The 276915-nt window shown below is 51.5% G+C and overlaps 15 protein-coding genes and 5 long non-coding RNA genes across 36 annotated transcripts; 6 read left to right on the top strand and 14 right to left on the bottom strand.

The window, feature by feature from the left end:
• The first annotated feature begins 17815 nt into the window (after positions 1-17815).
• LOC136371382 (gap junction beta-5 protein-like) lies at positions 17816-18634 on the top strand. The gene has a single exon (XM_066335469.1). It carries the CDS (start codon positions 17816-17818, stop codon positions 18632-18634), a length of 819 nt encoding a protein of 272 aa, XP_066191566.1.
• A 5277-nt stretch (positions 18635-23911) lies between these two features.
• GJB3 (gap junction protein beta 3) lies at positions 23912-26118 on the top strand. Of its 2 annotated transcripts, XM_066335409.1 has the most exons (3): positions 23912-24018; positions 24774-25558; positions 25852-26118. In XM_066335409.1, exons 2-3 carry the CDS (start codon positions 24804-24806, stop codon positions 25862-25864), a joined length of 768 nt encoding a protein of 255 aa, XP_066191506.1. In that variant the 5' UTR covers positions 23912-24018; positions 24774-24803; the 3' UTR covers positions 25865-26118. The 2 variants fall into 2 exon arrangements, with proteins under 2 accessions (XP_066191506.1, XP_066191505.1); XM_066335408.1 differs by lacking the exon at positions 25852-26118 and having other exon boundaries at positions 24774-25586.
• Positions 26119-27589: 1471 nt separating this feature from the next.
• On the top strand, positions 27590-30720 carry GJA4 (gap junction protein alpha 4). Its single transcript, XM_066335402.1, has 2 exons — positions 27590-27719; positions 28507-30720. The coding sequence occupies exon 2, from the start codon at positions 28525-28527 to the stop codon at positions 29566-29568; it is 1044 nt and encodes a 347-aa protein (XP_066191499.1). The 5' UTR covers positions 27590-27719; positions 28507-28524; the 3' UTR covers positions 29569-30720.
• A 5285-nt stretch (positions 30721-36005) lies between these two features.
• On the bottom strand, positions 36006-36977 carry SMIM12 (small integral membrane protein 12). Its single transcript, XM_066335404.1, has 2 exons — positions 36476-36977; positions 36006-36338 (listed from the first exon to the last, which is right to left on the bottom strand). Exon 1 carries the CDS (start codon positions 36910-36912, stop codon positions 36634-36636), a length of 279 nt encoding a protein of 92 aa, XP_066191501.1. The 5' UTR covers positions 36913-36977; the 3' UTR covers positions 36006-36338; positions 36476-36633.
• Positions 36978-38639: 1662 nt separating this feature from the next.
• Positions 38640-49938, bottom strand: DLGAP3 (DLG associated protein 3). Of its 2 annotated transcripts, none has more exons than XM_066335153.1 (11): positions 49566-49938; positions 45821-46910; positions 44688-44890; positions 44101-44167; positions 43758-43992; positions 42943-43283; positions 42749-42834; positions 41639-42063; positions 41307-41398; positions 40972-41115; positions 38640-40616 (listed from the first exon to the last, which is right to left on the bottom strand). In XM_066335153.1, exons 2-11 carry the CDS (start codon positions 46853-46855, stop codon positions 40398-40400), a joined length of 2847 nt encoding a protein of 948 aa, XP_066191250.1. In that variant the 5' UTR covers positions 46856-46910; positions 49566-49938; the 3' UTR covers positions 38640-40397. The 2 variants fall into 2 exon arrangements, with proteins under 2 accessions (XP_066191250.1, XP_066191249.1); XM_066335152.1 differs by having other exon boundaries at positions 44101-44215.
• Positions 49939-68290: 18352 nt separating this feature from the next.
• LOC136371339 (platelet-activating factor receptor-like) lies at positions 68291-69393 on the bottom strand. The gene has a single exon (XM_066335400.1). The coding sequence runs from the start codon at positions 69293-69295 to the stop codon at positions 68291-68293; it is 1005 nt and encodes a 334-aa protein (XP_066191497.1). The 5' UTR covers positions 69296-69393.
• A 1846-nt stretch (positions 69394-71239) lies between these two features.
• Positions 71240-73012, bottom strand: TMEM35B (transmembrane protein 35B). Its single transcript, XM_066335445.1, has 3 exons — positions 72497-73012; positions 71794-71974; positions 71240-71713 (listed from the first exon to the last, which is right to left on the bottom strand). The coding sequence occupies exons 1-3, from the start codon at positions 72602-72604 to the stop codon at positions 71583-71585; spliced, it is 420 nt and encodes a 139-aa protein (XP_066191542.1). The 5' UTR covers positions 72605-73012; the 3' UTR covers positions 71240-71582.
• Positions 73013-74742: 1730 nt separating this feature from the next.
• SFPQ (splicing factor proline and glutamine rich) lies at positions 74743-89667 on the bottom strand. 9 transcript variants are annotated; one of them, XR_010745311.1, is made up of 14 exons: positions 88937-89666; positions 88359-88547; positions 87963-88264; positions 87758-87853; positions 86268-86464; positions 85897-85981; positions 85482-85599; positions 85225-85273; positions 85022-85143; positions 79225-82401; positions 76037-76081; positions 75675-75749; positions 75118-75187; positions 74743-74821 (listed from the first exon to the last, which is right to left on the bottom strand). XR_010745311.1 is itself a non-coding variant. In XM_066335164.1 (11 exons), exons 1-10 carry the CDS (start codon positions 89558-89560, stop codon positions 76061-76063), a joined length of 1803 nt encoding a protein of 600 aa, XP_066191261.1. In that variant the 5' UTR covers positions 89561-89666; the 3' UTR covers positions 74743-75749; positions 76037-76060. The 9 variants fall into 9 exon arrangements, 2 of the variants coding, with proteins under 2 accessions (XP_066191261.1, XP_066191262.1); XR_010745310.1 differs by lacking the exon at positions 75118-75187; XR_010745308.1 differs by having other exon boundaries at positions 74743-75187.
• Positions 89668-101071: 11404 nt separating this feature from the next.
• ZMYM4 (zinc finger MYM-type containing 4) lies at positions 101072-140307 on the top strand. Of its 3 annotated transcripts, XM_066335367.1 has the most exons (29): positions 101072-101153; positions 111746-111788; positions 112183-112710; positions 114273-114340; positions 114913-115083; positions 117780-117858; positions 118574-118826; positions 120641-120815; positions 120929-121141; positions 123102-123252; positions 123927-124042; positions 124168-124440; positions 124931-125081; positions 125345-125517; positions 125614-125764; positions 126847-126987; positions 127286-127323; positions 128535-128679; positions 128857-128975; positions 129309-129480; positions 130063-130116; positions 130233-130412; positions 130941-131035; positions 131168-131339; positions 133014-133165; positions 134432-134543; positions 135594-135842; positions 136733-136862; positions 138473-140307. In XM_066335367.1, the coding sequence occupies exons 1-29, from the start codon at positions 101112-101114 to the stop codon at positions 138678-138680; spliced, it is 4554 nt and encodes a 1517-aa protein (XP_066191464.1). In that variant the 5' UTR covers positions 101072-101111; the 3' UTR covers positions 138681-140307. The 3 variants fall into 3 exon arrangements, with proteins under 3 accessions (XP_066191464.1, XP_066191465.1, XP_066191466.1); XM_066335368.1 differs by lacking the exon at positions 126847-126987; XM_066335369.1 differs by lacking the exon at positions 114913-115083.
• A 4214-nt stretch (positions 140308-144521) lies between these two features.
• On the bottom strand, positions 144522-147049 carry LOC136371407 (interferon alpha-inducible protein 27-like protein 2A). Its single transcript, XM_066335508.1, has 6 exons — positions 147046-147049; positions 146705-146761; positions 146364-146417; positions 145370-145423; positions 144851-145012; positions 144522-144628 (listed from the first exon to the last, which is right to left on the bottom strand). The coding sequence occupies exons 1-6, from the start codon at positions 147047-147049 to the stop codon at positions 144522-144524; spliced, it is 438 nt and encodes a 145-aa protein (XP_066191605.1).
• A 2316-nt stretch (positions 147050-149365) lies between these two features.
• On the bottom strand, positions 149366-151423 carry LOC136371408 (interferon alpha-inducible protein 27-like protein 2). Its single transcript, XM_066335509.1, has 4 exons — positions 151249-151423; positions 150268-150321; positions 149741-149902; positions 149366-149515 (listed from the first exon to the last, which is right to left on the bottom strand). The coding sequence occupies exons 1-4, from the start codon at positions 151421-151423 to the stop codon at positions 149367-149369; spliced, it is 540 nt and encodes a 179-aa protein (XP_066191606.1). The 3' UTR covers position 149366.
• A 5834-nt stretch (positions 151424-157257) lies between these two features.
• LOC136371188 (uncharacterized) lies at positions 157258-175809 on the bottom strand. 2 transcript variants are annotated; one of them, XR_010745296.1, is made up of 5 exons: positions 174909-175809; positions 158607-158661; positions 158292-158360; positions 157936-158004; positions 157258-157489 (listed from the first exon to the last, which is right to left on the bottom strand). It is a non-coding gene; the product is annotated as an uncharacterized lncRNA (long non-coding RNA). The 2 variants fall into 2 exon arrangements; XR_010745295.1 differs by lacking the exon at positions 174909-175809 and adding an exon at positions 158836-158872.
• LOC136371187 (uncharacterized) lies at positions 161398-163146 on the bottom strand. Its single transcript, XR_010745294.1, has 5 exons — positions 163065-163146; positions 162745-162799; positions 162443-162502; positions 162085-162147; positions 161398-161638 (listed from the first exon to the last, which is right to left on the bottom strand). It is a non-coding gene; the product is annotated as an uncharacterized lncRNA (long non-coding RNA).
• Positions 164387-165881, bottom strand: LOC136371258 (uncharacterized). Of its 2 annotated transcripts, none has more exons than XR_010745316.1 (5): positions 165779-165881; positions 165451-165505; positions 165155-165202; positions 164838-164876; positions 164387-164602 (listed from the first exon to the last, which is right to left on the bottom strand). It is a non-coding gene; the product is annotated as an uncharacterized lncRNA (long non-coding RNA). The 2 variants fall into 2 exon arrangements; XR_010745315.1 differs by having other exon boundaries at positions 164387-164605.
• On the bottom strand, positions 167185-168900 carry LOC136371259 (uncharacterized). The gene is made up of 5 exons (XR_010745317.1): positions 168823-168900; positions 168502-168558; positions 168209-168268; positions 167893-167925; positions 167185-167428 (listed from the first exon to the last, which is right to left on the bottom strand). It is a non-coding gene; the product is annotated as an uncharacterized lncRNA (long non-coding RNA).
• LOC136371226 (uncharacterized) lies at positions 169768-172409 on the bottom strand. Of its 2 annotated transcripts, none has more exons than XR_010745303.1 (5): positions 172071-172409; positions 171753-171807; positions 171452-171511; positions 170454-170519; positions 169768-170007 (listed from the first exon to the last, which is right to left on the bottom strand). It is a non-coding gene; the product is annotated as an uncharacterized lncRNA (long non-coding RNA). The 2 variants fall into 2 exon arrangements; XR_010745302.1 differs by having other exon boundaries at positions 172008-172408.
• Positions 175810-180420: 4611 nt separating the features above from the next.
• On the bottom strand, positions 180421-210458 carry KIAA0319L (KIAA0319 like). Its single transcript, XM_066335358.1, has 21 exons — positions 210141-210458; positions 208977-209143; positions 204467-205119; positions 199277-199559; positions 197128-197229; positions 196179-196276; positions 194943-195030; positions 193833-193925; positions 193128-193260; positions 192021-192249; positions 191171-191294; positions 190506-190638; positions 189513-189661; positions 189059-189210; positions 188747-188885; positions 188260-188419; positions 186217-186359; positions 185128-185250; positions 184525-184615; positions 184079-184170; positions 180421-182159 (listed from the first exon to the last, which is right to left on the bottom strand). The coding sequence occupies exons 2-21, from the start codon at positions 209116-209118 to the stop codon at positions 181972-181974; spliced, it is 3315 nt and encodes a 1104-aa protein (XP_066191455.1). The 5' UTR covers positions 209119-209143; positions 210141-210458; the 3' UTR covers positions 180421-181971.
• A 132-nt stretch (positions 210459-210590) lies between these two features.
• NCDN (neurochondrin) lies at positions 210591-214264 on the top strand. The gene is made up of 6 exons (XM_066335104.1): positions 210591-210755; positions 211131-212117; positions 212253-212479; positions 212651-212875; positions 213080-213222; positions 213528-214264. Exons 1-6 carry the CDS (start codon positions 210654-210656, stop codon positions 213992-213994), a joined length of 2151 nt encoding a protein of 716 aa, XP_066191201.1. The 5' UTR covers positions 210591-210653; the 3' UTR covers positions 213995-214264.
• A 5714-nt stretch (positions 214265-219978) lies between these two features.
• Positions 219979-266287, top strand: TFAP2E (transcription factor AP-2 epsilon). 2 transcript variants are annotated; one of them, XR_010745304.1, is made up of 8 exons: positions 219979-220085; positions 220194-220640; positions 220940-220991; positions 236718-236946; positions 237161-237279; positions 240495-240636; positions 241185-241722; positions 266278-266287. XR_010745304.1 is itself a non-coding variant. In XM_066335161.1 (7 exons), exons 1-7 carry the CDS (start codon positions 220059-220061, stop codon positions 241471-241473), a joined length of 1305 nt encoding a protein of 434 aa, XP_066191258.1. In that variant the 5' UTR covers positions 219979-220058; the 3' UTR covers positions 241474-242058. The 2 variants fall into 2 exon arrangements, 1 of the variants encoding a protein (XP_066191258.1); XM_066335161.1 differs by lacking the exon at positions 266278-266287 and having other exon boundaries at positions 241185-242058.
• Positions 254083-264994, bottom strand: PSMB2 (proteasome 20S subunit beta 2). Its single transcript, XM_066335517.1, has 6 exons — positions 264855-264994; positions 262344-262466; positions 261883-261953; positions 256847-257009; positions 255194-255243; positions 254083-254327 (listed from the first exon to the last, which is right to left on the bottom strand). Exons 1-6 carry the CDS (start codon positions 264943-264945, stop codon positions 254220-254222), a joined length of 606 nt encoding a protein of 201 aa, XP_066191614.1. The 5' UTR covers positions 264946-264994; the 3' UTR covers positions 254083-254219.
• Positions 266288-276915: the final 10628 nt, after the last annotated feature.

Genomic DNA, 276915 nt, shown 5'->3' on the forward strand with positions numbered 1-276915 from the left:
AAAAAAAAAAAAAAAAAAAAAAAAAAAAAAAAAAAAAAAAAAAAAAAAAAAACAAAGACGAAGAAGAAGAAATCTTCTGGGTCAAGGTCACCTCTTGCTGTAGGATCACTCCTACACCTACCAACCACGTCGTTGTCATCCTCCTTGATATCTCAGCCAGCCCCTGGCTCGGGGTGGTCCCACGGTGAGGGACAGCTCAGGTCTGTCTTTGTTCCCTGCCTGTGTTCCCTGTCTGCTGCACAGCACCAAAGCCCTCCGTACACAGCATTAATGAGCTGATTTACACAGGGACAGCCTCAGCCCGCCTTTTTTCCTCCTCAGAAACACAGAAATGCAGAGTTACGAGGCTTGTTGGAGAGAGAAATGTTGCCTGTAAGGGACAGACCGTGAATGGAAGTTTCTTGAGTGAATGAAGGAGAGGGAGCCCATAAAGGGTCTGTGTGTGGATAGAGCAGAACAGACCAGACAATCATGGAATATCCCCTGGAAAAGACCCACAAGGGTCATCCAGTCCAGCTCCTGGACACCCCAACAATCACACCCTGTGCTCCAAAGCCTTGTCCAAACTCTCCTGGAGCTCTCAGGAGCCATGACCACCGTGCTGGGATAAATTTGCCAAGCCGGGACTTTGCTGGCAGCAGGATTCTCCTGCTGATTTCAGCTCCCACCCCTTCCTCTTGCAGCTTCTTGCAGTTCAAACCCCCTGTTGCCACCACATTCCCTTGGCTCTGTTTTCCCTGTGTCCCTGCTCCCTGCCTGCTCCGTGGCTCCAGCACTGCTCCTTCTCCCCCACTGTTTCTATTTAGTGGCTGAAAAGGAGCAGACAGCCTGGGAGAGGGTAAATTGGACATCTAATAAATGCATTTTCTCGGTTCTTTTTTCCTCTCTTCTCTCCAGACCATCCTGCCCTGAAAACTATTTTCCTGGAGTTCTCGTCATTGACCCCTAGAGCTCCAGAGATGTTACCTAAACTAAATGGCTTTGCTTTTCATACTCCAGCAAAATCTCTCTCGCTCCCAGCACAACCCATCTCCTCCCAGGCCACAAAGAAACAGTTACAGCAGCAAAAGGCTTCTACTCTCATATTTATCAGCCCTTGTGATGCACCAGCGGGCTGAGAGAGAGTCTGTGCAAAGAAATTTGGATTTGGAGATTATACAGGAGGGGTTTTTTTTTTGTTTTATTAATTTTTCTCAGCCTTTTCCCAAGAGGAGTAAAACCCCAGAGCTGGTTTTAAAGTAGATTTCTCATTGGCAGGGGATTGTTTTAGTGGTGTCAGAGCCCAGCTGGCTCCATCAGCCAGACCCCACAGCACTGTCAGCAGGGATCGAGGGCTCCAGCTCCTCAGCACCTTGCAGGGGAGGTTTCCTTGGAAGCTCAGACCTCATCCTTGGCCTGAGAGCAGGAGCTGAGCAGCTGCCAGGGGAGAGCAGAGCCTGTGCAAGTGACTGGGGGACCTGGGGGACAGGCATGTGGCATGTGGCAGCCATCCGGAGGGGTGGGCAGCAGTGTGGAGCCCAGGAGTGAACACCACGGTGCTGGGAATGCCAGGAGCCGTCACTCCATCCTCCCCCAGGGCAGGCAGGAGCACCAGGAGCAGCAGAGAAGGGGCTGAGCTGTAACCTGCCTTGTTAGAAAGCACAAAGTCTCTCACAAATGGATTTCCAATTTCCCGTCCACCTGCTTAGCCGAGACAGATTTCTTGCTTTTATAATTACTTTTTTGGGTAGTTACAAGATCTGGTATCCAGGCAACTTGATGCCTCTTAAATCCTCTTGTAAATCTGGTTTTTTTCTGTTGATTTCTAGGTGTTGGGGAAACATCCACCAGTCCTTTAAGGCAGACACAACTTTCTCCATGGCTATTTCCCTTCCCCAGAGGTGGCTGTGTAGGCACCACGCCGTGTCAGACGTTGGAGGTTCAGGTCCATGATGCAGCAGCTCCCACACGCTCTGTGTGGCAGCTCTTGGTCTCACTTCCAATAAAACAGTGGCCAAAAAAAGGCTGCAATGCATCTTGTCTTCCCAACAGCATCCCAGGCAATGATGTCCCCCATGGCTTAGGTCCTTCTCTGCACCCTGGGTCATTCAGGGACATGCTCAGGATCTCTTTTTTTGGGGGGTGTTTGTGCCCATCTGGGTCAGGGCATGCTGGAGATGCTTTAATTAAAGCTAATCACTCTGGGTTGTCCATCAGGGGCCAGGGCAGGAGCTGGAGGTGACCCAGGCACATCTCCCAGCCGCGCAGGAGCTGCACAGAGACCGAGCTCTGACTTTGTCCTCCTCCCACTCGCCCACATTTCCAGGGACACTAAAGGAGGAGGGAAGCAGGGATGGCACAGGCTGCTGCTCCAGGCCCCAACAGGCCCTTCATTACCACGCAGAGAGCACGGGGAAGTCAAGTCACCCTGCAAAGGTCACACATCAACATGCTCTCCGAGCCTCTGACCTCTGCTGCGGGAAGTGTAAGTTAATTAACTTCTGCTTTGCTGTTCACCTGCTGGAGTCATCTGCATGTGGGTCACACGCTGGGGGCTGCTGGTCCCTCTGTCCTGGCTCCAGCACTGTCCCTCTGTCCCTCTCCCACCCTGGGCTGGGTGTCCTTCAGCACGGGGACAGCGCTTGTGCTTCGAGCTGTCGCTCGTGGTCGTGGTGACAACAATTAGGCCATCAGTCAATAAACTAATACTCTCATTTACAGTCATTAGGGACTGCGGATCCAAGCATCTGCTTCTGCTAATGAGTTTAAAAGTTGGCTAAATATGGCAGACCTGCTCTGGCGGAGAAGGAAGCAACAGGAGTTCGATGCGGAATTGGGCTCTGCTGAACGCGACATCAATTTTAATTAGCAGGCGTCCACAGCTTCCCAACCAAACCAAAATAAGTGGCAAATGGAGGGCGCTGGAGGCTGCTCAGGGCTTGTTTTGGGGTCCCGGGTGGCTCTGCCAAGGGGAGTGAGCCCCAGGGGTGCCCTGCAGGCACCAGCCCGGCTTGTGCTCAGCGCTCCCTGGGCTGAGAGCGCAGCATTGCTCTGCTGTCACACAGATCTTTTAATCTGCTGAGGAATCATTCATTTCCACCTCCAGGCCTAACACAGGCTGCCAGGGGGATGCTGAAGTTTGAAAAGCCCTATCATAGATCTGTTGTAGCTCGGAGAGAAGGGAAAAAGCTTTTCCTCTAAATGACTGTAAATGTTTTTTCGCTCGGAGATGCCGGCACACGGGGGACTGGCGATTTATGAGCTGGTGTTTGACCTCACTGATGGAGACCTCCATCACCTGTCACCTCCCATGGAATGGTTTTTTGGGGGAAGCAGCAGCCTGCTCACTCCACACCTCTCAGGTTGGACGGTGGGATTGCTCCGTGCCCTGCCTGTGGAGCATTAAACCTGGATATGTTCTCTGGGATCTCTCTAGACAGGGGACAAAACACTCCACAGAGCCCAACCCATCATCCTCCCCGAGCAGCACCACAATTTTCCCCTATTGATCCACTCCTGCAGAACACCAGACATCATGTTTTTCAGAGACCTCGTGTTCCCCAGTGCGGCTTAAAAGCAGCAGGTAAAAGGAACCATTTGAAAAGTCCTTTTCCCTTTTCTTGCACGCTGTTCAGTGAGGCAGATTGAGGCTTTAGCAGCAGTCAGGGATGTTTTAAGGCATGGTCTGCTCGAGATAAAAGCAAGGTCCACACAGAGGACTTGGCTTTCAGTGCTGATTTTCTGTGCCTGGCTGCCACATTGTGTTCCCACATCGCTGCCTCGTGTTGCCCCCACTCCCAGCTGTGGGACTGGGACAAGGTTATGGACAGCCCAGTGCTGAGAGTAGTTTTATTTTAGCTCCTCAGAGGGATCCCTGATGAGTTTAAAAAGGAAAAAATCAGTCAGATTTTTAAGGTGAGGTTGTTTTTTTTTTTTTTCAATACTTCAGGAATCTACAGCTCCAGAAATGTTCTTTATGAGTGAGGGTGCCTTGCCATGGCAGTGCTGTGCTGGGTGAGCACAGCTGCTGTGGTGTAGCAGCTGTAGGGATTTGTGTGAATTGCTTGGAAAGGGCAGCCTTGGTGCCTTTCCAGGCAGGGACCCCCAAAGAGCATCCTTGAAAGGGTGAAAACCTGATAACTAACTTAGGGAGGCTGGAAAAGGGGAAAACCTCTTCCTCTGGAACAAGAGCTCAGCAGATAAAGAGCGTGGCAGAGTTTTGTGAGGAGGGGAGTGACCAAGAGGCTGCTCAAGCACTGCTTGGGGGGCTTCAGTGAGAAGGTGGATGTGCAGGAAGATGTGTCAGCTCCAGCTGGGGCTGGAATTTAGGGGGGCTGTTGGTCAGCAGAGCCACTCCTAAGTGCTGGTGGGGGAAAACCCCAGCCAGAGAATGCAGCAGCAGCAGTGGGAGCTGGGAAGAGCATCCCAGACCCTGCAGCTCACTGGAGGAAGATGGAATGCTGCCTCTGTAGCCAACGCTCTTGATGCTCTTTTTAATACATATATTAAAAGGGTGCTAATAAGCAAATCCGTCAGTTATGCAAATGAGTGGCAATTGCATCTTGAAGAGCATCCCACAGTTTAATTACATCATAATTGCAATGTAACACTTTAATTACCATATGCATCATGAAATCATGAGCACTGTTTCTAATCTCTTCACTAATATTTCAAATCAAACAGATTGCACAGGGCCTGGCGTCGTGCTGCCATCCTGCACAGGGAAACTGATGCCTTGGAGTGGCTACCTAAAGCTGAGGCCAGACAAGATTAAGGGCATAAAATCAGGTATTTATGGAAGGTCTTCAATAGATACACCTTGGGCAGTCAGAAGTCTCCGAGGGGCCACACCCAAGATGGAGTTTTTCATACATTTACAAGTTTACATATCAGGGGTTAACCCTTCAATGACAGTTTTAGGTAATGAAGTAATTTACTCCAAGTTTGCCCCCTCTAATTCATTGTTGCCTATGTCTCTTGGGGCCTGGGACAGTGAGGTGTCCTTGAGCTTCAGGCCTAAATAAAACCTACATCTTAAGGCATGAAAACACCAGATTCATCCCATCCCCTGCAGGATGGAGGCTGGGAAGGGCTTCTCTGTGTCCCTGCCTGGCCATGCTGGGAGCAGATGGCTGCAGGAGCGTTCTTGGCCAGCACCTCCAACCATGTCCCACTGTCAGGGACGTGCTGGAGCTGTGTGCCTGCTCTCCAGGGGCCACACTGGGAACTGCTCCAGGATCCTCCCTGCTTTAACCCCAGACCCATTCAGTCTCCAGCCCTGCCCAGTTTGGGGTGGTCACACCAGCCAGGTGAGGTGGCCCCTTGGATGAAGGGATGAAGATTTGCAAGCGGCTGGTTTTTGGAAGAAGCCACTTGATGACAAAGCTGCCTGTGATCATCCCTTCCCCACCCAGCACAGAGAAATGAATTTCACATTCTCCTTCTCGCCCCAGAGTGGGAAACAATAAAGCTTTCTGGGGCAGAGCTTTAGCTGGAGGCCTGGGAATTTGATTTAAACCAGTTGATTTTGTAAATCTTCCCAGTTTGCATTCTTTACTTTTCCTCCCATCCGGCTTCTTTCCCTCCCCCATAAAGTCACATCCAATAAGTGACTTAAGAGAAACAACCTATTGGCTTTAAAAAGGGACTGAAATCCACATCTGGGGACTAAGAGATGAATGTTTTTAAGCAGATGTGATGGAGTGATGGATCAGGAGAGGAGCTGACCCAGGTGGATCCCTCCTGTCCATGGCAGTGGCCCAGCATGGAGCTGGGAAGGGGCTGGGGGCTCCCTGCTGGCCCCACACCCAGCTCTCCTGGCACACAGAGCAGGGCCAGGTCTCCTCCCAGCCCTTCCCAGCACTGCTGCTCTTGCTGCAGGTTGCACATTTGCTTTGCCATGAGCTGGCAGTGATTTAAAATCATCCTGCGCTAATCCATATAAATTCTTTTAATCGTGGATTTAATCTTCTAAGCGTGTGGTAATTAAATTACACACACCAGTCAGAGGCACGTCAAGGAAAGGTGTGAGTTTACAGGCCCCTGGGCAGGGCTTCAGGACAGCCCATGGCCAGCACAATCAGGCATTTGATTACTCCACTCTTCTCTTGTCATTGGTTTTTGCCTTTCTGTCTCTTTTTTCCAAGTCATTTCCGTTGGAAAAGCATTGATTCCAATCCGTGCCTGATCCTCACCTGAGTGCCACATCCAGCCCTTCCTTGGACACCTCCAGGGCTGGGCACCCCAAAGCTCCCTGAGCAGGTGCCTGACTGCCCTTCCCATGAAGAAATTCCTCCTGATGTCCAACCTGACCTTCCCCTGGCACAGCCTGAGGCCGTTTCCTCTTGTCCTGTGTGATGAGGAGAGACAGCAGAGGCGAAGATACAGCCCCAGAAGGAGTTGATGGCCAGGACAGGGCCTGGAGCAATCCAAGTGCTGGAATATTCCTGGAGAGCAGGAGGAGACCTGGAGCAAAGCACTCCGGAGCTCCCTGAGCAGAACACTTTGATGGGCTGGTGTTAATGGAGGGAAACACCGTGACACCAGAAGCACATTAACAAATTAAACTTTGGTGCTGGGAAGGGGAAAAAGTCTCGGTGAACTGCGAGGTAGCGAGATGACTGACTTCGGGAACGTGACAATTACTGTACTTAACTTTTTTTTTTTTTTTTTTTTTTTTTTTTTTTTTTTTTTTTTTTTTTTTTTTTTTTTTTTTTTTTTACATTAAGAGCCAAATAGGAGCATATATTTAATTCATTAAACCAGTCTGAAGTGGCTCCCTCCATCCCAGAGCAGTTAATCGGTGCTCAGTGTCTCCTAATGAAGGGGTCCCTGTAAGGTCAGCCCGCCACTCGTTAGCTAATCGGAGACTTATTTGTTTTGCAAATTGCTCTCCCATTTTGAACCAGCGCGCAGCAATTTCCGTGGCGGGGAAGCAGGAGAGAGTTCACGGGGCTGGGTTTGGAAGCCCTCAATGTGTCATTGGCAGGAGGATAAAATTAGCCTGGGAAAGAGAAGGAGCAGGATGCTGGGATTGTTCCAGGCAATCCAGTCTTCCACGTGGGGACTGGGGGTGGCTGGAGGGCTGTGCGGGCAGTGGCACCATCCTGCACGTGCCGGGGGACTGGGGACATCGTGTGACACTGCAAACTCCTCACCATGCCTGGCTGGGCTCTGCTGTCCTGCCCTTTCCATCCTCCTCTGAGGCCCATGTGTGTGGTCCATGGGGATCCTGCTGCCCTGCCCGTGTCCTCTGCCCGGACCCCTGCATCCTGAGATGCCCAGAAACAGTGGGGATGGGCACAGGAGGCTCACAGAATCACAGAATCACTCACAATCACAGAATGTGGAGGTTGGAAGAGACCTTCAAGATCATCGAGTCCAACCCAAACCCCAACACCTCAACTAACCCCTGGCCCCAGTGCCACATCCAGTCTGCTTCAAACACCCCCAGGGATGGGACTCCACCTCCTCCCCGGGCAGACCATTCCAGTCCTTTATCACCCTTTCTGTAAAATCCTTTTCCCTGATACCCAACCTGTATTTCCCTTGGCCCAGCCTGAGGCTGTGTCCTCTCGTTGTGTCAGTGCTGCTGGAGAAAGAGCCCAGCCCCAGCTGAGCACAGCCACCTTTCAGGGGCTTGTGGAGAGTGCTCAGGTCACCCCTGAGTCTCCTTTTCTCCAGGATAAACACCCCCAGCTCCCTCAGCCGTTCTCCATGTGGCTTGTTTTCCAAGCCCTTCCCCAGCTTTGTGGCCTCCTCTGGGTGTTCCCAGGGATGGCAGTGTCCCTGCTCCGTGTGGCAGAGGTGGCTCTGGGGGAGCAGGGCTGTTCTGGGCAGGGGCACAGAGCACAGTGTGGGGGTTTCTGGACAAAGGGTGAGCAGTGGGGACACCCACAGAGCCTGAGGAAAACACAAAGCCTGAATTAGCTGTTCAAAGCCTTTTCCTTCTCTCCCCGAGGCACTTGGAGGTCTGGCTGCTCTCCTGGAGCTCAACAGGTCCACCTTGACTGGGGGCTCATGTTTGTCTCTGAGGGAGGAAGCATTTCCCACCCTTTTCATGGATCTCCACCTTTTTCTTCTCCCTCCTCCATTCAGATTTTATTTTACAGACGTGGGAACAAGCTGGCTGACACCATGTCCCTTTGCATCCCAGTCCAGCCCCATTCCTGTGACACACAGGCCACAGCTCCTCATCCCCTCCTCACCCTCCAGGACTGGGCTTTGCTATTGGAAAACAGGGAAGGAAGGCCTGAATCTTGTATTTTAGGTCCAAAAGCAGAGTGATGTGTGAATTGGGGCTGTCAGCCTTTCCTCCCCAATCCATCAGCCTGAAGCTGCTGCCTCCCCATCCCGTGGTGGGTGATTGAGAGTCGCTCCCGATTTCCCTCCTGTATGGAGAAATCAGGAGCCAGAGCAGAAGGCAGAAGCTCCCTGTGCTCGTGCTGGGGCTGCTGCCCCGGGTCTCTGGTCACTGACCTTTGGCCATGAACTTTCAGCAGGGATTTTCCCCTGTTTTCCGAGCAGAATGACTGGGAGCACTGGGAGCAGACCCCGGCTGTCCTGGCTCCTCTGCTCGTTCCACTTGGCAGTTGCTTGAACTTACAGCAGTGAAGGGGGAGGAAGAATCTTTATTTTCCAATATCACAGGAAAAAAAAAATTACACACCACCTTTACTTTAATTTCCCCTTTAAAGTAATGACATCTATAGTGTAAAGAAAGCGTTCCACTGGGGCACAATTTTTTTTTTCCCCAAATGTCATGGAAATGGAGGAATTTCAGCAACTGTATTTGTGTGCAAAAGAGGAGAGAAAGTAGATTAATTTTAAAAGGTTACATTGATTGCAGTCAGGCATGGACCTGCAGCAAGGAGCCCAGTGCAAGGAGGTGTGGGAATGAGCTGCTTTCTCCTCCATGGGGCTGTTCCATCTCAGCATCTCCCCAGTGCCAAAAATCCTGAACTCTGAGAGGACCAAGCACGTGTGACCCTGGAGCCTGGGAGAGAGCAGCCCTGGATCCTGAAACATGAGGCTTCCTCCCTGAGCACGGGTCCTCATATAGCTTGGGGCTGGTGACGAGGAGTTCCCTGGGAACAAGCTAAAGAGTGAATTTTTACTGGACTTTCATTTCTCTGCGGGATCCCTGACATCTGGGAAGAGCTCCTGGTCCTTCGAGGTGTTGAAGCTGATTCCCTGCAGCTCTGTGGACACAAAGAAGGTGCTCAGGAGCCTCTGTTTCCAGACAGGCTGGAGGAGAGGTGTGAACCTGACATGGTGGTGGAGCAGGTCAAGTTCAGTGGGTTCTCTCCAGCCCAGCCTGGGGTTGTTTTGGGGCTGCAGGAGGAGCTGCCTTTTGGAGACCCGCCCAGTGCTGCTCTTCCAGGATCTCCAGAAACCTTGGGTTTGGTTAATTCCTGGAGCAGTTTGTAGGCACCAGAGAGTGGCAAAGGCAGCGTAGAAGCGCCAGCAACAAGGGAAGTGTTCCTGCAGCAGATGTGAGCTGTGAGCATCCCCAGGGCACTGTGGGGTGTCCTGCTCAGAGGCTCCTGGGCCCTGGGATGGCTCTGCTGATTTGGCTTCACTTTAGCAGAGGTGGGCACAGTTGCCTTCTTGAGGCACCGGCTGCACTTGTGTTACACCTTCTGGCCTGGCCATCGGCCTCTGCCGTGGGGATGGGATGGACACAGGCTCCTGGGGACGTGTTTCTCCTCACCATCACCACCAAGGCACCATGGCTGGTGCTGATGGCAACTTCCACCCTCTTGCAGGGCAGTGGGACACAACCTCGAGGGGTCACCTGCTGCTGTAACTCATGGGATCTTCTCTTCCTCACTGGAGGACTAGAGTTGGGGGCCGAGTCGCCCAAGCAGAAAACAAGAGCCTGAGTCTCCCTCATGAAAGCACGAGGGAATTTTTAAATCCCAACGAGGGACCAAATTTCCCTCTCCTCCTCTTCCCTGAGGGAGAACAGGTGCAGACAGGTGGCACCAACACAGGTGCAGGAGCCATCCCTGCTCTGCCGCCTTCCTTCACTCCGGCATTTCCCACATCAAGCGCGAACCAAGGCTGACCTTCCTCGGCGGGCGGGAAACACCAGAGCTGCATCTGCATCTCCACATCAATCCCCATCCCCGCCAGGTGCTCTCTGAGCTGGAAATCCACCCCAGCAGGGTCATGCCCCGCAGCGTGGGGCCAGGGAAAACCCATCCCAGCTCGGCACAGCCGCCGGTTCCCCGCTCTGCCCCAGCCACGTCGGGGCTTTCAATGGCAGGAGGAGGAAAGGCTTCTCCTTGATCAGGAGGGATAAGAATAGCGAGCGGCAGGCGGCGGCTGGTGGGGTGAGGATGAAAGGCGGCTGGCTCTCATTCTTCCCCCGCCCCGGGGCGAGCTGCCCCTTTCCCTTTGCCGAGCCATAATTGCGTGGCACGGCGCAGAGGAGTGTCAAGCTCCACCAAAGCGCGAGGCCAGGGCTCCAGGCTGGCTGGCAATGAGCGGGGAGGCAGCCAGGCACGCTTTTGATGCCGCTCTTCTTCCTCTGAAGGATTTGTCAGGCTCTGAGGAAGGCGTTTCTCTGGCTTGGAGATTCGCCTCGCTCTGCAGAGGAGAACGAGGGCTGCTCTGCCACGCCAAGAGGGCAGAGGGACAGCGCTGGTCTGTCCCCTCTGAGGACCAACAATTGTCCCTCAATGGGCCCCTGGACAAGGCCAGACCCAAACCCAACATCCCTGAGCCCTCCATGGCATCCAGCCATGGACACACTTGGGGCACCTGTATGGCTGCTGGAGCAAGCAAGGAGAGGTGCAAGCCAGCTGAGAGGGGTGATGGGTTGTTTTTGATGTGGTATTGTCCTTAGAGTGCAAACAGGTTTTTAGCCTTTTGGAAGAATCCTGTAACGTCAGGTTGCCTGGGGAGAGGTCCCCAACCGTGTCTTAATCACCCTTGCTGACAGTGGCCGCTGGCCTTTGGTGGCTTCTGCCCTTAGAGGTCGGGCTGGAGACAGCCTGGTGTGAAGAGCAGAGCCCTTGGAGTTGTTGTGACACCTCAGCACCGCGATTCCCAAGCCAAACAGCTGCTGTGGGGCATCGTGGCCTCCCACTTCCCTGTGTTTTTTCAGGTGTTTCCTCTGGCTTTGCTTTCATTCATTTATCACACGCACACAGAGCAGAAGTGGGCTCGAAGCTCCATCTCCAGCAGCTGAAATCAAACAATTACCCAGCGTATCCCACCTGGAGAAGCGTTCCCGGCTGGTCAGCAAATCATTGAAGGAGTTCACTGTATCCTTTAGAGCAAGAAATTATCCTGGAGTGTAAGTTATGCCTCCAGGAGTCATAGAGGTACAAAAAATAAAATGCAAAAGGTGGGTGAGATGGAGATTTAAATGATGCTGTAGAAAAGAGTGAGCAGGGGATACCTTGATCTAACTGGGGGTTCCCTTTGGAAGAAGGGGGCCAAACAGCAGGATCTGAATGAGATAAAAGGGAAAATCTGACCCAAGAACCTGGAACATCCCCTCAGCTCTCCCAGGGCAGGCATCTCACAGCTGAAGTCCTTTTCCCTGCATTGGCGTGATGCTGTACAACATCATCCCTACAGCTGGCTGGTATTTTTGGGGGGCTATTTTGTCCTATTTTTAGGAAATGCCAGTATGGGTTGGGGACTTTTTTTTTTTTTGGGTCTGGGAGGGAAAAGGTCAGCTTGAGCAAATTTCTCAACCTGAACTGAAAGCAGAGAGGGGTGACCAACCCACTCCAGCTTCAGATGGAGCTAATTAAAGTGCTGACATTTTAAGACATGATGATGTGAAATCTCTTGCTTCGAGCCAAGTCTGGGCCCTTTTCAGAGTTCTGTTCTGCTGCCCAGAGTTTCCAGGAGAGGTGCAAGCCAACTGAGAGGGGTGATGGGTTGCTTTTAATGTGGTATTGTCCTTACAGTGCGAGCAACTTTTCAGCCTATGGAAGAATCCTGTAACATCAGGTTACCTGGGCGGAGATTCCAAAAAAAGTGGAGCTCTCCAGCTCAGGAGCCTGTGAGAGGATTTGAGTCTTGGCTCTGTTGTGTTTTACCCTGCAGGGAGAACAGGGGAGCAGAGCCCCAGCCCCACACATGGAGGAGGGTCGCTACCCCACAACCTGTAGCATCACTCCAATAACCCTCCCCTGCACAAACAGCGACATAAAATCGAACGAAGTTCTGTTTTCTGAGGGATGGAGGTTTTTGGGAGGGCAGGGGAGGGTGGGCTGTGGCAGAGCCCTGTGCCATGTGCTGCCAGCGGGGCCGACACGCGAGGCCAGGGCTGGGAGGGTGGGAGGGAGCTGCAATCAGGAGCTCTATTGTGGTTCTCCGGCTGCCGGCACAATGCAGCATTAAGAGACAAAGTCAGCTCGGCTCAGTGGGGTGCGGGAGGTGATTTGGGGGAAGGAGAGACTGGCTCTGACAGGTAGAATGAGCCTGGAGTGATGGGGGGAAAGCCAGACTGATGCCAGCGCCCGCAGTCTCTGGCTCCGAGCCGAGCTGCAGGTCTGGGAGGGTGAGTGAGCTGTGCTGCTCCACTGAGAATATCGCGGGGCTGTTCCCAGGAGGGACCTGTCTGCACCAGCCCTGGGGACAGGGATGCACCCAGGCATAAGACACAGCGGGGTGGATGGACAGACAGACAAACAGGCTGGTCTCCAGGCAGAGATTAATCAGGGCAGGGCAAGCACCAGCCCAGGCTGCAGCAGGAAAACCTTTCCATGTGAAGGCAGCTGGCAGGATGTGGGGTCAGCAGGGGATGGATGGGGCAGCAGCGTCATTTGGGGTTTGGGACTCACTTTAAAGCCCCACTCCTCATGACCATCCCTTCTGCAGGTGCCCAGGTGCTCCTACTCCTGCCAGGTAAGGGCACAACGAGTCCCGAAGGGCTGTGCTGGTCTCAGTGGGGGCAGCTGGGCTCTGGGGAGCCACAAGTGCAGCTTCTCATTGGGAAAAAAAAAATAATAGCTTGGGGACAACCTATTTTATTAGCTCCGAGAAGAGGTGAAACACCCTGAGCTCTGCCCCAGCACCATGCTCTCAGTGAGGGTGAGATGCTGGAGGTGAACTGGGGAATGTGAGAATGGAGGTGAACTGGTGGGTGTGAGGATGGTGGTGAAGTGGGGACTGTGAGGATGGAGTTGAACTGGTGGATATAAGGATGTTGAACTGGTGGGTTGAGGATGGAGGTGAACTGGTGGGTGTGAGGATGAGGGTGCAGTGGGCACTGTGAGGATGAAGTTGAACTGGTGGAGGTGAGGATGGAGGAGAGCCGGTGGCCTCTCCCCGGCCGAGACATTTTCTGCTCCGTCATCCTGAGTTTTCTGCTCTGTTTTGCCAGACTCTTCCGGGGAAGGCGGCTGTGCCGCGCGTTCTCCCAATGCCATCTAGTGTCAGCTCCCGCAGCCCCGCACAGTTATTTTAAGGCATCAGCGCTGATTTATTGCAGAAGGATCTTTGAGGGCCAACAGGCTGCCCAGGCTGGTTATTAACAGCAGCACGGATAACTAACGGGTGGGTGCGCAGGCTGGGCTGCATTATTTTTATTATCGCTCCTGTTTCGCACTAAAAACCCACCGTGGCAGGATGGAGTGCGAGGATGCAGCGCCGTGTCCCCGGTGATTAAAGTCTTTCAGCCTTCAGCCACTTGTCTTGTAGCCCCGCCATCACCTGAGGCTTAATCACTCAGAAAAGTGCTGTCATGTCCTATTGTCGCCGTATTGGGAGCGCGACCTCTTTCCCGTTTAGCTGCCATCTGAAAAGAATGTAACTTTGCCAGGAGACAGGCATGACTCAGGAGGCTGGTGATGGGATGTAAAGACTTTGACCCGCGGGCCGTCCATTTGGAGGCTGCCAAGGTCAGTGGCAAGGGCGACGATGTCCTTTGCATGGTGATTATTTGGGCAAACAACCCAAAACAGGCAGGAACGGGTCCGTCCAGCGGGGCTCAGTGCTGGGTTGGACTCTGCTCCTGCTGTGAGGGCATCAAATCCCACAACCCCTCCTCGCCTGGGGTTTGGGGCTGTGTGACTGCCCACGGTCCCCTCCTGCTTAGGAATTTGTCCTCCGCATCTTTTCCTTGCCACCATGGTCCGCACAGGCTGAGAACACCCTCATTTCTGCCTTTCTAGGGGCAAAGAGCCACAGCAGCATCTCCTGTGTGCCATTCATCGCCCTCCCAGTGTCGAGGAAGGTTTCACAGGACAGATGTGCCCTGTCCCCTGCTCGCCCTGTCCCCTGCTCTGCCCACCACCATCAGCTGCCGTGATTTAGGTCCCTGCTAACCTCATCCTCATCCTCAGCCGCTGCTGACCATGTCAATTTATCTCCTCGGCTGCAAACCACCTCATCGAGGAGGTCTGAGTCGGTGATTAATTAAGGCCTCCCTAGAAATGAGGTTACTCCCTGCAGCCTCACGTATAAATGTAAGATTAATGGGTGCCGGCCGTGTTAGACGGCCACGACCGGGCTGGGCCGGGGAGGGTTTGCCTGCTCTCATCCAGACAGTCCTTGAACACAGATTTTCCGTGGAAGAACTTCCAAACAATCCCGTGGGATGGGGAATTGCAGCCGGCAGAGCAGTGAGGAGCCACAGGGCTGAGGAAAGGGCGTCCCGAGGCTGAGCCAGGCACGGAGCAGCCGGTTTGGAAGCAGCAGCCAGAGATGCTCACACGACTCTCTCGGCGGCTGAGCCAACATCCAGCCTGCTCTGGGTGTTTGATTTTCGCTAATCTGTTTGGGGTTTTTTTAATTATCTGCAAACAAGGTGCCTTCTTCACGGAATAACAATGGTGCTGGAGACAGCGAGCAGTGCAGTGGGTGGCACACCCCTTCCCTGCCGCTCGGAAACTTCGCCCAGGACTTGTTTGTTCTGTCCTCATCCATCGTCGATGGCGTGATTACACCCTGCTCAGCAGCATCTGCATGCAGCATCTCCCGACAGCAGGAACCAGTCCTGCCGAGCTGGTGTGTAAAAACCTTCGCAATCACCCTGTGCTACGGAGCTGGAGGAGGGTTTAAATACAAGGCTCTTTAATCAGATGAAAAGAGCCCTTTCTTTCCCCACTGGTTTCCTGCTTGCTCTTTCATGCTGCCGGAGCCCTCGGGTTGTGTCAGGGCCTGCCTCTCCGTGGGCTGACAGGTTTCCTAACTCCTCTCCCTGCGCTGTCAGCACAGTATCAGGAACGGCACAAACCAGTCGCAGCAGCTGGAGGAGGAGGAAGCCCAGGTCGCAGCAGTCCCTGGCCTCGTGTGTTTGGGTTTTTTCCTCCAAAACATCCTCAGTGGCACCGGCGACCTGGAGCAAACCCTGTGCCCCGGTGTGTGCAGCAGGAAAATGGGTCTAATCCCATGTACCTGTCTCCTCCAGAGCTGGCTGCGGTGTTTGATTCATGTCAGCGGCTCGGCTGCTGACTGCGGGATGAATGACGCTATATAAATGCAAAGTGTTATTAATATTTCATGTTGTAGTGAAAATGTACTAATGGGGCTTGTTCCTAGAAGATAAAGTGCTGCCATTAATACACCTTTGTGTCCCCTGTGCTGGGGACTCACCTGTGGAGGGGTGGAGGGGAGCTCTACCAGGAGCAGAAACTGCCCGTCACACCTGGCACCTCCCCAAAAGAGAGGATTTGAACCCAAAAAGACACAAAGAGGAACTTCTGACAGCCACAAAAATTAGGGGTACCTGGGGCAGAATGTCCCCCCACCCACCACTGAGTGCTGGTGGATGGATGCTGCTCTGGGTCCCCTCTGCCTGCCCGTGGGGACACAGCCCCTGGGTACCCCCTTCCTGCCACAGCCACTGCACAGGCATGTCAAAAAAGAAAAAATAAAAATGGGCTTGTTTGATTTCAAACTGCAGAACTCTTCCCTGGAGCCATCCGCAAACACTGGTAATTTACTTTACAGCTGTTTAGATTTGTTTGTCTACATTTTTTTCTAAACCCCAGCAGAATTGCAAATGAAATGTGTGTTTGCTCCTCAAATGACTCCAGCCGAACCTGAACTCGTGCACCCCACACCTCCTTGGACCTCCTCTCCTCTGACCCCCATCCCTGCACCCCACAGCTGTGAGATGGGGGTCAGACCTCAAAGAGGGGGTTCTCTGACCTGGGGGTTCATCTTGGGAGGGCTCCAGATTCTGGTATCAAGGAGAGGTGATGGGGAAGAGACTTGTGCCAGCTTGCAGGTGAGGGGGAGCACAGGTAAGCACTTAATTACTTGCCATTGAAATGATCAACTGCAACCCACTTATCAGAGGGGTGGTGAGGGATAAAGGCTCTGCTAAATTATTGCCATGGTGCAAAGTTTCAAGAAAAAGGATTATAAGGGGCGGTGTTCGGCTGAGAGGCTCCCGGTGCTGCAGGCAAGGACTCCCAAGGCTTCGGCCACTTTGGAGCGAGGGGAGCTAGGTGCGGGGAAGGCGTGGAGGGACCTCAGGTTGTGCTGAACATCCCTGCAGAAGCTGAGGACAGCCAGCCCTGAGCTCCCACCCCTCCCCACGGCGGAGCAGCCGGCTCAGCCCTTCCCGGCACGGCAGCGCCGAGGGGCCGCCCTTCGCCTCGGGAAATCTGGCAATCCACGGGCCACGTGGGGATCGGCCTGGAGCCTCATCCCTTCCCCCGGGAATCTCCTCCTCGCTCCCAGGAGCGCGGGGGTGACTCATGGGCTGTGTTTTGCGCCGGGCGATGCTCTGCTGCCCTGGGCAGGCGCCGACCCGCAGCAGCGCAGCGGAGGGACGCCCGCAGGTGAGCGGGCTGGGGACCCCCTGTGCCGTGACCCCCGGCCCCGGGGAGGTGGGGAGGGCGCTGGGGAAATGCCCAGCCTGGCACCAAGGAGATGGGCACGGCCCATCTGCTGCCGCCGGCGTGCACAGGGAAGGAGGAATCGGGGGTTTGCATGTTCCACCAGGGAGCCACCGGCTCCCACGGGAGCGACGAGAACCGGGAGCGTCCGTGGTCACTCCAGACCTGCGGGTGGGTGCATTGGCCGAGCAGGAGATGCGTTCAACCCTCGGTGAGGTGAAATCTTGTTATTTCACTGGTAGGGGAAATATTTAAGGAGAGTCAGCGCCAAACGCAGCCCTGGGAGTCCTGCTTTGCTGCAGCTCCATGGAGCGTGGAGGTGCCTTCAACCGGCACGATGCAAGCCGGGGTCAAATCGGCCACGCAGGGGCTTGGGGCTGGTGAGAATTGGTTGGTTTTGGCTGCCCGGCAAAAGGGCAGCTCCTCAGCTTTGCAGGGGCTGTGCAGCCCCCCAGCCCAGCCGCTGCCTCTGCCCCGCCGTGGGGTCCCCGGTGCGTGGGCACGGCGTGGGGACACGGAGCAGGGGCACCGGGCTCCTCCTGCGCTGCCCTGGGGAGCACGGAGGAGATGTCAGATTCCAGCGATGGGAGAGGAGCGCAGCCGGGTGAGTCACGCCTCGCCTGCTCCTATTTGTTGTCCTCCTGGGCCAGGCCTGGCAACGTAAGGAAGAATAATAAAAAATACCTGGGCAATGAGGCGGGAGCTGGGGCGGGATGGGGGCTGAGCCGAGCACCGGAGGTGGCGGTGGCTGGAGGATGCTGTGGCTGTAGCAGAAACCCTGAGCGTTGTCAGCTCCCCGTGTTCCCAGAGTGCGGGGCAGTGCTTGGAGGAGACGTGTCACCCAGACCAGCTCTGTGGTGTCACTGGTGTCCCTGCGTGCCAGCAGAGGTCAGGGGTGGTCCCAGGAGCAGGGCTCAGTGCTTTGAGGCATACAGGGGCTCCAAAGGGGACCTCTTGCTGTTAATTCAGTGCCACAGTGTCTTCTCTCTTCCCAGGCTGGCTAAGAGCATTGGGGAGCCATGAACTGGGGGGTGTTCGAGGGGCTCCTCAGCGGCGTCAACAAGTACTCCACAGCCTTCGGCCGCATCTGGCTCTCCGTGGTCTTCATCTTCCGCCTGCTGGTTTATCTGGTGGCGGCCGAGAAGGTCTGGAGCGATGACCACAAGGACTTCGAGTGCAACACGAGGCAGCCGGGCTGCACCAACGTCTGCTTTGACCACTTCTTCCCCGTCTCCCACATCCGCCTCTGGGCCCTGCAGCTCATCCTGGTGACGTGCCCGTCCCTCCTGGTCATCATGCACGTGGCCTACCGGGAGGCCAGGGAGCAGAGGCTCCGCGAGACCAAAGGGGACAATTACCGCTGCATCTACCCCAACCCCGGCAAGAAGCGGGGTGGGCTCTGGTGGACGTACCTGCTCAGCCTCATCTTCAAGGCTGGCGTGGACGTGGTCTTCCTCTACATCTTCTTCCGCTTCTACAGGAACTACACCCTGCCCCGGGTGGTGAAGTGCGAGCTGCCGCCCTGCCCCAACGTGGTGGACTGCTTCATCTCCCAGCCCACTGAGAAGAACATCTTCACCGTCTTCATGGTGGTCACCACCTGCGTCTGCGTGGTGCTGAACCTCATCGAGGCCACCTACCTGATCGGGAAACGATGCCACGAGTGCCAGCAGGCCAGAGGAGGGGACAGCCGGCGGCACAGCCATGACACCAGCGCCGACCCCACGGGCACTGGTGGGCAGGTGTTCCACGGGCCAGACTACAGACTCCACACAGCTGCCATCCCTCTCACAGCCTCCTGCCCCAGCACACTGTCTGAGGATGAGGCTGGTTCCTAGAGCTGCCCAGGAGGAAGCAGGAGCTGCTCGCCTGGCCTGCGACCCCCTGGCTGCTCTTGCTCCTCTGTGGCCCGGTGTAGGAGCGCTGAGGGTGGCAGCACTCTGGAATTGGGCTGTGCCCAAGAGGTCTCTGCGTCTCCGGTCTTGGGAAAGGCACTTTACATCACCCTGCTGAATTTGGGGTAAAGCAGGGACTCTAGGGCACATGCTGTCCCTGGTTGTGACAGGCAGCAGCAGCTCCATGGCAGCTGTGAACTGACAGTGGTGCCCAAACTCTGAGCCTGCACCAGCCAGGACAGACACCCTGATCCCCCAGGAAACCCCTCCTCCTATGTCTCACTCTACATCAGCCACTCTGTGGATATCAGGGCCACCTCACGCTGATGCAATTGTCATTAATAACACTCATTAGCTGAGTGGGGACAAGAGCAGGTCCCTGGTGCCACAGCCACCGCAGCGAAGCGCAGGCGTGAGGATCCGGCCAGGCAGGCAGAGCCCGCTGTGAGCTGCTGGATCATCCTGCCTGGCCAGGGCAGAACACCTGAGCAAAACAGCTGAACACAGGAGAGGAAAAACACCCCAACCATTGATTAAACAACGACATTAAATGGCAGAATCTGATCTCCTTTATTGTTGTAATACATCGCGTTCGGCCGTGACATGGGCGGTGCTGCCATTTCCGAGGCCATCAGAGGGAGCTGAGCATTAGCTGGCATGAATAATTAACAATAATTTCATGGCAAATGCACTCACAAGCAACATTAACACTGAACATGCAGCTCGATCTGTTACTGGTTTTGCTTTACTTAGAGGGTGTGATAATTATTTTTTCCATGAGCAGTGACGGTGCCAGCGCTCCCTGGCTCTGTCCCAAAGGAAGTGGCACAGGGGGCGAGGGAACACCATTACTGTGTCCTTTATGTGACTGAGGCCATTCTCAGTGACAGATATTGCAGTGATCCAGCTGAGACCCTCCATGGGCAAAACTGAGCTCCTTCCCACAGCCCATCCCGGGGAAAGGACCAGCTGGGTGTGCTGGACGGGAGTCTGAGGGGCTGCTGTGGCCAGGGGAATGACAGAGACAGGCAGAGCTGAAGGGAAGCCAAGAGCTGGTGGGGCTGCAGCACTGCTGGATGGGAGGGCAGGGACTGAACCAGCCACTGGTGGGGGTGAGGATGGGGAGAAGCCCTGGGGGGAACCCAGTCACTGGCACAGAACCCTCTGAGCCCACAGCAGCTCCTTGTGCTGACACTAGTGAGTTTGGGGACCTTTGGCGTCAGAGAGGCAGATGGTGAAATACAGATAGAACTTTTTTCCAGTTCTCAGGGGAAGCTGTGCTGGCGCTGCCTTCCTTCCATCCGCTCCTTTTTCTGGATTATCCACCTGAAAGTTTTCTTTATGAAGCCTGTAACGTCAGAGGACACAAGTTGTTCTTTGTGTGCGAGCCATTGCCCCGATTTAAAGAGCATGGGCTGGGCTGTTTGTTCTCCAGCAAGCTTGGCCACTCCTGCTCCAGGCTGGAAAGTGAAACCCCGAGGTGTTCCCCTCTGCAGGTGCTAATGGGGACAGAGATGAGCCCCAGAAAAACCACCCTGTCCCACTTCTGCATGTCACAGCACAGCTGGAGCTGCTGCCCATTGCGAGACACCTGAAGATCCAGTTGCTGGATGTTGTTTGTGCCATTTTGTCGTGCTCAGAGCAAACATTGCAGGGCTCTGGGTGTCTTGCACCATCCAGGCTCGGGATAAGCAGCAGTCAGCCAGAAAAACGGGAGAATTTGGCTGCTGCTTTTGATATTGGGGCTGCAAAACCAGGACTCTGAATACTGGGATAGCTCCTGGGACACAGAGGAGCACCAGGGTCAGCAAACCAGGGGGTGTGTCACAATAAAAGCTGAATATTTCCCAGATTTGGCATCCTCACACAGGAAATTCCCTATACTTTTTTATGGGGTCCCAGAAGACCTTCTAAATTTGGGGTGAGGGGATTTTAAAGAAACTTGCCACTATCTCCAGCCCAGGCAGGGATGTGGAGGGGTTTGCATGCTCAGGTCAGGGGCTGCTTGGCCTTCCCAGCTTGGGTTTGTTTCTGCCCTGGCCAAAATCCCCGTTTGCTGGGAATTGAGGAGAAAGTCTCTGATTTATGTCCAGCCCTGGCTGCCAGCTCTCAGGATCCCATGACTCCTCTGCCCCTGTTCTTTGTGGGGGAGTCTCATCTTGTCCCTGGGGATGTGGCTCTGGAGCAGGACAGCTGTTGGCAGGAAGAATCCTGCCATGCCCCATTTAAGACCCTTCAAAATAGACTTTGAGATTTTCCTGCTTGTCTGGTGTCTGCCTGCTTCACTGTTCGGGTTTTTTTCTTTATGGACGAGCCAAGGTTGGGGCCTCTCTAAGTCCCTGAGTGTTTCAGTGTTCACCTGGCACTGAGACCTTTCACCTGTCACCCCACCGTGCCAGAGCAGGGTGGCAGCAGGGTGACATGTCCTGGGCATGTCCCTGAAGCTCCTAGCTGCTGAGATCTGCAGAACCACCCTTGTCCCTGCGCCCACACTGGCAGAGGGATGCTGGAGGGGGCGCAGGGATGTGTCCCTTGATGGATTTATGGATTTGCCCAAACATCCAGCTCAGCAGTTCCAAACACTGCAAAGCACCGGGTGTTTCCGCTCCCCACCCCACTGCCTGAGGGAAATCTGCCCATGCCAAATGCTCCTGAAATTCTAAAACTGCAGGCAAGAGGCTGCCCAGGGCTGAGCCAGCCCTGCTCTTCTCCTGGCCCTTACAGGGTTTGGCCGTGGGGCAGGGAGCAGCCGCCTCTGCAAGGAATCAGAGCTGCCAGTGCTTCTCAACAACTTCCTTCTCTCCAGGGTTTTCCACCTCACAGCCCCCAGATTCCTGCTGAAGTCCTGCCACGCCAGCTCTCTTCAACAACATAGCTCAAATTCCTGATCTGGGCAGCTCCGGGGTGAAGGAACGCTCTGGAGCCTTTGCTTGGCTCTCATCCAGGATTGGGGTCCCCGTATCTGTCCCCTCCTCCAGGCTCACCCCACCCTGCACCCCCAGGGTTTGATTTGGGTCTCCTGGGCTCCGATTCCTGTGTGTCGCCAGCCTGGCAAACCCTCACTGGCATTATTTGACCTCCTGGAGACAAAAAAGCCTCTGGGCAAGTGGCTCTTGGTCTGCCAGGAGAGCAGGGAGCAAATCTCTCCAGCACCAAGCACCTCGGGGCTCTTCAGACGTGTCCCCATGGGAGGGGTGGCCCTGGCAGGGTGCCGAGAGGTGCTGTGTGAGGCTCCAGCACGGCTGATCAGCCCCAGGGTGTGCCGGAGGATTCCAGGGAAGCCTCGGGGCTCTCTAGAAACCAGGTGAGCACATTCCTACGTCAGCACGGGGCTGATCCATGGGGTATCTGGTGGGATGGGGGTGACTCAGGCTCCTGGGAGCCCCTGGAGTTCTTGGGGACAGGGACCCCCCACTTAAGGACACCTCCTAGATACCGTGGGGGTGCAGAGTGAGGTGGCAGCAGAGCAGGGTCCGGCTACAAGGGGACACTGCTGTCACCCTGCTCCACAGGAAAGGTCCCATCTGGCCACACCAGCCCTGCCAGGGTGGTGCCTGCAAGTTCCTGTAGGCTGGAGATACCGATGAGCTGTTGCAAAACTATTACTAAGGTAAAATCATTTGAAAAGTGGGTTACAATTGTGTCATCTGGGACTCTCAGCAATGGCTGCTGGTGGGACCACAGCTGGGGGACGGCCCCAGGTCTCTGCTCTTGCTGCTGAGTCTACAGCGCCCAGACCATCCCTGCAGGGGATGAGACATCACCTGGAAGGAGCTGCTGGTGTTCCCTGTGGAGGAATCCGTCTCTGCCGATCTCCCTGCAGGATGTGACCTGCCTTCTGTTGTTGAAGCCGAGCGTGTGTGTGCTTGTGTGCGGGAAGAACCTCTCCGGGAGCTGTTTGCCAGACTCACCCAACTACTGGGAACCAAACCAACCACCCTTCCCCTCCCCTCGCACGCTCAGACAAACCCTGGGTGTGCAGGAGGGCTGGGAAGGAGCTTCCCTGCTCCAAGAGGCACACGGATTTGGACGCCTTCCTCCAGCTTTCCCACCTGGACAGGTACCTACAGGGGCTCTGGGGCTGGCAGGGTTGAGGGGGGACAGCTCTGCCGTGTAGCAGGGTGCAGGTGGGAGCTGTGTTAACGTGTAATGGGGTGCAGTGGGGCTGCTGTGACTGCGGGCTCAGAGGTGGGGTCACACAGTGCCACATCGGGACCCCACAGGCCGTGCTGGGTCCCCATCCCATGGGGTGATGCAGGGGGATGGCACATCCTGGCACCCCAAAGGGCAACAATGACCACCCCAGGCCTTGCAGCTCTGTCCCACTCCCAAAAGAGACAGAAATCACCGCGAGTAAAGTGGCTGTGCTGAGTTTGCAGCCCAGGTGGGAGCTGGGCGCTGTCGGGTGCAACGCCCTGCGCCCACACGGGGCAGGACCCGGCCGTGACGCAGCGGGCTGGCATCCCGGGGGCTGGCAAGGGCTCTGCGGGAGGAAAACCGGCACTGCCGGCACAGCTGAGCACACCTGAGCGCTGCCCCTGCTCTGCCTGGCTGCCATCCAGCACTGGGGGAGGCCTGTGGGGCTCACACAGCGCCGCACACACCCCCTGCCATGGGGACTGGCACAGAGCTTGGCACGGAGGTCACGTCCCCTTCCACTGCGGGTCCATGACCGGAGCCAGCGCTGAACTGGGCACACAGGTGCTGGGCAGGTGGGTTATGGGCAGCTGGGTGCTGGGTTGGTCTCACTGGCACCAGGGATGGGGTGAATTGGGGGGCTGGTGAGGGGGTACAGGCTCTGAGGGTGTGCAGAGGCTCCGGTTCCATCAGCACCAGCTTTCGGGGGAAAAACAGCAGCTCTCCTCTCCCAGTTTTAAATCGAAGGGTTGGGTGGGAACGCAGTGATTGCTCCCCACCCTGACTCCCGGCCAAGGGTTTGCCAGGGAGGAAGGTTTGGTTCCAGATGGGGCTGTGAGCGAAGGTGTGTGGGCATGGGCAGAGGCACAGCCCTGGCTCTTGGCACAGGCTGCCAGGGACCCCAGCCTGGGGTCACTGAGCTCAGCCACTCTTCTGGCCCAGAAGTGTGGGGCACAGCCACAAGTTCGGAGCTTATTGTGGGGTGGTCCTGGACAAGGACAGGCTCTCCCAGGCTGCTCCATGGGCTCTGGGCACTGCTCCACGTTCTGTTCTGTCCCCACAGCCCTTGGACCACTGGATGAGAAGACCTTGACCAGCAGTTTGCCATCGTGCCCTGGCTATGCCCTGTGCTCGACACTTCCCACGCCACAGCCCCCGGTGAGCGGGGAAGGAGCCTGAGCCTCCTCCAGGTAAGTCTCAGAAGGCAGCGGGTGGGTAAAAAGCAGGCGGGAATTCCTTAAAAATGGGAGAGATTTTGTGAATCCCTTTGCCAGGACGGACACCTTCACAGCCCAGAGGGTTGTAAAAACCACCTGGTTGTAAATCCAGGCGCAGTAAAGCTCCAGGTCAGGCTTAGCCCGTCACCCTCCTCAGACGGGGCAGCCCCAGGTGGAGCTGTGGAGCCGGTTTGGCCGTCGGGACCTCCGGCGTTGCTGCCGGAGCAGGAGCAGAGCACTGGCCAGGGTGACATGCTGGTGACACACGGACTGTGACGCACACAGACTCTGCACTTTCTCCCGCTGTTACCTGTGTTTGGGCTGCCTCAGGTATCACCTGTGAGACAGGAAACAGGTCCCTGCGGCATGTTCCATGTACCTCCCCTCCTAGCGCTGCAGGAGCAGCCGTTTCCCCTTCGGCTGTTGATCCTGACCCGCTCCAGCAGATCGTGCTCCCAGTTTGCACCAGCACACACAATCAGGCGTGGAGTTGGTGGCAGAGAATTGGTCGGGTGGCTCATCCCTTACAGCAAAGGCTCTGTCAGAAGGAGGTGCAGAGAGATTGAGTCACCTCTGTCACCAGGAGTGTGTGAGGATGGGCTTTACTGTCTGCAAGGGGGAAGAGGACCCAGCCTAGATGAGTGTGATGTGGTGGGGAGAGGGTTCAGAGCTCCATGAGATTTAGTGCAGCTCCAGGGTGCCTCCCATTGCTCCTTCTGCCTCCCCAGGCCGGGTGACTCCAGTCTCCCTCGGCTGCCATGGATTGGAAAACGCTGCAGGCGCTGCTCAGCGGGGTCAACAAGTACTCCACAGCCTTCAGCCGCATCTGGCTCTCCGTGGTGTTTGTCTTCCGTGTGCTGGTCTACGTGGTGGCAGCTGAGCGGGTCTGGGGCGACGAGCAGAAGGACTTTGACTGCAACACGAGGCAGCCGGGCTGCACCAACGTGTGTTATGACCACTTCTTCCCCATCTCCCACATCCGCCTCTGGGCCCTGCAGCTCATCTTTGTCACTTGTCCTTCCCTCCTGGTCATCATGCACGTGGCCTACCGGGAGGACCGGGAGAGGAAGAACCGGGAGAAGAATGGAGAGAATTGCCCCAAGCTTTACAGCAACACAGGCAAGAAGCACGGCGGGCTGTGGTGGACCTACCTGTTCAGCCTCTTCTTCAAGCTTGTCATAGAGATCGTGTTCCTCTACCTCCTTCACAAAATGTGGGACAGCTTCGATTTGCCACGGCTGGTCAAGTGCACCAACGTGGATCCCTGTCCCAACACCGTGGACTGCTACATCGCTCGGCCGACCGAGAAAAGGATCTTCACCTATTTCATGGTCGGAGCCTCCTCCATCTGCATTGTCCTCACTGTCTGTGAGATCTTCTACCTCATCTTCAAGCGAGCTGTCCAGAGTGTAAGGAAGTGGAGGAAATCCACCAAGCGCTCCGTCAGCTACAGCAAGGCCTCCACCTGCCACTGCCACGTCAAGTCAGAGGAGAAGGACAAGTCCCAGCCTAGGTCTGTGGCAGCTCTGACTGCTATCTGAGGGGTGCTGGAAAGGGTGGGGAGGGAAGAAGTGTCCTGGTATATGCCAGGGATGGTTGGCACCACAGGTGACCACCAGTGATGCCACCACCAGACTCTTCAGCCAGGAATTCCATGGCTGTAAGGGGAGGGGGACACATCCATGGGAACTCTCCTTCTTGGGACCACGGGCACATCCCTGGTGTCCCAGTGGTGTGGACACGCTGGGTGGCAGCTGGGTGCTGGCTGCCCGTGGCCATGCCTGAGGGTGTCTGTTCTTCCCACAGAGAAGAGCCGTGAGCTCACCCATCCCAGCCGGTTCACATTCCCCTCAACTTGGCTTTTCCAGCCTGCCAAATCCCCAAACCCTCAAGAGTCGACCCGTGTGAAAAAATGACTAAACCCAACAGAGTACTGTCCCTGGAGAGATACCCACGGGTGCCTGACAGACACAGGTAAGGCAAGGGCAGCCCTGGAGCTCTGCAGGTCACAGATCCTCCATGTCCAGCAGCTTTTCTTGGGTGCTGCAGCTCTGCTGCTCCCTTGCTGGGTGTGAGTGCACCCAGCTGGTGCCCAGCCAGGGCTGGTGTCACCCAGTTCTCCCAGCTCACTGTGCCTCACCCATGCACAGTGTATGTTTCTTTGTACCAAGAAACCAAAGGAACTCTGGGCTCCATGGCCAGACCTCTCTTCACACACCCATTGTAACGACCGCAGACCAGGGCTCCAGTCTGTTGGCAACTGTTCTGCTGGCCCAGTTTGCCATTACTGGGGCAGGGCAGCTGCTCCCTCTTGGCTCACACAAGCACCAAGCCATGTCTTGCCCAAATGCCCTTGCTGGCTCTGCTGCTTCCCTTGGTGCCTCTGTGTCCCCCCTCCCCTCAGATGCACATCACACATGGCACAAGCTACGGATCCAAAAGGCCAACAGACACCGTGTTTGGAGACACCAAGATCTGCTCTGCATGCTGGAAATCGGGGGACTGGTGAGGGCAGAAGACATGGATTTACAGAGGTTCCTCAGGAGCCTGTAGCCAGGTCCTCATCCACCAGAGCTGGGCATCGGTCAAGCCCAGAGCCGAGCTCACGTCCGCCCGTTCCGCCTCTCACAGCTTGTCACGCATCGTTAAACTTTAATTCAGCAGAACCTCACGCTGGCCCCCAAGGAAATCAAGCAGGGATGAGCATCAATTATTTACTAAACCTTGATAAATATTACAATAAATAGAAATGATTTCCATTTAATCTCTCCTTAAGCAGCGCGAGTGGCAAATCCGCTGTTCCCAGCTCCGCTCGGCCCGCCCGCCTTTCCCAGCCCCACGAGCCTGTCGGGGTGTGCTGAGACCCCCGACAGCAAAGCTCCGGCCGGAACCTGCGGGGGAGTTCCCGGCCGGGCTCCGGTGGGGCTCACCCGAGAATCGGCGGGATGCGGGATGGCAACCGGGCTCCGGTGGGCTCAGCCCGGGAGCCTGCGGGATGCGGGATGGGGGACAAGCACCGGTGGGGTTCATCCCGGGAAGCGGCGGGGCTCATCCCGGGAAGCGGCGAGATGCGGGACCGCAGCCGGGCTCCGGTGGGGCTCCAGCACCACCCAGCGCCCGCTGCGCCGCACGGACCCTCGGGGGCAAACCACGAGCGCCGCAGCCGCGGTCCGGCCGGAGCGGGCAAGGGCGGAACATCCCCGGGACACCGGGCGGGGGACAGAGCGTCCCCAGGACACCGGCGGGGCAGAGGACGGAGGATCCCGGTGACACCCGGCCGGGCGGGGAACTAAACATCCCCGGGACACGGGTCAGGGGACGGAGCATCCCGGAGTCTCTGGCTCAGCGGGTTTCCCGGTGGCGGATCCGCAGCCGGAGAGGAGAGTGCGGGAACACCCGGGCTTCCCACCGTTCCCCCCAGCTGCGGCCCCGACGAGTCCGGCCGCCCCCGCCCCGCCCGCCGGGGCCGCCCCCTCGTCCGGGGGCCGCAGGAGGGGGCAGCCCCGCACACCTGCGGCTCGGCCCGGCCCGGTACTAAGCCCCGGCCCCCAATTTCCTGCCCGCGCTCCTCCTCCGGCTTCCCCAGGCCCAGAACAAGCAGAGCCACCCCGGCCGACCCCTCACACTGAGCGCGGCCCGAGCCCGGCGGGACGTGCCCGGAGAGGCGGAGGTGAGTGCGGACACCCGGGACCGCTCGGGGACACCGTGCTGGGAACGGGACATTCTGCCGTCCCACCGCTGCCGGGGGTTCCTTTAACGGCACAGCCAGTACTTCCGTGCTTAATTAGCGGCGGTTAATGAGGAGCCGGGGCTGCGGCCGCCCTGTGCCTCTCTCGTAGCAAGGCTGTGCGCCCTCGGGGTGCAGGCTTGGCTCCCCAGGATCCCGGGAGTGGCAGCACGGTGGTGAGCGGTGCCAGGGATCCCCTGGCGAGGGCAGGGGACTGAGAGTCCATCACCCCGCAGCATGGGAGCTGGTGGGAGGCTGTCCGTTTGGTTTGGAGCGAGCCCTGAAAAGGCATCGGGGTGGCAGCTGTACCCCAAGGAATTGTGCTTCCCCTCTAGACCATCCTGCTCTCTGCTTTTTAGGAAAGCCAGGGCAGCAGCAAATTTGTGAGGCCGCACCGTGTCTCCTCTCCAGGTGCCCTGAGCTCCTTGGGCAGCCCCAAAAGAGTCTGCGGGCTGTCCTCGGAGCGGTCAGGACAGACACGAGCTGTGGGTGCTGCTGGGAGGGGACAATCCCTGTCTCTCCCAGCCCCCTATCCCTGCACTGTGTAGGAGGAGCCCTCTGGGGCTCCTAAATGCTGCCTGGAAGCCTCCCTCCCTCAGAGGGTTTGCTGGGGCACTCTGCAGAGCAGCTACATCCTGAAAAGGCACGGGGTTTAGGTGGCCACATCTGCCCTGTGCTCCCCAGCATGGAAACAGGGAACTGACGTGGCTGCTCTCTTCTCTCTGCTGGCAGAGGCAGAGGATTCCTAGAAGATGGGTGACTGGGAATTCCTGCAGAAACTGCTGGACCAAGTCCAGGAGCACTCCACAGTGATCGGGAAGATCTGGCTCACCGTGCTCTTCATCTTCCGCATCCTCATCCTCGGCTTGGCCGGGGAGTCTGTGTGGGGGGACGAGCAGTCGGATTTCGTGTGTAACACCAAGCAGCCAGGCTGCACCAACGTCTGCTATGACAAAGCCTTCCCCATCTCCCATATCCGCTACTGGGTGCTCCAGTTCCTCTTTGTCAGCACGCCGACCCTGATTTACCTGGGCCACGTTGTCTATCTGTCCCGGAAGGAGGAGAAGCTGAAGAAGCAGGAGAGCGAGCTTCGAGCTGTCCACAGCAAAGACCCAAAGATTGAGCAGGCCCTGGCAGCCCTGGAGAAGAAGATGTCCAAGATCTACATGACAGAGAGTGGGCGGCTCAAGATCCGAGGGGCGCTGATGTGGACGTACATCACCAGCATCATCTGCAAGAGCATTTTTGAGGCTGGTTTCCTCGTGGGCCAGTGGTACCTGTACGGCTTCTCCATGGTGCCCCGCTACGTGTGCAAGAGGGATCCCTGCCCCCATCAGGTGGACTGCTTCATCTCCCGCCCCACCGAGAAGAGCATCTTCATCATCTTCATGCTGGTGATGGGCCTGATCTCCTTAATCCTGAACCTCCTGGAGCTCTTCCACCTCTGCTGCAAGAACCTGATTAGCAACATCAAGAAGGTGTCGAGGCCAGCTGGACCGAGCCAGGACGCCTTTGTGGATGACATGGTCTCGAGTCCCTACGCCCCCAAGCACTATCCCTTCCTGCCCATGGCCGAGAGCCACGCGCCCTCCTACCAGACCTACAACAAGCTCTCCAGCGAGCAGAACTGGGCCAACTACCGCAACGAGGAGAACCTGGCACTGGGCAGTGGTGGCAGGGCCCTGTCGGACCCCTACAGCCCCCGGCCTGCCGAAGCCTCTGCCCCTCTCCCCTCTCTGGAAGAGAAGCCGGGCAGCCGGCCCGAGAGCTCAGCCTCCAAAAAGCAATACGTGTAGTGCTGGGCTGGCCCCAGCTGGCAGGGGGGACATTCCTCGGTCTCTTGTGCCTGCAAAGGTGCTGGCTGTGGGCAGGCAGCTGCCTCCTGCCTGGTGCTGTGCCGTACACATTCCCCTCTGGAGGCTCCAGAGACCTGCCTGCCCTGGGATGGGATGCTCGGGAGCACGGCCGTGGAGCACAGCCTCCGCTCTCGCCCGGTTTTCCCCACAGACCCTGCAAGGAAGGAAACTGCACAAAGTTCCCCGGGACGCCGTGTCCTGTGTGCCTTGCCGTGGGAAAGGGAGAAGCCCCTGGAGCCACGCCGTGGAACAGGCTGTCCCCGAGGCCGTGGCTGGAGGCTGCTGGCCATTGGGAACTGTGGTTCAGCCGGAGCCCAGAGCCTCGGCCAGCACGAGAGCCAGGAGTGCAGCCGTGGGAAGCTGCTCGTCTCCAGCCTCCACACGGAGCAGGCTGAGCCGGGGACTGCCGGGAAAAGCTGGGCTGGGGCAGCGCTGACCAATCCTGGCCACCAGCCCCATCCCGTTCCAGTGGCCTTGGCACCTGCCCAGGGTTTGCTGCAGAAGCTGCCCCCTCCCCATGGGACACAGAGGGGTTAAGCCAGCTCTGTCGTGACCAGCAGATCCCAATAACTGCAGGGTCACTGTGGCTGACCCAGGAGTGCGAGTTCCTCCCCTCCCGGCCCTGGGCTCTTTCCCATGGGATGTGTGCCTTTAAGTTATTTTTAACCTGCTGTCCTGAGCGTGGAGTTTCTGCCTTAAAGCTGCAGTTTGCAGGGACTTTGGGGAGCCATATCCAGCCTGGCCCTGTGCCGTGGAGCCCCGTGGGGTTTAGGGAGGAATCAGCCCAGCACCTGATAGTTTGGGGGTTTTGGGGTTTTTTTATTACTTTGCACTAGTCATCTCCTGCTGTGGGCTGAGGGGCTGGGTGGGATGGAAGAACCAACTGTTGTCATAGGAGCTGTCAGCCTGACTTCCCCAGCCCACTGATGCTGTGAGAGGGGATTGTCCTGCTGTGACCAAGGGGATGCAGGTCCTGTGTGCCCCAGGTGTGAATGTGGGGTCTGGGCACTGCCCTCAGCACTGTTTCCCTTCCCCTGGCAGACTCAGTGTTGCATTTTGTTGAATAAAGTTGGATGAATGAGAAAAGGTGAAGGTGGTGTGACTGTGCTTCCTGCAGCCTCCAGCTGCCTCTGGGAGGGCAGGTGAGGGTTTGGGGCTGAGGGAGGGGGAAATGCTGTCCTGTGGGGGTGATGGGTTTGGGGTGAAGGGGAAAGTGGACACCCAGTTGTGCTCACCCACTCACCCACTGAAAGCACAACCCTCCCTGCTGTCCCCTTGAGCCCAGCCTGAACTCCGGGTTTTGACAGATCTGTCACGTCCCAGGCTGATGGTGACCCAAAGCAGAGCTCAGCCCCTCTCCCTCCACTGCAGATAAACCCAGCAGAGGCCATAGAGCTGCTCCTGGCTGCATAATAGGTGGAAATGAGCCACAGATAAAGGCACACAATGTGGCTGGGGCTGTTGTTTAATTCCCCAGCCAAGGCAGGCCAGAGCAGAGCCTGGTCTCTGTCGAGGGCCTCTCCAGAGAGGGTGGGACAGGCTAAAAATACCCTGGAGAAAATGAAATATGGGTGATATGGGGCAGTATCGCTGCCATTGGCCACGGGAGGAAATGAGGAGGGAGGCACCCAGCTGAGCTGCCCTTGGGCTGGCGGCCGAGCCCACCCTTGGCTTCCTCCCTGCTGGGAACAAGGCAGGGTGAAACCCCCTGGGGTGGGGGTCTGGGCACTCCACCAGCTCCCGGCTCTTCCCTGTGCCCTCCTGCAGGGTGCTGGGGGTAGCTCTGCTGTGGAAGGACCCTGCCCTGCTCCCACTGTCCCTAGAAGGACCCTGCCCTGCTCCCACTGTCCCTGGAAGGACCCTGCCCTGCTCCCACTGTTGTCCAGTTGGGACATCCCAGACCACCCCAGCACAACGGGGGTCACATCCCTGTGCTCCCCAGGTATCAGCAGAGCCCTGCAGCTCCGGGGGCAGCAGCCCAGTGTGCAGGGCCAGGAGGAAATGCCCGAGTGAAAGGGAACGGAGCAGCCGCACCATGTTTACCCACCGCAGTGTCCCCGGGTTACCTCCCCTCTCCTGGACTCTTATTTTTGTTGGCGCCGGGGGAGCATCACGCTTTTCCGAGCGACCCTGCAAGGTGGAAAACAAGACGGCCCGAGACCCCCCCTCCTCTTGCCTGGATACAGTGCCCAGGCGCTGCACAAACACAGCTCCGTGTCCCACCATTGTTCCCGTGTTGTGACAAAGTGGCTCGGGGCAGCCGCGGTGACCCCACGCCGCCGGGACTCGGTGCCAACAACAACAGCGAGGGGCTTACCTGCGGGTCAGGCTGGGGAGGGGGCAGCAGAAGGGTTGGGGTTGGCAGCAGCCCCCCAGAAAGGTGGGCGGGCAGCCCTTAGGCAAATAAAAGTTTGGAGCTGATAAGAGCCCAGGCTGGACCGGCGGAGCCCTTTGGCACAGCCCCGGGGACAGATAGTGGCTGGACGGGCTTTTCTCACACCTCCACAATCCCTCCTGAGTAAACAGGTCCCTCTGGTCGCTTGTGGGAACGGCACTCACTGCCCCAACACCTGGCCCTGGACGATGATGCTGAGCCCCATGTTGGCACAGGCAGCCTGGGGGCTGCAGCGAGGGGCTCCCGGGGGCTCTGGCACCCCCAGAGTTAAGAAACATTTTGAGGCAGTTCACCCAGACCTGGAGGGACCACACACACTCCCCAGAAGCCCGGTTCCTGCTGGGGGTGTTGGTCTAGCAGCAGTCATAGTCCCCAGGAGTCCTGGGGCTCCTTTGCAAGGAGGTTTCTGCCCTCCTCCCAGTCAGGACCAGTCCGTGCTGGGTGGCCTGTCAGCTCAGTTCTGCCATGGCCTGGGACAGAGCTGTCCTGTCTGAAAGGCTCTGCCTGAAGTGCTGGCCAAGCATCAAGGAATTTATTTTTAAGCTTTGCCAGCATACAGCAAACAGCAAGTGTCTAAATCTGACCCACTCAGGAAGAGGCGAGGTGGGAGCAGAATCACAGCTGAGGGGGAAGAAGGGCAGGAAGGTGCCAGGCAGGGCCACAGCGTGGCCACACTCGCCCACAGGGCCCTGTCAATGCCCAGGTGTGTCAGGGGGAGCAGGAGCAGTCAGGAGCATCCTCCCAGACCAGGCACAGAGCCCTGACCTCAGTACTCTGTGCCCATTATTGGGGCAACCCCAAACCAGGAAAAATCCTGCCCTTTCCAGCCGCTGCCAATGGCGCACAGCAAAAGAAAAGCAAACCCCACGGAGCTCCCTCCCCGGGGTTATATTTAGCCCTCCACTAGGGTCCCTCCGTGCTTGGGCATGACAGACAATGCAGCCCTGTGAAAACGGCAGGAGAGAGGAAATAGCTGCATCCTGATATTGTCGCTCACCCCCGGCCATTTCCTTATGTGGAGGCACCAGGACTGTGGTGCCCAGCACCCTGTGCCCACCCTGGCACGGGTCCTAACCCTGCCAGCAGCTCAGGGCATGATGCAACACCGGGCACACAGAAGCTGCTGCCTGCACAGCCAGGGATTTTTTGTGGCATGGGGAGATCAGTGTGGCCTAAAAACAAGGGCCCACAGTTGTTCTGGAGTGCTGGGGATAGGGAATCAGCCCTGAGCTGTACCTGCAGAAGAGCCAGTGCTGAATGGGAAGGGAATATGTTCCACTGTAGCTGTGCCCAGGTATGGCTTGAGGGACGTGACTTGGTGTAGAGCAGAGCTGCTCCTCTCCCACGGCACTTCAGGGCTTTTGCTGGCCATGGAAGGAGCCACCAGGCACAGCACGGAGGGAGCCATAGCAGGAAGTGAGACGTGGAGGCTGGGAAAGATTTGGCTGCTCTCAAGCAAAGGGCAAAACCAGAGCATGGGAAAAGCCTCAGCTGGGAGGGAGCAGAAGTCTCCAGGGGCTGAGGGGAACACGCTGAGGGGATGTTCTATTTGCTCTCCTGTGTAGCCAGGGTGAGCACCCGCTGTGTCCCTGGGGGACACCGTGCTGTGGGAAGGTCTGGGTGTCCTGGGATCACCCCACTGTGGGCAGGTCAGGGTGTCCTGGCATCACTGCACTGCAGCAGGATGGGACACCAGAGGGTGAGTCCCTGCAGGCCCCTGCTCCCCCCTCCAGCTCCTCTCCTCCCAAAGCCTCACCCCAGGCCTTGCAGGAAGGGCCCAGATGGCCTTGGTCCATCCCCGTGCCAGCAGTCACCTCATCCCCAGCCCTGCACAGCTGGAGCATCCCTGCTGTGATCTAACCGGACATCCACAGCAGCCATCCAGGTGTGCCGGATGGCCAGGGGAACCTCACTGTCCCCCCACACAGCAGCTGTCCCTGTCCCCTGAGCCACCCCAGTGAGCTGGGGCACAGCTGCCTCCCGGCATCCTGCCTGCGGAAACCACCACCTGCTCCTCTCAGGAGCCGTTCACGATGGATCCCGGGAGCAAAGCAGGACCTGGGCAGGACAGAGGGTCCATTGGGAAGCTGCAGCTGCCCTCGGGCCGTGCCCAGAGCACTGCAGTCAGCCTGAACCCCCCCATGAGCGTGGGCTACAGCCTGAGCTGGGACCGGGAGTACTTGTGGCTGCTGGATTCAACCCCTGATCCATGGCAGGGTGCAGTCACAGCCAGCCCTGGGTGCAAGGACATCCCTGGAGCTGGACAAGCCTTGGAGGATGCTCTCACACTCAACACTAGCCTCCTGGCCAGGCGTGGGACTCCTTGCCTGGGGACAGGCTTCCACAGCAGCGCCCAGCTGTGCCATGCTGGGAACAGCTGGATCACAAACCCCCTGCACCAGACCGAGCATTTGCACGTGAGTGGCTCGGCAGGGCAGAGTTTTACCAGAATGGTTTATTCAGCAAAGCTTCCTCTCGTTCTTCGTGGTGGCCGCTCGCCCTAGCCCTGAGAGCTCCTTGCTCCTATTCTTGTCCCGCCGGCACTTCCCAAGCGGCACATTGTTGGGATTCAATGGGAGGAAGGGTGGGTTTACAGCACTGAAGGCTTAGGAGAAAGGCGACGGCTCTGGGAAGCGGCTTCACCCCCGTCCCAGCGCCTGCGGGAATCCAGAGCCCTGCAGCAATGCCGGCGGATGGACGGGAGTCCCCAGACACAGGGAAAACAGCTGGAAGCGCCACAGGCAGGGGATGGGAGCAGGACAGGGGCTGTCAGGCAGGCGCCATCAATGCCCAAGCCGTCACCATCACGGCTCAGTCCTTGCATCACTCCGGTGCTGGAGCAGCCTCCCCGACCGACGCTGGGCAGGAAACGGGGCAGTGAGGCCCCCCCAAAGCCCGATTGTGCCCGGCCGGCCCTGGGAACGAGGGGATCAATGGGCTGGAAACAGCCGGGGGAGCCGCTCCGGCGCGGGGTGAACAAAGGCATTTCAGAGACAGCTTCCGAGCTGGTCCCAGCTGGGAGAAGGAACGGGACCATTCCCATCCCAGCACACAATAGGGAACAGCCATCACCCCACAGCCTGGCTGGGAAAGCAGGGACAAAGGGGAAGGAGCCACTTCAGGGGACAGCGCCAGGCTGCCAGGGGGACAATGTGGTGGGCGCTGTGAGCCCCACTGCAGGAAGTGGCAGTGGGACAGGGCTGGGACAGGCTCTAAATCACAGCCAGCCTCCTCCTGCACCTTCTCCCGAGGCCCTCGCAGCAAAGGTCAGAGTGTTCCCGGCGGTGCGGGCCATGAGCCCAGCTGAGGGCAGCAGTCCAGCGCAGGACAGCAGCTCGGGAGGCAAACAGAGCCGGGAGCACGGCAGTAAAGCTGTCAGCGGGGCAGGAATGGCCCTGGCCGGGGCGCAGGACAGCACGGTGTGAATGCTGACTGGCTGCTGACCTCGGCACTCACACCGGCCACGGCAGATTTATCGTCCCCGGGAGGGGAAGGCAGAGCCGGGGCCTTGCTCAGGCACCACGGGAAAAAACAAGCCGGGAGGCAGCGATAACCCCGGCCCTGGCCCTGCTCTGGCTGGGGTTTGTCCGTGCTGTGCCAGCAATGCCTGAGCCTGGAGGGGACAGTGGCCACTGGACCCCCGTGCTGGCTGCCAGCCTGCTCAGCACCCCAGTGGGACCCCCGTCCCCTGGGCCCCCACCCTCTGTTGTCACAGCCCTTCTCCTCGAGATAAAGAGGTCAAAGGGAAGCAGATGACGCAGCTGGGGGAGCTGAGAGGGAGGCACAGCCACAGCACCGGCTGGGAATTTGGTGCCTCCTACTCCTTCCTGCTCACCACCCTGCTGCCAGGCCGGGAGCTCAGTGCCCGGCATGGGGCAGCAATGGCATTTGTGCCACTGCAGGGGTCACTTCTTGAACATGCAGGGAGCAGGGATATGGTCTGAGACAGGCTGTGCTGATGCAGAAGACACAGAGGCCCAAGGACTGACAGAAGTTTATTGTGCAGAGGGCAGGGATGTCCCCATTCCCAACACACTGCCACACTCAGAGCACCACAACAGAGCAGGACCAGGACTTTCACCTCCCCCTGTCACCGTTCCTGGGAGGGATGATGCAGGGACAGGGGGCTCCAGAATGCTCCATGGCTGCTGGAATAACATTGTGGCATGGGGCTGTATTGGGGTTCATCAACAGCCACTGGGGGATCTGGAAGCAGGGCAGCAGTTCTTCCTTGTCACTGGCTGTCAGCCTGACCCCATCCCGTGGCACTCAGGTCCAAACTGCTTCTACCTTCACACCACGGGAGAAATCAAACCTGAGGAGACACAGATGGAAGCAGGCCGAGAGCGTTTGGTGGTGCAGGAGCCAGGCCTGGCGAGAGCCGAGCGGTTTCAGACTCGCTCCATCTCCACGCACGGCTCCCTGCCCGCTCTGCCACCGAGCTCTGGGTACCTTGAGCAAATCCACGGGGTGTGCAAACCTGACCCTCCGGAGGGCCCGGGAGGGTGAGGAGCAGCAGGTGCAGGAGGAAGGCTGGTGGAAGCAGTGCACTGTCCGGGGAGTCCCCAGCAGCCGCTCCAGGGCACCTCCTTTGCCCAAAGCACCCTTTGTTAACTCTTTTCGGGGCGGTTCCTGTTGAGCACGGCCCGAGGGGCGAACTCCAGCTTGTCCTTCAGGCTCACCACCTTGGTCACGTCCTCGCCCACGATCTCCTGCAGCTTGCGGTCCTCCCGCTGCTCCGAGATGCTCTTCTCCTCCTGGGCCGTGGGCGGGGGGTCTCCGCGCAGGAACCACTCCAGCTGGGAGCCCACCAGCCCCACCACGAAGGCCACCGGGAAGGTGACGTACGGGGCCTTGGAGCGCACGGCCGCCCACAGCACGGACCACATGCCTGCCGGGGGCGGGAGGCGGCGGTCACCGGCCGGGCCCGCTCGCACCGGGGCCTCGGCGCCGGCCGCACAAAGGGGACCCGCTCGGGTCCGCAGGGCCCCCCGCCCGGCCCCGGCCCGGCCCGGCCCTGCTCACCCGGGCCCGGCCCTGCTCACCCGGGCCCGGCCCTGCTCACCCGGGCCCGGCCCTGCTCACCCGGGCCGGCCCCGCCCCTTCCGGTCACGGCCAGCAGCGCCCGGCGGGGCGGCGCTGCCCCCTGGCGGACAGCGCGGGAACTGCAGCGCTGGAGGAGCGACACCGCCTGGGACACCGGGGACACTGGGGACACTGGGGACACTGGGGATAGTCATGGGGGACACGGGGGGACACTGGGGGACACGAGGGAGACACGGGGGGACACTGGGGATAGTCATGGGGGGACACTGGGGACACGGGGGGACACGGGGGGCACCAGGGACACTGGGGACACTGGGGGACACGGGGGATAGTCATGGGGGGACACGAGGGGACACGGGAAGACACGGGGGGACACGGGGGGACACTGGGGACACTGGGGATAGTCATGGGGGACACGGGGGGACACTGGGGACACTGGGGGACACAGGGGATAGTCATGGGGGGACACTGGGGACACGGGGGGACACGGGGGGACACAGGGGATAGTCATGGGGGACACGGGGGGACCCGGGGGGACACTGGGGGACACTGGGGGACACTGGGGGTAGTCATGGGGGACACGAGGGGACACGGGGGCACACGGGGGACACGGGAGGTAGTCATGGGGGACACGAGGGGACACGGGGGGACACGGCGGATCACGGGGGGACACGGCGGGGACAAGGCGGGACACAGTGGGGGAACACTGGAGGGACACCGAGGGGGAGGCATGGGGGATACGGGGGGACACGGGGGGGACACGGGGGACACCGAGGGGGAATCATGGAGGGACACTGGTGGGGCAGAAGATTGGGGCATACGGAGGGGCATGAGGAGGAGTCATGGAGTACACGTGGGGGGACACTGAGGGGGAGTCTTGGGGTGACATGGGGCGACGGGGGGGGGAACACGAAGGGAGGCACGGAGGGGACACAAGGGGGAGTCATCAGGGGATACGGGGGGCATACACAGGGGAGGACACGGGGGAGGACAAGGGGGGAACACGGAGGGGAGTCATGCGGGGGACAAGGGGGTGTCACGGGGGGAACCACGCGGGAGAAGCCGGGGGAGGTCACAGAGTGACACCCACAGTGCTGTTATGGAGAGGTGTCATAGGGGAGCCACCCACAGGGCGAGACCCCCGGCGAGAGTCCTGGGGTGTCACCCACCGGGAGACACAGAGGGACAATCACGGGAGTCCCAGGGGAGAGCCCAGGGAGAGACACACACGAGTCACTTGGCAGGGAGAGCCACGGGGAGACGTCAGGCGGGAGTCACGAGGAGTGTCACAGAGAGACACCCACGGGGGTGTCACAGGGGGTGACGTGGTGGGAGGCTCACGTGGGGAGTCACAGGGGGAGTCACGGGGAGAGATCCACAGAGTGACACCCACGGGGACAGACTCAGAGGCAGCGACCCCACTGGAAGAGACCCATGGGGGGATCTCCAGGGGGAGATCCACGAGGAGGTTCCAAAATCCCCTCTCCCACCCCACGGTCACCAATTTCCCACGCCACAGACATGCATTTCCCACCCCACGGGACACAAAAAGATGGGAGACAGGTGAAAGGCGAGCCCGGTGCCGGCCATGTCCCCGCAGGGAAGTGGCCGCTGGCCCGGAGTAACCAAAGTCATCTTTATTAATTGCGGCGGTTCGTTACAATAAAAAGGGAGCCACGTGTCACGGTCACTGCACGGCGCTGGCCGGGGCGGGGGCCGGGGGCCCTTCCCAGGCACATCCCTAAATCCGAGGTGCAGGGGGACTGGGGTGGGGAAGGGCTTTGGGTGGCTGAGTGGGTGCTGCCGTCACGGAGGTGTTTAGCACCGACGGACCCCCCAGGAGCGAGGGACCCCAGCGAGGCGTCCCCCAGCTGCCTCTGATCCCACCGCCCTGCCTGAGGGCCTGGGCGAGGTTTGGCCCCAGATTTGGGGAGCTACCTGGCACCCACTGGCCCTGCCCTGGGGGGTGGCTGGTGATGCTGCGTGGGGCTGCTGGCGTGGCAGTGAGGGGCTGGGGATGGGATCTTCCCCTCTCTGCCACCAAAAGGGACACTGAGGGGGACAGGATGCTTGGAGAACGGGGTTAAGGACAGAGATGAGGCAGATGCAGCCTCCTGCCCCATCACGCTGCTGTGCCCTGGGGGGGCCTCTCCCACCCTGTTCCCGGCTCTGTGCACAGTGATGGGGGAGCTGGGAACAGCCACATCCCAGGTGTCCCTTGGCCCTGAGAAGCATCAGGTACGTGACAGCCCTGTCCTGGGGTGTCCCATTCCACAGGGCTCCGGGAGCTCAGGGGGAAGGGGTGACCCCCTGAGGAGGTCTCTAGCTCCACACTCAAGGGGCAGCTGCTGGCCATGTCCACACTCCCGTCCCACCCACTGGTGCCAAGCCCAGGTGTGGTCCTTGTCGCTGCAGGTGGGGACAGACTCACTGGGGAAGCATCTCCCACCTGCAGCAAGGCACGGGGGGACAATTGCCTGCCCCCGGCTAGTGCCACATTGCAGAGGTGCTCCTGGACTCCAGGCTGGCAGGAGGGAAGGTCGGACAGATGAGGGATGGACAGAGGAGAGGGAGGGCTGAGCGAGAAGGGGAGAAGCGCGTGGCGATGCTCCGTACGAGGGAAGCGGGGCGGCTCGCCGTGACCGGGGGCTTCTGCTGCTCTGGTCCGTCCCACCAGGCAGGACACAGCGCTGGTCACGTGTAGTTTCTGGTTTATTCCTTGGGTTATATTTATATATGTATATAAGGGAGGGAGCCCTGGGTCCCCACGGCACCTGAGCCGCAGGCGGAGGGAGCAGCGAGGGGACCACTTTGTCCCCACCACGTCCCAAAGCCTCGTGCCGGCAGGGCAGGGCTGGGGCTGGGGCTGGGCAGGGGCTGGGGGCCCGTCCCCACCACACACCGGGGGATTGCACTGAGTACAGAGAGGCGGGGGGCCTGCCTGCAGCCCCCTCCCCTCCAGCCCGGCGGGGCCGGCTGCTGAAGTGTCACCTCTCCTTGGGTTGGGATGCAGGGGCGGGTGTGCAGAAGGGCTGGGGAGTGGGAAGGGGACAGAAAGCTGGGACACAGCCCCAGGGAGGGCAGAGGGAGGGAGAGCCCCGGACCCCAGGAGAGGCTGGCAGGGGCATGCGGGCGGGGGAGGGGGGCAATGGGACGGGACAGAACCGGGCTTTGCGTTCACCCGCCGTCGGATCCACGAAAGGGCTAAGATAGAAAAGAGAGAAGCTGTGAGTGGGGCCAAGAGCTGCCCCAGGGTGTCCCCGCGGCCCCCCATCACAGTGAGCTACGGCCGCGCCGTCCAGTCCGGGTAGAAAAGCGGAGGCTGCGGTCACAGCCGGGTCTGCGCCTCGGGGATGTAGATCTCGATGCTGTCCGCGCTCTCAGTGGCCGAGCTCTGGCGGAAGGAGGCGGCTCGCTTGGCTGCCAGGAGCCGCTTGCGGGCCTCCTGCCGCTGCCGGTCCACCGAGTCCAGGGAGCGCTCCTTCACCGGGTGCACCTTGGAGCGCGGCGGCTTCTTTGGTATCGGGGGAGGCACCTTCTTCTCCTCCTGCACAGACAACAGGGGCTTCAGGCTGGGACCTCCCGGGAACGGGCATCCCAGAGGGCTCAGCTGCTGCTGTGGGTGCTAAAGCCAAAGCTCCACAGACCCTCCCACAGGTTGCAAGGCAGGGCTGCACATCCCTTTATCCGTGCCAGGACCCTGCCCAGCCCTTTGCTGGGATAGGTCAGTGGGGGAACAGCCCTTCTCTAGCCTCACTTCTTCCCAGCTCTGTTTTTCAAGGGTTTGCTAAAAGCAGTCACCAGTGAGAGCCCAGCAGTGGTTTGGGTGCAGATGTGCTTGGGGATGAGGAGGGAGGGAGAGGTGACAGGTACAAGTGCTAGTGGCAGAGCCTTGCCCGTACCTTGGGCTCCATGATCTTCCACCCATTGGCCTTGAGCTGCTGGAGCTCCCCAAACTTCATGCTGACATCCTCAATGGAGAGCTGCAGGAGGTCCCAGAAGCCAGCCAGGTCTTGGAAGGTGGGCACAGGGAATGCGTTGGGATCCTGTGGAGACAGAGGGACAGAATGTCCATCAGTGTGACATCAGCTCTGCTGGCCATGGGGCCATCCCACCCCGCTGGGCTGGGGGCTCTGTGTCCAGCTCTCCTCCACGGTGGCCCATAATCACTGGCTGAGAGTATGAGACACCCTCTTGCCCACCACAGCCGGCCCCCGGCAGTGCTGCCCACGCTCACCATGTTCTGCTGGCAGAGGCGGTAGAACTGCTGCACCTTCTGGGACATGAGGAGCTGGGCACTGCCCACCGCGCTCCGGATCTTCTCCAGGACTGGGGGGGAGAGCAGACAGTCACGAGCAGCTCAGAGCCCTCCAACACACCGTGTCTCTTCTCTCCTTCACATCCCTCTAGCCCCAGAGGGTTTCCTGGTGTTTCTTGCCCTCACCCAACCTCTTTAGCCTTGGCAGGGAAGATGCTCCGAGGTGGGAGCACTGCAGGACAATGACTGTGCCCCCCAGCACTGCAGGATCCCCAGCCCCTCTCTTTGCTGCGACACCCCACCCAACTCACTCTCCTCGGGCAGGTCATAGTCCTCCGCCTCCCTCTCCATCTGCTGGCACCAGCCCTCCATCTTCTCCACCTCTGCCTGCAGCAGTTTGATGAACCACTCCCCGTCGCGGTGGCACGGGGAGGCGCGGCCGGAGTCAGGGAGGCTGCGGGAGCCCCTCTCGATCCAGGCGTCCCGCCGGGGCACCTCCACCGTGTCGTACTGCAGCTGGTAATCCTCGCGGTACGCCCACTGGCCCTGCGTGTGCACCGTCTTGTACACGGCGTACTGCCGGCCCGACTCGGGCTCTGAGGAGTGCCGCTGGAAGGGCCGCCCGAACTGCAGGGCTTTGTCCTCGGTGGCCACGGCCAGCCCGGTGAAGCCCTCGAGCTCCAGGTCCGCCTGCACTCCCGCTGTCACGCTGTTGGAGCGCTTGAAGCGCGCTCGCCTGCGGAGACAGGGAGAGCGTGGGGACCCTCGAGGCCAGCAGGGATTATCCTGTCCCCTCCGCCACCCACCGCCAGGGAGAGGATGAAGGATGCCCACAGGTAGGATGGGGCTGGGAATGCCGGGGTGGATCCTGGAGCAGTCAGGGCCGCAGGGACAACCCTGAGCAGCTGCGATCTGCCGGTCCCTCATCTCCTCTGCTCTCTGCCTGTTTCCATGGCTACCAGCACTGGACTGAGGATGGAGAGGAGCGTGCACCAGGCTGCATGGGCACAATGCCGGAGCTCCCCTCCCGCAGGCCATGCAGGTTCTGGCACACCTGGCATTCCCATCGCAGCCAAAATGTCATGGTTAGCTGCAGAAATGCCCAAAGGTTCGCCTGCACCTGGCGTGGGCTCAAAGCTAAGGGCTGAGCCAAGCAGAGGAGACCCAGCGCAGGGCAGGAATAGGGCAGCCCCTTCCCTAGGCAGCAGCAAGGACAAAGGAAAGGCCAAATCCTGCCCCAGGTGGGGGCAGCCAGCCTGGGATGGGGATGGTGCTGAGCTCTGGGGTTTCAGCCAGAGGGGAGAGGGAAAAGATGCTGTGGGATAGTAGTGGCAGTGTGCAGAGCTCAGGAAGCCCCTGGGAATCCAATGCCTCAGTGCAGTGAGTGTGGCAGGTCTCAGCCCAGTCCAGCCATGTGGTACCTTTTGTCCTCCTCCACCTGCACCCCGATGGAGTGGAACTCCCTCTGGCTCCGGCTCTCCGTATCCGAGTCAGAGACGGCCTCAACCTGCCAAGGGGCAGAGGGAGAGCGCTGGAGGGCAGCCCCAAAATGCAGCGTGGTGCCTCAGCATGGCCCACACCACCCGGGCAGCCCGCAGGGAGGAGCGGAGCCCACCTGGACGCCGATGGAGGGACGCCACTTCCGCTGCCGAGCCAAGCTCCGCAGCTCCTCCCGGCCTGGGATGGCCTTGATGATGAGTGTGGAGGGCTTGGGAGCGGCACGGGGCTGGACTGGCGGCAGGTCGAGGGCCACGGCCGTCACCTTGGAGCTCTCCAGGCTCTCGGCAGAGTTGCAGCGGGCCGCGGCATCTTTGGACCAGGCGGGGCTGCGGGCGACCTCGCTGGGCAGGTAGCTCTCGTGGGTGGACTCGGTGCTGCTCTGCGCCGTGACGGAGATGAGAGGTTTGGCTTTGGTTCCTGGAGGGATGGGAGGTGGAGCTTTTCTGTAACTGAAGGCTGTTGTGGGAGAGGCGCAGGATGAAAAGGCACGTGAAAACACAGACACTTGCTCATTTCCCGCCGCGAACAGGGGCCCAGGGGAATGCTGCCCATCTCCTCCCACAGCACAGGGATCGTGACCCCACAGGGTTTGCCCCTAAGCTGGGTTAGAGTTCAGAGGGGCTGTTTGACCAGTTTTGGGGACTGGAAAACACCCCACACCTTCCACATTGCTGCTGCACCCATCAAGGGGCAGAGATGAGGACAGAAGTGGAGGGAAGGAGGGGATGACAAATGTGTGCTGGGGACACAGAGAAGCCCCCTGACTGGAACTGGGCGATGAGCAGGACACTCACACCCTGTCCTGGGCACTATAGGGGTCAAGGGCCAGGAGGAGGACAGGAGCAGCCCTTGGCAGGCGCCCAGGTGAGCAGGCAGGGAGATGTGGGGTTCCCTCACGCGACCAAGCCCTCACCACCCCCCAGGACTCACAAGTGCTGGGCTTCAGGATGCTGCTGGTGATGGGCGGCCCAGGAGGGGCCGACATGGAGAACAGTGAGAGACAGTCGTCGTCCTGGGAGCAGCCTGCCTGGATGGCCCGCAGGTAGCTGTGGCTCCGCATGCGGAAGCAGCCGGGCAGGTCCAGTGCCTCCACGGCCTGTGACTCCACCTCGCCGAAAACCGACTCACAGACAGCCTCAAACTGGTGGTTGAGCTCGTCGTTGATCTAGGGAGAGCGGCGGGTGAGGCTGAGCCAGGGCAAGGGATGCTCAGAGCGACATCCACCACATCCCTGCCCCAGCCTGCCCTGTGACACCTGTGCTGCGGGACGTACCTGGCCGGTGGTGAAGGAACGCCCGTAGCTCTGTCCCCGCGGGAGCATTCGTGGTGGCGTGCAGCAGCTGGGACAGTTACAGATATATGAATCAGAATAGTGCCTACTTGCAAACCTAATGAGAGACAGTGGGAATAGAAGGGATCGCACCAAAAGCAACACATTCCAGCAGAGCATTCGGAAACGCAGCCGCAGCAATCCTCCCGCTGGCCACTGCTGCTGTCCTCATCCCTCACTGCCCCCAAAACTGTCACCCACTGGGACTGGAGCACGTCTCAGTCATCCCCCTTTGAACACGCCTCTTCTCCCCAGGGTCTGCATGTGGCTGTAGCAGCCCAGCATAGCCATGTCCCCTCCAGTGCCCTGACACAGAGCAGGGACAGGGCTCAGTGCCGCTGCACTGGGGAGCGCAGCTGTGAGCGGGGACAGTGCTGTGAGCGGGGACAGTGCTGTGAGCGGGGACAGTGCTGTGAGTGGGGACAATGCCGTGAGCAGGGACAAGCCACTTGTCCTCGCAGGGAGCCCTGGCCCATGGCCCCACTGCTGCCTGCAGAGCTCGGACGGGGCCTGGAGGCAACAGCTCTTACTTGGTCCTGGCCTGGTCGGCGCTGGAGGAGCGGCGGTAGCTGTCTCGCCGCGTGGCCGCCCTGGGCAACACTTTGGAGCTGATGTCCGAGTCGGCGCTGTCCTCGTCGCCCATGGCCTTGATGTAGCTGCCGCTGCGCATCCTCCGGCACGGGATCTCCCCGTCCTTGCCCGCCGGGTACCCGCTCCACTCGTCCTGCGGCACCTGCAGCGGGAGGCAAGCGTGGGAGGATGTGGTGGCCAGGATCCCACAGGTGGGATGCAGAGCCGAGCCATGTGCCAGCCCAAGCCCAGACTAAATCCAGCACATGTGCCTGGCTCCTCTGTCCTCCCCACACACCCCCGAGCTGCAGGGACAAACCCTGGGGGCTCTGACCCCTTTGGAAAGCCCCAAAATCCAGGAGAGCAGATCCCTCCTAACAGCCACAGCTCCTCATTCCCACAAGGCGGGGCGGCGCAGCAGCTCCCACCTCACGGCCCCCCTGGCAGGAGCGTCTGGGCCAAATCCCACCCATGCCAGAGCAGCACCCGCCTGACGTATCGGGCACCAGTCCCATCACGTGCTGCTGACGCCAGCACCACAGGGTCCTTATAGGGCAGTGGCAGGGGGACGGTGTCCCCTGGGGCCCACAGCCAGGGCAGTGGGGCCAGCACCCTGCCCCAATGCCCCCGCTGGCAGCAGAGATGGGCCCCAGCCAGCCCCACTTCTGGCCAGCACGGCATTGCTGCTCCCTGTCTCCTTCCCCCAGGAAAGGGAGAGAAGAGTTAATTAGCTTTTAATTGGAAGGGGGGTGACCTAGAAGGGAGCCTGGTGATGAGGCAGGCAGTGGCACCCAGCCAGGCACACAGGCAGGATAAAAGCAGTGAGAAGGGAGCAGGCACGGGGCTGCTGGTGGCTCTGAGCTGACAGAGCTGGTCTGACCCCAAATCCAGCACAGGGCAGGAGGCAGCAGATGGGCTTCGAGGGGACAGCAGGGACCAGCACAGGACCGTGGGAATGGGACACAGGCTCTGTGGACATGGAGCAGGGCTGGAGCATCCCTGCAGCACCACAGGCTGCTGGATGGAGGGTCCCAGCCCTGGCTCACCCCACAGCACAGTCAGCCCAGTCCCCTCACTCTGTCCAGCCCCTCACCTGCAGGTACTGGTACGCTCGGTCTTTGGCCTTTGCTTCCTGAAGCATCAAGGTCTTCTCGGTGCCGCCGGCGCTGGGATAGGCTTCACGGGCCTGGCTGACGGTCATGGTGTGCCAGGCACTCCTCTTGAGCGTCTGGCCGTCCAGAGACATGGACATGCCGGCACAGGCCAGGCATTTTCCTTCCCCGCCGCCCTTTAGACTCTTCAAGGTCAAGTCTCTGAAGGCACTTTCGGGAGCGTCCACGCAGTACTGGGTGCCCTGGTCGGCAGCGTGCCGGCCGGACACCATGTAGCTGCTGTCGCTGTCCAGGTTGTCGTCGGAGCTCCACCAGCCCAACATCTTGGACCGGTGCCGGGAGTCCACCTTACGGTCCTTGCTCTTGCTGCGCTTGCCGTGGCGGGACTGGTGGTGGTGGTGGTGATGGTGGTGGTGGTGATGGTGGTGGTAGCCGTCCCCGCGGCCGTCCATCTTGGCGCCGTTGTAGTCCCGCTTGGCCGGCGCCTCCAGGGAGTGGGACTTGGCGAAGAGCTTCTGGACGGAGTGGACGAGGTGGCGGATGCGGCTGGGGCTCTCGCTGCGGGGCTCGGCGCCGCCGGCCCGGGGGTACTGCAGCGTGTGGAAGCCGTCGTGGTGCAGCGGCAGCTGCTTCTCGAACTGGTCCAGCAGCGTGGGGGGCAGGCGGTTGATCTTGCTGGAGGGGTGGGCGGTCGCCATGCATTCGTCGCAGGAGTCGTAGGGCTGCTGCTGCTGCGCGTGATGCATCCTCGGGAAGGTGCTGCTGCTGGCGCTGGCCGAGGGCGGCTCGCTCAGGGGCCCGCCCGGGCACTCGCTGGCCGCGCCGGGGCTCCGCGCAGGGCAGTAGGGATGCTCCAGGGAACACGGCTCGCTGGGGCTGAGCAGGTACGGCGGCCGGCCCTCGGGGCAGTGCGGGATGTAGTCGGCGGGATGCTGGCAGTCCTCAGGGATGCAGCGGCAGCGGTGGCCGGAGGAGGGCTGTATCTGGCTACGCTCCCCATGGTAGCCCTTCATCATTTCAGCACCCGCCCCATAGCCTCGGCATTTTGCAGGGTTGCCCCTGCGGGCTCATCTGTGGAGACAGGGACAGGCACAGTGTCAAGATCCCCTCTGCACCCCGGAACACAATCTGATCTACATTACCAGCAGAACATTGGGGCTATCTCACAGGAACCCAGCTGAGAAGGCTGGGGAGCTTCCACAGGGCAAGATTCAGCCCTGGGCGAAGCCCTGTGAAACACCACAATCCTGGCTTTCCACGTGGTGACAGGAGCAGTGCCCGGGCCGGGCACCTGAGGTTACCCCCAGCTTAGGTGCTCGGAGGGGGCAGTGGGAAGGAGAAGGTGCTTCCAGCAGCAATGGAGGCAGCAGGGCCTGCAGACAGCGAGGCAGGACACGCTGCCATCAGCAGATCCTTGTTTTCTTCTCCAGCACCAAATATTATGAAGTGTTTCTCCATTAGAAAGCGGCTCTGGCTGAGCTTTTCAGCCGTTGCGATTCACAGCGCCGCTAATGAGCTGCTGCAGGGCGCAGGGGGGGCCACACTGTGATGTCTCCATCCAGCCCCACACGGAGGTGTGGATGGAGACCCACCATCCAGGCCTCTCCTGCCCTGCAAACCCTCTGGATGGGGAGCCAGGAGCAGGAGTGGCTGTGCTGTGTGAGGGGCAGCCCCAGGCCAAAGCAAGAGGATGGATGGCTGAGCCTGTGCCAGCTGACAGAGCCGCCTGTACCCGTGGAGGTTTGTGTGCCTTACAGTCCCTCAAAGGCTCCGTCTTTGGTTTGACTGTAAATGAGGAAATTACTTATTCTCCAGAGTATCTCGGCTAATTAACAGGCATCATTAACACTCTTGTTGTGGTATTTGGGCAGGGTGCTGCGGGCAGCACATCTCCCAGACTGGCTGTAGGGAAAGGTGACCGTGGGATGTTCCCTGTGGCACGTGGGGATTCGACCACGGAGGCTGGACACGAGGGACACTGGGAGGATCAGAGCTGTGTGGGAGAGGGCTGTGCTCCCGAGCAGCCCTGGAGGAGAGAAAGGCTGGGGGTCCTCAAGGGGTCTGGGGGTGGGCAGTGATGGCCTTTTGGCTCTGAGCAGCACACAGGGTCATGGGAACACACCTGCCCTAAACCACCACCACCTTCCTTCCCAGCTTTGAGGCTGGATTGCTCCATCCTGCACTGCTCCCCATCCGCAGATCCCTCTCCTGCTCTAACAAGGCTCCCTAATTGCTGAACGGAAGGTGCAGCTGGTACAGAAGATGCCTCTCCCCTCCCCAGAGAGATGCTGCGAGGAGCAGGAGCAGCAGCGTGGGATGGAGCTGCCTCCCTGCCCTGGGATCGAGCAGCAGGATGGAAGGACGGACAGACAGACAGGCTCCCAGCCCGACTCTGCCTCCGCGGGCTGAGCTATCATCTCCTGCTCGGGGAGGGAAGCTCTCAGCTGATCCAAATATTGCTGCCGCGGCGGCAAGAAGGAGTCAAAATATCTGCGGAGCCCGTCAGCACGAGCCCGCCGGGCTTTTGTGCTCGGCAGGTGCAGGAATTCAACAAAGCCGGAGCCGCAGGCGAGGCAGCGCCGCCGCTCCCCCGCACCTGTGGAGCGCTGGCGGCGGGTGGGGACATCCCGCTCATGGGAGGATCCGCGTCCCGGCTCACCAAGGTGACACAGGTGTCTAAGCCCTGCCCAGGGACCGGCCAGGCTCCCTTGAGGGATGGAGAAGGGGTCGGGAATGAGCCTGTGGGGTTCAGCACAGGCGGCGCAGCTCAGGGTCCCCATTCCCGTGTGCCAGCAGCAATGGCCATGTGCCATTGGGAGAGGCCACTGTGCCACTCCTCTCCCCTGTCGGCAGTGTGGGCAGGCTGGCACATGGGACTGGGGCAGCTGGCCAGAGCATGGCTCACGGGCAGATGGCCGAGAGCTGGAGCTGTGTCCCTCCAAAAAGGCCAATCCACTGAGCAGCCCTCAGGATGGAGGGATTTGTGCCACCAAAGCACAGATTTAAGTCAGGGGGGAAAAACCCAGCCCAGCTGAGTTTTGTGCCATTTAACACCAGGGTAATTACCACCAGTGGGAACCTACCGCCCACACAATTATGTGCTAGGATAAACTGGAAGAGCATAATTACCATTACAAATAACTCACTCCTCGCCTTTATTGCATCCAGCGCCTGGAGAAACTCTCACCAGTGGCTCCCCACCACCACCTCCCTCTGATGTCTCTCCCCAATGTGAGGGTCAGCACAGGGAGGAGAGGGGTCGTAGGGTCTGGTGCTCCAGGCCATCCTGGAATTCAGCCTCCTGCTTAATTTCCCATAGGAGCACTTGGCAGAGGCAGTTCCGCTTCCCAGCAGCTGCCCCATGAGATCCCTGCCTTGGAGGCAGCACCGTGCCGAGGCCCAGGGCTACAGGGATTCAGGGCAGACCCACCATGGGCCTGAGCTTCCCTGGGACCCTACAGCACCCAGGATCCTCCCATCTTTCCTCCAGCTCCAGAACACCAGAGGGGAGGTGAGAGGAAGTCAAAACCCCACCACAATGTCTGGGTCTGGCAAACCGCCCTGAGACAGGGCAAGACCAGGATTTCCAACACTTCCAGGTCTAACCCCAAGATCTGGGGTTGATGGCTCTGCACTCAGGGTGTCCTGGCCCTCTGCCCTTCCCCAGCAGTCCCACCATGGGCAGCCCGTGCTGGGGTGCCAGTGAAGCCTCTTGGTGGCACTCACCGCCCGGCGTTCAGGGGGATGCTGTCCTCATGGCCCTGCCAGCAGCAGCTCCTCCACGCTGGGAATCCCTGTGGCAGCAGGCTCTGGAGGAGGAACAGGATGGGGATGAAGCCAGAGCAAGGGTGTTCATCCCCAAAACCAGCCTGAGCCACCTCGCTGTGTATTTTTTATCAGCTCAGCCTTCCATCCTCCCCTGAGGCCACCCCACACCAGCACGGCAACGGGGACAGCTCCGCACGGCCACGGCCACGTGTTTCACCCAGTTTAGCCCCAAAACCATCCCCGGTCCCATCCTGTTATGCAATTCCCTGCCAGCGAGGGCCAGAGCTGGCCCAGCGGCCACCTCGCCTTCGACTTTCATTTGCTCGGGATCCGGCCGCTCACTCCACAAAACCTCCTCCCGCCACCCCTTTGGTGGCTTTCCAGCGCCACCAAAGAGACTTTTTTTTCCCAGCTTCCAACCCGGGAGAGGTGCGAGCTCGGCCCGTTTCTGCTCTGCAAATTAATGTGAGATTCTGCCAGCTTGGGTCCTGCTGGGGACCTTTATGGCTTGGGATGAAAGCGGGAGAGAACAAACACGCAGCGTGAGTGCCCGGCGCCGCGCGCGAGCTGAAACCGGGGAAAAAAATAAAATAAAGTGGTTTTCCCACTTAGGGGCTGAACAAATTTGATCTACGGTTGTCGGAAGAAAATAAATATGGAATACAGCCAGGTCGTTTCCACCGTGCTTTTAATCTATTTACTCTTTCCCCGCTCATTGTAAGGGAGAAGGATTGTGGAAAGCAAACATTTTATTTTATTACTAATTGTTCTGTTATTTTATGAGGCTGAATTAGTGAAATTTACTCAGCCTGGAGGTAAAAAATGAGGGGCTTAGTAAGAGATCACCTAATTTAGCACAGAAAGGGGAAAGGCAAAGGGGAAAGATGAAGAAAGGAGAAGAGAATGGGAATAGGAAAGGAAAAGGAGGGAAAAGAGGAAAAGGAAAGAGAAAAGGGGGAAGGGGAAAAAGGAAAAGGGAAAGAGGAAAACAGTGTGAGCAGGATGCAAAGATCACAGAAAATACATTGGCTGCAATCAGGAAATCAAAACCAATTACTGTTAATAAAAGAAAACAAAGCAACTGCAGGCAGGCACTGCCTGCAGAGGGCTGTGAGGGGCAGGATCCAACTGGGCACAGCTGGAAAAAAGGCATGAGGCAAGATTTTTTAAAAGTCATGAAAGATGAACACAGGCTGAGGAACTGCAAATGTGAGTGGAGCAGGAAGTGTTTACCAAGGCCACTGAAAAGGCCACAGAAGCCAGCACAGCTGGCTGGGACACCGACAGGCCTGGGGGGTTTTGCCACCCCAACAAATCTGGGGGATCCTGGTATCCTGACATAACTGGGGGGCTCTGGCACCCCGAGGCTGGGGGCATCTCCCTTGGCTCAGCCCTGCCTTGACCCATCCCTTCTCTCCAAGCATGGGCACTTCCCAGGCACCAAACCCAAATCCCCGGTGCCCCAGGGTTCCAATCCAGTGTGGCTGCCCCGCTCCACACACCAGGAGGCTGAGGACAGGCCGTTCAACAGGCCGGGCACGTTATTAAGCACATGATTAATTTTGGCACCAGCCCCAGCTGCCTGACAGCTCCTTCTCCAGGGCTGGGAGAGCGAGCGCGAGAGGTGCTGCCTCTGCTGATGCAGCGGTTGGTGGGATGAAAAATCCTGCAATGCAGCACTGCTTCTTAATGAGCCATTTGTCTTTGAGTCTTCTTCACTCATTACCATGCCGGGAGAAGGATGGGAGTTGCCCCACGTCCCCATCTGAGCAATTACTCCTGGAGCAGAGCGAGGAAATACGGCCACGACGCGCCCAGCTGCCAGGGATCCCGGCACGGCCGCCAGCGCTGGGGCTCCCCGCCACAACACCACTGACTCCAGCTGCTGCCACCACGGGGGGAACAGGAACCCCCTCTCTGCACAGCACACACAGCCCAGGACCACCCACCCTGGCCCCAGACCTGATTCTCTGGGGGCAAGAGCCGTGCTGCTGTGCTGGGCGTGCAAAGGAGCTGGACCATCCTGGAGCTGCCAAGGCAAAGCCAGTGGAGAAAGGAGTCTGGAGCTCCATCCCTGCAAAGCCCAAACCGGATCTTGGTGGAAGAGCCACATCTCCAAAAGTTCTTCAGGACGGGGAACAGCCGGGCCTGGCAGCCAGATCCCAGGGAGCTGGCTGAGAAGGAAAGAGGTGGCACAGGGAATGGGCCATGGCAGCATCTCAGTGTAGGTGCAGGCAGAGGAAGGGCTGGCAGGGTGAGAAGCCAGAAGCTCCATGGCACGGGCACCTCCAGCCCCCTCAGCCCCACAGGGATGCTCATCCTGCCCACAGGAGCCAGGGCATGACTGCCAGAAGTGGGACTCCACAGCCAGAGCATCAGGAGCGCAGCCAGCTGAGTTGGGAGATCACCGTGGAGGGACCCCTCAGGCCAGGCAGGGCTCCAGGGACCCCAGCCCATGCCAGCTGGCACAGGGATTGTGGGCACTGAGCCGCACGGATGGGCACCCATCACGGGTGATGCCCACGGACAGCTCCCCTCCCACAGATACACTCAACATCTGCCCACACTGCCTGGGGCCAGAAGGAGCCAGAACGCCGCTCTGATGCCCTCCAGGGCTTGGTGGGAAAGGGGGACATGCAGGTGACACTGGGGAGGCCACAAAGACCCCACAGCCTGGTGTTCACCTGCTGCAAAGGGAAGGGACAGGCAGGGACATCCCCCTGTGCTGCACTCCCCCTGGGGACTCTGCCAACATTCCCACTTCACTCCAGTGGGGACCCAGGCGGGCTGGGGGCTCCAGCATCCCCCAGGAGTTAAATCTGCCTATGCCAGAGGCACTGGGGGCTATAGCAGCCCCATCAGGCCCTGAAGCTGTGCTGGATGAACCCCATTTGCTCATCACCCCCATTTTTCCCTCCCACCCACATGGAGCCACCAGCTAGGCCTTGCTGCCGAGGCTTAAAGAGCCACTTACTCCCCGGCCATGCCATGTAATGACTTAAGCCAAGGATCACTCCAAAGCCTCTTTGGTGAGCTCGGGGCAGCACAGCCTTAGCACTGAGTGTGACAGCAGTGACAACTCTGGCCATCTCCTGCCCATTTCCTCCGAGGCCCTGGGCAGGCTGACTCTTCCATCCCCAGCTTCACTCGCACTGAGCCTCCAGCAGGCTGGCACTGCCATCCCTGCTCTGCCCCTGCCAGGCTGAGCCAGGGCTCTCACCTGTCACCAGCGTTGCTCCTTGTCCTGCTTTCCCCAGCACGCAGCACTCTCCACTCCAACCCCAAATAACACCAATCCCAACTGGTTCCCTCCACCATCCCCTCTCACGGGGCCGCAGGGGCTGGAGTTTCCAGGAACAGAGAGGAGGCAGAGCCCTCGGTCCCTGTGCCAGCAGGAATGCTCCGGGCCATCACGTCCCATTCCCAAGCTGCATCCCCTGGGGCCAGGGCTGGGATGAGCACAGTGAGCCCGAGGCATGGCACAGCCCAGCTCACCAGCAGAGGACCCAAACTGCCGCTTTAATGGATGGGCTTAATTTGCAAAGCTGATGAAAACCTAAATATTTAAATACATAATTCTGCACAATGCTCTTAGCGCGGGGACAGAGCAAGGGGAGGGGGGACATGGCTGGTGAGTGAGGACACAGTAGGCATGGGAGATACTCTGGTGGGACCACCTGGATCACCTGGGCCAAGAGCACCTCCATCATAATTTGGGGACCATGGAGACCCTTGTCCCCAAAGACAGCAGCACCAGCAGAATGGGTGGCATGGGGTGTTCTGCTGTTGGCACTGGAGACTTGCTCCACCACCAGAAGAATCCCAGACAGAAATGTGGGGAAAAGGGAACATTGTCCAAGCCAGGGAGCTGTGAAGGGCAGTGGGACGAGCCCCCATGAAGATTACACCACCGATATTCCTGCTACAACAGCTTAGAGATAAAAGAGATTATCGGGATTTACCAGCAATACAAATTGAATATTTAATTTTAGCTGCAGGGGAGGAATGGGGGCTCATCCCAGGGGTGCACAGAGGTGTGCAGATGGTGGGCCTGGAGAGGTGCTTCCAGCTCTTGGAGGGAAACTGGTGTCAGATTCTCCACAATCCAGAGGAGCATTGTCATGGCAAGGGGACTGGGCATTCTCTGCCTAACCTGCCCCTAATCCCACCAGCCACTCACCAGCTGCCCACTGCACAGCACAGCCTCTGCCAGCACGTGGGAACTCCTGTAGGCCCGTCCTTGGATGAACCACGTGTGTGGGCCCAGCACCAGGGATGTTTTGGGGGTGCTCAGGAGGGATCCTGACCCCACACAGTGCCCCTGGGCCAGCCCTGAGCCAATGCATGGCTGCCTCACTCTGCTCCCCTCTGCCTGACCAGGATATGCCCAACCAGGCTGTGCCTGGGTGAGGATGTCCCTGGATGAGGCCATTTGCCACCCAGGGCATGGACTTCACAGGGAATGGTGCTGGAGGCAGCAGGGAGGGAGACACATCTGAGCATCCTGTGGGATGGGGTGGAGAAACCCCCCAAGGGGACCCTCTACAACACCAGAGCAGGGGCAGAGGACAACAAGAGTCCCCTGCCAGCTGTGAGAATGGGGCTGCTGGCTGCCCCCAGGGCCAGCACAGGGTCCCCACGGTGCCACCAAGCCAGGTGCCCATCCTGGCTCACCACTCCATGGCCGTGCTGGCGCAGGTGCCAGTGCGGGGCGGGCTGGGGGAGGATGGCAGAAGATGAATGAGGGAGTCGGGAGGCTAATGGCATTGTCTGGAAAGTAGGTCGTGTGCTGAGCAAAAAGATATTTATATCAAAGCTCTTTCCCCCGCAGAAGCTCCTGAGCTGGGTACAAGCAGCACCACGAGCCCATGGCCGCTGCTCCGCACCCCCGTGACACCCGTGTGGCACTCTCATGGCACTCCACACCCCCACAGCACCCCCTGACCGACCCCAGGTCCAGCCCTGCCACCCTGAGCACCCCCAGCCCCGGGGCTGCCCTGCTCAGGGGTGACAGTGCCAGAGGTGAAGTCATTCCCACGAAATGGGAGCCACAGCAGCTTTGCCTTTTTCTGACCTGGCTGCAGGCGCTGGGCACAGAATGGCACCAAGTTATTTTTATTTTGATGCGACCTTTGCCAAGATGTGATACTGCCGTGGATGCTCCCCACGTGGGCACAGTCTGCCCAGGATGGCCATGGCAGATCCTGCCCGGCCTGGCCTCTCCCAGCACCCAGCTCTGTCCATGCTTCTCACACCCTGCATCACCCCTGACCTGAGCTTGAGCCAGGTCTCAGCCTTGTTGCAGAGCTCAGTCACTCCTTTCCCACTGGGAGAAGACCTGTGTTCCAGGATCCCTCCCTCACACCACCAGCCTCCCCAGAAAAGCCGGGAAACCATCCCAGAGAGCCCAGATGGAGTCAAGTGTTTTTGCCCCTTCTGGCCGTGCTGCCCCAGCTGTGGACACGACCCAGCCAGTGGCCATGGAGCCATCCAGCCCCTCTCTCCTGTGCTCATCCCCATCCCACACCTGGCAGCCTGCGATCCGGCACGGGAGCAGGTTCATTTCCCATAATAGCTGTGTCGGCTGAATTTACAGCCTCGCTCCGAGTTATTAATAATAATGGCCTCACTCTTAAGTAGGGCTTTTCATCTGCCTCAGAGCCCTTTCCAGAGGACGTCTGCAGCATTATCACCATTTTATTCTCGTTTCAGTGGGCACAAGAGTGAGATGGAGAAGGGGCAGCTGATCTGTCGTGTGGAGCGCACGGTCCCACACGGGGAGCCCGGCCACGAAACCCCCAGGGAGGATGGAATGCCGAGGGCTTGTCGGGATGCAACCACAGCACCGAGGCTCCTGCCAGCCGTGCCGTGGTGATTTACACCGGCAGCGAGCCCGGGCCCTGCCGCACGGATAAATCCACTTCAGGCAGCAATAAACCAGCGTCACCACATCGGTAATCCGCAGCGCTCCCACCGCCGTGAGGAATCCAGGGGCAACGCACATGTGCCGATAAATCCCGGACTTCTCTCAGCAGGGAGGTCCCTGGGGTGGAAATCCCCGCTGGAGCCGTGGCCGGAGGGGTGGGTGCAACCAAGCTCTAAGTGGGAGATGCCAGCAAGGGAGACCCTGGGGATGGATGCAGCACACGGGACTCGGCCATGTGGGACCGGGGACATCCCCAAAACGCCCCCCGCGTGTCCCCCCAGTGATGCCCACCCACCCCAGGCGGCTCTGGTGTCTCCCTGCCGTGCGCAGCAGCGGGGCTCGATGGGCAGATTTATCCCCCTGTAAGAGAGCTTTGATCTGAAGTTATTTTTTGTTTACTAGCAACAAGGTATTGTAAATACATCTTTGCCGATAATTATAGAGTCTGGGCGCACATCTTAATCTCCATAAAATATCAGATGCTACAATTTGCCTGATTTAATGAGATTGGAGGCTGATAAGCCGCTGAGGTAAGCTGTAAACTTGGGGGGGAGGAGGGAAATGATTGCAAATGTGCTAAACCGCCTTCGTCCTCCTCCTCCTCCTGCCACTGCCACGTGCCCAGCCCGGGAGCGTGTGCCCTGCTCCGTAGCCCCCTGCCCAGCTCCAGGGGTGTGCCCGGGCTGTGCCGCAGCAGCTTCACGCAGGGATGGGCATTTAGGGCAAACGGAGCTTTTTATACAATTTACCTCATTAAAACTCCAAGAGCTGAGCGCGGCATTGGGCTGAGGCCGGGGGCTCAGCCTCGGCACACTCGTGGGCCCCGTGCCATGCCAGGGGGGAGCCAGCACAGCCCCAGTGCCGGGCCAGGTCCATGTGACAGCCGAGGTGTGAGGACAGGGTCCCCAAGGGGCAAGGGGCAGGGCTGGGCTGCGCAGGCAGGTCAGGAGACACGTGTGTCCATACGTGTCCATGTGGGTCCAGGTGTGCCCAGGCATGCACAGGCACCACTGGCTGTGCCAAGGGCGAGCTGGGCTGAGCTTTCTGTGCCATGGGGGGCTACCCGAGCCCACCCTCCTGCTCGTGCCCTTGCCGTGTCCCTCCATAGACACAGGGGCTGTGCAGTCCCAGGTGCCCGGGATGGGGTGCCCCTCCTGCAGGGATGGGGGGGCCCTGCCTGGAAAGCAGGAGGCTCCTCCCGGTAACGAGCAGCCCCGTTTCCACAGCAACCTTAAAGGCCCACAGGTGCCTCCTCACCAACGGACCGGCTGTGGCATTTCTGGGGGACACCCAGCCTGTCCCCCTGCCCAGCAGCCTGGCCTCAAACAACAGCACCCTGTCCCTCCAGCCAGCAGCCCCCAGTCCATGTCCCCCAGGTGGCACTGGGGTCACCCACAGCCCCCTCCCTGCACTGAGACCCCCCCCCAAAGAGTGCACACCAAGAGAGATGGGACCCCCCAAACCACGCCTGTGCCCACCCCGACGTCATGAGGAGCCAGTGGTGACCTACAAATGTCAGGCTGACAGGTTAATTAATTTCCCTCTTCCTCGGGCCGTTATCAGATGGATTCAGACGTCACCTGAGACTGTTAATTGGGCTAATTATTCCAGTTTCAGATCTTAAATAATTAGTTACTGTTGACTCCAGCCTGATTTCCACAGTTTTCTCTAAAAAAGGTCAGATGGTTCCTGGATCCCAAAACCCAAGAGGAGGGGTGGAGGGGCTGCAGCAGGAGCCAAGCACAGCGAGACCCCTGAGGTGGCTGGGGACACTGGGGACAGCGTGGCTCCTATCAGTGCCTTGTGCTCACACTGGAGCTGGCAGGAGAGGGACATCCTGTGCCTCAATGGCAATGGAGGGAAACCAGGAGAGGGAAGGGGGTATAAAAGCACAGGGTGGAGGGTAGGGGACTTGGAGGGAGCCCCTTCCTCTCTCCCTACCCCAGCATGGTGACAGCTGCCCCAGGCTGAGCCACAGCAACCCCTCCAGCAGAGCCAGGCCCCACCGGGCACCTCATCCCTCCTGGTTTGACTCCCCAGGGCTGAAATCTCAGTTCAGGGTTTTCAGAATCTCTGATTTTCCCGGTTTCTCTATGGACACTGGGCAGTGGGCACAGGGGCAGCACCTGCCCTGCAAAGGAGGGTGGTGGCCAAAGCAATACCTGGTGCCCACGGGCTCCCTGCAGGGACTACCTGTCACCTGCCCAGGGCATTGAGGAGAGGGACACGCGGGGCAGAGGGACAAGCAGAACCAGCTCATCCCCAGGCTCATTCCCTCAGGAACACCACGCTTTCTCCCAGCCTCATCCCCGCTATTAATAGCCTTCACTAGCCTCCTCGGGAGCCATTTGCATATTTGATTGCAACTCCGGGGCGGGGCAGGGCCCTTCAATCAGCCGCTCCCGCAGTCTCATTTGCATGGGTTGACATTTTGTTCTGGGAGCAGTGACACGGGCACTGCGGTTTGGGGACACGGTTCTGGGGGCCCGAGGTGAGCACAGTGTCACCAACCAGCAGCGCTGCCCCAGACACTTCCCATCAGCCAACCTGTGCCTACCTGGGAGCACCAAGCAGGGCTGGCAGCTCCTCCTTGGCTGTCCCAAACCCGTCAGGGAGTGATGGAGCCTTGGTGGCCCGTGTCCCCACGTGCCCTGCCCCGCTCTCCAGCCCGACTCACAACACCCCGGCCCTGTCCGACCTGCCCGGCGGGACGATCAGAAGCGGCCGGTGGAGGGAAGGCTGTGCCCAGCCCGGCGGGCAGGGTGTGGGGTGACGGGCACACCGGCGGGTGGCAGGGCGTGGGGTGACGGGCACACACCTCTGGGTGCTTTCCCGTCCCACCAGCCCCGTCTGGAGCTGCCGCACATCAAAGGGTCAGGGGCAGGACGGGACGTGCCCAGGGGAGTCGTGGGGGGACCCTGAGGCCCAGCGCGCCCCTGGGCACCCCCGGGGGGAGCGAGGGTCGGGACCCGCCGCCGCGCTGGTTCTTTCAGCTCGGACCCGCGGCGTGGGGATCAGCACCGCGGACAGCGCCCGCCGCCAGCGCCACCACGGCCAGCGCCACCACCGCCACCGCGGCCACCACCGCGGCCACCACGGTCACTATGGCCACCGCTGCCATTGCCGTGGCACCACCGCCACCATGGTCACCAGTACAAACTCCTACCACGACCGACTCCCACCACGAGCACCACTGCCACAGCCGCTACAGACACCACTGCCACCACCACTGCCACCACTACTGGCACCACTGCCACCACTACCGCCACCACTGCCACCACGGCCACCATTACCACCACTGCCACCGGTGTCACCACACCGCCCAACAACACGTGGCACAGGTGGCCCCGCCACCAGCCCCTGTGGCAGCCCCAGGCCAGGGAGGTGCCAGACAGAGGAGCTGGGCGGCTCCAGGGCCCCGGGCAGACACAGCCCGGAGCTGTGTCCCAGGACGCCCTCGCTTCCCCTCGGCTCTTGGCATCGCTTGGCAGGAAAAAAACAAGCCAGGGTGAGGCGTGGGATCAAGCCTCAGGAGGACAGGGATCACGAGAGGGCTCTGCTGCTTCCCTCCCTCTTGCCTCAGTTTCCCCTATAAGAAAACACGCCAGAGATCCAGGTCTGTGTCACGGAGAGGCAGGGTGGAGGGGGAAACCACGGAGAGGTACGGAGGGACCCAACTGCCACTGTGACTGTGCCAAGGAGCGAATTGAAGACAGGCAGGGCTCGAAGCACAGATGTCGGCACCGGCTGTGCCGCTCCCCGGCAGCGGGGCCGTCTGGCAGGCAGAGTTGGGGCTCCCCGGCTCCATCCACGGCCCGACACAGACAAACACAGAGGAGACCTTGTTCCTTGCGAACAGAGAGGTGCAGCCCTGCCCTGCTCCCCACGCCCCAATAAACAGCCCCCACTCAGCACACACCCACCCCCAATGCTCACGGCTCCCAGGCCCCGGCACACACAGCCCCCAGCCCGAGCAGCTGCTCCCCAGCGCACGCAGCCCCCAGCCCCGGTGCACCCTGCAACGTGCACAGCTCCCGGCCCAACACACACAGCCCCCAGCCCAGCTCCGCAGGGAGCACAGACCTCGGGGCTGGGTTCTCCCCATCCCGGTCGGGCGAGCTTCCCCGGCTGTGCCGAGGCTCGTCTGAGCGAGGGCTGGCCGGGAGCCACGGGCTGCACACCGAGGAGAGAACGCGGCTGCCGGGGAGGAGGACTCGGCCATGAAAGGGTTAGGGCTGTGGGCTGCCTGGGGGCTCCCGCTCTGCCCGGGCCGGGGGCCTCGCTGAACTGGCACAGCTGGGCACAGAGCAGGGCTCCCCCAGGACTGGGGCTCTGCAAGGCATGGAGCACCCCCTGCAAGCAGCCAGGCCCTCTCCCCTCCCACCCACCACCCCACTCACCCGCCGCCGCTGCTAAGCCATGAAGTTGCCGGCCTGGGCTCGGCAGGAGTCGGAGGATGGCCGCGGCACGGCGGCTGGATTCCCTCTGATCCTGCAAATTCCCTGCGGGCTGCCCATGCCGCGGCCAGGCCGCGCAGCGAGGCCGGAGGCGTCCCCGGGGGGTCACGGCCACCCACGGCAGCGCGGCGGCGGCGGCCACGCTCCGGGCGCCGACACCGGCACCGGCACCTTGCAGCCGGCGAGAGGCGGTGGCGGAGCCGTCGCCCCCGCGCGCTGGGGACACACCCACGCGCGCTCCCCGGCGCGCTCGGCCACCCCCGCGCACCAACACGCACCCCCGGGAACGGGCTGCCCACGCCGGCAGCGCCGCACGCCCACGCACCGCCCCGCACGGCCAGACGGACACACGGCCCCGCACGCTGACGGATGGACAGACACCCGGCCCCGCACGGCCAGACGGACACACGGCCCCACACACGGCCAGACAGACACACGGCCCCGCACAGCCAGAGGGACACACGGCCCCACACACGGCCAGATGGACACGCAGCCCCATACACTGATGGATGGACAGACACCCGGCCATACACACAGATGGACACGCAGCCCCACACACTGATGGATGGACACCCAGCCCTGCACAAGCAGATGTCCACTCACTGATGGATGGACAGACACCTGACCCTGCACAGCCAGATGGACACCCAGCCCCGCACACGGATGGATGGATGGATGGATGGATGGATGGATGGATGGATGGATGGATGGATGGACACCCGGCCCTGCACAGACAGATGGACATGTGGCCCCACACACTGATGGATGGATGGACACCCAGCCCTGCACAGACAGATGGACACGTGGCCCCACACACCGATGGATGGTTCGGCCCTGCACGCACAGATGGACACTCTGTGGCTCTGCATCTCTGCACCCGGACAACTATATGGCCACGTGCACTTGGCTGCTCCCACTCACAGCATCCCACACATTCTTCTGCACCCCACAGACACCTGAGTGCAGCCCTCACCCCCACCAGCTCCCCACTCACGCCTGCTGTAGGGGAACCATGTGGTTCCCTTACCATGGGGCTGTTCCCAGTGTGCCCCCACCCAGGGAGGGCCCAGGGGAGCCTGAGGCTGATGGGTGTCATGACACAAAACATGAAACATGAGGCCATCCCTCAGCTCAGCTGCACAGATGGCACCTGCATGGGGTGCATCAGTTACCACAGAGTCTCACCCCAACCCCACATCTGGGGATACCAACCACAACAAGGACAGCCACTTCCAAGGCACACAGTGTTTCCCCAGTTCACCATTACCAAACAAGTGCCCCAGCCCCTGCTGTGCCACCACAGCACCTGCATCCCTTTGGGAAGATGAGAGGTTCCCCAGGAAGGGGAAATCAGCAGGTCCTGTCACAACAGGACTCAATACCTTCAGCTTTTGTAGTCCTCTCACTCCAACGCAGCATCCTCACATGCCCAGAGACAGGCTGTTCACCCCCTTCCCTCTGCCCACCAAAAACTTCAGCTGGTTCCCAGCCCAAACAGCTCCTGATCCTCCCGGAGGACAGGGCCAGGCAGGCAGTGAGGCCCCATCACCACCCGCTGCCCCGAGCTGCCAATTTAAGGCCAACCAGACTCCTGGTGAAACACTGAGCGCTGGCAACCACGCCGCAAACATCTGCTCTTCCAACGGCATCGTGATTCACAGGCTATTAATTGGGGCATGGCAGCGCTGGGAACTGTTTGCATCCCCTGGCTTTGCTCAGAGCCACAACTCGCTGCTGACAAGGTCCAGGTGCCAGAGACAGAGCCAAACCTGGCAAGGCACTGGCCGCAGTGGAGCCGCACCGGGACCGGCCGTGGGGCACAGTGCCCAGCTCCCACACCAGCTGCACGGACACCCGGGAGCCATGCAGAATGAACCCCTGGAAGGCAGCAGCAGTGGTGCCTGGTGCTTGGCAGGAGCAGCCAGAGCCACAGTGCTCATCAGAGCTGGGGGCAGCAGGCAGGCTGCCTCTCTGACAGGGTTGGCAGGTGCTGGGGATGCTCTTCAAGTCACTGTCACCAAACATCAGCGTGTTTCCATAGGGTCTCCCGGCTGATGAGCCACTTGTTCCCGGGGGTACTGGCTTCAAGGGGAGCCACAGAGCAGACCCGGCTGGGGCAGCACCAAACAAAGGCCTTGGGGAGCCTCCAACAACAGCCAAGAGGAATCTGAATTCAGAACCTGATTAGAAACCATGTCATGGCTTCTTCCTGCTCCAGCATTTGGGGAGGAGTGAGCTGGGGGGCGACGTGGAAAATCTAATTAAGATTGAGGGCAGGTTGCAGAGGCACTGACACAGGCACTGCAGGAGCACAGCTGCCTGTGGGAGGGGGGCACCGGGTGCTGCAGCACCCCTGGCCCCACAGAAATGGGGAAAGTACAAATTAATTCTCCTTAATCCGATGGGCACTTGCTCAGCTGCCACAGCTGACAGAGAGCAGCCCAGCCTCCCCACAGCTCAGCTTTTGGACCCATGGTGGTCAGGCCCTCTCTGTGCCCCTGCCAGTGACACTGTACAGCCCTGGGAGTGAGCTGCTAAGCAGGACAGGGTGAGTAGAAGGGGTTTAATCCTGCCTGGATGGAAGGAGGTGAGTGTGGAGTTCTGAGCTGTCTGCCCTGTCCGTGGCTTTCCAGGTGGGCCCCCGTTCTGCTGCTCAGACCAGGCAGAACAGGCCCATCGAGATGGTCACCATCTGAAGGCCACTTTGCCATCCCCAACGACAAGGTGTAAATCCTGCTCTGCCAAAACCCAGAGGCCGGGCTGAAAGGGGCACTACACAGGGTCTGCAGCAGCAGGAGCCACTCTCCACATCCCCCTCCCCTTGCCCTCCGCAGCACCTGCCGTGCCCTGTGCCACCTGCATCGCAGGGACGTCCTTCCCGCTGTGAAGAGCTGCCACCTCACGGCCGGGGAGTGCCCCGGGACAGGTCCAGCCGCAGCCCCCGGCCCCCGCCCGCCCTGCGAGTCCCCCTCTGCTGGCACGTCTCGCCTGCTATTCTTAGCTCTCCGGCGCTGCGCTCTCCCGGCAATGGCACCGTATATTACTATTATTGCTGGCTGCCAACGTCTTGAAGCAGGCAGCCAGGATCGTGATGGGGCTTCCACACCCCTGGTGACCTGTCATTCGGTCCTTGCTGGGCTCTGGTCTTCAACAGGCTATTTCAGGAAATCCAATTTGATGGCCAGAAGGAGCACGAGCCACACATTCAGCCCCTGCGCTGGATCCAGGTTCCTCCTGTTTCTGCTCAGATCCAGATTTTAGCTTCGCCTGCGTTGGCAGTAAGGGCCAAGAGTCACCTTTGGCTCCAGATCCAAATTTCTGGCTGGGTGGGATCCAGGGTTTCGGCTCGGCTTGTTGGAGAGATGCGAGCGTCTGCAAAACCTGGATCTGGAGCCCCAGCCCCCACCGCAGCAGCTCCACCTGTGACTGAGACCCCAGCACGGGGCCTGATCCTGCCCTGGAGCGTGGGCAGAGCTGGGGAGGCCCGGCACAGCCACCAGCCACCCACACAGGCTCTGCATCCCACAGGTCCTGGCACGGCTCTGCCTCTGAGCTGCTGATGGGGAGGCTGAAGGAAGATTCATCCCCCAAACACCCCCAGCCTGAGCTGCCCAACGCCCTCCACTCCTCCCGTGCCTTGCCCAAGCTGCTGGGAGCCAAGCCCAGCAGGAGGACTGGGAGGGCTGGGGCTGCTCCTCCAAGCCCACGTGGCACAAGCCTTGGCACTCAGGAGGGAGATTTGGGCACCAAGCTCAGCACCATCTTACCCAGGCTTGGAGGGGGGGGGACACCACGGTTTTGTCACCCCCATTCCCTGGAGCAGGGATGGCTGGAGCTGGTCCTGGTGCCCTGGCTCAGTGAGGTAACAACACCCAGGGCAGCCCCAATCTCGGCCCACAGCAACACCTCCCACGTCAGTGCTCCCACCACCCCCACAGCCAAAAGGGGCCCCTCCAGGCTCGGATGTTCCACGGTCACTTTGATGGCTATTTTTGCATTCCCAGCCCTGCCGGGTGCTGTAATAATGCTTGAAAGGGCTGACATGCTCCTTCCAGCCATGCCCATCTCCCAGTGGCCTTCCCACTGCTCCATCCCCACACAGACAGAGTCCTCAAGAGCTGGGAGCCATGGATGCATTCAGGGGGGCAGTGGGAGCACAGGGGAGAGAAAGACCAAAAATTACATCCATTTCCTAGAGGAGAATCTGCACTGCTGACCGGATCCTGCTCCAATTCACACCAAGGAATGCTGCCTGCTCCCAGCCTGGATTCCCACTGGGGTAACCAACACCCACCAGCTGGGCTCTGTCCCCTGTTTCTGGCCAGGGGACAGGCAGGCATCGGCTGTGGGCAGCACAGCCCTGGACCCCACGAGGGAGGTGACAAGCAGGGCTGGATGTCACAGGATGGAGAGAGACCAGCGGTCCCAGCGCCAACTTGCTCTGCAGGTTTGGCACAGGATGGAGGGGACCAGACCGACTCCTCCAAGAAAACCCAACATTCTGGGGGAAGGAAGGTGGCAGCAGGAGGGAGCACCAAGACAGGGGCTCCCGGAGCTCTGCTTCCCTCCGGGGCTGGGTTGGACCATGGCACCTGGATGCAGGGTGATGAGCACAGCTCAGCTGGTTCCCCACGCCAGCTCCCGGCACCCGGCCGGGCACGGTCCTCTCAGCCAGCGCCGGCCCCCCCCCACCACCCCGGCAGGATGGGGAGGGGGAGCCCCCTGGGCTGGGGAGGGGTCCTGGGCCTTCCCCGAGCCCTCCGCAGCGGGAGAACGCAGGATGGCTGGCGTCGCCATCCGGGAGAGGCTGGAGGGGCTGCGGGCTGTGCCTCTCTCCCCAGTGCCGCGGGCGGCAGGAATGGGGATGCCCGCTGGCACCCCTTCTCCCCCACCCGCCGGGGAATCCTGGCCGAGCTGAGCACCACGGTACCGGTGAGACGCCCCCGACCATCCCCCGGCTCCCTCCTCCACCATCCCCCCCGGGGTTCACCCCCGGACACCGGCTCGGCGGGGCTGGATGGGTCCGCAGGTGACACGTCCCGTTCCCGCGGGGCCGGTTCCGCACGGCTCCGGTGCCCCGTTGGCGAGAGCCTCTCCCCGCACCGAGCGCCGCGGACCCCCGGGACCGCTTCCCCCCCTCCCCACGCCGGGCACCGCGGACCTCGGGGACCGGCCCCGACTCTGCGCTGCGCACCGCGGTACCCCCGGCACCGGGGCCGGCCCCGCCGCTCTTACCCCGCTCCCGCCTCCTACATCCTCCGGCGGCTCCCGGGCGGTTCCCCGACGGCCCGGCGCGGCCGCCCCCGGCCCGGCTGCTCCCGGCCCGGCTCGGTTGGGCTCGGCTGGTCCCGGCTCGGCCCGGGCCGGCGCCCCGCGCGTGGGAGCGCGGCGGGCGGCAGCATGCGAGTGGCGGCGGCCCCGCAGTGCAGCGCGGGCGGGCGCGGAGCGGCGGGAGCGGAGCGGGGCCGCCGCGGCGCCGCCAAGACACGGCGGTGGATTTTCCCCGGGAGCCAGAGCGGGCGGCGGCGGCGCAAAATGGCTCCGGTGCGGCTCTGCCGCCGCCTCCCGGCGCCCCGGGACCCCCGTGGTGGTGGGGGGGAGCGGGGGCAGCCGCGCGTGGGGTCGGGGAGATGGTGCCGGAGCGGGGTCTGCCGGGATGAGCGGTACCCACCCGTGGGTATCCCCCGAGACACCCTGCGGAGCCGGACTGGCACCGAGACGAGGGGTACCCGCCCGTGGGCACCCCCCTGGATCACCCCCGGGAGCCGAGGGCACTCCGGGACCGTCACCCAACCCTGTTCACGGGCACACTGCCAGAGGGGACAGAGTGCAGGGGACAGAGCGCAGCGGACAGTCCCGGGATACTGAGATAGCCCTGGAGTGTCGGGGTAGTCCCTGTGTGCCAGGACAGTCCCGGGGTGCCAGAACAGTCTCAGGGTGCCAGGATAGCCCGGGGGCGCCAGGACAGCCCCAGGGCGCCAGAACAGCCTCAGGGCGCCAGGACAGCCCCAGGGCGCCAGGACAGCCCCAGGGAGCCAGGACAGCCCCAGGGCGCCAGGACAGCCCCAGGGAGCCAGGACAGCCCCAGGGTGCCAGGACAGTCCCAGAGTGCCAGGACAGCCCCAGGGTGCCAGGACAGTCCCAGAGTGCCAGGACAGCCCCAGGGTGCAAGTACAACCCCAGGGACCCGGGACAGCCCCAGGGTGACAGGACAGCCCCGGGCAGGGTGTGTCCCCAGAGGCCCAGCCTTCCCCCAGCAGACCTAGGGCCACCCGCTGCCGCCTGCCCGCTGAGCCACTCACGCCACACCCTGTAATTTGATAATAATTATAATAATAATAATTACAGCGCGCGCGGGCTGGAAGTGCAGGAACAATAACCTGGGTAACGCCCTGCGCGGTGGCAGGAGCAGCGCGGGGGCACATGCCCCATCCTGGTGCCAAGCTGAGCCCAGAACACCCCGCCAGGCCCTGTCCAGTGTGTGGGGGGACACACGAGCAAGTGCCCTATGTGTGTTTTTAAGCAGTCCTGTCCGTGTCCCAGCGCTGTGGTTCAAGTCCCCAGACTTCCCCACTGAACAGAACCCCCTATCAGGGCCAGAGCTGAGGCTGCCCCCACCCCTGGTGTGCAGGGAGCCCCCTGAAAGTCCTGGTGCCCCCACCCAGAGATCTCCAGCCCAGACTCCACCAGGCCCTGCAGCATCCTGCATTGCCGACACGGCTGCTCCTGCTGCATGCGGGGAGCAGAGCTCTGCCCCCTCCTTCAGCAGTTATATAAAAGGATTAAAATTTAATATGAACTTCAAAAGGGGAAGAACTGGGTGGTCGAAGGCAGCTGGCCCGGGGCCGGGTGCGGAGCAGAGGCACCTTGGGACATGTCCCAGCTCTGCTGAACAGCAGCACTGCAGCACATGAAGATGTCATCCAGCCCCATCTGTGGGGGCAATGTGCCCAGGCACCATGGGCAGCATGGGCATCCCATGAACCCACTCTGGCTTCACTGAGCCGTGATCTCCCCAGGTCACAGTGGTGCACAGTTTCCATGGCACATGGAGACCCCATTCCCCAGGGTCAGGCCTTGTCTGCACCTTCACCTCTCTGCTGGCACCCAGGCAGCCCTTGGTAACCCACCACCACAGCCACAGCATCACCCACCTGTCCTGGTGCCCACCGCCACCTTGCCCATCCCATGCCAGCGTTCCCCAGGCATCACATCTCCTCCTGCCCGGTGCCTCACGCTTTGTTCCACGCACGTGGAATATGCTGGAGAGCAACCCTGTGCTGGGGCAGCAAGACCCCCAGCTGGGGGGCAGCCGATGCACCCCTGCCCCTCACCATCCCCATAACCCGCGTGGCTGCACAGCATCTGCTCTGCTCTCCCGCCGGAGCAGCACCGGGAGCGGGGCTGCGCTGGCAGCAGCAATGAGCCAGGGCTGGGAAAACACCATCTTCCGCCCACACAGCCGCCCACGGCCCCGCTCCGCCGCCCCCGCCGCGCCGGGGCTCACAGGGCGGGGGCGGCAGGTGCCGGCTGGGGGCTGTGCCCACCACGGCCGCCCACCCACGGGCAGGGCAGGGGACGGGGCACGGGGCTGCGGGCTCAGCAGCTGCCGGTGCAAGAACCGCGCTGGGACAGGGTCCTGCCGCAGGAGAGGGGCTGGGATGGGGGGCCAGGGCTGCGGGGGCTGCCCCATATCCAGCCCTCCTCGGGGCACAGGAATTTCTTGGTAAGGGGCACAGGCACCCGCCAGCGAAGAGACTGGGGAAGCCTTTGGCTCATTCATTTTTAATCCGGGCCAAGAGCAGGAGGGGTGCAGGCGTGAGGTTTAGTGACACTGAAGGATGGGACTGGCCACGGAGCCTCAAACAGCCCCCTCAGCAGCCCAGCTCCTGCCATGGGGGTCTTTAGGCGTGAATGTCCCTGCAGGATGGAGACCCTCGGGAGATGACCGAGCATCCCTCGCCGTTCTGTCTTCCCAAACCCCACTATGGCTCAGCTCCCATTGCTGGGCGAGTCCCTCTCGCAGCGCCAGTGCCACTCTCCCAGTGCCAGCGACGCTCTCTCCCAGTGCCAGTGACGCCCTCCCAGTGCCTGCAATGCGGGGGGCAGGATCTGTGCTTGAGCAGGAGCTGTGGGCGCGTGGGAATGCACAGAGAGCAGAGTGGGCTGGCAGGAGGGGGGTGCACGAAGCCAGAGCTCCCCCCACGCTGCTCCCGATCCCTCACCTGGCAACAGCGACCACATCCCCCCGGGACTGTGGCACCTGGGCAGGCGGGGGCAGGACCCTGGTGCTCACCCCACTACGAGGAGGTGAAGGAGGACGCTCGGGCTCCAGGCACCGGGGCAGGAGGGGCCGGCGGGGGCGGCGAGAAGCAGCTGCCGATCTTGCGCAGGGTCCGATCCAGGTCAGCGCGGAAGCGCCGGATGGAGAAGCAGTAGATGAGGGGGTCCAGGCAGCTGTTGAGGCTGAGCAGGGCCACGCTCAGCGTGTGCAGCACATCCAGGGTGTCGGGGGGCCCACAGAGCGGTGCCGGGGGCCGGCTGCCCACCCAGGGGGCCAGCGTCAGGTGGTAAGGGGCCACACAGACCACAAAGACCAGCAGCATGCCCATCACCATGGCACGGGCCTGCTGCCGGTGGGAGCCTGGTGAGGCCGTGGCGGGCACCGAGAGCACCCGGGCGATGGAGGCGTAGGTGCCCAGCACCACCAGGAAGGCGACGGAGAAGAAACCCACCATGGCGTAGGCATAACCCCGCTGCCGCCCGTGCTGCTCAAAGCAGGCCGTGGTCCCGGCCTGGGTGGGGAAGGTCTGGTGGGTGGCCAGGGTGGGCACGGCACAGCCCAGCCCCAGCAGCCAGGCCAGGGCACAGGCCAGGGCTGCACCGCGGGGCCCCGTCAGCGGCAGCGCCCGCCGCGCCGCCCGCACCGCGCAGAACCGGTTGAAGCTGATGAGAGCCATGAAGGTGATGGCGCTGTAGGTCGCCAGGTAGTAAGCGGCCCCGGCCAGGCGACAGGCGACCTCCGAGAGGAGCCAGTCCCCCCCAGCCAGGTAGTAGTGGATCCAGAGAGGCAGGGTGAGGTTGAAGAGGATGTCAGCCAGCGTGAGGTTGATGAGGTAGATGCGGATGGCCTTCCTCACCTTGCCGCTCTGCAGGAAGACCAGCAGTGCCACCAGGTTGCCCGGCAGCCCCACACACAGCACCAGGCAGTAGATGATGGGCACCAGCACGAACTGCACCGGGTTGTTGGGCACGCACTCGCCAGGGTGTTCCACCAGCAGAGGTCCCGGCACCGAGCCGTTCATCCCGGGCTCCTGCAAAGATGGGGAATAATGGCACAACCCTTGGGGACAGGGGTGGGACACTGACCTCAACAGGACAACCTCTGGATGGCCCCTGCAGTAGCTGCTGGGCACTGGAGGCAGAGCCCTGTGGGGATGCCATCATCTGCTGGAAGGGCTCAGCTCACACAGGAGAGGAGGAGGCCCCAGCTCTGTTCCCTCACACAACAAGGAAACCTAGAGGCCGCTGTCAAGTGCCCCACCAGAGCTCCCAGGGAGTGGCAGGCACAGCTGCAGCACAGCCAAGGGACAGAGCTGCAGCCAGACGCACCCGAAGGTGCCGCACTGGCTCCAGTCGGCAGCTGCGGGGCTTAACACCTCCCACACAGCACGTGCTTGTGGGGCCACCCACCCCAGCCCTCTCCCAGCACCCCAAATTCCCCATGGAGCCAGGCATGAGGAAGTCACCCAGTGGCTCAGCGAGCTCCAGAATGGAGAAACCCAGGTATGGACAGGGGTACAAGCACAGGGCCAGCATCCCCCCATGCCCCCCAGCCCTGCACAGCGGGGTTTGCCTCTGGTCTGTCCATGGAAAACCACGCTGTGCTGCAGTGGCTGTATCCAGGGCTGCAGTTACTTCACCTCCCATCACTGCCTGCCCACACCTCGCCAACGAAGGCACTGAGTCACCAGCCGGTGTTTTCCAGCACGGCAGGGCTGGATTTGGCATACACAGCACCCAGCCCTGGGTTGAAGCACAGAGAACACGAGCTGCTGAGCCTGGGGGACCTCAGTTGGACCCCAAAGGAACCTCTGGATCCCTCAGTGGTCCTCTTTTCTGTCTCTTTCCCCATCATTAGCACAGTGAATGCTCCATCTCACCCACACCATGACTGTTACCTACCTTGTCTGCTCAGGCGGGAGCGGCTGCGTCCTCTCTGGCTGCTCCTCACTCTGATCCAGCCAGGCTGGGGATGGCTTTAAGTCCTGGGGGAGGCAGGGGCTGCCTGACCCCCACCCACCATCCCAAGCCCTGCTGTGGGTTAGTGCCTGTGGGATAGCAGCTGGAGCGGGGAGAGCACCTGTGTGTGTATGTAATGGGGGATTCCCTGCTGGAGCCACCCTAAGATCCCCTGTGCCGGCTGACGGGGCTGGGGACATGTGGGAGTGGCCAGTACTGGCCTGGCTGACCCCCCTCCGTGCCCCCAGCCACATCTAATACCATTTCCCAGGGCCCTTCTCCCACCCACGTCTGGATGAAAGCAGCAGAGGGTCAAGTTTCTGCAGCCGGCAGCTGGGGAGAAGAGGGATGCCCCAAAGGGATCAAAGCAGGAATCTGCCTTCTCCTGGCTCTTTGTGCTTCTGTTGGCTTCAAAGCTGGTTTTAAGAGGAGCAGCCCTACACACCCCCCCCAACTCTGTGAGCATCTGACTCGCTGCTTTGGGCGGCCCTTCAATTTGTGTGTGTTCCTTTGGGACACCAAAGATGTCACGCCAAGGTAGTTCAGGTCCCACCAGGGGTACAGGGGTGTCTTACACCCCTTGTTCATCCCAACAGCCAGACTCCCCACACAGCCATCCCAGCCCTCTAGCTGGCAGACACACAGGGTTCAGACAAACTGTGGCTCATCCTGAGTGAGCTGTGTCCATCTGGGGTGGCAGAGGGTGGCTCCCTGTGGGAGCAAGATCCACAAAAAGCACATGGCTGCCTGGGCACTCGCTCCTGTCACTCCCTGGATGTGCAGCCATGGGCCTGGCACATTGTTGGGTGGGCTGAGTGATCCCACCCCAGATGGGCTCTCCCCACTGTCCATCTGCCTCTGTGCCAGCTCTTGCACAAGCTCCCACATGTCCCCAGGCCTTGTGTCCAGGCACTGTCCCCAAGGACTGAGTCCTCCAACCCCAGGACATCCCCTTAGCCCCCAAGGCTTAGCATGAGGGGGAGACAGAAATAAAGAGAGACAAAACATGAAAAACAAGAGGTTTTATTCCAAAATTTGAACCCCCCCGAGAGAGCAGAGCCAGTCCCTGCTTAGTGTGGCCAAACGCTGGAAGGAGCCGGACACCTTGTGTAAGTTTAGCAAGAGAGCTGCCGGAGCAATGCCACAGCAGTGTCACAGTGGTGCCACGGCCATCCCACAGCACCAGCCCAGGTCCTGCAGTGTGGGGACAACCAGCACCAGAGTCACTGGCAGAGCATACACAGTATCTCATCAGCAAGTTACCCTGCAGGATGCGATGTCCTCCCTGAAAAGACCATAAAGGCCTCGCTTCCCACCAGCAGAGCCGTCCGTCTGTCCTTCCCACCTCTGTCACTGGAATTTGGGCCGGGGGGCAGCCGGGTACCCGCGGATGTTGAGCAGCAGGAGGAGGCCGAGGGACACGGTGGCAGGGGCACACATGGCCAGCGGCTCCTGCAGCGCCAGCAGCGTGTAGATGGCACCTGGGCAAGGAGCAGAGTGAGGGAACGGGGGTCTCAGGCCGAGGGTGTCCCAAGACGCCACGATGGACGCTGGCTCTCACCGATCATGACGACGCTGAGGATGAAGTTGCTGATCTCCTGCAGCAGCTGGGGCCCAAATGCCAGCAACAGCCCGGCCGTCACCTCCACCCAGCCCACGGCCACCAGGTACCTCTCCGGCTCCGGCACAAACCCCAAATCCTTCAGGGGAAACACCTTGGCGAAGCGCACGAACTCCGATGCCTGGGAAGGTTGGGAGGGGAGTGAGGCAGCCCTGAGCCTGGGGCTGGGGGAGATGCAGCCCCTCCAGTGTGTCTGCTCAGCCCTGCACCCCAAAATGCTTGGCCCTGCAGTCCAGCACCCCAACCTGCCCGTTCCCCCAGGGGGATCAGCCCTGCACCCCAAGTGACTCAGCCCTGCACCCCAGTGGGATCAGCCCTGCGTTCCAAGGGATTCTGGCTGACTCACAACGAAGGGCTCAGCCTTGTACCCGAAGTGCTCCACCCCGAAGCCCTGTAATCCCAACCTGCTCATTCTCACCCAAGGCTCAGCCCCGCACCCCAACACCCTGCACGTTTCACCTGGGGCTCAGCCCTGCACCACAACCTGTTCCCTTCCCCTGGCGCTCAGCCCTACACCATAACCTGTTCCTTTCCCCTGGCGCTCAGCCCTGCACGCCGAAGTGCTCTTAGCTCTTTGCACGGCTGCCCGCAGCCTGCTCATTCCCCCCGGGCTCGGCCCTGCGTACCCCGAGCCCGTGCTCACCATGTGCCGGTGCAGATCGGCAGAGAGCCAGTCCGAGACCTTCAGGGCGCCCGTGAGGAAGAAGAAGAGGCCGAGCAGGGCACGGAGGGCGGTGAAGGCCGCCGCCATGGCGGGACGGGCGGGCCCGGGGGCGGAGCGGGGCGGAGCGGCTCGGCCCCGTTCTCAGCCGGTTCCCAGCGCGGCACAGCCCCGGCCCCGGTCCCTGCCCGTTCCGCCCGGCCCAGCCCCGCACGGACACGGACCCCCGAACCCTCGAGTGCTGCCGGGCCATGGGGTGCTCAGATGTTCAGCGTCATCCCCCAGGCTGTGACACGTCTCCGCCAACACCACCATCCTCCCACCGAAACAGAGCTGGAGGAGAAAGACAACCCTCCCCATTCCACAACAAATCCCGCAGCTGGAGCTTCGTGAGCTCTGCGAGCGGGTGCGATCCACGGCAACAGCTGCTGGGGTTGGGGTGCGAGGGGCTGCGGGGAGCGCGGATCAGGCAGGGTGTAGGCAGCGCCGGGCACAGCTCCAGGCAGCAGGCAGGAGCCGATCGAGCAGGCAGCACGGCAGCAGCAGCGAGGATGCTGTGACCCCAGGGAGGCCGCTTTGGGGGGACAGAGGCTGCGCTCCCCCGGTCCCTGCGTCACCGCCTGCGCTGCTCCGCCACCGGCACAGGCCGAGCCTCGCAGGAACAGCGGCCCGGGATTGGCGAGAGCCAGCCCCAGGGGAGCCGCAGGCGATGACGTTTGTGTACTTCAAGTGGAAATATTTTTTTAATGCCAATAAATCATGAGAGCCTGAAGTGTTTTCCAGGCACGAGGAAGCACTGTGGGGCGCAGAAAGCACAGCCAGCCTGGACCCGCACCGACCCCAGATCCGCCACCACGTTGCAGGGGCTGCCACGGGCACTGCTCGGACAGGGGCCAGCGGCAGTGACACTATTTTTACTCCTGGCAGCACATGATTCTTCAGCTGCTCACCACGATTTGGAGCACGAGTTGGCACACAATGCAATGACAGCAACAGGCCAGGGCAGGCTCCAGGCCTTTATGGCTTGGAAAGGTCCTTGGTTAGAATTAAAAAATAAACACCACACCCTGAAAAAGTGAGTGCAGGGCAGCAGTCACTGCTCATAGGATTATTTTATTGTTCTAGTGTACCTGCTCTGTGCCTGATCTTTTATTGATTACAGAAGCTACTAAATGAACTGTGTGGTAGAACAAGGTGTCAGCCTCAGCAGAGGACAGCCCAGGTGATGTTAACAGCCAACACCAGCACCAGAGAAAACCCATCCTGTCCCTACAGGACACAGGCTGCAGTTTGCTCACAGCAGGGAGCTGAGGAGGTGAAGTTCAGCACATGGAATGCTGGAACAGTTTTTCACAGGAAGCAGCCAGTGCTGCAGCAGTGCAAATGAGGACAAGTTACTGGAAAATAACAGAATCTGAAGAAAAAAGGCTGCAGAAGCTGCAGTAGCTGTGGAGACAAAGACACTGAACCCCAGCCTCTGCAAGGGGCAGCAACTGAGGAGCCACAAACCTCACTGAAGCCTTTTCAGGATCCAGACAATATCACAAAAGTCGTAAAATCAGAGTGAAACGCCTCAGATTGCCCTCACCCAGCACGTGACTGCATGACAGAGAACAGCAGCAGCTCCTAGAGCAGCACCAACCCTCCCTGCCACGAGCACTCCCAGATATTCAGACCCCTCTCGAGTGTTTTATACCACTTTGCCACATGAAATTCAATTTATTTTCATGCTTCTAATCTGGCAAAGCAGGTCTCAGCCAAATGTTCATGACTCTTCATGCCACTGCAGGAGGAAACCTTGGTACAATGAGCAGAGCCACCACGGGTGTATTTCAACATATTAAACTTGATATTTAAACAGAGAATTAAATCAATGACAGCATGAACCACAGTGTATGTGCACAGTGCAGCTGCCAAAGCACCAAGTGAAGCAACATGAACTATGGCAATTTGTGCTGCAACAGCTAAACTCAGCACTGCTTTGGTTTCTAGAGAACTCTTGGAATCTCAGGCTTAATTACTACAGTCACCACAAAGAAAGCCATTAAAAACCAACCAAGCACAGGTAAACATTTGGAATTCTGCAATGTGAAACTATGTAATGTGCAAAATGGGAGTAAGGAATGAGTGAAATTTCCAGAAATTTGTGTTTCTCACACCCAGCCATACTACTCCACACTGATAGACTGCTTATTCACTGAATACCCTCCAGAATAAAACAGAAATAATTTATAAAAATATTTAAATATTTTATTTTTAAGAGCTGTATGTCCTTGGTTCCTCTTCACTGCACTCAGACTTCTTTTTCTGCAAGTGCAAAGCACACAATTAGATTTTGCAAGACAGAAAACAACAACAGAAACTATATGACATGGAATCACCATTCAGAATCTCAAGCCATGTCCCTGCCACTTATTCTCAAGTATTCACATCAGATTTGAGATTAAATGAACAGAATTTATATACTTTTAAGATCAGATATAGCTTTGTGTGTTTTCCTACCCCACAGCAAGAAGCAGCAGTGACAAACCACAGTGGATTCAACAGGAATTCACCCAGTGAATCCCACTGGCTTCACATCTTACAGATCTAGTGTTACTCACCTGTGAATCCCGAGTTAAGGTACTCAGCATGTTGCTCCTCAAACAAGATTTTAAATATCTGAAGTTCCCCCTTGTAGTTTAGTGGCAAATTAGAGGGAAAATGTCATTAATTCCAGCTCTGCAAGTTGGTTTATTTCCCTGAATTGCTATTTGCTGTGCTCCTGTACATGCTAGTTTATACACCATGTTATTTTTTAAATTCAGTGTTAAAGTATTTCAGCAAACAGCTTTTTAACAAGGTTTAGTTGAATTAACATCAGAGAAGCAGCTGCTCTATTTTCCTCTTCCCATGCTGACAATCACCAACTGCAGCCTGAGTGCAGGAATGGTCATTTTTTGTTTGACCACCTGCAGTACACAAAGGACAGAATTTATTTGCTGCTGCAAGGGCTGAAAAGCTTCAGACAATGGTTACGTTTTGGCTCTACAAGAGCAAGATGCAGAAACTTTATATAAAATTGGTATTAATCACATGTTTCAGGCAGGAATTACATAACCCAGCACAGGGTCATGAGCTACTGAACCCTCATAGCAGTGTAAGAACACCAACTACTTACTTGTCCACCTGTTCCCTTGGTCCCTCCATACACCACTGGGCACCGTGCTGGATGTGCTCATGTTCGACTCCTCAACTGGAAAAACATTCCCGAGTTATTATACCCACAGTGATTTTGAAATCTTTTGTACAAACCCACGTCTAGAAAGGTATTTTTAGCCGCTGCTGTCAAGATATCAAGCCCAGGTGGAGTCAGGGTGCTCAAGCACACAGCGTGACAGCAGGGACTCTGTTCTATATTTAATGCATCCATTTGTCCCAACTTCTCAGTGATCCCCAAGTCAAAGGTACTCAGTGGTTGAACACCAAGCATCCAAAAACCTTTATTATTTCATCCATTGAGGACAAAAAAACAATACTTACTTCCCATGGATGAGCACTCCGGCATCACTCAGCTTTCATCTTCACCTAAAGGATAACAACTGAAGTTATTAGAGTCATACACAACAAACTGTGACCATTTCAAAACTAACTTAAAAATAAAGTTTTAACATACATGGACTGATTAGTTATGAGGGGGAACTTATCAATTATTCCAAACTATTACGTGGAAGAATAAGGGGCAGAAATAGGCTAGCCTGAACACTCATCAAGAGCTGAAGGAATATGCAGTCAGTTGCCTAAAGAACTGCACCCTGAGCACAAACCATAACCCCAGTCTGAGCACAGTGAGGTTTGATTGCAGCCAGAGGTATACTATCCCTTATGTGAAGGCATTAATTTTGTCAGCTACTTCAACTCTATGTCCCTATTTGTCTCCTGTAGCAATGCCCCCTCCCTTCCCCTTCCTGAGGGAGTGCAGTGCTCCTGGCCTCTTGGAGCCCTCGTGTTCCACAGTCCAACAAGTGCTTCAGAAGCCAAAGGCAGACACTACAGGTTGGCACTGTCACTGCTTTTATCCTCAGCAAGGTTCTTCTCTCCTCAAGACCCCTCCTTTACTATAGCTGAGGGCAGCCTGCAATGCTGAGAGCTGGGGATGTGGTGCAAGGCTCTGCACAGCTCCAGTTGGGAGGCAGATCTCACCATGGGCACAGCATGATCTAACCAGGCAGGGACAACTTCAGGCTTTAGTCTCCAACCCACCACCCACCTGGGTTTCCTCACGGCCCTTGGGAGCAGGAGAGTTATGCACGTTTTGTTTCCTCTGCCATAGCAACAAACACCATGCATAAGGGATACTATATCTTTGTGCATCCTTTGAAAACTGCAGATTCCCTGCTAGCCACACTCCTCCCAGCCCTCCCCAGTTAGCTCTTCAAGTACTGGTGTTCAGAAGCAACATTTATAGAGATGGGGTGTTCACAGACCACTGCAGGATTGCACAGCCAAGTCCTAACGTGTCAATCATTACCTAGCAGCAATGACACAGGTGGGAGAAGGCCAATCCTCCCTTTTTTCCTTTTCCAGGCAGCAGCTATTTAACGGCCCCACTAGCTGGTATGGAGAGTGGAAAAAAAAAATCTGAAGCTAATTAGCTGATTCCAAAACTTGCTGGTAGTGGAAGAAGCCAAGTGATTCCCCAGAGCAGCATACTTGGATGAATCCTTCCCAACATGCTCAGCCTCATTGAACATAATGGAACAGAACACTGGCCTTCCTGATCATGTCACTGCAGCTGGCAATGATTAACAGAGACATGCAACCCCATTACTGCTCCAGTCCTAAAACTACTCACAGGCCTCAGTGTTTAGCTATGGGGAGAACTGCAAGCAAATCAACACTTTGTATGCTTAATGTTACAATAAAGCCCCATCCACGCTGTGCTGTGCTCTCCTGCCAGCACCAGGCTCTGCTCGGAGGGCCTAGCAGTACGCAGATGTATTCTGACACCACACTTCTGAGCTTCAGGTAAGCTTTTGAGAAAAAGTGTATTGCACACACAGATAAAACCAAGATGAAACACAATGCAAGCACTTGAATGTCATTTCTTGTACCCACTTGTTACAGATTGACTTAGAGCAGACATGACTAAGTTTGCTACCACACCAAGTTTCATTACTGCAGCCAGAGCTGGTTTGAGCCCCATGGTTCAGTCACAAATTGCTTGCTCCAAGAGTGTCAAAAACCTGCTAAGTTCAAGCACGTAGAATGAGGCAGATGTGCCAATAACCCCTCCATGACATTCCTGCAGGTCAAGTATCCAGAGCACACTGGAAAAACTTAAATCAGATCTTGAGCAATGGTTTAAGATCGCTAATTCAGTTTTGCTACCTGACAGCACAGTGGCTGCCAGCAGGTTTGCTACTGGATCCTCCCAGTCCCAGGTAAGGATAAGCCATCACAAAATGGATTCAAGTCACAGGTAAAGGTAAACCATTACGAAAAGCCCAACTGACTTCGTGACAAGGTGTCACTGTGTGACCAGCTGGCACGGGCTACACTCACTGTGGTGTAACCAAAGACCTGCTGTCATTATCTTATGGTGCACCTGCTACTTCAAGGGTTCAATGGAACATGGGAAGGTGGCTACAGCGGAGGGCAAGGTTGTCCAGCAGATTCCTGTTCACCAGCAAGAGTCCTGCCTGGAAGGTAACAAAGAAGGGTCCAGAAGTGACAATAATACCAGAAACGAGTATGCAAAGCAGAACTTTGCAGAACAAGGGAAAACACAACACCTGAGAAATAAACAGAGTATCAGACAAGAGCCAGATCATTCACTGGAACAAAGGACCTTGGAATTCAGGTTCAAGAACTAATGCAAAAGAGCTGGAGATCAGCATGTCTGGATGTCTGGCAACGTAAGCATGTTAATCCTGGAACACTACAGTCAGGAGTTCTGGTAATGAAGAGTTTAGAATTACATCCCAAGACTGATGAAAAATGAAATTGTACATTACGCTATCAAGATGACTCTACGAGGCAGAAGTATAGAATCTCATCACTGTCAATTAAAGCAGAGGAATGTATCAGGCTTGTCAATCAAAGGTTAAAATAAAGACTGCTGCAATGTCCAATAAGCTCTATGAAACTCACAGGGATATTCAATCAAGCATTCATTTATGTCCTCAAAAATATTCTGGATCAGTCTTAGAGCTGCTTGTACCAGTAGCTTGAGGTGATTCTCACACAGCACACACAAGGCAAGAGCAGTGGTTACTAACACATTCCCACCAAGCCAAGACTCTACAAATGGATGAGCTGCAGATGGGCCACTTCATCACTACAGAAAGTTTAAATGTGTTCTTTTCTAGGCACTGAGAGCACCTTGTCAACTACTCAACTGAGTTTAAGATCACGTTCCCTCTTCCCCACAGTGCTCATTTAAGATTATCTTCATTACATCGGAACTAAGAAAAATCCACCCAAGCCAAGTCGTATGTACAGAGGAATCGGGTCTGGAAATCCTCATCTAAGAACCACAGTAAGTTACTTGTTGTCTCTGAATGAGACCAAAGCTCCCAACCGAAAACCACGCAGCTTTGATGCAAGCTCAGCATACAGGTATGGAGTGCTGCACTGTAATTCCACAGTCAGAAGTGTGATGTCAGAATACCCACAGTATAAGATTACATAGAAAGTCACCAAGTTATATGATATTGCTTGTTACCTACCTGTACGCAGTCGGCAATGAGAATCTTGGAGCAAGCAGGAATACTACATCCGGGTCCTAATGTCCATTGCCATTTGTGGTACTACGTTCCTCACAGTTATGAACTGCAGAAATGCTGGCTAAGTGCAGTTATGTAGCAGGCCACTAGTTTAAAGTGTAAATTGCAGTCTCAAACTCCAGCAAGAACTTGCTGCCACAGTAAATGGTTGCCAAGGAGAAGCCAAGAATTTGTCTACCACAAAAATACCACAAAATCTCAAAAGCATTTTCAATTTCTCATCAGCTGTATAAATGATTAATGTAATGTAGCTACACCAGAAGGTAAGATTATTCTGTATTCATTTCTGAGAAAGTGTGAAGACATATGTGTAACGATACCAGTTTCTACTTGCTGCAGTTTTTAGAGCTCCAAGTGTCAAAATGGGCTCAATTTTAATAAACAAGCTAAATTGCAACAGCCAATGTCCTCCAAGTCCAGTACAAAAATGTTACATGATCCAGACCATCCAAAAACAGGTCTGACCAGCAAAGCACTTTTCTGAATGATTTGAAAAGATTCAATTATATAAATCTGAGTTTATGAAAGAAGTCCAAAACCTCATAGGAATAGATCAAAGGAATGTCACTTTCTTGCCTCCCACATTTAATAACTTTTATCAGATTTTAAAGTTGACATGTTTGCCAGCGTTTAAGACACCATCTTTAAAAGGTCTTGAAAAGAAGTTGGCTAGTTCATCACATGCCTGTTTAGTACATGCAACTCAAAGCAGAACTTGTTTTAGAAATTCTGCTTATGCAGCTACAACAAAGCCAGATTTAACCAAACTTTCAGATGTTTTGAAAACTGCCAAATCTTTCAAATATATTTACTCATCATAGTTTTGCAGCTCAGCTATTTTAATACCTAGCAACAGTAGCTTACGTACAAAACGGGTACCCAAAGAAAAGCTCTGTAAGGTACAAAGACAGCAGCATCCTTCACTCTTCCAAGTTACAGAACTACGAAAGAACATACTTTAGGATATGCACCAGCATCTCTTTTAATAAAGAATGACATGTAATCTGAAAAATAAACTGAAAAAATTAATTTAATGTTCACGTTCAGAATTCCCCACCTCGGACACCTTCACCTTTTGAGGGTGTCCCATGAACACCCTCCAGAAAAGATACTGTTTAAAACCGCTTCAATAATGCAAATTGCATCGATACTGCTCATTTGTAAGCTATCCAATACAAGTAACTTCCAAATACTTGGTCTGCAGTTTAGGAACTGCCAATTTGGAATTTCCTCCTCAAGAACAATTCATTGTTGTAGCATGTTATCAACCCCCAAACTTTTCTGGGTAAACAAAAGGCATTCACCAACCAAGCCAAATTGCTCTTTAGTGAGCTTCATGTTCCACGTCAGTGTTACCTGTATCAGCATTTCCCAACTTGCTAGTCTGTCATTGAAGGGGTAACAGTACTTCAAGAGGGATCAGACATCTGTACCCTAAAACTCTGCCATCTGACACTTCAGTTTTAACCAAAGGGAAAATTTAGCAGAAAATTTAGAATTGGCCAATGCTTAGCACAAGGAATGGGAAGGATATTGGGAAGATTAAAAGCTATTCACAGAACTCCGGTGGTTGGGGATCATGTGAAGGTACAGCCAAGCTAAGTTTACCTACTTTGTGCCAAGCAGGTTGATGTATCCTGCATTAACACCGAGGTATTTGACACTGGGAAGTCACGTTCCCAGCTTACCTGGTACATTGTAATAATAAGCAAAGCAACTACCTTACCAATGAGTCCAGAATGCTTTGAAATTCTTCTGGGGCTTAATAAAATGAACAGCAAACTAAGGAATTCATCAGATCTTCTACAAAAAGAACCTTAAAGGGAGTTTATTTGCACTGTGTAGTATTAACTCTTAAAACTCCAGATTCAGATACTACTTTTGAAGCATTATCTCCAAACATCAATAATAAAAGAGCGATAACCATCATGCAAGCAAGCTGATTGCTGTATTTTACATACAGGATTTTAGGATTTGCCCACCAGCTACACAATTTAAGAATAGTTCCTGCAGTCCCCATAATACAAATGATTGTATTCTGAACTAGGCAAATTAGTCCACTGTTAGCATGAGGACATAAGCAAGTTAACCTTAATCACTCCAATAACACTTCTGGTCTTTTTGCCAAGCAATTTCAGGCAGGTGTACAATATGGAGCAAGGCCAGATCCTGTAATCTCAAGACAGCTTAAGAGCATATAAATATCACATTAACAATCCTTTAGTGAGGAAGTCAGCCAATACAAGGCATTCTATGAATTTATTTTAAAATAACCATTGCTAGTCTTCTGCTTAAAGTCTTTGAAAGATTCCAAGCAGTAACTGCCAGGGTGGTAAGTGCTACCATCCCACCACCCATAGCTAAAATATGGAATTCATTACTGCACTGCTTGCAGTGAAGCTTTAAATAATGTCTCTTACAGCATTTGTAAGATTTCCATTTGCTTCCTTATTGCAGCACAATTACTGCTCAAAAAATCTGCACCTACTGCAAAGTTCAGCTACAATTTAACCCAATCTTTGGCTACAGAGGCACTGTGGGAAGAGATCTCACTCTTCACTACATTCCCACACCCTGGTCTAGGTCCAACCTCAGCTCGAGGCTCTCAGGTTACTGTGGCAGGTGTGGTATTCGGCCTCATTTGTTTAACCGCGACTGGCAAGAAGAGTTACTACATTTAGTTTTCTATTTATTTGAAGCACAGTAAAAAAAAGGTTGGTACACTTCGGGAATTCAGTGGCACAAGGTACACTGCCATCAAGTTAGGGACGTTATACATCAAAAAAACAGCTAAATTTGATTTTGAAACACTGCATTACATAATTAAATTGTACTCGCCCAAACAGACCACTTACAAATATTAGGTCAGTAAGTTTCTAACATCCATAAAAACGTAGCTTTCTTACTAAAATGCAAGAATTAAGAAGTCGGTGTCTAAACAAGACAGACAAAAACAAACTGGAATGAAACTACAGGTCACATCTAAAATCGGGGCTTTTTGTTTGGGGCTTCATATTCTTCTCTCCCTCTACCATATCCTGGTGTTGTTCCAGGCCCCATTCCTCTAGGACCCTGGCCACCCACGGGCCCCGCACCTCCCTGCCCAAAGCGTTCAGGACGCTATTGGAACAGAATTAACAGTTCATTATAAGTAGTTGATGTCCATGTGTGTTAAGTATATATTTTTAGAAGGTTCCGTAGTCAAGGTTCGTCGATACAATCACCATTGAGCCGATCCACAGGTACCGGGAACATAGAAAGGAAAAAAGGGTAATTTAAAAATTAGTTTATTGTAATACATGCCTTGAGGTATGTTCCCACTTGATGCATTCTCATACATCTGTTACAAAGAACAGATCCTCCCTGCAGTGCTAGAAATGTAAGCATTAGTGCAGATGTGAATTAACAACTTTTCCAAATGAGCTCTAGCAAAACTTTCAACCAAGTTAATGCAAATAGCTTGCAAACTTCTCACCTTTAGTGCAGTAAAAGCTCAGATTACACCACTGTCATTTCCAAATAAGCCTAATGAGAGAATGCAGCTCCGGTTGGCTGAAGCGGGAGCTGACATTCATCAAATGTAACAGAATGCCTACTCACCAGGACTGGCATGTGCTGTCTAGAGACCATGTGCTTTTCAAGATGGGGTTAAGACTACGGTCTGCTGACTAAACTGCAGAGGCCTTTGGCAGTACCAAAACTCATTGTGAGCACTACTGCATTGCAAGAAGGGAAAAAAAAAAAAAAAAAAAGTGAAAAAAGCTACTGACCAGTGCTTTACCTAACCAACGCAACTGCTCGAGCAAAGACTGGCACTTGTTCAAACCCAACGTACTCCGGAGCTGCTGGTGCTGCATCAGATGCAAAAGGTGTTCCAAGCATTCAGTGTTTCCAGTTAGAGCTATGCACAGAGGGATGTGTGCATCCAGGCAGTATCTCCCTTCCCGCCCCACCTTCACCACAAGCTCTTGGAAAATTCACAGCTTCACAGCAATTGAAAGGTTTCACACCAAGGTGTAACAGCTAAGTTACTCTGCAATAAAGCAGAGACTTCAGGTCTATTTACTAGCACCTCTAGTTGCATGTACTTTGTTCAGTTATTGTATTACTAGGTGTGATCAGCATTCAGCCTACAGAACTTACACGTTATGAGGTCAAAGAGAGCTTTAAATTTTCATTTCAACCAAGGTTCCCACTACCGAGTCACAGAATAATGGTAGGTGGTTTGTTACAAAAAGTATCTGTAACTGAAAATGCACACTTCAAAGCTCCTGACTTCTGAAAGTCAGCATGAACCCTTATAAGAAAGGAGTTTCACTAATATTACTTAGGCTATTTCTGCCTGATTCATGGCAGCTTCAGCTCATCTCCAGTTCTGTTTAAAGGTATCAGCCCAGGAACTGTGACAGCAATGCATGGCAGAGATCCCCAACTTAAGAAACTCCAGGCAGTTAATTCACCTCACTATCACATCTTTTGACCAGATCACATTTCAGGTATTACAGAAGTTCAACATGCCCCTGTACCATGATTTTCAGGAGAAAAATGTACATAGTATCCACCACACACTGCCTAGCTGCTCACAGGAAGCTCAGGAACTGCTTAAGTATCAGTAGGTTATTGAGGTACCTTAAGGCCAACAGCACTGTCTACTGAATCAATGATGCTCTGTGAAGTTACCATTCCAAAGATATGTTCCCCAAAAAGATAAAACAGAAGGTATCTGACAAGCTACTATGGTAGCTCAGGTCATAAAGCCAGAGGCCTAAACCCACCCAAAAATCATTTAGTTATGCTTGTGCTACAAGTTTACTCCCTTTCAGGAGGGTGAAAGCACACTGGTATCGCCACCTAAGCCAACAGATTCCCATCCTGCCCATTAAGCACTTCTGTAATCTACATCCATGGTGCTTCAGTGCAGGAACACCAATCAGGCTCCAAGCCCAGTCACACATGTAGTGTGCCAGAAATTAGTACAGTTTGGAAACATACCTCGGGACAGGAGATATGCTGTAGCTTTTAACAGGCTCTACCTTAGTGTCATGCCCAACACAGGAAAACAGACTGGGCTATCATTCCTTTGGGAGACAGGAACCACAGATGGCTACAGTCCAGGATAGCTGGAACATGCCTGAAGCTAAGAACCAGCATTTCTGCTCTTCTACAGCAACATCAGCACAGACTAAGGGATATGCTGTTTACCATTGATTACTTAAGTAATCTGCTGCTGGAACAGACCTGAGCGCAGATTTTGGACTGAGCAGCACACCCAGACCAACATGCATCCAGCCTACCTAGGCTTGGAAGGGCCAAAACAGTGTTACACATTGGGAAGGAGAACAAAAAAAATATCTCTTATCCATCAATACAGAACATCAAATTACTGAGAGGCTACCACATTAAGTATTTTGATGAAATTTGTCAGATTCTCTAGAGTTCATAAAAAATCCTTCCAAGCCTAATAGTGACGCAGAATTTCCAAAGTCCAATGAAGTCAGATAATTACAAATATGCTTAAGAGCACATTTGAATTCGCTTACAATTTCTGAGTGTGTAAGCTACCATAAAGGTTATCAACTACTCTAGTGCTACACACTGCCACGTTGTCCTGTGTTAAACACCTGACAAGAGAGTCAGCAGTTAACAGTGACATTTCCACAACCATCCGAACACTGGAGAACTCATTCCCAACCACAACAACTCCCTTGTGCTAAGCTAAAGCCACCACAGGATACGTTACCATGTCACTTCCCATCATAGAACCACTCATGGCTGCTTGGCCAACTCCTGGATTAGCTTCATAACCTATGCCGCCACCACCTCCCAGAGGTGGGAATTTCTGGGCTGCTGAAGCATAAGGATCTAAGAGAGAGAAATATATAATCATATTCTGACAATTTCTAAGTTAGCCACATGAAGTAATTACTTAAAAAGGTTCTTTACCTCCCATGTTCATTGTGGCAGCACCACCCATTCTCATGTCTCGCTCCCTCTGCATAGAAGAAACAACTTTTAACTTGGATAATCAACCAGCAAAATCCAAACTTTTCAGGAGACAAAGCACATGTACAGCCAACTACTGCCACTGCCCGCACACCAACACAGTGCAATCACCAACCCAAAGGAAGCAAAATACAGTGACCTTGAAACACAACAAAATTCCTGAACGTGGTAATGTAACCCACAACAGTGTGACTTACTGGATCCATGTAACCCATTCTACTATAGTTTTCTTCCCTCTGTCTTCTCATCTGCTCTTCCATCTCCCGCTGACGGATCATCATCTCCTCCTCCCGCCGGCGACGCTCCTCCTCCTGCCTGGTCACCCCAAAGCAGACTGTTAAACCCCGGGAGTGGAGCACATTGACACACACCAACATCACTTGCTCCAAGCAATATAAAGATACTGAATGATTACACTTCAAAAAAACATTCACGCTCTACGATGCTTAAATATTTCAGAGGAAACTTACACAGCAGTTCAATTTCGCAAACACAAACTGAAGCAGCAATGGTGTTTCTTGAAAAATAAAAACTTTCATATGTAAGTAATTGGGGGAAAAAAAAAAGTGTTAAGTGGAACTTTGAATAAAATCCCATGAAAGCCAAACTAACCTCAGCTGAATTTCCTTGCGTTTTTGCATTTCCTGATTATGGAGCTCTTCCATACGCCTCAGCTCCTCCTGGCGCCTCATGAGGTCTGCAGAAATGAAGCCTGTGAGCAGCTTTTTCACAAAATGTCACACTTAAACTAGATCTGAATTAGATCTGCCTCAGCTGTACTGTGGCAAATAAGTATCTTCCAGTGGCACTGTTCTTACCAATACACCACTGAAATAAAAATCAAAAACTACCAATTTCTCTTTACCACTGAAATTCTCAAGCTCATAGTCAGAAGCATGAATTTACTCACTAAAGCATTAAAACGCCATATATTTAAGCCAGCACTTAAAGCAAAAGTATAGTAAGAATTCAGAACCAATTACCTTGACGCAGGAGGTTTGCCTGATGCTCATGATAAGCATCTTCCATTTCACTTTCAAGTTTGTCCTTGGCATCTTTCATGTTTTTTGCCACTTGCTCTCTCTGCTGCTTCTCCATTTCATCTAAAGATTTCCATCTCTGGGAATATTCAAATTCAAAACTGCCAGGCTGAGCAAAACGGGGAGGAGTCTCTCTTTCCCTGCACAAAGGAAGATACTCAGAATGGGCAATCCTGGAAACTCAAGGTCACTATAAGATCACAAAGTAACTGAATTATCAGGGAACATCAAGGTCACCCTGAGAATACCTGACAACCATGAGAGAGAGAACTGGCTGTGATGGAAGTGCTTCTTACACTTTTAGACAACAGCATTGGACACAAATAACTATCACAGCAAATGTGGAGACCCCTGCACTATCACATCCAAGCAAATCCTCAGAGTTCTACTGCTTGTTTGCCTCATTCTTAACTGTCTATAGACACTTCACTGCTGACAACTGCAGGTGCAAAATTCTCAAAACAAGACAGGCAAGCACAAGCAAGCACAACCGAGGTGGATTTTTCCAGTGCCAAAGCACTCTGTGTCAAAGGCAAATAACAGCCTTCATTTCACTTAAATAGTTCTAAAAATGCCTGAGGGCCAACAGCTTGTTTTCTCATATAAACTTGAGTTTAAAATTCAGTAATTTATGGAACAAAATGACCAAGTTCAAAAGCTTTCCATACATCGCCAATATAAAGTATTTTGACATTTTGGAACACTATTAATCCACATTCTTCTCAAAGCTGCTTCTAAACCCTTTACGATTTTTGATCAAAGCAAGGAATTTTGAAACTTTTCTAAGCAAAGCAAGACTGACTGGATCTTCCTCCCTGAACTCCCTTTTGTGATCTGGGAAAACATAAAATTCCAACAACAAACAGGTTTAATATACAGATTCTAACACAAAACTGCTGTTTCTGAAAAGATTTCTCTTGACTCTCTAATACTTCTCTAGACTCTTTGTTCTTTTATGCCAGTAGTCAGCTCATAAGGCAAATCCACATGCAACAAGTTTATACTAATCATGGAAGGAGTTAAAACTTTACTTTATTTCTCATTTCAAACTGTGAATGTAAATTTCCAAGTTCCCCATGGGATCATCAACCCGAGACATGCCTTAAGGGAGATGCCAGCTCCCAACAATAGCATGAAACTATTCAAGTCTAGTTTAAGTCTATTTTTCAAGTTTCTGCATACACCAAAACCATCTGTCGAGCTGCTATTTCTTTGTAATACAATGTAGAAAACTTCTTGTGTAACACTTGGTGAACACACTAAACAAATCATTATGTTACTTTAAACTACGAACAAAAAAAACCCCATGCAATTGAAATACAACCAAAAAAACTAAAGCCTGTTTCTGAAAAATTTCCATATTTCTCAGTGCCAGGGACAATACTACTTAAAACATCATTAACAACCTCTTAATATCAAAAGACAGTGCCTACTTTTGATACATCGGATTCTTCTGAGCAAGCTTTTCTGGAAGACCATCTTCATCATCCAGTTGTTCCAATGGTTCCACAATAACTGGCCTGGGAGTACTGAACAGAAAATACTCGTTTTACTGCTCTAAAAGCGTTCATTCTGAAAAACTACAATCCTACAGTCTTTATTCAGCTTAAAACTGAAAGATTCTGGCAAAGTACTTACGTTGTCAACAAAAACACCCCCTCAGTACACCGTTCAAAAGCTTTCCTTGCAGCTGGCTTGGATGCAAACTCAACAATGCCTTTTCCTGTTGATCTACCTCGATCATCTACAATCACAACAGCTCTTTCCACGGGACCGAACTGGGAAAAAGCTTCCTCGAGCAACTCGTTGGACACGTAGGGTGAGAGGTTCCGCACCGACAGGGCAGCGGCGTGAGTGGCAAAGCGAACGCGGAGCTGCCGGCCCCTCATGGGGGTATCGTCCAACTCTGCCTTTGCGATTTCTGCGAGAGCTCTAGATTCCTGGGGGAAGCGCAAAACCCAGTTTTAGAAAACTAAGTTGTACATCGCCACATTGGGAGAACGAAACGGATGAACACACAATAGGAATGCCTACCAATTTAATGAATCCAAAGCCTTTCCCCTTGTTGATAAAAACCTCTCCTGGCTCCCCGTATTTGGCAAAAAGTCTTTTAAAGTCTTCATCTGTGATATCAGCAGGCAAATTCCCAACAAACAACCGGCAGCGCTGTGTGTACGTCTTCTCCCCGGGCCGCCTCAGCAGAGAGAGGTTCGCTTTAAACCCCTACAAAGAATCAGACCAGTTCGAGCCACCACTGAATGCCGCACACAGAACCGCGGGGAGCGCTGAGGACGCCCGGAAAACACAAACTGCAGCTCCGGGACCGTCAGGGGCACAGCGGGAAGACCCAAACCACAGCCCCGGCACGGCCAGGGGCATCGCGAGGAGATCCAAATCACAGCACGGTGCCACCGCGGCGGAACCCAAACCGCATCCCCGGGCAACGCGACGGGACCCAAACCGCAGCCCCGGGCCCGCCCTGACACCGCGGCCCGCTCGGACCCCGCTGAGGCGCCGCCGCCTCTCCCCGCTCCTCCCCTCAAGATGGCGGCGCGGGCGCGCGGAGCCGCCGCCATCTTGTGCCTGAGGGAGGTGGGGGGGCCGTGACTCACCTCGTCCGACAGCTTCTCACTCCTTTCTCCCGAGCCCGGCTGTGTCCCCAGGCTCTGCTGGCCCTGGTGCGGCTGCCCGCGGCCCCGCGGCTCCCCGCCCGGCCCGCCGCGGTGCCCTGGGCCACCTTTGTGTGGGCCCTGCTGCGGGCCGCCGGGCCCTTTGGGGCCGCCGCCGGGAGACTGTCCTTGTCCTTTCTTAGGGCCGCCGGCCGGCGTGGGGCTGGGGCTGGGCTTGGTTTGCGGCTGTGGGCCGGAGGGAGCAGAGGAGGGAGCCGAAACCGGCGGCTGCTGCTGTGGCTGCTGCCCCGCGGGAAGCGCCGAGGATGGAGGGGCTCCCGCCTGGCTGCCGGTGGGTCCCGCCGTGGTGGCGGAGGCTGAGGAGGATGAAGAAGGCGGAGCGGAGGTCGACGTGGGCGGCTTCGGCGGTTCGGGCTTCGGGCCTCCTCCCGGCGGCCCGCCTGGGCCTTGCGGGCCTCCCGCCATCGGACCGCGGTTCTGTCCCATACCCATGCCGGGCGGCGGCGAGCGGAAATCGTGGTTGGGGCCGCCGCGGCCGCCACCGCCGCCGCGCCGATGAAAGCCACCACCACCACCGCCACGGCTACGGAAGCGATCCCGCGACATGGTGTACCGGAGGGAGGAGGCGGAGATGACAAGAGAGCTCCGGCCGCGGCGGCTGCTGCTACTCAGCGCCCGCTGCGCAAAATGGCGGCGAGTTGGACGGCCTCGCCGCCGCCTTTGTCCGCCGCTAATATAGTGTCCCCGCCCCCGGAAGCCCCCTCCTCCCCGCCAGCCAACCACGGGCACCGGCGGCAGTGACTGAAAAGTACAGTCACCAATAGCGTGTCGCCATTCCGCCAACTCTTTGATCCCATTGGTAACGAGCCTGCCCTCTGTCCATTGGCGCGTTTGACCGCCGACGTTGGCACGGGACGGTCCGTTAACCCCCCGCGTGCTGATTGGGCAGTTTGAGCGGCGGGAGGCGAAGTCACGGCAGGAGCGCGGGTTCTGATTGGCTGGCTCGGCTGTCAGTCAGGCGGAGGCGCGGTCCGGGCCCGGCTTCGCGGCGCCTCAGGGCGCACTCAACGTTGTCTGCGGCTGGAAAAATGTCAAATAAACGTATTTTCGATTGCAGTTCGCTGTTTCAGCGCAGCCGGAGCGTTCGGCTCTGCTTTGCAACCCAATCTGGGATAAAAAATGTCCGATTTATGCGTTCAAGGGTGGTAGTGGAACCCCAGGGTCAACATGGGGAGTCACATTCAGTCTGTTTCGTATGAAAAGTTGGACAGGGATGCACCAAAGAAGAACGGTGATCTGGGAACAGCGATCCGCAGTTTCTTTCCAGACGCCCTAGGAAAGAAGGACGCGGCTTGATGCGAACAAAAAGTGACTCCAGTTCCCTAAAATGTGCACGGTGCATTCTGAAATGCCAAATAAAGTAGCTGTACCAAGACCGTAGTGGTTGCAGTCCCGACATTCCATGTTCCATTACAGAAAACAGGTCAAAAGTACATTCCGTCTTTTCAGTGTCCCTGGTTTCAGCAGTGCCATGCGGGAGACACGACATTACACCAGCGTGATGTTTTCATGCCTTCCCTTCGGCAGTGTTTCGGTCCATCCCCCTCTCAAGGTCCCCGGAATGTTTCACATTCAGTTTCAGGTCTGAAAGAAACAAAATCAACGCCCGTGTGAAACCCAAGGGAAAGTCCCACTTCAACTGCACAGAGCTGGAACAGTGGCAGTGCTGTGATAAAACATCATCAATCTCATAAATATTTCTGATACCTTGAGGAAGTCAAAGGCCGGTTTCATTCTTCATTGGATCATGGAATCACAGAGAAGTTTGGGTTGGAAAGGACCTTAAAGCCCACACTGTTCTATGCCCTGCCATGGGCAGGGACACCTTCCAGTACCCCAAGTAGCTCCAAGCCCCAGTGTCCAACCTGGCCTTGGACATTTCCAGGAATCCAGGAGCAGCCACAGCTTCTCTGGGCACCCTGTGCCAGGGCCTCCCCACCCTCACAAAGAGCAATTTCTTTCTGATATCAATCTAGCCCTACCCTCTGGCAGTGGGAAGCCATTCTCCTTTGTCCTTGTAAATTCTCTCCCTGTCTTTCCTGTCAGCTCCATCAGGTACTGGACAGAATTAGGTCATCCCAAAGTCTTCTTTTCTCCCAGCTGAACAATCCCAGTTCTCCCAGCCTTTCCTTGTATGAGAGCAACAAAAGAAAAGTCCCAGTGGCTTTATATTTTTTAAATAAAAAGGAGGCACAGATTGATCCTGACCCCGAATCAGTCTTATATTGGCTGTGGGACTTCAGCTACTTCCAAGCACTCCAGGATGGAAATTCCAGGTTGTTTTAAAATGGATTCTGGCCGTGGCCCTGCTGCCGGCAGTGAGTGTTTCCACCACGAGGTGTCTCAGAGGTTAAATCACTGCAAGAACAAATTTGGGACTGGTTCTTATCACACACAAACAACAGGCATCGCCTCGCTGTCACCTCTGCTTCTGTCTCTTCACCAAACAAATAATATTGAGTGGAAAAGGGTTGAGTTTACCTTTGTTGTGTCTTAAGTCTAAGTGAAACTGCATTTTTGGGAGCTACTAATTTTTATCATTCTGCAGAAGAAACAAAGAATATAATTCTTCTCCTAATTCTGCAAAAATCTACATGACAAAAATCAGAACAGAAATGGGAGGGGCAGCTCAGGTCTCTGCTCTGTGTGACCAGGGACAGAGCCAAGGGAAGGGCTGGAGCTGTGCCAGGGGGAGGTTAGGTTGGATATTACTGCCCAGAGGGTGCAGAGCACTGACCAGGCTCCCCAGGGAATGGTCACAGCTCCAAGGCTGCCAGAGCTCCAGGAGTGTTTGGACAACGCTCTCAGGCACAGGGTGGGATTGTTGGGGGTGTCTGGGCAGCACCAGGAGTTGGACTCGATGATCCTATCTGGATCCCTTCCAACTCGAGATACTCTGTGATTCTATGACTCTCTGAAAAATCTGTACGACAAAAATCTGTAGAATTTCTCTGAAGTCCACAAAGTGGCTTTGAATTTCCCCATATCTAGTAGAGGCCAGGGTAAGAGTCCGTGTTTTGCCACTGCAATATGAGAGTTTATCCTGGTCTTCAAATCAAAGAAAAACTGATGCCTGAGCAGGGCTTGAAGTAAAAACAACTTCTGTTAACAACCACCTGTTTTGTAAGTGTTCATGCTGGGCAGCTGGCTGGTTTCATATAAAAACAGACACTGAGGAAGAAAGTTTGGGATATTGTGCCCAGTATGTTCCACTGTAAACAAATATATCTGAGACTGGAAATTCTCTATGACACCTGGGGTAAGAGTTGAAGTATTTCTCCATCCTTCACAATAATCTGTTTATTGGGATGTTCAGCACACACATACATTAGTTCAGTTTAATAGGGGCCATTGAGAGAAGCCAAAAAGGAAGAGCTCCAGATCTTTCTCGTCCTCAAAATATTAATCTATTTTAAAATAACACTAGTGCTAGTACTTCTGAGGATTTTTCATGCTGTACAACTGATCTAAAAATTGAATTAACCCATGGTAAGAAGCAGCCCGTGACTAATGAGGAAAAGACCTTAGAGGAATATGAGAGAGGGAATCTGGCTGACACAGAGGTGCCCAAAGTTCTGAATGTCTCAGCTGCCACGAGCACAGGATAATCCTCAGGTAATCCCTGTGTAGATCTCAGCAGGTGATTGATTCAGATAATTTTTTTTTCCCCTAAACTGTTTCCTCATGTTATAAACATAAACACAAGACTGGCAAGGAGAAATCTGAATTATATCTGTATTATTAATTGCAGATTGTAGGAGGAAGGAGCAGCGTGTGTCCAAGCTGCTAATTAGGAATAATTACCCCATGAGGTTCTGTAAGTGTCCCAAGTACAAACAAACACGAATCCCACTAACATCCCTTCCCACTGAAGAAGCAATTAAACGTTGGGAGGAGATGCCATGTCTGCATTCCCTGGACTGTTTTGACCATTAAGAAAACAGTTCAAGGGCTGAATGCACAAATTCCAGTATGTCCCAGAACTAGAAGTACTCAGGAATTTTAAGAATCAGGAAGCAAAGGGAGGAATGGGAAGGGAGAGCAGAGCAGGGAGGCACCCAGAAGGTGCAGGGCAGAGTCCTTGCCCTGCTGCAGGCACTCCTAAATCAAGTCTGTGGTGCACTGGGATAAACCTGCCTGGAATAATATGGAATCCTGCAGAATATTTCATCATTCTGGGGCTCACCACAGTGTCATGAAGGAGTGTGACCTTTGATAGAATAAAGGAGGAAGCAAAATGCCAACAGCATGACCTGGTACCTGAAGCTGAGGCAGGATGGCAGGAGTGGCAAAGAGCTGCTTCAGGGGCTCTTCAGCTCACAGCAACTTTCCATGGCACTCAGTCATCAGGGTTCTCCTCTCCCTCCAGTGCTGTTTTCAGCTCTCCTTGAACACAGATTAAATCTGCTCTCCAAAAGACTTTTCCTCTATACCATGACAAATATGCCTATAGGCTTAAAAATAGAGAACTCTGAGGTTGGGGAGTTCTGTGACCTGACAACATCACACAATCTGGATAAACTGGTCTTTCCCTCCTATAGCTGCCTGTGTCTCTTCTCTCCACAGAAGCTGCTCTGGCAGTGGGCAGAGTGATCCTTGGACAGTTGAGGATACCAAGACTGTCTTCCAAGAGGCTCCAAGAGCCCTCCATTCCCAGTGACGTTAACTGGAGTTAAAGGTGCTCACTGCCTTGCAGGAACACTCAGCACAGCTGTGTGACAAAGCTGTCAATCCAGACATGTCCTTGAGCTGTGGAGAGAAATGAGACAGACATAACTAGAATTTATCCCACTGCCCTACAGTTAACAGCATCCATGTCATCAATTAAGAGAATTTAATTTTCTATGGTTTGCTACAATAATGAATTTGATTTTGTATTTCTTCGATTAAGAGAATATAAAACTCTGTCACATTTTGTCACCTGCTGGCCACGGTCCCTTAGATGCAGCCCAGAATGCCAGCTGGGCTCTGGGCTGCATCCAAAGGAGCAAGGCAAGAAGGCTGAAGGAGGGAATTCTCTCAGACTACCGAGGAATACTGCATCCAGTTCTGGTGCTCTCAGCATAAGGGGACCGTGGAACTGTTGGAGCAAGCCCATCAGAGGGGTGTGAATTTGATAAAGGGACTCCAGCACCTTCCCTATGGAGACAGCCTGGGAAAGCTGGGCTGTTTTGCTGGAGAAGAGAAGGTCGTTTGGAAACCTCACAGCATCTTCCAGGATCTGCAGGGGCCTCCAGGAAAGCTGGAGAGGGACTCTGCATCAGAAACTGGAGTGACAGGACAAGGAGGAATGGCTTCCCATTGAAGAGGGAAAATTTAGGCTTGATATATGGAAGAACAATTCCCTTGTGAGAGTGGGCACAGGTTGCCTAGAAAAGCTGTGGCTGCCCCTGGATCCCTGGAAGTGTCCAAAGCCAGGTTAGACAGGGCTTGGAGCATCCTGGGATAGTAGAAGGTGTCCTGGTCCATAGCAGGGAGTGGAATTGGATGGGCTTGAATGTCCTTCAAATCCAAACCAGTGTGGGATTCTGTGACAATAAATATGTGGCAAGAATGGGATGTAACTGTTACAGAGAATCCCATTCTTCCATCTCCCAGATACATCAACTCTGCAAAGTCCCAGCAATTCTGAGCTGAGCTCTGGTTAATGTTTGGCTATGCATGGAATGTCAGTGGGGCAGAAGGGAGTAGACTCACAATGCTGTATTTCATCAGGCTACCATGACTTCTCAAAAATCTAAAGACTGGCAATATCTTCTCTGTATATATGTATTTTTAGTCCACTGCTATTTCCAAAAAAACAAACACAAAAGAGGGAACAGAAAATCAAAACCTTATTTTTTTTTCATGACACAAAAAATGGTGGAACTATTACATTAAGCAGTTTTATTCTGCATTTGGAAAAAGTGATGTAGCCACAGCATGAATTCAGGATGATACTAAAAAGCAGCAACCAGAGTTTCTGAGTGGGCAGTAATTTCCAATAAGGATTCGAGAGGTCTCCAAACAACACAAATGGCCAAAGAACTCCAGAGGTTATTCATGTCATTCTTCAGTGACTCTCTGAAGACAAAGATTAAATTAATCCTGCTGTAGCATCAAGCACTTGAAGAGCCTTCCTAGGGGATTACTGCACTGACAACCTGACACCCATCCCAGACCTTCAGCACAATCAGATTTTGCAAAAGTCTAACAGTTTCCTTTTCAAAAAGTAGTTTTGGCAAATACTAAGATCTAAACATCACTGTGACACGATGGCTAGCAGAGCCTGCAAGAAGTCTGAAATGTCTTGTGCAGCTTTTACTGATCTTACCCTGTTTTACTCTGGGGGCTCACAGGGTGAGTTTGGTGCCAGCATGAATTCTCCCACTGCCAAAGGACCACGGGGATGTCACAGGGAGGAGGTTTACTTGGAGTGGGAGTCTGGGTTTTCTGCAAGGAGACAAGAGCAGATAGAAAAAAAAATAATACCCAAAAGCAAAGAGAAAACTCACATTTCCTTCTGCTCCAACAAAAGAAACTGCCATGAACCTGCTACAAAACTTCTGTTACTATAATCTGGATTTCCATTAGAAAAACTTTCCAATAAGTCTGTCCTGGTAGCACAAGAAAGCCATGAACATAGCTGGAAAATAGATAATGACTGAATAAGAAAACCAAGTGCAACAAAGAGAAATTTTCTGCTTGCTCTTACAGCAACCTCCACCCACCAATCTGCTGTGGGTGAGATGCCCCCATGTCCCAAGAGAGCATCAAGCTGCTGGTCCACAGTCAAATAATAAACTCAGTTCTCTGTCTGAGTTCTGTGCTTCTGTCATAGAATTTTACCCAACAGATCACCCAGTACAAAAAATAAGCTTCAAAATGGTGCACTGATGATTTTTAAGGCTCCAGAGTAAGAAAGAGACAGAGTCCCTGACACAGAGCAGCATCAGCTGTTTGTAACACAGAATTAGCTATAAAAGTCTGCATTCCACATCTGCACGTTGGACACTGTCTGCTTAAATATTTCATGATGTGTGCAATTAAGTTCTTTCCTCCCTGTTGACTCTGTGACTTTAGAAATCCAAAGTACTTATCTTGACCCATGTTCTGGGCTTATTTTCGCATTTGCACACTGACAATGAATCAAAACATTTTCTTTTGTATTTATAACCAGATTCACTTTGGGGAGCTGAGAGCTGCCATATTTGGTGTGCAAAAACTGCTGTCTGGCATGTTTGGAAACAAAAGCCTGTGTTATTGAGACTTAAAAAGAGGATGCAAAATAGATTTATAATTATTGTAATTAGAATAAAAGCATGATTGCACTGAACTTAAATCCTTGTCCAAATTTCATACACATGCACAAACCATCCAAACAGAAATTAACTTCATAATTAATATTGGATCATTCCTATTACAAAAAAGGCACTATTAATTATTGATGATGCTTGTGCTTTTCCCAAGCTGTTTCCATCTTTTCCCCTCCAGTTGATGGAGTGCTGGGGGTAATGCAGTGTGTACAAATAAATCACTCAGAGGTGTGTAAGTTACTCCACGCTCCTGCACGCAGGAGGACCTGCTCCTGGATGTTCTTATCAAGCAGAATACAGAGGGGCATTTGTTTGCACGAGCAGAGCTAGAATATTCTCTTTAGAGTTCAGCTTCCTCCTTTCATCCCACCCACCACCAGACACTTCCTGACATTTCTCCTGCAGGCAGAGCAAGGCAACTGCCTTTTTTTTTTTCCCTTTTTCAACGGCTGCTCCTTCAGTTATCTGTGGGTGGTGGGGGAAGGGGATGTTATCTCAACAGCAAACACAGCCAGAGCAAGTCTGGGAATGAGGGGGAGTTTCAGGATGGAAATAGGCCCCTGCCAGCCCTCCTGCGTCTGTGTCTCTATGACTAAGCGTTCGCTTTTTAAAACTTGGCTTTTCTCTTTCCTTGATCCCTGTTTCCAATCCTCCTGTTCCCCTTTGTCCTGGCAGCTCCTGACATCACCAGCGCCAGGGAAACGCAAATCCCACCCAGCACGTGGAGGGACAAAGCCAGAGCAGCCCCGGAGCTGGGACACAAACCCACATCCTCACTGCCCCCGGGTCTCCCCTGCCTGCTCAAGGCTCAGGAGGAAACACCACTATAATTGTTTTTCCGCTGAAACATTCCCTGTATTTTCTTACAGCATTACAGCCCTGCCTCGGAAGCATCTGCTGTACGAGAGCATCTAAAATTAAGAGGTGTCCACAGTTTTGCCCATCTCTGGGACAGAAAAGGCCTCTGGCTGCTCATCTGCACATCCCTTCTCAGTTCATGACAAGAACAAGGACAAAGAAGTGCCCAAATCACCACGTGGTTTAGTGGTGATTGTGGTGGTGGTGCTGAGTTGGATTAGGTGATCTTAGAGGTCTTTTCCAACATTAACAATTTCATGATTCTTTATGGGTACAACATCTGCAACAGCCATGTTTTCCTCCACCCATCTCCCAAAGCTGTCCTATTTGGATGCTCACTGGAAAGGAAACAAGATTATTTGTTGTTATTAATTTGTGTTTGGCCCAAAACACGCAGCAGGGCTGTTCCACCTGCAGCTGGAATTCTCTGCAGAGACCCTGCACTGGAGCAGAGGCAGGAGTGCCCAACCCACAGGGCTGGCAGGTTTTCAGGAGTGCCCAGCCCCACTCCATACAGCTGGCAGGTTTTCTGGGTGATCTATATTCAGCTGTGCATGCCCGTGGGGATGTGCAAAGATCATTCATCCAGTTCACTGAACTGCAGCCTGCATGTGGAGGGGGTTTCGTGCTTCCTTTTTAAATGTCACTGGTTTAAAGAGGAATAGTCTCACGCAGGACTGTGCAGCAGATTGGAATATGGGCACTCCAGGGGTGAATTAAAAAGCAATTCAAAAACAATAGTGTGGAACAATCTTATCTTTTCCCTGCCTTTTCCAGGCATTTATCTTGGTCTGTTCTGCTGGAGTCATCACCACATTACCAAAGTATTCTGCAGCATCTTTTTTTGCCACGTTAGTGCACAGACAGTTCATGTAGAATCACAGAATCATGGAATGGTTTGGGTTGGAAAGGACCTTAAAGATCATCTTATTCCAAGATCATCTTATTCTTGTCCTGTCACTCCAGGCTTTTGGAAACAGTTTCTCTCCATCTTTCCTTTTATCCCCTTCAGGCACTGGAAGGCCACAATCAGGTCTTCCCAAAGCTGGGCCAACACCACCCAAGAGTCAAGAGTCTGAACAAGCTGAAAAATGTCCTGCTCTGGTTCCAACACTCTACAGAGGACAGCTTGGACGTCTCAGACCACACCAAGGTCGATCAGGCTTTAAATGATGCCTCTCACTGTCACCCCCTTGTCTCTCCACTGTAGCATCAGCCTTGGCAAAGCTGCAGCAGGCAGAGATTTCAACAGCCCGTGGCTGCTCTATCACCTGTTGTAGTGAAGGATCTGTTTCTCACAGAACACTTCCTACAGTCGTCCAAAAGCGTTTTCTGTTGGGTGTTGAAAGTTCAGATATTTCCAAACACTCCCTGATTTACTTTAGAAGCATGCAACGACACAAAGATGCCTGTTCCCTTTAAAAATGCTTGAACAAGTTCATTTTATGCCATACTATGGAAATCTACAATGTAGCCCCAAGAAGTTACCGTAGCTTTGTGCAGTCTTGTGACACCACTGGAGCTCTCCGGGTATTTGAGGTTATCCTGAGTGGCTGAGCATTTGGCACTGGGATGACATGAAAACAGAGGTTTAGTCAACACAAACCCACCCACAATTTCTAAACTTCAGCCTGCAAACATGAAGGCTGCTTTTGCAAAGCCTCAGAAACCAGAGGGTAAAAAGAAGCAGCAAGTTTATTTTCCTAAATATCTTAATTCCTAAACCAAATTCAAACTTTTAAGGTCTTCTTCATACTTGAATTTCTTAGCATTTTCATTAACAGATTCTTAATTATATTTATTATGTAGTAAATTTATTACTCTCCTTCTTCCTAGAGAAACCCATTGAGAAATTTGTGCATTTTCAGCTGGTCCACACACATGCAGCACATCTGAGCTGTGAGCCACATGCTTTTGGGACACCTGTGTGTTCACAGTGGATTTTTGTGCACAACACCTGGGGAACCCTCACATGTGCAGCCCTATGCTGAGACTGTATTAGAATTTCTAATGCTTAAAAATTAAATGTAAAAGCCTATTAAAATTTTTATTGCTATTGTATTCTGTCCCTATTAAAATAGATTAAAATATTCATTTTTTTCATTTGCAGCTGTCTAAAGATAATTTTTTTAAAATTACTATAAAATTTCACATCAGGCTCACTGTTCACATATAACATCCTTTACCATTAAAACCCCCAAATTTTTAAAGAAATTTCACAGAACAACTCATCAACTAGAATCATTTTAGACTTCAGGATAAGGATTATTTTAATTTAGACTTGAGGATGAGGATTGTTGCATAAGTGAAAAGCATTAATTATTAAAATATAACATTAATTATCTCACTGTCCTTGGCATGCCATGATTTCTAAGTGAGACCTGACAGGATCTCCTAAATGAATCCCAATATTCTGTATCCAGCTGAAGGACAGTGTTTGTATAAGGATCACTTCTGTCACCACTGAAATGCAACTGCTGCTCAGCACCAGCCTTTAATTGTGCAAATAAGATAAACTGGGAAGTGGAGATTTCCTTTAAGACCAAGTTTTAATTAGCAGATAGATTATTTAATTATCAAAGAGGCAGGAACACATTGTCCTTATCAACTTCTGGGTGCTGCATTGCCCAACATTGCTCACAATAAAAAAACCTCCATAATCTGCATCTCAGACATGGTTTCAAAGGATTTTTCTTAATAAGCCATCAGTGTTCATTGGCTGCACGTTACATAGTTCTCTTTTAATTAGTGTTCTATCTTCTACTGCTTAATGACTCTCTTGCTTCTCATGCTAATTAGCACCATGCTCAGTGTTTCTCTAATTTTGGGTTGGGGTTTTTTGGGTCAGTGGTCTATGGGTTGGTGGTTGTGATCTCCCCCTGCCAGAATTACCCTTCACCCAGCTGGAGTTCATTCAGCACAATTGCCAGGTTGGGTTTGTTAGTTCATTCCTCAGCTTGGCAGTTCTGCCAGTTGTCTTTGTGGCCCATCCATTGTGCATTTCCTGTGTCCACCATCATTGGCACATGCTTCTCCCCAGGCTTTGTTAAATTTTCTCTAGGTCTGAGATCATAAAGCATGTCCAGGCCTCAACCTCAACAAGGGAACTTTACCAACAAAAAATTGGTTTTTTAACACCTGAACATCACTTAGAGCTTGTGAGCTGCTATTTGTTGCACGCTTTAGACCTCCCTTCTCGTTGATGAGGCTTGAAAGCACACACGCACCAAACACCACAGAACACCCTTAAGAAAATTTTTACGCGTTCCACATTTCGCAACACTACCAATAAACGTTAAATTCAATTCAAACCCCACTTATTTCAAAATGAATTAATTCACGAATGACGCAGCAGAGGTAGAAAGAAGAGCTGAGGTGGGCGCCACAGGGGCGAGCGGCCCTGAGGGCAGCGCTGTGGCCTGGCCGGGCCCTCACCCCGGCGGCGCCTCAGGAGCCAGGAGACCACCGACCACCTGCCGCCACCGCGACAGAAGCCCGGCAGGCGCGCCACCGGGTCACCCACCACCCCCGCCGCGTCACCGCCGGCAGCCCCGTGAGGGTGGCGGAGCTCCCGGGCCGCTCCACCGCGGGATCCCGGAGCGCGTCCCCCCCGAGCCCCGGGGGCGCCCCCGACCCCGCGGCCCCGCCGAGCCCCCGCCGCGCAGGCGCGGGCGCGCGCAGGCGCGCGGCGCATGCGCGCAGCGGCCCCGCGCTGGGCTGGTCGGGGCAGCTCCGGGAGCAGCGGCCGCGGCCTGGCGGGTCCGAGTCCCCCCCCTTTTCCCCTTACCCCCCGCCCTCCGGGAGCCGCCGGGCCCCCCCCTCAGCCCCGCCCGCCGCGCCGCGGAGCCCCCCGGAGCCGCCGCCCCCGGGAGCGCGGGGGAGGCTGAGAGGGAGTGACCCCCGGCCCCTCGCCCCGGGCTGGGACAGCTGAGGGGGGGCGCAACATGGCGGAGGCCAAGGAGGAGGGGCCCGGCCCCCGCGGCAGGGTGAGTGGGGGGCGCGGGGGGCGCGGGCGGGGGCGGGATGCGGCGGGCGAGGCGCGGCCCCGCCGGGGGGCTCGGGAGCGCTGAGCCCCCACGAGCTGCCCGGCCTCAGGCCTCGGGGCCCTTCGGCTTCCTCTCCCCCAGGCCAGTGTCCGGGCATCATCGCCACGAGCGTCTTGGCATCACTTAAATAATAAACTTGCAGCTAACCAGGAGCTGTCGTCACCATCCGTCTCCTTGTTTAAAGCACGATGTCCTTGCTGCTCCTTTAATTTCAGTTGCCCATGTCAGGCCAGAGTGAGTCAAGATGGCAGCACCATCCAGTTCTTGGGTACTCAGGCTGTGACCCTCGTGTGACTTCCATTAGCCATGCCCCTTCCAGGACTTGGCCAGTACCTTTGTGCCAGTACCTTTAGCCATGAACATCTCAGCTCTTGGTCCTTCATTGTCACAGCTTGGGTCACCATTGTCATCTCTTGGTCTGTAAGCACGCTGTCCATTCTCATCTATTTGGTGTCATAAAATCATTATAGTTGGAAAACACCTCCAAGATGGTCAAGTCCAACTTTACTTGAAGAGTTACTTCATCTCTTAAACCAGTGGGAGGTTCTTTGTAGCTGTGAAGGAGCCCTGGGTGAATGTCTTAAGCAGTGCTGAAAATAATCTTGCCATGAGTCCAGTTCTCTTTCCTGCACACATGTAGCATTTGGTTAAAAGCTTTTTGCCGGGAATGAGGTTTAAATCATGTTTGTGCTTGTGTAGAAGAGTCCATAGCCCGCTACAAGATTGAGCTGTCCAGTTTCCTTTTCCCAAAGATGAAGAAGCTTTCCCATTCTCCAGCCTTGGGAAAGACAAGAGCAGAAGCTCAAGTTTTCTTTTGGTGCATGGGAGAGAAGTTTAACTGCTGAATTTTGTTTAACCCCTGAATTACAGTGAATCCAGTTGTGGATGAACACTGAAAGTAATTTTTACCAAACAGAACATGACCTCCCAGGATCTCACTGGGTGAGTTGTGTAGATGTCTGACTACTCTGCAGTTAGGAAATGAACATCATCTGTGAATTTCTTAGACCTGTGTCTTCCAAACACTTTATTTACAGGCTCCCGGATTTTTGTGGAATTGCTCACAGACAGTTCATAAACATGCAGGTCTTTGGGGGAATCAAATAGTGGCTAGCTGCAAGAAGAATGAAGGGAAATGGCTGCAGGTAGGACGGTAACTTGAGAAATCTTGAATTAAACTTCACTGCCAGTGATTAAAATGTTCATGGACATAAGGAAACAGTTTCAAGCTGTGAGGACAGTCAAGTGTGGGAGCAGGTTGCTCAGAGGTCGTGCAGTCTGTCCTGGTGTCTCTGGTTTCTTCATGCTCATTGCCTTGATATGCTCCATTTATCTGTAGAGTTACTTGGTGTCACGTGCAGAAAAAGAGAGTGTTGCCTTTTTTCTTCTCAAGCTTGTCCTTTATCCAACTGAGGAATAACAAATATCTGGTCAATATCATCTTCATTGGTCTCAGGAAAAATATTTTTTCTCTCTGTTGGCTAATTATTGCCTGGGTGCCAAGTCTGGAAGTCCCCATCAGTTATTGCTCCACGTGTCTCTGTAAGTTATGGAAAGGTTCCTGTGCTGTTGGCATCAACAACCTTCTCTGCTCCTGCTGAAGCAGAGGACTTCAGTAAAATTTAGGAATGATTCAGGAAAGTTGTGTTGCCCTGAGCAAGTAATTTAGGAAAGAGGAAACACAATTTGCCTGTGAAGCATCATCCCAAAGCCAGTTTTGTGCCAAGATGTTCTTGAGGAACATAGGGAGAAGTGAATCCTGGGCTGCTCCAAAAGGCTGATGGAGCCTGTGAGGAGTGAGATTAGCAAACTGTAAATCCAGCACACAGAGAGCTCCTAATAATTAACGAGGTCATGGAAGACCTGCATATCCCAGTTCTCCTCCCCACAGTGGCCCAGTTCCCATTCTACAGGAGGTCATGATTTTGGATTCTTCCAAGTCTTGCGCCTAAGGCAGAACAAGCATTTCTTATAAAAATTATTTTCCTTTGTGTGGAGAAAATAAAGACTAATTTAATGATTTCTTCAGACAGGAGCTTAGCAGTTGGGGGTGTTTTCAGAATTGTTCTTTTCAGTACTAGAGTCTCTGCAATTATTCCAGAAGCACATACACTGAAACTGGCATGTTGCAAATCCCATGGATAAGCAGTCACCATCTTTTAACTCAATCCCTGAATGAGCAACAAACTAAAGAATAAAGTTTTTGCCAGTCTAAGACTGACAGAAGTTTATCTAATTTGATTTTTAATAGGTTTTGGTACGTTTTTAGGGCTAAATTGTTTTAGAGTAGGGTAATTTCTGCCCTAAATCAAACTGTTGTGTATGCTAAGGAAAACATTTACTGCGTAAGAGCAATATTAACTTGAAAGGTATCTGCCAGTATGTTTCTTAGGTAGCTTATAAAAATATTTATGGCAATTCAACTTTAATTTGTGTATAATTGTTTTGAACAGTTAATTGTTTTGACTAGAATGTTCTTTTATTTGCAACAGTTGTCTGCACCCCCTTGGACTAGACAAGGCAGTTTGGGCTGTACTGAAATTTGACACTTGGGCTGTTGGAAATTAATGTGGTGTGAACAGGTGAACACTTGGGTGTCCACATCAATAAAACAGGTGTTTGCAAAAGATTTTTAATTTTGCATGACTGCAATTAAAAATTGAAGGAGATCATCTCATTTAGAAAGTTTTGTTGCTGAATTATTCCACAATGATACGAAGATGATGAAAATGTTTCTCTGTTAAGGCTTGTGCACCTCTTAAAGGATGTTTTACTGTCATAATCTTTGAATTCTCTTTCCAAAAATGTCATAATGGAGCATAATGGATCCCAGGCATTTAGGTTAAGACTTCTCACACTGTGTAAAATACAGAAAGTTAAGTCAGCTCTTTTTGCCTAATTCAAGGCTTTTTGCATCTTTAGGATTGTGGAATTTAATTCTATAATCACTCACAATGTTCTTGCAGTGGTTATCTCAACTCTTCTCTCATCAGGGGTTGGAACTGGATGATCTTTAAGGTCCCTTCCAACCCAAACCATCCTGTGATTCTACAATTGATGACTCTTGTACCCCATCATTCCTTCCAGAATGCTTGTCCTTAAGTCTTATAGAAAGTTTTCTCTCACGAAATTCAAGGTTTTCTGTCAATGACTGACTCAGTTCAGATGATTTCCATCGTCCATTCCATGAGTGTGGTAAAGGCCTGAGAGCTCTTGGACCCCACTTATGATGTTGCTCATAACACTTATTCTCTCAGATCCTCTAAACTCTTCCAAAGAAGATTTCTGCAGCAAAGAATATTTCATTGAGACATATCAGCAGAACTGGAGGTGCTTGCAGTGTCCATCCTTTTGTCCTGTGTTCTTCCTGTAGTGCTGTTCTCTTTTCCTCTAGAAGTGCTCCTCAGAAATTCCAAAGGAAATAAAAAGTCTAAGAGACTGTTAACTTGTTTTACCAGACTGGTACTGATTCAAAAATTATGTGATGTATCTGTCCTTTCTGTAAATACTGATTGAAGAATGATGACAATGTATTTAATTTTGGCTACTGTGTTTCCATTCTGCTTTTGATGAATTTTTTTAATTTTAAAAGTAGTTGGAAGTATTATAGAGGTTACTTCTACATTGGGTAGTTTTAAAGTGTGTTGTGTCTAATGTCTTTGAATTTTTTAGTAAAAAATGTGTGATGACCAATTATTGCCATAAAAAAAGTTTAATACATCAGATATTTGATGGCCAAGCCAAGACTTTAATTCTACATTTGGTTCTTTTCCCTTTTGATAGCTGGTCCACAGTCCCAGGGCAGGATAAATTGCTGCTGCCAGAATTGCTTCATTTCCCTTGTAAAGAGAGGAAACCTGAATCATTAGCCTAATAAACTAATGTTGTCTAAATTTAGGTGAGAAAAACTTGAAACAGAGTTAGCACAACTATACAGAGTTATTCCCACAGGAGACATTTTGGAGTACTTCCTTTTTTATAATTATTTTTTTAATAACTTATTTGTGTACTTCTGCAAATCTTGATGTTTCTTAAAAGAGTTGAAAGTACAGATGAAAAGATTTCATCTGTATTGAAATTCATCTTTAAATGATGCTGTTTGCTCAGAAAGCTTGATGAAGTACAGTTAATGCAAGCTATTAACAGGATTTTATTGTGTTTAATTGTGGAAAAGGCAAAAAGGAAGCCAGAGTCAAGACGGTACTTTGATGAACGAAGTTGATATTTTATCTCTTTAAGGACAGAAATACTGGGATAGAATTGGATGTACATTTCCACCATCAATTGCTGTTGGCACTGAACTCTTGGGAAAAGGGAAAGGACTTGCAGTACCTGATGGAGCTGAGCCCAGTCACTGGTGTGGGGCTGGGAACACAACCCAGGCTGAGCAGGAGGTGGTCCTGCCGTGTTTGTCAGCAAGTAAAAGGTGTTAGAGTTGAAAATTTTCCCAATTGGTGCACAAAGCCACCTTGTGGGTTTGTTAATTGAGGATAGATTCTAATGATGAGCAGAGAACTTCAGGTTCAAACAGTTCACTCTCTTTAAAAATTAATTGTGGATTTGGTTTATTTTTTCTCCTGTTAATAATACAGCTAGTAGCAACTAATTACTAACATAGTTAATCATCTTTCTGGAAGAGACATTGAGTAGAGTGATCTTTCTGAGGTTCTAGTGCTGCTGCTCCAACCTGGATTGTCACCCTTGGTCTTTCTCAGTTGTATTCCATGGACTGGCTTTCCCTAAAAGACACAGTGATGACTCTCTCTTAATGAGCTGTTCAGCTTCTGAGCTAAATGGAATTAAAGTGATTCCATGCTTTGCAGAACATAATCTTCTCCCTAGCCATACTTTTGAAAGCTTTGGCCAAAAGCACACTTTTGTGATCTGGACAGTGCTGGCCTGCTTGTGGAATAAGCTAAAATATGTAACTGAACTGAAACACTTGGTTTGGAGTAAGTAGCTGCTGAGCATCACAGCATAAACATATTGTGCCACAGACCCTGCTCTGATATTGGGGATTTTTATATCCTTGTAATTTCCATTTCGTTTTCCTGCCTTATGCTATGAGAAACTGGAGTTATTTTTATTTCAGCTCATTTACAGCCTTAGTTTAACCAAAATCCCAGCCTTAGTGGTTGTTTGTGTCTTACCAGCAGCAAAGAAGTTCAGCACAGAGCCAGGGGTGAGGTTTTGAGGGAAGAAGTTCTTTGTTTGAAAACAAAATCTTTCTTGGGGATGTCTTGGTTTGTTTGTTTGCTTGCTGTGTGGTTTGTGTCTGTGTGTGTTTCTTAATTGCAAAGCCCAAAGCACATCAAAATCTGGTGTCTTTGCAAAGATCGTTGCAAGAAAATTTGTTGTTAATAACAAATATTAGGGAGAAGTGAAGGTAGTGAATCCCTGGCACAGGGTGCCCAGAGAAGCTGTGGCTGCCCCTGGATCCCTGGAAATGTCCAAGGCCAGGCTGGATAGGGCTTGGAACAACCAGGGACAGTGGAAGATATCCCTGCCCATGGCAGGGTTTGGAACAAGATGATTTTTAAGGTCCTTTCCAACCCAGACCAGTTTGGGATTCTGTGATTACAGGGTGAGACCATCACATGTGGAACTGTTTCCTTCTCAAATACATGATTTTGTCGGTGATTGGGAGAAGGGCTTGGATCCTTCTATGATCTTTGTAGGTATAGATTAAACCCACCAATATTTCAGAAAAAAGTAAGGTTCTCTATGACTTCTGTGTGTTTGACAAATTCCCCTTGGCCCTGTATATGTTGGTAGCAGTATGGAGGTTCTGTGTGTGTGTGCTGGGTGGGTATTGAAACTCTGAGGTTTGTTTGGAATTGACCTGTGGATATTCCAAAAGCTCAGGAACATCAGAAAAGCCTGGTGATAGAAAGGGACGATAAACTTCCATGCTGAACTGCTCCCTGGGATTTCTGGTGTATCGTCCAGAATTCCATCTTAACATCCAGAAATGAAAGGGGAGCAGCACATGCCTAAATCTTCTGTCCTGACACTTAAAAATTGAAGATATGTAGGTGAGATGGAAGGTAAAACTGTATTTCTTGAACAGAATATAGGGAGTCACAAGCAGCTGGGAAATGCCTGGATTTTTACATATATCGGAGCACGTTTGGGATTTGCCTTTAAAAACTCCCATCACCGTCTCCACTGTGTTACCCTCAGACTAGATTAAAAACAATCAAGTGTTGAGCATGGCTCGGGGAAGCCTCAGAGACACCCAGGCGGCCGAGTTCACGCTGTCCCTCTCCCCAGAGGGACTCTGAGCCCGTTCCTGGGCAGGGAGGTGACAGTGCCAGGGGTCCCAGAGGGGGCTCTGCCGGCCCGGCCGCGCTCAGCTCTATGGCCGTGACCCCGCCAGGTTCTCTTCCTGCCGCAGCCCTTCTTTTCCTGTGGCAGGTATGTGCAGCAGCCTGGCTCTTTGTTACCCTGTCTGTTCCCTCCCCAGGTGCTCTGAAGGTATGGATCCCTAGAGCTGGCCGTGTTTCAGTGGGAAGCAGCTCGGGCAGGATCCGCTGCGGAATCCCGCGCGCATGCCGCGGAGTTTTGCGGTGGCAGAGGTGCAGTACGGCTGGCATCCCTGCCTGGCATCCCTGCCTGGCATCCCTGCCTGGCATCCCTGCCAGGGCTGTGTCATGTGGGAAAGGTCAGGGGATGCCTCCTGAGCTCACCCCACCTGCCTCAAGAATAACGCATTTCAATTCCTTTTTTTATTACTTTGTTTTGTTTCGAACGGACGGTGTCTTGTCAGTTGAATGAATTGTGGAGTGGGGATTGTGCTGTGCATAGAGGGACAAGGAAACTACAGGCAAACTGAGAATGATCTCTGACTGTTCTAATTGCAGTTCTCTTAACATCTGCTTCCTTTCCACAGTTTGCTTATGGGCATGGTAAAATCAAACTTCAGGAGCTTACTAGAAAGATGTGTCTGTGTGTGTGTAAAGTAGTTACACTGTTTTGTTTTGGTTTTTTTAATGGAATTTTCTGTGTTGCATACAAAGCAATACCATAGCCATAGGCAGCTTCTCTCTTTATATTGCACAAAAATAATCTATGAATTGTTTGATTTATGGATGCAGTGGCAGTGTTGAGCGCCGTTAAGGTATGGATCACCTTTTTAGTTATTCCAAAGTAGCACACTGAATAGTATTGAAGTGTAAATGTGTCCTTCTGTCCGTTGCTCTCAGCAAAGGCAGGGTAGTGCTGAGGCTGTGACACAGCTCCCATTAGAGTCTCGTGTACATCTATAAAAGAACAGTGACATATCTGGTGGAATTTTAATTTTTATTTTTTTTTTTATAAAAGCAATGCCGTCTTTATTTATGGAGTAGTTAATTTTAAGCAAGTCACACTGCTTGCAGAAATACCTCATTGTTTTGTCACCATTTCTGTATCCTCGGTTCATTTCATTCATTCATTTATTTGTTTTTTACAGCCTGAGTAGGCTGAGCATTGCTTTGTGTGCAGTGCTAGCTAATGAGGCAGTCACTAAGAAAGATATAGCCTAAACCACTGAATTTCATTCATGCCAAACTCAAACTGTTGTGTATTAAACTCATATTATTAAATGGTTAAAAACACTAAGAATTATTATTCTCTGGCAAATATTGGCCAAGGTGACTTAATGAAGGTGCTTTAGAATATTGTATTGTTGAGTTTTGTTTTACAACTGCAAGTGTTTTGAGGACTGAGTTGAAGAGTTGAAGCCTCAGTATTTGAACAGAAAACTCTGTTCCTGAGACTTCCCTTTTGCAGTTATCAAGGACTTGTGTGGTGTGGAGGTACCTCTCTCTCAGACCTGGTGAAAGTGACCCAGAGAAAATGTTCCTCAAGTACTTTTGCTCCACTCCTCCCTGAATCTTAAAAACTGAGGAGAAGAAATAAAAGGAGTTAAGGGTCATGATGGCTAATGAAAGGAGGCAGCATGAGGACGTGAAAGAGGGAATTGCTTTGCAGAACTGCAATAGAATAATACAAAAATAGTAAGTTGAGTGTTGTTCACATTTCTGTGTGATATAAGACCATAATCCAATTAAAAGCTAATGATTGATTAAAGTGATACATTTTTGTAACTGGTGATACACAGAATTTCCTCCAGAGATGGCATTAAACAAGACTGTGATGACGTTGGGGAAGGGACTAGAAGTGTATAACTGAGAGAATACCCCACATTAATGCAGAAAAAAAATATAAGCTCTAATTTCAGGGACAGTCCAGTTATAGATTTATAGAATGAGCAATTTGTTGAGGATATATATGTGTGTGTGTGTAGAGGCATATGTGTACACACACACAATTATCCAAACTCTTTCCCTGGTTTTCTCCCTTTGAATTTACACTATGTGGGAGTTCTGATGCTGTTCACAGTCATGAATTAGATGGTGGCTTAGATAAGGCTGCTAGTATTGTCAGATGCTGGAGTTCCTGGTTTATAAATATTTCCAGGGAAAGCTTTTGACCACAGACACAGATCTTCCTCTGTACTCAAAAACCTTTTGAAAGAAGAAGATATCCAAGATGATCTCTTCTTCTCATAGCCTCACAAAATAATGAATAAAAGAAACAAAACAGGATTGTTTTGTTTCCCTAGGATGACCTTGTGTTTGGGAAGTGTCCTGGATTATTTCCAGGTAGATGGCAAATGTTTTCCAGCTTCTCCATAATATTTATGGCAGTCCCTAGTGCTCTTGCAGGTGGCCCCTTGTGCTGACTTGCCTGTTAGTGTTTCTTTGAATGAAACAGTTAGATCCACACTGCAAAGTGTATCTCTATTTAATTCTGAGTATTCCTGGTGTTGTCAGGAGACCCAAGTAATCTGGGTGTCAAGAGTTAAAGTACTTTGATACAAATCTACTCTGAGAAAAGGATGAGCTCATGCTTCCTCTGGACTGAAAACTCTCTTCATCCTACCATCAAATTCTGTTGTGAGATTTTTGGAGAGGATAGAGAATTCCTGACAGGAAGCAAAAAAGGATCAAAAAAGGTCAGTATAGAGCCAAGGACCTGGGCTATTGTTTTTGCCTCCCAAAACTTCATGCTCTGATATTATTGTCAAATGGAACCAAGTTCCTTTCCATGTTCTTCTCTAATAGCAGCCCACCCCTGCTGTCCCTGTCGTCAGCAGCTTGTATGAGCACTTAGTATATCCAGTATTTCTGGGAATTAGTTTTACACATCTGTAAACCTAGTTGACTGTGAATGGGCTTCTAGATTAACATTAAACTTCCATCTTCCAGACACTCCTGAGATCATTACAGCAGGAGTAGAGCTCAGGCCTTGCTAACCTTCCTGGGTGGTGTTTCCTTACTCTTTTCCTGTAGATAATTACATGGAGGAGACTTGCATCAGCCTTGTGGAACTGTAACCTTGTTTTGTTTTGGTTCTGTGTTTCACTTTTCCAGCCTCAAGTGTCAGCTCAGAGAAACTAGAAAGTTCTGGTGCAGTATCCAACTGACATGATACCATGCTGGACAGGTCCTCACTATTCCATGTGTGTCCAGTTAAGCTGAAGGAGCTACCTTGTCTTTGCAGACCTGCAAGTGGTACTGGAAAGAGACTTTTTGCCATCAAATGACCTCTGGGACAGTCTGTTCTCATCTTTTCCTAGAGCTGGCGGCTACCAGACTGATAGTTCCCATCACGCTCCTGAGGAATACCAGATTTATCAACTAAATGACTTGAGTTAAATGAAATTAGGGCTTATCCTTTTGCTATCAAATCCCATTACTTTCCCTAAGATGGCTTAAGAATTGCAGTGTGAGCAGGATCTACCAGGAAAGAAGTGTAGAGCAGGCAATTCAGAGAAAGGAGAGAGGGCATAAATGAATTACTGTTATCTCTTGGGCAGAAAAGAAGGCTGCTAGTGAGTTGGACATTCTGAAGAAAACTTTAATTATCCTTCTTTAAGCAGCATCCAAGCATGCCTACAACTACAGCATCTGTCAGAGGATGTTTAATGCAGACAGATGTTTGTGCAGCACTCAGCATCTGGTTCTTCTGTGCTTATGCTCACACTGACAGTCAGTGTGTTGGGAAGTTAAGCATTCCATTTCCCTGTTCCTGGAAAGAGGACACTCCCTGTAAGAAGGGTGAAACCCTTGGATCTGTGCAGCCCATGGCTGCATGGTGGGAACTGCCCATGCTCCTGGTTTCCATTTATGATGTTCAGAGGCAATAAGACTCCTGAAGCATCAGGGCAGAGTCTGTGGCCTTGACCTGATACCGTATCCCAGGTAGAAGAGAAAATTGACATTCCCTTCCCTCTCTCCTCTGGGAAGCAACACTATTTCTAAATTTTCCTTAGGTGCCTTTTCCATGTATTCTGAACTCATTAGGGTAGGTGTGGCTTTTCAGTGATGTAACAGTCTTAATTCATAAAAAAATTTGCTTTGAACAAGGAAGGAAGGAGGAGGAGGAGGAAATGTGATCCTTCTGCTTGGTTTTGATCAGATACTTTTTAGCAAAGTACATGGCAGCTGACCAAGACAATGACACAGTGCTTTCCTTTTTTACAGTTTGAAGATAAATCTGATGCGGTATTTGATATTACAGAAAAATGTAAGTATTTCTATTTATTCTCTAATGTCATAGTTTCACAAAGCCTTTCTTGGAAGTGTCATTGCTGCTGAACAAGGCTGTCTTGCCCTTATCCCAGCCCTTCCTGCTCATTCCCTCCTGCATTGCCTTCTCCACAAGTGCTACAAGTGAGGTGAATGGAAATTAATGGTTTTTCTTCCTTTGGTTAGTTTTACTCAGTTCTGCTTCAGAGCAGTGAGGGTGACTGAACCCTTTTCTCTGTCAGCAATGTTTTCACAATAATGTTGGCCCGAGGAGGCTGGGAGTATTCAAGGAACTGCAGCATCAGCCAGATTAGGACACTCACCTTTCTCCTTTGTTACACATGAAGCTGGTCAATTTTCTGACCGTTCACTGGGATTTTTTTTCTCCCTAGGTGGTGAAATTCTGGATGCAGAGATGTCTGAGGACGCTGACCACAACTTAACACCCGCCCTGGAGAGCTTGTCTTACGGAGTACCGAATCGAGCAGGACCTGAAAATTCACTGCAGGGTGATGATCATGATTATTTTCTGAACTCTGGGGATCTTGCAGGCATACCTGTTGTTGGGAGTGACAACGAAGATGATCAGAATTTCACTCCTAAAGACACTCTTTCTTCAGCAATTCATGAGGAAGATCATCTGGAAGAGGGCAAGAGAGTTCCAGATCATGAACTGAACAGTGAAAAAGAAATTCAGGTTCAGAATGCAATCCAGAAGGATCTCACTTCCCCCTTTGAGCAGGGCCCTGTATTTAAATCACTTCAAAAAGATTTTAGCATAACACGAGATAATGGCAAAGAGACTTTTTCAGCAAAGGACAAGAATAGAGAAGGACATTTTCAAGAACGTGAAAAACGGTTGGAAAAAATCCCTAAAGATATGGATTCTAGATTGAAAAGCAGTTTTCTTGACAAAACAGGTAACTGTTGACATCATAGAGCTGGCTGCCCAGCAAAGAGGAAGAAGGAACTTCTTAGAACGAACTTGGCAAGAAATCAGCAATAGGGCTAATTATTAAAAACATCACCTTGTTGAAGAGAACAGGCAGAGCTATGTGTAGGGGGATCATTTTATGAAGAACCCTGAAATGCAATGAACTCTCTGTTAGGAGGAGAATTTGCAAAGGGCTTGACAGTGTCAGGGAGGTCTCATCCTCCACAGCTTGTTACAAAGCCTCAACATACCATTTGTTGTTGTGGTTTCCGAAACCAAGCTGGGTGACAATTCAAGCTTCCTTTTGGTTTTTCTCACTGTTTTTTTTATAGACCATGGAACTTCTTAAAAGAAAAGGTGATGAAATTTAGGTTAAGTTCATGGCCAGTAAATACTTTTCGAGTGAAGCACCAATTCTTCACTAATGCCTAGGCATTTAAAGCAGTATGGATTTGATAGTATCAGGGAAAGGCTTGCTAGAAGGGAGTTAGTGTCTTCAGGAACTAAGCCAGAACATAGCTTGAAATCTGCTTTTCCTGGGAAACTGCTCCCTTTCTTCCTCAAATGCTTGTGTCTTGGACTTCATCCAGCCAACATGGAGAGAACCAAAGATGCCTAAAATCCCTTTCTCATTTGACAGTCACCATAATCTTGCTGCCCACACACTTATTTTTGACTTCCCAAGCTCTGAAAGTTACAGCAGAACAGTGAAGGAAGGAGTTAAGAATAACCAAGCAGGAACACATGATTTAATCTTATTCAGCAGAGGGAGGCTGAGCCAGCATGTGAGGGACTTCTGGCTGCTTGTTCACATTCACAGCTTACAGTTCTGAGGTTTAAACTTTATATGTTCAACAACAGCATCTTAAAATCAGTGCTTCCATGTGGCACCAATCATAGAGGATCAATAAAGATATTTTTTTAAAATAAAGAAAAGTTAGATATATATCTCTACCTTTACCTTCAGTTAGAAATCAAGAGAAGAAATGTTTCTGTACATAAGATGTATTTCAGAAAGTTGGAAATACCTACAGTTAAAAGATCAGATAAAGTAGTCAGTAGTTGAAACCAGAATGATAAATGTTCATGGTAGCATCCAGTATCTAGGCAAATCCAAAATTTCTAAATGATATTTTCTAGAAAAGCAGAAGATGCTATTTCCTGAGAAGAGGGGAAAAGGCAAAAGATCAGAACAGCAAAGAAAACGCTGGAAGATGTTGCTCTGAAAAGTATTTTCTGATTTAAATGTCAAAACAGGAGAATTCAGAACCTGCTGGGGTGTGGAAAATTCTGAATGAACAATTTGCGTCGGAAGTTTACAACTATTTTGCTGGAATGGGAAAATAATGATCCAACAGAATAATTAAAAAGAGGCAATTCTCTTTAGGGATTACCACCTTACTTGCAGGGAGGAGAAAAGAAGTAGTTTAATAGTGGTGAGGTGCTGTCAGACACTGGGGTTGGGGAGCAGGATGAGACTCTGATAGTTTTAAAGGAAATGCATTGGAACCTGTATTCATTTCTATTTAATGTATATGTTTTCCTCAGTTCATAATCAAGTAGAAGAAACATTACGGACGCAGTTAGCGCCACAAACTCCAGAAACTAACTTCAGGGTAAGCTATAGATCTTTCAACCACTTTTGCAAGTGCAGCGATATGCTGGAATAATTCAAAATACGTATTTTGTATTTGAGTGTAAATTTGAGTGTTAAGGAAACTGATCTTCTGACTCTTAGACATCTTTGCTACTTAAACGAAGTACATATAATTTTGTAAAATTTTCCTGACCCTCTCTTTGGATTGAGGATTCTTTTGGTAGCCACTTTCCTGTTCAGCATGGTTGGAGTGACCGTTGAGCCGAACCTACAGCTGGATGCATCCACCTGACCTGCTGCCTTTTTTTTTTCCACATGAGCCAGGGAACAGCTGTATCCACAGGAGACACTCCCAAACAACCAACTTACAGAGCTGGGTGTCTTCTGCTTTGGCCAGAGGAGTGGAAAGCATTGGGGGTGGGATGAGAGAGGGGGCTGCAGGGAGGTTGAGGCAGCAGCTGCTGCCCAGCATTTCTCCCACCTTGGCAGGACCCAAATCTCTTGGTCTGCAGCACAAACTCCCCTTGGCAGCAGCCCAACTCCTCATGGCAGATGCAGGAGGGTGAATTCTTTTTCATATTATTGTTTCAGGAGTCTAGCTACCTATTTTCTAGTAAGGAATCTATTGGACAAGAGCTGGGGAATTCCTTTGCACCAAATATTAGAATTAAGAAGGAGCCTTTGGATGACGAATATGCTAAAGCTATGGCCCCACAGCAGGGACTATTAGACAAAATTAAAGATGAACCTGGTAATTCTGAGGTAAGTTTCCCATTGCATTTCTCATTTTGGTCTGACAGCTGACCGCTTAAGCTGAACATAAATTCAGCAATTTATTTGGTTTGTTGACCGAAATTTAACTTGAAGAACATAGTTTAGTAGAAGGATTTTTCCTCTCTTACACTACTATGAAACCCACCCCCCCTCGACTTTTTTGATGTCTTGTTACCTTGTCTCTGAATATGTTTTCCTTTTCAGTTAGAAACAAAGCCAGGTGCTCTAAAACTTCTGTAACTAAATCTGTGGCAACACAGACACTTTATCTAACTAGGAAATAAACTGTAAATAACATTTTGTTAAGTAACTTATGAGTAGTCACAGTTAGAGATATGAATTAAAGCAGTGCTATTGCTGCTACTCCCTTCTTAAAAGTTGCCTTAGCAAGCACAATAGTTTGTTCTTGTTTTAAATTATCTCTTAAAAGTCTTAGCAAAATATTTAAGTACTTACACATCAGTGAAGTCAATTTAAGTATGTGTTTAAGTGACTTTCTCATTCAAGACTGACACTTTTTATGATGATAGAAGTAAAACTCAGTAATTGCAACCTGGAGAAGGTCTGACCTATGGATTGAGCAGTGCTGGGGCCAGGATTGCTGAGCTCCAGCCAATCTCTGATTTGCTGTGTGACACTAAGGAAATGAGCTGTGCTGCAGTTCCTGTCTCCTCACTGCCCATATCTGGGTTACATGTCAGATTTTATATGTTAAAAGTGTACAAAACTTCACAGAGTGATGCATCCCTTTGCACTGACACATGAGTGTTGGTGTTCCTGTGCAGGTGTTAGTTTTTAGCATCAGTCTTTGTCCTTCTGCTGAACCTCCTCTGCTCTCTGGGCCTGTCTTCCCAGCACTTCTTCTTCTTCTTTTCCCATAATACTCTCAATTCAATAAGTGAAATATTTGCAACTTCAGATTTTACTGTCCTTCTGATTTGTTCACTCTCTGTGGGATTGTTTGGGTTTATTTTTCCTTGAACCTATAGAATGTCAAACCACGTGTAGATTAGTTAAATCTGTCTCTTCTTTTGTCCTCCCAAGATGGCATCTGCTGTGTGGATTTGTGTGGAATGCAAGGAGAGATGTCTGTGGTTATCAAAGATCAGATTAATAAGTAAAAATGAAGACTTGAAGAATTTAAATGTCAAATATCGTATGGTTCAAAATATTCCTTCCTGGAGTAAAATCCTGTGATTATCAACTCTGCCTGATACTGGAAAAGTAGGAGAACTGAGTTCATTTTGTTTTGCTTTAGATTGGAATTACTATGGGGGGGAGTATATGGATTTTTTTTTTTTTTTTATTTATTTCCTGAAAGATGAGAGCATTTCTTGCTGTAACCAATAGTTGGAGCTGAAGGTTTTTGGCTTTCAGCATCGTTACGCTGCTGTGAAACTGCTTGATCATGCACAGTTGATGTCAGGATTTGCCTCCATTTCTTTTCCTACTCTTGACTAAGGATACCATTGCAGTTAAAATGCTTTAAAAAACTGTATGTCTGCAAATGATTAATTTTTAAATAATAATAACAGAAATGGTGCTTAAGAATCTTCATCATAGTATGCCCATACCCAGCTTAGAGCTTCTCTACCTGAGATTTGATTGTTTCAGTCTGATGGTTCACATGATCAAGGAATGCCATTGCCTGTCTCCTGGGAAACATGTTGAGAAATAGTTTGGTTGTCTAGTATAGAAACTTCTAATTTTCCCACAGGAGTGAGAGGAGGGCTCAATCTGAGCACGTGCTCAGTGGAGGTTGTTGTGGGATTTTGGGAGCTGGGGGAACGTCTCGCTGCCTCTGGGAAGGGAGAGCTTCCTTTTGCTTAGTGATTCTGAATTGGTTTCCCTGGCAGCCAGGCAGCAACTGTGAATTTAGCTCAGTCATAACATGACATCATGCCTCACTACTCTCAACCGACTGTAAGTAGGCTAAATCTTATCATCTCTGTAGTTCCAAGAGATTATGCTATTCAGCCTTTTGAGATTTACATGGGGAGTGTTCCAAGCTGCTTTCTGGCTCAGATTTCTATGGAGAGCAGGGGCAGGAAGTGTGGTGTCAGTGTGAATAGCTGCTGGGGACTAAGCCAGTCATTTATAGCGTGTCAGCTATTCCACCAGCAGCTGTCCAGGGATTTTCTCATCCTGTACCAAATGGGAGGTGATTCCCCTTGTGTTGGAGCTGGGAATGTGATGGTCTGACCCTGGTGGTGCCAGCCTTGGTCTGCTGTAAAACTTCACCTTAGGCTGCTCCAAGGTCCTAACTCCTGGTTATTACAGAACACTCCCCACCGAGGGCTCAGCTCTATTTCACTGCTCTCCTCCTTTATGTGAAGATAAAACTTCTTTCCCAGAACAAGGGCAAGGGCTGCAAAAGCACTTCCAGCTGGAAAGTTTGAATGGAAAACAGAGATTTCCTTAAGCTTTGGCTGAATTCTGAGGTATCTTGGAGTGCAGCTGGAGATGGGGATGCACCAGGCAGATCTGTCCATTTGTACCCCCTCAGATGTGGTTTGCTGTGGAGCTCTGAGCAGGAGCTGTGTGTGGTGCTCACTTGTCACCCAGCCTTCGGAGCAGGCTTAGGACACCAACTCTTCCCTGAGGTTCAATGCAGTGTTGTGAAAGGATGGAATCATGTAACCTGTTATTACATGTGTGTATTTTTTCCTTTCCCTTTGTTTTAGGAGTACGGCCAACAGCCAAAATCTCAGGAAGGGGAGCTGAAAATCAGTGCTGTATTTTCAGTCAGTGGCACTCCTCTTGGTAAGGAATAGGCAAGACTAATTTCATTTAAATCTGTAAAATGTGTCACCTTTGCCAATAGTCTTGCAGGTCACTCTGCATTTTGTTCACTGTGTCTGATCCCAGTAGGAATGAAGAACTAGTTTGGTTTAGAGAGAATGGATTTGAGATTATAAAATAATTGTGGTTTTGAGGCATAGGAAAGTTGAATGTGAAAAGCATAGGAAAACTGAATGTGTTAATTAGTCTTAAGCTGAAGGAGGGCAGATTTAGATTAGGTCTTACAAAACAATTGTTCCCTGGGAGGGTGGGGAGGCCCTGGCACAGGTTGTCCAGAGCAGCTGGGGCTGCCCCATCTCTGGAAGTGTCCAAGGCAGTGGGGCTTGGAGCAATTTGGGATAGTGGAAGATGCCCCTACCCATAGCAGGGGATGAGATGGGATGAGCTTTAAAGTCCCTTCACGCTTAAACCATACTGATTCCATGAAAGGGATGTTAATAAAAGTGCATTCTCCATTATCATAGTTATAAAAACCTGCTATGCAGAAAACCAGCACAGGGCATGTATTTGTGGAGAGTTCATCTGTTATCTGATTCTCCTCTAGACCCTGACAACCCAAATAAAGCCATGAGCCTCGTGCTTGCCCCTGCACACCAATGAGTTCTGTGTAATAGATCTGTAACACTTACTCTGTGTTTCCTCTCTCTGTGTGTGTGGTTTTTGTTTTTTTTTTTAGTTCCACAGCTGTCATCAGGTTTCCAGCCTGCTGTGGCATCCTCTGGCATGAGTAAAATGCTGCCCTCAGTTCCAAGCACAGCTGTTCGGGTTTCCTGTTCTGGCTGTAAAAAAATCCTGCAGAAGGGGCAAACTGCCTACCAGAGGAAAGGCTCAACCCAGCTCTTCTGCTCCACACTGTGCCTCACTGGATACACCATTCCAGCTTCTCGCCCACCAGCTTCTACCAAGAAAACCTGCTCAAGCTGCTCAAAGTAGGACAGTGCTTTCATTTGTTCTACTAATAATTGATATTCAAGCAGATAATGAAAGGCTTCAGTTCTGTTCTTGTGCCCCTCACTGTGTTGGTAGTGCTGCTTCTCTTATGCTTCCCTTCAAAAATTGGTGGCTGATGCTGTTCCTTGTTAATTGGTCTGTCTGCTTGCAGTTCCATTTCCTTAATTGGGTTTTACATACACACAGATTTAAAAGCCTGTGTGGTGCAGAATGCATCTTCTCTTTTTTTGATGTAAATGAGCCAAATATTAAAAAACTGTATTTCAAAAGGTCCCGTATCTTCCTGCCATTTCAAAATGTCATTGCACTCTCAAAACTAACAAGAGTACATTTTCAAAAGATATCTTATGCATTATTTCTTCTAGAGAAAAATAGATTTATGAATCCCTAAAATGAAGTAAAACATAATTTTACTGATGAGTTAATGTATTCAAGGCAGAATTTTTCCAAAGATTTTAAAAAAGTTAGCTTTTCATTTAGGCTCCATTGTGTGATCTTAGATTTCTGCCTATCTTAGATTTTCAAACTACGTCACTGCTGCTTTCATAACATATAGAGACATTAAATTTATTAAGAATTTAGTATTTTAGATAATGAAAATTTCAGCACCCAAATCAGTTACTTTCTACCTAGGCCTAGTGTGGAAAGGTGAGGTTGGGCTTTTTTGAGCCTATTGGGACAAAATAATTTAGAAAGTACCTAAATTTTCCACAGTCCTGCTGTCCACTGTCACAAATCTTTAGCTCTAAAAACATTTGAATTGTTAGAATTTTTTTTTGTTCATTTGTATTATGTCCAAATTAGCAAAAGGAGACCTTTGTGGCTGGCTCTGTCATTGTTATACATTCACTTCAGGTAAAAAAATTCCAGGCTGATCGTGCTACAGTCTGTTTATAGAGAATTATTCATATGTATTATTTTTAGTTATGAGAGTTACTTTGCCAAAGGAATGCTGCTTTGTTCGTCATTTCTTCAACAACAAATTTATTACTTCAAGTTTTACAATGGCATCTGAACTTTAACTCGAGGCTTCAATTAATTATCTTTTCACTTGCTGCTTTAGTGTGGAAAGGCCTTGTAACAAAGTTTAGAAATCTTGGCTGTAATTTGTATTTATTCTGTTGAAAAATGGGTAATCTCTGACAGGACAAGTGAGAAGGGGGCATCCTTCCAAGCAAGGAGGTTATTAAAAGTATTTTCTCCTAGTTTTCTGACTTCAGGGTTTCAAAACTTTTCTGTGAAAGACTGTTTTGAAAGAGAGAAGAAATAAGAAGAAAGTTCAGTGTGTTAAATCCAGCAACAAATAAAATTTTGGATGTAAGATAGGAAAGTTTAAATTCTCATCAAACCATGGTGGACCAAACTAGTGGTGATTAGAAATTGTGGCCTTTCATTTTTTTTTACTTTTTTCCCTACCCTCTTACTTGCTAAAAGGAATTACTCAACATACCCTGCTTTCTAAATTTTTTGTTAATAAAGACTGTGCAACACAATTACTTTCTCCAAATTCCTTTAGAAAAGAATTAATGCTAGAGCTGTTCTTTTTATAGGCCACTCCTAAGTCCAGCTACAAGATGTTTCACGAAATACCTACCTAAGAATTGTACTTCTTACTTGTTTTCCTAATGGGAAAGCCAAAATGAAGTCAGATCCTTAGCCAGCAAAAAATAAAGGTTTGAATTAAATGGATCCACCCTCTCCTGCAGAATGTTTAGTCTCCAGAATAAGCAAGAGCAGCAAGTTGACATGAAACCGTTATTAATCCTTTATCTCTGCGTTTGTTTTTCCACAGAGAAATTCTAAATCCAAAGGATGTAATCACTGCCCAGTTTGACAACACAGACTCCAGTAAGGATTTCTGCAGCCAGTCCTGTCTGTCCACATATGAACTGAAAAGGAAACCCATTGTCACTATCCACACCAACAGCATTTCCAGCAAGTGCAGCATGTGCCAGAAGAACGCAGTGGTAAAGGCCATTTCCTCATTTGAATCTCTTTAGCTCAGCACAACTTGCTGTGTCAGAGATGAATATTACACACATATTCTTTCTGTCCTTGCTCTATATTCCTTTTCTTCCAGATCAGGCACGAGGTGAATTACCAGAACGTGGTGCACAAGCTCTGCAGTGACGCCTGTTTCTCCCAGTTCCGCTCAGCCAACAACCTGACCATGAACTGCTGTGAATATTGTGGAGGATACTGCTACAGTGGCACTGGCCAGTGTCACGTGCTGCAGATAGAGGGACAGTCCAAAAAGTTCTGCAGTTCCGTGTGTGTGACAGGTTACAAGCAGGTACATGTGATGGGACAAGGAGGAATGGATTTTTGGGAAGAAATTCTTCCCTATCAAAGTGGAGAGGTCCTGGAACAGGGTACCCAGAGAAGCTGTGGCTGCCCCTGGATCCCTGGAAGTGTCCAAGGTCAGGTTGGACAGGGCTTGGAGCAACCTGGGACACTGGAAGGTGTCCTTGGCCATGGCAGGGAGTGGAACAGGATGAGCTTTAAGGTCCCTTCTAATCCAAAACATTCTGAGATTCCATGATTCTGTATTTGGACAAAATACTAAAAATAGAATCCATCTGATTTTTTATTAGGTTTTAGGTGTTTTAAGAAACACCCAATTTACTGCTTGATTATTTCAGTTACTGCTTTGGTCTAAGGTAATTGCTTTTATCATTTCAAGAATAACAGAATCATTGAGGTTGGAAAAGCCCTCCAAGATCATCAAGTCCAACCTTCAACAAAATACCCCAATGCTCACTAAACCATATCACAAAAGTGTCACAGGTCAGAGTGGGCTTTGAACACTTCCAGGGATGACAATTTGCTCCTTAATCTTTGCCCAAACGTGTTGCTCTGTTTTCTCCTCACCACTGGACCAGCTACCACAGAATTCCAGTGTGGCAGAAGACACGGTGAGACCTCCCCAGCAGCAGCCCCCTGTGACTCTATTCAGCCTTGAGATGCTCCTGAAGGAGTATTCTTTATTAAATTGTAGCCTTTGAATTAAGTGGAGAGGAGAAGTAATAATTAGTTGATAATTATGATTTTAACCTTTAAACTTTCCGTATTTACTTTTGATTTTTGAAGACCTGAGCATTGAAGAGAACCTTAATTTATTGTAATAGCTCAATTATTTTTGAATGATTTATTCTAATGCAATTACTTTAGGAAAAAGTGCCCTCTGATAAAAGAATGGAACTTCATTTTTGTGACTTGAGTCTGTTGTCGCATTATCCAGGCCACTTAGGTCAAGAAAGGCCTAATGAACTAAAAAAACCAAATTATGGTAAATGTATTTCATCCAGAAAATTGCCTTCAATATTTGTTGTCCTCTGAAACAAATCTGGAAATAAAATTAAATAAGCTGGAAACATTCTCATGCTGCTTTTATATCACACCTCAAAATCCCATATGTGACAGTTCCCTTGAAAATACAGTATATTTAAAGCTTATAAGGTTAAGTCAAATGTGATTTTAATTGATTTTTAAACAGCATTCAGCTCAATTGTCAGGCACATTCTGATAGTTTCTGGAGGTCTGTGGGTGTTTTTAAATCCCTAAAAGCTTGTACTCTGTTCTGTCCTGTGAAGAGCTGGAATAGCTGGTGATAGAACAAAGTGTATTTTTAAGGCTGTCATACTAATCTAATCTGGTGCACTAATTCTCAAAAGTTTTGGGTTTTTTTCCAGACTCAAAGACCTTAAAAACACCTTATACACAGAAAATGTGTCTATGAAAGTCAGGCTTTTCCCTGTGTCCCTCTTCAAAAGAAGTTTGTAGACCACACACTGAAAACTGGGATTATTTCAAGCAGATGGATCTCTTTCCCATTTTGCTATCAAACATCATCAGGAGACCTGCTCCTCCCTGTTGCTTGTTTCCTCATCTCTTCAGTGGGAATATTTACATGCACACATGATGCATTAAAAACCATAAGCAAAATGTCAATCCTCAGCAAGATATTGGAAGTTGTCTGATACAGGACACAACCCTGATCTGTGCTGGTACAACCTGTAGGAGTGTTTGCAGTGCCCAGACAACCTGGTTGTGGTTAAAGTGGCCTGGGAAGGTCTCAAACCAGAGCCCAAATCAGTGAATCTGCACCATAAATAACACGTAGAACGAGTAGAACGAGTGCTGTTTTAGTCACACTGGCACATTTTATAAATATTTTACATATTTGCCACAATTTCCAGGTTAATAAAAAATGTCAAGTCTCAAATGAAAAACTAATTTCCATGTTTCCACAGAAGTCAGCTAAAATTACACCCTGCACACTGTGTAAGTCTCTGAGATCTTCAGCTGAGATGGTGGAGGGCGCAAATAACTTGGGGAAGATGGAGCTGTTTTGTTCTGTTAACTGTTTGTCAGCATACAGAGTAAAAATGGTCACTTCTTCAGGTAAGCTTATCCTTTTACTTCTACAGAAACTTAATTTCATGTGGCTCATGTCCCAACTTTATTTATCTTGAAATTTAAGGCTGATATTCTTTTATTGGGAGGGTGAGAAGTGGCTTTTATTTTTAAAGGGAAATGAGATGGGAATGGAAGGGCATTCTATTGTAGATAAATGTGGCAGTGACAGTACAGCTATTTCAGTTTTGGTTTTAGGGAGCTTAAACATGATAACCAATCTTAAATCTATTTTTTGCTCTTGAAAGTGCAGCTGGTGGGTTTCCCAGCTAGACAAACCTCTTGTGTGGACTTGTACCATACCACTGCTGGGGCTCTTTTGCCCCTTATCTTATCAGCCCCCTGAGCTGATGGGCTTTTTTACCTCTGCCTGATGTTGCATGGAGCTAGGCAAACATTTTCAGCTATTTTTCATGTGGAAATAGAAAAATGCTTACTGACATCCTAGGGATACTGGGAGATTAATTAAATTTCTGGCAAGCAACAGGCACAGCAGCTGCAGTGTCTGCTTCTGAATCTGTGGAAACGTCGTCTCGGGCTTCTGTCTGTGCCTTGGCTCGTCATTCAGACTCTGTTTTTGTGTGCACGGTGCAAAATTAACTGCAATACAACTTGATGTTGCATAAATCACTTTTTTTTTTTTCTCTCTGTTTCACCCTCAGGTGTTCAAGTTCAGTGCAACAGCTGTAAAACCTCAGCAAACCCTCAGTATCACTTGGCTATGTCAGATGGGAGCATACGCAATTTTTGCAGCTACAGTTGTGTAGTAGCTTTTCAGGTGTGGCATCTAGGATTTCTTCTTAGCTGAACTTAAAAAAAAAATATGCTAAATTGATGGTGGAAATACCCAGGTGCAAGATGTAAGCCTTGTAAAGTAAAACCTGTCTTTTTCCTTTCCTGCAGAATCTGTTCAACAAGCCTGCAGGACCGAACTCCTCGGTGGTGCCCCTGTCTCAGGGCCAGGTCATTGTGAGCATCTCCTCGGGGACAGCAGTCTCAGCCAGTGGCACCACCTCCACTGTGTCCCCCAGCTCCACGAGCACCCCAGCTGCAGCAGGGCTCCAGAGGTTGGCTGCCCAGTGCCAGCAGGTCACCTTTACCCGCTCTGTTGTGAAAATCAAGTGTCAGCACTGTAACAGATCGTTTGCCACCAAACCAGAATTACTTGACTATAAGGTAATAAAGATCAGGGCTTTCAAAGGTTTTATTTCACTGCAGAAACACAAAAAATTGTAGTTTATGTGCACTGGTCTGTCAGTATTGCTTTGTTGCTTGCAAAGACCTGCTGTGGAGGGTTTTGAAACTGATTTGGTTTAACCAGTATCAAATTAATAATGATCCTAACTCTATGGTCTTAAAATCAGAAGAAAAAGAACTCCCCAAAAAAACCCCAAACCGAATGATTGCCTGTCTAAATAAACACACCCTTGTCTCCTGGACCCAGGGATTTTCCTTTTAAACCAAGGACAAACCACATTGGTGAGGGCTTTCTGCAGGAAATTTTGCTTTATTATAAAACTGATTGGGGAGACTCATTTGCCAGTGCTCTGTTGCTGATTTCTAAGGGTATAAATACTCTTCTGCGTTTCTATTAACAATTTAAATGTATTATCTGGGATGTGACTCATTCAAACACTGAAACCAAAACATTCTGGCTCTGTTGCAGGGTAAAATGTTCCAGTTCTGTGGGAAGACCTGCTGTGATGAGTATAAGAAGAAGGGCAATATGACTGCTTTGTGTGAATACTGCAGGTTTGAGAAAATTATCAAGGAGACAGTGAGATTCTCAGGCATAGACAGAACATTCTGTAGTGAAGGTAAGAAAGGGCAAAACCCTCTGACAGAAGTCAAGTCAGAAGTGTTTTGCCTTAAGATTATCAGTAACACTAAAAGAAATCTAATATTAATTTTTAAGTTAGGAATCTGTTTTTAAGGTTTAGGAACACAGAACCCTATTCACACTTTACATTTTAATGGTATGTTTCAGTGAATTATTACAGACATCACTAAATGCAGGAATTAGGAGTGCTGAGGGATTGTCATATTGGTATTAAAGAATGTTTTTGCTGTTTTCTTTTAGTTTGTAAACTGCTCTATAAACACGACTTGTCTAAGCGCTGGGGAACCCACTGTAAAATGTGCAGTTACTGTTTACAGACCTCCCCCAAACTGGTCCAGAATCATTTTGGGGGCAAAACAGAGGAATTTTGCTCAGAGGAGTGCATGTCTAAATTCACAGTTTTGTTTTACCAGGTAAGCCATATTCTCACATCCTCTAGGTTTTTATACATATACCCCTTGTTGGTGTTTCCAAGTGTGTTCAATTTCTCCCTCACTCTGTTTTCCTAGATGGCAAAGTGTGATGGTTGCAAGAGACAAGGTAAACTCAACGAGTCCATAAAATGGCAAGGGGAGATGAAGCATTTTTGCAATCTGCTTTGTATTCTGTTGTTCTGTAAACAGCAAGGTGCTTCTGACCCTCCACTCCCAAACAACACAGGTAAAGAAGGCTGGGGCTGGTATTGCCTTTTGATGTGTGGGGTATTGAGATGGATATTTATCTGCAAACTCACTTCAGTGAACTCTCTAAGATCTGTCTTCTCCTGGGGAGCTTGTCTGTTGCTGTTGAGTGGGCTCAGGTTTAGATTGCTCTGACTTGAGATTGTTTCAAACTCCTGTAGGTAGGAAATGTAATTGCTTCATGTACCAAACAAATTTTAAAGAAGATGAAGCAAAAGCACTTGTTTTCAGTCACTTTCATGAAATAAAAGCCTGTTTCATTGGGGTAAAATGTACAGACATCTAGTGCAGACATGTTAAATATCTAGTTTGTCTTCATCATACCCAGAAGATATGATTGAATGTTAATATTCTTTTAACAATCAAGTGGTGAAATTAGTAGACAATTTTAAATACAGATTTTAAATACAGACTCCTAGACGTGCACTTAAACCAGCCACTTCTGTGCAGTCTGTAGGCATATGAAGAGTTCCCATTTCTGTGTCATTAAGTGTTGATTCTTGGGAAGTATTAATCCCAAGGTTAGCAAGTGCTGTATCTGTTTCCTTGAGCAGGTGGAATGGGAATGAGGGTAGGAATGAATCCCAGGAGTAAGAACTATGAGTTTCTGTAGGAAAAATGAGACACAAAGGGCTGAAAAGCCCACAAAGACAGGAAGAGAAAGGGAAACAAAAGGCAGGAATATCACTGATCCTAAAGAGAAGTATAATTTCCCACTGAGTGATGGTGGCTGCAAGAGTGAGGTACCCAAGACCAAAAAAATATTAACTGGAAGTTTTTAGTGTGTACCAGGCCATGTTCAGCTTGGTGCACTTTGTTTCAATTTGGTGCACATCTACTGCTTACATTGGTGGAGAGCTCTTTTCCCTTCTTGCTTGATTTGCTTGTGGAACCAGCTCCTGTTTAAACTGAAATTCTGCAGCTTGACACCTACATTCCCTTCTCACACAGCAGCCTCTTTCATCTGGAGACAGATCTGAAGGGTGGGTGTTGTTTCAGAAATGCTTTTTTTCTCGATTATCTTACTGCTTATTCTCATTTTCTTCTGTCTACTGTGTCCAGCAAACCTTTCCATGGCACCAGCCTCCTCCTCAGGCCCTCCTTCCTTAAGAAAGGACTCAACCCCTGTCATAGCAAACGTGGTGTCCCTTGCAAGCACCCCAGCTGCCCAGCCTACTGTTAACTCCAACAATGTTTTACAGGGTAAGGCAGCTGAATATGATGCCTGTACTTTTACATATCTATTCCTGAACATTTATATTTGCTCAGGGATTTTTATTTTTTACTGAGAACAACGGCCACTCCTTCATTATGCTTCACATCAGTGCAGGTGATTGCGTTTGTCCTTCCTTTAACTAGGTATAAATAATGACTTAAATTTATGTACATACATCAGGAAATGAGTTGTAATTGGAATTCTTTTTCTTGACCTTGGCAGAATATGGATTATGGTTCTTGATGATAAGTAGACATGTTATTGTATGTTTTCTTTCCTTCACAGGTGCAGTCCCTACTGTGACAGCAAAAACAATAGGAGATGTAAGTTTTACAAAAGACTTTCCTCAGTTTTGCCCAGTTTGTATCAATAACAAGTAACATAACCAAGAATTTGGCCCCATCATTTTATAACTGATTTTTTATTGGGATTTAAAATTCATGCAGCTTGCAGATGCTTTTTAAAAAATGCTCAGAACTTACATGGTACAAGTCTTGTTGTGTCCACTGACAGATTGGATGTTTTAAAGCAAAACTTGTCAGATTGTAGCTCTTGAGGTGCCCGTGGTTCCCAAATAATTTATGTGTGGCTTCTGCACTCAAGGCTGCCTTTTGTGCCCAGAAGTGGGATAGGATGGCAAAAGGACCAGCCTGGGAGGAGGAGATCAGCCTGGGCTGCTGGGACTGACACAACCAAGCTCCTGCAGCTCTGTTTTCCTTCTCTGGCAATGTGGTAACAGCTGTGGGGAACCACTGTCACCACTTACCTGGGGTCACTCTGAGAGTTCCTATCCTTGAGCTCTTGGACCTATGTGATGTAACATCCTGCAGCTCTCCTAAAATACAGAGATGCTTTTATGTAGCTCTAGGTTCTGGAAGACTGACAGCTTTGCTTTTAGCTGGAGTGTCATTTATGGATTAGAGTATGAATTTTCCCACTTGAAATAGATCCTGTTATTTGAATGCATGACTGAAAATTACAGTTAGCAGGACATGGAATTAGTGCAAGCATGAATAGTCAGTCTGTGTGTATCAGGAAATGATACTGCTGCTGCCAGCATTGCTGTTCATTTTTTACATTTATTTGTTTTCAATGGTTTCACATTAGTTTACTCAGTTTTATCGGTGTCTGTATCAGCCAGACTTTTAGTCATCAAAAGTATCTTAACATAATTCCTCTTTATATCTCTGCCATCAGCAAAATTCCAAGGTCAAAAGTTTATAGCAGTTACTTGATTACAGAAACCAAAATATTCTTGCAGATTTGTTCGCTGCACTGTTAACAAAATTAGCTTTATTAGCAAAATTAGCTTTAAACAACATTATTGTTGGATCAAAGTAAATTGAGATGGAAACCAGAAAGCACCAAATAAGCAAGCTTATTTTGCAGTAGTTCTTAAATGATCATTTTTATCAGCAAATACAATTTAAAATTGTTCAGCTTCTCCTAGTAGAGAACAAACTCAAGTCTTATGTTATCCTTCAAACCAATGACCTGACCACTGGCTTGACCTTCGTTTGTGTTTTCCAAACAGGCAAGTACCCAGACAGATGCCCTAAAGCTCCCATCATCAAAACCACCCAGACTTCTGAAAAACAAAGCTTTATTGTGTAAGCCAATCACCCAGACTAAGGCCACCTCGTGCAAACCTCACACACAAAACAAAGAATGCCAGACAGGTGGGTGTCTGATCTCCTGCCCCTGTTGGAATTGTCTGTACTGCAGTTGAGAGAGTAATACCTGATTTATATAACTGAGAATATCTTTTAAATGTGTTACAAGACTTTAACTAGTTTTCAGGTTGTTGTATGGTATTTTCCAACGATTTTTGGTTTGTTCTGTTTTTGGGATAACAGAAGAAGCACCTGCTCAGCCCCAGATCATTGTGGTACCTGTTCCTGTACCAGTGTTTGTGCCAGTGCCCCTCCACCTCTACACCCAGTACACACCAGTTCCTCTGGGGATGCCTATACCTGTAAGTTGTGCTGCAGAAGACAGTGGTTTGCAGGCTTGTTTTGCATCCAGCACACCCAGCACTGTGTCACTGAGTGTTGTGTCTGGTCATGCAAGTGGTATTTAGAGTCCTTGAGGCCATTTCCCTCCTTATTACATCATATTTGGTTAAACATTGTCACACAAAACTACCAAATTGTAGGGAGAGTACAAAGCTGTCCAGTCTGGAGTTATTTTTAACTTCATTTTAGTAGTCCTAAAATATACCTAATATTAAATGGGAGGGATCTCCCTTGTGTATTTGCTGTTCTCTTCACCCCTAAATATGTTCTGATATTTTCCACATGTTCCATAGGTACCAGTTCCCATGCTCATCCCAAATACCCCGGATAATGCTGATAAGATCATTGAAAATATTCAGGAGAACAAGGAAAAGATTTCCATTAATCCATTTGAAGCTGATCTCCTTCAGATGGCAGAAATGATTGCAGAGGATGCAGAGAGAGAAAAAATACACTCTCATGGTGGTAGGTTGTGGCTTTAAAAAGGATATGAAATGCAATGAGGTGAAGGTTCTCTCACCACAGAAATTTCCCTTTGCCTGATTCTAGATGCTGATTTGGCTTGTGATGTCAGGAATAGGTTACCAGAGGTAGAAACCTCCAGACCAGCACATCGTATGTTAGAAAGAGGAGTCAAAATCAAGAAGACAGAGCAGCTGCCTTAAAAGAAAATTTTCCTATCAGGCTTTTTATGGAGGATTATTGAAGGGTGAGGCCAGTCAGACTTTGTTGGATAGTGACCTGTCCATGTAATGAAAGTTGAACAAGCTGGAAAGGGATGAACAAAATATCTACAGATAACTCAGATATCAAACAGGGAGGGATGGAAGCCTTTGGAAAAGCAAACCTACGTTAGTCCTGCATTTCTGTTTCCCCTGCTATAGCACGACCAGGGTAAAAGCTGGTAGGAGAACTCCAGTGAGGAGAAGGCACAGCATGTGTGTCCATGTTATGACCTAATACATAGGTTTTTGCTGTTCAAAGTATTTTATATTATTGTCAAGCTGTCAGTCATGTGTAGATACAGATTTCCTTCTTTTTCTAAAGGATCTCAAACATCTGAACACGAGCTATTCCTGGACCCCAAGATATTTGAGAAAGGTCAGTCAGATTCTTTTATCTTGCAAATGGATTTTGATCCTGCTGCATCTTTTCTTGCAAACTCCTGGTTCTGCCTTTCCTGTAGCACATGGCTCCTGTGATCCCTCTCGTTGCAGACCAGGGCAGCACGTACAGTGGAGATCTGGAATCAGAAGCGGTGTCCACTCCACACAGCTGGGAGGAGGAGTTGAATCACTACGCCTTACGATCCAATGCCCTGCCAGAACCTGATCCAGAGCTCAAGCAGTTCACCAAAGGTGATGTGGAACAGGACCTGGAGGCAGATTTCCCATCAGGTCGGTGTCATGTGAAGAAAAACTCGTTGTTTCATAAAAGAACACACAATTTTCTGCAGGAGTATTGTCCCAGCAGCCTGCTTGTGTGTTTTCATGCAGTGACAGTGGTCAGTAAAGCTGCAATAGTTGATCAGCACTACAAAAAATTACTGTCTTTAGAATATTACTGCTGTCTTTAAAGACAGCACTCTACAGAACCCCTGACAGGAGTAGCAGGAAGTTCTTGCTTGCCTGCTTTGGATTCATGACTTTTGTGTCCCTGAGTATAATCCATGTGAGTGGCAGCAAAGATCATATTTGCCTGAATAAATACACCCACTGTTTTGGGGCCTTTTTTTGTCCTATTGAGAATTTACTATATACAGCAGGTGCACAGATTGCTTAATTAGTCAAATATCAGGATTATTTGAATATACAGGTGTGATTGTCAGCTGTAAGGTGTTCCACAGTATCTCAGTGACAGTGACACTTCTACCTGGGCTGCTAAATCATATGATTAAACTCTTCATGGTGTTGATTTGACTTCAGACTCATTTGACCCTCTCAGTAAAGGACCGGGTTTACATCCACGTTCACGGGCGAGACGGCGACACAGGGATGGCTTCCCACAGCCAAAAAGACGGGTAAGGAAATACTTCTGGAACACAAATCCCTTACATTTCCAAAAAAACAACATTATGTGCCTTAGTCTAACCATCCATGGACGAGGAGGTGATTAAATGCTGCTTTGTTTGCATGTCTTTGCTTGCCTGTAGGGACGGAAGAAGTCTGTAGTTGCTGTGGAGCCCCGGAATCTGATGCAGGGCTCCTACCCAGGCTGCTCTGTTTCTGGGATGACCCTAAAATACATGTATGGGGTAAATGCCTGGAAAAACTGGGTCCAATGGAAAAATGCACAGGAAGAACAAGGGGACCTGAAGTTTTCAGGTAAATTTGTCTCTCAGTGGAAATAGAAATACTTAGTTGAAGAGCGCTTGGCTTGATTTATTGTTCAAGTAAAAATTAGGATCAGGTATCACTGAGTTTTGCAATACCCATGAGTGGAGAATAGATCTTACAGAATTCTGTCTTGAATCTTTCCATGCTTTTAAGAATCACAACTATTATCTTCTTAATTGATCTGTTTCCTTTAAAAGAAGTCTCTAAAGCATTAGAAATCTCCACTTTGCCTTCCTATGCACACAGTAAGTTCTTCATTTGTAGCACAGATGCTTTATGCAGCTGCAGAGCTTTTCTGAGCTATTATAGCACCATGAAATTACAGATTTATCAGGCCATAATTCTAAGTTGACAACACCAACTTGGCCCCATCCATTTTATCTGTAGCTGGCACATTGCCAAAGTATTTGTTGGTCAGCAGAATTGTTTGCTGTAAAAAAATTGTGTGATCCAACATCAAAATCTTAGCACCTTATTTTTAGGCTTCACAGCTGGAAAGAAAAATTCAGAAGTCTGCCCATTCTATGCTGCAACCTCACTGAAACTAACTTTATTGCTCCTCAATAGATAATAATGACAATTAAATACAATTTTGTTTATTTTTTTCAATGATGAATTATTTATTGTTTTACAAAAGCCCAGCAGAACTGGGATTTGGCAGTGTATAACTCCCCTTTTCCCTGATCTCAGATCTTACATCATTGCACTGAGTTTGTGGGCAAATTTTCAGAGTCAAGCAGAGAATTTAAATTAGGAATAGAAATAAGCTCTTTGGGAATGGTGTGGAAGAGAGCAAACCATAATGAATACTTCTGCAATTTAAAGAACTAAGCATGGCAGGACTTAGATAAGAAAGATCCCAATGGGAAACATTCTAGTTAGTATGAGATCTGCTTTTTCATCTCTTACTTGGAATTTTTGTTGTCACTCCATGAGAACAGCTGGGGTTTATTTCCCAGAAGAGGAGTATTCATGTGAGTTACTACGTTTTCTTCTTGAGGCCAAGGAAGTCAGTATTACAGTCATTTCTAGGAAACTGTTCCCACTCCCAGAAAGATTCCCTGCTTATTTCCAAGCAGGCACTTCTGAGGTGTGGAGCAGCCAAGCCTGGTAATTTCATTGCAGATCATTTGATCAATCAATTCCTGGTTGTGCTGCTTCCCTTTCCAAACCCACTCCACGTCCCACTGAACTCTTCCTTCCTTCTTCCTTTAAGAAGTGGGATATGCTGCACTCAGCTCATGTCCAGAAATACTCGGGGTCTTTCTCTGACTCTGGTGAGTCTCTCACTCCCCTGAGTCCAGCTGGAGGGGTGAAAACCCATTTATCATCCCCAGGCTGCCTCGAGCTCATTGCAGCCATTGCTGTCCCACATTTTGGGTTCAGCAGACTCCCAAACATTTCCATGTCTGGACTCTAAATTCCTGCAGCCTCAGTACTCATTGTAACATTGGTACTGATTGCACATGCAGCTGGTCTGGGTTTTATTGGCCAAATGATTCAATTCTGAGCCAACAGATAGGAAGGAGTTCACCATTTAGTCATGCAGGGTAATTCATGTATGAGACAGGAATTTAGAAGTTCTGCCTACATGAAATAATAAGGAATGTTGGAAAATTTAATGTGCTGAATTAATCTTTCTAATCATTTCCTTGGTCCTAGTTCATCCTGTGAAGCTCAAGGAGGACATTCTCTCCTGCACATTTACTGAGCTGAGTTTTGGCTTGTGCCAGTTTATTCAAGAGGTGCGGAGACCAAACGGAGAAAAATATGACCCTGACAGCATCTTATACTTGTGCCTTGGAATTCAGCAGGTAACTCTGGGAGCTAGGGCACTGCTGAGAACATACAGAACTGGCTCTGGTTACTTCTGGGACATCCACAGTCCCACAGAGCAGCTTGGGCTTTATGGAAGAGGCAAGAATGTCTCTTTTTTGTGTTTCATTGTTTGCCTTAGTCCATATATGACCCATTTTTCTGGACTTTCTTTTGGTCACAGTGACCAAGGTCTTCTGTCCTTACAGGAACGTGATGTGGGGGCTGATTGTTTCTACTTAGACACGAGTACTTGGATTTGGAACTTTTTTGATCATTTTTCATGTGTAGGAAAGATTTGCTCCACAGAAATCCTTGTTTTAAGATGCAGTTGTTTAGTTCTAAAATAATTGCATAGTGCTTCTCCAATATCTAACTTTCTGTGGAAGAGGCTGCCCAGGAAAGATTCTCAGTGACAAGACAGATGCCTGTTGTGTTGGCAATATTTACAGAGAAAATACATTTGGAATAACTGCATTGTAATTAGTAAGTCCTTATTACCACCCTTGCAACAGTAGCAGTACAAAACTAGAATAATGCTAGTTTTTGTTTAAAACTCAGTATTCAGTGCATTTCTGTTTCCTTTAGAACAGCCTGCTTGATCCTGTTCAGAAACAATCATTTTGAGATAAAGAGTCAAAAGCTATTTTGATGTAAAACTTATTTAATTAGACATGGAATTATCTTTTTTTTCCCCCTTGCTATGCTTGGACTAAATGCAGAAGGAGTTAAAATTCAAAGTGCCATTGATATGTCCTAGGAATATCAGGGATTTTTTGTGTCACAGTTTTGACTCACTGATACAAACTCCTTGAATTTCAGAAAACTTTTTTAAACTGCTCCTTGACAAGTTAAAGGAACTTTTCTTCACTGCTGCTGCAAGTTGAGCAATTTCAGCAGCCTGTGTCTCTTGTCAGGAGGTATTAACATGTAAAGTTCTTTTCAACAGAAAAATACTCAGTAACTATTCTAGTTTTTATAGGCAAACTCTTTCAAGAATATTAAGAGAAAGATGATTTTTGCAGAAAACAAGCTCTAGAGCTTGAAACATTAACCATAGTTCTTGCCTAGATCTCTCCTTTCATACTGGAGTGGTCCCAATCCCTGCAGAAAATTTGATTTGCTGTTTTACTGGAGATTTCACAGAAGTGTTTACCCCCATAAGACAGTGGGACATAAGAAAGGAAGATAATTTGATGTGCTGTATCTTCTTTGCAATGTTATATAATCATAAACCATTTCTCTGCTGTTTTTTTCTCTTGTAGTACCTGTTTGAGAATGGTAGAATAGATAACATTTTCACCGAGCCCTATTCCAGGTTTATGATTGAACTTACAAAACTTTTGAAAATCTGGGAGCCTACAATTCTTCCAAATGGTAGGACAATTCTTTTGTTTTATCTAGCTGCATGACAAAGCTGTATCATAAATTAATGTTTTCTCAGGGCCAGGAAGAGAATGTGATCTCACATCTTTCTACACCATGGAATTTATGTCTGGTTTAAGTTATGATTACACTTAAATGTATCTTTGCCTCTGATTAATCCTTGGAAAGAGAGGATTCTCATTCTAGCACTCAATACATAAGTTTTCTTCTTCCCTCAGGTTTTAGCTCTTTTTTTAATACAAGTAGCCAGAATTTAATACTGTATTTGAGATGAGATAGTGCAAAATCTGTGTACAGTTGCACTGATATTTCCCTCTTAGTGCTGGAAATATTCCTGGTGAGTTTGGGGATCACATTAGCAAATCACTGCAATCTTGTCTCGACTCCAAATTAAGACTTCTCAAATTCTGCGGATAATTTTAATTGGTTCTCAAGCCTGATTATGTGGTTTATAGAGCTGGACACCAGCCCTATGAGCACACAACATTTTTAGAGTATCAGTGAAATTTGAGTAATGTTGGCAACTCTACAACTGCCTTTTCATTTAGAAAAACGAACTTTTTATTTAACGCAGAAATAATCCAATTACCTGTAGTTTGCTGCACACTGTGGGTTTTTTTTTACAGCAAATTTCTTCTAATCCCCCATATCTCCCTTTCCTAACCGACTTGTGATAATCACAATGGGCTATTTATACACAAAAAAATGAGACATTTTAAACTCATGCTTCACCTTATAGGAACTACACATTGTTGCAGTTGGCTGACTGTGGTTTAATACAGTGAAATTAGGACTTAGTGAGAATCTGCTGGTATCTGCAGCTCCTTTTTATCCTTCTCTTCAGGTGTTGGAAGATCATGCTGCTCCACAGCTTGGTTCTCCATGCTCCCTCTTACGTTTGTGCATGCAGTATTGTGATTTTATTGGATTACAGTTGCTGATGATAGGTGTGAATTGGATTTGATATGTGGTTCTTTAATAGAGGTTAGCTGAAAGAGGATTTATATGCATAAACAACTGTATTTTATTTTTTCTTTGTAGGTTATATGTTCTCAAGAATTGAAGAGGAGCACTTGTGGGAATGTAAGCAGCTGGGTGCATATTCCCCCATCGTTTTGTTGAACACCCTTCTGTTCTTCAACACCAAATACTTCCAACTAAAGAATGTCAGTGAGCACCTGAAACTGTCCTTTGCCCATGTTATGAGGCGCACCCGAACTCTGAAGTATAATACTAAGATGACATATTTACGTTTTTTCCCACCCTTTCAAAAACAAGAGGTAGAATCAGGTGAGTGCTCTCTGACCGTTGGTGTTTGGGCAGTCACATTTGTGTGGTCTGAATTACAGAATCAGAGAATTCTGTGGTTTTGTATTGTCTGCTTCTCTTTTAAAAAGGACTGGGGAGAAATATGTTCTGCAGTAAGCAGAGCTAAGCATGTGCTGTTATCCTGAATACATTTGCAGTATTTTTCACTGCTTTAAAGAGAAGTTCTGAATGAGCCAAGGCACCCAGGAAAAACTTACAAAGGAGGTGTCACAGATTTGGCTGCAAATTTGTTTAATAGTCTTTCATTACATCTTCAGCTTGCATAAAACTCTATTAATACTGCAAGAGTAAAGGCCTTTTCTGAAGTCCTTTTTTCAGCACTTCATAATTTTGGGTTTTGCAGGTCCCGACCTTTATTGTGCCTTTTTAATTCCCATGTTTGTCCTGGGTCTGTGAGGGGAACAGACCAGGCAGCCCCAGTGGAGAACAGCAATGTGGGGCTTGCACTCAGAGGCAAAGACACACAGATTTTTGTTCTCAGTTAATTTTGGCGTTTGGGAAAGGGAAGTCTTTGACCCTTTTGGCTTCTTCAGTTCATAGTTCCAATGTGTTACATGAATTTGCCTTTAATAAGTAGAATTATATCCTCCATATTTTCCTGCTAGTTCTTGTGGGTTTTTCTAGATGAGGAATGGGCTGTGGCGCTGGGCTGTAGGATGTGCAGGCCTTTGCCCACCCAGCAGATCACACAAGGTGACCATGGTTGGATGGTGACACGTGACAGAAGCAGTTCAAGGAGTGGGTTTGGGTGATGCAGAGTCACCCCTGGGTGCTGGGCTGAGACACCAGGCCTTGTTTCTGAAGATGCTAGTTTTTACTGAACTTCTGTGATGCCATTTTTGTGTATCCAGATAAATTATCAGTAGGCAAAAGGAAACGCAGTGAAGATGAGGAGGTTCCAACAGCAGTGGAAATGGCTGAAAACACAGATAATCCCCTCCGGTGTCCAGTCCGACTTTATGAATTTTACTTATCAAAGTGGTAAGTGACAGAACTTGACTTTTGGTCTGTGTGTAGACTAGAACAGGCATTTGGCAAGGAGCCCACTCTGACCTTCAGTGCCTGTGCTGTGGTTCCTCTCCCCAGTTCCCAATCCCCTCAGTGGAAGGGAGAAAGGAATTCCAGCAGCAGCACTGCTGTGACACCCCCAAACAAGTTTTTGTTTTTTTTTTTTATTACTGGTGTTAAGTTACAGAGAGAGATGTATTCTTTAAATAACTAAATTCTTTGCTATAAATGTGAGACATTACTACAGTGCCCATGGCACTCTCATCTCCCCTAATTCCCATACATTATCCTTGTGAGGAGATTATAACTAATACCTGAGAAACATCATGTTCTTTGTGAGGGAGTGTAGGAGAAGTGTGAATTAGGTAAAACTCCTGATAAATTTTGCCTGCTGGCATGTGAGATTAACTTGTGTTTAGGAGTTAGAAAGGAGACTGTAGCAAGGACAGAGATACAAATCATTTTTCTCTCCTGTTCCTATATAAACTTCAGTTAGATTCTTGAGCAGGTGGAAGATGATGTTCCTCTCCCTTCAAAGAAAATACACATGCAGAATGAAACAGCATCTCATTAGTGTCAGCTGAAACTCAGATAAATCACCCTCAGAAATGTTCCTACTGAAGTGACTACAAATATCCCATTACTGAGGCAGAGACAGGCGTGCAGCTGTCCAGATTCTTTCTCTTCCTCTCCTTACCTTCCTTCTCTTCACTAGCACATTATTAGAAGCTTTTAGTTGTTCTTGGGCTGGGAAAGCATTTCCATGCTCCCCCATCATATTTCACAGCTGAGCCTCTGCAGAGGTGCAGGCAGCAGTACAAATTCCCATTGCTGTTATGGTGTGATTATCCCAAAGCCAGGCAGGGGGGATCCTGGCTCTAGAGACTTTAGAACCCTACCAGAGCCTGGAAGCTGCCTTGGAGACAATCAGGCTTTAAAGCAGATGGGCTTAGCATTGCAGCAAGGCCAGGCAGGCTGGGATTTAGTTTTACTCACTCTTAAACAGCACCTTAGAGTCATTTAGATTCAAAAAGCCCTTTAAGCTCATCAGATTCAGCTTTTACCACAGCACTGCCAAGGGGACTGCCACCCGTGTCCCCAAGTGCCACATCCACATGGCTGTTAAATCTCTGCAGGAACAGGGACTCCACCACTGTCCTGGGCAGCTGTACCAGGGCTGGACAACCCTTTCAGTGAAGAAATTTTCACTAATATCCAGTCTAAGCCCTGAGGCCATTTCCCCTTGTCCACATTATGCAGCAATTCTGGAATCCTAGAACCAGTTTCACTCAGAGATTGCACGTCAAATGCATTTATCACTCTACCATTGATTGGATGACACTGAAGAACCACTGCTGTAAAGAAGTTACTTTGATTTTCTTTGTTTCTTTATAAACAACTAATGCTGAGTGACCTGGAAACAACTTAACTGTTCCTTAGGAGAAAGGAGGAGACAGTGTTGCCATCTCCATGTAACTTTGATTTCTTTGCTGACTCTCTCTTAAACTTTCGGTAAGTTTGTAAATGCAGCCCGATGTTCTTTAACCTTGGTTTTTATTTGGTTTTTTTTATTCCCTTGGCAGTTCTGAAAGCGTGAAGCAGAGGAGTGATGTGTTCTACCTGCAGCCCGAGCGCTCCTGTGTTCCCAACAGCCCCATGTGGTATTCCACATTGCCAATAGACCCAGGAACCTTGGACATCATGTTAACACGGATTCTTATGGTGAGGGAGGTACACGAAGAACTTGCCAAAGTCAAATCAGAGGACTCTGATATTGAGTTATCAGACTAACTGCGGTGGGGTATTTTCCTTTGAATACACATCAGAAGCACCAAAATGTGAATACGTCCAGCCTTTGGAAAATGTGTATGAAATAAGCCAAGATAATGTCACCTACAGGCAGATTTTGTACCACAGTGGAGGTACAAACTGGAACTGGAAGGAAGCAAGCTGTGTAAGCCGCAAATCCCAACGTCCTGTGGCACCGATCAATCCTCAGAACAAATCCAAGTGGAACTCACCTATTGGATTGGTGCATAAATCCTTTATCTGTTTAGGATTTTTAAAAGTTGTGAGATATTTTTAAGGAAAATGGTTGTGTAAAATCTACCTACCCTCACACTTCTGGGCATGGAGAGCTAGATTGTGGCTCAGGTGACTTCCCAGCCTGCTGGCTGGCAGCCCTTGCTGCCAAGGAACACGTGGAGATCCTCAAGCTCTTCCAGAGGATACAAGAGAAAAGGGGTGAGGTTTAGACAAACCTTCCGTTATAAATACACCTACACCTACACTTTTATAATTTTTGTTCGTTCGGTTGGTTGGTTGGGTTTTTTTTTTTTGGAAACTGGGATCAAATGTTAGGAAGGCAGGAGCCACTGGCCATCCCAATGGACAACTCTGGCTGCTGTTAACTGGTCACACGAGGCCAGACTCCAGCTCCGCTCCGCGCCGGCTCTCGCTCTGTTGGAAGAGGTGCTGTAGGTCAAACTTCTGAGTGACCTTTCTGGGAATGTCCAGGAGGGGATGTCCTGGGCTCTGTGCAGAATTCCTTCCCCAGCCCAGTAGCTCTGCAGTCTGTCCATATAACCCAGCAAATACTGTGGTGCACGGAAAGTTTATTTCCCTTAAGGCAGCTTTCCTTTCTCCTCTTTCCCTGCTCCTATGGTTTTGATTATTTTGTAAGGTAAATCTAGAGAGGGCTTTGTCATTTCAAACAGAAATACACACACGCACTCTTTCTCTTTCCACCTTTGCAACACAGGCAAAGTGTTGTATCAAGGATGCAGTATTACTTCTGACAACAGAACTGTGGTAGAAAATGACCATATGTGTTTTTATCCCGCCCCACCCAAAGAGATTTAGTCATAGTGTTGGAAATTGAAAGAGTTTTGTTTTTTTTTTAAGGCTTGGCTGTTACTGAGTCTTTTGGAAGAGAAAAGCTCCCATGTGGTGTTTAGAGGACAGGACATTATCAGATACTGTCTGTATCTCTGTTTTCTCAAGCTCTAGGTGTGTGTTACTGATGACCAGTGGTCACAAATTCATTGGAAACGCAAACTATTTTTAAAGAGGAGAATTGTATGGTTTTTATCTAGCTCTGGTCAGTTATCCATCTTCTGTAACAGGGGTCTGATATTTGAGCTTGTCACTAAAATTTCAAGGGATGAAAATCAACAGCCTTGAATAATACTTCAGGTTTTTTGTTTTGTTCTGTTTGGTTGGGTTCTTTTTTTTTTTTTTTTAATTATTTTTTTAGCAGTTACAAAAGTAATTTAACAAAAATAAAATCAGAAAGTAGTCTATTGACGTTGTGTACTCGGTAGTCCTGTCCCTGCCTGTAACAGATTTCACTGATGTATTTTTTAATACAGAAAATTATGTGAAAAGTAAAACCTGCCCCTGATTCTGTCTGACCAAAGCCCATCTGTGTCTGTCATTTCTGAGCAAAGGTTCTGCTTTCTCCATGGCCTGGCATTCCCAGGGGGAGATGTTTTGGCTACTCCTCAGCACAGGGATGCTCCTGCAGGCTCAGTTCTTTCTCCATGAACACCAACCTGCCCCTCCCCATTGTTAACATTGAATAGTGAAATTGCAGGCAGAGTGGTTTGGATTGGGAAGGTTCAGGGAGAACAAAATCATTCAGGAAAGATCAGTTTGTAGGGATTAAGACTGTCTGAGGTGTGTCTGTCCTCAGAGCCTCAGTGGCTGTAGCACAGGGGAGGAATTCCTGTGTTTCCTGGGTGGCTGCTGGGGGTGCAGCATGCTGTCCTTGCCTGCTCCCTCCTTCCCTGACCCCCTGGGAATGAGCAAGGCAGCAGTGAGGACAGGCTTTCCTTGGGTGGGGATGGCGTGACAAATGATCCCAAAGTTGTTCCTTAATAGACGTTAACAGAAATATTCCCATAGAATAACATATTTGTACCTTACGAAAAACACTTTTCTTTCCAAACATCCTCGCTGTTTCTTGTCTGGGAACACTTTCATTGAGGTCATTTTTTTGCAGGCACTTAGAATAAAAAATACTTGCCTTTCAGATTCTCTCAGCAAGGCAAATGAAATCACTTTAACTTTCATTGGCTGAGAGCAGAGTTGTTAAACATTGTGTAAACTCTTTTGATGTGGTGGCTGTGACATGAGAAACATTTCATTGCAGTTCCATGGTAATAATTAACACAGTAAATAGTTTAGTTTCAATTTCACTTCTGCTTGGAGGCCCTTTGGCAATGGTCTGCTTTTTCCAGGGTCTGCCTGGGCTGTTTTTGCTTCTTGAGGGATTTCTTGTCAGCCCAGCTCAAGTTCACTCTCATACTCAAGAAGGATTAAGGTGTATTTGTAGATTAGACTCACAGGCTCAAAGCTCTGAACACAAACTTGATGGTAATCAACATTTCTGACCCCTGAGCACACTAGATTTTAGTAAGTTATTCTTTTAAACAGAAAAATCATTCTATGTCCTGCTGAATCACAGAGTTAATTGGGCTGGGAAAGACCTTTGAGATCATTGAGACCAGCCAGCGACCTAACACCAGCTTGTCAACCAAACACATCCAATCTTTTCTTAAACTGTAGTCTCATGGGCAGAGAAACAATAAAGATGGGTGTGAGAAAGAAAAGTAGGAAACTTCCTCCTACCAGGGTGTCAGCAGCTCCCAGTGCAGGAGGTGCTTGGTGCAAATCTGCTGCTCCATCCTGGCTTCAGTTCACTAAAGAAGGGAACTGTGAGCATGTGAAAGCCACAGAACTAGGTGCAAAAGAAGGTTAAATTACCTTGGGAATTATTTGCCAACTATTGCTAAAAAAAAAAACCATCCCAGGATTCCTCTGGAATAGTTTCCAACTCCTCAGAGACTTAAAACAGCAGCAAAGTCCCTTATCACATGTCCCCAGGTGTGCTGCTGGTTCAGTGCCAGGGCTCACAGAGGTGACTCAGAGGAATGTGCAATAAAGTCATTGGTTTTTTTGGTAACAATCTCATACCAGAGTTCCTCGAGCAGCAGTTTCCCTGTTGCCTTAACAACCAAAGAACACAGAACAAATGCTCGTGCACTGAACGTTTACTGTGCTCAGAACTGCCTGGCGTGGCTGGAGCTTTGCTCCCCTCAGCACAACAGGTTCCTCCCCATCCTTCCTCGACCTCTCATCCAGTTTAAACAGTCCAAAGGCAAAACAAATATTTGTTGCTTTCATTAAAGAGCTGCTCCCTGGCAGCACTTTCACTGTAGCATCATCAGCCTTGTAAGATGATATGTAAGAAATAAGTTTTGAGCTGTTCAGCTGCTGAAAATGAACTGTTGAGGTGTTGTTTTTTTTTAACCTGTGTATGAGCACCAAAAATATGTAAAAATCACAGTCCATTGCTGAGGAGAAAGGCTAGAAGGAGTTTTGGGAGCACTGAAATGGGTGTGTGGTGCCTCTGAGAGCTGCAGGCCTTGTCTCACGTTGCCATAGCTCCACATCTGCAGCGGGTGATGTGACACAGGAATCCCCACGGGATCCCCTCCTTTTCATTACAGGGAAATCCCTTTGGTGCAGCACCACAGCCACAGAGCTGGCCAGGTAGGACTGGCTCTGCTTTTGCCTCTTCCCCAAGAGGAAACCACTGGCTTGGAAAACAATGGGGAGGTCAAATGGTATTGCACAGTATTGCTGTATTGGTTATGAAGTTGACCCCAGCCCTTTTTTAGGTGGATTTTTTTTAAACTAAGGAAGAAATCACTCATTTAGTCTGACCACTGACACCAACTTCTTCCAGCAGCAGAGCTATGAGAACTTACCTTTTTATCTCCAGTTTCCCCACCACAACCCCAAGGAGTATTCCAGAAGTTTTCTGTTGTGTTGTCCTTTCAGAGGCAACAATTTTGGACATGCCAGGAAGAGCAAGTGGCAGAAGAGCTGTTGCAAGGTGCTGGGAAGGTGCTTTGGGGAGGCAGGTAATTGATGGTACATGGCAAAACATTAATATAAAGTCCCTAAGATCTATGGTTCTATATTCAAAACATCTCACTGAGGAGGTTCTTGATGCTCAGCCACTGGCACCGGTGCTGGCTCAGCTCCAGGGAGTGTCACACAGATGCAGAATGGTTTTTTAAGGCATAAAGGCTCAAAGGAACTCAGGCAGCTTGGATTCCCCCAGCCACAGAAATGAAATGTCCATTGGACATCACATTCCCTGAGCTCATGGATTTTCAGCAGATATTCAGCTTTTATTAAAGAAACAAGAGCTGGGATACCTGACTTTCACCTGCCAGGAGGGAGGAGGGAGTTTATGACAGTGAGACAGTGAAGTTAGCCAGAGCTTTACACCCCAAATCTCAACATGAATCCCAAAAAGATGATTTTAATCTTGGCAGTTCCAAGTGGATGTGGGCAGCACAAGCCACACACCCCAGCTTGGTTGTCTTGATTCTTGGCCTTTGGATACATCAACAAAGGGGCTTGGGCCTGCGAGTCCTGGGCTTTTTACCCTCTCTTCTGCATATTTATACCACAAACAGCCAGAGCAATTTGAAAAGGCCTTTTTGGCCTGCTGGGAGCCAGGCCAAAGCTTTGGACAGAAGGGTGGAGGGTGGTGGCACCTGAACTTTCTCCCCAGCTCAGCCGACTCATGCTCCAGCCCCAGCGCACAGTTCCCATCACTCCTGAGGATTGGTGGCACCTCATGTCTTGTCCCTTCCAGTCTGTACCTCGGCTGTACCCTCTGTAAATTGGCCAGACTTTCCTACCTCGTTTGGGCATTATGAGGCAGAATTCCATAGGCTGCTTTGCAGCCCCGTGATGAAAGGTGCTATAAAACTGCAAAGTGTTACTTCAGAAGATGTGACTAGGTCACCAGTGCATCAGAACCTATATTAAACAGACATTTTCTTATATGAGAATTTATAGAGTTCAATGTATGGTATTATTCAGTGAATTATGGAGACCCTCCAAATAGTTTTTGTTTCAATCGTATCTGTATTCTGGAAAAGTGATTAAAAACCTTTAACCTTAATAAAAGAGTGCATCCATCCTCCTTTCCTGTATGATGTTGGAATCTAAAAGGACTTTGCAAAACCAATACACAGTTGAAAAGCAGAATCTCACGGATTTCGGATGGGGAGGGCTCAGCAGCTTTTAAGCCTCAGTTAAAATTGCAGCTGATCATCTGCACAACACCTGATGCTTCCCACGTGGTGTTCCCACTCACACTCGGTTTTGTTCCTCTGCTGTGGGCTGTGCCTCCCCACCTGCCCCAAACCGAGCACAGGGGAACTGGGGGCACCATCAGTGACTGGGTGAGTCCTGGGGACTGAACAATCCCCTGTGCTCTGTCACCCCCTAATGCCACCATCACCCAAGAGCCGCAGTGACATAGGAACACCATCTCTGCTGCAGGCAAAGGACCTTTATTGGCTTCAGGGCACTCCCTGCTCGGGAGAATGCAAAGATTTTAAAAGGGGAGGCAAAGCCCTGAGGTGTCTGTAAGGGGTTTTCCATCACCTTGCATGACAAGGCCTTGGGATCAGGCACCTGCTCAGCTTCTCTTCGGACCCTTGTCTGCAGTGGTCTCCTCATCATGTTTGTCACCCGAGTTACTTCTTGAGTGTGTCACTTGGATTTTTGTCCTTTTTTAGGTTTGTCACTTAGAGGTTTCTTTCACTCAGACGGGCACCTTTCACTCAGCCAGGCACCGCTTGCAGCACCAGCTGAGCCCAGGACAGATGCCAGCCCAATTTTGGCACCAAAAGAGAAACCTGCAGTTCCTACAAAGATAGAACGAGGTGTGAAGTCCCAGGACCATCGATGCTGCCTGCTGAGGGACCGAGCACTGGGCACAGCCAGCCAAGGACTCCTCCTGGGCAGCGAGAACCCAGAGAGTGCAGAGGGATTGAGACCAGTGAGGAGATAAAGGGCTGCTTTGACTCTCCAAGCCTGTGTTCCGTGCCACGCAGATGAAGCCCAGCTCCTCTGCCCTCCCCACTCACCGATCGACTGCAGCACGGCCACGGCAGTGCCTGCGGCCACCCCGCCACCGTTGGCGACGGCAGCTGCCGACATCATCTTGGCAGCGATGGAGCCGGCGGCGATGCCGGCTCCTGTGAAGCCCAGCGCGCCGATAGCCACCGGGAGGCCGATCAGTGCCACTCCTGCAGGGAGCACAGAGCAGGGTCAGGGTGCTCTCTGTGACCCACATCTCCCCCTGCCACCAGCACCAGCACCGGCCTCCCCAAAAGCACCCAGGGAGCAGAGCAGGGAGCGAGGGCTGGGGCTGCAGGGACGGGGACACCCCAGGGGCGGCAGGAGAGGAACAGTGTGCAGGGCTGCAGCAGCGAGGGGGGCAGGCAGAATTCCAGGCACTGGTCAGTGCTGCCTCTCCTCCACCCCACCTGCATCCCAATTCTCCCCAGCCCTGCTGCATGCAGCCCCCAGCCCAGTGCAGGACCACACGGGGCTGGGACAGGCCAGTGAACCCGAGCGCTGCTCACCCAGTGCCAGACTCTCACCTGCTCCCACTGCGGCTCCAATGGCAGCTCCTCTAATGACTTTCCCATTATTCCCTAAGAAAGAAAAAGGCAGGAGGGCAGGAAGGACAGGAGCACGGACAGCAAAGCTCCCCTGAGCAGTGCTGAGCACTCTGTGCCGTGCAGAGCAGGATCCCAGAGCCAGCAGCAGCTCCTCCAGCCTCCCCCTGCCCTCATCTCCCCCAGCCCCTGAAGATCTCTGGGAAGAGGCCACTGCTGGGGTGGGTCCCAGTGGGAGTGGGTGGGTCTCAGTGGGTCCCCGTGGGGTGGGCCAGGTTAGGAGGAAAAGGGCGAAGGGCAGAGCCCAGAGTGCCCACACACCCTGCCCTGCCCTGCCCATCACACCCACCAGCCCGGGACAGCACGGGACACACGGCACGTGTCAGTCCCGTCTGTCACCTGCATTGCTCATATGATCCCTGTGCCCGCAGCCACCCCAGAGATCCTCATGTTTGGGGCTGGGGCCAACCCATGTGCACCTCAGACCCAGAGCTCCTCAGTGGCTGCTGGATGCTCAGGCTGGTGTTCTGGAGGGTGGCTGCCCCTTGTGGGTGATGAGATGCTCCAGGATGCAGCTGAGGCTCATAATTTTCGGCTCTGGGGGCACTTGTTAATCTGCACCCAATTGTCTCCCCAGTCTGTGCCAGACAGTTGGCCTGCAGTGAGCTCTGCTCCCTCAGCACATCCAACCCCTTTCCGCTCTCCCTTTCTGCCTCTGGTCACTGCTGCCACTGGACACAGGAGTTGTTGCCCCAGAGCAGACACCTGCCTGCACAGCCCCTGATGGCCTCAGCCCTGAGCCCTGTCCCAGCAGGTCCTGGCTCTTCCCACCACACTGGGATTGATCCCTATGCCACAGTCTGGGCACATTCAGAGCCGTGAGGGGTTCAAGGGCTGCTTTGGCTGGAGAGGAAGCCCAGGCTCCAGCCCCGTGTTCCCACCCAGCACAGCCCAGCTCCCTGCCCTCCCCACTCACCAGCATCGCAGTTTGCACCCTCGGCATTCCTGCTCTGATCCGTTGTTGCTGCTGCTGCAGAGAGCACAGAGCAGGGTCAGGGTGCTCTCTGTGACCCACATCTCCCCCTGCCACCAGCACCAGCACCGGCCTCCCCAAAAGCACCCAGGGAGCAGAGCAGGGAGCGAGGGCTGGGGCTGCAGGGACGGGGACACCCCAGGGGCGGCAGGAGAGGAACAGTGTGCAGGGCTGCAGCAGCGAGGGGGGCAGGCAGAATTCCAGCCAGGGGCCAGTGCTGCCTTTCCCTCTCAGCAGTTCCCCAAGCGGAGCCGAGCTCTGCTCATCCCGAGCCAAGACCTCACCTAAAACTATAGATCCAATGATGAGTCCAGAGATGATTGCAACGGCGACTCTTCTACCTAAAGGCAAAAAACGGCGGAAGGTAGGAGAAATGTGGGCACTGAAGCTCCTCCCGGCTCCCACTGGAGCTCCTCCTGTGCTCCTCTGGGCACAGGAGCCCAGACCCTGTGCCGGGCAGGGCTCCGGTGGCAGCAGCAGCTGTCCCAGCCCCAGCCTCCTTCAGCCCTGCAGACCCCCTGGGGAGAGGAGAGGGGAGAAGGGACAAACCCCAAGGTCCCCGTGCCCCCCCAATCTGTCCCACGTCACGTCCCGTGTCTCCCACCCCACGAGCCACCCAACTTACCCATGATGGTGGGCTGGGCGGGAGCGAGGGCTGCTTGAGTCTTCCTAAACCTGCTCCTTCGGGAAGCAAGAACAGGATTTTTTTCCGTGGGCTGCAGGTGGGTCAGCGGCTCTTTGCTGCTCTGCACGATCGCCCTCAGTCACCCCGCGCCTACCCAGCAGGCGGCCCGCTCCTCCCCAAAGATGTGACCCCTCAGCCGCAGCCCCTGCCCAGCCCAGGCTTCGGTGGCTGCTCTGCCGCTGGAGCGAGGTGAGCAGCCCCCGTTGTTGTCCCCGCTCAGGGAAAGGCTGTTGTCCCCAGACACCCACCGCGGGACAGCAGCACCGCCCGCCACCAACCTCTTGTGTGTCTCTTGTTGTCTGAGGGACCAAAGTCTGCCGGGAAAATAAAGGTATGTAAGGTGTGTCAGGTCAGTTGACATCGGAGAAGTTCTGAAACTGTTCACTGAGTTTTACTGGCTCTTTTTCCTCTTGACGTCGCTGTCTCTGTCAGAGCAGGGCTGGGGCGCTCCTGTCCCCGGGTCGCACCCTGGGCTGTCCCCGCACGGAGCCCTTTCGGCCCGGCCGGGAGCTGTGCGAGCTGATGGGGAAGGAGGCTCCGGGCCGGCGGCTCCTCAGGCCTGTGCCAGGGCTCCTGAGCCTTCACGGGGCTTTTCCCCAGCGGTGAAACCCCGCGGCTCTGGCGAGGGCCCCGGGCAGTGTGAGAGCAGAGCTGCAGCCGCTCCACCGGCCTCGTGTCCACGGGGCACACCCAAAACCCAGCCCAAGCCCCGCTCTGCACCGTTCATTCTCCTGCTCTCTGCACCCACACAACTCCTTCCCCTGCACCCCTTCACCCCCCAGGACCCCAAATTCCATATCCCCACATCTGTCCATGTTCCAGCACAGCAATTGGTTCAGCCTGGTGGAGCTGGGCCAGCATAGGGAGGTACTCACCTCCCACAGCCCCGTGCCCCTGCCCACCTCATTTCAAAGGCCAGGAGAAGGACACAGACACCAGCTCTGGGCAGGGAAGGCTGGAGGTGCTTTACCCATGGGAGGAGGGATTCAGCTGAGAGCTCAGAGGTTTGAGACCCTAAGGGGACTGTGGGGGGCTTCTCATCCCCAGCACAGCTTGGCCATGGCAGTGACAGAGGGGACACACCTTGACTTCGGTGACCTTCCCAGCCCTAAATCTGCAGCTGGAACAGGACAAAGGCAGGTACAGGGAGTGTTCCTGGGTTCCCAGGGCTGCCCCATCTCAGGACAGGGGAGCCAGGGGTGTGTGGGGGCCTGGCTGTGGGCAGGAGGGGCTGGCTGGACACGGTGTGGCCGTGACTCAGCACCAGGAGCCGTGGCCACATGTGCTGCAGCTCCCTGCATGGAGCCCCTGGGTGCCAAGCACAGCCTTACATCACCAGCCCAGCTCAGCAGATCCCTAAGACACCAACCACTGCTGTGGGACACAGCATGACACAGCCATGCTCCCCCCAGAATGTCCCTCCAACACCCCAGGAGCTCCCACATGGCTCATCCCCAGGGATCCAGCTTAGAGGAGCCCAGACACGGCTCCCAGGACACAAGACAAGTCCCCAGCCCTGCAGTACTAGTGAGGCAGAGTGTGTCTGGCAGGACCAGCAGCCCTGTCCCACCCCAGATCAATCCTGAACCTGAGGCTGCAGAGATGCAAACACTAATATAATAAAGTCCCTAAGATCTATGGTTCTATATTCAAAACATCTCACTGAGGAGGTTCTTGATGCTCAGCCACTGGCACCGGTGCTGGCTCAGCTCCAGAGAGTGTCACACAGATGCAGAATGGTTTTTTAAGGCATAAAGGCTCAAAGGAACTTGGGCAGCTTGGATTCCCCCAGCCACAGAACTGAAATGCCCATTGGACATCACATTCCCTGAGCTCATGGATTTTCAGCAGATATTCAACTTTTATTAAAGAAACAAGAGCTGGGATACCTGACTTTCACCTGCCAGGAGGGAGGAGGGAGTTTATGACAGTGAGACAGTGAAGTTAGCCAGAGCTTTACACCTCAAATCTCAACATGAATCCCAAGAAGATGATTTTAATCTTGGCAGTTCCAAGTGGATGTGGGCACCACAAACACACACCCCAGCTTGGTTGTCCTAAGAGAATCCAAAGCTTTTAATAGGGGAGGCAAAGCCCTGGGAAGTCTGGGGGGGTTTTCCATTACCTGCCATTATGCAGGCAAGGCCTTGGGATCAGGCATCTGCTTAGCTTCTCTTGGTATCCTCATCTGGAATTAGCTCCTCCTCATGTTTATCACCTGAGTTACTTTTCTCATGCGTTTGTCACTTGGATTTTAACCTTCAAGGTTTTTTACTTGGAGGTTTTTTATTTGAAGGTTTGCCACTCGGAGATTTCTTCCACTTGGAGAGCCAGGCACCGGTTGCTGCGCCAGCTGAGCCCAGGACGGATGTCAGCCCAATTTTGGCACCAAGAGAGAAACCTGCAGCTCCTACAAAGACAGAACGAGGTGTGAAGTAGCCCCAGGACCATCGATGCTGCCTGCTGAGGGACCGAGCACCGGGCACAGCCAGCCAAGGACTCCTCCTGGGCAGCGAGAACCCAGAGAGTGCAGAGCGATTGAGACCAGTGAGGAGATAAAGGGCTGCTTTGACTCTCCAAGCCTGTGTTCCGTGCCACGCAGATGAAGCCCAGCTCCTCTGCCCTCCCCACTCACCGATCGACTGCAGCACGGCCACAGTGCTGCCAGCGGCCACCCCGCCACCGTTGGCGATGGCAGCTGCCGACATCATCTTGGCAGCGATGGAGCCGGCGGCGATGCCGGCTCCTGTGAAGCCCAGCGCGCCGATAGCCACCGGGAGGCCGATCAGTGCCACTCCTGCAGGGAGCACAGAGCAGGGTCAGGGTGCTCTCTGTGACCCACATCTCCCCCTGCCACCAGCACCAGCACCGGCCTCCCCAAAAGCACCCAGGGAGCAGAGCAGGGAGCGAGGGCTGGGGCTGCAGGGACGGGGACACCCCAGGGGCGGCAGGAGAGGAACAGTGTGCAGGGCTGCAGCAGCGAGGGGGGCAGGCAGAATTCCAGAATTGCAGGCAGGGGTCAGTGCTGCCTCTCCTCCACCCCACCTGCATCCCAATTCTCCCCAGCCCTTCTACATGCAGCCCCCAGCCCAGTGCAGGACCACACGGGGCTGGGACAGGCCAGTGAACCCGAGCGCTGCTCACCCAGTGCCAGACTCTCACCTGCTCCCACTGCGGCTCCAATGGCAGCTCCTCTAATGACTTTCCTATTATTCCCTAAGAAAGAAAAAGGCAGGAGGGCAGGAAGGACAGGAGCACGGACAGGAACATGGACAGCAAATCTCCCCTGAGCAGTGCTGAGCACTCTGTGCCGTGCAGAGCAGGATCCCAGAGCCAGCAGCAGCTCCTCCAGCCTCCCCCTGCCCTCATCTCCCCCAGCCCCTGAAGATCTCTGGGAAGAGGCCACTGCTGGGGTGGGTCCCAGTGGGAGTGGGTGGGTCTCAGTGGGTCCCCGTGGGGTGGGCCAGGTTAGGAGGAAAAGGGCGAAGGGCACAGCCCAGAGTGCCCACACACCCTGCCGGGACACACAGCACATGTTAGCCCATTCTGCCACCTGCCACCAGCACAAGATGAATCAGAGTCCGTAACAAACCACCCTCTGCCTTGTCAGCCTCTCCCTGTGCAGGAGGTGAGAGAGAAGAGCAGGAAATCCTGCTCACTGGAATCCCTTCCTGGAGCACAGGCAATCCGAAGGCACTTAGCAGCTACCTGGGCCCCCACTGCACACCCACCATCACTACAGCCCCACCTGCAATGCACTTTTGCTTTTTGGGCACCTAGCACTCCAGCACACCCCCAGCTCTTCAGAGGGTGACCAAGCTGCTGGGGCTTCCCAGTGCCTACCAGGCTGCCTGGCTGGGATCTTGGGATTAGGCATCTGCCTGGCTTCTCCTGAGAAGTCACAGAGAATGACAGACTGAATTAGGTTTTGAAAAGTCTTTTGAGACCACCAAGTCCAACCTATGACCTAATACCTCCTCATCAACTAAACCATGGCACAGAGTGCCACATCCAGTCTCTTTTTACACACGTCCAGGAATGGTGACTCCACTCCCTCCTTGGGCAGATGATTCCAATGCCAAATCAGTCTTTCAGAGAAGATTTTTTTCCTGATGTCTAACCTAAACTTCCCCTGCACTTTACCTGGACTAGGCTCATCCTTTGATTTGCCACCAGGAGTTGTCTCATTCCCAGATTCCTCACCTGAATTTGTCGGCTTCTTAGGCTCATCATCAGAAGCTGACTCATCCCCAGATTCCTCATCTGAATTTGTCGTTTTCTTGGGTTTCTTATCTGGAGTTGGTTTTTTCTTGGGCATCTTGGTAGAGTCTCCTTCACTGAGTGACACAGGATAGAGGTCAGCCCAATTTTGGCACCAAGAGACAAACCTGCAGCTCCAGGCCAGTGCTGCCCCTCCCTCACAGCAGCACCCTGAGTCTCTCTGGCGCCAGCCTGGCAGTGAACCCGAGTGACAAACCTTTACCTGCTCGAGCAGCTGCTCCAGTGGCAGCTCCTTTGCCTCTGTCTCACGGCTAAGAGGGAAAAAGGCAGGAGGGCAGGAGGGAGAAGAGGAAGAGGAAAAGGAAAATGAAGACAACAGGAAGGTTCCGAGGGAAGGGAGCAGCGCTACCCCTGCTGCTCATGCTGCCCGCAGGGTTATTCACCTGCCCGCAGGGTTACTCACCTGCCCGCAGGGTTACTCACCTGCCCGCAGTGCCCCGTGAACTGGAATGGTCCCGATGCTCGCCCTGGGATCGCCCCGTCCCAGCCACGCCCAGAAAAGGGGCAGAGCGTGAGTCTTGATCCGGGAGGGGTCAGATGCAGCAAGGAGGGCACGGCACAGGGGTGACAGTCCCAGCCAGGGCACCAGGGGGGTTCCAGACTGTGGGGTCACGGCAGACAAGTGCCAGGGTCCCGGTGTGTGCCGGGGCTCACGGCACGGCAGCCAAACCACAGCCCTGTTGGCAGCTTTGGTGGCTGTCGTAGCTTAACCCCAGCCAGCCCGGAGCACCTCGCAGCCGCTTGCTCGTCACCCCCATCCCTCCACCTCGCGTCCGGATCAAAGAGAGAGTGGAAAGGTAAAAGCCAGAAAACTCATGGATTGAAATCAACAGTTTAATAGGGAAAGAAAAGTCGTGCACGCAAGCAAAGCGAACCCAGGAATTCATTTCCTGCTTCCCATGAGCAGGGAGGGGTTCGGCACCTCCAGGAGAGCAGCACCCCGTAGGAAGAGAAACGCCATCATTGCAAATGCCCCTTCCTTTGTCCGCTCATTCTGTGTCGCAAGGTCTCAGATATCCCATTGGTCAGTTGGGGTCATCTGTCGCTGCCGGGTCTCCTCCCAACCTCTCCCACACTCCCAAATCCCTCCCCAGCGTGCCCGTGGGAGGGGCAGGAAAGGCCTCGGCTCTGGGCCAGCTCAGCAATAACAAAACATCTCTGTATCATCAACCCCGAGCTCAGCACAAACCCAAAGCACAGCCCCAGAGCAGCCCCGGGAGGAAAATCACCTCTAGCCCAGCCCCAACACAACAACCAAGAGTTGTGAGGAGTTCCGAGGAGGTGAAATCAGCCCAGAGACCCCCAGCTAAACCGGCCTAAGCATTGGGTCCCCACCATCCCCCCTAGGAAGGGGGAGCACCCCACGGAGGAGCAGATCCCCCAGATGTCACCTCCCTGCTGCCATCAGGTGTCCCCACACCCAGGGCAGTGCGGGCAGCGGGGCCACTGAGGGCACCCCTGGACCTGGGCTCTGCTCCCGGGGACACCCCAGGCCGGGACATGCTGCTGGCACTGCCCTGGGATGCCAAAGTTCAGAGTGCTGAGGTGACGCTGTTGTACACCACAACGACCCAAGGCTCGGACTTCAGAAGGCTGAAAATGACTCCTTTATTTTTGGGATGTGTCTCCCTTTTACACTATTCTACGCAGACCAATTGGATTGGTGAAACAAAACCTCTTCACTCCCATTGGTCAGAGCAGGGGGACATCAAGAAGAAATCCTCCTAGAGAAAGAATGCAAACAAAGTTACAGTTACAAAAACCCTTCTCTTATTTACAGAAAATTCCCTGGGAAAAGAATTTCAGAAAACCAAAACATCTCAGGCACGAAACCAGGGCTGCACTGGGGAAATACTGTGCTGCCTTGTTTACCAACACTGTTGGGTAATGCATACATTTGAGGAATGTAATAGAGAGAATACAGGAACTGAAACTCAACTGAGTCTGGGGTGAGCCCTGAGGTCACACATGGGGCACGGCACGGGACACTCAGCATTGTCAACCCAGACTGTCACGTGTCACCGGCACAAGGTGAATCAAACATAGTTTATAACAAAGTCCTCCAGTGCCTGGATGGGAGCCAGTGGCCATGGTAGAGCCAGAGGTTGTACAGAGACAGTGGGGAGCACCTCCTGCCCACCCCAGTCCCGCCATTGGCCTCTGCCCAGTGCAGCCCAGGTGCAGACACTGCCCATATGGCCCCGGTGCCAACAGCCACTCCGGAGCTCCTTGTGTTTGGAGCCGTGGGCAACCTGTGTGTACCTCGGAGCCAAAGCCTGTCAGCAGCTGGAGGAAGCTCATGCTGTTTTTTGGGGGGTTTGACGGCCCTGTGTGGGCGATGGGATGCTCCGGGATGCAGCTGAGGCTCAGTGGTTTGGGCTGTGGGAGCACCAGGGAGCTGTACCTGTGAGGAGATGGGGGCACAGCCAAGGGCCACGTCCTGTGAGCCCACAGGGGCCAGCAGGGATGGATGGCAAAGCTGGGTGCCTGTGCTTGGAGCCTCTTCCACAGGGGGAATCCCCCTCAGCCCTGGCTCTTGGCTTGGCACAGATCCTCCTTGCTGCTGCTGCTGCACTGGGTCATGATGCACCAACATGTTCCCTTGTCCACCTTCACCCTCCAGAACCCCCAAATTCCACACCCCCACATCTGTCCGTGTGCCAGAGCAGTGGCTGAAGGTTGGTGCAGCTGGGCCAGTGTAAGGGGGCACCCACCACCCACAGCCCCGTGCCCCTGCTCACCTCCTGTGCAGTGACAGCACCGGGAGCCCTGGCACAGGCACCACAGCTCCTTGTCCGGGTGCCAAGTACAGCCCCGCCTCACTGGCCCTGCTCACTGCACCCACGGGCAGCAGAGTCACTGCTCAGTGCCACACCCAACACCCCAGCATTGCTGTGAGCCACCCCTGGGGCTGCCACCACAGCCATGCTCCCCCAGAATGTCCCTCCAGCACTCCAGGAGCTCCTGCTTGGCTTGGCATCAGTGATCCAAGCACACAGAGCAAGCATCACCCCACACACCCACACGAGTAATCCACTTTTATTAAGCTTTCAAAGCATTTATGGCTCAAGGCAATCCAGATCTGGATTGCTGGGACAGCTGGGGGTCAGCAGGGGTTTCCCAGTTCCAGGAGTGCGAAGACATGAATCAGGCTGCTTGGAAGGAAGCAAATCCGCTTCTGATCACTGGCGGTGGTAATCAGATTTTTGTCTTCCTATAATGAAACAGGAGTGTCATTTCCCAGAAGCATCGAGGCTCCCTGCTGATGGACAGGCACAGGACAGGGACAGCCAGCAATGTCTCTCCAGCAAGGGTCTCCTCACTCTGTGCCAGACAGTTGGCCTGCAGTGAGCTCTGCTCCCTCAGCACGTCCAACCCCTTTCTGCTCTCCCTTTCTGCCTCTGGTCACTGCTGCCACTGGACACAGGAGTTGTTGCCCCAGAGCAGACACCAGCCTGCACAGCCCCTGATGGCCTCAGCCCTGAGCCCTGTCCCAGCAGGTCCTGGCTCTTCCCACTGCATTGGGATTGATCCCTATGCCACAGTCTGGGCACATTCAGAGCAGTGAGGGGTTCAAGGGCTGCTTTGGCTGGAGAGGAAGCCCAGGCTCCAGCCCCGTGTTCCCACCCAGCACAGCCCAGCTCCCTGCCCTCCCCACTCACCAACAAGGAGACGTGCACCACGGACATTCACAGCCAAGTCCACGGGCCGATTTCTTGCCACTCCTGCAGAGAGCACAGAGCAGTGTCAGGGTGCTCTCTGTGACCCACATCTCCCCCTGCCACCAGCACCAGCACTGGTCTCCCCAAAAGCACCCAGGGAGCAGAGCAGGGAGCGAGGGCTGGGGCTGCAGGGACGGGGACACCCCAGGGGCAGCAGGAGAGGAACAGTGTGCAGGGCTGCAACAGCGAGGGGGGCAGGCAGAATTGCAGGCAGGGGCCAGTGCTGCCTCTTCCCTCTGAACAGCACCACAAGTGAAGTTGAGCGCTGCTCATCCCATACCCAGTGCTCACCTATAAGTGCAGCTCCAGTGACAAGGCCCAAAATGAACACCATGGGAAGAAGAAAGTCTAAGAAGGAAAATTACAGAAGGGCGGGTGTGTGGGCAGTAAAGCCCCTCCCTGCCGGATCCGAGTACCCTGTGCTGGGCAGGGCAGGGTCCCAATGGCAGCAGCAGCTCTCCCACTCCTACTATCATTCAGCCCCGAAGATGCCCGGGAGGTGAGGAGATAAGGGACAAACCCCAGGGTCCTCGTGCTTCCTTCATGCAGTCCCACATCCGGTCCCTTTGCCCCACTCATCAGAAACCGTCCAACTTACCCATTGTCTGCTGGGCGGGATTGAGAGCTATGATGTGTGTGCTCTAAGCCCTGTCCATTGAGAAGCAAGAACAAGATTTTTTCTGTAGGCAAGAGATGCATCCTGTGGGGCTCCACTGCTTTGCACGATTGCCCCCAGCCTCCCCACTAACTCATCCAGGAGACCCCAACCACCCCATAACGAAGAGACCCCTCAGCCCCAGCCCAGGCTCCTGCCCGGCCCAGGGCTACCTGGCAGCTCAGCCTGTGTGTAAATGAAGGGGGTGCAGACTCAGACCCATCGAGGGACTGAGACATTTATCGAGACAAAGGAGTGGGTTTTATACCCTTCTTCAAGACCCAGTATTTCCTTATATGTTTTTATCACTAAGTGAGGTATCACACATTGCCACATCAGCAAGATGTTTTCCTAATGTCTTTCTAAAAGTAATCGCACGCTCAGGCGTGTGGAAGATTGCAGCCGGTTCCTCTTCCTAAAGAAACCACCACATTACAGGTTTTCCCAAGGTCTGGGGAGATAAGCTGCTCTGTGCTCCCATGGCATTCTGCAGGTGCATCCCACAGCCCGTAACTCAATTTTATCTTCTCTCTCTCTCTACACCAGTGCACCAAGGTGAGCAGCCCCCTGTTATTGTGCCCCCCTCAGAGAAAGGGTGCTGTCCCCAAACACCCACCACCGGAGCACAGCACCCCGTATCACCAACCTGCCCTGAGGGTACTGTGCTCTGAGGGTCAAAGGGCTGCAGGAATCATTCCAACAGGGAATGTCAGGACAGGTCATTTAGGAGAAATTGTTCAATCCCTGAGTTTCACTTTCATTCTCACCCACTCTTTGATGTTGCTGACTCTGCTGGACAGGGCCGGGGGTCCCCATTTCCAGGACATTGGACCCTGGGGTTGTCCTTGCTGGGAGCCTGTGGCTTTCCACTGTGAGGAACTGTGAGGAACGCTTTTAAAAATAGATGATCTGGAATAAGATTAAATCAACCGAGACAACAGTGTACCTGAATACCATTTATTGATAAAGAAAATCCAAAACAATTAAATTCCCGTACCAAAATGTGCTGGAAAAGACAGAGAAAGAGAAAAGAAAATGGAAAAGGATTGGGAGGGGAGACAGAGAGCAGAAGGCAGAGATAAAGAGCGGGGGTCAGCAGCAGCAGCAGAGCGGGGAGCGCCGTCCGTGCCCGCAGGACGCGGGCTGTGCTCGCTGCCGGCCCCGGGGCGGCGGACACGCGCTGGGGGAGTGGGCGCTGGGGCAGGAGCTGTGGGAGCCGGGACAGGCTCACGGGGCCATGGGGCAGCACGGGGGGCTGGATCGGGGGCGGGCAGCGCTGGATGCAGGCGGCTCGGGCAGGAACAAAGGGCGGAAGCGGCAGGGAGGTGGTCAGAGAGGGACACCGGGGGACGGGAGAGACTCCTGCGTGGGTGAGCAGGAGCCCGAGAGGGCAGAAGAGGCAAAAGTCAAGATGAAGTCAGGGCGAAAAGGATCAAAACTGGGCTAGGGCCAGGCACATACCAAACATCATCACACATACACGCTGGGACTGTTCATTTATTGTTTTACATTATTTTATGAGTAAAATGAATCCAAATAATTCAAAGCAGAAGCTGTGTGAGGGATTTTCCATTCAAGCAGCTGGCATTTTAAGACGAATCAGGTTGCTCGGAAGGAAGTAATCTTGTGATATTTTTTCCATTGCATTGAACACAGGAAGTTTTTTCTGTGATATCATGCAATTGGCTGCTGCTTGGATTGAGGAGTCAGTCCTTGTTTTTCTGCCCTGCAAAGACAAGGGTGTGATGTTCTAAGAACATCGAGGCTCCCTGCTGATGGACAGGCACAGGACAGGGACAGCCAGAAATGTCTCTCCAGCAAGGGTCTCCTCACTCTGTGCCAGACAGTTGGCCTGCAGTGAGCTCTGCTCCCTCAGCACATCCAACCCCTTTCTGCTCTCCCTTTCTGCCTCTGGTCACTGCTGCCACTGGACACAGGAGTTGTTGCCCCAGAGCAGACACCAGCCTGCACAGCCCCTGATGGCCTCAGCCCTGAGCCCTGTCCCAGCAGGTCCTGGCTCTTCCCACCACACTGGGATTGATCCCTATCGCACACTCTGGGCACATTCAGAGCCGTGAGGGGTTCAAGGGCTGCTTTGGCTGGAGAGGAAGCCCAGGCTCCAGCCCCGTGTTCCCACCCAGCACAGCCCAGCTCCCTGCCCTCCTCGCTCACCAACAGAAGCACAGAACTCAAAATATTCGCACTTCAGACCGATGAACATCCCCATACCGTGTTTCAGTGCTGCAGAGAGGACAGAGCAGTGTCAGGGTGCTCTCTGTGACCCACATCTCCCCCTGCCACCAGCACCAGCACCGGCCTCCCCAAAAGCACCCAGGGAGCAGAGCAGGGAGCGAGGGCTGGGGCTGCAGGGACGGGGACACCCCAGGGGCGGCAGGAGAGGAACAGTGTGCAGGGCTGCAGCAGCGAGGGGGGCAGGCAGAATTGCAGGCAGGGGCCAGTGCTGCCTTTCCCTCTCAGCAGGACTACAAGTGAACTCAAATGCTGCTCATCCCGTGCCAGAGTCTCACCTACAAGTGTGCATCCAGCAATGGCTACAACAATTACAGTTGCGATTGCGCAAGCAGTGATGGCCTCAACTGCAAATAAGAAGGAAAATGGCAAATAGGCAGGAGTGAGGAACCTAAGCTCCTCCCAGCTGGAGCCCACACCCTGTGCCGGACAGAGCTCCGGTGGCAGCAGCAGCTCTCCCAGCCCCAGCCTCCTTCAGCCCTGCAGATGCCAGGGAGGAGAGAGGAGAAGGGACAAACCCCAGGGTCCCCGTGCTCTCCCCACAGTCCCACTGCGAGTCCTGTGCCCCTCGACCCAATAGCCACCAAACTTACCCATTGTTGGCTGGGTGGGAGCGAGACCTGTGATGAGTCTGCTCTAAGCACGGTCCTTTAGAAAAGAAGAACAAGATTTTTATACCCCAGGCGGCGGGTGGAGTCAGCAGGGCTTTGCCACCTTCACGATCACACCTAGCCACCCCTCTCCCACCCAGGAGACCCTGGCCACCCCAAAAATAAGCGACCCGTCAGCCCCAGCCCAGGCTCCTGCCTTGCCCAGGGCTACCTGGCAGCTCAGCCTGTGTGTAAATGAAGGAGGTGCAGACTCAGACCCACAGGAAGACTGAAACATTAAGAGAAAGGAGCTGCTTTTATACCCTTCTTCAAGACCCGGTGTTTCCTTATATGTTTTTATCACTAAGTGACCTATCAGGCATTGCCACTCCAGCAACACCCCTTCCTACTGTCTTTCTAAAAGATGATCACATGCTGTGGTATGTGGAGGGCTCCGTCAGGGGAGATAAGCTGCTCTGTGCTCCCATGGCATTCTGCAGGTGCATCCCTCTGCCCGTAACTCAATTTTATCTTCTCTGTGTCTCTACACCAGTGCACCAAGGTGAGCAGCCCCCTGTTATTGTGCCCCCCTCAGAGAAAGGGTGCTGTCCCCAAACACCCACCACCGGAGCACAGCACCCCGTATCACCAACCTGCCCTGAGGGTACTGTGCTCTGAGGGTCAAAGGGCTGCAGGAATCATTCCAACAGGGAATGTCAGGATAGGTCATTTAGGAGAAATTGTTCAATCCCTGAGTTTCACTTTCATTCTCACCCACTCTGTGATGTTGCTGACTCTGCTGGACAGGGCCGGGGGTCCCCATTTCCAGGACATTGGACCCTGGGGTTGTCCTTGCTGGGAGCCTGTGGCTTTCCACTGTGAGGAACTGTGAGGAACGCTTTTAAAAATAGATGATCTGGAATAAGATTAAATCAACCGAGACAACAGTGTACCTGAATACCATTTATTGATAAAGAAAATCCAAAACAATTAAAAAATTCCCCTACCAAAATGTGCTGGAAAAGACAGAGTAAGAGAAAAAAAAAAATGGAAAAGGATTGGGAAGGGAGACAGAGAGCAGAAGGCAGAGATAAAGAGCGGGGGTCAGCAGCAGCAGCAGAGCGGGGAGCGCCGTCCGTGCCCGCAGGACGCGGGCTGTGCTCGCTGCCGGCCCCGGGGCGGCGGACACGCGCTGTGGGAGTGGGCGCTGGGGCAGGAGCTGTGGGAGCCGGGACAGGCTCACGGGGCCATGGGGCAGCACGGGGGGCTGGATCGGGGGCGGGCAGCGCTGGATGCAGGCGGCTCGGGCAGGAACAAAGGGCGGAAGAGGCAGGGAGGTGGTCAGAGAGGGACACAGGGGGACGGGACAGACGCGGGGGCGAGCAGGAGCCCGAGAGTGAAGAAGAGGCAAAAGTCAAGGTGGAGTCAGGGCGAAAAGGATTAAAACTGGGCTAGGGCCAGGGCGAGGAAACACAGAAGTGCAGCAAACTGAAATCAAATCAAAACCCGAAACTCACAAGCCCCGAGACTGAAAAAGCCAGAGAGTCACCAAGCCCCAAAAGCAGGAAAAGCCGCCCAGGGAAAAAATCCCCAGCAGAACAGTAGGTCTGCAAAGTCCCCAGAACTTGAAGTTCAAGCCATGCTCCCCCCAGAATGTCCCTCCAGCACCCCAGCAGCTCCGACATGGCTCATCCCCAGGGATCCAGCCCTGAGGAGCCCAGACTCGGCTCCCAGGACACAAGACAAGTCCCCAGCCCTGCAGGAGCAGTGGGGCACAGTGAGTGTGGCAGGACCAGCAGCCCTGTGCCACCCCACATCAATGGCAGTGGGTGTCCTGAGGCCGAGGCTGCACAGATGCACCCACTCGAGCCCTGGGGCTGTGCCGGCCCTGCAGGGCAGTGCCGTGCTGCCCTGAGGATTTGCTGTAGCAGTGTCGGGGTGCCAGGGACTGCCAGGGCTGTCAGGGGTCAGTGGGAGGCAGCCCCTGGCTGTGCAGGGGGACAGGGAGCAAGGCTGCAAACGCTGCTGGCTGCAACTCATTGGGAAAGATGAGAGAGGGAAACCTTACAGATATGATTGCCTGGCAAGAGATACTAAAAATATAAAACCTGTGAGTGAAGTAGAAATGAAAGCTAGCTTTGTGATGCAGGCATGGCAAGGCTGGAATTCAGCGATTAGTTGGTGACTGGTTGGGTGATAGTAAACAAAGGTGCTCGAGGGAGTAGCCCCCAAGGTATCAGGGAAAAGGTAGATAAGAAAAGTAGTCTTTGAAGTTTAGAATACAGAATGATGGTGTATCATAGCAGCTCTCATAGGCTGTGTGTGAAGCCTGTAGATTTTGTATCTCGAACCGGTTGGTCAATGTAAAGTGGAATATTCAACACAAAATGAGATATAACGTATTGTAACAAGGACCTCCCTCTCTTACCTTATGATCTCACCTTACTCTCTTGCTCTTAACTCACTCACCTACTTTACCCCTGCCACCTCTCTTACCATGCTCTCATTTCTTACCTCTTACCTCTTACCTCTTACCTCTTACCTCTCTCTCTCTCTTTTTGGGGCTTCCCTGCAGCCGAGGCTGGCGGCTGAAGGCAAGGCCCTTCTTACCCATGACCCTTGCAATAAAACCACGTGCTCTATAAGTGTCTCAGGTTTGCAGAGTTCCCACTCCCTTGCCGTCAACAGATGTTGCTGTAGGAACACAGCAAATTGTTGGAGCACAGCAAATCCCCTGGTATGAGGCAGGTACCTGAGCAATGACACACCCCAAGCATCACCGCACACACACACACACCTGCAATGCTCTTTTATTGAGCTTTCAAAGTATTTATGGCTCAAGGCAATCCAAATCTGCTAAAGGCACAACAGCAGATCTGTGGGAGCTTCCCAGTTGCTGCAGTGGGAAGACAAGAATCAGGCTGCTTGGAAGGAAGCACATCTCTTTCTGATCACTGGTAGTGGTCACCAGGAGTTCTTCTGCTGGACAGCAAGGCACGAGCTGATGCTCCGAGGGTAGGCCTTTTTTTTCCCTCCTATAAAGACAGGAGTGTCATTTCCCAGAAGCATCGAGGCTCCCTGCTGATGGACAGGCACAGGGCAGGGACAGCCAGAAATGTCTCTCCAGCAAGGGTCTCCTCACTCTGTGCCAGACAGTTGGCCTGCAGTGAGCTCTGCTCCCTCAGCACATCCAACCCCTTTCTGCTCTCCCTTTCCACCTCTGGTCACTGCTGCCACTGGACACAGGAGTTGTTGCCCCAGAGCAGACACCTGCCTGCACAGCCCCCGATGCCCTCAGCCCTGAGCCCTGTCCCAGCAGGTCCTGGCTCTTCCCACCACACTGGGATTGATCCCTATGCCACAGTCTGGGCACATTCAGAGCAGTGAGAGGTTCAAGGGCTGCTTTGGCTGGAGAGGAAGCCCAGGCTCCAGCCCCGTGTTCCCACCCAGCACAGCCCAGCTCCCTGCCCTCCCCACTCACCAACATGGAGACGTGCACCCTTCCCATTCACAGTCAAATCTATGGGCTGATTCTTTGCTGTTGCTGCAGAGAGCACAGAGCAGGGTCAGGGTGCTCTCTGTGACCCACATCTCCCCCTGCCACCAGCACCAGCACCGGCCTCCCCAAAAGCACCCAGGGAGCAGAGCAGGGAGCGAGGGCTGGGGCTGCAGGGACGGGGACACCCCAGGGGCAGCAGGAGAGGAACAGTGTGCAGGGCTGCAGCAGCGAGGGGGGCAGGCAGAATTCCAGAATTGCAGGCAGGGGCCAGTGCTGCCTTTCCCTCTGAGCAGTTCCCAAAGCAAAGCCAAATGCTGCTCATCCTGTGCCAAATTCTCACCTACAATTAGAAGTCCCACGGCGACTCCCAGAAAAAATACAAAGGCTATTGGCTGTAAGGCTGAGAAGGAAAATAACAGAAGAGCAGGACTTTGGGCACTGAAGCTCCTCCCGGCTGGAGCCCAGACCCTGTGCCGGGCAGGGCTCCGGTGGCAGCAGCAGCTCTCCCAGCCCCAGCCTCCTTCAGCCCTGCAGACCCCCGGGAGGAGAAGAGAGAAGGGACAAACCCCAGGGTCCCCGTGCCACACTAATCTGCCCCACGTCACGTCCCGTGTCTCCCACCCCATGAGCCACCCAACTTACCCATGGTCGTCTGGCCGGGAGTGACAGCTGTAGTGACTCTTCTCTATACCTGGTCCTTCGGGAAGCAAGAACACGATCTTTTTTCCACACGTAGCATGTAGTAGCCCCCGGAGCTCTGCTGTCCTGCACAGTCACCCCCAGCCACCCCTCTCCCCTCCAGGAGATGCCGGTCCCGTCCCCTCTCTCAGAAGAGACCCCTCAGCCCCAGCCCCCGGCCCTGCTCCACCCGGAGTTCTGTGACTGTTCTGCCGGGGCAGCGAGGTGACCAGCCCCCCGTTATGTCCCCCTTCAGAGAACGGCTGCTGTCCCCAAACACCCACTGTGCGATTCCGACACCCCAGGCCACCGAATTCCTGTGTGTCTGTTGTGCTCTGAGAGGCCAAAGTCTGCCGCAAAGATCAAGATAGGTAAGATATGCCTAGTCAGGTGATTTTCAAAAAGTTTGGAAATCGCTCGTTCCGTTTCTGTTTCTGTTTTCCTCTTCATGTCGCTGTCTCTGTCAGAGCAGGGCTGGGGCTCTCCTGTCCCCGGGTCGCACCCTGGGCTGTCCCCGCACGGAGCCCTTTCGGCCCGGCCGGGAGCTGTGCGAGCTGATGGGGAAGGAGGCTCCGGGCCGGCGGCTCCTCAGGCCTGTGCCAGGGCTCCTGAGCCTTCACGGGGCTTTTCCCCAGCGGTGAAACCCCGCGGCTCTGGCGAGGGCCCCGGGCAGTGTGAGAGCAGAGCTGCAGCCGCTCCACCGGCCTCGTGTCCACGGGGCACACCCAAAACCCAGCCCAAGCCCCGCTCTGCACCGTTCATTCTCCTGCTCCCTGCACCCACACAACTCCTTCCCCTGCACCCCTTCACCCCCCAGGACCCCAAATTCCATATCCCCACATCTGTCCGTGTGCCAGAGCAGTGGCTGAAGGTTGGTGCAGCTGGGCCAGTGTAAGGGGGCACCCACCACCCACAGCCCCGTGCCCCTGCTCACCTCCTGTGCAGTGACAGCACCGGGAGCCCTGGCACAGGCACCACAGCTCCCTGTATGGAGCCCCCGGGTGACAAGTACAGCCCCACATCTCTGCCCTTGCTCACTGCACCCAAAGGCAGCAGAGTTCCTGCTCAGTGCCACACCCAACACCCCAGCATTGCTGTGAGCCACCCCTGGGGCTGCCACCACAGCCATGCTCCCCCAGAATGTCCCTCCAGCACCCCAGCAGCTCCCACATGGCTCATCCCCAGGGATCCAGCCCTGAGGAGCCCAGACACGGCTCCCAGGACACAAGACAAGTCCCCAGCCCTGCAGGAGCAGTGGGGCACAGTGAGTGTGGCAGGACCAGCAGCCCTGTGCCACCCCACATCAATGGCAGTGGGTGTCCTGAGGCCGAGGCTGCGCAGATGCACCCACTCAAGCCCTGGGGCTCTGCCGGCCCTGCAGGGCAGTGCCGTGCTGCCCTGAGGATTTGCTGTAGCAGTGTCGGGGTGCCAGGGACTGCCAGGGCTGTCAGGGGTCAGTGGGAGGCAGCCCCTGGCTGTGCAGGGGGACAGGGAGCAAGGCTGCAAACGCTGCCTGCGGCAATCCCTTCCTGGAGCACAGCAAATCCCCAGGTGTGGGGCAGGTACCTGAGCCATGACATACACCAAGAGTGACTGCACACACATAAACATCTACAACGTGCTTTTATTAAGCTTTCAAAGCATTTGTGGTTCAAGGCAGTCCAAATCCATTACAGGGACTGCTGGGGGTTAGCGGGGGCATTTCCAGGTGCTGCCGTGTGAAGACATGAATCAGGCTGCTTGGAAGGAAGCAAATCTGTTTCTGATCACTGGCGGTGGTAATCAGGTTTTCCCTGGCCAGCCCGGCTTTGGTTTTGGTTTTCTGCTATAAAGACAGGAGTGTCATGTCCCAAAAGCCCTGAGCCCTGTCCCAGCATGTCCTGGCTCTTCCCACCACATTGGGATTGATCCCTATCGCACACTCTGGGCACATTCAGAGCCGTGAGGGGTTCAAGGGCTGCTTTGGCTGGAGAGGAAGCCCAGGGACCAGCCCCGTGTTCCCACCCAGCACAGCCCAGCTCCCTGCCCTCTCCACTAATTAACATGGAAATACACACCTCTGGCGTTCATGGTGCGTAACACTGCTGCTGCTGCTGCTGCAGAGAGGACAGAGCAGTGTCAGGGTGCTCTCTGTGACCCACATCTCCCCCTGCCACCAGCACCAGCACCGGCCTCCCCAAAAGCACCCAGGGAGCAGAGCAGGGAGCGAGGGCTGGGGCTGCAGGGACGGGGACACCCCAGGGGCGGCAGGAGAGGAACAGTGTGCAGGGCTGCAGCAGCGAGGGGGGCAGGCAGAATTCCAGGCACTGCCCCTTCTCTTTTAGCAGCACCACAAGTGAAGCCGAGCGCTGCTCATCCCGTCCCAAACTCTTACCTGTAACTGCAACCCCAACGACGACTCCTGCAAGGAGTACAAGGGGAACTGGAAGAAAACGTAAGAAGGAAAATAACAGAAGAGCAGGACTTTGGGCACTGAGGCTCCTCCCGGCTGGAGCCCAGACCCTGTGCCGGGCAGGGCTCCGGTGGCAGCAGCAGCTCTCCCAGCCCCAGCCTCCTTCAGCCCTGCAGTCGCCCAGGAGAAGAAGAGAGAAGGGACAAACCCCAGGATTGCCCCACCGCCCGCAGTCCCACCGCAGGTCCTGCCCCCGACCCCACGAGCCCCCAACTTACCCATGGTCTGCGGGGCGGGAGCGAGAGCTGCGGTGAGTCTGTTCTAAACCTGGTCCTTTGGGAAGCAAGAACAAGATTTTTATCGTGGGCGGCAGGTGGTGCTCCCGGGGCTCTGCAGCCCTGCACGATCGCCCCCAGCCACCCCTCTCCCATTCCACAAGCTGCCTCCTCCCCTCTCACAGAAGAGACCCCTCAGCTCCAGCCCCTGCCCAGCCCAGGGCTCGGGGGCTGCTCTAGCGATGCAGCGAGGTGAGACCGATGCAGCGAGGTGAGCAGCCCCCGTTGTTGTCCCCGCTTCAGAGAAAGGCTGCTGTCCCCAAACACCCACCGAGGGACCGCGGCACTGCAAGCCACCAGCCTCGGATCTTTCTATTCTGCACTGTAGAGCCGAGGGCTGCCGCTAATAAGCAGCTAGGGTGTGTCCGTCTGGTCAGCTGATTTTCGAGAAGTTCGAGAACATGTTTTTAGTTTCTCTTTTTCCTCTCGACGTCACGGCCTTTGTTAGAGCAGGGCTGGGGCTCTCCTGTCCCCGGGGTCGCACCCTGGGCTGTCCCCGCACGGAGCCCTTTCGGCCCGGCCGGGAGCTGTGCGAGCTGATGGGGAAGGAGGCTCCGGGCCGGCGGCTCCTCAGGCCTGTGCCAGGGCTCCTGAGCCTTCACGGGGCTTTTCCCCAGCGGTGAAACGCCGCGGCTCTGGCGAGGGCCCCGGGCAGTGTGAGAGCAGAGCTGCAGCCGCTCCACCGGCCTCGTGTCCACGGGGCACACCCAAAACCCAGCCCAAGCTCCACTCTGCACCGCCCTTTCTCCTGCTCCCTGCACCCACACAACTCCTTCCCCTGCACCCCTTCACCCCCCAGGACCCCAAATTCCATATCCCCACATCTGTCCGTGTGCCAGAGCAGTGGCTGAAGGTTGGTGCAGCTGGGCCAGTGTAAGGGGGCACCCACCACCCACAGCCCCGTGCCCCTGCTCACCTCCTGTGCAGTGACAGCACCGGGAGCCCTGGCACAGGCACCACAGCTCCCTGTATGGAGCCCCTGGGTGACAAGTACAGCCCCACATCTCTGCCCCTGCTCACTGCACCCAAAGGCAGCAGAGTTGCTGCTCAGTGCCACACCCAACACCCCAGCATTGCTGTGAGCCACCCCTGGGGCTGCACATCACCAGCCCAGCTCACTGCACCCACAGGCAGTAGTTGCTGCTCAGTGGACCCTCAAGACACCAACTATTGCTGTGGGGCACAGCATGACACAGCCATGCTCCCCCCAGAATGTCCCTCCAGCACCCCAGCAGCTCCCACATGGCTCATCCCCAGGGATCCAGCCCTGAGGAGCTCAGACACGGCTCCCAGGACACAAGACAAGTCCCCAGCCCTGCAGGAGCAGTGGGGCACAGTGAGTGTGGCAGGACCAGCAGCCCTGTGCCACCCCACATCAATGGCAGTGGGTGTCCTGAGGCCGAGGCTGCACAGATGCACCCACTCAAGCCCTGGGGCTGTGCCGGCCCTGCAGGGCAGTGCCGTGCTGTCCTGAGGATTTGCTGTAGCAGAGTCGGGGTGCCAGGGACTGCCAGGGCTGTCAGGGGTCAGTGGGAGGCAGCCCCTGGCTGTGCAGGGGGACAGGGAGCAAGGCTGCAAACGCTGCCTGCGGCAATCCCTTCCTGGAGCACAACAAATCCCCAGGTGAGGGGCAGGTACCTGAGCCATGACACACCCCAAGCATCACCACACAACATACACATGTGTAATGTGCTTTTATTAAGCTTTCAAAGCATTTGTGGTTCAAGGCAATCCAAATCTGTTACAGGGACAGCTCGAGGTCAGTGGGGGCATTTCCAGATCCAGGAGTGTGAAGACATGAATGAGACTGCTTGGAAGGAAACAAACCAAGTTCTGTTTTGTGTCGGTGGTAATCAAGAGACCTTCTTCTGGCCAGCATGGCTTTGGCTGCTGCTTGAAGGGTGCTCCCTTTCTTTTTCCCCTATAAAGACAGGAGTGTCATTTCCCAGAAGCATCGAGGCTCCCTGCTGATGGACAGGCACAGGACAGGGACAGCCAGCAATGTGTCTCCAGCAAGGGTCTCCTCACTCTGTCCCAGACATTTGGCCTGCAGTGAGCTCTGCTCCCTCAGCACATCCAACCCCTTTCTGCTCTCCCTTTCTGCCTCTGGTCACTGCTGCCACTGGACACAGGAGTTGTTGCCCCAGAGCAGACACCTGCCTGCACAGCCCCCGATGCCCTCAGCCCTGAGCCCTGTCCCAGCAGGTCCTGGCTCTTCCCACTGCATTGGGATTGATCCCTATGCCACAGTCTGGGCACATTCAGAGCCGTGAGGGGTTCAAGGGCTGCTTTGGCTGGAGAGGAAGCCCAGGCTCCAGCCCCGTGTTCCCACCCAGCACAGCCCAGCTCCCTGCCCTCCCCACTCACCAACATGGAAATACAGACCTTCGGCATTCCTGGTGTGATACACTCCTATCGCTGCAGAGAGGACAGGGCAGTGTCAGGGTGCTCTCTGTGACCCACATCTCCCCCTGCCACCAGCACCGGCCTCCCCAAAAGCACCCAGGGAGCAGAGCAGGGAGCGAGGGCTGGGGCTGCAGGGACGGGGACACCCCAGGGGCGGCAGGAGAGGAACAGTGTGCAGGGCTGCAGCAGCGAGGGGGGCAGGCAGAATTCCAGGCAGGGGCCAGTGCTGCCCTTTCCCTTCTCAGCAGCACCACAAGCGGAGCCGAGCTCTGCTCATCCTGTGCCAAACTCTTACTTCCAAGTAGGAGTCCCAAGGCGACTCCCAGAACGATTACAACAGCAACTGGAGGTAAGGCTGAGAAGGAAAACAACTGATGAGCAGGACTGTGGCCACTGAAGCTCCTCCTGGCTGCAGCCCAGTGCCCTGTGCCGGGCAGAGGCGGGGTCGGGGGCAGCAGCAGCTCTCCCAGCCCCAGCCTCCTTCAGGCCTGCAGCCATTCGGGGGGAGAGGGGAGAAGGCAAAACTGGCACCCCACCCAGTCCCAGGTCAGGTCCCGGCCCCCCGCCCGCTGGAGCCACCGGACTTACTCATCGTCGTCTGGAAATTGCAAGCGAGAGCTGCTATGAGTCTGATCTAAGCCGGTCCTTCGGGAAGAAAGAACAAGCTGTTTTTTCCCTGGGCGGCAGGAGGAGCCCGAGGGGCTCTGCAGCCCTGAACGATGGCCCCCAGCCACCCCTCTCCCACCCAGCAGGATTCCCCCCAGCCCCTCCGGTCACAAGAGACCCTCCAGCCCCAGCCCGGCTCCTGCCCAGCCCAAAGCTCGGTGGCTGCTCTGCCGGTGCAGCGAGGTGAGCAGACCCCGTTATTGTCCCCTCTTCAGAGAACGGCTGCTGTCCCCAAACACCCACCGAGGGACCGCGGCACTGCAAGCCATTAACCTCGGATCTTTCTATTGCGCTCTGGAGAGCCGAGGGGTGCAGCTAAGAGCCAAGTAGGATGTGTCCGTCTGGTCAGCTGATTTTCGAGAAGTTCGAGAACATGTTTTAAGTTTCTCTTTTCCTCTCAACGTCACGGGCTTTGTTAGAGCAGGGCTGGGGCTCTCCTGTCCCCGGGGTCGCACCCTGGGCTGTCCCCGCACGGAGCCCTTTCGGCCCGGCCGGGAGCTGTGCGAGCTGATGGGGAAGGAGGCTCCGGGCCGGCGGCTCCTCAGGCCTGTGCCAGGGCTCCTGAGCCTTCACGGGGCTTTTCCCCAGCGGTGAAACCCCGCGGCTCTGGCGAGGGCCCCGGGCAGTGTGAGAGCAGAGCTGCAGCCGCTCCACCGGCCTCGTGTCCACGGGGCACACCCAAAACCCAGCCAAAGACATTCTGCTCCCCCCAGAATGTCCCTCCAGCACCCCAGCAGCTCCCACATGGCTCATCCCCAGGGATCCAGCCCTGAGGAGCCCAGACTCGGCTCCCAGGACACAAGACAAGTCCCCAGCCCTGCAGGAGCAGTGGGGCACAGTGAGTGTGGCAGGACCAGCAGCCCTGTGCCACCCCACATCAATGGCAGTGGGTGTCCTGAGGCCGAGGCTGCACAGATGCACCCACTCAAGCCCTGGGGCTCTGCCGGCCCTGCAGGGCAGTGCCGTGCTGCCCTGAGGATTTGCTGTAGCAGAGTCGGGGTGCCAGGGACTGCCAGGGCTGTCAGGGGTCAGTGGGAGGCAGCCCCTGGCTGTGCAGGGGGACAGGGAGCAAGGCTGCAAACGCTGCCTGCGGCAATCCCTTCCTGGAGCACAACAAATCCCCAGGTGAGGGGCAGGTACCTGAGCCATGACACACCCCAAGCATCACCACACACACACACACACACACACCTGCAATGCACTTTTATTAAGCTTTCAAAGCATTCATGGCTCTAGGCAATCCAGATCTGTTACAGGGACTGCTGGGGGGCAGACGGGGCTTCCCAGTTGCTGCAGTGTGAAGACAAGTATCAGGCTGCTTGGAAGGAAACAAATCTGCTTCTGATCACTGGCGGTGGTAATCAGGAGTTTTTCTCTGGACAGCAAGGCATGGGCTGCTGATTGCAGGGCGCTCCCTTCGCATTTCCCCTATAAAGACAGGAGTGTCATTTCCCAGAAGCATCGAGGCTCCCTGCTGATGGACAGGCACAGGGCAGGGACAGCCAGAAATGTCTCTCCAGCAAGGGTCTCCTCACTCTGTGCCAGACATTTGGCCTGCAGTGAGCTCTGCTCCCTCAGCACATCCAACCCCTTTCTGCTCTCCCTTTCTGCCTCTGGTCACTGCTGCCACTGGACACAGGAGTTGTTGCCCCAGAGCAGACACCTGCCTGCACAGCCCCTGATGGCCTCAGCCCTGAGCCCTGTCCCAGCAGGTCCTGGCTCTTCCCACCACACTGGGATTGATCCCTATGCCACAGTCTGGGCACATTCAGAGCCATGAGGGGTTCAAGGGCTGCTTTGGCTGGAGAGGAAGCCCAGGCTCCAGCCCCGTGTTCCCACCCAGCACAGCCCAGCTCCCTGCCCTCCCCACTCACCAATATGGACATGTCCAACCTCAATATTCACAGCCACATTGGTGGTCCGTCTTTTTGCTGCTCCTGCTGCAGAGAGGACAGAGCAGTGTCAGGGTGCTCTCTGTGACCCACATCTCCCCCTGCCACCAGCACCAGCACCGGCCTCCCCAAAAGCACCCAGGGAGCAGAGCAGGGAGCGAGGGCTGGGGCTGCAGGGACGGGGACACCCCACGGGCGGCAGGAGAGGAACAGTGTGCAGGGCTGCAGCAGCGAGGGGGGCAGGCAGAATTCCAGGCAGGGGCCAGTTGTTGTGGAAGGTGAATCAGGGAAACCTTATAAATATGATTGCTTAGGAAAAGATTCTTAAAATATGAAACCTATAATCGAAATAGAAATGAAAGCTGGCTTTGAGGTGTAAGATACTGAGTCTTAGTTACTATATAACCTGAAAACAATGGCCTAGCTAGCTGAAGGAAAATCCTGTTTATTGAAAAATACCTTTCTGGTGGCTAAGGGATCCAAAGGTCAATGTAGCAAAACAGAAGTCTAAAGAGTAGTTTTTAGAGTTTAAAATATAACACAGTATAGTAATGTAGTAGTTCTTATAGGCTGTATGTAGATTCTATAGGATTTTGTGTCTTGTGTTGGTTGGTCACTGTTAATTAGAATATTCATCACAAAAGGAGATATCATGGTATTGTAACAAGGACCTCGCTGTCTCTTACCCTTCCTCTTCCCCCTACTCTTGCTCTCTCTCGCTCCCTTCTCTCTCAGCTCTCACCCTGCTGTTCTCTCTCCCTCTCTCTTTGGGGCTTCCTTTCAGCCCAGGCTGGTGGCTGAAGGCAAGGCCCTTTTACCCACGACCCTTGCAATATAACCACGAGTTCTACAATATTCAAGTCAGCAGAATTCCTTGTCCCAGCCATCTGCGGATTCGCCTACAGCCAGTGCTGCCCCTTCCCTCTGAGCAGCTTCCCCAAGTGAAGCCGAGTGCTGCTTATCTCATGCCAGACTCTCACCTATAAGTGCAAGTCCCAGGGCGACTCCCAGAACGATCACAAAAGCAACCGGAGGGAAGGCTAAGAAAGAAAATAACAGACGGGCAGGAGTGTGGGCACTGAAGCTCCTCCCGGCTGGAGCCCAGACCCTGTGCCGGGCAGGGCTCCGGTGGCAGCAGCAGCTCTCCCAGCCCCAGCCTCCTTCAGCCCTGCAGACGCCCTGGGGAGAGGAGAGGGGAGAAGGGACAAACCCCAGGATTGCCCCACCGCCCGCAGTCCCACTGCAGGTCCTGCCCCCGACCCCTCAAGCCACCCAACTTACCCATGGTCTGCTGGGGGGCAGCGAAAGCTGCAATGACTTTTCTCTAAACCTGGTCCTTTGGGAAGCAAGAAGAAGATTTTTATCGTGGGCTGCAGGAGGGGTCCAAGGGGCTCTGCTGCCCTGCACGATCGTCCCCAGCCACCCCTTTCCCATTCCACAGGCTGCCCCTCCCCAGCCCCGGCTCCTGCCCCACCCAGGGCTCGGTGGCTGCTCCATGGGGACAGCGAGGTGAGCAGCCCCCCATCATGTCCTCACCTCAGAGAAAGGTTGTTGTCCCCAGACACCCACCGCGGGACCGCGGCACCACCCACCACCAACCTCTTGTGTGTCTGTTGTGCTCTGAAGGGCCGATATCTGCCACAAAGGTCCTCCCAGAGAGGACTGGGGACGGTCAGATGATTTCCGAGAAGTTCTGAAACTGCTTGCTTTGTTTCACTTTTCCGTTAACTCTTGACGTCGCTGTCTCTGTCAGAGCAGGGCTGGGGCTCTCCTGTCCCCGGGTCGCACCCTGGGCTGTCCCCGCACGGAGCCCTTTCGGCCCGGCCGGGAGCTGTGCGAGCTGATGGGGAAGGAGGCTCCGGGCCGGCGGCTCCTCAGGCCTGTGCCAGGGCTCCTGAGCCTTCACGGGGCTTTTCCCCAGCGGTGAAACCCCGCGGCTCTGGCGAGGGCCCCGGGCAGTGTGAGAGCAGAGCTGCAGCCGCTCCACCGGCCTCGTGTCCACGGGGCACACCCAAAACCCAGCCCAAGCCCCGCTCTGCACCGTTCATTCTCCTGCTCCTCGCAGCCGCTCCTCACCCGCAGCCCGCTCAGGGCAGCATCGCAGCGGCGAGGGGCAGCGGGTGCCGTGGCTCATGCACCTCTGCAGCTGGTTGAAGGGGACCAAATCCAGTTGCAAGTTGATCTGGTTCCTTTTTACCAGCCCCAGGGATGCATCGTCTCTCCGGAGGCTCCGTCAGGACGGCGCTGGTGATGGGGGCTCCCGGCGTGGGGGTCCCAGCCCAAAAATACATACTTCTTAACATTCCATAAGGCCGGCCGGCTCCATATGGGCATATGAAGAAGTATGTAGGGTTGGGAGGGAGAGGTGGGTGCTGCGGGGCTGGGGGTGCAGGGCACGGGGCTGTCCCTCTCCCGGCCGTGTCCTCCAGCTCCGGTGAGGTCCTGGAAGGAGCCAGTGTTCCTGGTGAAACCCGAGAGTGGGCAGAGGCTGTGGGGAGCCCCTCCTGCCCACCCCCAGTCCTGTTATTGGCCTCTGCCCGGTGCAGCCCAGGTGCAGGCATTGTCCATATGGCCCCTGTGCCCACAGCCACTCTGGAGTTCCCTGTGTTTGGAGCCGTGGGCAACCTGTGTGTGCCTCGGAGCCAAAGCCTGTCAGCAGCTGGAGGGTGCTCAGGCCGGTGTTTTGGGGGTTTGACGGCCCTGTGTGGGTGATGGGATGCTCTGGGATGCAGCTGAGGCTCAGTGGTTTGGGCTGTGGGAGCACCAGGGAGCTGTACCTGTGAGGAGATGGGGCACAGCCAAGGGCCACGTCCTGTGAGCCCACAGGGGCCAGCAGCGATGGATGGCAAAGCTGGGTGCCTGTGCTTGGAGCCTCTTCCACAGGGGGAATCCCCCTCAGCCCTGGCTCTTGGCTTGGCACAGACCCTCCTTGCTGCTGCTGCTGCACTGGGTCAGGATGAACCAATTAATTCCCCTGCCTCTCTCCACTCCCCAGGACCCCCAAACTTCGCACTCCCAAATCTTTCCATGTTCCAGTGTAGTGGATCAGTGTAGGAGGGTACTCACCTCCCACAGCCCCGTGCCCCCACCCACCTCATTTCAAAGGCCAGGAGAAGGACACGGACACCAGCTCTGGGCAGGGAAGGCTGGAGGTGCTTTACCCATGGGAGGAGGGATTCAGCTGAGAGCTCAGAGGCTCGAGACCCTAAGGGGACTGTGGGGGGCTTCTCATCCCCAGCACAGCTTGGCCATGGCAGTGACAGAGGGGACACACCTTGACTTCAGTGACCTTCCCAGCCCTAAATCTGCAGCTGGAACAGGACAAAGGCAGGTACAGGGAGTGTTCCTGGGTTCCCAGGGCTGCCCCATCTCAGGACAGGGAAGCCAGGGGTGTGTGGGGGCCTGGCTGTGGGCAGGAGGGGCTGGCTGGACACGGTGTGGCCGTGACTCAGCACCGGGAGCTGTGGCCACATGTGCTGCAGCTCCCTGCACGGAGCCCCTGGGTGCCAAGCACAGCCTTACATCACCAGCCCAGCTCACTGCACCCACAGGCAGCAGTTGCTGCTCAGTGGACCCTCAAGACACCAACTATTGCTGTGGGGCACAGCATGACACAGCCATGCCCCCCCAGAATGTCCCTCCAGCACCCCAGCAGCTCCCACATGGCTCATCCCCAGGGATCCAGCCCTGAGGAGCCCAGACTCGGCTCCCAGGACACAAGACAAGTCCCCAGCCCTGCAGGAGCAGTGGGGCACAGTGAGTGTGGCAGGACCAGCAGCCCTGTGCCACCCCACATCAATGGCAGTGGGTGTCCTGAGGCCGAGGCTGCACAGATGCACCCACTCGAGCCCTGGGGCTGTGCCGGCCCTGCAGGGCAGTGCCGTGCTGCCCTGAGGATTTGCTGTAGCAGTGTCGGGGTGCCAGGGACTGCCAGGGCTGTCAGGGGTCAGTGGGAGCCAAAGGCTTGTGGCTGCACCCACCCTGTAACTGCAAAGCCGGGCCGCGACATCTGGGCTCTCACATCGCAGCCGAGTTCATCTCCAGTCACCTCGGCTGACCTTGGGTATCCTCCCAGGACCGGGTATTAGAGCTATCCCAGCCCCCGTCCTCTGACACTGCTCCCACAGCCCTCAGCCGGGCTCTCCCAGTGACCTTGGAAGGCTGCACCCAGCTCCACGGGACACTCACTGCATCCGGCCACCTCGTGTCCCCCAGCTCCAGCCCAGGCCACCCCCGCGTGTTCCCACCACCCCTCCTTGCCCCTGCCCTGTTCCATAGACCGGCTCTACCCCAGTGCCCTCTCTGCCCAGACATTCCCAGTTACCACCACCAACCCCTCTGCAGCCCTGGGCGTTCCCCCACCACCGAAGGCATTCCTGAGCCCTCCCCAGCCCCAGCCCTGCCTTTGGCAGCTGTAGACCTTGAGCCGAAACCCACCAAGGAGCTGTGGGCTGGGGCAGCCCCTCTTCCACCAATTCTCCATGCCCGCAGACCGGCTGCGTGTCCCCGGCCAGGACAGCGCTCCGTGTTCTCCAGCTGCCCCGAGGGCAGCTCCCCGCCCGGCCAGGGTGGTTTGCGGGCACCAGACGGCTTTGCAGGGGGAGGCGGAGGAGCCGGGGGACTGCCGGGGCCGGCCGTAGTGACACCCAGGCACCCGCAGGCACCCAACAGCCCCAGCTTGGCTATAAAAGGAAGAGTTTTTTTTTTTCCCCAGCTCTGCCAGCGCCGCGTCCGTGGCCGAGCTCTGCAGCCGCTGCCCCGCAGGGGCCTTTCCAAGTTTTCCCACTCAGCGCTGCCCCCCCAGCCGGCTTCCCCCGGTTCATCCATCCCCGGCAAACCCACTGCAGCAGCTGCTGAGTGACTTCTAAAATACCAAGAGGCCCGGCAAGGAGGAGGGAGGTGGGTGCAAGGGGAGCGCCGGCACAGGGTGCCTGGGGGAGCAGCTCGGCTCCCGTCCTGCCTTCCCTTCGCCCGCGGCACTGCCCGTGTCGGGGCGGTGGGCGCATCACCCTGGTGCACCCTGCCGTGGTGGCCAGCGCTTCCCTCCGTGCGAATCCCAAATGCGATGCTGAGGTGCCCAGAAGTTGGGTTTCCCTTCCCACCCTATCCCAGAGGCGCGGGGTGTCCCCACTTTGCGTGGCGGAGGGCACCCCGGCTCCCTGGGGAGGGGGTGACCGGCTCCGCTGCAGGGGGACACCCGCAGGCAGAAGGGTCGGGTGCTGCCAGCAGAACCCGAGCACTCACCCCCCAGGACCCTGCCGGGGGGGCCCCACTGTCCCCCCAGCCACACAGAGACTTGCTGCTACCCCCCACCCCTCCACCTCCACCCGAGCTGGCCCCAAGCAGGGGGGGCTGCGGTGACCCTCTCCCCAGGGTGTCCCCTCCCCGCCCACGCCGAGCCGCTGCCGGCGCCCAGCAGCAGTAGCATCCCCGGCCCCGGCGGGCTGAGCACCGGCCGGGCTCGCTGAAGGTTAAACCTTGGCGGCGGGGAAAGCCCCGCTGCCCTCCGCAGACCCCGCACCTCCCGCCCGCAAGGCCACTCACGGTCCTGGAGGTGACAGCGGCCGCAGCAGGCTGGGCTGGCGGCAGCGAGCTGCGGTGACACCCGGCACCAGCACGCTGCTTCCCCGCTCGCCTTGACTTTGCCACAGGACTCCTCCGGCTCGTCCGCAGGAGCTTGCAGCATCCTCCAGTTCAGCGGGAGAAGTTCCTCGCCAGGGAGGGAGGGAGGAGGGAGGGATTTAAGGCAGACCCTGCCTGGGATGCAACATCTACGGCTGCAGCTGAAGACCCCCCGCTCGCTGGGCAGCCCGAAGCTCCCTCCTCGCTCGCCCCATCCCGGTGTCGGTGTCCCGGCACATGTGCCCAATTCTGGGGATGCTGTGTGGGTGATCTCCGCTGAGAAGCCCTCTCCCTCCCGGACAGAGGCAGCCAGGGCCGCCACCAGCGCGCAGGCAGCCGGCCAGCTCTGCCACCTGCCCCACGTCCCCCGAGTGCCCTAAAGCCATGTCATGGGGGCAGCAGGCACACGCCACTGGGCCCAGCGGCAACCCGAGGGCAAAACAGAGCTGTGGAGCGCACAAAAGGGTAAAACCCGTCACCACTTCAGCCACAGGAGATTCCCACGGCCAAGGGGAGCCCGCGGGGATGGGGATCCCTGGGTTGCTCCAGGCGCCTGGGGTGTCCCCAGCACCCACGGGGCCGTTGTTCCAGCATCCCCAGCCGCCAAATCCGGGGGCACAGGGCTGCTCTGCCCACCCGCAGCCCCGCCGGTCCTACCTGCGGAGAGCTGGCGGGGCGAGGGGGACCCCGTGGCCGGGGCAGGATGCTGGGAGACACCTTAATGTGGTTCCCAAAGGGAAAAGCCAGGACCAGCAGCGTGGCATCCCTCCCGCGGCGGTCCCGGCGGCTCCCTGCCTGCCACGACACCCTCCCCACCCCGGGTGCGCTCTGTTTGCCTGCTATTTTTGGCAGCCTCCTAAGAGCTCCTCTCAGGCTATTAATAATGAGAGTGAGAAATTCGTTTGGCCTCTCCTATATAAGGAAAGGTAGAGGCTTAGAGGCAGCTAAATATACTGGCGCGTGCGGGAGCGAGCGGGGAGCCTTTGGCACCGCGTGTGGAAAAGGGATTGTTTGAACAATGGAAAGACGGACTCACCCGGCGCACGGGGCCCCGCGTGGACCGACGGGCGGACAGAGGGATGGACAGAGGGCGATGGTGCCCGCGGGCCTCCAGCGCAGCACCCGCACCGCCCCCGATGCCCCTCGGGGCTCTGCCTCAGCAGGAGGAGCAGCGGGAGAGGAGAGGCAGGAGCAGGGATGCTCCGCAAACTCCTGCCCCAAGCCAGCTCCAAAATGCCTGTAAACAACCCCTACTGGGCCAGCAGCGACCCGGGGAGTGACGCTGGGTCTGTGCCCGGTCAGGAGGGACGCGAGGGGTGCTGGCGGCGGGGAGCAGGTGGGAGACAAGATCCCACTGGGACATGCCCGAAGCAGGGTCGGTTCTCCAGCTGAGCCCCCTGCAAATCCTGGCTTCTCTCAGGGCCGTGACCAACGCTCCTGCCCGGCTCTGGAACAGCCCCCGGGGGCATCTCCCGCAGCCGGGGACGCTGCAGGGTGCCAGCGGTGTCACAATGTGTCCCCAGCTGGCAGGGGACACCGCAGCAGCCCTGCAGCGCGCCCACACCCTGGGCACAGGATAATGGAAGGAGCACATGGTTACTGTAAATGTGTCCCCCCCGTGGCTACGGGAGACCCGGGCGAGGTGCGGGAGCTCCTGTCAGCGCCGAGGACAGGGAGAGCCCGGCTGGAGGAAAGAAAGCAGCAGCAATCCAGGGAATCCTAATGACAGGAAGGCGCTGGGGAGCAGCGCCAAATCCACACGGTCGGAGCAAGGACAGCACATGCAGCAGGAGTACAAAGAGAGGAAAAACCGTGCTCCTCTGGCTCCGGAAAGAGACTTTTGGGGTGTTTTTTTAACTCTTCGTAGCCCTGGGTGCTGCTTAGAGAGGCACAAATGTAGCTGCGACTGCAACCCCGATCTCCCCGGCTCCGTCACCGTGCTACAGGCGCCTGGGTTTGGCCCCGGCCGCGGAGCCTGCGGCCAAATCCCTGCACCACATCCCCCAGGGACCGCGGGGCTTCCCCCGGCTGCTCAACCACCACAACAGCGGACAGCCGCGGTGGGCAGAGTCCTGGAGCTGCTGCCTTGGCCACCGTCACAGCTGCCTCAGTTTCTTGAGCTGTGAAATTCCAGCAATAAAACCCATTTCATAGACTGCGGAGCCTGGGGCTGCTCTGAGGCTCCAGCCCAGGCCCTGATCCCCCCCTGAGGATGTGACAGAGACCAAAATCTGCTGGAGGCAGGAGCAGCTCTTTGCCCGCAGGGCAGTGACAAACCCCATTCTCCTCTCCCAGCGCTGCCCTGGGGCTGCTGCAAGTTTTCCCCACCCACCAAGCCGAGCCCGCAGCCGGGAATCTCATCAGATTTGGCTTCCTCTGTCCTTAGGTGACATTGAGGGAAGTGAACTCGGAGGGCTCCAGCCCACCCCATGGACCACGTGAACTGTGCACGGACGGAAGGGCAGCTCTGAAGGTCAATCTCCCTTTTCCGAAAAATCCGTGTCCCAGAGTGCCACCGGGTCCCTCCTGGCTGCCACGGTGCTAAAGTGTGTTCCCTACACAGCCAGCCCCAGTGAGAGCTGGGTGGCCACAATCATCTCCATCAAGGACTCCACTAATTAATAAATCTTCCTCTGCTGCATGAGGAGGTGCTGCTATTCAGGTGTGGGGCAACTGCTATTTTACTTTCCTGTGAAATCAAGCCTTCGGTGAAAACTGTCCCATAGCTGAAACTGGAGAAAGAAGTAAAACATCTTCTCATTTGCAAGGAACATTTTGTTTAAAAAAAAAAAAAAAAGAAAAAAAAAGAAAAAAAAAAGAAAAATACTTTTAGTCTTGACCCCTGGAAGGTAACGCTGGAATCACCAAACACCAACAGGCAGGTTGGGCACCCCCAGTATGCAGCAGGACGAGGAAAAAATTTAAGAGCAAACTATTTCAAAACTAGAATTTGCCTCAAACATCTTCACCAGCACTTGAATATGTTGAAGGAAACAAAACTGAGTGAAAGTGCTGGTTCATCTGACAGATGTCTCAGCCTTTAACTTCTACACGTGGGCAACTTGTAGCCAGTGTCTAATTGTGAAATCATAAAGCATAGCAATGCAGAAACCTTCTCGAGCAAGGTCACGCTCACGGTGCTCAGTTAACAAACCAGCAGCAAAATTAGTGACGCTGGGCGAGGAGGAGAGTGGGGAAAGGGATTCCAACACCCCAGGGAGGCCCTGTGCACACGCCTGGGGAGGGCTGTGCTCCTGGGGCACTACAGCAGACAGCCCACCCTGCTCCTCCCTTGGGCCAGAAGTTTCCACCTTCAGCCTGGAGTGTCTCCTTGCCTCTGTCAGCCCCACACGTGCCCCCCAAAGCTGGGGTGCAGAGCTGCCTGTCCCCATTCCTGAATGGCACTGAGGGTTAACACACGGAGGGGGAAGAGGCTGCACAGCCAGGGAATACTAATGGGAGCAAGGAATCCACTGTGAGCTTGTGCTGTGCTGTCACAAACCTGCACTCGGAGATGGCAAGTGACTACGAGCTGCTGGGCATGGAGAGAAAGCCAAAGCCCAACCTTGGGTTGGGGTGCAGCCCCTCAGTATAGCACCCCCAGCTCAAGGGCTGTGACCCCACAGTGACACACAGGGGGTGAAGGAAACAACCACAGCTGAACAAAGATGTTGGAGGGTGACAGCTGCAGAAATTGTAATTCCCTGTCCCACAACAAGCAGCCAGGCTCACTGGAAAGCCCAGCCTGTGCCTGCTGAGAAGGGCACTGACCCCTGCAGCAAGCAATGCCCAATGGCTGAGCCCCCATCTGCTGTTGGGGGCCCTCCCTGGGATGGGCAGGAATGAGGGGCTCAAAAAGCACAAGCCCCAAGGACCAGAACCACACAGAGCCCAAGAGCTCCCCTCTCCCAGCACGAGGTACAGCCTCAGGACCACACCTGGTCAATCCCTGCAGCTCCAAACCCTCCTATTCCCAAATTTTGTTCACTTACATCCAAATGAAAGGACACACAGAGGGTGGTGTCACCCAAGAGTTCAGTGTGTGGCCATGGGACAGCAGCACTGAGGAGCTGAGGAGCACCCCGGGGTCAGCCCTGCCCATGTGTGGTCCCAGCTGGGTTTGGAGGGGAGAGAGGGTGCAGGAGCCTCCAGGCAGGGGAAGCCTGAGCCAAGCCCCAGCTGTGTGCCAGACAGCCCAGGCAGAGGGTGGCCTGTGCTGTGACGCCAGCAAATGCTGTGGCTTCAGCACTGGGAGAGCTGCAGGCTCCAGTGCTGGGCCTGAGGAACAGCTGATTGCCCAAAAAATAAACTCAGCAGCAGCCATGACTACATTCAGTGAGGGAACGTCCCCTCACGTTCAATAGTGTTTAATCTTCATCTAGCTCAACACAAATCAGTAGTGCAGCAATATAAATACAACTGAGGAACTTAAAGCCTTTTGGCTTTCATAGCTCAAGAAGAAGAAGAAAAAAAAAAAAAGCCAATGAAACCAGTTTCCAGTTTTTAAATTAAACACAAAGAAAGGCAATGAACTGCCCACCCATCCCCAGAGAAGCAGTGGCATCCTTCATGCCAGCACGAGGCTGAGTTCTGCCCAAGGACAGGGTGCAACTCGACAGCAGCACAGTGAGATAAGAAAGTGGGAATAGGAAAGGGCCCCCATGCCTGCCCTTGGGCTCAGGCAGCAGGGGACACAGTGACACATTGTGCCACGTGCTGCTGGAACTGCCCACTGCCCTGGGGTACCCAGAGTTCCCTTTTCCACCATGAAAGGACACCATGTGTGCTCTTCACACCGCGACAGGAGCACACAGGGCTCTGCAGCCACAACAGCACAAGGCCAGAGAGCTGCCAGCCTGAGGGAGCAGCCAGCTGGGGACTGCAGAGAGCAATCCCCATCACCTGGGATGTGCAAATTTTAAGGGGAAAAAAAAACCCAAACCAAAAAAAAAACCCACAGTACACAGTGTTCCATAACTGAGATATGGTTAACGTCCAGCCTCATGGACGGCCTGGTGACCAACAGAAGGTGCTGGGGCCATGGAACATGTCACAGCTTTGGAATGAAGCCAGACGTTGGACATAGGTACCAAAGGTGGGTGTGTGTGTCCCCAGCTCTGGTACCCAGCAGGACTTTGTTGCAGGAGGAGGTCTCCCAACCTGGGCAGTAACCACAGGTCAGCTTTTCACACAGGAACAGGCACCAGTTCCCAACACTCCCCATGAGAGCGGCCTGACAGCGATTTAGAACAGCCACAAACCCCTCTCCTACCTGCAAACTGCCAGAGTGTGACCAGTGTGTTTACATTCCCCCTCCTCTACACTCCAACAGCAGCCAAGTGCACGTGAAAGGACAAGTCTACATTAAAATAGTGCTTAAACCATTAGGGAAGGTGGGAGTAAAGGAGAAGGAAGTTGTTGGACAGCACAAGTAGCCAGTGGTAGGCTGTGGGAGCCTGAAGGGAGCTCAGAGCACAGCTCAAGGACTTGACCTTCCTTCTCCGAGGAGCTCCATGGCAAGTGAGCTGGAGGTCCACAGGTGCTCCCTCCACTGCAGTCTGAGGTGGCTTAGGAGGCTCCTGCACATTCACAGTTGCTCCAAGTGGTTCTGTCCTGCCCTCTCCAGATGCCAGCTCTGTCCTTTTCTGACTCTTCTGGGGTTCACAGTTGCCTTCTCCTCCCTTTGATTTCCCTTGAAGTTCAAATTCAAGTACAACCAGTTTTAACTGAATGAAAAGAAACCCACAAAACCCAAGTTATTTTTTGTGAAACGAGTTAGCAGCATTGTCCTAGTCAAAGTGGCCTCCAAAGGCCCTGGTAGGACAGGGACGGGATTGGCCTTCCCTGCTGAGCTCCAGCCAAGGCTGTCCAAGGGGAGCTATAGGATTTCCTCCCTCTGGTTCTTGGGTTTGAGTGTCAGCTGTCCGTTGCGCAAGGAGCCGTTCTGGCTGCAGAGCAGCTTCCCTTTTTCCCGGTCAGGCCATGTGAAGATGGCTTCATCACTGTCCAGCTCAGACTCTGAGTGCATCAGGCTCGTGTTGAGGACTTGAGCTTTCTGTCTGCCACCTCGAAGGAGAAACATTCCCAGGTTAGAAATGCTTTTAACACCAGTGAACCACCTCACCTTGCTCCATCCCCTCTAAGTCTCCTTTTCCAATCACGTCTAAGAGGCAGCAGAATCTGACTTTCCTCTGTGTGTCTCTTATTCCCTCTGATGCTGAAGCCAAAGTGATCCTGTCTCAGACACTCTGGCATGTCAGAGGTCACAACAACCAAGACAGCACAAAGCACAACAAGCAGACAGGAAGGCAATGATGTGACCAGAAGGGGCTGTGAGTACACGTGGGAGCTCTGTCTCCCTGACCTTGCTCGGGGCATTGCCTAGAAAATGCTTGGAGGGCTCAGGACTGGAGGAAGAGAATATGCAGGTGTGTGAAGGAAGATCTCTGCCATCTCACTACTCTCTCCCTACTCTCCTCTCTGCTACTCCTGCCTGCAAGGGAAGAGAGATAAATTAGCAGGATGAATTTAGATTAATGCACAAGGACAAGAGAGAGACATTTACTGATATTGTCAGCAGAGGAAATACTGAAATTTAGCTTTTCCTTAATGGAGAAATGCAACATTTCCTCTGTTAGCAGAAAGCTCCCTGGACATATCTAGCAGGGAAAAAGACTTTAGTCAGCAGCCAGCCTCAGAAGCAGCAAGATGAGTTTTGCTACCAGAGAGCAAATGGTGAGGCATATTTAGTACATTTACTGCACAGTGGGCTCCGAGGTGACAGATGGTCAGATTAAAGCAGAGTTGGGTGCTGAGGGAGGGAAACACACCCGGGTTTCCTGCAAGGGTATCCATATTTGAGCAGTTGGGACAGCCTGGTCCCTGGAGGACCAGCTGATCAGTCTGTCACTGCTATACCCCCCATGCTGCTCTTGGGCACTGCTCACTTTGCTGGAACACCATTAAATGGGATAATACCAGGATGAGCTGTTATTTTCCCCTAGCAAACAAGATCAGGGACTCTTTTCCATGCACAGTTAACACATCCCCTTCTCTAAACAAAACCAGGACACTGATATGAAACACACACTCAGCAGCTGCAGAGCTCCCTGGCATTCAGCAGGGCTGTACTTGGCACATCCTTTCCAACATTTCCCTCTTTTCCTGGTCAGTCAGCAGGTGACCATGGCTTGGTTCATGTATCAGGCAAAAACACTCCAGCCTGCAATAACTCCCTGATCTTTGCAAAGCACCTAACAAGCACTCTCAGGACAGCAATGCAGGCAGGAAAGTGCTGGCTAAGAACACTGAAGACAAATCCTGCCTTTCTGGAATGGGCCAATGGACCTGTAGCCACATGGAGCACTGAGGAATTCACGGATCTCCCTTTGAAATGCACCTGCTTACTGCAAAACCAGAGGATGAGCTAAAATGGGAAATGTTCACAGCCTGATGCACACAACACCAAGAGTAAGTAAGCTGATGAACGAGTTGTTTGTGGTGGGCAAGTAGCAGAGCTGAAATAAACCTCAATCTCTCCAGTACATAAGTATTTTCAGGTTGTTTTCAGGTGTTGATCAGTTGAGTGTAATGTTTAGTGTCCCTGAATTCCTGCTTTGCTGTACAGAATGACCAAAGGAACTACCAAAACCCAGTGGGAAACTTTAGAGAAGTTACAGTCACAATCAAATTTTGGGCTTCCTGAGTCAGGCTGTTCTGCACAGCTTAATGCATCCACTTCCTGCTTCTGAGGTACCAAGTGGAGACATCAGGACCAGGCCAGTTTCAGCCCAAATTTCCAAACCTAAGAGTTAGATGACTTTACTAAATACCCCATATACAGATCTGAGACAAGCTCTCAGATCTCCTGAGATCCCTCTGTCAGTCCCTACATCACATTTGTTTCACTGTGATTTTAAGTCCACTGAGGAAGAGTCCTCAGTCAGCACTCTGGAAGTGCTGAGCTCTTCCTTCTCATGTTTTACCTGCTTTGGGATTTGGTTTTAACTCCAGGCTTTCTTGATCCGTTGCATCCAAAATCTTGTATTTGCTTTTTCTTTTGGATTTTCCTTTCCGTCTAAAAGGGAAGAAAAGGAATTAAGAGACAGTCCATTTCCAAAAGAGCCAGAAGAAAAACAACTCTGATCCCCAAAGCTAAAGCACTTGCTATTTAGGATTATGTTCATATTACAAAATGAAACATTAAATGTTGCTAAGTTGCACATTTATAGGTTAATCCAAATTTTGCTTCTTAACATAACCCAGAGTTCTGGGACTTCAACATTTAACTTGAAACATTTAAGTGAGAAAACCCAACATTCCAAGGCATCAGTGGATGACCTGCTGGGACAATGGCTTTGAATCTTTAACCTCCTACTGCAGACACTTGACTGTGAACCTGGATACAGCAGGTGTTTGTTCTCAGTCCCACCTCTTACAGCAGCAGATCACCATCCACGACAAGATTCCAAAGGCAACCACGATGACAAAAGATGCAATGATCACATAGAGCACACTCCACTCTGCAAGCAAAACCCCAGAGATAAATATGTTTTGGCACCTCATACAATTTTGGTGCACATTTTACGAGACTATTCTTGGGAAAGAAAAGGTAAGGCCTGGCCCTTTGCAGAATTAGAGGCCTGCACTCCTCACTGGCACCAGCAGTGGGAAGTTCGAGATCCAGTGTGTGGGACTTGCTGGGCAGTTCTCACCGTGTGTTTATTTATAAAATTTGCTTTCCTGTGACAGGAAAGCCTCTGTACAGACATGACAGAAGAGAGCTGTGATTTATACCCCCAGAATGGACTCAGCTCTTAGTCAGTGTTCACTGGGAGGGTCTGAAGGAAGGGGAGTCACTTCCCTATAAAACACCAGAAGGTCAGACAAGGGACTGTGTCCTGGTGTCATCATCTCACCAGAGCAACTGGGAGACAGCAGGTGCCTGGCACTGTGCCCACCCTGGGTTTCAAACACCAGTTGTTTGTGGTGGGGCTTCTCTGCCAAGGTGCCCACCCCGGGGGGGTTCACATACCACAGTTGCTTTCGCCGTCCCCCATCTGCACCCTGAGGAAATTCTCCATCCAGAACGGGTCACACACGCAGCGCTTGGTGAAGGAGTCGCAGCGCCCGTGCTCGGAGCAGTTCAGCTGACAGGCTGGGGGCCAAAACCAGCAAGGTGAACTAAATGACTCACAGGTGAGGCAAAAACGGGACAAAAAAGTTCAATACAGCCAACCCCTCCTGCAGGCTCTGACCTGGATGTGGCCCCTCTATAGCTCATTCATGGCTCAGCCGTACTCACACGAGGTGAGATGTGCAAACGTAAGCACCTGGGCCTCATGCCAAACTGAAACATTCCACTTCACCAGCAACATACATTTTGCCTAATAAATCCTCATATTGATACACAAGTGATGGAATTTGTACATTTGTCAAGTAAATGTTTTTAAACAAAGTTTTGATTTTCCAATTCAAACCCCGCCTGTGAGACAGACAAGAAACAAACAGATCCTTTGGAGGGACCAAACAGAGCTGAAGAATGGCTTCTGAAAGCCACAAAATGGTAGGATCAGGAAGCAATGAAAATAATTACTTTACACAATTCTAGTTTCAAGTCTCTAACTGATCAGCAAATGATGCTCACAGGATGGATCTCATAGAAGAAAAACACTGCTAATGTAAAATAATGATAGAAATGGAACATTTCCTGCAGATTGATGTTTGTGCTGCATAGAAAACGAGTGGGTTCATAGCTACCAAGATGAGCAGTTTATTGTTTTCAGGACAACAATCATTTCAGCAGCTGTAGTCCATTAACACTGTATTTTAGCTTCAGAAGTATCAATCTGCTTTTGGTTTTGTGAACTCTTTATCTTCACAGCAACACTGCAAGTAATTATTTATAAGAAGTTGAATGGTGAATAGATGGAATTAATTGGTAAATAAGTCATTAGTGAATAGTCTAATAGACTTAATTTTCTGTTTCCCAATTATTAACATGCAAGCTTCTGCAGTGAGTGTAAGTGTGTGGGCACGTGGGTGTTTTTAGCACCCTTATTCTGTCAGGCAGCTGAAAAGAAGGTAAAAGATGTTCAGTCTGTTCCAAGAGACTCTCACTTACTGACTGTGTTAATCTCCAGCGCCCGGAAGATGAGGAAGTCTGACTGTTGTTTCCGCAGTTCATTCTTCAGTGTCCAGGCCACCTCTCGTCCTTTGAATATCTGATGGGGAGGCTGGTTCTGCACAAAGAACACCATCTTCGTGCTGGAAGAAAGCCAAGAATTATTATCTGCTGCTTCTTCAAACATCAGGTGGAGAGCCACACTCTCCAGTCTGTCATTAGGGGGACTTACACAGAATCCCAGATTTATCTGAAGACCAGACTTCTGGCTCTGTTTGCAAGCAGTAATGGCAGACCTGGTCCTACAAAACCCTTCAGGGTATCTGATCCATTCATGTTTTCCAAGGAAGGGTTGCCCTGTTTTTGAATTTGCACATCAAGCAGATCTTTGCATGTTTATGCTAAGCAGCAAATCCCCAAACTTTAAGGTCCTGCTGTTCTCATATTCTCCTCCCTTCCTCCCTGTGGGATCCTTAGATTTTACTACACCTGGAACTTGAGGGTCCATTTACCTGCTCAGCACAGAGTTCCAGCACCAGACAGTGGAAGTTCACAGTCTTTTGCAGAGTTGAGTTTGAATGCACCAAGTGCTATAGCCCCAAAACAACCCAGGTGTGAGGGATTCTGTATTCTGCAGTTTTTACTGCATTAACTTTATGATAGAAGAAATTGTTCCTCATGGCTTGCTCACCTTGCAGAGCCCCGTGGATCCTTCAGACTCCCAAAAGGATGTATGAACGTTTGGGATTTATTATCACTAGTGAGCTTATGAGTCAATGGGGTATCAGTGAAACCCTCAGAGTATGTGAAAAAGAGCAAACCAGCAGTCAGAGGAAAAAGCTCTTTTTTTAAACAGCACAAGTTACTTTGATAGTGGAAGCAAAAATGGGATCTTAAAGCCATCTGTCAGGAAACAATCTCTGCTCCTTTATAACACTTCCCACTCTTTTGTCTGCTTGAACATATAAACAGATGAAGCATTTATGACAAGAATCCCTTACTTGCCTTACTCAGGGGCGACTGGCTTGCTCATGGCAGAGACAGAGAGCTAAGGTTACAACCAAAAGTGCTGGCACCTCTGTTCTCAGCTCTCTAGGTTTGCATGGACAATGAATTCTGATTTTCCTGCTACAGCAGGCCACTCGGACATGAAGGAATTGATACATCACAGCACTCAGGGAGGTGTAAAGTAACAGCAGATTTATTGCTGACTTGCTGCAGGACTTTAGGCATGTCCCTTAAATCTTCTTCCATGCTTTAGGTACTTAAAAACTACTCCTCTTTTAATAAAAACTAAGTGCAATACTTATTTCACCAGCTTGCCACTCAAGGCTTGTTGCCACTCTCCAGGCTGGCAACACCACCCTGACCTACTGCCCCTCTCAGCAGCCAACTTCCATGTGTGGAGAAATGCAGATTTCTGTAAGCTAACTAGTAATTAAAATCAAGCTTTTCTATATCTTCAAACAGAAATTACATTGACTTTCAACATTTTTCCAAGCACTAATTGGAAGCAGTTGTGAAGGCAATAAAGCTACTGCAGATTTTAGTGAAAGGTGTCCCTGCTTCTGACTGTGTGGTTGGAACTAGATGATCTTGAAAGCCCTTCCTACCAAATCAGTCTGTGATTGTATGAAATACCAATTTGGCATAAAGGTGAGGAGGATTGTTACCCACTCTGGTGTGCTGTAAGTGTTTCAGCAAACTCCTGCACCAAGCCCTGTTACTTCTCCAGTTACAAATCACAGCTGCAGAACAACCCTTCACACAGTCTCCACAATTTTCAAAAACCAAATCAGATTTGTTCTTATTTTACAGGTTTGAGGTGAAAAGACATTCACAGCAGCAGTTTTCAAGGGCAATGCACCATCTCCAGAGGGGAAAGATGCTCAAGATCTGCTTGGCAACTCTGATCCGAGCAGAAATATCAACGTTAAGCAACGACTCCGTGTGTTCTGATGATTCAACCTGCTTTCCAAGAGGCCTTGATTTTCCAAACCCTCAAGCAATTCCTCACCATGTACCCTCCCAGATGAATCCCACCTTTGTTCAGTGTATGGCTGGATCTTTTGCACGGTGATGTCTGAGTCAAGGACTCCCAGTAGCACCCCTATCTGCCGGATGAACATCCCCTTCTGTCGCTCTGTCAGCTGGCTCACGTTCACATCCAGAATTATCTCCACCAGGTTATTTTTCCTAGGATCTAGAGAGAATATAGATAGTATAGATCTTTAGAGTTGCTATTTAGCAGCCCAGGCACAAGGCAGGTTTTTAGCTATCTTTCCAGGATGTTTCTGATTTGAACACAGAACTACAGAGCGGCACTGTGGGAAAGGACATAAATATGACTTTCACAGGTAACAGAAGCAGTGAGAGTCAGCCCTCAAAAACCACATGAAAACACAACCACATCCCCCAAAACTTTTGATGCTTACAGTTCTAAACTGGACTAGATGAAACATTTTAATCCCACTATACTGTTTCCAGAGGGCTGCAGGCAAACGTGGTACAACACAAAACCCAGACTCACCAGGTCTGACCTCCACCGTGGTCCTTTCCACATCACTCTCTCCTTTGGCATCTGTTACTCTGAGGTGAAATGTGTAAGTCCCTTCTACCAGATTGGACAGGAGGAGGACAGGATGATGGTCTGAATTATTTAAAACTTCCTGGAAGGCAGAACAAAGTAAGTAGGAGGAAAAAAAGGATCAAAGTACCACCATGTATCATCATATTTCAGGATATGACAGAGTAACAGCCCAACACTGAGCTTTGTATTTCCTCAGAAGCTGTCAACACTGCCTTGCACTGATTTTTGTGATCTTTTACCAAAGAAACTCACCCCAGCTGCAGGGCTCCCCTCATCCCGGGTCCACAAGTAGCTGACAATCCCCTTATCATCAGAGGACTTGGATCCATCCAACTCTGCTGTGTTTGTGGGCAAGGTGATGACAACGTTACCAGCAATCTTTGCAATGGGCGGCTTGTTTATCTCTAAATAAACAGAGAGAAAGCACTTGGAGAAAGAGCTTGCAGTGCTCAATCAAAAATTACTGCATTAGATCTCCAGTGTACTCCAGAAATCCCTTTCTAACCCTAGAGAGGAGAAGAGAAATACTGCAGGATTAAGCTGAAGATACCATTCTTCCAGAAAAGGGCAAACCTCAAGGCCACTTCAGTGCTCCCCACATTGTCTCCCTCCATTCCTTCCTTTTATTGTGTCTCTGAGCACAGGTTTTGCTGAACTGCTCAGAGATAAGCTGTGACTGAGCAGCTCTGCTCATGGCTGGACGTACCTTCTTTGACGATGACATTGACAGAGCTTTGGCTCTGCAGGTTCCTCTCATCTTTCACTGTCAGAGTGAACTCATATGTCCCAACCTGGAGGCCTGTGACAGTGGCAATGCTGCTGTTGGCATTCTCCAGCTTCACACCATCTGGACCCCTAACCAAGACACAAGAGGTTTGGTTAGTTTTTGACCTTTTTCAGGGGTTTTGATCAGTTTAAACTTTGCACAGAGCACCAGAGGTAGCCTCGCTCCAAACAGGAGCCTGGAAATAAAGAGTCCATGATAAAGAGCAAAATTATGTTCTCCAGTTACAGCAAGATAATCTAAAGAGTAAGTGCAGGATCCAGAACAAAAAGCATAATTTCTCACAGTTTATTGTTTTGGTTAATTTTAAACCAGAGGAAGACTGGTAACAGCACTTAAATGGTGTTTACAGATAGTGGTACTTTCAATAAACTGACTTGTGAACTGCACAATGAGCCAATTTTGTAAAAACAAAAAGGTGCAATGCAAAAATAGTCCTTAATTTCTAGGGCTTTGCACAGACTTTGCATTAGTTGCATAAGTTGCATAAATTGCTCATAGGCTTTTTCCTGAATTCCTTAAAGCATTTCGGGGAATTTAGAGCTGGAAGAGAACTCTGCCTCATTTAAACAAACTGCAAAAGCATTGAGTCAGGAGACCCTGCTGTTGTTTGATCACAAGGGTCAGTCTTTCCATGAGACCAAGACCAAACTCCACTGCTGTGAATGGAAACACAGCTGAGCCACAGCACGCTCAGAGTGGGAGTCAGGCCTAGAGATGAAAGCAAAGCTATTTCTAATGCTCAGAGAAAACTCCACTTCTTTCCAATCAAACATAAATCTTTGTCTTATTCAGGTCACTGGTTAAGCCTGTCAGGCCCAATGTGATCATGACTGAACACAAGGGAGGTGTGGGGGTGTGACTTGATTTAAATGAAAGATTTGGATACACAAGAAGATGGAAGGTGATTCACACCGTGTTTTTTCCCAAAGATAGAAGACTATCTTCTGGTCATCCGAGCTCTTGCTGCCATCTAGAGTGGTGCTGTCCACAGGAAGAGTCAATTCTTTATCTGGACCAGCATCTGCCTTTGGGGGCTTGTTGTTCTCTGAAAAAGAATGCAGGATTTCTCATACACACACCATAAAGGTGAAGCTTAAAACACCACCATTAAGATTTTCTCCATGATCCCCAGTACATCTCTTGCCCACTACCTTGTGCTCAGATAAAGTGAGGTTAAAAGCAGTTAATTCCAATGAGCATTTCATTCACACACCTCCAATAAAATGAGACTGAAAACCAGGAGTTCTGATTTTTGTTCTCATTCTCTGAGTACTGCTCCACTTTTCTTGTCCCCATCCCAAGACCCAGCACTGTGGGTCAGCATTGTTTGGAAATACAATCCTGCTTTTATTGTAGGAAAATATCAATTAGGTTACATTGTGTAAAATAAGAGAATGGCCTACAAAGGCAATATTCCTACAAGCTTTCTTTTGCTCATTTATCAGCAATATACCAGCCCAAAATGGTCCTAAATCAGGGCAGCTTTTCTGAAAGTCACCATAACATCTAGAGGTTGCTGACAGATTGCTGCTAACCTCCAACCCCTGGAAGAGAAGAAGCAGGTAAATGCAACTCACCTGGCTGGACTATCACAGTGACCTCTGCAGTGGACTGGTGCCCAGCAGAATCAGTCACTATGAGCTGGTAGGTGTAATCACCTTCCTGCATTGCAGAGAGCTGCAAGACTGGAGTCCTCACACCCTGTGAGAAAAGATATTCATGGATTAAAAACAATCCTCACACAGATGATGATGGACCAGAAGACTCTGATTCTGAAGTAACTATTACCAGGTCATTCTAGGGGGTTATTACCAACTCCTGCTATGGGAGCAGGAGTCTGTTCCACTCCAGCACTCAAAGCTCTTGCAGCTAAATTTATACACACTACAAAGATGCTGTTGTGGGACAAGAGTAATGCCATACAAGCAGACCTTTTGGGATTCAGTAGTTTCCAACTCCAGTAAAATCTCTGGGGGGCCCTGTGCAAGCCCCACACATTGTGAACCTGATTCATGGACTTCTTATTCTATAAATTTGACAGTAGTAATAATCTTTAAAAGAAAAATGATGACAAGAAACAAGTTCAAACATTTACTGTTGAGTACTGAGGAGAGTCTGGCCAGTATCAGCGAAATTTAGACTCCAAGATTCAGCTCAAAAGTTCCCACCTCTCTCAATCTCCCTTCTTCAGCAGGATTTAAAAGTGCATTGCTCAAGAAAGGAAAAGGTTGCCAGTGGCAAGGCTGGTGCACCAGCTCAGCCACTAAACCAACACCAGCCTCACAGAGGTTTAACTTTAAGCACATACTTAATCATCACACAAGACTCTAAAAGACATTTGCTAACAGTCCATTAAAACTGGTTTGATTATAGACAAAAACCCAGCTAATGAGCAATCCAGGTGGAACACTGGAGACCTGCACTGACCTGCATCTCCATCACTTTCCCTTTGCTGTTGGGGCTGAGCAGCCACTCGTAGCTGACGATGCTGTGGTCATCCGTGCTCTGGTTGCCATAGAGAGTGATGGAGTTCTGGGGCAGGGTGATCACCTGGTTTGGGCCAGCATTGGCCACTGGAGGATAATCCACTGCCTTCTTCACTGTCAGGTTGGCAGTGGTGGAGTTGCTGGCACCATCTGAGTCCACAACTGTTAGACTGAAGAGGGAAAATAGAAGTGAAAGCACTGAAGAGTGATGGTGATCAGAGATGAATACAGCCTTTTCTGAATGGAAACTTCCCCACATGTCCAATTATCAGCCTCAAAGCGATGCAAGGAATTCAACAGTCACATCCATCTCTCACTTGAAATCTAATAACCAGTTCCAAGGTGAAACACAGAAGTGTAATACTAACCCACAAGTGGCCTGGACACACCACATCATCTCAGGTAGGCTGGTACCACAAAACATAACTGCTTTTTGCTAAATCTAGATCTGAACATGGATCTGATTAGTTCATATGCCAACTGCTTAACAAGAAAGCAGCGTTCAGTAAGAGGTACTCTATTTTACTTCAAATAGATCTGCTGATGCAGTGATGGATACCACACCAAAAGACAGGCCAAAGGAAAAACACAGGACAAATAAAAAGTAAAATCAACTACCACCTATTGACCAGGTTGTGCACCAAACCATTAGGCCTCATTCACTTATCTGAGACAAACATACTGCATTTAAAAACTGGATTTGAAGGCTGCATTTCTTCCTAAGCCTATACCTACCTAAAGAGTTTAGATTTGACATTTCAAGAGACATTTTGTAGCACTGACAGACCAGCCATCATCTGAACCAGGGCTACAAGTCAAGAATAAAAAGTAGCTGGACAGCTTATCTCTCCTGAAGGGCAAAGCTACAGAACTACTTGAAAGTGTAGAAGTGGAGAGAGAGAACATCACAAAATGGAGTTCTCCCCATGTTTTGTGGGTTTGTTTTTTGTTTTTGTTTTTTTTTTTAAACCAGATTAACACTTCAGGAATCTCATACATTTCACTCTTAAGGGATGAGAACTGATGGACTCTCCCAGGTGTGACCCACCTGAAGGTGTAATTCCCAGGTACCAGGTTGGTCAGTGTCAGTATGGCAGTATCACTGGAAACCTTCTCCTCCCGCAGGGGACCCTTCAGCTCTTCCCAGTGGTAGCTGATAATTTTATCGTCATCAGTGCTTTCTGTTTCAGTTATGGAGGAAAACACACACACAAGGAGTTGGAAAATGCTGCTTCACAGATTCCAGATGGTCAATCCCTACTTCTCCCCAGGGCTTAATGGGCACAGGTATTTTTGGTCCAAGCCCAGAGTCCCTGTTATGCTCAGACACCCAAACTGCAACAAATCAGTGCTACTTGGGGCTAAAACAACCTGAATTTGTTTAAAGGAACTCCTGAAAAACTCTACTGCAGGTCAAGATCACTGAAGGTGGACTGTCAGTAATTCTACATGTTTGAAGTTTAGCCAAGAGCCCAGTAATTTTGACTGACAGTAATTATTTTTTGATTCTAAGCAGCAACCTCCAGAGCTTTTCCTTTTTTAGGAGATTGGCTCTGGCCAGTGCCCTTCAAAAGGGAACATGGAGAGGTGCTGTTGTGTGTGTTCTGCTCTCCTGGCCAGAGAGGCTAATTCTTTTCACTGAATTGTGTCTGACAACCTCACTGTTTCTCTCAAACTTTATGCAAAAGGCCAGCCCAGGACCAAACATAAACCAGCCCTGCTGGATGCTACACTTAAACCCACAGGTACTCACCACTGCCGTCGATAAGAGTGGAAATGGTTGGCAGGGAGATTTCCTGGAATGGTGGGGACACGATGGCAACAGGAGGCTGATTCACCCGAGGCTCTGCAACAACAATCCAGCTGTTACCATGACAATAGAGGCAGAAAGCCCTGGCCAAGGAACTGCAAAACTATCAGCAATAGTGATTTGTGCTTCCAGCGTGTTCTACACCAGCTTGGGGAATCAGTGCTGGCAAAAGGAGGTTCGAAGAGCATGGAGGTGAACAGCCAGCACACCAGTGCTCTGGGAAGGCTGCACTGCATCAGTTTTCTCCCACTGGGCCAAGCACCTACAGCTTCTTGCCACAGTGTGGCTGCTGCTCTGGAAAGTGAAGGATTTTGGTGCATGCTGCCAGCTGCTAAGTCACTGCTTATAAGGAAATGATCAGCCACAGCACCCAGAAGACCAGCCACACACTCTTGCTAATTTAAGGAGTGTAAGAGCCCTTCTTTGCCCACAAAGCTTGTACAAGAAGTCTTGCTGAAGACTGCAAAATAAAAGGTTCATATTGAAACCTATGGTTGTCTCTTTATACAGGCCACCTAAAAAGTGAGGCAGTCAGCACAAGATGCTGTATCTCCACCAGCTCATCTGCAAACCATGTCTTACAATAAGGAATGAGATTTGACTTAACCTGCCTGTGGTTGGGAATGATATTCCTTACTGGACAGGGAAGAAAGGAACCAACAAAGGAGCTTCAAAGTTCTGGCTTCTCTTCAGTTTTTGCTCCTGCTGCTATAAGTTTTTTGTCAGATTGCAGCTGTTTTTATGGAAGCAATGGCCTTTCAGGGTGAGGTGTTTGCTGAGCACTTCCCTATCAGGATTACAGCTCCTTTATAAAGTGGTTGGCTTGACACAGTACAGCAACAATAGCTGTGTATTAGCAATAGCTTCTCATCTCAGGAAGTTATTTAATACATATATATATATATGTGTGTGTGTGTGTGTGTGTGTATATATACACACATGCACCACAATGAATTATCACCACACTAAACCAAATAATCTAACCCCATGGTACAGCTGCCTTGGCTGGTCAGAGAAGGGTGAAGTCAAGAAAAATCCAATCCCACCACTCACTTGGCTTCACTGTTACATTGACATATCCCTCTCCATGTGCATTCTCTCCATCCACAACGACTTTGAACTCGTACAGACCAACAGTAAGCTGGAAACAAACACAAAGGATGATTTACCTACAGGTTGGTGGCACCTTGTCAGGACCTATTGGAAGGTCAAGTTCCTGTGCCAAAGCACAGGAGCACCCAAGAAATCGTGCTTCAGCCTCTGCACACACAGCAGAGGATGGTTTCCTGGCCAAAACTGTATTAAACATATTTTAGTTTACAATGGCAATGCAGAAACCAAAGACTCATATTTCTCTCTGCCACAGGATTGTCAGTCAAGCTTTATTTTACAGCAACAAAAGGCAAACAGAAGAAAGATAACAGAGATTAGTTCAGGCTTTCTGGGCACAGGAATTTGTACTAGCAGATTGCATTTGAGGTGAGAAAGGCTACATGTAAGAAGAAAATCTCTCCTTGTGTGTTTTTATAAATGCAAGTGTTCCCTGTCTTCCTTCCAGGTGACATGAGCCAGGCAGTCACCTCTTCACCATTCACTGTTGAGGCAAAATGAGATGGTGAAGGACTAGGTGCTTGGATAACAATCTTGATACCCAAAAGGCTGCAGCCCTGACAGAGACCTGCATACTCCTTTCAAAAGGTTTGGCTCTGCATGAGATTGTTACTAAAGCCTATAGATTTTTTTCTGAGTGCAGTAGAATCCAGGCTGCTCAAATGAATGTCTCAAGTACAGAACTGTATATTCACAGTACTTAGAGTCATTTCCTTGTTAAGAATCCCCAAGTGCAGGAACTGGCAACCCTTTCCCTGTTAGAGCTTGTCTAAGAGCAGCAGCCAGGGACGTGCCACGAGGTATTGCAGGACTCTCATTCATGGAAGCAGCAAATCCCTCTTCCAGTGGGCAGTACAAGGCCCAGACCTAACTGGTCTACTGTTCCAGGAATATTCCCACCCCTTGTTACTGCTAAATTGTGCCATTTGTGTGCCTTGTCACACTGCTTGTAGGCAGCTTGTACCTCCGGAATTCAATTTCTTCTTTCCCTCGTGCCAGATCAATCTCCTTTTTCTAAGAGCCTCAGAAGAGGGCTTGCAGTCAAATGTTGGCTACTTGCCCATCATGCAATTTCCTATTTATTCTGAAATCCCATACAAGTCTTTCCTGACTGCTGGGGTCCCCATCTCCTCCACTTGGCATTTAACACAACAGGATAGAAAGCAGCCAAAGCTTTACCTTAGACAACTTCAGGGTCTGGAAGTGCTTCCCTTCCATTTCTCCACTGTAGTCTTTTGGATGAGTAATCAACTCCCACTCATAGGAATATGTGGTTCCTTAAGAAAAAAGAAAAGGTCCAGATGTTTGTTTTCAAAGCATGTCTTTCTGCCATGCTAAAGAACTGCAAAGGTATTAAACATTTACAAGGCACATTCTGCTGCACTGTGGAGAAATGAGACAGCTTGGGCTGCGGCTTTTTGGGAATATACCCAGGAAAAGAGACAATCTGTGCTTCTAAACTCATTTACCCTGGAATCAAAACCCATCTTCCAGCCTCCAAGGCAATAAAGAGCTTTGGAACAATCACAGCTCCAGGATAATAAGAGAGAAAAGCCTTATCACATCCTCAGATCCTGCAGACATAGGAATGCCAATTTTTTAACAGGAATGAATCAATCCTTCTGGTCACACAACACAGAATACACCTGCCTCTACAGTTCCCACTGCCACAGTGGACAGAGTTAAGATAAGAACTTTAAAAATACTTGCCAACAATTTGCATGATGAAATGAGGAGTGTACAGAATGTGTTCCTCAGCAGGCAAATACCCAATTCAGATTTCGATCACTTGCTAATACAGCTCAGTTCCTATCAGCAAATATCAAGAATAGATGCTAAAAATCTAATTCTTCCTCACACACCACCTTGAGAATGTGCCATCTCTTCTCCCATCTCTCTTCCCACAATCTCCCAAATCCACTGGCTTTGTAGCACTTCCCATTTTTTTGTGTCTCACTATTTTCTCTAAGAGGCAGCACAAGGTAATAGCTGAGTGTGAAAAATTTCCACAGGAAAGTGCTCTCTGACAAAAGACATTTTCAAGACTGCCCTTTTTACATGCCATACCTAATGACTGTTTGCCTTTTCACACCCCAAGCCCAGAGCAGAATTCCCAGGGAAGCCTTACCAGGTGGTGGTTCAGGAAACACAAACGCATTCAGCTGAACTTCATTCCTTGGCAGGGTCACTTCCACACTGTCTCCAGCAGAAACCACCAGCTCCTTCATAGCTAAAAGGGACAAACACAGAATTGGAAGAGGAACAGGATTAAAAAAATAATTGTACATAAATCCACCTCGGTTTCAGTTTCTGGAATAAACCTCAGCTACAAATGACGATGTATTTTGTTAACATCCTGTTCCTCAACAAATCTCCCATTTCAGGTTTTTCCTCTCCTCATCAGTGCAAAAGCACTAATGGGGGTTTATAATTTTTAGACAAGCCCAGAATTACTCAGTCACCGCTTCCTTTGCAGACTCTGTGCTGAAATGTGGCCCTTGGGTCCTGCACGGGGGAGTCTCTTCACCCAGGTCCAGCAGGATGGGTTTGGCTTGACAGCTTTTTGGCAGAGAACTCAGCTGCAGGCTCATGGCACAGCAAGACAAACACTGCTACTTCCAAACTGCAATTCCAGAGCTTCACAAATATATAAAGAATCCACAGAAATTCTTTTTTGAAAAACTGCTTGAGGGCTAAGAGAATTTTTTAAACCTGCATGGCTGCAACACTGGGTATGGAAGCTCAAGATACAAACCTGGTCCTTTCATTTATATTTTCTTTTCCACCCCTGCTCAAGAGTTTTCTTGACATTGCTTTTCAAATAAACTGACAGGTTGCTTTTAAAGACTACAGGGTAACCTTGAAAACTATGGCCAGGGACATATTTTTTCTGCTTTTTATTAGCATTAGGATAGCCAGAAAGCTGAACACATTTCTTAAAAACACCTCTTGGCCTCCTCAGCTCCCTCTTCCCTTCCCATTTATTTTATATTTGTCTTTTTATTATTGGACCTGGGAATTATGCATAGAAAATATGCTTTCTTTAGTTTGACCCTGTCAAAGACAATGTTTCAGAGGTATGCATAAAAAATCCAAGTTTAAAAAATGAGGAAAAAGGACCTTAAACATTCAGCTATTTTCCCACCTTTATTATCTATTATTTATCTATCTTCCAATTTTAATAGGTAGTGGAATTAACCACCTTTTTTTTCCCCCTCTCAAATACTCCATCAATCTTTCACCTGTAAAGAGTTCCAAGGCAAAAAGCAACCAGATCTCATTGGGAAATAATAAAAGAACCCCGAGACAACAGACAAAAAACCTTGGAAAACTTCGTAGCTTGGAAAAACTGCTCTTTACATCATCTTTGCATTGGTTAGCAAAACCAGGAGGCCCTGGCTATATTAGTCTTCCTAGACAATCCAGTGAAGATGTTTAAAGCATATTTTCCAGTTCTAGGCGGGGTAAACCCTTTAAAAAAACCCAAAACAAACCATTAACTTGTCAGCACAAGCAGCCAATGAGCTTCCTGCCAAAAACATCTTTGGATGCAGTGCTTCCCTTACACTTTCCATTTGTTCCCTTGTAAGGGAAAGGAACCCTACATTCAAAAGAAATTCAGCTGTGAATGCTTCAGCACACTGGATTAACTGAATTCTGAGCCACCACACGAGCAGTACACGCCATTCCCTGTGCGTAGCCACCCCTACAGGGAGAGCTGACAGCCTGGCTGAGGGAACAGAGCTGCCAAAGGGCATTTTGGCCTTTATGCATTTTCAACAGGCTGTTTTAGGAAATACCAGTGTGAAGAGAAACACCATCATGCTGCAAAGCAAAGCACGGGCTAACAGCCAAGTACACTGTTCTCCACGCCTGAACGGTGCAGTGACACCTCAGGGACAGAAAATAATCAGTTACACCCTTTTTTGAGCACACATTAAGATTTCTGCTTGATTTGATGGATAGCAGCGTGCCAAGGCTACTGGAAAAATGCTTCCCAGGACTCTGCCCTGCATCACATCTCAGCCTTCACTTTGGGAATTAAGATATCCCCATTAGTTCCCAGCTGTCCTCACGTGTAATGGTCACATGCAGATTTATGATGCCCAAGTCCCACTCCAGACCTCAGGAGTTACTGGGATCCGATAGCACACGTGCAGACACAGATGCCTCAGTATTTTCTCCCAAGTACCATAATTATCTCCTAGTTTTCCACACTGCCATGGCTTGTAAAAGCCTGAGCAGGTGACATTTGCTGGAGTCCTGCAAGTCCTCACCTGGTGTGGTGGCAGCAGTGCTTGGGGCTGCAGCAGTGCTGCTCTGGGCTGTAGGAACACTGCCATTTGTGGGGACTCCACTGGGAACAGAAGTTGCTGCCTGTGCCTTTGCTGTGCTTTTCACTGGCATGGGGCTGGCTGTAGGAAACACCTCAGAGGGAGGATGGGCATCATCAGGCTGCCCAGGCTTCTCAGTCTTCCCTGGAGCTGTCAAGTCCAGTACCACAGGGCTAGAGAATGTAGGCAGCACTGATGATTCTGGTCTAGATGTTCCTGCGTGGATCTGTAAAGGAAAAAGTTGAACACTGAATGTCAGTTTTAAGTTGCCCTTCTCCTCCTCCACAATTAGGGAGGCTGAAAAAATCCCTGGTCTGTTTTTACAGTTTCCTCTTCTCTCTTCTGAAGTGTTTCTCCACGTTCTTCCTCCACAGCAGACAGGCCATTGTCTACCCCAGCTAAACACCAGATATAGCTACAGCATTTAAGTACCAAGGCTGTTGATGTGGCAAATACAAGAGAAGATCCCGGTTCAAAACTCCAGTGAGTGCAGCTAAAAGAACAGAAAGGTGGGATAAGACAGACTCTAAAGACAGGGATCACAAACTGGGGTTCATTTACTTTGCTGTGATTTCCTTTCCCTGAAGCCATGCAGTTGGCCAACACGAAGCAGGGGGATTGCAGTGGCATTTTTATGTAACATCTGAATTGTTGCAGCATGAGGAAATTTATTTTGGAACCACTCTTCAAAGCAAGGTGAGCTGACACACACAGCTCCCTGCGTGCCTGCCCCTGGAGATGCTGCTGGGCAGGGAGAGGAGCTGAAGGGCACAAAGTTTGCCCTCATCACACAGGATGAGCCACTTGATTGAAAATAATCAGAGTGGCAGGCACAATTTCCTTTCTTTCATCAGAAAATTCCTTTTACCTAGCCCCATTCCAGTTCCTAGCCTGCCAGGCCATACTCATGACAATTTACCCTCCACTGTGAAGTCCATGTGTGTAGCACTTTTTTTTTAGCTAACTCTATTTTGAGAACATCTGTTAAATATTTTAAATGGAGCAATTTACCATCTTTGACTCAGAAAGTGCTTTGGAGCTGAATTTCCCACCACTACTCCCCATTAGAGGAGTGATTAAAAGCTCACATTGTAGGAAATATACCCAAGCTTTTAGACCATGCTGTTGGCATTCAGTCCAGGAAACAGGAACAGGGAAAACACTCCAGACCCTGGTGGGCAACATCCTTGTCAGTAAATGGGCTGGGCTTTAGAAAACACTAAATGTTGGTTGTAAAAATAAAGCTGTGCTGCCCACACTGAACAACCAGGCAAGCCAGGAGCAGCAGTGAAGGCACTGAGGGCTTCTCTGCAAGGTTTATATTTCAGCCTTGGGCAAATATCTCAGCTCACTTTGCTCACAGAATATAAAACAATTGTTTGGTTAACATCTGAGCTTTATGGACCAACGAATCAGACACTATTTGTTAGTGTTACAGACATAAGCTGTCTTCCTTTATTTGGTTACTTACTGATGGGCTTACTTAAACAAAAGTAGGGATTCTTTGGAATCCATGCAGGAAAAATCTGGCATGCTGCTCTTCCTCAGTGGCCTCAGGACAGCTGGATGTCCCAAGCTGTATTATCTTCCCCACTGACAACTGCAAAGGGCACTGACTCCCCTTCCTCAAGATAAAGTTTGAAATGCTGGCAGGAGAAAGAGGGGAACAGCCAGGAAGGAACTCAAGTGAGACAGACTCTTTAGGAAAGGCACAGCAGCAGAATGTTTCCACGACTCCCTACCACTACATGAAACCACTTTTTGCTTCTCACGAATCAACCCAGAAGGGTCACAAGAACAAGAGTCACAAACAACACTCAGGAGATCCACATTCCCCTGCTGGCCACAGCAGAGTTCCCACTTTGCTTGGCAGTATTCTCAGTGAGTTGAATGCTTTCTTGACTCACTTTTAATTCCCAAAAAACCCTCACTTTACAGTTAAGAGAGATCCTTTTCCTTCCAAAAGTCTTTAGGATGAATTGACAGCCAAATGTCTGTAGAGAGCTCGAATTAGATAAGCTTTGCCTGGGGCAACATAACAGCCAAAATGCCTCTAATGCTTGCAAGCTAAGACATTTCTTATCTTTGCTCCATAACTCTGAATTCTTTAAAGCAAAGAACAGATTATTTCATTCTTGGGGATAAATGACAAGGAGACTATAAGTTTGCCAGCTGTCCTATCTTATTAGCTTAGAAAATAGAGAGAAGTGACACATTGGCCTGAGTCAACACAGGAGCCTCAGACAATTTTGATTCCAACCCCTAAATGCCTTTGGCCTGAGACAAATAACCCAGTGTCCTTGTCTGAGAGTCCCATGTCTGTTAGAGGAACTAGAGCAGCCCTGTTCATCAGAATCCACATTGAGCCCAAGTTACTTGAGAGAAAAATACCTCTGTTCTGGAATTTTCTTTTCTTTTTTTAATTTAAATACGCCTTGTCTGAATTTAAAAAATGGGCTCTTTTCAGCTTAGATGGTGTCCTTGCTGTCTGCAGTAAGTGCCCCATCTGGGAAGACTCTTAAAACACTAAAACCTAGGTAATGTCACAAACCATTACAGACTTAGTGCTGGTGGTAAAGAGAGACATTTCCTTCTTCCTTGTGGATGAAAAGCACCCAGCAGTTGCAGGAAGTGTGACAGCAAGAGCCAAACAGTGGGTTTGATGTGAGGGCAGGAATGTGTTCTCTGGCTGTGTTGCAATGCTCCTGCTCCTTTCCCAGTCTGCCTGCAGAGCTGCTGCAGTACTGCAGCAGCCCTGCTCATCAGCAGTGCTGCACTTAAATGCTTCTCCTGACTGGCTATTAAATGTGTTGCTGTATTTTAAAATTGACATGAAATTCTACAACGAGACAGAAAAAAGCCTGGTGCCTGGAAAATGTCACTCACTTTAATGAAAAAGTACCAGTCTCCCTTAGTTAAGGGCTGATGAGCAGGATGCACTGGGGTTAATCCTGGTTCCATAGCGTGGATACAGTAAAACCAGAAATTAATGTTCACTGCACATCAGCAAATGCCATTGCAGATGGCCATGGAGCCATCAGAACTGCAAGAGGAAAATGAAAACCCACAGAGGCAATGTTTTCCCAAAACTGTCATTTTCCTTCTCTCTGAGCCTGCAAGAGCAAAGGAAAACATTTCCCTTCCACACATTCAATGCTCAGCAGCGGCAGAAGAGAAAAAGCACTTTGATTTCAAATGTCCTTTCCTGTTTCAGGTGTTTGATGCTCTCAGGTACAAACAGCCAGTACAAACCAGTACCATGCCCATCTTCCAACCCTTCCTAAAGAACAGCATTAAACGCTCAGCCATGTGCTCCATGGATGTAGCCCAGGACAAATTCTACTGATTTCAGCATGGGTATAACTTCATTTTGGTCCATAACCAACCCAGTTTGGAATACCTTCCTCCTGGAAAGTCTGGCCATGTCCCAAGAACACAGCCTCCAATGTTGTATCCTTGGCTCACATTAAACTGCTCTTGGATTTGAAGTGCAAGGACAGCTGCAGAGCTGGCTTTGCATTTTGCAAAGGTAAAGTTGGATGGTTCAATAAGCCCAGAATTAGCCCAGGTGGATATTTTAATTCTTCCTTCTCCTCAAAAACTCCACCCTAAACCTCAAAAATGCAAATGCCAGGAATTTCATCATGCCACTATATTTTAGTAGAAAGTTTTTATTTTTATGAACTTGCATTTTGTTAAAAGACATGGACCTTCTTATTAGCAAAAATCATCAAGGAGAGTAAGAACCTTCCCCTAGCACACACCCAACAGTGCACATTAATGACAATGGGAGCACTTCCTAAAGATGGGAAATCCTGCATGTTCAGCAACATTCAGAAGCTGATTAATCAGTGTAATTTAATATTTGCAGCCAGTTTACCAGACACATTGGACAGTAACAGCAGGATAACCTGGAAAGCAAAACTGCAAACAGAACAAGGAGGGAGATGTAAAAGCTGTTTCCCAAGAGCAAGGGAAGACATTTAAGAGTGGCTGCAAAGACATCTCAAATGTGCGACAGCTGAGAGAATGGGGTCACCGTGCTCAGCTCAACTGCTAGGAGGAGGAAAGAACAGGGAGTGTGGAAATGCTGCAGCATTGCAGGGGAGACAAAAAGCTGAGCTTGAGTCAGTCCCAAATGCTGGGGGGGTTCTGGAAAATCAAACATTTGTCAAGGTTTAGTGCCTGGTCTCACACGTGTCACCCTGGCTGCCCGGGAGCTCTCCACAGCGTCCCTTGGCTCCTTGCCACATCCTGCTCCAGGGTGGTGGCTCAGGCAGTCACAGCTCTACCTACAACCAGGATTTGAAAAATTCAGTCATTTCCAGAACCAGAGGCAGCAGATTTGTACGATGCCAAATCCCTGAAACACGGCAAAAGCTATTTCAGGAACGGTTTAACAAAGTAGAATTATATTTCACCATCAGGAGTGCACAAGCATTTTTGAGATAAGGCTCAAAAATTATTTGCAGATGTAAAAATACAAACAGCACTTAACAATTCAAATGTGCCAAATTCTGTGTAACATCAAGATGTACTGCCTTAACACTGTATGTATTTGGAGTAGAGACTAAACTGATTTCATTCAATGCCAAGGTAAGCTTTGGTGGATTTGAGAAACAGGAGCACTCTTCAAAAAAGAGAACATTTGGCATTAAGATGCCAACTCAAGCAAGCAGATTGACATCGAAGTACACTGTGAGTTGTATGCATGACTCTATAAAATAATGTTTTTAACTGCCTCGATTCAGCATTTAAATGAAAACAGCTTATTTTATTGTGTGGATCTCAACAGGTACTTTTACAGGTAACAGTTTTCAGCTCCCAGAAAACTCCCACTGACTGTCACCTTGCCTTCACATCTGGCAAGCACAATGTGTGATTTCACAGAGGATAAGCATTATCAGAGACTCCATCCTGCCTCACCTTCCCACCTCAGTTTATCCCAGCTAAGGAAGGGGAGGGGGGAAAACCTACCCCAAAACCCAAACAAAAACCCCAAACTGCTGGCCATGCCTTGTTGACAGGAGGTTGAAAACTGGTAAAAAAACTGGCTGAAATCTACCCAAAGCCAGAGTGAGGAGGGGGACAGCTGTCCCAGACAGCCCCACTGCAGCCCCAGCAACCACTTACCTGGGGAGAGTCACTGTCAGCATCCTGTGACCTGTTCACATTATTGCTCTTAGGAGGGAGTAGGCTTCTGGGGTAGTGTTCTCTTGGATTCTGTCCATTTTTCAGCAAGTCTTGCTTTTGATTTTTTTTCTCAGGAGCAGCTCTGTCTGCCACTAAGTGCCTCAGGACCTGATCCTTCAAGAGCTCTGCTTCACTTTGGCTGCTTCTGGAGTTCTCTGCCAGATCCCTTCTCAGGAGTTGCACCCTGTCACCTGCCAACTTCCACTTCTGCAATGATCTCCGCAGTCTTTTCTTCCTCTGGACAGGGATGTCCCAGTCCAACCACTTGTGACTCCAAGTCTTCATATCACCTTCCATATGGAAGTTTAACAAGTGCTCTGTGCTTTTTGATTTCTTCAAAAACACCAAAACAGAATCTGAAAAGCCAGTCTTGTTGGCCTGACACGTGCCAGGCACGGTGCAGTTCACCTGGATGCATATATTTTTCAAGAACCAAAAGGCATCACAGGTGGGACGCTGGCAGCAAGTGGTCTGACAGGAGCTCAGAGTATGGAACCCTTCCAGAAGCTGCAAATGGTGACCTGCCCACGATGTCAAACGGCTGCCAAGCAGGATCTTCCCCAGCTCACATTTAGATCCGTTCCAGTTTGCATCTGGGAAAGAGGAGGGAAGACAAACAGACAATTTTCAGTCCTTTAAAGCAGTGGATAATAGATTTCATCACTATTGTCAAGCTGAATTTGGGGCACAGGAATAAGGCAGGAGAGCGGAAATAGGAAAGTAAATCTGATTTCCCAGAATCTCTACCTGGCCTCACTATCCAGTACTTCCACAAGATTTTAAGGAACAATCTGTTCCTCCTACCTAAGCCACCACCACCCTTTCCAACAGGAATGGAGAAGCAGAAGTAAAGACAGAAATGTTCCTGTTTCAGAGGAGCCCATAATGCCCACACTGAGCAGCTAGACCAAGGTCACACAGCAAGTTCAGAACCAGAAACTGAACCCCAAAATCCCAAGTGCAGTTCTTTAACCAGTTATGGCTTTGCCTCTCTGCCCATAGTCTGCCTAAAAGGAAAACACTGCAAACAGTGGCATTGGCTTGGTGCACAGTACAGAGGCATTTTTAACTCTTCCATGCTGATATTTGACATCCGTTGCTTATTCTGACTGAATTTTCTCCACTTGGGAAGCTGTTATCAGCTTCTAGAAAAGGGTTCTCCAAGACAAAGCCTTGCCACCCACCCTGCCATAGTGTTTTTCATTAAAAACCCTCAAACACTTGACATAATTTCTGTTAAGAGTCAAGTCACTTCAGGTCTCAGCTCCGCAGTAAAGCAGCAACTGCTTTGCATACGGATTCTTTTTTTCTTAGCATGAAAATTTTGAGTGCTTGCAGGGATCAATGGATTAAAGGCTTCCAAAATTCAGAGCTCTGCAGATTAAGGACTCCCTAAAAATAGCCTAATGACCTATGGGACTGTTACACTGTGCTGTGTTCAGCATCCAAGCGATAATAGGTCATTGGAAGATTACTTTACAAACAGTGTTGCTGGACTGGGAGTTGTGCAGCTGGAGAATATGCTCCAGATCTGGCTCCCTCCCTGTCAAGAATGGAGTTCTCAAACAAAACACAAATGGGAAAGTTTTTTCTCCATTAAAATAAAGTCCTGATTTAAGTTAAAACATCCTGATCGAGAATGAACTTAAGTTTAGTGACCAAGTCATGGGGGACAAAGCTCCCTGTGAGTGTCTGAACGCACCACTGTGCAGAAGGGGGAGAAGCTCCTCACTTGAGCAATGAAATGTGTAAAAGAAACTCTGCAAATGTTCAACAAGAAGAGAAGTTGACATGAGCACCTTTAAAAACCCTCATCACACCTCATCAACACACAGCACTTCCTTGGAGAGAGAGCAAACAGGGAACCTGTGTGCCCAGGACAGCAGCCAACCTCATCACACCTGGAACACTGGAACAGCCAGCCCCTGGCACCACTGTCACAGTCACAGGCAGGGACAAGTTCCTGGCACCAACCTGATGGGGATGGAATTAAAACAGAATATGGAACATGTGTACCCACCAAAGCCACGTGTGTGCATACACACTCTCTCCAGACTTGGAGAAACAGTAACAAATCGAAGAATTACACCATTCCTGTGAATTTCAACAGGAACTCATCCACTCAGATTTTACGTTTTGCCTGTAAAATTGCCTTTCTTTTAAAGGTGAATCACTGCCCCTAAAATATCCTGTGCATGAGGGAAATGTGCCGCTTCCCACATTCCTAAAATCCTTCCTCCTCCTCCACCACTGTTCATCCATCTCTCCTCATATGTCAGGCCTGGCTCACACATACCACTCAAATTAAGGATGATATGGAAGCAGAGAAATTCAGCAGCAGTTTCTAGTACCAGGCTTAGAACTGGGGCACACACAGAATGGGGCACATTTAAGAGAAAAATGCTCCCAGGGAAGATATCCCTGGTGACAAATCACTACGTAACACAGGTATTCTATTTATTCATCTCAAATGCAAAGCCTGGATCCCCAGAAACATCTCCTCACCATGTCAGAGCCATGACTTAGCTTGGATGACACAACACTATCACGCTGAGAGCACTCTGCTTCTCTTTTAACACACTGCTAAAACAAGATTTGAATAATATTTCAGCTACATTTCATTTCCAGAACTCTGCTAATGGCCACTGGGACATGTTTATTTGAAATTAGCCAGTATGTTCTTCTGAATTGCTGTACATGGACAGCTCAAAATTCAGGTAACTCTTAGGCACGACAGAAATGAACAGGTAACTCCCAGTACCCCAGCCCAGCATTCCAGATGTGAATTTCCCACAGAGACATACTGATTTTCACTTTTCATTTTCAAGTTCCATGGCCTCTGGTGGGCATCAAACATTCAGACAACTCTGTGTGCCCTGGGAGAAAAGAGTCTACACTTGCATTTCATCTGTAGAAAGCAGGAACATTGCTGAGGATGAGTTCCCTCCTAAGCTCAGCACCACACAAGTCACAAGACAGCTGCACAGTGGGTGTGCTTAGTCACTTTTCCATATTGTTTTTGTCACATCAGTGGAGAAAACGGCTCTTCCCAGGAATTCAGGAGTTCCTGTCCCAGGGATGCAGCTCACAGCTTTGCTGAGCAGCAGGGGCATGGAACACACAGCCACAGCTTCTATTAATAACTTCAGGTCTGCAGACTTGCCCAGGCAGTCAATCCTGCCTTGATACCAGATTAATGATTAAACACTTAACTCTGTGGACTTTTTAAGCCTGCCACAAGTCAGTCAGTTATGTCAACACAATCCCCCTTGCGTAACTCCACATGACCACGCTCATTTCTAGGCAGCCATAACTCCTCCTCAGCTTCACAAACTCCGCCGCCTGAGCGACACAAACAAGCCCAAAATAACCAAAACCCTGCAATGGAAAAAATGTCCACACCAGGGCAGCTATGTCCATATAACTGTATTTATTTCTGCCCACGCAAAAATCATAATTTGATGGACTCTTCACTCATTTTACCGTTGGACTTGATGATTTCAGACCTGCACTGTTCCAACTCTAATGATTCTATGAGTTGGCTTTAACTCTTCAAAACAAAGCAGCCCTTAAACACACCAACACTGTCTAGAACACCCTCAGGAGTCTCATAGGAGCTCTAACTCTAAACTTCCAAGAAATTACTAAAGCCAGGAAATGCATGCAGGAAGCCCAGCTGACAAGGAAACACCGTTCAAACACACAACCCTTTGCTAGGACCAGGAATACAAACATGTCTTTCCAGGGTCTAGATTAGCTGATTAAGATCACACAGCTCATTAGCTTAATGAAATCTGCCACTGAGAACTGTCCAGGAAGGTCCAGTAACACAATAGATGCTGCAGCTGTCTGGAGAACACGTCCACATAACTGGGAAACAAAGAAAACCAACCCCTTCCCAAACCAAACATCACACAATCCATTAGAGGGAAACTTCCATCCAAGCCACTAACTCGGTTATTTACTTGAGCAGGAGGTTGGCTGCCCCAGTTTGAACAGGAAATAACAAAAACAAACACAACCATTGCCTGTAGGCAAATAAAGACTTCTGACACACTGTTCTTGGGAAGAACATTCAACATCTTAGGGCTAAAAAACATTCCTGCCTTTCCAGGTTGCTTACCTTAAATTGAATTATTTTCCAGTTTATCACTTGTTCCTTTTGTCAAAAATTAAGGTCAGGAAAAGCTCTCTCTGAGATACAAGCTGCACTTTTGAGAACTCATTTAGTAATTGCTAAGGGTGGTGTTTTGTTTGGTTTAAAAAAAACAATGGCTTTGGTTTGTTAGTTCTAAAAAAATCAATTACAAAGGAAACCAATAAAAAAAACAACCCTACAATGTCTACCAGCAAATAATTTCGCTTTTCTCTCTGAGTATTTTAAACAAGTAAGAGGGATAAAGACCATAAAAAGCCATACACACAGTCCCAGAGAGAACAGAAGAGTCACCTGCAGAGGAGCACAAGGCACACAGGCAAGTGCACAGGTAAAACAGCTGCAGAATTCCCAGCTCCCTCACAGCTTTTCCCAGGCAGTATCGTGACAGGAACCAGGAGCTGATGCTGGGCTTGGCTTCCAACCTCTTCTCCATGGCCTTTGTGGGCAGCAGCAGGGTTCTAGAAACACACAGGGTATGAAACAGAAAACATCCTGTGGCAATTGAAATGTTCCTGCACAGATCCAGCGAGAGTGCAAAGCGAACAGAGCACTTGTGAAGGAAAAGGAATGTCTTATCACTTGTGATTAGCCCAGCTGTTGTTGCTAAGGAATTATCAATGTCTGATACCAAAATGAAATTTGTAGTGGCCCAGCTCCCAGTGCTGAGTGCAGGAGGCATTTCCCTTGTGGTTTTCTCCTCCAGACCCCGTTTTTCATCTGATATCACAGTAGCTGGCCACTGGATCCCAAACAGGCATTTGGAAAATTTCAGTTTCAAATACGCCTGAGGACTGGACACCGAGGCAGAAGCAGGAGGATGACACAAGCACTGACAACCCCTGCACATCTGCATCCGTGCTGCCTGGTGCCAGCCAGAGAAAGGGAAACGAGAGCACAGCAACGCCGGGAAACTGGGAGCTAACGCCCTGGTTTGCGTCTTATTTTGCTCCACAGGGCAGGGATCACCAAACTACTCTGCCTTTCCAATGCCAAAGGCTATTGAATAGTCTTAGATGCTAATTAAATGTAAATTATCTCTAGGTGATGCGGTAGGACAACATTAATTATTTCACAGGTAATAAATAGCATCTATTTTAAGGGTGCAATGAAAGCGTCATTAGGCACTAAACGGCATTAAATCTGCCAGTTCGGAAGAATCCAAAGGGAATGCTGCTACGGCCAGACCCACCAGCGCTCCTCAAGCACTCAGAGCTTGTTACACCTCGAAGAATTACACTCAACCGTCCGCAGCAGAGCGGGAACAGACACGGGAGGAAAACTTCACGGGGGAAGATATAAACCCGCGCCCGCTCAGCCAACAGGTCCTTGAGGAAACTTTCCGCCGCCCCGGATCCCCGGTCCCCGCACCGGCCCGGCCGGAGCCCCCGGCACGGAGCCGCCGGGGCCGGGCCCCGCGGGAGGCGGCAGCGCCCCGTGCCGCCGGCGGGTACGTACCAAGGGCGCATGGCGAGGCTCGGCGGCTCCTCAGCGGCTCCTCGGCGAGCTCAGGCTGGCACCGGGCGCCGGGCACGGCCGGGGCTCCAGCGCGGCGGGCCCGGGGGCACCGCGGCCTCCTGCCCCGCGGCCATGGCGGTGCCCGCGCACGCTCACCCGGAAGCTGAACCGCCGCCTCCCGGCACCAAGGCTGGGTCTGGCCGTGCGAGCAGTGCCAGGGCTGCGGAGCCGCGGGTGCCCGCCGCTCGCTCCCCCGCCGGTCCCGGTCGCACCGGGCGGGGCGGGCGCGGAGGCCGCGCAGCCACAGGTGATTTGCCCACAGTTCCGCGCGGAGGCGGTGGCTTCGGGCACCGCCCAACAAGGCGGCACGCGATTGGCCGGCGGCGCGGAGGCGGCGCGCGGATTGGCTGGAGGGGCAGGAGGCGCGCGCCCGCAGGCGGGGCACCGTGAGGGAAGGGGCTGAGGGAAGGCGGCTCGTGTTTCCCTCTAGTCCTGCTGCCCTGCTTCCCGGCCATGGCCTCGGACTCCGGGGACGGGCACGCCACGCTGAAGCGGTGCCTCGGTGTGCTCAGAGACGCGAGGAACGACAGCGAGCAGTTCGCAGCGCTGCTTCTGGTAAGAAACCGCGGAATCGCTTTAGGGGCGGGTAAAGAGGGGGCCAGACACCCTGGTGGATACGGGAGTGCCTGAGGAACGCGGGGAAGTGGGGATTGGGAGCTCGGAGGGAGCTGCTTCAGAGCTTTGGGATTCCCTTCAGCAAAGTAAGGGAGCCTGGCCTTGACCCTGGGTGTGCGAAGGTCAGTCAGTGCTGCCACACTTCTGGAACACCGTGGTAAACCTCTGGATTAGCACTTGGGCCAAGTGCCAGCTTAGTGGGTACTTCCCTGCACTAATTAAAGATGTTTTGACTTCTCATTTGCAACAGTTCCATCCTGCACGTGTACCAAATCCTTTTGCTATGCTCTCGCTCACTCCTGTTTTGCCTTGTAGGTGACCAAAGCAGTCAGAGCGGGAGAGGTGGACGCCAAGACCCGTCGCCAGATCTTTGACGCGATCGGCTTCACATTCCCGACCCGCCTGCTGCTCTCCCGGCAGCCCCCAGCCGGCTGCCCCCCGCACACCTTCCGTGCCCTCGGCCTCACCCTGCTGGCATGTTTCTGCACCGACCCAGAGCTAGCTGGGCATTCCCAGATCCTGAACAAAATCCCGACCTTCAATGACGTCCTGCTTTCCCCCTGTGACCCGGAGAGCACATCCATGGTCGATGATGTGTACCAGTGCCTCAGCGCTGTCCTGGCCACAGCCAGGGGTCCCAGGGAGTTGGTGACCAAAGGGACAGTGTCTGCCCTGTGCCAGGCTTACCTGAATGGTGGTCATGGCTCTGACCGTGCCCTCACGCTGCTTGTGGGGCTGTTGGCCATAGCAGAGGCCAAGTGCTGGCAGAGAGATGCTCCACAGCTCCTGGCTGTGCTCAGCAAGCTCTCCAGTGACTTCCTCAAGGCTGAAGACATGACCAAATTTGAGCTTTGTGAGGTTCTGCCTCATTTCATCCCCCTGTCACCTCCTCTCACAGACAACTCCCAGGGCTCCGAGTGCCTCAGCAGACTTTACAAAGGGCTGGCTGATGTTTTGGGCAGCAAACTCAGCCAGTCACAGCGAGACCCCGCTCTGAAGCTCGCAGCCAGCCTCGTGCAGGCCTGTGGGGCTGAGTGGATCCCAGCAGGGAGTGCTGGCAGCAAGTTCCTGGCCCTGCTGGTGAACTTGGCTTGTGTGGAGGTCCGCCTGACCCTGGAGGAGCCAGATCCCCTGGAGGTGGAGGGGAAGAAAGAAGTGGTGACAGCCTGCTATGTCCTTATGGAGATGGGGATCCAGGAGTGCCTGAGGGAAGAGAGCCCTCTGCTAGAAAATGTGCAGAAAATGCAGCTCATGAGGATTATGGAGGAGGCATTTGGAGCTGTAATATTCTACCTGAGGCAGGTAATGCAGGGCTTTTAACAAAGAGCAGGTTGTGGGAGTGTGGACAAACTCTGCCTCTTACCCCACTGTGGTTTCCAGACCTGTGACAGTTGATGTACAGTGACAATGATGTGTCACTTTGCTTTCTTCATGCAGGTTAAACAGGAGGAGCTCCAAGATCCTTTCATATTTGCCTCTGTTCGAGTCCTTGGAGCTTGGATGGCAGAAGAGACATCCTCCCTCAAGCAGGAAATCTGTGAGCTCTTGCCTTTCCTTGTTGATTATGCCAGGAAGCTTTTCAAGGAGGGCAGCCCAGCAGTGAGGCCTCCCCAGGCAGAGCTGGTCAGCACCGAGGGCTCTGCCTTACCCCAGGATGCTCTGAGGTGAGCATTTTAAGCACACATTTGTTGCATTTTAGTGCAAACCTGCTCAAATATTTTCTATTTTTACACTCCCTGCAGTGCCAGTTCCATGGGGCTTTTTCCCCTGAGATGGATGTAAATGCAGGGCTTTTACCATTCTACCTCATGCTCCCAGTTTATTTCCTCTTCCAGATTTCTGCTACCTGGCTTTTGCCATTTGACAGCAGAGGACAGGCCCCGGGACATCCTCATCTCTGCAGGGGCACCAGCACTGCTGTGTGAGTACTTCCTGCAGCAGTGGGAGGTTCTGGCCTCCGAGTCCACGGCCCCAGCACCCCTGACAAGCACTGAAATGAGTCTCCAGACCATGTGTGGGGTCTTCCTTAACCTGGTTGTGACTGCTCCAGACCTGGTCAGGTAACAGAATGTGGGAGCTGGCTCTGAGTGGGAAGAAAGGGTCCATTGAGCTTGAGGTTCTGTTAACACACTATGCTGAAAAGGGATGTTCCTTCTTCAACCCAAATTTCATTACATTTTTGGTGCTGTGTTTAACCTTGACATTCTCAGGTGCTTCTGGCTCTCCTCAGGAAATGTGTCAAAAAGGGTTTATTTTCTCTCTAGGCGTGACAAAACCTTTTCCTCCTTGTTGGATGTATTGCTGAAGTCTCTTCCACTTCTGCTGCCCCAGAAGCATCACCTGGTTCTGGCAGCAAACGTTGCCACTCTGGGACTGATGATGGCCAGGATCCTTTCAGGGTCAGCAGGTAAAGGAAGTTCCCATTGGCAAAGCACACATTGTGTTACAGAGATACACATTGTGGACAGAGACCAGGAGGTGGGAATTTCGGCTGGAGAAAGCAAATAGAAGGGAAGCTGATCCAGTTTGTCATGGGAAAAGTGATAAACTAAAAATGTTCAGGAACAAGGAGTACATGAAGCATTCAGCAGGCTGATGTGCTGGGGTGAAGAGATTTCTAGGACAGAAAGATATTGGGGCTTCACACAGCCTCACCACATCTTTGAGTGAGCAAGCTCTGCATTGTGACATTTAATTCCCTTTTTCTTCCAGCCCTTCAGGGAACACAGTCTGCCAAGGAATTTTTTGGAGCTGCCATTCGCTTCCTCTCGCAGGCCCACACGGCCCAGGCAGACCCCAGCAGCGATGGCCTGGCCCTGGCCGTGTCTCCTGCCTACCTGAGTGCCTGGGATGACATCTGTGAGCTCTGGTTCCTGGGAATGCAGGCCCTGGCTGGCTGCATCCCTCTTTTCCCGTCCCTGCCACACGCTGCTCTCCAGGCACGCTGGCTGCAGGGGCTGTCACAGTTGCTGTCCCGTGTCACTCCAGCCTCTGTGGATTTGGAGCTCGTCACTGCTTTCCAGGCCGTGCTGGTGGAGCTGGCCAGAGCCAGTGAGCAGTGCAGGGATGTGATCCTGTCCCACCAGGCCACGGAATGGGCCAATCTGTATGGAATGGCAGCTCTGGAACAGTGTCTGGCCGAGCAGGGAGGAGCCAGCAGCACTGTAGGTGGGAAATGAAGCCAGACACCTGCACAAGGTTTGTTCAACACTTCTGCCGTGCTCTTCGCTGCCAGATGGGCACAAAAAACCCCAATTTAAATGACCAAACTTTACAAAACTGGAGTGATGCAGCAGCATCCAGCATGATCAGCACTGTCCACATCGGTGTGCAGAACTGCTGCTGCCTCAGAACATTTCACAATGCCCTTGCTCGATGTGTTGTGAGGATTTCTCTGTAAAAACAGCCTGTTTTGTTATTAAAGACATTTTGTCAGTTTGTTTTTCAAACTCCTCGTTGCTGGGATTTTTTTCTGCCCAGGGCCCTCACAGGATGCTTGCTTCTCTCACTAATATGGTCACGGTTTTGTCACAGTAGAACCCTGAAAAAGGCAGGAATGGGAAAAGCTTTATTATTTACTGATAGCATTGGGAATAACTCCTTGTGACTTGAAGATGCCATGCTGCCAGATGATCCCTCAGTTCATAGCCACCACTGGATCATCATCCCAAGATCACATCTAGAAAACCTTCCTAGCACCACTTGCTTTGCCTGTTTTGTCCCATAAAACACCTGCACAAAGTACATCCACGGGATTTTCTATTTGCTGCCTCTCACCATGGGATGTACAGAGAGAGTTTTTCACTCTTGCAAGGCAGAGCATTCAGTCTTCCTTTGCTCTGTTTATGGTGTGAAAGCCAAAATGAGTGAATTCCCCGTTGCTGCTTCCCTGCAGACCAAAGAACATCTTCCTTTACAGAAGAGAAAGGCCACACGTACCATGGAGTGAATGTCTTGTAGCACCGGCTGGACAGTTTGGCCTCCCAGTTCTCCGGTACCGCGTTATCCCAAGGATATTTCCCAGAAGGAGCAGCTGCACAGGGTGGCTGCTGACGCTGAGGCTCATCCGAGCGGCGCTCCCTGCTCCCGTATTTCCACCAGGTGTCAGCCGAGGAGTTCTCTGGGAGCTGCTGCCTCGCCGGGACCGGCTCTGCTGCCAGCCCAAGGCGTTGATCAGAACTCATTGGAGGGGGCTGTGGGATCGTCTGATCAAGGGAAAATCAAGCACGGAGCTGCCTCCAAAGGAGGGCTGGCTCTGGGTGTATTCCTGCTTTACACTGGTTTTGGCTCACTGCTTTATTAGAGTGAATGCCTTGCACAGCTGGAGAGGAGGCTGTTGCTCAGGGAAAGTATCTTTAGATCTTTTTCAGCTCAGCCCTGAGCAGCCAGTGCAAGTTGGAACAAAGGCAGGTGCTCCCAGCAGAGCGGTGCGAGCCAAACAGGCAAATGAGCCTCCTGGCCTCGGAAAAGAGCAGAACTTTGTGGAGCTGGGCTGGGAGAAGCTTTTCAGCCTGCCAGGAACACATCCCTGCACCACAGGGAAACACCAGCAGGAAAAGTAAGAAATACAATGCAGGGTCAGAAAAAACACCCAAACCCTCAAAGCCTTTACCTTCAAGTGTTCCCCGTCCTGTACACTCTCTTGCCCTGGTCAGGGGTGTGGACTTCCCATTTATGACAGCCACTAATTAGTGCTAATGAGAGATATGACCTGCATCACCAGGAGGATGTTCTGCTCTCCCCAGTGTGGAGCTGGGCTTGCTGTGGGCAGCTGATCTAGTTTGGTTCATTCCCGTGGGCAGTGGTTGGAGCTCCCACAACACCTGACCAGAGATCAGCCTGGGCCCACAGTTCCAACACTAGCACAGTCCTAGCCCAGAGGCCTTGGGCTGCTGGTCTTTAATTTCTTGAGAGGCTCCCTGGGAGCAAACCAAGAGCCTAGGAAATCCTCCAGTTTTATCCTTCCCCATCCTAGGGAGTAGGGTTTGGCCAACAGCAGGTGCCTGGAGAGAGGCATCTGCACCTCATTATCACACTGTGGTTTAAAGTCCCCTCAGGAGTGAGCAGGACCATCCATGCCCTGCCAGAGCTGGACCCTCCCTGTGACCCTGGTGTCTTGTCATGTACTTGTTTCTTTGCATGAAACAAAAACACGCTCCTTGTGAGCCCCTCACAGCTCCTGAGCTGGTGACACCCACCTTTCACTGTGACATTACCAGGCTAAATGCCAGTGGAGATGGCAGAGCTCCTCGAGGAATATCACTGCTGTCCTGTCCTGGGGCACTTTCCAAACATCGTCAGACAGAGCACCCCCCAAAAGACTGTTTTGTCTCCCCGAGACTGAGCACTAACAACAGGAGGGGAGGGCACTGGAGCTGCTGGAAGCCTCCTGCCACGTGGGCATCTGCATTGGCTCCGTGTGTGCCAGCCCACAGGCCCCAGCACGCCCGGCTGGCTCAGCCCACGCGAGGGAGACGGTGCCCCAGCAGCCTGGCCAAGACTTCAAAGGCTGCAGGGTGTCCTCAGCCATCCTGAGCTTTGCAAGCCCAACCACAGGTTCTGCCCCTGGCGGTTGACATCCACAGGCACCGATGATCTGCTGCCAGAGAGGTGGATGTGGCATCATCTAAAGTCACCTCTCTGCCAGTGTTTGAGATCCCAGCATGGACTGGGATTGCAGCCAGCAACACCCAAAGCAAACTGTGCTTCATCTCCCAAGTGCTTTTCCAGCACCAGGACAAGATCTCCAGGAGCAAGATAATTGTTCACTGTTCTCTAACAAGATGGGCAAGGCCCCAGAGGAGCAGATCCACATTCTGTTTCTCTTTGACAACTTAAATGTCATAATGCCATTGCAAACCTGACCGTGGTATAGGTTATCTTACAGCGTTTATTCATCTCACCTCAAAAGCACTGGCAATAAAATTAAATATTTCATAAGGTTGTTACTTGGCTGCTGTGCTGCCAGAACAGCACCCTCCCTCCTGCAGTGAGATGTAGCAGGGGTAGTGACAGTGGAGGAGTGCCACATTCCCTGCCTACCTCTCAGCAGGGTCCTTGCAGCCTGTATTTCCCTAAAATGTTGATGGGAGCTGAGCTTCTGGAGAAGAACTGGTTCATCTTTGACTGAGGAAGAGCTCTGCTCACATATTTGAGTCTCAGTGCTCTCACCGCCCTGTTTCACCAGTACATTTATTGCTGACCCCCAGGAGCAGAAGTTGCTGCCTCAAGCCCCTCACATGCTCTTGGCAGTGCTGGGGATCTCCTGGGAGCTCTGAGGCCTTTGTTACAAAACCAGTTTTTCAGAGATTGCTGGCTTGGGTCCACGTGCAAGAAGTGGTCCGTGGGGTGGAGACCTCTCCCAGACTCACAGCAAATGCTCCCTTGTAGCTGGGGGGTGAAGAGGCAGCTCTGGTGTTGAGGTCCTCAGCAGGACCATGTCACTGTTAGGAAACACAAAGGATACTTGGCAGAGCAAAACACAAGCACAGCTGGACTTGTGGTCCTTAGACAGGGATGCTAAAGAACAGGTAGTGGGGAGCTGTGTTTGAGCCTCCTGTGCTCAGGTGACCCCAACAATTATCCTGGCCAGGCTGAACCAGTTACAAAACCAGGCTGCTGGGAGAGTGTGGTGGCAGCCCCCTGTGTGACAGTCCTGGGCCCTACCTGGGACCTCGGGACAGCAAGTAAAAGTGAGTAATTGTTCATCATCAGCACTGGTGGTTTAATGAGTGCCTCCTGTCCATGAGAGGCCCAGGGGATTGGTTTGCCCTCCTCATCAGATAGGTGCTGTACACAGGGTCTGGGGCAGTGAAGGACTCAGGTGGGTCTTGGACATCTTGCAAGGACAATTCTGCTTCTTGTAAGGCTCTGAGGGGGCTGCTGGGCAGGACTCTGGGAAGGTGCTGATTGTGCTCCAAGAGAAGGTGCAGGGCAGGGTAACTCCTGGGGGTTTCCCAAAGCTCAGAGTCTATTGCAAGGTCCCTTTTCTCTTTTCTGAGCATTGTTATGCTGTTCTGGGGAGGGTGACACTCCCCCAGTCCTACAGCCCCACAGCTCCAGGCTGCCCTGGCCCACTGCCCCAGCCCAACGTGTTCCCGTGACCCCAGTCTGCCCAGTGTGTTCCATGAGAGGCAGCGGGACAGCTCTGCCTTTTGTTTTTCCTTCCCTTTGTCTGTCAGTGTTGCAGGTTTCCTCTGCTCTGTCTCATTTTGGGGTGGAAACACAGCTTCCCTCCAAGCTGCTGCAAAGGACCATCCTCCTGCTCTCCTGCAGTCCTGTGCAGGCCGACTCACAACCCTTCCCGCCTGGATTTTGCACAGTTTCACCTCTTTCAGATGAATAAAGACTCGACATTATACGGACTAGACGAGCGAGGGACATTAAGAATGAACTGGAACATAACTGCAAAATACAGCATGTCCAATCCAATTTTTCCTACCAAATGAAATGGATCTGGTGGAAAATAAATACAGAACTTCCAGGAGCAGCGTCCTTGAAGAGCATTTGAGGGGGATGAAGAGATTTGAATGGATCAACCGTCTATACCTCTGCATATCCCTCCTCCCACCCTTAAATGCCATCTTTAACAGAAATAAATTAGAATAAACGATCAGCCCTTGCCTCCTAAAGACAGGTGGCAGGGTAATATTAAAAGAAATGAATAAAAATTCATTTAATGAGCATTGTTAATTAAACCTGGAAATCAAAGAGGTCTGAGTTGTGGGAATTCAGAGGAAAAAATGAAAATGAAGGGAGCTGTAGCTCGGGGCTGGAAGAGTGGAATTAAATTAACTGCACTGTGAGGTTGTGTTTGTTGATGTCGATCACACAGCACGGCGTGTAACAGCTGGGGGTGAAGGGTTTGTGCTGTGCTCCACGTAAAAAACGCGCTGCTGATGGAACCTCCCGGCCAGCGACGGGCGGCCGGCACCCTGCGGGTGGCACGGTGAGACCGCGGGGACCCGCGGTGACACGCCACCCCACCGCCCGGCCACAGCGCCCGTGGGCCGCGGGGAGCTGTGACCGTGGTGTCCGGGTGCCGCGAGTGTGTGTCGGGGGCGAGTGTGTGCGTGTGCCCGTGCGGACGGACATCGCCGCTCCGCCGTGGGTCCTGATGGCCGTGATATCGGGGCGAGGGGCGGGATGTCATTGGTGTCACTCAGTGTCGCTGGCCGGGCCTTCCGCTCTGCCCGGCTCACCCCGCTGCTGTCCGGGGCCCGGTGTCGCGCTCAGGGACCCGGTGTTGTGGACCCGCCTCGTCCTGCCCCGGAGGGTGGGCTCAGACAGAGGGTGAGGGAGGGATGGAGAGGCGGAGAGAGGGATGGAGAGGCGGGGGGAAGGATGGAGGCGGGCGGAGAGGCAGGCGTGCTGCCCGTCGGTGCTCCCCGTTTTCCCCTGGCTCTGGTGCAGCCGGCGCCCATTCTCCTGTCCATCTCTTCGGGCAGGGAGCCAGGCCCGGAGGACCCCCAGACGCTTCTCGCTATCACCAGTGCGGGATGCAGCTCCCCGCTCCCCGTCGGGGAGGAGGGTGAAGCGCCCCGGGAGGAGCCCTGAGCCCTCCCGCCAGGACCGGCCTCGGGCCCCGCTCCCGCCGCAGTCGCGGGAAGCGGCGGCCGCCGGGGCCCTCGCAGCGCTCCCGGAGGGGCCCCGCACCCGGCTCGGGCTAATAAAGTCAAACCGTAGAGTATCTCCGCGGCCCCGCAGCCGGCTCGCACCCGTGAGCTCTCCCGACCCTCGGGGCTCTCCCGACCCTCGGGGCTCTCCCGACCCTCGGGGCTCTCCCCTCGGCGCGGCCCGAGGTGCTCCGCGACAGGACTCTCAGGCGGCGCGGCCCGGGGCAGGGGGACCCGGGGTGGCACCGAGGGGAGGGTGTGCTGTACCGCGCGACAGGAGACCAGGGCCACCCGACGGAGCGGGGGTAGCACCAGCCACACTCCCAGGGGGCGGCGGGTGCCCCTCGCCCCCCGCCCCGGTTGCCTCCCGCCGCCGTCCCGCCGCGCCCGCTGTCGGGAGCCGTCGGGGCCCCGCGGGAGCGGGCGGCGCGTCCCCGTCCCCGCGCTCTGACGCGCGCTCCCGGGGCGGCGGGCGCGCCCCCGCCGCTATAACTGGCGTGCATGGAGTCGGGGCCGGCGCAGAGGAGCGGGCGGGCGATGGGAGACGCCGCTCCGGCGGGATAGAGGGGCGGAGACGGGGGCACCCCCGGGGCCCGGCCCGCCCGGGGCTTGCCGCGGGCCCGCACCGATGCTTGTGCACAGCTACCCGGGCATGGTGAGTGCGGGACGAGCACGGCTCGGGCGGGATGGGACGGGACGGGGAGTCGGGGGTTGGGGCCGGGGGTCCGCGCCCACCTCACCTCCGCTCTTTTCGCCGCCGCAGGACCGCGCCGAGGGGCTGCCCGGGGCGCCGGCCGGGGCCCGCCTGCCGCAGCTGCCCTCGCTCAACCAGGCGCCCTACGGCTCGGCGCCGCCGCTCTGCCACACGCCCGCCGCCGACTTCCAGCCGCCCTACTTCCCCCCGCCGTACCCGCAGCCGCCGTTGCCCTACCCGCAGGGCCAGGAGCCGGCTTACCCTCACCTGGCGGACCCGTACGCGGCGCTCAGCCCTCTGCACCAGCACCAGCAGCCGGCTTGGCCCCCGCAGCGCGGCCGGCAGGACGAGACGGGGCTGCTGTCGCAGACCCACCGCGCCCTGGGGCTCGACCCCCGCCGCGAGTACCCCGCCGTGCCCCGCCTGCTCCACGGGCTGCCCGACGGCGGCCACGGCCTCGCCGACGGCCCGCTGGGCCTCCACGGCCTCGGCCACCACGGTCTCGAGGACATCCAGGTACGGGGGGACGGCGGGAGCACCGGGAGGGTGCCCGGGCTGGGTTGGTTGCGCGGGGATGGGACCAGGTCCCTCTTGCCTGTGCGACCGGGGACTCCCGGCCGGGACGAGTCGGGCCCCAAGGCGTGCGTACCTCCGGGCAAGCAGAAACACCGGGCCGGGGATTCCCATTTACTCGTGCCCTCCGAATTCCTTCTGGCCGGGGACAGCGGGTGGATCGGGCCGAGGCCGCGCTGTCCCCGCGCAGCGAGCAGCCGGTGCCCGGAGCCGGCTGACGGCTCTTTCCTCGGTGCTTTCAGGCCGTGGACGACGGCGGGATGAACCTGCTCGATCAGTCCGTGATCAAGAAAGGTAAGAGCGCGTCGGCTCAGCGGAAAGCGGCACCGGACCGGGCCCCGCTCCTGCCCTCGGGGCTCCCCAGCGTCGGGAATACCGCGTCCGCCGTCCCGCGGGGCTGCCGCCGCTCGTCGGGAAGAGTTCATTTGTGTCCTCGGCGTGACTAAAACGAAACCGGCGGGTCCCGGCGGGCCAGCGCGCCCACCCGTCCCCGGCCCGCTGCTCTCCGTCGGGCGGTACCGCGGCCGTCGCTCCTTCCCGGTACCGAAGGGCCCGGACGGGCGGGTCCTGCTGTCGGGGAGCCCCGGGGTCCATCCCGCCGGCGGCCGCGTACGGTTTGCATGGAAAGCCCGGAGATGCCCCGGCGGCGTTCGGCGGCAGCTCCCGGTGCTCCCGGTGCTCCCGGTCCCGCCGTCCCTCGGTCGGAGCCCGGGGGAGGCAGCGCGGTCTGCGGACCGCGAACCGCTTCACACCGCCCGGGACCGCTGCGGATCGGGCCCGTTCGGCGGCATTGGTACCGAGGGGAAGGACGCGTTTAAAAAGCGGAGACGAGAAGTGGCGCGGCTTTGGGGCCGGTACTGTCCGTCCTTATAGTCGGGGTCGTCCCGCAGCCCCCTACCTCGGCAAAACCCGGGTCTGCGGAGACCCTCTGCCGCTCCGGAACCGGGGCTTCGCTCCGGGAGCAGAGGGGAGAACAGCCTTCCCCTCCGGGGCCGGCGCGGAGAACGGGGCTGCGGGCAGAGGTTCTGCTCGACCCCCGAGGTCTCCCGGGTCTGGTTCTTCCCCGCACGCTGACCAGTCCCCCACATCCCAACGAGCCGGTGGATAGAGCAGCTCCACTCCCTAAAATATTTCTAAAATATACTAAAATATACTAAACCTTCCGCCGGGACATTGCGAGAGCGAGGAGAGGACCCCGGGAGCGTCCAGTGCGGTGCTCGGGGCGATCGCTATTATGGAATATTCCAGCGCTGTTCTTGGCTTCTCCCCGAGATTTTTTAAAAGAAATATGTGGATGGAAAGGACGCATTTAACCTCCGAGCCCCGGTGCGAACGGAACCGCAGCTACCGGGGCGGGTCGGTGGGTCCCGGTGCTGGTCCCGGCCGTAGCCGATCCCCGGTAACCTCACAAAAATCCTCCCGATCGTGCGGTTCTTCCCCCGCTGCCACCGGTCGTTTCACGGGGGGATCGGCGCTCCCGGTGCGCCACAGCCCCTTTCCCTAGAAAAGGCTGTTCTAGGAACACGCGGCTGCCAGCGGGACATTAATGACCCGCATTAATTGAGTTTTAATCAGAACTCTGGAGAGGCGTTTCATTAAACATTCGGGAGTGAGGAATGGTTGCAAGGAGCTGAGGGGTGCGTGAGCCGTCACCGACCGTACCTCCGCGGCTTGGGCCGGGCAGGAGCATCCCGGAACGCTCGGGAGACATTCCGCAGTGGGAATGTTTGTCTGGAAGTTCGGTTGGAGTTATAGTGGTTCGTTTGGGTTTTCACCCTCCTTTTTCCAAAAGCGCCATTACTTAGATTTTTTTTTTTTTTTGGCTCCTGTCGAGAGGATTTGTCGTTGTTTAGTGGCTGATTTTTGCCCTTGGAGATTCTCTAGTCCTCTAGTCTTGGTAAGAAAAAAAAAAAAAAAACAAAAGAAAAAAAAAAAAAAAAGAAAGAAAGAAAGAAAAAGAAAGGAAAAATAAAATTAAAATATCTCTAGCTGAAGGCGGGAATGGGGCAAAGAGCTCTACCACAACCCCTGTGCTCACGTACACTTGTTCTTCAACGTCTGTTCTCGTTTGGGTACTTTAATTTTTTTTAATATTAATGTATTTTTTCCATCCCTGTTTTTTGCCTTTTTAATTATTATTTTAATATTTTTTTGGTGTTATTATCCCCGTGTTTGGAGCGCGAAGCTCCGACTTTGCTGGAGAAATCGATAAATCCAAAGCCAAGAGCACGTTTGTGGGGGGAATTGGGCAGCCACGCTGGAAGCGGCTGGACGGAGCCACCGGGGGATTTTGTCCTGGCACCGCTCTGTCACCCACCCGCTGTCGGGGATGGGGAGAACGGGCACTGGAGCCGATGGCCACGCTCCCCTCTCCCTGTCCCTGGAAGCTCCCAAACGGGCGAGTTCAGCTCAAAATAAAAATCAGAGGAATTTTGGAAGCTGCAACCGGGAATCCCGGATCAAACGCCTCTGCCCTCCACACGGCCCGGGGAATAAATTCCTTTACTTTCGGCTTTATTTAGTTTTTTAGAATGTATAAAATGTGGTGGTTTTCACTCCGCTGGCTCTGTCAGCTTCGAGCTGTGTTTAGGAGCTCCAACGGAGCCAGAGCCGAGCCCGAGTCCCCGCGGGTGAATGACACCCTAGGAAAACTAGAATTAAATTAAAACCATCTAAGGCAGCTCCCGGAGGGTCCCGGGCAGAAAGTGCCAGAGGGGGTGGCTGGGCAGCACGGCTCGAGGATCCCCTCTCTGAAAAGAGTGAGCGTAAACCCTAAAAAGCTCAGTTTTATCCTAAATCGCACGGAGATCCCAAATCCCGATTAATCCTGGAATTCCTGACGGAATGGCCGTCGGACAGAAACCTGATAGAAATCTGTGCTTGTGAAAACAGATTTATCTCCTTTAATTAATTGCCGAGATACCGTTGTCCTGGTTCAACAAAATATTAATCACCTGCCCCAAATCCCCTGATCTCCCTTTTTAACTCCCGTCCTTGCAGTCGTGTTTAGTCCCCGTTCAGCCACAGCCCAGAACGGGAGGGAAGAGCCCGCAGCCCCGCGCTGTCCCCGCAGCCTGTCCCCTCCGTATCCCGGGATTTCGGGGCCATCCCCAGGGCAGGGATGTCACTGCCGATGTCCCCCCGCACGGACGGGCCCCGCCGCGGGCGCGGAGCTGCGCTGCCCGGCGAGGGGAAGATGCTGCCCGTAGCCTCGGGGCGCTTATGTGGGAGCATCCCCGACTGCGTGTCTGTTTTCCTTCCTTCTCCTTCTTAAATAAACTTCCACACTTCCAGCCGTTAATGTAATTCCAGGGATTTTTGTGGGCATCTCGCAGACGAGGTGCATTGCCACCCTCTCCCCTCCGAGTGTTTTCCCGAGCTCGCAGCGCTCCCTTAGTTGCAAGTAACCCCGAATTAAGCAAATGGAGAGGGAAAAGGGGGGGGATTCGCCCCAACACGGGCTCGGGGCACCATCGCGGGGTCCCCATCCCGCAGTGCCGCAGTGGCTGCGCGGTGCCCGCATCCCGCCGGGGCAAGCCGTGTCCCGGCAGCGGCTGCAGCCCAGGGAGGCAGATCCCGGCTGGAAACAGGCGTTCAAATATCCATTTCCAGCTTTGCCCTCGGGCCTGGTTCCGGTTCGTTATCGCCGTGGTGATCCCTAGTGCTGGAGGCGCCGGGTGATGCGGGGTACAGGGAAACCCCCGGGGAGGGGGCCCAGTTTGGTTGTGGGGTGAGCTGGGACTTCACTTGGAGCAGGGAGAGATGTGATAGCTCTGAAAAAATGGAGGATGAGTTTTTTCCCCCGTGCTGTCGTGATAAACGGGGTGATAGATTTTGTTCAGGAATTAAATAGATAAAATTTAGGATAAGGCAGTAGAATATTTATGGATATGTTGTACTCCCATTTGTTCATTCTCCCTTTTTCTTCACAAAAGTATTTCAGAAATTGTTTTCTGTGTCTTTCTTTTGTTGTTGTTTTGTTTGTGGTTGGTATTATTGTTATTATTATTATTATTGCTTTTCCTTCCAAGCATTTATACAAGACCAGGAAGATAATTAGACAGGGAAACATTAAAATTAGCTCTGAAAAAGTTAAGTTGGGACTCTGGCTGCTCTAGTTTACAGCAGCTCGGGAATTTTCTGTTCCACTCACCTGCTGCCCTGTTGTTTAGATGCTCAGGTCAGATATCGAGGTCTGGCAGTGAGACCCCCAGAAATAAAACTGGGAATTCAGCAAGCCCCGAGCTCCTGGTGCAGGGTGTGACTTTCTGGTTATGAAATCAAGCGTTAGGTCGTTGCGCTCAGTAGCAAAAAATCCTGCAGCTTGGTTGTAAAATAAGGAGGGGTTTTATTGCTTTCAGATCCTTTTGGGATCAGCAGAAAGCTTCTGAGAGACTCTTTTTATTACAAAGAAAAATAGAAATGTCTTTCCCTGGCACCTGGGGACACGCCGGGGTGCAGGAGCAGCCCAGGGTCCTGCCGGCAGTGGGCTGGAGTGAGCTGGGGCCTGTGGCAGCAGGAGCAGGGTGAGCCGCAGGGGCCGGTGCACCCGCTCCCGGGCACAAGTTTTGGCTGTGGCATTTTACAACCTGGAGCAGAGACAGAGCAGGGTGTGACCAGCGTGGGCTCACACTGGTACTCAGTTGTGCACAGTGCATGTCCCTGGGCTCTGTGCTGGGGCAGTGAGACCTGGTCCTGCCACCGTGCCTTCTGTTTGTGGACATGGCTCTTGCCATTGTCCCTCGTGTTTGTGGATCTGGTCCTGCCACTGTCCCTCGTGTTTGTGGATCTGGCTGCTGCCGCCCTCCCTCATGTTTGTGACTTGTTCCAATTTCCATCCGAGGCTTCTGAGCCGCTCCGAGGGGCAGTGCTAGCGTTTCTGCTCAGGAATGTGGACCTGTTTGGCTGGATACTGGACAGACAGATGGAAAGCTGTGCCTCAGAGCCCACGGTCAGGAATATTGCAAGAAGTAGCTGTCACTACTAAGGAATGCGGCAGAGGAGGGAGATTAAGACCAAGATCCTTAGATCCACTCGCCACCGCACGCGAGCTCCAGGTTTTGGAGCTTCTTGGCCTCTTCTTAAACTGGTGGGACTGGTGGGACTGGGGCACTGGCATGACAGCAGCAGTGCCATTTCTCCTTTGTTTTGGTGCAAGGAGGAATTGAGCTGTAAGAAATGTAAGAAACCAGATGTAGCAGGGGAAAAAAATCCTGAAAGAATGGTAGATTAGATAAACATCATTTCCTGCGATGAGCAAGGTAATAAATGAGGTCATCCTGTAAAACACCTGGGGCTGTGAAGACACAGCTTTTATAGGACTGTCCAGGGCCGTGGGTGGAGGTACTTGGCTTCCAGTCAGCTGCAGGGTGCTGGGCTCGCTGGGGAGCCCTCCCAGCCCTCTGCAGCTTCATCTGCGGCGATAGTTTGCCTGAGTAAGAAAAGGGGCTCACCTGGGACAAGCCAGGTCTTGACTGGAAGTTTTGCTGCCTTAGTGCTGCTCATGAATGCTTTAAAGTTTTGACAAGCCCTCGCACACACCGGGAGATAGAGCAACGTTCCTCAAAACACAGTCACACCTCCCGAGCCCGGCGCTTCCCCCTCGCGCGCACACAGTGCGCGGCGGGAACACCTACTAATCAAACACAGAAACTTAAAAGAAAGTTTTTGCTCTGAACTGCATCCAGATCACCATTCCTCCATTAAAATTATATTTTTAATGTCCTATAATTGCGCCAGGATAAGCCCAGGTGTGTGTTCATGTGAGATAACACACGCGGGTACTGGTGAAGGCGCTGGGCTTTGTCTCAACCTCCCCAGTGCCTCCCAGGCATGTGTTATCTCCAAGTTTCATGTACCTTGTCATGACTTACTGTTTAATTAGATGTTTTTAAATGAATTTTTTTTTCTTTGTTAGAAATAAAGAGCAACCCTTAAAGGGTAGGTTCAGGAAAGCCAGCTTGGGCTGTTTTTTGGCATGTGGCTTGAGCCAAAGCAGCAGCACCTCTGCTCCAGGAGGAGGACCCCAGGTGAGGCTTTTCCATGGACAGCACAGAGCAAGCAGTACAGATGTGTTGGGCTTGCTCTGGAGCACCTTTCCCTTCATTTTGGGGGCTGTGAGGTATTTTTTGCAGTTTGGTGGCCACTGTCACATCACTACCCTGGCTCCCACAGGGGCTACTTCATCCACAGGTGGACTGGCAGTAGGACAGCCTTGGCCAGGTGACACCTTTGGGGTTTGTCCCTGCAGAGGAAGCAGTGCCAAGATCTTGATTTGTGTAACAGCACAGGTATCTGCCTCACTGGGGTCCCATGGCAGCATAGACACAGGGAAGACCCACAGGGACCCATCAATGTCGCTCCAGCCCAGGGTCACACTAAACCTGCAGCAGAGCAGAGGCAAACACAGACTAATCCTCCCAGTTTAATAAATATTCCAAGATACATGATCTCAGAAAAAAAAATGTTTGCAATCTCTCTTAATTATTTGAAGAGCCTTAATGAGGTTCTCTGAAGTCCTAGACTAGCACTCTAACCACTAAACCATCCCACCCTTTCCTGTGTGATCCAGGGAATTACTCACTCTTGCTGTCCTTCCATTTATTTGTTTGTTTTAATTCTTAATGAAGGAACTAATTAGCAAATCTGGATGTGATGCTTGGAGTTGCTGCGTGCTCAGTTCTCATCTCCCTGGTCTGTCCCCAGCCCAGCTCTGCCATGCCCAGGTATTGCTTTCCCTTAGGTGAGGAGAGTTGTGGTTTGGGAAAGGGCAGAGAAGCACTTGGGAGTGAGATGGAATTGCTAGAAATGAGCCCAAGGTACCCACTGCAATTAAACAACCCCAAAACACATCATGGCAGGAGCTTGGGGCTTGGAGGAGGACGAGGGGAGCAAGGAGCAGAACAAGGGGAGCTGGGAGGAGAACGAGGGGAGCTTCGAGCAGGTTCACCTTTGTGGCTTAAAAATCCATCCACAGTGTCTGCAGTGCGTGTTTGGGATTCCAGCTGGGCTGAGTGTCCCCACCCTCTATCTCAGGCATTTATCTGGCATCAGTCACCAGAGTGCCGAGGCGCCAGGGAGAGAGGGATTGGGTCAGGCCCTGTTCCCTCTGGACTGGTCAGACAGGTCCCAGGGAGCAAGTGGTGTCCCCAGGGCTCCCTGGGAGCCCCACAGTGGCCACATGCATGAGAGAGAGCAGAGCCACCATCGCAGGGCTGGAGAGGTGTGAGCAGAGGATGTGACCGAGGGTGCTTTGGGAGGTTTCCAGCACAAGATGCCAGTTAACAAGAGACGGGGCAGCCGCTGAAAAATCATCATCAGAGGGTTTGTCTCACCAACACACTGGTGTCAGCAAACCCAGGGCATCTGAGCAAGGAAAAGGAAAAGCCATTTTGCTGTGACAGTGGTGAGCAGTGCTTGTCCCCAGAGCAATCCCTGGACAAGCCGGCAGCTCCAGAGGAGCTGCTGAACCGAGAGATTCACGTTGCTGCGGTCAGACCCAGACTGAAACCCCGCCAGCTCGGCGGGCTGGCAGCGAAACTCTTCCCTCAGTATGAAGGGAAGAATTCTTTCTATTATTATTCATGTCTAACCTTTGCTGAATGATCTTTTACCCTTCAACAACCTGAATAGATTTAACAAATTGACGGGAGCATCGCAGCGGGTTCCACGGGATCGGCCACCACTCACAGCTTTGTTCTCCCCTTTTAGCTTGTGGAGATCCCAACCACACAAATTCAGGTGTATCTGTAGGGAACACAGTGAAAATCTCTCGTGCAGGTCATTGTAAAATGGATTAAACACGTAAAGTTCTCATAGACTGGGGGCCAAAGTGTTTGTGCTGCTGAAGGAGCTAACTTGGAGTGGTTGATGCTACAGGCAGAGTTGTGGAGTGTGTGGGGCCGGGACCGTTCACTGCAGCACAGCCAGGGGTGACACTGGATGGGGAACTTCCCTTGGTGCCAGCATGGAGCAGTGTGGGTTTCTAATTCCTCTGGCTTAAATCCTCTGGCTCTCCAGCTCGTTTCTAAACCTGCTTGTCTTGTGCTGTGAAATGTGACTTCTATACGGGCAGAATTTGAACTGAATTTTAAATAATTATTCAGTAATTGAACTGAAATTGAAATAGTTGATTTTCTAATGTAGATATGGAAGAGCATAGCTGCAGATTTAGAAAAAGTAATTTAGAATCAAGGGGGAGGGAAATAATGAGAATTACCAGACTAAACTGACTTCTCCAATGAAGTCGTTGCGTCGGGGCAGCTTCCAACCAACAGTGCAGGAAATAACTCCGAACACTTTGTCACTCAAAAGCAGAACCCAAACAATTTTCATTCGTTCCCTTCAAAGGTTCAGACACCTGAGTTTTACTATTTAGGGGGGTATTTTAATCACTGATGTTTGGTGCCTTCCAGTGAAATATTTTGGCTCAGGCTGTGACATCAGGGTTCTCCAGACAGCAGAATCCACTCCATGAAATGAAGCATGGAAAGGAAACATGTGGGAACTCACCACAAATTAATTGTGAGCAGTTTCCAAAAAACTGACTAACTGTTCTAAACGGCAGCATATTTGAGGTCGAGTCATTCCTAAATAGTGAAGCAGGAAAATGCATTAGCTGAAATTATCAGCTGCAAAGCACTTTCTAATCTGCTTCCCAAGTCCTGCAGGAGCACAGGGGGCTGAGTAAATTTTAATATTATATCAGCTGGCCATTCCTATCAAAGCACGATGTACCCAGCAGGGACAATCCCGAACCAAGACATGTACCTAAGGATTTGGGGGAGTCTGAACCTTCCTGCCCCATCAATCCGTCCGAAAGCTCCCCAGGAGACACCTGCAGTGATGCCTGGCTGGGACTTCACGGGTCAAACACAGGTACAGAATGAAAAATGGAATTAATATCACGTGGTAACTTCATATTTCTTTCCCAACCCGATGAATTGATTTGCATGGGAACCAAAATGTTAAATATGGGAGTTTTGCATAGGCATGGGACCTCTCCTGATTAGCTTTCTCATGGGAATAGTTTGAAGCCGTATCCCTGCTCTCCTCTGAGGGTCCGAGATTCATTTCCCTATCAGGACTCAGCGATCTCGAAAACCCACAGATAAAACCGAGATTCTTTCCATCCTTCCATTTGAAAAGGCCGACGATGGTGGTTCCTAGAGAGGCTCTTTGACACGGGGACTTGGTTCAGGTTGTGCATTTGAGATAAAGAGAATACCTGTATAATCCCCTCTGGGAAGAGAGGATAATTACAGAGTGCGCGTTTGAAATACAGCTGATGGCTCTGACCTCCTTCCCTGGACCATCAATAAATACCTCTCCGCTGAAACACCAGGAAATTGGAGCAGCTGAACTCTGCAGCACCTTCTCCCTGAGAAAGGGCTTTTAAAGGGATGGCGGGAGCAGCTGCCCTTGGCTCACACTCACGTCCAGATATTTTTTATGTATTATCTCCATCTTATAATTTACATCAGAGACATTCAAACGAAGGTTAGGCGAGCTCACTGACAGCTCTTCCCGGAAGACAACAGCAATCTCTGTTGTTTCAAACCTCTCTGCAGCACTTTCATCATGGGCTGCACACAAACAGCCCGAGCTTCCCCTCCGCTGCCGGCCCGGAGCGGGTCAGAGCAGCGAGACCCCCGGCTGGGGAACAACCCGGGGGCTTTGGGGCTGTCATCGCTGCACCTGCAGAGCCATGGAACCAAAACCTCGGCACCTGCGGCAGGTTTGGAGGGTGCAGGTGTCCCCTTGCCGGGCAGCAGGGCTCAGGTCTGTGCCCCGCTGCGATGCCCGAGGCAGCCGGGCTGACCGGGGCACGGCCCTGGAGAGGGACGGGGGGTAAGAGGCTTTGATGGGGGGCTGGAGACAGCGCTGTTGTGCCTGAAGATGAGCGATTGCTTTGTCCCAGGTTGTCTCCTAAGGCGATTCACTGATACCTGTTTAAAATGCAACCTCAACTGTAGCACACTCCCACTTTTAAAGGGATGTCGCAATAAAAGCTCCGATATCCAGGGATTCCGCCTTACCGAGGAAGAGAATTTACCTGTAGTGTATCTGGGGAGAGAAGAAAACAGACTTGTAAGACGGGCAGCGATTTGCATGTTCCCTCTGGACCTGTTTTTCCTCTCACAGCACCCCGAGCTCCAGCTGGAAATGGAACAGAACAAATAACACCACGATAAGCAACTCAATTCCCAAGTACCACAAATTTTCCTGCTTACAAATCATTTTGCAAGCAGGCAGCACATTTCGCCTGTGGAAACGAGTAGGTACTTGGTATTTTTCTCTTTTTGTAGGCGAAGTTTCTTTTCCCTTAGACCCAAAAGTCGATGGTTTGCTGCCAGCCCTTGAGCACGGACATAGGCTCCCGCAGCTCCCGGTAATCCCCGCACCGAAGACTGAACCGGGCTGCAGCTGCACCTTTTACACGGAATATTTACATATCAAAGTATCCATTTCCAGGAATCACAATGGTAATTTCACCCACAAATTTTGGTGAACAAAGATGAGGAAGGAGAAGGAATGCGGGAGCTAAGGGATGGAGCATCCTCAGCCCAGACCACGCAGGAGAGGGAGGATGAGGAAGCAGAGGAGCAGAGGATCGGTTCGTGCTGGGTTTCTCTGGGCAAAACCAGGAAATTCTCCAAGGTTTTCTAGGTGAAAGCCTTTGAAGAACGGAGTTGGTTTGCTCCTTCTTTTTACCTCGATCATAAAAGCCAAAGGACCTACCTCTGCAAGCCAGAACAGAAGGGGCAGAAATTTTGTGTTTTCTTTTGGGACACTTTGAAGGCAATGAGGCTCCTTATTCCATTCACCGGATTCACAGCCGAGCAATCCTTTCAGCCGTGTTTGATTCTTTCTCCCAGCTGTCTCCTGAAAAAAACCCCAGGGAGACAAGGCTGTGACATCCCATCCCACCTGCAGCATCGCTGGCGGTAGGGGGACTCCTGTTGTTCATGGAATTGCCTTTCCATTGCCTGTCTGCTCCAAGGGACATCATATCCTGTGCTCAGGCACTGGACCAGCTCCTCCTGGCTGCATTCAACACCCAAGGACTTATCACCTGGAGAAATCTCTCACCAGAGATTACTTGGCAAGTTTTAATTTGGTATCACGGCATCCCTCCCAGGTAGACGTTATTATATTATTATCTGCAATTTGTTGCTGGAGACAGTCAAGCCCAAACTGGGATAGTGACTTGTCCTGTGTCATAACACAATTCCACTCTGGCTGTGCCAGACACGAGGAGATAACCCCAGGCAGACAGGGAGTTCTCCAGCTCAGGGAAGTCAAGGAATGAAGCCCTTGGTGTTTTTGGACACCAGGACTTGTTTGAAATCACTCTTTCTCTGCATCAGGATTTTTGGAGCCACAGCAAATGCAGTTGTGGGAGTTCATCATACGACAGTTGCACCAGGGTACATTTGAAAGACAAACCAGAGCTGACTCAACACAGAAGGCTCCTCGGATCGAAGATCACAAACCTTGTGGTTCACAGGGAAGATGAAGTCACATGTGCCTGTTCCAAGCACTAGGGAAAGCGACTCCCATGGGAGTTTGGGTCTCTCCAGTGCTGCTCACATACACCTGGAATAAGACAGATTGCAAGTGGGACCTGCCCTGTGAGGTTCAAGGCAGCAGTGAGAGGCTGAGTCTGATGGAGACACCTCCTGTGAGGTGTACAGAAGAAATGAGGATCATTTCCCTTCCAGCACTCAGCAAGATTCTGCTGTATGCCTGTTACTGTCATGCTGTCCTCCTCCAAATCACCACAGCACCAGGAGCCGAGACGATGTGGAGACAAACAGCTCGATTCCACAGCTTCCTACAGAAAATCCAGAGCTATGAGAAGAGAGGCTGCACGTAATCAGCCTGCAGCACAGCACTTCCCAACACTTGGGCAATGGCTGAAGCCTGGATTGCCTAGAAAGGCATTCCCACAGACTGGAATTGCACACGCACAGATCATGCCCATGTACCTGAGCTGTGGTAAATCATTTACCTCGCTCTGTGCCTCTGTTTTCCCCAGCTGCACTAAGGAGCTGGCTTGAGTCAGGAGTGAGTTAATGGCTTTGGTGGCTGGTGCTGTACCAGCACTGGACTGAGGATCAGTAAGGCGTGAAGCCCTTTGGGGTCTGCCAGCATCACTTTATTCCAAAATCTGTTTTCCCTTTCAGATCTGACCTCTCTGACCTGTGTCCAGCCCACCTGCAGCATCCCCAGGGCAGGTCAAAATGTTTCATGGGAGCTTCAGTTTTTAAAATCTGCAGCCAAGCTCACCTGGATTTGCTGATTTAGAAGTAGCAGGATTAATCTGAATAAATAACACTAAGGAATGCCAGACAGTTTAAGCAAAGAGAAAAAAAATAAATTAGGAGGACAGGGTGAAGCAATCAAGCATCAAGAAATAATAGATAAATAATATGAAAAGATAAAAAAGAGGATCTTGCACTCCCCAGGAGCCCTCTGAGCAGTTGTTAAAGGTCTGAGGTGTCCTTCCCTTTTCTTTGGCTGAATCAACCCAAACTCCCACTTGTGCCCTGTCATTTATAGCTTCCTGGGGTGGGCTGGGGTGACCCAGGGGTACCCCATCCCATCACCAGCGGGCTGGAGGGATATTTGTTTGGACACCAGCATCCAACCCTTCCTCATCAGCCTTTGTAGCATGTTGGTCTGTCACTGTGAGCACGAGCATCTCTGGGGTGTGTTTCTCCTGAGAAGCCCGTCTTCCATGGTCAGGAGTGGGACCTGAACCTGCCCATGCTCCTGCCAGAGGGATGAGTGAGGGGAGAGCCAGGTCACTGCGGGAAAGGTGATGTCCTACTCTGCCAAAACCAGGTATATCCCATGGCTGATCCTGCAGGACCACAAAAGGGATGACGAGTGCAGTGAAATGATGTGACATTTCACAGAGGTGGTGGATTCACCATCCCCTGACGTGTTTAAGAAAAGATTGGATGTGGCACTTGGCACCATGGTTTAGTTGAGGTTAGGGTTGGACTCAATGATCCTGGAGGTCTCTTCCAACCTGGTGATTCTGATTTCCATCCCCAGCTGCAAATCGTGGCTCTCAGGTCCTTTTTGTGCCCGGCTGCTCCTTCTCTCGTGCACAGCGACACTACAAGCCCCCCACTCACATTTGGGGCTATTCAGTGCCTCAAACCTCATCGTGCAGACCCTGTTCCTGCTCCAAAGGGTCTTTCCTCTGCGCCGGAGCCGGGATGAGCCCTCGGCACGAGGCTGTGGGAGCAGCACTGGGCGCAGGGGGTCGGCGCCGGGGCGTTGGGCTGTCGGCCGGGCGCCCGCATCGCTCTCATGCTTCCTTCTTGTCTGCAGGCTGGCTCAGGTGCTCCGATCACCTGCTGCTTGCGGGAACAGGAAAGCAGCAACTGAAGATCGAGGGGGACTTTTGGTTTACTCAGATGACAAGAGACAATTTTGGTTCCCCAAAAGCCAAGGAAACAAAGCTGTCAGGCTTTAATGGTAGCTTGTCTCCCTCCTGCAGCATGTTTATGGGCAAACAAGCTGCAGATCAGACCAGGCAAACAGCAGCAGGTGAGGCTCAATAACAATAATTCATGATTAATGGCGAATGTGGCTTTGTTTATTCTTGTTGTATTGAGGCAACGCTGTCTAATGGATGAAGCACTGCTGCAGGACTGCGGGGCCTGGCTCAGCTCCCAGTGCTGCTGCCTGCTCTGTCCCTCCCGCACATCCCATGTGCCTTGTGAGGGCACAAGCTCTATGTGACACAGGCGCCCTGCCCCACACCTGCACGTGCCCAAAGTGATGGGGCTGTGGCCTTGGCTGAGGCTTTGAGGCAGAAGAGCAATGCCAAAATCCACGCTCAGTGCTGGTGCCTGCCTGGTTTGCTTGTGGCACAGAGCTGGGCTGACCCAGCTGTGCTGGGCTTTACCCTTCACAGCAGTCGGCTCCAGGGCACAGCTTTCCAGGGCTTTGTTTCTGACAGAAGCATCATTGCTAAAACCTCCAGTACATGTTTCCCAAGTGTTGTGTCTCCATGCTGCACCTCAACATCATCCGTGCCTCCCTGTCACTGCCTGTGGGGCGACTGGCAAACACAGAGCTGTACCCAACCCTTCTCCAGCCCAGTTTTCCATTTGCTCTGGTGTTAAGTCACACTGGTGGCAGCTGGGCTTGCCTCCTGCCCAAACACCGTGTCCCATGGATGTGTGGTGAGGCACGATCCCTCTCCCTGCATGGCTCTGCTGTCCCTCGGGTGTGCCACGCATGCGGCTTGAGCGCAGCCACGGCATGATGGCAGGCATGCACAGATATAATATAATCCAGGTTACAGAGTGTATCAATGACAAACAGCTCTTCACACGATCCTACAAGCAATACCTGCTCCCCAGGGGGGTCTGGTTTGGGGGTTGGCCCTTTCTGCAGCAGAACCTCACTGCTGGGACCCTGCAGGACCTCACACTTCAGCAGCGCTGCACGGATATTTGCAAACCACTCTCTGACTTCTGATTTTAAGGGATCCCCTAGAGACTAACCTAACCTGTTCTGGGACTGTGGAAGAAAGCTTTGAAGTTGCTCCTTCCTGGAAATAGTTCTGGTTTCCTACATCTCAGGGGGATGTTCCTGTATTTGTTCTGCCCTGAACCAACCTCAGTCATGACAAACACTGACCGCAGCTGCCGGCTCCAGCAGGGCACTGGTGCATCCTGCCCTCTGCTCCCTGACTTTGTGCAAGTTTTGTGCTGGGAGGAAACCCTATGTCCTACAGCTCCTTTCCATTCATCCTTTAGTCTTAAAACATGAGTCATTTTTATGTAGCATGTGCTGGTTTTTATTGCCATGCTAGCAAGTCGTTGAGCTGGATTGACAATATGCCGATTGTAAGCGCCCCCTTATAGATCCAGTCCACGGACCCTCCCTGGTTAATCCCGGGGCTTCTGTTTCATTTTGGGCATATATATTTCCTTTATAAACCATGGCATTCACTGCTGTGTTACTGGCAGGAACCATCTGACTGTGGAACAGTCATTCCTGAAGAAGAACAAAAAATGCCAGGGCTAAAAAGATTTTTGGATTCTTTCAAAACCTGCTTTTTCTTTTTTTTTTTCCCCCTGAGTTAAATTGGTTATTAATTTCAGAGCACAAAAGCCAAAGAGATTTGGCACAAGTCTCGGCCATAGTTTTAACTTATAAACCTTGTCTGCATCTAAGAACATTTCTTACAGAATGACAAATGGGAAAACCGAGCCCCTTTGCCCTGGTATGATGCCATAGGCCCAACGAGATGCTGCAGTTACCAGTGCCTGCCTAGCCTTGTGTTAATTAACTTTCGCCCATTAAGCAAAGGGAAGTTTGTGCTGGATTAATTTGGTTTGATCTTCTCAAGCTTCCTTTAAGTCAGGGATGATGAAAGTTTAGGGCTGCGGCTATTTGTGGGGCTAATCCCAGAGCTGAAGGCAAAGAAACTCTTTCCCCTGGTTCCCTTGGGCACATAATGGGAGCACAGCTCTTGGCCAGCCCAGCAGCTCCTGGGTTTGGGGCAGGAAATGGAGGCGTTGGCTCAGGTGGTTGATCCTGCCTGGTGGGATGTGCTGGCACAGAGCTGGGCTGCAGCTGCAATCCCTGGAGAGGATTGGCATCCTGGCCAGTGGCACCAGCCACGTTTTGCCTGGCCACCCACCTCCACAGAGCACCCAAAGGGACAGAGAGGGGAGCTGGTCACAAGTCCAGCCAGCAGCACTGACGACAACCCTCAGTCTTCCAGAAGACCAGCCCAGATCTTGGCTTTAATTACAGCTGGGCTGGGAGGTGTGGGAATGCAGGCGAGGGCAGTGTCCAGGCTTCTTCCTTTCCTTTAACCTTTATTTAGTTTAGTTTCATCACCCCACCTCGCTTGTCTCATTGAGGAAAATCAGGAACTAATGAGACATCCCAGCAGGTGTCTGGGAGGGGCTGGAGAGCTGCCTGCAGAGTCTGGGTCTCTCAGCCATGGTCTCCTCTTCTCTCCCTCTTCCTTGTCTCCAGTGCCCATCCCCTCGAAGGCCAACGGCACCACCATCTCCACCCTGTCCATGAACAAAGACGGCCTGATTGGAGGGGTCACCAATCCCAACGAGGTTTTCTGCTCCGTGCCCGGCCGCCTCTCCCTGCTCAGCTCCACCTCCAAGTACAAGGTGACGGTCGGGGAGGTGCAGAGGAGGCTCTCACCCCCTGAGTGTCTCAATGCCTCTCTCCTTGGAGGTGTCCTCCGCAGGTAAGCTGCCCCAAGAGCCCCAAGATCTGTGTTTAGTGCCAGCTCTTGCCTCAGATAAAGAGATGAGGAATTCTGGTGTGTGGCCCATCAAGGATTAGTATTTTTGTTCCTTTTTCTTCTTTCCTTTCAGACCTCAAAGCTTAAGCTGGGATTATGGTTATTTTAACATGAATTACATGGAAATTTATTTTCCCTCTTTGTTTTCTCCTTTCAGAGCCAAATCAAAAAATGGGGGTCGGTGTTTAAGAGAAAGGTTAGAGAAAATTGGACTAAATCTACCTGCAGGAAGGCGCAAAGCTGCCAACGTCACCCTGCTCACATCCCTTGTGGAAGGTAAGAGTCTCTCCATGCTCCCGTGGAGGGTGGAGTGCTGAAACTTCCATCCCCTTAATTTCCAGCTTTCCACAAACCAGAACTCTTAAAATATGGAGAGGTCACCACTGAATGAGCAATGTCCCTGTGTAAGTCTCCACACTGATTCAGGAATGTGTCCTTTTAAATGAGCAGACTCTTGGGAAGGCAATGGGAAGAACACAAACGAAACCAAGACAGCACATGTCCAAGAAAATGTCCAAGCATGGTTGCCCTGACTGTGGTAGGAGGTTGGAACTGCATGACCTTGAAGGTCTCTTCCAACTCAAACCATTCTACAACTCTATGCTTCAATGTCTGTTTTCCAAAACTCAGCCAGTTCTGTTGGATCAGATGTAGCCCATGGAAAAGGCCTCCTCATGGATGCCAAGCAGGACTGTGAGCATCCTTCTGGCTGGAGCTCAGGGTATCCCTCATTTCTTTGAGCTGATTTTAATAGTTGAGTCAGAGAGACCAAACAAAACAATCACCTGAATAAAGCTGCCAAGAATATCCCAGCTACTCTGCAGCCCTGTGCCCACCTACTGCACAGTTCGTGTGCTTCTGACCACACCCTCAGGCAGAATCCCAAGCTCAGGTCCGTGTCATGTTGCGTCTATGAAGGAAATGCCCCATATCCAAGTCCTTCCCTCCTCCAGGAAATGAGTGAGACACCAAGGAGATGTCAAACCGCTCTGAGGTTTTGCAGGTGGAGCTCAGGTGTGCAGCAGCCGCCCTCAGAGCTATGGAGAAGGTGCGGCCCTGGCAGGCAGAGCCCTGCCTGGACATGTGAGGTGCCCCTGCCTAACTCGGTTACTTCCTCCCCTCCTACTTCTCTCCACCGTGGAAATGATGAAGTTGCCTCTGCGTCCTGGGAGAAAAGCACACGGGGATGCTAGCAAATGGAATGACAGCTCTGCCTCCCTCTGAGCTCAGGAATCCATTGTGTCCGTGCCCGGCACGGTGCAGGCAGCTGCCTTCGGATCCTGAATAGAAAATCATCTCCATTGTCGCCAGCAAATTAAATGACCCGCTTCATTAGGCGGAGGTTGTTACCCAGGGCAGTTGGTTCGTGCTGAATGAAAGGCTGATTTCCATGAAAAGAAAAGGAAGAAAAGAATGAAGGGAATAAAGGAAGGAAGAAATGTACCGTTTGATTTCAAGTGGCTGCTGATGTTTTGGTTCCTGCTTCCCAGCTCATAGTAAATAGGAGTGGTGCCATATGTGTTTGGTGGATCTAATTTCCTCCTGCTTGTAAGCATGATGGAACCAGGGGATGTTTCACCCAGAGGAAGAGGCTGTTGCCCCGCCATCACCCAGGACACACAAACTAGCTTGTGCCTCTCTGCCCCAAACACACTCTTTCCTGATCATTTGCTGTCTTGGTTTGTTTTCCCCCCTCTGCCTTCCTGAGGTTCGAATATTTAAGAGACAATGGATGAGGTGTTGAGTGCTAATGAATTTTTTTCTTAAACTGACCTACAGCCACTCATACAGATGGGGAGGATGTTCCTGGAGAACCCAGGGAGCACCAGGTAGAAACAGCTCCCTTGGGAGTCCTCATCACATACACCAAGCACCCACCCACTCTTGGGCAAATGCTCCATGACAGCACTTCCAGCCTGGACCCAGGGGAGCAGCAGGGCTGTATTTCCACTCCAGAAACATCCCTAAGCCTTTGGAAGGAGGTTCACCCTCAGCCAGACTTCTGCTGCCCCCCTGCCCACCGTGGCCCTCTGTGCACTCTCCTGCAGCCTCTCCTCCTCAAGATCTGGCTCAATGTGCATTTTACACTAAAGCCAGAGTGTCCTGTACCCCCTGACACCTCTCTAATCCAGCATCCAAATAGCCTTTAAAAAACATTAAAATGTGCAGCCACTCACACACTCAGGGAAGAAATAAATCCTGGCTCCAGCCCTGGCTCTGACCATGAGGTCACTCAGCTCTTTTCTATTATCCCACTATCAGTTTTTCAGCAGTTGTTTCTTCCTGACTGTTTTTTTAATACACGAACAACTGCAATTCTGATTCTTTAGTTTACCTTATTTGCTCTTTCTCTGGAGGAGGAGATGAAATGGAAAGTACTGTTGTTATGTGGGAAGCAGGGACACTTCCCTGTCTGAGCTCCGGGAGCTGGGCAGGCTGGGATGGGATCTGGGTTAATGCTATTAGGATGGATGGCCTAATACGTGTGAGCAGCAGGGGGGCAAAGGCAAATTAGCTCTGCCTGCCCGACCGGGATTTCGGGTGTTGGGCATGATCAATTGCCATCAGCTCTGATTATTTCCACGGGGACGCCTGGAGATGGATCAATTCCATCAATGGGTGGGCATTTCCACAGGGTGATGGATACGCTGCCTGCACGTCCAGCCCAAGGCCCCCCCGCCCTGTGGGGGATATAGCCCCCTTCTTCCTGCCCCTTCTTCCTGCCCCTTCCTCCTGCCCTTCCTCCTGCCTCTTCCTCTTGCCTCTTCCTCCTGCCCCCTTCCTCCTGCCCCCTTCCTCCTGCCCTGCCTTGTCCAGCAGCCATGGGGCTGAGGTCACTCTTTGACCCTCCAGTCTCCCTTTCAATCTCTTCTCAGTTTGGAGAGGCCAAGCAGGAAATTTGGGAAGAAGTAGGGAAAGATGTAGCAGGGGATGTTCCCAAGAAAGAAATGCCTCTGCTATTCTTCCTTTTGCAGCCTAGAATCACACCTCACTCTGCTCCAAAGCCAGCACTGTCCTGATGCTTTTGTAAAATGTAGTAAAGGAAGGACTCAGCTGCTGTTTAGAGCTGTCACTGGCTCATTTGGCCCACACAGACTAATTGCCTTACAAATAAGAATAAGAAACTCGGCAGCAAGAGATGAAGGTGGGGAGAGCTCTTGGGTGGCCACTGAGACAGGGAATCACAGAACCACTGGGTTGGAGGAGACCTCCAAGATCATCAAGTCCAACTCCTGCCCTAACACCTCAACTAGACTATGGCACCAAGTGCCACATCCAGTCTTTTCTCAAACACATCCAGGGATGGTGACTCCACCACCTCCCTGGATAGACCATCCCAGTACTTCATTATTCTTTCCGTGAAAAACTCAGTCCCACCAGAACTGAGCCCCAACAGTGAGGTGGCTGAAGCCCTGCAGAAGTCCCCAATTCCCAGTTCCCAGTCACACTGGTGTTGGCACAATGCTGATGCTCCTCTGTCCTGCTCACAGGTGAAGCCATTCACCTGGCTCGGGATTTCGGCTACGTCTGTGAAACGGAGTTCCCGGCCAAGGCGGCGGCAGAGTACCTGTGCCGGCAGCACTCTGACCCCACGGAGCTCCACACCAGGAAAAACATGCTGCTGGCTACCAAGTGAGTACAGATGGCAACCAGCCACTGATGCATTCGGTATCTGCTGCTAACCTGCAGCATTAGCCCCCAAAATTTACTCTTATGTGGGGAAGAGATGGGCTCACACTGCAGGAAGGCGTCCAGCAGGGAGAATGGGCTGCATGGATTGAAGGGTTTGATCCTGCATGGGAGAGGGTGACCCAGCCCCGGGGAGCATTTTGGTACTGCCTTATGTGCCCTTTCAGAGCTGGGGCAGCAGCAGTGGCTCCAGTTCTGCACTTAGAGGTTTTCCCCAGGCTGGAGCCAAAAACTCCCAGTGGGGAGGTGACTGTTCAGGCAGGAAGCAGGAAAAGAACCCCAAAATACACCCAGAAAAGCTGTGGATGCCCCACACCTGAAAGCATTCAATGCTAGCTTGGACAAAGTTCTGAGCAGCCTGGTGTTCAAGCCAGAGAGGTCGGAACTGGATGATCTTTTAGGTCCCCTCCAACCCAAACTGTTCTATGATTCTACCACTGCGTCCTGCAGCTCTCCAGGTGCATTATAGTGACCAACCCTCTCTCTTTCAGGCAAATTTGCAAGGAGTTTGCAGACCTGATAGCCCAGGATCGCTCTCCGCTGGGGAACAGCCGCCCCTCACTCATCCTGGAGCCCGGAGTGCAGAGCTGTTTGACTCATTTCAGCCTGATAACCCACGGCTTCGGGGGCCCGGCCATCTGCGCCGCGCTCACCGCCTTCCAGAACTACCTGGTCGAGTCCCTCAAGGGGCTGGATAAAATATTCATGAACAGCACAGGGAACGGGCACACGACCGGGGACTCCAAAACGTCAGACAAAGAGGTGAAGCATCGGAAATAACAGCGCTGCTTCCCCCGGTGGGAGCTTCCCCCCTGGGCACCAGCGATGGCTCCAGGGGGAAAGATGACCCACTGCACTGTTTTCTGGACTGCTGAGTTTGAACGTGTGAGGAAACTCGTAAAGCAAACAAAGAAAAGACAGGGGGAAAAAAAACAGTTAAAAAATTTAAGAAGAAAACAGTGCTAATGAACGTAGTGAGATTGAGAGAAGCCAGGCTGATGGCTTTGGGGTTTTGCCTTTTTGTTTTTTGTAACGTGGATGCAGGAAGCCAAGTCATGTGCAATTTGATTTTATTTTGCTTTTTAAAAAAACCCATAGTGAAATCCTGACGTGCTCCAGGAATTTGTTCCAACTGAAAAACTGAGAGGAAAGAGCAAAAGCCTCATCAGTGCAAGACCCAGAGCAGGAGCAGCCGAGGGCAGGGGGACGGAGCCCTGGCTCCACCTGGATTTATCGCTGGTTTTGAGGCACACAGGAAACCTTCCCCATTTCCCCACCTACAGCCCAGCCCTGACGCCAGGCCAAGGAAAATTGCTGGCAGAACTGCTGTGGATTTAAAGCAGGTCCAGGCTTTGTTTACAGCTTCAAACTCGCTGTGGATTTTTCCCGTGGGGAGCCCCAAGCCACGGCACGATGGAGGAACAACCACAGGGCAGGACCGAGGGGAGTCCCCCCGACTGCTGCCCTCCTGGCTGGGGATAAGGCAGGTGAAGTCAAACCCAGGACTAAATAAAACTCCACAACCTACAGATCACAGCACACAAGTTTCTAAAATTAGTAATAATAATAATAATAATAAATAAAGCACAAGGAGCAGAACTTGAACCAGGCCAAACGGAACTGTTCTAAATCTGTATATATTTATTTATGTGTAATTAAAATCTGAAAGTTTAAAAATGTCCAGTGCAAGTTATTTATATCAAATTGAGTTGGGTTTTTTGTTTTGCCTTTTGTTTGTTTGTTTGTTTGTTTGTTTTGGGTTGGGTTTTTATCTTTTGAAAGATGAAAATCTTTGGATTTTCTGCCATTAGAAATGGGAATGAAGTTTTGGATCCACCAAACTGTAGCATGGACAAGCTAGGCTCTGATGGCGATGACTCTAGAAGTTCTGCAGGAATTTGTACTTGCTGTTGTTTCTCTTAATGCTGCAATAGATGTACAACACCCACACTACAATGTCATTCTCATTCTCTTAATAAACCTCTTTTTATTTGAAGAAAGAACCTCTATCATCTTTGTGAGAAGGATTCTTCGCCTCTGTGGTTGTATCTTAAAAGCGATTATACGGTTTATTATATGGAAATGATATAAAATTGCATAGATTTAAGAAAGAATTATCAGTTTCATGGCTGGGGGTTGAATGCTGCCACAAGCAGAGCTCAGGGGGTGACAGGAGCTGGTGTTCCTGCCTGGTGTCCCCAGCCCTCGTGCTGAGCCAGCTGGCGCCAGCGGAGATGAATGAGTTTGCTGATGTTTCAGAACTACTCAGGGTAGTCAAATCTAAACCTGTCTGTGAGGAGCTGCAGAAGGACCTCACGGTATCAGTGATGAAACAAAAGATAAAACAGCCCCACTGATCTCCAGGCAATGAAGCTCCAAATTAGTTGCATTCGTGGCGTCACCACGAGCAGGACTCTGCACCAGCACCTCCTACTCCCAGAGCTTAGAAATAAACACGATGGGAATGGTCAGAAAAAGGATTAAAAAAGCAAAAACCAAATTGTGTTGCATGATATCCGTGTGCTTGCCCTGTATTGCTCACTCCTGAATGGCACTCACAGACCTGGTAAAATCCAGCTGGTAAACCCATGGGGAACTCAAGTGGGAGCAACTCCCACACAAGGCAGGACCAAGGGCTGGAGCTGCAGGAGGAAGCACATGAGCAGGATGTGGCAGAGATGTGGAAAACTATGGGATAAAAGAACACAAACAGGGAAAGGTGACACCAAGCCAAGAGACAGGACACCCATTAAATGGTCAGGAAGCAGGTTTAAGTAAGTCTTACCTGCCTCGGTTAAGAAGCTGCGACTTTTCATGGGAAAAGATGTAAAAATGGCTTTTGGAAGAGGGTGATTTTAGGGAGCCTGCTTGGTGTTTTCCACACACATCATTGCTCCTCACAGAGGAGCAGCCAGAGGGACTGAGCTATGGCAGCACTCCCTGCTTTGGAGCCTTCTCAGAGTTGCACCCCACAGGTTTCTCTGGAGGTGCAGAACAGGCTGATGGTAATACAGGGAAAACCCCAAACAGTCCCAGAAGAGACCACAGGAGGCTTGAAGCACAAACCTCCGTTTCAGGAAAGTGTGAAAGGAAACATTTAATGTCCTAATATAATCTGTGGGGATGGCTCAGCGTCAGAAACTTGCATCTAAATATTCCCTTCAAAGCTTAGAGAGGCATTTAAATTGGGAATTGGATTGGAAATGTCCCTTGGTATGAGGTTTGTGAAAGCAGAGACCTAAATGACGGGCTCTGCAGGTCTGGTTTTGCTCTGGACCTTCCCAAAGGAAGAGCCAAGAAACAAGGAGGAGTCAGGGAGCAGAATGGAAATATTACAGACACATCAGAGGCTTGTTTACACTTCAAAGCCAGTTTGGATAATGCAGGGTGTGAGCCAAAAGCACAAAAACTATTCCTATTTAAAATTATTCCAAAGTAGGAGCGCCCTGTTCTGCATCAGCATAATCCACATTTAAATGGATTATGATAAAGGAGAGTAAGGTGCTTTTGTGCTACAATACAGGTTTCCCTACATGGGGTTATTTAGGATAACTATCCTGAAATAATTCCATTTGCAGACATCCTCTGGTGCACGGTATCAGAGCAGAGCAAGCGACGCTCCAACACAGGATGAAAGTCTGTGTGTACACACTGTAATATCCAGGCATGAAATAACATTTCCTAATTTAATCACATTATGCAAACCTGGCTTGGCTGGGGCACTTTGAATATCAAGGAATTCTTAGACACAGCAAGGATGAGCAACGCAGAGAGAGAATCAGGATCTGCCTCCAGTAATTACACACCACGTCCATGGGCTGCAAAATACTTCCCTCCTCATTTTCCTTTTTGGATACCTGCAAGTCTTTGGAATGTTTTATGAGGAACAGTCTGGTGCCTGAAAGGCCAGGACACCTCCAATGACCTGTGAGTGGGAGGAGGTTGCATGATTTGGATTCACTTGTTGATTCCACCAGAGATGCTCAAGATGAGTAATGGACATGTCACATAGGAGGAACTGTCTAAAAGCATCAAGGCTTCCCAAAATTTTGGACACCCTCATATTCCTGCAGGCCCACAGAGACACTTCAGAAGAATCAGGGGTCATGCAAGGCCAATCCTTGTCTGTACTGGGGTCCCCTCCCAGCTCCCTGTCAAACAAGGCCATCCCCATGTTCTCTCCCTTCCCATCCTAAGAGAAAAAAAAACAGTTTACACAATTCCAGGCTCAACCCCGGTATAAATTCCCACACTGATTACAAATCTCATCGTGGGAAAATACATAGGATTGTGTCAAAGAGTAAAAACAGATCCAGGCTCAGGGTTTCTATGCTTGTTACAGAACACGCTGGAATTTCAATTCTAAAGGGGAATGAAACAAACAAAAAAAAAATCTTTTTTGAATTAATTTTGAATGAATGACAAATCCAAGGAAACCACATACCAACCCTTGACAAGTGAAAAAGAAAAGGAGAGAAATTCTTCAATCCTTAAGAGTCAGCTGTCCCAAGGGCAGACCAAGGGGAACATGGAGCTGTGACTGCGCTACATCATTAACGCCAGGGAGCAGAGGCTGTGTTGGAATTCCACACAGCTTCGGACAGACTAAATCATTACCTTTAAACAGGCACCTTAAAAGCAACAGGGTAATAACAGCTCTCAGTGTGAAACAACCCAATAACCAGAGTTTGCTGACCTGTAGTTAATGCATTCCTTCCTATAGGAGAGTCCATTAAATTCCCAACTTTACATGCAGAATCCAAGGAGCCACATGGCCTGTGAGCAAGGGAAGCTTTTCCTGCTGGTGCAACTGAATCAAAACACCAACACTGGGAACGTTTTCAAGTCGGGCAGTAAAATAAAGGTTATTTGTGAGGGTGGCATGATGCTCCTGAGATTATTGGTGTCGACCCTGTTCTCCCTGTCCAGGAGCAGGATGTGGAGCCTTCATTATCCAAGCAGAGCTGGCAGAGAGAGTCTGACCCAGCCATCACCCAGAATGTGGCCATGCTGAGCCACAAGTTATTACTTTGGTCTTCCCACCTCAGCTCCCTTATAGGGAAAAGAATTCCCACTGTGGCCATCTGAGCATTTCCAATAGAATACCATAATAATTCCAGACACTGAACATCCACCCAAGCTTTGTCCCCATGATTGTGGTGTTGAAGCATTCCAGAACTTTTCCAAGGCAGGAAAAATTATAGCAGTGAAGTTTTGGATGGTTCCTTTGTATGTTTTTATCCTGACACCTTCAGATGCTTCTAATTCGATTATTTTCAGCAGACAAAAGACTGAAATCCCTGAGATCCAGGAGGAATTCTCATCAGGATGGCTTTGTTTTAGTGGCAAAGATTATAGCTAAAGAAAATGTTAAATGGAGACAACTCAGCTTTTTCTGGGGTGTGAAATGAGTTCAGAGAAAGATCAATTTATTGCTCCAAGGCAAGAAGTTCTGCAGCACCTCAAGATGTGTCTGGATGCTGGAGCTTCTCACCTGACAATGGCTCTGGTGTGCAGAAGTGCCTTAAATTCTTCTTGAGTTTTTCCACTGTTTAGAGCCTTAAATTCACAAAAAAACCCCAAAAAACCCAAAAACAAACAAACAAACAAAAAAAAATCCCCAAGAGGCAGCATTTTCTCAGTGTAACTGAACGACTTGCACCCAACAAAAAATAACTGGTCCATCATCTTCCTCTGGCCCAAAATTCCATGTGTTCTCTGTGATTCTATTCATTATCTCACAGAACAGAGAAGCTTCAGATAATTCTGCAATGGCATTTTAGATTTCTTTATCCTCAAACACATGCAATAAGTAAATCACATGCTTCCCACTGGACACTCAAGGGAGTCCAGTTAAACTTTTCCTCTGTCACAGACCTGATCAAAGTGGATCCATGGATTCTTTTACTAGATGAGATTCAGAACATCAGTGGCTGAAATGCTGAGTGCCTTTATTTGGGAGTTATGAGAGTTTCAACCTGTGTTGAAGACCTCACTAGCAGCTACATGGAATTCTGACCAGATTCCTGTGCAGATGGGATCTTCCGAGGATGTTGCTTTCCCAGAGACATTTTTTTTTCTCAGCATGCAGCAAATACTTTCAAAAAAAGGAGCATTTCCTATGAAGACATTTTATTCAATCCAAATATCTGTCTTTGTTTCAGGAGGGTTACATTTATATTCCCACAGTACCTTGTTGTGCCATCAAACATCAAATCCTCATCGTATTAGACCCTGTGCTGAAATGCCTCACCTGCAAATTTCTATTTCAGTAGATAAGTTTATAAAGGAGGAAGTTACCTGCACCTCACTGAAAACAGATGTGACATAAAGAGCTGAAGGGACATGGGGAGTTTAGGAAATGGTTGGGACTCAAACACAGATAATTAGCACCATAATTACAAAAAAAGCTCCAAAATTCGTTTCAACAGTCTTTTTCAAAGATATAATCTGTATGCTTATAATTTAATTTCAAATTATTAAAAACTCTCTCCTTTAAGAATCTCTGTTCAGCTTCACTACCTGCAAAAGCATTCCAGCAGGGAGGCAGGACACAGAGGATGCAGACACTGTTGAGGAGGAGGAGGCTGGTGGAAAGGCCAGTTTGCTCAGTTTGGACAATGAAAACAACCTTTCTTACACCCTCTTGGTAATGTGCTGCTGTTTTGCCTCTTAAATGGACCCTGGCACCACAGGGAATTATTTCAGCCCAGGCCTCCCACTCCTGACACACTTTCATTTCATTTCCTCTCCCAGCCCTGTCATATGGCAGCAGCACATGATTATTTATTACAGATTATGGCTTTTGGAGTTTACTGCTAATTTGGTCATCACAGGGATCCTCCAGGAGCACAGAGTAATCACCATGAGAGATGAGACCAGTCCTGTAGCACAGACAGCCCTGACTTGATCCTGTTCAGATTCTCTTTGTTAGAAAGATGGGGTTTGGCACAAAACTTCTTCAAAAAACTTCTTCAAGGTTCTCCAGAGCCAAAAGAGGCACAGGGCATCCACAGCCCATCTCTGCCTCATCAGGGAACTGGGAAAAGAGAAGGATTCCAGATAAACTTTTCCTTCCCAGGAAAGCAAGGAAGACCCAAGAAATGGGAAAACCCTATAGATCATATTTCAGAACATTTGGTATATGGACAATTTAGAGAATACAAAGGTCTTACCTGGTAAAGCAGAAAACTTAGATGAAATGCTAAAAAAAATAAGGAATATTCTTGTTTTAAAGTATTCCTAAAAAAAAGTTGTCAGCGCCTTTGAACCTGCTGAGCCAAGGAGTAATTCAGCAAATCCTGTGAGGAAAAATAGCTCCGTTCTGCTCAGCTCGGGGCAAAAATGTTTTCTATTAATTCCATGTGTTAATAAGCTTTTTCACAGCTTTTGAACATAAAGAACCTTTTGCTTTAGTACCCTGTAAATTTTGGAGCCAACATGGAAACCAAAACCAAAACTGTAACTCGTGTGGCTTCACAGCTCCTAAACACATTGGGAGGGGTCAACCTCAAATCCTTTCCTGGCTTATGTGAATATGGGACATGGAGCTCACACAACCAGCCCTCCCTGGTTCATCACAGCACAGGCCATCAATCCCGAGGCAAAAACCAACACAGAAACCTTGGAATTGTCAGATGTTCCCAAGCAAAGCCCCTTGCATGATGCTCTGGGCAGGTTTCTCATGTGCACTGAGTGAATACTGTAAGACAAATTAAATTAAAACCTTGTTTTAATTCTTTTCTTCTTGAAAGTGTTCACTAAGAACTATGTGAGTTTAAGGATGATTACAAAAGAAGAAAAACGAGACACAAGTTTGAACTGCATCATTTTAAATCAGAAAAAATAAGGAATAAGTAAACCCTGGAAAACCTTTCACATCCCAAACTCAGCCTTGCCCAGTAACAAAAGTTTCAAAGATACCAGCCACTGCTGCCCAAAAAAAAAAAAGGAAAACCACCAAATGAGCTGACAGCTTTGGAAATGTTTTCCTAATTCCCATGTCAGAGTCTGGCTATGTACTTGAAAGTTTCTGATTCCCATATAATCCAGCTGGGGACATTTTAATTACACAGACAAGAGCATTTTCTGCTCCAGTCAGGCCCATAATGCCACCCTTGAGCCACAGCCTCTGCACACTGCAGGCTTGTTGGGAGGGAACAAATAAATGGGTTGTGATAACCCACATTCCAAACCAGCCATTGCAGACTTTTCCTGGTATTTTTCTTCAGCAAATTTTGCTGTGGGATCACAGAAAGTCCTTTGAAAACAGTACCATGTGGTGCAGCAGCTTTTTCCTCCCTGGCACAGCTGCTGATAAAACCCTGTGAGCATCCTCACTGCGAGCACACAGTATGAATGTCCAGAGCAGCTCTGCAAGGGAGAACTGTAATATCCAAAAAACCCAGAAGATTCACCTTAACTTCACATCCCTGCTTGTCAGTGCTTGGATGAACTAGGACAAGATGGATTCCAGCTGCTCTTTTTGGGTTTTTGGCAAGTCATTGGCTATCTTCTTTGATAATATGGATAATTACCTGTTTCACAGCACAACTGCCCAGCATTTGTGAAAATAAGCATCTTTCAAGGGAAGAAACAATCCTGTACATCCCACCTTCCACTGCTGGCTCTGGTCCTCTCTCCATGAGTTCTGTGACCACCAGTTGATCTGCAAGGCAGGAAGAGGACAAACCAGTTTGGGAGAAGGCAGCAGCGTGCGAGATCACTGCCCTCTGCTGAATCCAGAGCTGGGGAGACACACAGGTGTTCCCTAAAACCAAAAACTCTGAGAGCAGGGAAATGGCATCAGCCACATTCCCAGTGCAACATTTGGCAAGAGGAGATCAAGCATCACTGAGGCCCACGGGTGTTTTGGTGGTACAGTAGCAGGATATTGTCAATAATCCTCCAAATAATGACACAAAAAATGATAGAGTTTCCTTTGTCTGCTGCAAATTAACTCGAGGAGATCCACAATTTTCATGTTTGTGCATAAACACGAGAAATATTTAACAACATCAAGGAAGCCTCTACTAAGCAGAAGGTAATTTAACCAAATCAAAACATACCCAGCCAAGAAATCACTTCAGAAGATTCAGTGATTATGTTGGCCCCACCTTGTAGGGCTGTCTTAGAGTTGATTTACAGATCAAAAATTATACCACACTTGCTGGCATTCAGATAGACCCATATTTTGATTTTCTCCCTATAGATTTGATCAGCAGAATTTAGTTTTTCAATAATCTTGCTAACTTTACTGTATTACACAGGGGAAAATACCATCCTGGCAGTTCTGAAACAGATCCTTTTAGACACCCTCTCCCCATGCCCCAACAGCTAAGGGTTTTCTCTGCCTTCCACAGCTGTCTCCAGTTAAACTACATGAATCAGCTTATTGGATAACGACCTAATTGCACATTAGCACAGAAACAAAACACTTAAACTGTCACTTTACATTTTCAAGACAACTAACTTATTTTTTAACATAGTCCTCAGCCAGTCAGAGATCTAAACCAACGGAGTCAAGGGCATGGAAAATAGACAAGTTGTATATTTTAATTCCACCATTTACATTTTGCTTTTCTTCTTTTTTTTTTTTTTTTTTTTTTTTAATTTTTTTTTTATTTGTTAAAACAACTGATGTCTGTTTAGCTTGATCAGTAAAAATTTCCTGCACTAAATTACTGTTGATGGCTGATAACAACACATGGAAACTCTATGTAAGGTTAAACCCTGAAAGAATTAAAAATGGCTTGAAGAATAAACTTTTTACAAGTAGGATAAATTATTTTTTCCTTAAGCATATCCAGTGCTCCACAGGTAGCAAACCGAGGTTTTTTCTTCCTTAAATGCCAAGTTATTTAATACAAAAGGAATATTCTGTCCGTGCTTTAGATGGGAAAATAGACTCAACCAAATCCTATGAGCATAATCCCTAATGTCAGCTCTGGCATGGGCTAATGCCACTTGGAGGAGCCTACTGTCAAAACTAGAGACAAGAGCAAAGGAAAACACATCCTTTGGAGAGCTCAGCCTGATCTCTCCCCTCTGCTCCCACATCTTGGCTCTGGGAAGTGACAGCTCCATTTGGTGACAAAGTTTCTGCCAGGGACTGATCAGCACAAACAGAAGTCAAACTCCGGGACTGCTGAGAATATGCTGTAGGGCTGATCATACACACTTTATTTCTGTTTGATGATGATAATGATGATAATGATGATTATTATTAGGAAGTCTCACTAATTTCTGCTGAGCACACTCAGGTTTGCACCAAAACCCAATCCCTGCCTGAGGCTGTTCACCTGCCCAGGGCTCGAGCATCTCTTGGTTAAACAGAACAGGGCCATGGATTTTTTAAGAAATCCTGGGGAGAGGGACCTGGGAGGCTCCCCCTCACCGGCAGCTCCCCATAAAAGCGAACACAGCAGAGTGGGAGACAGTTTCACCTTCCAGGCATTTCAGGTTTTGATTGATGACCCTGCTTGGCTGTGACTTCACTCAAGACGACTTTTGAGGCATGGAGTCACTTTTAGGCAGCAGAACCGTCCTGGCACTGTTACAAATTTGTGCGAGACCATTTCACAAGGCAGCTCAACTCTGACGGCTCCTCTGGGCCAATGCTTCTGGCCACAGGGAGGTCTATCCCAAAACACAGATTTTCTTCCATGGAAAGGTGTAATTAACACCAAGAAAAAGCCCCGTGAGCACTGCACCTACGCTCACATTCCTCTTCCAGCAAAGCACTCCCAACCCAGTGTGGCCTAAGGCAACAGAGAATCTGTAAACTGATCTTGGAGCTAACTTCAAGCTCTGGAGAGATGAGCTGGTGATGATCTGCTCCCCAGGAAAAGACCATCCTTAAACAGGAAACCTAACACGAGAAAAAGGGCCTTGTTAACTCTTTGGGCCCTGAGGCTTTGTGAGTAAAACATATGGTCAGAATTACCAGGCAAGGCAAGGCAGAGCAGCTCACCGTGGCCACAGTGCCCCAGGAACACAGTACCTTGACTACTACATTCATTTCTCATAATATGAACCACAAAAATTAGTACAAAGCAGTATTTTCTTGCAGTGCTCAATTATTTCAGAGATTTCTTATGAAAGAGAGGCCTGTCATGATAAATACAAATGGAGACGTGAATTTTTTGAAAAGAGATTCCTGGATTCTAGGCAAAATACGGTTTTCAGAAGCTTTAGGGCTAAACTTGAAGCAGGTAAGAAGTGTTCTATTCTTTCATTAATTGAAATATTGGTTTTTCAAACGGATTCCATGTAGTACTGTCAAAAATAAAAACTGCTTTCTGAATTCAAATATCAGCACTGTAGATATTTTAAAAAATAAATTATGCATCAGAAGTATCACACTTTTCCTTAAAAAATATGAAGTCTGGGAAAGTCCTCAAAAAATCTCCTTTGTTAGAGGCTACAGTCCAATCTCATCGTGGGCCAGTTCTTTTGTTCCTGGGTTGGAATCAAGGGCTGTATTTATTCATTCCTCAAGGTTGCCGCTCCACTGGCTTCGGATGCAACCCCTTGGATCTTCCTTTCCATGGGGGATTCAGATCCTGGGCCCTGCCCTTGGGCAAAACATATGTTCCACTCCAACCTGGATCCAACCAGAGAATAATTGTTTTATGTTTATTAATCACCTGCATGCAAATAGGTGCCAATAAAAACTCCAGGCAGATTCTCTGCCAGGCTCACATCATCCAAGAGCTCCACACCCCAGTTCAGTGTCTGAACAATGAATCCCTCCAATGAAGAGGCATCGCTGCTTTGATATGCAGTGACAAAAATATCACATCAGCTCAGCCCCCTCTGCAGTGATGAGTTTGAAATGAGACAAGAAACCTGCAAAAACATTCAACATCAGTGGTAAAATAAATTAGAGATGCTGCATTAAGCTAAACAAGTACATTAATGCAACACGAAGGGGTGAGATTTCAGTGGCGGAACGAAAACGCTCCGACTCAGCTCGTGTTAAATGTGACCTGCCAAGAGGAAATCGTCAGGCTGGGGACTGCTGAGTGTAAAAGTTTAAAACGTTTTCAAGAGATAAAATGAGTTTTAGCAAAATGTTTCAGAGTTCTGTGTCACTAGCCTTAAATAAAAGCCATTGCAGCCATTACAGCAAAATCAGCTGTAATTAAACTCATTCTGGGAAGAATTAAACTACAAAGCCTGATGGGACTCCAGGGAAGATTCAGATTTAAGTAAGAGGCAGGGTGAGTTAAGGCACTGGAGCTGCAAATCTCTTCTGTGTCATTAAGCAAGTCTCAGTCTCATCCAGTTCTCATCCATTCCAGAAGGCAGGAATCCTTTAAGACTGACAACTTTTTTTTTGGGAAGGAACAAACTCTCTCAAACACACCACTGAGGTAAGACCAAAAAGCTTAGACAAATTAACACTCAAGTCTGTCACTCACCTTTTCCAGCTGTAAACTTGGGTGTTATGCCACAACACAAAACTATCAGTCTGCACACAGTCGTGTACACATTTACCCTATTTTCAAGATTCTTTTCCTGAGCTTATTCAAACATAAAATAAGCACCCAGAACAATTTTAATGCCAATTCAAGTAGGGAAGGAGTCACACCAAATACTGTTCTCAAAAGAATCACTTCTGGGCAGACCACAAGGATCAGCCACATGATAATTATCTGAGGCTGTTCCATGAATGGGGGTTTCATAGGGAAGCAGCATCTTGAGCCTAGATGGATCATCAGGGATTATTCTCAAGGAAACAAAGCTCTAGCTAGCTGAGAGTAATTCAAAGATTTATGAGAAGTGCTGCAGTTTAATTTCTCACTGAACTGCTTTCATGTACTTCTAAATGTACAGACACATCAATTAAGAAAAATCACAGAACTGGTATCAGTTTCTATTTAAAATACTATTTAAATTCTATTTAATGTAGTTATGAGCCCACTGTGCCAGCAGAATGCTCTTTCCTAGTAACAGAACCATTGCCAGGTGAGTTAAAAGTGCATTTTAAAATCCATTCTACTTGAAAACCTTTGTGTTAACCTAATTAAAGTGAAAAAAAGTTCTATTGAAAGCAAATAAGGTCTTTGAAAACCTGATTATTATTTTATACGGCAAAGAGTGGTAACATCTTTGAAAAAATAAAGTAGATGGTGTATGTTTGGCACGGACCACTTGTCTGGGGTTTGCTGAGGTTAAGTGATGAGAGGGATGACAGCACAATGTCATCTAGAAAACAGTTTTCCCACAAATAAGAAATTTGGAGAGCAGTAAAATCTCAGAAGAGGAAAGATAAATAACCTGAATGTGCCCACATGAACTGTAAATCAAGTTTCACCTTCACTGTGGAACAATTTACTCAAATCTTCTCAGGAAGGATCAGTGGAATAAAAAGATGAAACTGGCTATATAAATGTCAGGCTTTATTCGAGTTCCCACTGCAGTACATTACTTGTGTGCTTCAAATGAATAGAAAAAAAAAAACAACAAAAAAACCCAGGAGAAAACAAAACAAGAAGACTGCTGAAGAAAGATCTCAAGAGTTAGGACTCCACTTTGGCAAGGGGTATATTGTCCACTTCGTGGATGCCCTCCTTGTCAATGAACCGGGCGTTGAAGGAGGTCAGGTTGAGGATGAAGCGTTTCTGAAGCTGTTCAGCAAAGACAAAAAGACAGAAGAAATGAGATTGACTCAAAGTTTAAATAAAAGAGGAGAGTATATTTTAAATTTCCATCCATTTCAGATTCTAGCAACCTGAAATATTAGGAACTACACTGGTTTTTTTCACTGCTCAGGAATGAATTAGTGGGAGTTTGTTGTAAGATGTTGCACATCAGACAAGCCTCAGTTAGAGATCAAAATAGCCAGGCCTGTTAACAAGGAAGACATTTAGGCAGAAAAACTAGAGTGGGCTAAAATTTTGGACACAAAGTGTACATATCACAAAGATACTTCAAACAGGACCTCTTCAGAGCACTTCTTCTTGATGTCACATTCAAATCAATCTCTTAAAGACAAGGATAAAGACTATTTTCCTACAATAAAAGCCTCGGTGTCTGAAATGTCTGGAGTCTTAATGTTTACTCTAAAATTGGTCATGAACTTTAAAGTCAATGCTTTACCTCAGGTATCACTTCCCAAGCTGGAAAAGAATCAGTATATACTTCTGAGAGTTGTTAAGTGTAACACAAGTGACAAGGATGCTGCAGTATGTTCAGAAGAAACATAAGAGGAAAAAGTCTGGATCAATATTATGCTAAGCACGCAGAAAGCAGAAGGGAAGCAAAGCGATTAAGCTCCAAGTTTACGTTCTGGAGGATGTGAACCATGCAAAGGCAACGCAACTGCCCGTAAATCCTTTTCCTCAGTAGCTATTCCACATCTGGCCAGTGCCTTTATTACCCTTCTGGCAAAGGCAGCAAGAAATGCGACAAGAGGAACAGGAAAGTATCAGCGAATGAATGCAAACAAACATTCCTTTCTCAGGAGCATCAGGGACCGAGTTCAGCGACTCACCTCCTCTAGACATTTTTTTAAGAGCTCCACGGCTTCCTCACGTGTGATACCTGAAAGGGAAAACATCCCCAGATTGATTTCATTAGAGGCCATCTCTCTCCACAGAAACTTTTATTAAATTTAAACAACTTTTCAGCTGAGCACCAAAACCTCTCCTTCCCAGCTCACAGAAAACACTTTCCAGATGTCCCGAGGACGCCCTGCACCGCAGTGCTCACGCCGCAACAAGCCATTGAGAATCGATTTGTTACAGGGAATGGGAAGCATGACGGAATTCTGCCTCCCATGGCCAGGGCCTGGCTCAGAGAAGCTCAGCCACCTCCCTCTCCTAGAGTTTATTGCAGCTCTAAATCAGCTCCAGCTGCCCCGGCCGGCTGCGAGTCCAGGGCAGGAGGTGGAGATGGGTTTAGTGTGATGTTCCTGCTGGGTATGAGCTCAATAAAGGGCAAGGCACGTGTGGGATGCTCCTGCTATTCTCACACTTCAGGATAAAATCCAGCACTCTATAGGGGTGACAAGCCATGACAATGAAGTTCATTATTTTCCTCTGTTCCACAAGGAATGGTGAAAACGGAACAATAGATTGTTTAAGGGACATGACTAGAAAACAAACAGGGTCTGTGGGTCTAAAACTTCTTTCTAGGCTTTGTTCCAGACCTGCATCCATTGCTCAGGCAAGTTAAATGAAAATGATCAGTTTATAGCTACATTTCTTGAAGGAGGCAGATGAAAGGATTTCTAATCTCAGAGCAGAGATAATAACTCAAATTTAGCTTTGCACACAGGAGTCAAATAGTTTGTAGCTAAAGCCAAAGATGTCAGATTAACAATATTCTGTGCTTTGCGTGTTTCTTTATCTGCACAGTGGGGATGGGGCCATGTTTATTCCTTGGCAGTGGATTATGATTCTAAAATTGAAAGTTCAGACAGGTACAAACATGTATAATAGTTATGATGAGCAGCTGCCAAGTGCACAGAACTAAATCAGTCTAAAAACCTCTCCGCTGCCCAGAGAAGCTGTGGCTGCCCTATCCCTGAAAGTGTCCATGGGCAGGTTAGTGGAAGGTGTCCCTGCCCATGGCAGGAGGTGAAATGAGATGAGCTTTAAGGTTCCTGCCAAACCAAACCCTTCCATGCTCTGTGATTCATCATCACCACTTCAGAATGCTGGAGATGATCTTGCTAGGAATATCTTTTCACTTGAATGTTTTTAATTTATCACACGCAAAACCAATCCAAGATATGGAGCAATAGGATCTGGGACTGGCCTTTGAATATTGACAATCTGGGAAAATGTACATATCAGAGCCAACAGACAAGCAAGATAAAGCTGTCAAACTGTTGACAAAAGCAGACTACCAGCTGCCAATGGTCCAGAAAAGTCTAATCGTGTTTTAGAATAACTGAAACGTCCTTTAGTCTCAGTTTGTTATGCTGCAAACAGGAAAAAATTAAAGAGTTGACTAGTTTTGTTACCATGCTAGTGAAACCAAAGGCAACCTTTTGAGCTCTATTTATCTAACAAAAAGTCAAGTTCCAATCTGCTGCACCACAGCAAAGCCACCTGATTTAGCAAATGTCAGTCTCACTGGTTAATAAAGTCAAGGCCTAAATTGAAGCAGGAGAATTTTCCTGTCCAGTGGCTCCACTCACCTGGCTTGTAATAGCGGTCAAGGATGCTGAGGGTAAGGAATGCTCCATATCCATGTGCTGCAAAAGGAGCCTTAGCCAGAGCTGCCAGGTAATCCATGTAGTACAGGGCAGGGCCCTCGTGGTCATCATAGCCAGCTAGGAGAAGGTTCACATGGTAAGGGGTCTGCCAAGAGAAATGATGTTTTTGTTAGAGCACTCACACCAAATCTTTGAATCCTGATTTCCCTGTGCACCAGGGAACAGCAGCAGAGCTGATTACCCAAGTCCCTATCACAGAATGCTACACCAATCTTGCCTGCAGCACATCGTGGGTCTCAAGCTAAAAGTGATCAGGTCTCCTGGTAACACGGAGTGCACAAGCAAATAAAAACATAGAACTCTTATTCTCTTGAAAACCAGTGAGTTCAGGGGTTTTTTTACAGCTTTCACAGCACACTCAAACTTTAAAAAACTTGAATGCAGTTTTCACACCAGATTCTTTCATCTCCATATAAAACTGGTGGATTTTTACTGCTGCCACGTGAGCACAACGTGAACATTTTGCAGTTTCTAAGAACTCTTTGTTCGTTTAACCTGCTCTTTGCTCTCTTCTCAGTCCCCCTGCCAGTGAGCACGGCCCGTCTCAGCATGTATGAAAGCTCTCACACACTGCACTTACACAGTGTCCTGTTCACTGGAAATGGTTTTTATTGCATGTACCAAGTTTAATCTTTAATATTTGGCAATTTACTCCATGTTCTGGGTTTAGTGTTCCACCATCATGAATAAATCAGACATCTCTTCTTCTCCTACATCTCGTTCCAAGATCTGTACTTTGTAAGACCATGAAACACACGTGCACTGTATTATTTTTAAATGTAGGATCAGAAAAAATCTGGGCATTGTAAGTATTTTTAAAAGCAGCTTTTATATACTTCCAGTATTTCCATATCTACACAATGTTTCTTATTAAATTAATTGTACTAACAGGATATCTCCAAACTGCTGGAAAGCCTGGATCAAAAAGGCAACAAAATAAGAAAAAAAAAAATGATGATGCAACTACCAGATTTAAAAAGCAAACAAAATTTCACCCTAAAGCCAAAACATTAACTGCATCATAGGAAAAGTTCATTTTGATACTCAATACAGTAAATTTCCACTCACACACACACACAAAAAAAAATCGCATGCCACTGTATTTTTACTTTCAGACAGTATGAAAGAATAAAGCAGGCTACAGTTATATATAAAACATCACTTTAAATTGTGTGATTTAATCTTCAAAGCATCCAAGAGTATTTGGAAAGAAGTTACCATGCAGCTGTATTGGTTTAATTAGGCTGTATTTCATCATTTATTTATTCTGAAACATCACACAAGTTGATATTTAAGAGCCATGACACAAGATCACTCAAATTATTGTGTGACTTGGAATTACCAACATTGGCATATGCGAGATACTCAACCATAAATAAATGGTGTTATACAGACTTAAACCCATCTGTAAACTGATTTTCAGTTTTAAGTTCTCCTGCTAATGGTCTCTGAGGCTTCTTAAAACTCAAATGTAAATAATTATCCCCCATGCCTTATTATTCTAGAAAGGCAGGATTTAAACAGTAGCAATTATACATAATCTATTTACTACTTCCACGATTATAAATGAAATTTGCAGCGTGACACCTCAATGCTGGGACTGGAATTTCTTGTACATCTCAATCTTCTTGTCCATTCCAAAGCCAGCCTCCCTTGACTTCTGTCCATGCCAACAATTCTCAACTCTTTACAAGGCTGACATGGTTAAAGGGCCATCGAATGAGTGATGACTGACACTCCAGGACATTATTTTTAACCCAAACTTCCCTTCCTACAGAAGCACCATTTCTCATCCCAAGTAGTTTTGCACTTGGTGCTGTTTGATTTAAAATAACGACAGCAATTAGGAGATGTGTGAAATTGTTCAGAATTTACAGCTGAAGAGCACAGTTGTGCTAAACAGCCCAACCCCAGCTCGGTGGTGACACAGCCCTGTGACATCTGGCGGAAGCCGAAGTCACAGCGAGGGGGGAAAGGTGGGAGCAAGGAAGCTTCCTGCCAAGTGTGGACATGGGGAGAGGAGCTGAAAGCTGCCTTTGGAATGCAGCCAGACCCTGTCAGCTATAATTAAACAGCATCACAACCAGAGACTGAACTTCATCACCTTTGGAGGGCAGGGGGTTGTTTTTCCTATTCCCACATACAGCCTCGGCAGGGAGCTCGATGTACTAAACCCTCACTGGATTCAGCAGGTGAAGCGCTAGAACAGGTAACAACAGAATCCTCGAATGGTTTGGGTAGAAATGGACCTTAAAGCTCATCTCATTCTACCCCCTGCCATGGGCAGGGACATCTTCCACTATCCCAGGTTGTTTCAAGCCCTGTCCAGTCTGGCCTTGGACACTTCCAGGGATCCTGGGGCAGGCACAGCTTCTCTGGGCACCCTGTGCCAGGGCCTCTCCACCCTCACAGGGAACAATTCCTGCCCAATGTCCAGTCTAACACTGCTCTCAAGGCCATTCACCCTTGTCCTGTCACTACACACTACAGCACCACTCACCTCCATGAAAGCCAAAGCAATTTCTAGGTTTGCCTCAACTGTAATACATAAACAGAAATCACAAAGACTCATTTCAGATCCTGCTTTGGAGCAGAGCTCTTGTGTTTTAAAAAGAGAAATGTCACGAAAAACCACATGGTGACTATCAAGGAGATGCAAAGACAACAGCAATGGCCTTAAGATACAAGCCCAGTGTCCTCATACCTGATACTTTCCATCAGAAGAACAATTTCAAGGCAATGCCTTATGAGCCATCCCCAAGATATCAAGACCTTGGACTACAGGAGTCGTGAGAATCCTAAATGAAATCAAACTGGGTAACAGGGGGGCACCTGGATGGTGATAAACAATGCTGAACAAGCTCTATTTTGATCTTGGCTACAACAAGAGTCTAAATGCCTGAGAAAGGCCTGCTGCAGTTTAACCTTCCCTTTCATACACCCTCTGGCCTCCTATAACAGCTTCACACAGTGAGTACCAATAAAGCAACAAACTACCTTTTCCCCACCAAACTTTTTACTTCTCAACTATTTTCCCACTCCTAACAGGAGGGGATGGCATGTTTTTCCTTTTAAATTTTATTTTCATGATCCACATGATTACATTAGTAGCCTCCAGGAATCCCTTATGCAGTTTCAATAGATAAGGAGCACTAGTGTTAACGCTTCTGGTATCCCACATATGATGAAAATGTAACAAAATTCACAGGAAAAAACCCAACTCTGATGGCAAGGCTTGTATTGTCAAATTCTAAATGCCACAAACAAACCATTAAGTGCTACAGTTAAGAGAAAGAAGGTTCTGCCTGCAATGTGGAGATCAGTGTAGTGTGACAGCAGTGTCAGAGAGCGCTGCATGCCCTGGGGTGTTGCCATCTGCACCAGAGCAGTGTTTTGTCTCTGGTAAATAAACACATCTGCCTCTGCCAGTGTCCTCCCCACTCTGCTGCCCATCTGGAGCAGGTGAGCTGGAAGACAGGCGTGGGCTCAGGGAGGAGCAGAGCCAAAGGGAAGATCAGGCCCCAAGGGATGTGGTACAGAGGAAGAAAAAGGTGCCACATCAGTGCTGCCTCCTGATGGGCAGATTTACCAAAAAGCCTGTTAAAGGTACCTTAAATAATATATTAAGAAATAGCTGCCTCTACTAAAAGAGGACAGGACATTCAGTCTCATCTGTGCAGGTCAGATGTCCCTGAGATGAGACATCAGCACCAAGGCGAGGCCCAAACAGCATCACTGCTCCACATCAGCCTCGAGAACTGCACAGGAATGCACAGAACACACACAGACCTTCCAAATCACACCTCGACACAAGCTAAAGCAAACAGCACCCCTGCCAACCATCACCTGCCAGCCATGCAGTTGGATGGAGCCATTTAAAGTGGAAAAGTAGTGTGGAATCACAGAATAGCCTGAGTTGGAAGGGACACACAAGGGAAAATTGCTACCTGCAGCTGTGACCCACGTCAGAAAGGAGAACAGTAATCCCTGGCTGTTCCTGTGGATGAGTTCTGGAAGAACTCTCACTCCTCATGTGTAGTTCTCAACAATACAGCTCTGAGGTTAATACTGGCCTTTATTTGCTACTGGAAAACCTGATTTCAGGCCAGAGCAGTGCACTGTTAGAAAACCAACACAATTTAACCCACTCTGTCCCTGACAGAGCTGATCAACTTCAATCTCAATATCCTCTTTCATCCTGTTTTCTTTCATATCTGTTTTCTTTCTTTCATATATAACACATTAACATTCTTCTCAATGAAATGCTTCCTAACCTTGGATCATTAAAGGTTTGTTTGCCCACACAAAACTCTTCATACTTTGAAAAAAATCACCCTGGGAAACATCAGTAATGGCAGTTCAGTAACTTGAAAACACAACCCCAACTTGGATGTGGTATTTACTGAAAGCCTCATGTTGCTGTTTACAAAAAGCACTTGTTTTCCTAAGTACATCAAACAGCTTTGCTCTATGAAATCATTTTCCAAGAAGATTAAACGGATTTGGTGCATTTGCATGAAAACTCACAACCTTATCTCGATGCTCAAGAAGTTTAATTCACTTTATGACTGCAGTGACAAACTGTTTATTGGGCCCAAGGCTGGAATTTTAAGTCTATGCTTGTATCAGTTATTGATAAGTGATGTGATAAGTTTTAAAATAAGCAAATCAAGTTCTACTTTACTAGGACATTATTTCAGCAACGTGAACTCAAAGAATCTCAGAATCATTGATGTTGGAGATGTCAAAAATCGAGTCCAACCTGTGATCCATCAACCCCTTGTTACTCAGACCAGAGCACTGAATGCCAAGTTGTTCCTTGACCCCACTACGCCCCTGAACATCCAGTTCCAAATTCATCACTAAAGACAGCAGCTTCCACCTTTTTCAGACTCCATTATTTGAGGATGGGAATGTTCCCTGGAAGCCTCTGCCAAAATCCCTCAGCTTTTACTCACCCGACTCCGCAGATAATCCGCGAGGTTTCGCCGGGTGAAGTTTGCAGCTGCAGTGGGAGACAATTCATAACCTGGAGAAGAAATGTAACTATTTGTTTGGTATGTAATGTAAAGTAATATTTATTTGGTAACAGCCCAAATCATTGTTTCACCTCCCATCTTCCCATTCCTGTTTCGAAATAACAAAATGTTCTTTAGTGACAAATTGTAGTGCCTTTTGTCTAATTCTGGTTTATTCTGAAAGCTAAAAGCATAAAAAGGGCCCTCACAGTTTGGGTAGTTTATATCTCTATGGATGATAGAAACATATGGCTTCAAAAACTTCAAATATTAAGGACATGTAGCTTGACAATTTGCCCAATGTATCAGAAGAACTGGCCACAGCACTTTTCACCAACATTCCCCTGGAAACCACCCTTAGCTCTGCTCCCAGCCCCCAGGGCCTGTCCTGCTTCACTCACCATTTCTCATTTTGTAGAGCTGAACATTTTTCTGGATGTATTCTGCAAACTGCACCGTGTCTCCAGGCTCCCCCACACACAGCAGTAAGATCTTTTCACTCATCTTAAACATTTTGTCATGATCTAGGCAAAGAAAAACAACACTGAATGCCATGGTCATGACGAAGAATAAATTATTTTGCTAATATCCTGATGCATCAGGACTTTACAGAAGCAAGAAAGAGATTTGGGTAACTGCATCATGACCTGGAGCACCAGTAAAAAGCCTTTCTGAGCAAACACTGACATTTGGTGTCCCACAGCAGGTGACACAGAACACAAGAGTGGTTAAAGAGGAACAAAGCCCTTCAGGAAGGGAGGCATTCCAGAAATATATAGTATTTCCTACTTTAGAAGCAAGGTAGGAAAGAATAAAGCTTCACACAGAACATTATGTTCAAAGCATAAGGTTTTGCTTCCCAGAATCAGAAGTAAGAATTTTGCTTAGTGACTATTGAACTTTATTCAAATATTCTGCAAGAGAAGGAAATAATTTAATATAAAGCTGAAATATCAACACATTGAGCAAAATCAATCTTGGGAAATCCAGAAACAAATTCCATGTCAAATGATGCCTTTTTCCTCCTATCCAGCAGTCCCAAAAACCAGAAGCTTGCATGAATGAGGATTTTCCAGAAACATTTCTTTTGCTTGTAATTTTTGTGAAAAAAAAAAACCAAAAACCCAAGCCAAACAACCAAAGAGAACGAAAATTAAAGTAACAATTACAAATCGTAACGAAGCCCACTTATAAACAGGAAATTAAGGAACACTAATTCATATTTTTAGTGGTAACTGCAGTTTAAAACAGTTGTAAGTTTGTGCATGTTTGAGCTGATCCAAGTTGCTAAAATGACAGTGCTGAAGACAATCCTGTGCTCACAGTGTCTCCTCTCACTACAACAGGTATCTGGCACTTGGATATCCCAGACAAACACTGAGCAGCTGCTGGAGTGAAGGGAAAATCCCTTCTCTCCACTGAGAGCTTGGACAAACACCAAGCCTCCACCTCACTAAATGGTGCTGAACAATCTGTGCTGCAAGACAGGGAGGAAGTGTCACAATCCTCAGAAACGATGTCAAAATTTATCACAGCTCTGGAGCTGCTGTCTGGAGCTCAGAGAAAGCCACTGACACCGCCCAGCCCTTGCAATCCCAGACTGGTTTGGGTTGGAAGGCAGCTTAAAGCTCATCCCTTTCCATGGGCAGGGATACTTTCTACTATCCTAAGTTGCTCCAAGCCCCATCCAACCTTGCCACAGCTTCTCTGAGCAACCTGTGCCAGGCCTCCCCACCCTCACATGGAACAGTTCCTTCCCAATATCCCATCTAACCCCATCCTCTGGCAATGGAAAGCCATTCCCTCTGTCCTGTCATTCCAGGCCCTTGTAAATTGTCTCTCTCCATCCTTCCTGCAGGCTCCCTTCAGGTACTGGAAAGGGCAATTAGGTCACCTCAAAGCTTTTCCAGGCTGAAATCAATTAACAAATAAATGTTCTAAATATAGATCTGAAATTTATGGGCACCTTCCCCAGCAAAAGCAACTAAATCCTGTGTTCAAAGTACATCTTCCTTAAAGCTTGTGACTAACCTATTTGGCATCAACATTAACTTAGAAAACATTATTTAAAGTGATTAAATTTTACTTTTGTATGTACCACCAGGTTTCACAGCCTCTAACACTGCTCCAGTTGGCAATCACAGACTTGAAGTGAAACACTTGAGGTGCTATAACATTTTTATATAGATTTCTTTATCTTCATTTGTATGACCTAGCAATCCTCTATTCTACAACTTTTTTTAGAAGAGCTACTAAAGCACAGTCTTCAGAACAGAACAAGCTTCAGTCCAGGCCATAGCAACAGCAGGAAGAAAAATTGATTTTAGGGATTTCCAGAGACTTGGTGACACCCTAGATGTTTTACCACACAAAGAAACCAAAGCCATGTTTCAGTCTGGCTCCTGTACCCAGTGCTATTAATTTCACTGATACTTTTAGTCCCCATAATCCCTTTTCTTCCATGAATCAAGTTTTACCAGTGAATTCGGCACAAGTGAGGACCTCCTGTCACACATCGTTATCCCTGTTCTGTTTTTTAACACTTCTACACTGCTGTACAGAGCGAGGCTTGAGGTCACAAGCCAGCTCTCACCTGAACAGGTAAATTAAGCCCAGAACCCAACACAGAGCGGTCATACTCGGTCAGGATTGGGGACTTTACCTGGAGCAAGGGGCGATTTAAGCTCCACCTTGGCTCCGCGCTCCAGAGGCCGCCCGGCATTTCCTACGGTCACTACACCTCCCCTGAAGGACCTGGCAGCGCTCAAACCGAGCAACCTCCTCCTCTGTGAACAGCCTCCCCTCAGCCCCAGCGGCGGGCCCGCAGCACCCCAACCGCGCACACCGGGGCCCTGGGACACCCTACCGGGCCAGGGCTTAGCCCGGGAGCCCGGTGCCCCTCAGGGTCTCACCGTGCTTCATCTGGATGATGCTGGTGGCCGCCACGGTGTCCGCGGCCACCAGGACATAGTCGGGGCCCTGGATGCCGATGAGGTACTCCATGGCCGTGACACAGCGCGGCCCGCCCCGCGCCTGCGCGCCCGCGCGCGACGATGACGTCACGGCTCGCGAGAGCCACCGCTCTCGCGAGACCGCGGCGCCCTGAGGGGAGTGGGGGGGGCGGGAACTTGAGGGAGTCTCGTTCTATCACGGCGTTTTTGAAGGTGAAAAGGACGGAGCGGCCTCGAATCTGAGGGGCTCGAGTTCCATCCCTTTGGAATCACGGGGTGGTTAAAGGTGGAAAAGCCACAGGGTGGCTGAATGAGGCATTGAGGTTGGGAAAGACCTTCGAGGTTATCCTCAGCCCAGTGCCACCGCTGTGCCCTCCGCTGAACCATGTCCCCAAGTTTGGCGTCCGCCTAAGATTTTCGTGGAATCATCAAGGTTGGATTTCAGATCATTCAGTCCCTCAACCAGCACTGCCTCTGGTACCATGTCACCTGGCTCCTACTGGACACCTCCAGGGACAGTGACTCCACCACTTCCCCAGGCAGCCTGTTCCAGTGTGTGACCATGCGAACCATGAATATTTCTTTCAATATCTTATGTGAACCTCCTCTATCTCAGCTTGAGGTCATTTGGTCTTGTCTTTCACTGAGCTCACTCATAGTAAGAGACATGGCCCCACCTCACCCACACACCTGTCACGGAGTTATGGGGAGCCAGAAGGTCCTACCTGGGCCTCCTTTTCTCCACGCTGAGCCCCTCCAGCTCTCTCAGCCATTCCTGGTGCTCCAGACCCTTCCCCAGCTCTGTCCCCTTCTCTGGACACTCTCCAGCTCCTCAGTATCCTGCCATGAAGAGCCCAGAGCTGCACCAGGATCCAATGTACAGCCCCAGCAGTGCCAGGACAGAGGGATGGTCAGTGTCCATGTGCCTCAAAACTATTGAAGTTGGTTTCTTTACTGCCAAAGGGACAGTCCCAAGCCTGGCTCACCCATTGAGCCAATATAGGATTTTTTCCCAGAGCTGAAGATGACCCTGTGGATTTTCCTATCAGTCTCATGGCTTCAGAGCTCTTCCATGAGCTCAGGTAGAGACCTTGGTTGGCATCTGTGGTTCATCACCTGGCTGGACATGGGTTCTATCAGCTGCTGAGCAATGAATGTTATTTTCTATTTTTTTCCCACCCCAGTTGCAATCTACTTAAATTTCTCAGGGCAAAAAGTGCCTTCTTGCACAGAAATCCTGAAATGGTTTGGGCTGGAAGAGATCTTCAGGATCACCCAGTCCCACTCCCTGCCATGGGCAGAGACACTTCTCTATGACCACGTTGCTCCAAGTCTCTTGCAATCTTGGGCACTTCTATCCAGAGGCTTCCAGGATATTGTGGAGTAATGTGGATAATTAATAACAAGAGAGAAAAAAAAAGAAAAGTCACACTGGAATTGCCTCAACATTGTCTCACTGAGGTGGCTCCAACTGGCCCTTGTTTTATGCCCCTGCCTGAGCCCCAGCAAGATTCCATGATTCTGTGATTAACAAGTTCTCTGAGTGCAGCTCCACAAATCCAGCCCATGCTGAGGAGAAGAGCCACCAAAACATCCAAAATCTGTAGGTTTGAGGCAGCCCCAGGAGAGAAAACTCAGGATGCTCCAGCATATGGCAAACACCCAGTCACTGGGAGAACCAGACATAACCTTTGTGTGGTTTAAAAAATACTAAATATGCCAAAAAGAAACAGCAGATTGTCTCCAGCAAACAGTATAAATGTGTGCAAGCAGGAAATTCACCATTTTGACTGTTTTCCAATGGCCTGTAGCTACACTTGTTCAATCGAGTGCTGCTTGTGTACATCAAATGAGGGTGATTTCTTCTGCTGAAGGATTTTGTGTGGATCCAGCCTGAAGTTTTGCATTTTCCCCCTGTAGATCTCCACGCATATTCCATGTGTACAACTAGCCCTTCTCACTCAGTGCTATTTTTTGAGACCTTTTTAAGGGAAGGTTAAGGAAAAATCCACAACTACCATCCTGGTTGATTTTTTGGGGGATCCTGGGGTACAGTTAATTGTGAAAGTTGTTACTGAATTTTCTTGACAGATTGTATTTCCCTGTTTAGGAACAGCTTTCTGTTCAGTCTCCCTCTCATATGACCAGTGCGGGGCTGTGGCGTGACCCAAGATGGGAGGGATTTGTCATTCTGGGGATTGTTTGAGCAGTGCTTGCACCAGCCTTGGTCCTTTGTTTTCTCTCAATATGATATTAGTAAAGATGATGTTACAGTTACTGGAATGCCTGGATGAAGTTTCCTGCAGCAGCTCCTGCTTGCCAGAGAAGAAAAGAATTTGCTTTTTCTTGCTGTTTCAGGTGCAGGAAATGAAGGTGCAGAGGGGAGAAGTGATTTAGGAGATCACAGGGCAGGGTAACAGAGTGGATGGGAATAGAAATGTCTTGACTGACTGAGCTTCTCTCCAGCTGCTGGAGCGTGCAGTTCACATCACCAACCCCAAAATGAACCCTGAAAGGCTTACACGGGGCTTTGCTCCTAATCTCCCTGTCTGGGCTCCACAGAGCTCCTGGAACTGACTTTCTATAGGACTAAATATAGTGTCTTTTAACAGATTCCCCTCAGGGATGGGCAGGGACAAGCCTTGCCCTGTTCCTCCCATGCCCAGGCTGTGGCAACCCTGGTGCCAAGTCTGGCTCTGTCCTTTCCACCACGATGCCTTGGATTCCCTGGAGGGCAGCTCTTGCTGGATTTTAGTGAGCAAAGCTACAGAATCTCTTTCACATGTTTGTTTTGACAGTGTTAGACACTACCTGGATGGAGGTGTTTGTCAGTGGGATTTAAATCCTGAGCCTGGCTCTCCCAGCATGCAGAGCAGGCTGTCAGCATCTCCCTTCAGCGCTTGCTTTCAGGGGCACAGCAGCATTACAGAGGGATTGTTCTGATCTTGGGATGCTCCATTCCCTCCTGGACATTTCCGAGGCTATCATCAGTGTGGAGAGTGTGGAGGGACTGTCCTCTTTGCCCACCACCAGCAAAACTCCTTCCAAGGGTCCCCATTCTTGGCAAACGTGTCAGGGAATGTCAGTGCCTGGTTCTGTGAATCCTACAGGCATCCCTCTGCCTCCCGGAGCTGTTCTGCTCCTCACCCCCAGGCCCACTGCAGAGTGTTTCCCCTCCACTGTGATGGCAAGAACAGGGCATCCATCGGAGTGTGCAGGTGAAAATGGATTGTAACCTGCCCTGCCAACAGCTGATTAACGCTTGTGTCTCTGGCAGGATTGATCTCGTGGGTGAGAGCGTTACAGACTGCAGCTGGGGCCCTGCTCCTCAGCTGGATGCTCTTCCCTGTGCTTCTGCCGTGGTCACCATTGTCTGCTTGGGGTGGGGAAGAGGATTGTCCACCGTGAGTGGCTGGGATGGCTGAGGACAAGGGGTTATTTCTCAGTTTTTGCCTTTCTCCCTCCCCAGCAGTGCAGACCATCTTCTTTTGCAGACCAAAGTTACTGTGGTAACTTTGAGTTCCCTCTCCCAGTCTGATTTGTCACTCAGATCTCAGTGAGGTGGGGAAACAGCAGGCACTGCAGACTCTGCTACACAAACCCAGGCTGCTGACCCCAAAATGATGTCCAGCATTGAGTTGTGTGTGACTCATAACTGCACATAACAGCAGGACAATCCATTTCATGATTGTTGTTAATTATAAAATCAAACCATAGAAGTAAAAGCTGCTTCGAATCAATGAAAAGGTTTTTTTTTCTTCTGTGTGGAGGCACAAATCAAGAAATTTAAATATTTAGCCAGAGATTTCTGCAGTGCTGTGGGGGATTTATTGACAGCCACATCTAGTCAAAGCTTCCCCCAGCTCCTCTAGCTCTGTACTGTTTGAATTCCTGCTGGTCACTGAATTATTTCTTTTCTTACTATTTCCTGTGCTTTAAAAGTGAGGAAAGCGCAATCAAATTATCGTCATGCTCATTTGGTTAATCACCCATTTAGTTACTTATTCAGTTCATTAACAAGACGCTGGCTAGTGTCAGTGTGGAGGAAATTCGGAGAGGCAGGCAGTTAGGAGACAGGATATAGGAGAAATAGGCCATTACTCCAGCCCAGTGAATGGCAATTTCTTTCCCTCTTTTCTGCTACGTCACTTCAGTGCACAGTTTGTTCTGGATTTCAAAAAGCAGCCAGCAAACGCGAAGAAAGCATTCTGCAGATCACCGTTGTTTGTTAGATTCCATTTAGGTTCAATTTAAAGCTCTGCAGAAGACCAAACCACCTATTTTAGGACTCCTTTTTTTTTTTTTCTTCAGTTGAGAAAAATGTGCTGCTCCACAGGTCATAAGATGCCTGTAATTATGACCCCGAATGGATAGAAATGCTGCTTCTTGAGACAAATTCTATCTGACAGTTTTTACAGTACGTTCGTTCAGAGCAAAATGCCCTGTCCCCTGTCACCCGGATTGAAATTATTAAGGAAGACAGACATTTCACTGACAACTCTAGCCTCAGGGGGGAAAATATTCCTTCTGTTCCCCTCTGAAGGTCAGAGCTCACATAATGCAAAACACTTAGAACACGCGCGTACACATGCTCACGCACATGCGGATGAAAGTTTCTCTTGAACAGAGCTCTGGATGGGTTTGATGGAAAATAGGAATCCACTGTGTGGGCAGCTCAGGGAGTTTGGGCCAAAAGAGATGGGCCTCGCATTTCTTCAGTGTTAATTCTCATTGTCTTGTAAGTAATCTCTTTCTCCTCTGCATGTAAATCACATCAGGAGATGGTCATGTGTACTCACATGTTCGGACTTCCCCTCACATGATACGTGCCCAGACGTGGCACATCAGTAACTGGCAGCTCCTCTGACAATGTGGGATCTGTGGGATAGTCACACTTCCCTGGTATCTGTTTATTCTTTCAAAACATTTCTTGCCTTCTTTATAGTGCTGTTAAAAGCCCATTTACAACCTGTATGTCCCATTTCTCACTTAAGCTGCATTGCCAGCTGTCATTTGGCCCAGTCTGTCACCCAGCAGCTCCCTGTGCTGGGGATGTGCAGGTCCCCTCTTGTCAAAATACCGACTCTGGCTACTCCAGAGCATTTTGTGCTGGAGGAAGGGCAAAGCCCGGCCCTTCAGTACCTCCCCTGCCCCGGCTGGACGTGTGAACACAGCAGTGCAGCCGTAGATGAGCTGTCAGTCACCGTGTTGTGCCTGTGGATCACCAACCTCACATAATCTAGGGCTGAAAATTGGACCCGAGCCAAGGTGACTGGAGGTGAGAAACCAGCCCACAGCTCATTAACCTCTTCCCATTGCACAAAGGCTCTGTCTACCCCAACTTCCCAACGAATTGGATGGCGTCAGGCTCATGCCGGGTCCCAGCTGACCACACCCGTGTCCTAGTGTCATTTGCACCGAGTTTCCCAGGCAGGACCCAGCTCCCAAGCACTGGCCCTGCTGTTCCAGCCTGTCCTAGAAACACTTTCCAGGGTGTTAATGGGCAGCTGGTTTACAGTTGCCCTCCCAACACCCGAGAATTGAGCCCTTCACAGATGCTGGTCCGTGCCTCTTCCAGAAACCCCTGGATTAATGTCACCAGTGGACCTTGAAGGACCTGCCCAGGCCAACTCATTCCCATGGCAAGTATGTTCTTACCCGCACACTGGTGCCAGTAGCAGAGTGGGGAAACAGAGCTGGGAAGCCTTTGTGCTGCATTTACTCACAGAAAAGGGTGGAAATCCCAAATCCTGGTCTGTACTGCCTATTCCTTACATCCCGCCCCTCTGTGCTCCTGCCAGGTGGGAACACAGTTCTGTTCTGTCCCAACTCCTGCCCTTGCTGCCCTTCCTAGAGGGACACAGCTCCTGCCCAGCATCTTCCTTCAGGTCTGCAAGAATCTCCAAACTTTTCTTTCTTTTCTCTCACTCCCTCTTTTTCTAAGTTTAATTCTGAACAGCCGGCTGCGTTCAGCCTGACTGGTTTGTTATGGCTTATAATTTGTGTTAGGATTAATTAACTAATTACCGACAAATGTCCGTTGGCAAGATTCTGCTTCTGCTTGTCAACTTGAAGTATTTAATTATTTTAATCATTTACTTTCATCTTCAGAATTTATGCTCTTCCAAGAGCGTTTCTAGGCATCTTTTAATTATTATTCTGATTTTTTTTCAGAGGGGTGGCGAGCTGGGGGGAGAGAGCTGGGGGGATGGGATCAGTCCTCATTAACTATTTCAGCGAGGAAATTTCCTTGGAAAGTCATCCCTGGTTTTCAGACACTGGTGCACGGAAGGGACAGTCTGGAATGCAGGTGTGTGGGAATGCACAGAGAGGGATGGGCTGGGTTGTCACTTCCCAGTAAGAGTCCTCCCTTTCCCCAAAGGATTTCAGGGATGTGGATTGGGGATGCCATGGGTCCTGTTCCTTGGTTTAGGGATCAAGCAGGTGTTGATTTACACAGATGCTTCATCCACCAGGAATAACCCCTAAATGCAAGGGAGTACTCAGGACACCCTATAAAGGCACAAAAGAGTCTGTGCAGGATGAAAATTGAAGTGGACTCACAGCCACTCTGCCAACAAGTAAATAAAACAAGATTGTAGGAAAGCATCCATTTATATAGGTTTTTCATCTTTAAATGATCGTGAATTGCTGAAAACCCACAAACTGAATCCTGCTTTGAGCGTTCTATGGATTTGAACATGGAAAGCAGGAGTGCATCAGAATAGATTTGGGCTGGGATCAGCCCACAGCTGTGGGCATGCACAGGAATCCCAGACCCTGGAGTGCTGCCAGCCATGGGAGAGGGCAGCAGGTAACTGGGACAGTGGAGATTCCAGTCAAGGGCATCTTTTTTTACAGAAATTCCATGTGGTGCCACAGACAAGGTCCCACCTGAGCACCCTCAGAATGAAAAGTCAATTTGCTTAGAAAAGCAATGAACCACCTGAAAATATATTGTGTGAATAATTCAATGTATGCATTTAATCCCTCCCTTCCAAACACACTGGCCTTGCTGTTCCTTCCCAGTTTTGATCTCCAGGTGGGGCAGGGCACCACAGTGATGTGAAGGTTTTGATTTTCACCTGCTCACACAGTATGATCCAGACTCTGAGTGTCTTCCCTCTTTTTCCTTCACACACCGAAGCTGCAGCACTTGTGTGGGATTAAAACACAAGAGAGGGAAGTGTAAGAAGCTGATAAAGGACAGTGAAACTCAGAGTCTTTCACTGATACTTCCAGCAGACTTCTAGGCATTTTTTCCTTGCCAAAGGCTTTTTGCTGCCAAGAAACCAAATTCTGAGAGGCTTGTAAAATCTTCCTGTGGTGGGCACTGCCCAGGCAGGCACAGCCCCACATCCTCCAGTGGGAAACATGGACCCCACTGACTTCAGCACGAGTCTCTCCAGGAAAGACTAATAAAGGATTCAGCCCCAAGAATATTTCTTTCCTGAGACAAATGAATCCCTTGGACCGGCGCACTGAGGAGAGTGTGCTATTTAAAAGGTTTCTTGAGGGTACATAATTATATTGAAAATAATTAGGGGCAAGGCAGCAGTATTATTACTACTTATCATATCACTCTAAACTTAATCCAGTCTGATCTTTGGGAATGCATTGGGAGTGCAGAGGATGGACCTTTCTTGAACAAGATGGGTCTGTAACATTGCTGGTTTTGGGCTGACATGGGTGACAAGAGTTTCTCCTTAGGAATCACTTATGGAGACAGCAGCTTTGTCCCAGAAGGGAATGGAGGACTCAGGAAGGCTGGAGCATGGCCCTGGAGTCTGTGAGTCTGGACTTCCATGCTGGTTATTTGGTCTTTTGGACAAATGTGTTCTATGACTTGGGCAGCCTTTAAGGTGGTACACCAGACCCTTTCCCAAAGACACAACAGCCCCTGGGGTGTGATTTGTGAGGTGAGCAGAGGCTCCCAAGGAACCCAGGGAAGAAGCATTGCCCTTGTGAGCATTCATGGAGAGATCTAAACGAGATTGTTTTAATTAACTTCAAAATCCTGTTAATTAGAAGCCTCTCTGCATTCAAAATTGCTCCAGAGACCAGACCAAGTCGTGGCTACACATGAAGGCAGAGGAAGAGGCAGGTCAGGCATGGATGGCTCACACTCAGGACCTGTTTGGAGCAGAGGCTGCCAAATGTCAGGGTTAAAAATCCAGCTGGGGTCTCAGGGCTGCTCAGGAGGCTCAGATGAGGATCCCAGGGCAGGTCATGGCATGGCAGGAGCAGAGCAGGACGTTTTGGAGACCCTAAGAGCTGCCATGGGACCTTGGGAGACTGGAGATGTGACCAGAGCCCCTGGAGAGCTGGGCTGGAGGGTCTGGGAGAGCCTGCAGCCAGGGAAACTGAGGCATGGGGGGAGCACAGGGTCAGAGAAGGTGCTGTAAAGCTGTAAGCATCTCCTGGGGTGGGCTGTATGTTCCCCAAGAAATCATCCCTGTGGAGAGCACAGGGGCTTGGGAGGGCTCTCCAGTGGAAGGGGAACAGCTCTGGGGTCACCGAGGAGCAGGAGCTGGGCTGAGGGTGTGGATGGGTCCTTGTGGGAAGGAGAGCCTTGTCCTATTGAAGGCTGACAGAATGAACTTCAGTTTATGCCCCTGGCAGTTTTTTACAGCTCAGCTATTCCATTTAGGGGTTGGGAGCCAGTGGAAGGAAGCTCAGATCGCTTCACTGACCAGCCATAACATCCAGCCAGTACATTAACTGCCCTGCTGCCCTGATCTGATGTGGTTTTACAGACAATAGCTACTGGCTATTTAGGCAATGTATAAATTAACATATTCTGCACAAACTAGGAGCATATTTAAATTAAAAGAAAGTGCCCTTTATTTGTCAATCATCCAACATCCACAGTTTTACATTCCTTTAAAAAGAAAATTTCAGCCATCTTAACCCTACCTCAAACTGTTCATCTTCATGAGGAAAAAATGCTGTTTGATTGCTCGAGTGTTGCTCTGCCCCCCTTCCCCTGCCTCTTTCCTTTAATTAAAACAATCCCAATCTGCTCTCCTGGAATTTCTTTCCCAGATTGGCTCGGTAACTTGTGACCTTCGTTTCTGCCCAGGCTGGAATCTGCTGGCACGCAAGGGTCAGAGATGAGGAGATAACGGAGTCACCCCACAGGGAGCCACCAGAACATGGGTGCACAGAAGTGTTTGGGGTGTTGCAGCAGCAAACTTTATCTGCTGCTGTTTCAGTATTGATGCCTGACATGGCAGTAAAGGAGAAATAGGCACTGGAGAAGTGTTGGATTTGACAAAATCATGCTCAAAGGGTGAAAAAAATGACCTGAGTGATATTTTCCAGACTGTAGCAGCCTGAGTCACTCAACTCTTAAGTGCCATTTCCAGTAATTTTAAGACCTACATGGTGCCGGTGAAAAACATTTCTGAGAAGCTCGGGGTTCCTTGGAGCTCTACAGCTCTTGCAGATGTGAATTGCCACAGCTCAGCAAATTATCAAAGGGCTTTTCTCCTGACAGCAGCTGTCGGCAGTGAAGCACCTTTCCCTGCTTGATGGTCTGAGCAGGCAGCAGTGAGGTCTGGTGGCTCTTGGCAGCACAATTCTGTTTAAATATTTGAACTCTATTTTTCTGTCTATGGAAGACAGAAGTTAAAGGAGTAAAATGCAAAATAACTCTATTCTGAAAACTTCCTGAGTGCCCTGTCCCAGCTTCTGCCCGGCTCCCATGGCATAGTGCTAAGGGAAATAAATTCAAAAAAAAGGGAAATATTGCTAAGAAATGCCCATTTGGTGAAGTTTGCCTCTCTCTGTCTGTCAGCCAGATGCTGACACCTCTCTCTTCCCAGCAAAGCAGGGCCAGTGTGTTTATTTAAGACCCAAATCAGCATCGATCAGGGTCTGTCAGTCATTCTCCCGGAATAAAGCGCTGGGGTCTGGAGCGCGGACGGTAATGGACACACGCTCCAGTGAGCTTGCAGCCATCCCACCACATGTCCCAAGGCTGGAATTATTATTATTATTATTATTATTCAGAAAATAAACATTTTGTTTGTTAAGAAACTGTATTTAAGGCGCTGGAATGGAGCTTTCCTTAGCACAGAGGGACCTTTCCTGTAACTGTCAGCTATGGAGGGGATTTGGAGAAGCTGGCTGGGTGCTGAGCCTGGAGTGTGGGGCAGCCTCAGCTCATCCTGCAGTGGTCCCAAGGGATGAGGAGGAGGAGAGCTGCCCCAGGAGGCAGCATGGATCCTGCGTAGTCTGACGCTGGCTGGAATCAGGCTGTGAATAATATCTGAGAGGTGTGAACGCTGCAGCATGCAGGAGCCTCCAAATTATAACAACTCGCCAAGGGAGAACCACCCCGACAGCCTTCAAAATGGAGCTGCCTCCTCCCTGCTCCCCTCCTCCTCCCACCTGCCTTTCATTTTTCCTCATGCATGGAAGGTATTAATTACCCAACGTGCTTTAATGGCTCGCAGGAAGTGCCCTGCAGCGATCCCGGCGTGGAGCGAGCTTTGCCTGGGACGTGGCCAAGGAAGAGGAGCATGCTGTGACGCTGCTGGGGCACGAGGTGTTTCCTGTGGCCCTGTGGAAGGGACCCCATTTTTCTGAGTCCTCTGAGCGGCTCTTTTATCTCTGGTGTTCAGCTAAAGCAGCTCCTGTGCCCTTAGGGTGGCTGTGCAGGGTTTGTTAACCTCTGGGACAGGCAAACCGTGACCTCTCTCCTCCTGGGAATGAGCACGGCTGCTTGTTCCTGCTCACTGACATTTGCTGCTGCTGAGCTGTGCCTAACCTGGCTGAGCTCTGCCTAACCCTGTTAACCTGTGGGGAGAAGCCAGAGGAGCACAGCCAGGTAACCCACCCCACTCTGGGAGAGCAGACGGGGACACATTCCACCTGCATCCCCCAGGAAGGTGTCCATCCTGCAGCAGAATGCAGTGTTGAGCTCAGCAAGTGCTGGGCTCCAGGACTCCCCCTTTCTGCTTCCAGCTCTGTGCTCCAGCTGTCAGAGGAGGAGTTTGGGCACCAAGCTTGTGTCTGGTATGAGGAACTCACCAGTACACTCCTCCTGCTTGCAAGGACTGCAGGAACCTCCTACAAAATTTTGTTTGCACCAGCGATTTTAATAAAGATTTTGGAAAATAAGCATCTGGAGTAGCAGGGCACAAGGAATTTCTAATCCAAGCAACCTCTGCCTCAGCACTGAAACCTGGGATGCCACTCCCTGGGGAGGCCCTGAGCTTAAATCTGGGCTGTCTCCTGCTCCCAGACCCTGCTTTCATTGCACCAGCCCAGAGCCAACAGCAAAGCACTTCTCAGATTGCTCTACAAAGAGATGGATATGGGCAGTTCCAGCCTATCTGAGGCTGCATGAGGCAGGAGCCAGGTCTGAGTCTCAGCCCTGGGATTCCTGAAATATGCTGACCCATGATAGACAGAGTGCTGGGAAGCTCTGGGAAAAAAAGGGCATAAAAACCCTCTCCCAAGAACAGACTATTAATCCACAGACTATCACGGCCAAAGATGAATCCTTGGTTTTGCTCTGCCCTGCCCTTTCCCACCACTGCCAGCTCCATCCCTGCTTTCAGCATGAGGAAAACTGAGCCCCATCCCTGCGAGGCCGAGTGCCTGGTGCCCACCGGTGTGGGACCTGCCGAGGCAGCCGGGCTGAGCGAGGGGAGCACGGAACAGAGCAGCGGCTCACGGGAGCAGAAGGGCATTAATCACCTCGCTGTGATTAGGGGCTCAGTGAGCACAGGCTGCCTCGGGGCCTTTCTGCTCCCTCCGAATGCCCCAGTTCGCCGTGCTCTCTGACAGATGCAGCCCGGCCATGTGCACCAGCCCTGGTGGCTCCAGCTCCTGCCTGCCCTCTGCCAATGCTGCTGGAGGTTGTGTTGCCAGGATGGAAATGGTCATTTCTTAATTGTTCTTAGTGTTTTGCTACGCTGGAGACTGGTAAAAACCGAGTGTGCCTCCCGCTGTACTCCAGCTCCCAACTGTGAGTCCCCTTTGTGGTTGGAACTGGAGTCTTTGGTCCGTT

The sequence above is a fragment of the Sylvia atricapilla genome, chromosome 24 (genome assembly GCF_009819655.1).
Source record: "Sylvia atricapilla isolate bSylAtr1 chromosome 24, bSylAtr1.pri, whole genome shotgun sequence".
In the NCBI taxonomy this organism is placed as follows: Eukaryota; Metazoa; Chordata; class Aves; order Passeriformes; family Sylviidae; genus Sylvia; species Sylvia atricapilla.

What these genes read in the sequence shown, in the direction of transcription:
- LOC136371382 (XM_066335469.1), top strand. Translation starts at nt 17,816, where the DNA reads ATGAACTGGGGGGTGTTCGAGGGGCTCCTCAGCGGCGTCAACAAGTAC.
- GJB3 (XM_066335408.1), top strand. Translation starts at nt 24,804, where the DNA reads ATGGATTGGAAAACGCTGCAGGCGCTGCTCAGCGGGGTCAACAAGTAC.
- GJA4 (XM_066335402.1), top strand. Translation starts at nt 28,525, where the DNA reads ATGGGTGACTGGGAATTCCTGCAGAAACTGCTGGACCAAGTCCAGGAG.
- SMIM12 (XM_066335404.1), bottom strand. Translation starts at nt 36,912, where the DNA reads ATGTGGTCCGTGCTGTGGGCGGCCGTGCGCTCCAAGGCCCCGTACGTC.
- DLGAP3 (XM_066335152.1), bottom strand. Translation starts at nt 46,855, where the DNA reads ATGATGAAGGGCTACCATGGGGAGCGTAGCCAGATACAGCCCTCCTCC. An exon ending in GCCGACCAGGCCAGGACCAA is followed by an intron (nt 44,216 to 44,687) that starts GTAAGAGCTGTT and finishes GTCTCTCATTAG; the next exon opens with GTTTGCAAGTAGGCACTATT. An exon ending in GCCTCTGCCAGCAGAACATG is followed by an intron (nt 41,116 to 41,306) that starts GTGAGCGTGGGC and finishes CTGTCTCCACAG; the next exon opens with GATCCCAACGCATTCCCTGT.
- LOC136371339 (XM_066335400.1), bottom strand. Translation starts at nt 69,295, where the DNA reads ATGAACGGCTCGGTGCCGGGACCTCTGCTGGTGGAACACCCTGGCGAG.
- TMEM35B (XM_066335445.1), bottom strand. Translation starts at nt 72,604, where the DNA reads ATGGCGGCGGCCTTCACCGCCCTCCGTGCCCTGCTCGGCCTCTTCTTC. An exon ending in CCGATCTGCACCGGCACATG is followed by an intron (nt 71,975 to 72,496) that starts GTGAGCACGGGC and finishes CAACCTTCCCAG; the next exon opens with GCATCGGAGTTCGTGCGCTT. An exon ending in CCTCAGCGTCGTCATGATCG is followed by an intron (nt 71,714 to 71,793) that starts GTGAGAGCCAGC and finishes CTCCTTGCCCAG; the next exon opens with GTGCCATCTACACGCTGCTG.
- SFPQ (XM_066335164.1), bottom strand. Translation starts at nt 89,560, where the DNA reads ATGTCGCGGGATCGCTTCCGTAGCCGTGGCGGTGGTGGTGGTGGCTTT. An exon ending in GGCAAACCTCCTGCGTCAAG is followed by an intron (nt 85,982 to 86,267) that starts GTAATTGGTTCT and finishes TCATTTCTGCAG; the next exon opens with ACCTCATGAGGCGCCAGGAG. An exon ending in TGCCACAATGAACATGGGAG is followed by an intron (nt 85,144 to 85,224) that starts GTAAAGAACCTT and finishes TCTCTCTCTTAG; the next exon opens with ATCCTTATGCTTCAGCAGCC.
- ZMYM4 (XM_066335367.1), top strand. Translation starts at nt 101,112, where the DNA reads ATGGCGGAGGCCAAGGAGGAGGGGCCCGGCCCCCGCGGCAGG. An exon ending in TCACAGTTTTGTTTTACCAG is followed by an intron (nt 125,518 to 125,613) that starts GTAAGCCATATT and finishes CTGTTTTCCTAG; the next exon opens with ATGGCAAAGTGTGATGGTTG. An exon ending in AAAACAAGAGGTAGAATCAG is followed by an intron (nt 135,843 to 136,732) that starts GTGAGTGCTCTC and finishes TTGTGTATCCAG; the next exon opens with ATAAATTATCAGTAGGCAAA.
- LOC136371407 (XM_066335508.1), bottom strand. An exon ending in CATTGGATCTATAGTTTTAG is followed by an intron (nt 146,418 to 146,704) that starts GTGAGGTCTTGG and finishes TGCTCTCTGCAG; the next exon opens with CAGCAGCAACAACGGATCAG. An exon ending in GGGTGCAAACTGCGATGCTG is followed by an intron (nt 145,424 to 146,363) that starts GTGAGTGGGGAG and finishes TTTCTTTCTTAG; the next exon opens with GGAATAATGGGAAAGTCATT.
- LOC136371408 (XM_066335509.1), bottom strand. Translation starts at nt 151,423, where the DNA reads ATGCCCAAGAAAAAACCAACTCCAGATAAGAAACCCAAGAAAACGACA. An exon ending in AAAGGATGAGCCTAGTCCAG is followed by an intron (nt 150,322 to 151,248) that starts GTAAAGTGCAGG and finishes TTTCTTTCTTAG; the next exon opens with GGAATAATAGGAAAGTCATT. An exon ending in TGGAGCCGCAGTGGGAGCAG is followed by an intron (nt 149,903 to 150,267) that starts GTGAGAGTCTGG and finishes TGCTCCCTGCAG; the next exon opens with GAGTGGCACTGATCGGCCTC.
- KIAA0319L (XM_066335358.1), bottom strand. Translation starts at nt 209,118, where the DNA reads ATGGAGAAGAGGTTGGAAGCCAAGCCCAGCATCAGCTCCTGGTTCCTG. An exon ending in TGCCTTGTGCTCCTCTGCAG is followed by an intron (nt 205,120 to 208,976) that starts GTGACTCTTCTG and finishes CCTCTTTCCCAG; the next exon opens with ATGCAAACTGGAACGGATCT. An exon ending in CAGCCATACACTGAACAAAG is followed by an intron (nt 186,360 to 188,259) that starts GTGGGATTCATC and finishes GCTTTCTTCCAG; the next exon opens with CACGAAGATGGTGTTCTTTG.
- NCDN (XM_066335104.1), top strand. Translation starts at nt 210,654, where the DNA reads ATGGCCTCGGACTCCGGGGACGGGCACGCCACGCTGAAGCGGTGCCTC. An exon ending in TAATATTCTACCTGAGGCAG is followed by an intron (nt 212,118 to 212,252) that starts GTAATGCAGGGC and finishes TTCTTCATGCAG; the next exon opens with GTTAAACAGGAGGAGCTCCA. An exon ending in ACTGCTCCAGACCTGGTCAG is followed by an intron (nt 212,876 to 213,079) that starts GTAACAGAATGT and finishes TTTTCTCTCTAG; the next exon opens with GCGTGACAAAACCTTTTCCT.
- TFAP2E (XM_066335161.1), top strand. Translation starts at nt 220,059, where the DNA reads ATGCTTGTGCACAGCTACCCGGGCATG. An exon ending in TCAGTCCGTGATCAAGAAAG is followed by an intron (nt 220,992 to 236,717) that starts GTAAGAGCGCGT and finishes CCTTGTCTCCAG; the next exon opens with TGCCCATCCCCTCGAAGGCC. An exon ending in GCTCACATCCCTTGTGGAAG is followed by an intron (nt 237,280 to 240,494) that starts GTAAGAGTCTCT and finishes TCCTGCTCACAG; the next exon opens with GTGAAGCCATTCACCTGGCT.
- PSMB2 (XM_066335517.1), bottom strand. Translation starts at nt 264,945, where the DNA reads ATGGAGTACCTCATCGGCATCCAGGGCCCCGACTATGTCCTGGTGGCC. An exon ending in CATCATCCAGATGAAGCACG is followed by an intron (nt 262,467 to 264,854) that starts GTGAGACCCTGA and finishes TTCTTTGCCTAG; the next exon opens with ATCATGACAAAATGTTTAAG. An exon ending in TAAAAAAATGTCTAGAGGAG is followed by an intron (nt 254,328 to 255,193) that starts GTGAGTCGCTGA and finishes TTTGCTGAACAG; the next exon opens with CTTCAGAAACGCTTCATCCT.